General features: G+C 39.9%; 1 protein-coding gene across 3 annotated transcripts; it reads right to left on the reverse strand.

The window, feature by feature from the left end:
- Positions 1-8099: 8099 nt before the first annotated feature.
- Positions 8100-239392, reverse strand: trpm3 (transient receptor potential cation channel, subfamily M, member 3). 3 transcript variants are annotated; one of them, XM_088336428.1, is made up of 26 exons: positions 238836-239392; positions 157418-157497; positions 143507-143708; positions 135290-135503; positions 135073-135197; positions 133585-133756; positions 116769-116943; positions 115519-115642; positions 86336-86408; positions 81287-81387; positions 79729-79863; positions 78498-78548; positions 68500-68640; positions 66171-66200; positions 61710-62002; positions 55152-55380; positions 47587-47790; positions 39127-39267; positions 30018-30146; positions 27503-27754; positions 20675-20849; positions 18920-19048; positions 16468-16618; positions 13194-13387; positions 12566-12698; positions 8100-10251 (listed from the first exon to the last, which is right to left on the reverse strand). In XM_088336428.1, exons 1-26 carry the CDS (start codon positions 238923-238925, stop codon positions 8727-8729), a joined length of 5268 nt encoding a protein of 1755 aa, XP_088192554.1. In that variant the 5' UTR covers positions 238926-239392; the 3' UTR covers positions 8100-8726. The 3 variants fall into 3 exon arrangements, with proteins under 3 accessions (XP_088192554.1, XP_088192552.1, XP_088192553.1); XM_088336426.1 differs by lacking the exon at positions 18920-19048 and having other exon boundaries at positions 47623-47790; XM_088336427.1 differs by lacking the exons at positions 18920-19048; positions 66171-66200 and having other exon boundaries at positions 47623-47790.
- Positions 239393-288358: the final 48966 nt, after the last annotated feature.

Raw genomic sequence — 288358 nt, forward strand, 5'->3', positions numbered from 1 at the left:
ATACAATGCCTAGCGAAAAGTATTGGCGCCCCCTAAGGATTTTTTTGTCGTATTGCCACATTCAGGTTTCAAACTCACAGGTAAAAAATTGAAAATATGTTTTAAGAATCCACAATGCGAGACACAATCGTGAAGTGGAACGCGTTTTTTCAACATTTTATAATATATTTGCAAAAAAAAATAAAAAATAAAAGGAGGTGTTGCAAAAACATTGCCCCCCTATATTATGACTTCTGAATGATCCAATGTCGACCTCAATAACAAACAATGACAATCACAATGCAACATACAAGAATATTTTACACAAAACAAAACTAATCAGAGAAGCAACCAAGAGCTCATGACCACATTGGATGACCTGCAGGGATACACAGCAGAGTTGGAAAATGTGTGCATAAGACAACCTTTACTCCTACTCAACATAAATCTGCCCTTCATGGAAGAGTGACAAATGCACTTGCTCTGTGATAAGCTCAGATGTCTGTGATAGAAGACACTAGTGTCATGAAGACCAGAGAACAGAACAGAAAGGTCTTTGCTAAAGTTTCAAAAAGGTTCACTTGGAATACAAGTAGATTTTGCAAAGTTAAAATATCTCCCGGAGCACTGTGTGAGCAATATTATCAAAATGGAGAGAGCTTAGAACCACTACAAACCTAACAAGACCTGGCTGTCCCTCTAAACAAAGAGAAAACTAATCAGAGAAGCAACCAAGAGACACATGACCACATTGGATGACCTGCAGGGATACACACCAGAGGTGGAAAATTTGTGCATAAGATAACTATTAGTCGTACTTAGCATAAATCTGCCCTTCATGGAAAAGTGGCAAGAAGAAAATCATTTCTGAAGAATAACATAAAAAGGCCTGTATGACATGTGGAAACACCATCCTTACTGTCAAACATAGTGGTGGCAGCATCATAATCTGGGGTGGCTTTTCTTTAGCAGGGACTGGGAAAATCCTCAGGGAAGATGAATAGAGCCAAGTCCAGGGCGATTCTGGTTGAAAATCTGTGTGAGTCAGCAAGAGACCTGAGAATAGGACGCAGGTTTACCTTCCAACAGGACAACAACCCTAAACATATGGCATGATCTACAATGGAATGGTTTAAAACTTACAATATAAAGGGGTTAGAATGGCCAGGCCAAGGTCTAGAACTCAATACGATAGAGCATTTGTGCAAAAATCTGAACAATGTTTCATAAGGAAGAATGGGCAAATATTTGTTTTTCAAGATGTGCAAAAAGGCCTGTTTAGGGTTTGCAGGAAGCTACATGGGAGACACAAATCACATGTGAAAAAAGGTGCGCTGGTCAGATGAGACCGACATAGGACTTTTTGGGCTATATTCAAAGAGTTACGTTTGGCATTGGAGTAACAGTGAACAGCACCTTGATAACTGCACTCCCACTGTCAAACATGGTGGTGGCAGCATCATACTATGGAGTTGCTTTTCATCATTAGGGACTAGGAACACACACATATACAGGCCAAATCTGGCCGAAAATTACTAGCAATATAAAGGTGTTAGAATGGACAAGCCAAATTCTAGACCTCGATCCTATTATTTGAGAAAATACCTGAAAAGTGCTATCACCTTGAAACTTTAAGGAACTTGGGCTGTTTTGCAGGGAAGAATGGGAAAATATTTAAGTTTTTGGATGTGCAAAACTTATGGAGACGTACTCTCAAAGACAGGTTGTGCAAAAGTATTAACTCAAATGGGGGCAATATTTTTGCAACACTTACTATTCGTTTTTCTTATTTTTCAGCACAATATAAGATGATGAATACATTTGGTTTCTTTTCACAATTGTTTTTTTAATCATATGTTTGAAGCCTGAAATTTGTCAATACGTCAATAGGTTCTCCAGGGCTTAATATTTTTGCAAAATACTGTATCACGGGAGTAAACGGCGGGAACGATCCGTAGCAATATCCCCTCGGTATTAAAAAGAGCCCTTTGTACCTCTAGGCAGTCTCCATAGGGCCGAAAGGGGCCCGAGCACATTTATGAGCCACGCACACGCAAACCTTGGCCAGCGTTTTTTGAGTTCAACGACATGAAAAAGTCATGTCAGCGGCGTGTTGGAAGGCACTTTCACGCGTGTGCGTGACTCACGGGTAACGCTTCGCGAACCGCCGTCTTTGAATCCTTTCGCTCCAACGGGGAAATGAAAGGAATGGATAAATGGTGCGATCGCCTCCCTTTTCCTTCCGTTTCTAAACATGGAAGCAGGCTTCCTATTATCTGGACTTGCTCGTGAGCAGTACTGTGCAAACAGAATTATAGGCCACAATAATGTACTGTTTCGCTAATGCTAATATCATCTTTGTGTGTATATAATACGTGTCAAAAAGAATATACACGTGTCAAACATGGTGGTGGCAGCATCATGCTCTGGGGTTGCTTTTCTTTAGCAGGGACTGGGACAATCTTTAGGGAAGATGGATAGAGCCAAGTCCAGTGCTATTCGAACGAATCGGTGCTGCGGTATTTTGACATAAATCGGATTTCCAACAAACAGAAACACGGCAGTCTAGCATCATTTTATAGATTGTGAGCCCCGACACCACAGGTTGAGGATTGGGATGGACTATGTTTTATTGCCCTCTTTTTCCCCGATAGTAAAGAAAGTGAGATACAACAGGAAGGAAAAGAGCAAAAGGGTCGAATATAAGAAGGGAATAATTGAGAAATGCACATCGTACCGCTGTTTAAAGGTACAGGAAACTGTTTTAAAGTTGTGCTGTATTTTATATTTTTCTTGAGTCATATTTATGATATTTAAGATTGTTTAGGTTAGGGGTGTCAAAGTGATTTTAGCTCAGGGGCCACATGGTACGAAAAACATTCACAGTGACCAGACAAGAGAGTAAAAGAAAAAGAGAGAGAGGGAGAAAGAGAGATAGCACAGATCAAAGAAGACAGTGAGAAATAGAGAAAAAGACACAACAAAGAGAAGTAGAAAAAGTGAGAGAGTCAAATAGAGAGATAGCAAGAAAGAGAGGGAAAAAAAGCAAAACAGAGAAAGAGAGAGGGAGAGAAAAAAAGATAATGGAAACGATTTGAGAAAAGGAGAGCAAAAAATTAGTGAGAGAAAAAATGGAAGGAGAGGAAGCTTGAGAGAGACAGGGAGCATAGGGGAGAAGGAGAGAGGGTCAGAGAAAAAAGAAAGAGAAATAAAAAAAGAAACATAGTGAGAAAGATAAAGACAGACAAAGAGAGAGGGGGACAAAGAGACACAGAAAGAGAAAGATAAAGGGAGCAATAAAGAGTGAGAAAAGATAGCAAAAAGAGAGGGAAAGAGAGAAGAGAGAGCAACAGAGAGAATTGAAAGAGAGAGAGAAAAAGTGAATCAGAGATAGGGAAAAATAGAAAAAGACAGTGAAGATAAAAAAACGAAAAAGAGAAAGAAAGGGAGATAAAAAAAGAGGAAGAGAAAGAGATAAAAACAGTGAAAGACAAATATCACAAGAGTGAGAGAACGTATTTCAGCCCCATTTACTTTTCTAGGGGCGCCTAACTTTGGCGCCCTCAAGTGGACACATTAAAAGTGTTTTTCTCTCTTCCAGGTCAGTGATTTCACATATATATAGCGGACGTACAGGAAATGATTTCACAATAAAAGCAGCTGACACTTCAATTGATGGAAACTCTCAAAAGTGAATCAATCCATTTTTAAAAGCGCTTATCCTCGCGTGTGAACTGTATTGCAAAATAATAAAAACTCACCTCATCAGTAGAATAACCCAAAAAAATCATAATAAGTGAGAATGTTTGGATTTTTTTTTCTAGAAAAATAAGAGAAATAATATTAACAGGGTTCGTACATCTTTTTAATGGCCACATTCAAGCGCCTTAGGACAATGCCCAACAAAACAATGCAGGCTGCCGTTGGTCACGAGAGAAAATAAATGCAACGGCAAATCTAAGCCACCAGAGAGCAGTGTTGGCATCATTTTTAAGAAAACTTGATTTATTTTTTCTTCTTTCAAAGCCCGGTCTATCAAGCACTTGAGCCGAAAACCAACACTTATCAAACCTTGAAAACATATCATTAAAATTCAAGCACTTTCAAGGATTTCAAGCACCCGTACGAACCCCGTATTCATGATGTGTAAAAGGAATATCTTATTTCACAGAGGTAATAACCATTTTCCTAATCCATTCATTTTTTTGCCCAAGCTGGGTAAAAGTATTTATTACAATAAGCACAATTATCTCCCATTTGTAATTTAAGACAATTTCCCTTATTTCAATTGTAGTTTTCTTAATTTATTTTAGGAAAAAAAATCCCAAAATATCTTAAAGGTACAGTGTGTAATATTTGACCACTTAATGTGACGAAGAGAAATCATAAAGACTCGAAGTGACAAAACACAATATTATGAAGTGGGAAAAATGAAAAAGGTAAAAAGAAGAAAAAAGGGAAGAAAGAGAGGAATATATAAAAAAAACCTAAAGGATAAAGGGAAAAAAAGAAAAAGGCAAAACAAAAAACTAAAGAAGAAAAAAGGAAAAGGGGGAAAAAGAAAAGGATGAAAAATAAAAGAGAAAAGGGGAAGAAAAGGGGGAAAAATAAAAAGAAGCAAAGAAAGAAAGAAAGAAAGAAAGAAAGAAAACTGGTTTTCACTTTGTTAGAAAAAGGGAAAAATAACAGGTTTTGTAGGTAGCCACAGCAACAAGATAGCGGCCAATCAACTGCCAGTATTTTGAAATTGCATCTTTACATGATAGTTCATAGGTTTTTCCTCATCATTTAAATGATTATTGTGTTTGTTTTTTAAATAATGTTTTTTCCATCCACTAGAAGGCGCTCTATAATACACACTGTCCCTTTAAAAAAAACGTTTTTTTCTGCTTATGGGGTAAGATTCCATGTTTTTGCAGCTGTTTTCAGGTGAGAGGAGGGAACCCAATCATACAAAAACACTTAATTTTCGGTAGGTGTGTCAAACTTAGGGCGAGTGGGCCAGTAAAGGCCCGGCAGGACGGAATACAAATTCAAACCAACTTAAATGACCCGGAAATTTTAATTTTGTTTACTCGGGAAGAAGCTTCAGGGTTCGTACACCTTTTTTTCACGGCCAAATGTAAGCACTTTTTAAGGACTTTCAAAAACAATTTTCCTATTGCTCCCGCACCATTAAAACATGAAATCCAGTGTGAATCATTTAAACGCATGATTTTTTTTAATCTCAGGTGCCAGAAAATTCGGACTATAAGCCGCTACTTTCCCCCCTGCGGCTTATGCAAACATGCGGCCAATTAATGCATTTTTTTCTAGCAGTAGAGGTAAGAATGAGACACGTGGAATATACAGTATGTGCAGAGGAACACGCAAGTTTAGTGCGACTCGCCGCTTTGTGCATGAATAAAGCTAGCATGAGCAGACCCTCATCATGGAAAAGGCGTCAATCAAAAGAGGAAGGCTATCTACCATATTGGAAATCATTTTACAAGTCTGTTTATTTGCCAGCGGAAATAATGTCGAAAAACAAAACAAACTACAAGAAACCTCCGATGATGCAGAAATGCTTTTAGGCGTATTTCTATGTATCTGTCTGCATTATAATGTGTTTTGGAGTAAATAGTTTACACAGTTGGATTCTATGGATTGTCCTTAATGTGACAAAGCCATTTTCAAGGACAGTCAAAAAAGTTGAAGATGGCCCTAGGGGACGTAATGGTGAGTTACCTCAGCTTTATAGTTTTCGGGTATCTTGTTTCAGACTGATCGTGATGTTTCTCTGATGGGTATATTTTGAAAAAGTCATCATATCTTGAATCTTAAGAGTTTTCCAATGATATGTGGCATGACGTATTTTAGTGACTGGTAAAATCGTTCAGGAACGTATTTGTTTATCAGAAGTCCATCGGCCCACCGGCAGAACGTTATTAAAACTCTTTGTAAATATCTCATGATTCAATACTGTACATGCGGCTTATAGTCAGGTGCGGCTTATGTATGTGCAAAATTGTTTTGCTTTAAAAATGTACTGGGTACGGTTTATAATCAGGTGCACCTTATAGTCCGAATTTTACGGTAAATGGCAAATGTATTTGTTTTTGAGACAAATCTCTCCCCGTATATGTGTTGGGTAAAAGTAATATGTAACTTACATTTTCAGTTGCAGGAAGTTATCACTGGAACAAGCTACCTTCATTTTTGCATGGCTCCTAATAAATGTGCATAATTGATACATAATCCTTGCACTAATATACATTTCATAGTGCCATGTTTTGGTGTAGCATGCACCTGTCCTCTTGGGCAAGACCCATAGGGGGAGATGTATACTTAAAGGATTTTGCCCCACAAACTGATGCCAGCTGCTGTTAATGACGAGGAAAGAAATGCAATTGCAAAACAAAGCCACTAGGGAGCAGTGACGGCGTCGCTTTTAAGCAGACTATTAAAAAACATGGCAACAATTTCAAGCATTTACAAGCACTTCACACAAAATTCAAGCACTTTTCAATCCTTGAAAACACAACATACACATTTAAGCATTTTCAAGGATTTCAAACATTTGTATGAACCCTGAAGCTTGTGAAGCTGGTAAAATTCCCACCAGACGTCCCATTCGAGGATAAGCGCACGGATGGATTTCGAACAAGTAGTTGCCATGGTAACAGCACACCACCCGCAAAATTTTCGTGGTTTTTAAACGTATAACTTCTTTAAAAATGGCCGTCTTACCTTCAAAGTTCTGTTTTCTTTTCAACGATGAGAGAAAATGTATCATGTGGAAGACGTACATCACAAAAAACAGCTTCCACTGAGAGTTAAGTCGGCTACAGGAAGGTGCAACCTAATCTATTTCGCTTTTTTTGTTTTTTTTTGACAGGTCACACGCTTCGGATGAAGATCCCAAATGCGGATCTGGTTTCAGGAAAGAACCCTAAGGGCAAGGCTGTCCTGTTTTCATGCTTTTTCTCTTCTTTGTGTGTGAGTAAAGCAGAGGTGGACACTCCGGTCCTCGAGGGCTGAATTCCCTGCATGATTTTGTAGGTTTCCCTTTAGATACAGTGCCTAGTGAAGGTATTGGCTCCACAAGGAACCATTGGTCGTATTGAAGGCTTCAAACTTAAAGCTAAACAAACTGAACATATTTTCGAAGAATCAACAACATGTGAGACATATTTGTTAGTGGAATTATTTCAACTTTTTTATATCAAATAATTAAGTAATGATATCTGTTCTCGCAGAAGAGCCAATTGACTCCAGAAATCCCAAGATGACTTCTGATTGATCTATTGTCAACCTAGATGACACAGCGAACGTCACACAGTGTAATAAAATGCACAAGCTCTGTGATTGGCTTAGAGGTTTATAGAAGCAGACACTGGAGGAGAGACCAAAGAACACACCAGGCGGGCGGTATAAAGTTGTGGAAAAGTTCAAGGCAGGAATGGGACACAGGAAGACTTGGCTACATTCACACACCTCCTGGAGAACTGTGCGAGCAATAATATGTAAATAGGGAGAGCAGAAAACCACTGCGGACTAACCAAGACCTGGCCATCCTACTAAACTTTGGCCCAAAACAAAGAAAAACAAATAACCAAGAGGCGCCTGATCACCCTGGATGAGCTGTAGGCATGCACAGCTGAGGTGGGACAATCTGTGCATGGGACAAGTATTAGTCGTCCTTTGCATAAATCTGCCCTTGATGGAAAAGTGGAAATAAGAAAACCTTTCCTGAAAAAAAATCCATAAAAGGCTCGTTTGGCGATTGCCAGAAGCCACATGGAAGACAAAAGTAACATAGACCAAGGTGCGCTGGTCAGATGAGACCAGGGTTGGGTAGGATTACTTTAACTGGATTACTTTCAATTACTTTTGGATTCCTGCAATACCAAATATGCTAATAAAAGACAAAAGAAACTAAATATGAATACAATTACAAAATTTCGTGCAGACTTGGGGAGTAACGGAATACATGGAACGGCAAAAATGATGTTGGCAAGCTGTTTGGATTGATTTTCATTTTGTTTCTGTCGCATTTGATGTTAGTTTTGCCGGAGAGCAAAGAGATCAAAGCCAGGAGAGAAAGCTTACCACGTGTTGTGAGTTATAATTTTATTCATATTTAGTTTCTTTGGTCTTTTATTAGCATATTTGGTATTGGAGTAATCCAAAAGTAATTGAAAGTAATCCAGTTAATGTAACCCTACCCAACCCTGGATGAGACCACAAACTATTCGGTTTGTTTGGTGTAAGAGGAACACTGCAGATCACCCTGAAAACACCATCCCCACTGTCAATCATGGAGTTGGCGGCATTATGCTCTTGGCTTGCTTTTCTTTGGCGGGGACTGGGAAGATCGAGTTTATGGGAAGATGGATAAAGCCAAGTGCAGGGCGATTTTGGCAGAAAATCTGTTTGAATCAGCAAAAGACTTAAGAATGGGACGCAGGTTCACCATCCAACAGGACCATGACCCTGTCTCTCACATCTTATTGATTCTCAGAAAATTATTTGAGTTTTGTATCTGTGAGTTTGAAGCCTGGAATAGGGCAATACGTCAAAAAGGTACTTTCACAATCACTGTACAAACTATCAGCTTGTTAGCAAGCTTGCAGGAGTTTGTTAAGAAAATCCATTGACTGGAATAACCTGTATTGGAGCAGAGAAACCTCCAAAATCATGCAGGACATGCGTCCCTTGAGGACCGGAGTGCCCACTTTTGATATATATAATGTGTTTGTGTTGTGTCACGTGTAGTTTTGTCGATCGAAGCTGCGGAACGTCGACGGAGCGGCCAGCTTTCTCATGGAGAGGCTGTCAGTTTTGGCCGTGTCTGGCCTCGCCCCGGACTTGCTCCTGAGGAAGGGGTTCCTGGTTCCCGCCAGACCGCCCTGTCCTCCGGGTCCCCTGTCCGCCCCCAGCCCCGGTCCCCTCTCCATCCTCTCGCTCACCGACAGGCTCTTCCTGTGCGGAGGGGCCAGCGTGAGCGAAGGATGGGAGTCGTCTGAAGAGCAGCTGTTGGCTCGCTCCAGCCTGGAGAACGGGGAGCAGAGGGGGACCCCGCCGAGACGAGGGGCGTCCGGGGCCGGGATCAGGTCCTCGGGGTCCTCCGGGTCCGACTCGGTATGACTGAGCTCTGCCTCTCTCTCCGGGTGGTGAGAGGAGGCGATGTCCGAAGGTTTGTCAAAAGTGAAGGAGGTGGATGCCCCGGGGGAATGCGAGCGTTCTGCAGGGGTGTACGGGGAGGAGACGCAGCGTGTGTCGATGCAGTCGGTGATGCTGGTGTATTCGGCGGCTTTGACCTGGACGCCCGCACCCAGTCCGCCGTAGCAGCTCCTTGCTGTGAACATGAGACTGTGCGATTTAACCAAAGGGGGCTCCTCCAGGAAGGAGGCACCCACCGAGGAGAGGAGGCGGGTGCTCTTGGAGCGCTCCAGAGGCCCAGCGGAAGGGGGCGGTGACGGATCCGCTTCCCAAGGCGGGAGACCGGCGTCCGGCAACAAGTGAGCAGAACACAAGGAAAAATCCGCAGCATCGTCGAAAACAACTGCAGCTGTACAGTCTCGCCCTCTTGGCAAAAGCATCTCAGCCCCTTCTGATTGCAGCGACGCCTCTCTTTGGAGGGGCGGCACCACACGTAAGGTCTCCAGAAAAACCTCGTTAGGTGCAGCTTCCTCCGAAGTGGAGACGTAAATATCGATGCACGACGAGGGACGGTGCTGTTGCGAGACCGAGAGTGTGGCCAGGGGTAGGGGTTTGGACTCTTTGGTGGCGGCGGATGAGGAAACAGATTGCGAACTGTTGGCCCGGTGCAGACTGATTGACCGCTCTTTAAAGAAGCTCGCGGCCCGTTCGCCACCACTCGAACGTTCGCCGCCACGAACGTAAAAGGAATGGCTCCTCGTGCGGGGAGCAGCACCAGTGGGGGACGGTGGGGACATGGAACCCTCGGCGGGGCACTCCAGCGCCTCCTGCAGGCGGTATGTGTTCCCCTCGGTGCTGTTGAAGCTGCTTTGGCGAAGGATGTAAGCGGCGTCCGCGCACTCCCCTTGACGGAGGATGTACGCCGAGTCGGTACAGTCGGAGGACGTCCGCGAACGCACCTTGTTGACTTCGCCGCGTTCGACTCCCGTCACGCGCTCCAAGGCCACGGCAATTCGCCCGATCAACTCTTCCATTTGTGCCAGACGGATGTCGACGGTCTGCAGCGAGGCCTTCATAAAGTGCTCCCTCTCGTTGACTTCCTCGAGACGCATGGCCATGTTCTCCACCCTGACAAAAGAGAAGATAAGTTTTTCGATGAGATAGAGAGGACTTGATATTCGGACCAAGCTGATATTCTCTATACAGTAGCAGGGAACGGTAACCTATTGCCCCAAGCCATGCATGGCTCTTTTCATCGGTACATAGGGCTCAGAGATCAAATTATTGGTATGCAGATCTCATCTTTAGAGTTCCAATTGTGATAAGCACAGAGTCAAGTCTAGTGCGCGCAAAGCTGATGTGGTGCTAATGATAGAGTTGGTTCTGTCCAGTATATAAAGCATAGTCCCACCTACAGTTTTCAGTCAAGGTACCACACCAACAGAACCCGTTTTTGGCTGTACGTTGCTAAAGAAGCCTCTTTATGGAAGCTTATTAAAATATTATGGTCTAATGTTGAGGCACTTTCAGATGAAAACCCAAAGAAACAGCCAAAAACACCATCCAAGCATAAAGAGCAAGTTGATTAGGTGAGCCGTAGGGGCGGGCTGAGCTATGCACAGAGCGCACGTACTCACTTATCTATGCCCAGCGTTGTCTGAACCAAAGGTAAATATGTGAGTATCCTCGTTTACTGTATTTTGTGACATCATTGAAAAGAACTCTGCTTGCACCTTGTTTTGAAACCTTCATTTGGGGAAAAAAGGACACAATGAGCCTCAACCATCTTGAGTAATTGCGAGAGGGAAAATTTAGTGGTATATCTGTTTGATATGGGAGCAGGCTCTGGCATTATTCTTTTTTCATAAATGTTATCAAATCATCTAACGTCACACAGTAACATAAAATGCACTGAAAAATGAGATTTTGTCTGTACACTGGGTTTGACGGTTTTGCTTAAATTTGTCTATTGTATGGCTCTTTCTCCCCCCAAAAAGAAATCATAAATAAATAAATACATTATTTTGCTTTTCGGGTCAAAAAGGTTTTCAACCCCTGCTCTATAGTGTTCCAATCTTTGTATACACAAAGCCAAAATGGTATACTGGTGTTTGGTACGGTCTACAATATATAGGGCAGTGTCCTAACACTAGTCACCGGGTGACACCGACAGATCCAGTTTTGATTGTACGTCTTTATGGAATGCTTTATATGGGAGCTCATTGAACAATGTGTTTAGTGTTGAGATACTTAATGATGCAAAGCCACAGAAGAAACTATACACTCTCAAAAAACACCTAGAGTATTTTAATTGGGTGAGCAGATCTCTACACACATAGCTTGCTCCCCTCTCTCTCTCTTGCCCAGCGCCCTCTGCAATGAAGGAAAATACATCTGTATGCTTATTGTTTGCAGTATTTTGTGACATTTTTACAAAATAACTTTACACGCAACTTGTTTTGAAACCATTACTTACAACTACATTCATGGTCAAAATAAGTCACTGGAGAATTAACGCTAGTCTGAAGAGCAGGTTTGGTGATTTGTTGAATTTTGTCTCATTATAACAATTATATAAAGTCTGGCTCAAACGAAACATATTATGAATGGAATGAGAATACAATCATCCTTCAATTTAAATTGTCCTAAAGGTAATTACATTATTTATAAATATCTTTTTTTATTTTTTAATCTGATTTGATCAGAGTTTTTCCTTGCCCTCATGTAGGTTTTAGATATGGGGACAGTGCAATAAGATTCTGTAGATTGAATTTATCTGTGGTCTGTGCAGCCCTTTGAGACTTCTTGTGATAAAAGTCAGGTGGGATGCGCCTCTGATGAAAGGGCTACCCAACACAATTGTAATCTGTATGTATAAGATGATTTCTAACTATCATGCACGAGCCATATGAAATCTCATCTCATTAGCCATACCGCTTATCCTCATTAGGGTCGCGGGGGGCTGGAGCCCATCCCAGCCATATCCAGGCAGTGGGCAGGGGACACCCTGAACTGGTTGCCAGCCAATCGCAGGGCACACGGGGACAGACAACTCATTCGCTCATTCACACCTAGGGTCAATTTAGACCCGCCAATTCACCTGAAATGCATGTTTTTGAAATGTGGGAGGAAACCGGAGTGCCCGGAGGAGACCCACGCAAGCACGGGGAGAAAATACAAACTCCGCACAGGAAGTCTGGAGCTGGATTTGAACCCACGACAGGTTCCCATGACATGAACTATGCTGCAAAAGCGCTAACCACTGCGCTGCCGTGCTGCCCCCAAATAAAATCATGTTTATTTAATCATTTTAGGTATTTCCTCATTTAGCTCAAAAAACTATTTAAAATGCAAAAGTGGTATATAATATTGAAGATGAGCAAAAAAGTCTGCCAGTGGAACAAAATGTAATCATTATTGGCAGTAAAGAGTTTGGACAAACCTTTCCGAAGTGACTCTGATCCTTTCGTCATTGGAGGAGTGGAATCGGTCATCCTTCTCCCGGAAATATTCTTCGATGCACTGCTCCTCAAAGTCGTGGACCTTTTTCAGCTCGTCTTCTGTGATGAAAAGCTCTGCGGATAATTAAAAACAAAAAAAGAAAAACAGGATGTTGACAAGGGTTTGGCAGATTAAGGGACTTTTTGATTGATCCGTGTTTCAAAGTGAGGGATTAAACAGAGACATTTATGCATGTTAATCCTAGAATGACAAATCTAATCCTGTTGTAAACAATGTCAAAACTTTGTAATCACTGACAGAAAAAAATCTGTTCTTTTCTATGTACCAGTTATAGTACCTTGCAAAAGTATTGCCCCCTGCCCCTCAAGAACCTTTTGACTGTTTGCCATATTTTCGGCTTCAAATTTAGACAAGACTCGAAATATTTTCCAATAAACAATATCATAAGGGAAATAATTGTGATAAGAAACCTTTTTCATCCAACGTATTATACTGTGCTAACAAAAAAAGCATTAAAAAGGTTGGACAGGCTCCACCTCAAATTTACACCAGAATTATTTGTTTTTCCTGATTTTGATTTTAGTTCTCGCCGCTTTGTCGCCACTCACTGAGTCCGTAGTCCCTTTCGTCTTCGTCGTGCTTGCGCCAACGACAGCAGAGATGCTTGAGCACCATTGTGATGTGAGAGAAGATGATGAGCGGAGGAGGGAGGACAGGACGCTCGTGGAAGGTCATGATGAGCTGGTAGCGTTGGAACTTCCACACTTGGTTGGAAATGGACTTCACCTCGAAGAACGTGTTGCTGCAAAAACATAGCGGGATCATGATTAGTTTTGAATGGAGATGGCTTTTAAATATTTTCTAACCTCTAGTCCTCACACGGAGATGACGATTGGCAGTGAATAAACACATTTTCACTTCTGCAGACTTTTGAGAAAATTAGTTCACTTGCTGCTTGTTGATTGACATAAGAACAGTGTTGAAAACCGACATCTCCATTGCCAGCAGTTACAAGAGATGTTTAGAAAAACTGAGGACGCCAATTTTCAGCAAAACGCATTCTACAATGTCGACTATTTATGAAGACTTTGAAAATATAATTCATTGGGAAGAAAGGTCTGCTAGTACTAATGCAATTGAAACGATTATTCTATTAATTGTTATTGCAACATCCATTGTAGCCTGGTCATCCTGGAAAGGGGGTTATCTTATGTGCGGTTCCTTCTCAAGGTTTCTTTATTTTCCTCATGTTGATGTTTTTTGAGTTTTTCCTTGCCCTCATGTAGGTTTTAAATCAGGGGATGGTGTAAAAATAGTCATCCATCCTTATCCTCAGTAGGGTAGCGTGGTGCTGGAGCTCATCCCAGCTAATTTCGGGCAGTGGGCAGAGGACACCCCGAACTGGTTGCCAGCCAGTCGCAGGGCACACAGAGACAGACAACTTGCTCGCTCATTCACACCAAGGGACAATTTGGACCAGACAATTGACCTGAAATGCATGTTTTTGAAACGTGGGAGGAAACCGTAGTGCCCGGAGAAAACCCAGGCAAGCACAGGGAGAATATGCAAATTCCACACAGGAAGGCTGGTAGCTGTATTTGAACCCATGACCTCAGAAGTTGGTTGGATCCCTTAACCACTAGGGTCGCAGAGGCCCCATTTCCTCAGAACTGTGCCACGCACGTGCTAACCACTGAGCTGCCGTGCCCATGTTTTGAATTCATATTCATGTTAAAAGCACACATTTCTGGTGAAAAGCATAAATTATATTTAAATTTAAATCTTTTGTACTTCATATTTTGAATTTGTATAGTTTTGACAGGACATTTTGTTATGGACAACAAAGTATGTGAAGTTATTTAATGTTTAAGTCTGTTTCTTCTGGAATAATATCCCTGTATGTTTTGAATTCATGTTTATGTCATGACAGGTACAAGCAGGGGACCCAAATGCGTACCATGCTTCATTAAGGGATCGGGGACGACAGGAAAAAGACAGCGATCTGGTGCTCGCTGGCCAGTAAGAGCGGGAAGCCCTCGCAAACGAAGCGTGGTCGGAGATCGGAAAAAGTCAGGCAGCCGGGACGGGAGAACGGAGCGTAGTTGGAGATCGGAACAAGTCGGGTAGCCGGGATCGGGGATCGATACAGGAAACGGAATCGGGCAGGATACGGGTAGCCCAGACAGGAGAACGGAACTTGAATCGGAGTTCAATACAGGTAACAGAATCAGAAAACATGTAGCCGAGACACGAGAACGAAGCTTGGATCGGGGATCGATACAGCACACAGGTCGGGATCAAAACGGGAGCCAGAGTCAAAGAGTGCTTTCCTTCCATGCGCTTAGGTTCACAGACGGACTAACAAGGAGTCAATGAGAGTAATGGGCAAATGATGACGGTTTATGTTAAAAAAACGTCAAGTTCTAGTCATGTTTATTTGTAACGCCCTTAATCACAAGGAGTCTTAAAGGGCTGCACAGATTATTGCAAACTGAAGACTATTATTACACCGTCCCCTGATCTAAAACCTACATGAGGGCAAGGAAAAACTCAAAAACTTAAACATGAGCAGTGTTGTCATTTGCCTGCGTCCCTGCGTCCTTGACACATCGTTTTTGCTGGGGACGCATTGTGTCAAATCAACGTGCGTCCCTGGGACGCAACTTTTTTGACACCAAATTGTCATCATTACCCGATTACATTTTTCTTCAAACAAAGATTTACTGCACTCCAAACTTTTCGTCAGGCAGATCCGCCATTGTTGTTTTAGTCTCGCGCCGATCTCGGCAAACGAGATCTCGTTCTTCGAGATGACGTCATTGTTTTGGTGGTTGTCGAGTGAAAGAAAAGTATGCCTCCGTAAAAACAGTTGGTATTAGGTGCAAATCAACAAAAAAATTGGTAATTTCTTCAGTGTCGATAATAAGTCGAAAGATAATATAGAAAGTGGTAACAACAGCAATAATTCCGGCACGAAAAAACGGCGGAGAAATTCTTCAGAAGACCGCGAAGGCAAGGAAAACACGTGTTTTGAAGCGAACGATTCGACGAAAGATAAACAAAAGAATACTCCTAGCAAGAAAAGGACTTTTCTGCCAAAATGGACTCAATTATATTCCTGGTTATGCTATGAGGAGGATGATAATGGAGGCTACATGTTCTGTGATGCGTGCACCCAGCGTGACAAAAAACTGGATTGCATAAATCATTTCGCAATACGAACTTTCAGAAAAGCACATTGAATCAGCACAACGACAATGAAAACCACAAATTAGCTATGAAAATTCCGTTGCTGCAATTGGACCTTGAGAAGGCATTACAACTGTGGCGGGACAGCAAACCACGAAGAATATATGAACTGAAAAATCAAGTGATTAAAACTGCATGAATATATAGACTAATATTTCAGCAATATTATTTTGTATAATATACAATATTTTTGTAAACTGAAAAATCTGAAGTGATAACTGCTTTGTATAACCAATTAAATGTGATGATTAAAATTGAATGAAAATAGATTTATATTAAATATTTGTTGCCGATTTCCAATTTCAACCTCGATAATACTAAATTTTGGGGACCCATAGATATCTGTTGGGACCCATAGATTTTTGAGCATGCGAGTTCCCGGGACCCATCACTTTTCAGAGGTAAAATGAACACTGCATGAGGAAAATGAAGAAACCTTGAGAAGGGACCGGACATGAGTGTATTAAATACATATTTGTCTTGTTCGAACGGCTGGTTTGTGTTTCGGCCCTCTGTGCAAAAAGTTCGACACCCAATACATTACACTTAACACACCGTGGCTTTAAAAACCTGCCTCAACAAACCGAGTGCTGATTTAGACGATGCATGGCAACGTGATAGTAGGTTCCGTACTTGAACACAGCGATGAGGAGATTGACCAGCAGGATGTTGGCAACCAGCAGGTAACAAGCCATGATGGCCGGCACAATCCAGGCGCCCGTTTTACAGGCAGGAAGGGCCACAACACCTCCGTCTTCCGTGGTGATATTTTGCCCGCAAGGAGCTGCACACCAAAGAAGAAACACAAAATCAGTGCACGAGAAGAGTCAAGATCAAATTAGCAAGACGAATGATCAGAATGTTCCACGTGACAAAAGCAAGCGGGGGAACGAAGGCAAAATGCGTTTTTTGAAAACGAAAAAAGAAGCATAATATTTCTTATTTTATGCTTCTCTTCATGAGGGAGCTGGGATCAAACAGAAACACACGTGGACAACATATTCACGTTTGAAATATATTGTCACTTCCGGCGTTGCGTCACTCGATGGCTGCCGTGGAATGTATTTAAGATACATTTGGTGTTTTTTCCATCCGCGATGGTTCAGTTGCTGAAGATCGGGAAAAACATTCAGCGTGAATTCTTGCTGCTCTCTTTGATTTTTTTTTCTTTCTTTCCCGATTCGTTGAGGTCATGCAATGCAGCCCAAAGACAGAGAACTGAAGTAATTGTCTACTTTCCAAATTGTGCAAAACTCTGACAACTGAACCACGTGAAAAAACAGTTGGCACATGATGGCGGGCTGATGGCTAGCTTATTTATGCGTTTTTCTGCGGGAGTGGGGAAATCTGGCTTTAGGTGAGTCAGGTTGTGGTGTGGTTTGTCAAGCTTTTTTAAACGGGTGGTTAATAAAAACAACATCAAGGGATTATCCCAAAACAACTTTGACACTTTCCCTTGCTGTTGAAAATAAATGAAGATAATAAAGCATGATAAATGGGGAAACACCCTGCTTTAGAAGTGTTACTGCCATGTGATACGGTGAACCCTCGTTTATTGCAGGAATTATGTTCCAAAAAGAACCCGGAATAGGTGAAATCGGCCTTACTTCATACATATATAAATGCAATTATTAACTATAAGGAACGTAAATTTGGCAAGCTCTCTATGTGTACAGTAAACCACAGGATACGCGACCCCACCTTATCAGTGTCACTTTAAGGTGTGGACTCTTATTCCGGCCCCTTTTTACAGCATTTGCCTCACTTTTTGACTACGACAATTATTTTGCATAACTTAAATACAAAATTGCTTGTCTGCCTTTGGTCAACACCCTATAAAATGCTTGTCTTCCATTGCATTGCGCCACAGAATAATCAAAAAGCTGATATGCTATTAACTGAACTACCTCCCACAATGCTTTTCCTTTTATTTCGTGTAGAATTTTGCATGCTTCTTGAACACTCAACGTGTTGATGATAAAATACATTATTTCTGTACTTTAATTACTAGCTATAAGACCCATAATGATACTAAAGGGAGGAACACCAATTTTGATAACCAAGGAATTGAAGTTTGTGATTATTAAAAAATCCGAAGAAGGCACACAGGTCGCCAACCTTGCTAAGATATAACCAATTTATGATTGGGATAATTCTAAAGGGAAACGGTTAAACAAGAATGTCTTCTAAGGAGATGACAATCCCTGAAAATTTTAAAACCAGCTTCAATGAATACACGGTCTCATCCGTCTGTGCATCCACCCATAAACTCCACTGTACCAGTTGAAGTCATGTTCCACCAAAGGTAGATAAAATATTGTCATTTACATGTATATTTATTTATAATATTATTTAATGACACATATATTACATAAGTAGTACTTACTATATAATATTTTGTTATTTTAATGTTTTTATCTGGGATACTGGGGGTTCGGAATGCATTAGCTACACATTACCATAGGTTTCTATTCCCCGCTATACAGCAATGTCATCTTGCTATTCCCATCTCATAAGATATTCGTGTCATATCCCGGGGTCTACTGTACATATTAGAAGAAGCAAAGACCATTTAGCCAATCAGGATGTAGAACACGATGCAAATTAGTGAAGTAGCAAGACAGTGAAAAGTGAACTGCTTTATAGCGAGGGTTCACTGTTATTTTCTAAGGCAGCCAATGAGGAAGAAAGTTGCTGACGGGAGGTAGCCTTTGGTCAAACCACAAATATTAAATATACATTTGAGCTGATCATTTTAAAGAATTGATACATCAGGCTGAATTAAATTCATGCATTTATTCATAAAACCTGTAATTTTGCTGGAAACCTGACAAAAAGTAGAATACATTTCAAAAGGCTTGATGAAAACAAAACAAACACGCACCTCAACTCAATATTATGGTTTTTGACCCAAGACACCGACCAAAAAAGGCAACTTTAGCCAAGTGTGTGTCGTCTCATGCGCACTTGCGGCCTCTAGCGGCGAGAGTGGGCATGGCGTGAAGGTCAAGTGAGGATGAAGAAGCAAAGGGGCAGTGAATTTAGACATAAATGTCATAAATCAGTCTATATGAAGGAGATTTACTGGAATTTTGAGAGCACTGGGCAATGTGGGATGCGCCACTACTACGCCAGGTCCCCAGAGTTCGTAAGTAATTTTCGACCAGCCAGAGTTTTTCATTCAACCTGTGCTGTAACTTCCTACTATGAATATCTGAAACACAGAATCAAAATATTATTTCAGATCTCTTCTCTTTGGGCCGCTCCTCCCGTAACGGACAGGAAAAACATATGATTACACATTGAGCAAGCACGGCCACAGTTTCAAATGGACCCGACACCGTACAGGAGGCTAGGGTTTGTTCATGTGCTGCAAAATGAATTATAAAAAATACAAACTGTAATTAAAATAAGAGACATGATGAACAAATTGTATTCAATTGCAGATAATTCTTCTAATTTTAAGGATTGTATATTTGATTTTTAATGTGTTTTATAGTAATATTAAACAAGTTTTTTTTTTTTTTACTGTAGTTTTTTTCTTATTTTTATCCGCAAAGAATAAGAAATAAATACATAAAATGAGCATATCAATAACATCTTGTATTGTACATGGGGCAATAATATAGTAATTTTCAGTGTTACCTTTATATATTTTTCATATATTTTTAAGCTGTTTTTTTAATTCTATATATATTTCCTAATTATTATCATTCCCATTTGCTTTTGTAGTTTTTTGTAAATGAAATATTTTAATTAGCAAAATATTATTATTTTTTTAATAAATGTATTTAACTTAACTGGGTTTTTTCAGCGATATATATATATATATATATATATATATATATATATATATATATATATATATATATAATGTAATTCTATCCAAATAGAATGGTTTAAAATGACCAAAATTATAATTTTGAATGTAATCAATTTATTTAATGTAACTGTTTATGTTCCTTTTAAAAAAATAAAGATAATATGTATTTGTCAAAATAATTAAATGAAATGTTATGAAAATAAAACTATTTAAAATGAGCAACATTATATTTTTTCAATGCATGACATTTATTTAATTGTTTATTAATGTCAATGATAGAGAAAAATATATATTTGTGTAAATATGTAAGTATAATCCCGGTGACCCTACTGAGGATAAGCGGTGCAGATAATGAATGAATGAATGAATGTATAATGTAATTTTATGAAAATAAAATAATTTAGAAATGAGCAAAAAATAATTTTGATGTAATAATATAATTTAATTTAACTTTGAATTTCCCTTCTTTCAATAACAGAAAACATATTAAATAGTTGTCCCAATACATATTTTATCTAATATAATTTTAACTAAATAAAAATGGTTTAAAATTAGCAAAATTATATTATTGAATGTAATCAATTTATTTAATACAACTGTTTATGTTCCTTTAAAAAAATAAAGATATGTATTTGTCAAAACAATTTAAACATTTTTTTTATGAAAATATATATATTTTTTAAATGAGCAAAATAATCGGTAATGTATTTTAACAGTTTGTTTTGTTATTGTTTCTTTCATTTTTAAAATATGTTTTTTTTAAAAATACTTGGATTTACATGTATTTATGTGTACACATGTTTTTAGAAAAATATAAGAATGTGTATATTATTTTTAGTTTATTTTTCAAACTGCATTTTGGTGGTATATAGGTTCTTAAGAGTGACATTGACAATTAGAAAATTAAGCCAATCATAACACCAAAAGGAAAAATGCAGAAAAAAAACTGTGTGAATTAAAAATAAATACATACAAATAAATAACGAGAGAGTGGAGAGCGCCGGATGTCGGACTTACGGTCAATTTGGTCTGCAAAGACCTCGCCGTAGATCATCCAGTAAGGCATGAAGAAGATGTTCCTCGCCAGCATCCAGGAAGGATCTTCGTTGTCATTTAAGATGGCTTGCCGAGCTACTCCGAAGCTCATGAGCACCACCAACATGATGATCACAAAGTACATCATGTCGATCATCTGGCGGAAGGAGGCCGAGTTCACTGTCAGTAAACATCAACTCGCAGGAAGTATGAGAGGACGTTACTCTGTGACTATACTCTCTCACACATACTCTTATACTCTCATGCACACACTACTATGTGTTCACACACATACTGCTATACACACACACACACATTACTATAAAACAGGGGTCAGCAACCTTTTTGAGGTGGAGTGCAACTTTCAAGTTTCCTTGTAAATAAGTGTGCCAGTGTGTTTTTTCAGTGAGTTTCATATCCAACGGAGCTGTAATTTTACACCAGTCCAAATATACAACATGGATATACATCAAAATCGTATAACTCACCGATTTATCTTCCACTATTCTTGTTCATCAATCAACTAATAACAGAGGCCTGTAGCCATCCATGACTTCAACTTTTTACCACAAGAATCAACCTGAATCAACCATTCTTCATAAACAATGAACTACAATCAAAAAACAAGTGATATGGACAGTTACCATACAATTCATCAATGAAATCTTATTGCAGAAAATACCAAAACTTGAAATATCAGCAGCAAAGCAGAAGGCGCGAGCGCGCACATACATGCGCACACACGCATTCACGCCAGCTTCGTAAAAATATTCGCCATTAGTAAATGTTTTTTCTATGCTTTGCTATGCAGTGAGCAATGTGATAACTTGCTTCAGTGGTGGTGTTTTTAGCGGTGGCAATGGTTTTCAGGGTCTGTGTTAATTGGCCATACCTGGACACTCCACGTTTTAATCTTGTCAGACTCATCCTTGAATTCATGTTCATGTTTCGTCTCGTAACGACGTTTAACAATTGCTGTGAGAGGTACAACGCTCTCGAGACATAATGCACAAACAGCATGGTCATTTTTTGCACAAAGCCCCATTCGTCTGTCTACGCTGGCTGGAAAGAACAAGATGTTTTCGCTAGAAGAGCCGGCATGATTTGTTTATTATTGTGCGCGTGTTTCGTTGGCTGGGTTAAAACACGGAGCCCTCCTCTGCGAGGCGCCGTGCAAACACACTCACACCAAAGCAGAGGAGGAGGGGGAGGAGGGGTGCTATCGTAAACATGGCGGGCAACTAAAAATGTCTAAATTTCAGGTAAAAAAACGCATTTTTAAAAAATAATCAGTATTATTTTGTCGTGAGCTTGCGTGCCACTGGTTAACCCCTCGCGTGCCACTGCTGGCATGCGTGTCAAAGGTTGCCGACCCCTGCTATAGACTATCACACATACTACTATACTCCCACACACACACATTACTATAGATTGACTATCACAAACCATACAACATTCTCCCACACATAATTCTATACTCCTGTACTACTGTAGACTCTCATGCGCTCTATTGTATTTCACACGCACTACTATCTCACACACCATTAACATTGGTATCACCTCACCTATCAATGTTATTTTACTTTGGGTACTTTTAGTTACCAGACTGATCCACAATGATCGGTGTGTGTATATGTTGTACAATTCAACTAGAGCTTCTCCCAGTTTAGTAGTATGTGTGAAAAGAGTGTAGTGATGTTCGTGCGACAGCTTACTAATTTGCGTTTGAGAGTATAGTAATGTGTGTAGGAGTATATTTGTGTGTGTATAAGAGTGAAGTAATATGTCTAAGAGAGAGTATAGTAGTGTGTGTATGAGAGTATATAATATGTGTCAAAGAGTGTAATAGTGTGTGTGAAAGAGTATGTGTGTATAAGAGTACAGTGATATGTGTGAATGAATGCAGTTTATGGTGAGATACTATAGTTGTGTACAAATGAAAGCATAAAAATGTTTAAATGAGAGTGTAAATGTGAGAGAGTAGTACTGTGTATGAGAGAGTATAGTGGTATGTTTACAAGAGAGTATATTGGTATGTGAGAACTAATGAATAAAGTTTATTGTCAGAGTAAAGTTGTGTGTGTATGAGCGTATAGTAGTGTGGTATGAGACTGTAGTAATGTGTGTGAGAGAGTATAGCAGTGTGTTTGAGTAAAGTAGTATGTAAAATAGAGTAGAATAGTGTTGGTGCATGGGCAGGACTTTGTTTGTATGAGAGTATAGTTGTGCATGTGTGAGAGTATAGTAGTGTTTGTTTATGATAGTATAGCTGTATGTGAGAGAGAATAGTAGTGTGTATGAGAGTATGTGTGATAGAGTATAGTAGTTAGTGTGATAATTTAGAAGCATATGAGAAGGTAGAGTAGTGTGTGAGAGTTTAGTAGTGTGTGAGAGGTTATAGTAGTGAGTGAGAGAAAGGAAAATTGTGTGTAAAAGAGTATATTTTAGGTCCAGCATGGTCGCCGTGGCGACCGGCTGGCCCCGCCCCCTTGGCACCGGCTGTAGCAGATTTTCTAATTTGCGTGTGTGCTTCTTAAGGGCGGGTTTTGGGGATTGCCGGTGGCGGGTCCATTGCATTACTTTGCATTATTCTGTTCTATTTGACTTGAGGAAACCTGTACTTGCCCGTTCTGAGTAAGAGCCTGTTTTGTGAGTATTCCTAATCTGAGTTCCTGTTTGCCTGTAAGCCTGTTTTTGTTTTTGTCCCTGAGTGTTGGACGACTTTTATTTCCTTAATAAAAGTAACTGATCGTTAACGCGAATGAGTTCCCCCCTTCTGCCTCCTGCCTCCGATCTGGTCCGGTCCCGTGATACTATACTGTCACGGGACCGGACCAGACCGTACTGTTTGTGCATCGGTATGCCTATGTCGGTATGAGAGTAAAGTTGTGCATGTGTGGGAGTAGGATGTTATATTTGAGCGAAAGTATGATTTACTTTTCAAACGGCCTCTCATTGAAAAGGGAAGTGCCAAGGGAAACAATGACTTGAGCACACGTGAGAAAAACGTTTGTCCCGGTTGATCAATCAATCTTCAAATGAAGGTGCAATGCTCCATATCTCTCGAAATTTGATGAATGATGTCGCTTTAATTCCGTCTGAGCAATGAGTAATTAAAAAAAGCACACAGTCAATCAAATTGAAGTATCGGAGCCCGACATAGTCATTATTTAGCCCATTGAGATTCCCTGAGGCGTCAAGCACGTGTGCCTCACTGATGTGAAGTTCTGCAGTCCTGTCTTGACTATGAACATCCTGATAAAACGTAATACCTCGCTACTTTGGGGCCCAAATTTGATGGCCTCACAAATACTTTGCTGTTCTGTCCACCCAAAAGTGAACTGCACTTGTGTTGCCACGATCCATCAACAAGCGGGGGCCCGCAAAGCACATTTTTGTGGGGTCTTAGAGCTCTTTTCTGCAGGTTCTGTCCACCACAAAGTGAAGTGCACGCTTGTGGCCGCGATCCATTTTCTCCGATCATACGTTGCTGCAAGTGGGGGCCGGCAGAAGGCACTTTTGTCAAGGAACATGCTGTTTTGGCTTGCCTAATGTGAAATGCACAGTTGTGTCTGCAATCCATTGTCCACGTCTGAATGTTGTTGAGAGCAGGGGCCAGTGGACAGCATTTTTTTTTTATTACGCCTAAAATGAACCGTACAATTTTGGCCCCAATCCATTGTCCCTGGTTGAGTATTACTGAGAGTGGGACCTGCCAGAGTGCAAGTTTTAACATTTTCCTCAGGGATTTTCACATAACAAGGGGGGTATCTGGTCTCCATCAAACAAGGGATTACAGTACTCCCTGTTCTTTATCTTTATCAAAATTGATTTTAATTAAACGTAATCAAATTCTCTTAATCGATAACACACCGTTTGGCCAAAGTAATCCTTCCAGGTTTTACGTTCTTAACATTAGACTTGGACATGTTGGTGTGCAATCAATGGCTTGTTAGAGGGCGAGTACCGTCGTGGGTACGACTTTTGCACTCTTGTCTTTTATGGCTTATAATTGTTTGTCACCTGGAAATGGCATCGTAACCTTGGAGTAAGGTAATAAGCCCAAAGGGATACATTAGTGTGTGTTATAAAACTGATTGTGACCATCTCCAGAATTTCATTTTAGGCCTTTTTCTGGTTTTACAATATCTGTCTGTCTGCCTTTATATCTATATATGCATCAATTATCTCCACCGCTTATCCTCAGTAGGGTCGCGGGAGCGCTGGAGCCCATCTCAGCTGTCTTTGGGCAGTGGGCAGGGGACACCTTGGACTGACAACTCACTCGCTCATTTACAACTAGGGACAATTTGGACCGGCCAAGTAACCTGAAATGCCTGTTTTTGTAATGTGGGAAGAATCCGGAGTGCCCAAAGGAAACCCACGCAAGCACGGGGAGAACATGCAAACTACAAACAGGAAAGAAAACGAATCCTCATATTAAAATAAAACGATGATATTGACAATATTTATATTTCTTACTGAAAGGCTTTTGTGCATTTATGATACTAAAAAATAAGTAAATATATTAAATGTACTAAGGCAAAATAAAACTTCAGTACAGTGCATGGGACATAATGCGAAAGACCGGGTGAAAACATATTTTGGCCTAGAGAGGGATGGGCACCACCAGGCTGTACTTGTCCAAAACACACCACAGGAAATTGTGCCTCTGACACCCTAGTGGTTGAAGGAACCAACCGACTTCTGGGTTCATAGGTTCAAATCCAACTACCAGCCTTTCTGTGCGGAGTTTGCATGTTCTCCCCTGTGCTTGCATGGGTTTCCTCCAGGCACTTCGGTTTCCTCCCACATGCATGTCAGGTTGATTGGCCGGTCCAGATTGTCCCTAGGTGTGTATGAGCGAGTTAAGTCTGTCTCTGTGAGCCCTGCGACTGGCTGGCAAGCAGTTCAGGGTGTCCCCTGCCCACTGCCCGAAGATAGCTGAGATGGGATCCAGCACCCCCTACTGAGGATAAGTGGTGCGGATAATTTCAGTATCACTTTTTAAAATGATTTTTTACTAGTAATTAATTGTTTTAGAAAAACAGTATCAGATTAATATTATCATTTTGCTGATTTTAGAATGTTTGTCCCCCCACTAAATGGGGAAATGCAAATAAATGAAAATATTTGAAAAATACATAAAAAATAATATCAGTAGAAAAATCAAAAATATAAATAAATACTTGAATAATCCTTAGTAAATTAAAAATATAATTAATGAATAAAAAATATACTTAAAATAATGTATGGTTATTTTTAAGGATTTTTCTTTCACTAAAATAGGAAAACATCATCAATAGAAATAGAAAAATAGAAATAGATACAATTAGGAAAGATACATTTTTCATCTGCCAGAAATATAATCCTCAAAATAAGCAACATTATTTGGGAATGGGAGGTTTGTTTTTAGAATATGATTTCCAGTGATACTGGTGAAAGTGTACTTAGCTCCCCCCCAAAAAAATCACTGATGAAAAAACAGTTAAAAATGAGCTTCCAAGTTTTCCTTTTCCTTATCTTTCTTCTGGCATATTGAAAAGTTTACTTGCGTTTCCCCACGAGCAGGTCATGTTAATTACGGCTGGACAGAATTCAAAGGCCTGTGTGCATTTATGACATTTTTCTTCTTTTTCCTCAGGACCCGGCGCTTTGATTTGCAAGAGACCACAACATCATGCCAATTACCTGGAAAAAGGATTATGTCGTTTCTCTAATCGCTGCATCGCGTTATCAAAGCCAGCTCGTGTAGATCAAACACCCAACCACGTGAAGTGGAATTAAATGATTTCAACATTTCGTATTATATTTAAAAAAAACATAAAAAAACAACAACAACAAAAAAACGGGTATTGCAAAACTATTGGCCCCCCGTTCTCTCAGCTCAGCCAACTGACTCCGGAGGTTCCCTGGTGACTTATGAATGACCCACTGTCGATCTAAATGACAAACTGTGTGTCATTGATTTTAAATGTATCTGCTCTATGATGGCACCGGACAACAGACGGCGTTATAAAGACCAAATAACATAAACTGGGGCAGGTCCGGAATGAGTTGTAGTAGTTAAAAGCAGGAATGCGATACAAGAAGATTCGGCCAAATTTAGTCGCCTTACTCTTGAAGCTCATCTTCCAAAAGTAAGTTAAACTTCACTTTATTTATCTTTATAGAGTATATTATTTTATGTTTTTTGTACAAAACAATACAGGTTACTTCTACAAGCCTTAAACATATTTATATAAAGCTTAAACATGTAAAATATAACACTGAAGCAACTCACGAACAAATTCAACTAGGGAAGCTTCTGTATTGTAAAATGAACGAGCAACTTTAGGTGAACTTTTAAGGACATTGCTTCTGATATGTGCTTGTGATGAACGGGAAGTAAGAATCATTGGCCTTGACCATAACAGAACATGTTTTTGTCATTAGCCTGGACACCTAACTTCTTGGAATTGACCAAATTGTTATGTTAAGAAAGAGTATTTAATTGGCTGTTAATAAACGTCTGGGTTTCCAGTCGGACAAGCTGAAAGCCGTGTTCCTGGTCTTTGGGTAGCATGCCAAAAAGACAACAGTAGCACAGTATAAATTTTGTCTCACATGTTGTTGATGCTTACAAAACATTTTGAGTTTTTCATATATAAGTTTGAAGCCAGAAATAAGGAAAAAGTTCTTGGGAGGCCAATACTTTTGCAAGGTACGGTACATTAAAACATCAGATTTCTGCCATATTTCTCTTCAAAATCTCTGCAAGGCATACAAACATAGCATAAAAAAGGAGATGGGGCTCCATGTACATCTCACCATCTTTCCAATCATCATGACATAGGGCCCCAGGTACTTGTTGACACCAAAGATGTCGAGCAGCCTGATGTACCAGTAGATGATGTTGACGCAATAGATGACCCGTCCATAGCTCATGAACGGGGGCTCCTGGAGACGCAGAACCATGCCGACAGAAAAGATCAGGATGGCCATCAGGTCTGTGATGTTCCAATACTCCTGAAGCCACACCTTGACCTTTTGGAACAACTTCCCTGGCTCTGACATAAGGATCTACGAGAGGGTTGGAGAGCAATTAGAGCTGGGAAGGGGAGACCTCGAGAGACGGCGGAAATACGAGAGAGGAGAATTCCGGGTGAATACCGTTGGGATCGGAAATGTCAACATGAACGTTTGTTTTGATAACATTCTGACAGGCACACAAAATCCAAATTATTTCATTAAAATTAACACATCTATCTATATCTACACACCGAAGCCATATCCCTCTAGTGGAAGATGGTTAGAGTCAAGAAAATGCTCACATTCACCAAACATTCATTCCTCTTTGCTCTTCCCAACCTGATGCCGAACATTAAGCCCACACCACGACAAGGGGTGAGTTACTGTGCCACGAAACTCTTCATCACCAGAGGCCCGACAGTATTTACTGGTTTACCCCCTCCGCATCAAATGCGTCATCATCATTCTTAACTATCTTTCGTGTAATAGATAATTACATCATTAAATAGTTTCAAATACATAAGTGTTTGTCGGAGTGTCCTTGGGCAAGCCACGGAACCCCTAATGCCCCTGATAGGCAGGTAGGCACCTTGCATGGCTGGCCCCGCTTTCAGTGTGTGTAAGTGTGTGAATGAATGGGTAAGTGTGAAGCACATTGTAAAGCGCTTAGGGAGGTCTTCAGAAACTCGAAAAGCTCTATATAAATGCAGAACATTTACCATTTCCTCACCAACACCACCATTTTATGCGTTAGACACAGGGTTCGTGCACATGTTTCATGTCTAATTTCATGTACTTCTCAAGGACTTTCAAAGCCAGTTTTCTAAATTCTCCAATACTATGTGAATCATGTATTTTGCAGATCCACAAATATATTGTGAAAAAAAACGTAAACAAAAACAAATCAATCTTATTCGAGACTAGTATTTTAGTCTACAGCTGCTTTATCTTGAACAAACTGCTTCAACGATCGCATCATATTTCCGTTTTGGAAAAAGTTTGTAACAAGCATTTTTAAAACATTAAAAAAAAAAATCTATAGACGGATTGTGTTTTGTGAGTAAAAACAGAGTTTGAGACAGTGTCTCCTGCTTCTAATGTCAAAAGGTTGGCATGTATGAATTAACTACATACAGTATTTCCTTTATTTATATTCTCAAAATTGAAATAGAATTAAAAATATACACCAATAAAGGGTGAAAAATGAGTGTACATCAGTCAATACACATTTAGTTTACTCCTTAAATATGGGATTTAAACAAAGATATTAAATGCCATTAATAAATACCCCTTAAACGATTTAAAATAAGGTATTAATAAGAAAAGAGTAACAATATATTTCAATAAACACTTTACATAATTCATTTACAGTATTCATTACATTTCAATTGATTTAACAATTAATCACATACAACCAAAATATAAGTGTGACTCATTAATTCATTCATATTTCATTCAAACATTAAATAAGTAAACAAATATATCAAATACAATAATATCAATCAATCCATTGATTACATATACAATTTATTTGTTAAATAAAAAAATCAAATGGATGAAAAAATAAAATTTGGCATGAATTAAATAACACCTGATTATTTTTATACTGCATATTTACATTATTTTAATATATTTTTCAAATTTAATTAATGATCTTTATTTTTTTTTGTTTAAAATGTATCTATTTTATTAAATACTTTATGGTCAGGCCCAATTTAAGTATTTCAACTATGTTAGTTACAAATTAAGTTAATATGTTATACATTTACTAGTTCATTTGATCTTTGAATTCTTTACTTGTAATAGAAATCAATCATTATGGCACATCATGGCATGTGTATTTATGTGTGAATATTTAAGTTATAAACTCCAAACCTATAAATTATGGCTCATCATGACGCATTTATTTATATAATAGAGTATTTCTTCATTTATTTGAGGCACTTATAGGTCCACCATACACATACAATTCAATGGGATCTCAATTTTATACATATATTTTTCTAAATAGCCCACCTTGTCACATTTACAATTTTAAATGCACTGCTAAAAACGGCCGATAGGGGACAGTGTGAGTTCAAGAATAGGGAAGTGTAGTTGAGTAACAAATTGATGAATGCTTCTCATCCCTTGCAACACAAACAGGTCCTAACCTAACATGCACTCGTCTCACTCGTCTACAATCTTCATTTTGTCCTTTCCGATGCCCTTTAGTATTCATTTTGTCAGCTGTCCAATGCAACGATACCCCCTAGGACCACCTTTCGTATTCCCAATTCTTTGGTGTGTGCGAATAAGGGTGAGGGTTAGGTACCTCTCTCATCTTCTCAATGCCGTTGGTGAAGATGTAAGCGATGACAATCCATTCTTGAGGGGAAGGCCATAGTTCCATCTTTACCAGGACTATGTAGTTGAAGAGCATTAAGTAGCCCACGTAGGCCATCTGCGGTGGAGCACAAAATAATGATAGTTGAGACAATGATAGAAAATCTTTTGCAAACCAGATGGCAGTAAAAAAATCGACGTAGCCATATTTCCGATTACAGTGGAGAAAATAAGTATTTGAAGACCCTGCTATTTTGCTATTTCTCCCACTTAGAAATCATGGGAGGGGTCTGAAATGTTCATTGTAGGTGCATGTCCACTGTGAGAGATGAACTAAAAAGAAAAATCCAGGAATCACAATGCTTGATTTTTTAACAATTTATTTGCGTGATAAAGCTGCAAATAAGTATTTGAACACCTGTATCATCTAGAATTCTGACCCTGACCTGTTAGTCTGCCCATGTTGTGTTCAAATACTTATTTTCTTCACTAAAAAGGCTCACACCCTAAAAATAGTTTTCTGTGAATTAAACCTAGTTATAGCTAGGGTTGCAAAAAAATATATATTAAAATGTACACATTATATTGCTTTGCAAAAGTAATGCACCTCCCCCAAGAACTTCAGCTTAAAGCAAGTTAAATTCAGGACTTTTTAAGACATTTTAATGCCTTCTGAAATCAGATTTAAGACCAAGTTCACAAGAAAAATCCTACGATAGAAAGAAATGAAACAAACAAAAACACACAAATATTTCTCGCAGACAATACATGATGCCTCGTACACATCACCTGGCACAACTTTTAGCCATGGCGAAAACATTAAATGTAAACTTTCCCATGGTCCAAACTAAACAGCTCTGTCCGAAGTTGCTATGTGTATTGTGTTTAGACCTAAAGCATGTGTCAGCTCTGAAAGGCCCGACTGAAACACCATCACCGCTTTGACAATTCCTTTTTTAAAAGCCATGTTGCCACAAAAGTAAATCGGTGAATTATTGAAAAACAAAAAAAGACTACGATCATGTTGCTAAATCTTTCTAGATCAAACTAATCTAAATCTTATTAATGCATTGACATTTTTAGGACTTTCAAAAATTGGATTTAAGACATTTTAACGCCAATTAAGGCCTTATCCTAAGAATTATGAATGGAATGCCTTTTAAAGACTATTCAACGATCTGCAGGAACCCTGATATTTCGACAACATGTGAGACATAATTGTGAAAAGAAACCAAACGCATTCAACATTTTATATTGTGCTAACAAATAAAAAATATAAAAGTGGACGTTGGAAAAATATCAGCACCCTTTGAGTCAATACTTTGTACAACCTCCTTTTGCTGAATTGTAGGTTATGTCCCTATAGGTATTGTACATTAAAATCTGAACTATTTGCCCATTCTTCCTTACAAAACAGCCAAAGTTCCTTACAGATTAAAGGTGATCGTCTGTGCACAGCACTTTTCAGATTGTTACGCTAATGATGTATAGGACTGAGGTCTGGACTTTGGCTTTTTACCACCTTCATATTGCTAGTTTTACACCATTCCATTGTAGATTTGGCTTTATGTTTAAGGTCTACGTCCTGATATAACGTGAATCGCTTCTGAGATCTCTTTGCCCTGTATTTGGCTCCATATTCCTAGTCCCTGATTAAAAAAAGCAACTCACGAGTATGATGCTGCCACCACCATGTTTGACAGTGGGGGTGGTGTTATCAAGGTGATGTGCAGTGTTACTCCTATGCCAAACGCATCTTTTTGAAATTTTTTTTCCATTTTGGTCTCATCTGAGCAGAGCACCTTGTTTCAAATGTTAGTTGTGTCTCCCATGTAGCTATTTGCAAACGCCAAAGAGGCCTTTTTTATGGTATAGTTTCATAAAGGACTTTTTGTAACTCTTCCATAAAGGACAGATTTATGCACATTACGACTAACTGTTGTTATATGCACAGATTGTCCCACCTCAAAAGTGTATGCCTGCAGTTAATCAAATGTGATCATGGGCCTCTTGGTTTCTTATTTGATTAGTTTGTTTTTTCCTTGTTTGGGCTGAAAGTTTAGAGGGACAGCCAGGTCTTGGTAGGTTTGCAGTGGTTTTATGCTTTCTACTGTTTTAATCATAAAGTGCTCTGGGAAATGTGTAAATGTTGCCAAATTTCATTGTGCCCCACTCCTGCTTTGAACTTTTCCACAACTTTATCCCGAACCTGTCTGCTGCTTTCTTTAGTTGCCGTAATGCTGCCATAATCTGTCATTATGCCGTCCGTTGAGATGCATTTAAACTGAGACTTAGAGACAAATAGTTGCACTTCTTCTTATTGTTAGTCATTTAGGTCGACATTGGAACTTCTGAGTCATAGAAAACGTGCCCATTACTTTTTGCAACACCTACTTTTCATTTTTTTCGTCGTAAATACAATACAAAACGTAGAAATAATTAGGTTCCACTTCATAATTGGGTCTGACTTTACGTGCTAAGCTTAAGTTTGCAGCCTAAAATGCGGCAATATGTCAAAAAGATATCGGGTGCGGGAGAATACTTTCGCTAGGCACTTTACGATGGCTTGAGACACACGTCGGTTTTAATCGCTGTTCACCAAACGATTGACTCTAACCCTTAAAACTAAGTTTTCAAGTCAAGCAATCTCAATTTACTGCAAACTTAGCCTGAAAACATCCATTAAGCCCCTCCCCACAGCCCCGCTATTAGCATCAGCCAGACCGATGGGATTTGGACCGGCTCGTAATATGGACAGTAGCTCATCACAATGCAGACCGCACGAAATGATATTCAAATGAGAATGGAGGAAAGCAAAGCGATGAGCGTAAAATCTATTCATGTCGTCAGGCAATGCGGTATCATCGAAACGCAGTCAAATTTCTCATCTGTTGTCGTAAAACACAATTGACCAATTGACTGCTAGCTCAACGTTAAAGAGACAGTGTCTAATATTTGACCACTAGATGCAGTAGCGCAACCGTAAGGGAGCACTACAAAACACCAGGAAGATGACAGACTATGTAGACCAGGGTTGACAAACTCATTTGAGTTTAGAGACCACAAGGAAGAAAAAAAAACATACGTGTTGAACTGGTAGATTAAAGAGAAAGAGAGAGCAAGAGAAAGAGAAAGAAAGGAAGAAGACCATAGAAAAATAAAGAAAGAATAAGACAAGGAATGGGAAAGAAACCGTGAGAGAAAAAAACACATAAAGAGAGAGAGAGAGAAGAAGAGAGACATAAAGAGAAAGAAAAATAAAGCAAGATAGAAACATAGGAGAAACTGAGAGAGAGAATGAGATGAAGGGAGAAAGACAGAGAGAAGAGAAAGAAAGAGCTAGAGAAAAATAGAGATAAAAAAGAGAGACACCACGAGAGAGAGAAAGAGAGAGAGAGAGAGAGAGAGAGAGAGAGAGAGAGAGAGAGTGAGAGAATGAGAAAGAAAGAGAAAGACAGAACAAATATGAGAGAAAGAGTGAACTAGAAAGAGAAAAAGAGAGACAAAGATAGAGGGAAAGAAAAACTGCTACAGTTGCTTAGGGAGTGGCGCCTGACTTTGGTGACATTGGTGCAGACTCAAATTGACCAAGCAGCAATATTGTTATTCTCATTTAAAAAAAATAAATAAAAAATGGTAAAAAGAAGGGGTAAAAAAGGCAGATAAAAAGGAAAATGGAAAAAGAGAAGAAAAGAAGAAAATAGGAAGATGGGGAAAAACAGAAATAAAGTAAGAAAAAAAGGAAATAACATAAGTAAAAAAGAAATGGAAAAAATGAAATGTAAAAAAAAGAAGAATAAAAATAAAAGGGCTAAAAACGAAAGAGAAAAAAAAGCGACAACAAAAAGCTAGAAAAAGAAAACACAGGTATTGTGGGGGTCCCATATGTCATGTAGAATAAATACAAATTTATCCACCCACGAGTAATAAAAAACCCCACCCCATTCATGATAGATAATATATTTGCTTATTATCAAATTAATGACATTTTTTCTTTTATCACCAGGAGGCGCTAAATATGGCACACTATTCCTTTAAGGCGAATGCGACACAACCAAGAAGACCACACAAGTGCATGAAAAAAACTCCAAAAAGTAAACGGAGAAAAGTAAACAGCTAGTGGCAGTAAACACGATAAAAGGAAAAGCATAAACGATGCAAAGTGAATGCTAGTTAATTCATGCGATATCAGGAGAGAAACTATCAGAACATAAAGACATGAAGCGCACCCCAAAGCAACACAGAATTATTACTCAAAACACTTTGGTCGTTTTCCGCCATGTTTGTGAAAAGACTGTGGACCATGATTGCGGTCATACGAGGAAGAGTATTGACTTGCAAAAGGTTTAACCCCTCAAGAATGTTGACATATAGACATATTTCAGGCTTCAATCTTTTGGTTAAAAAAATAAGTCAAAATATTTTGTGTGAGACGCAAGCGTAAAAAGAAACCAAAATTACCCAACAGTTTATATTGAACTCATCTCATCTCATCTCATTAGCTACACCGCTTATCCTCAGTAGGGTCGCGGGGGGGCTGGAGCCCATCCCAGCAATCATCGGGCAGTGGGCAGGGGACACCCTGAACTGGTTGCCAGCCAATCGCAGGGCACACGGGGACAGACAACTGACTCGCTCATTCACGCCTAGGGACAATTTGGACCGGCCAATTCACCTGAAATGCATGTTTTCGAATGTGGGAGGAAACCGGAGTGCCCGGAGGAACGCAAGCACGGGGAGAACATACAAACTCCGCACAGGAAGTCTGGAGCTGGATTTGAACCCACGCAGGAGGTTCTAAAGACATGAACTGTGCCGCACATGCGCTAACCACTGCGCCGCCGTGCTGCCCTTTTTTATTGAACTAACAAATAAAAATTAAAAAGTAGTCTTTTTGGGTTTTGCCCATTCTTCCTGACAAAACCGCTCCAGTTCCTCAAGGTTTTATGGTGATTGTTTTTTTTCACAGCATTTTTCAGGTCTTTCTATAAATGCTCTACAGCAGGAGTCTCCAACCGTTTTGAGGCCGAGAGCAACTTCAAGGGCACGAAACAAGAATTTTAATGTAATTAATTAATTAATTAATTAATTCCATTTTGTATCTTACTGATACTTTACGCGATAACTTTTTTTTTTTCAACAAGTAGGAAACAGATAAACTTCGACATGCAATAATTGATTTCTGTCATGATTACGGACAGAAAAAACATGTGCCCGCTCTGATTGGCTCCCTGTTCCTATTTAAACCCACTCCCGTCTGACGCATTTTGTCAGTCCGTCTGCGAACATCAGTTAATACTAGGCAAGCCTTTTTCGATCCTGACTCCCACCTGTTTTTTTGCTCCTGTGTGTCCCCCGGCTTCGAGCCGTTTTTGATCCTGACCATGTCTACTCTCCCTTCTCGGCTCTCGACTTCTTTTGTCCTCCACCACGTCTGCTTTCATTTCCTGGCTTAAGACTCGCTCCCGACCCCTACCACGTTTTTGCTCTTCTGTCCCGGCTACTGACCCGTTTTTTCCATTCCTGACACCGCTATCGCTCGTCACGGAAGATCCACTTCCGCGTTCATAGCGACCTGCTTCCTGCGTCCAGCAATCCCTGGATCATGGGCGCAACCCTTCCCCTTTCTTCTAATAAAACCTGTGAGAAACGTACCGCAAGTGTTGTCCTGTCTCCGTTCTGGTCTTGACAGATTTCTCCATTACCTTTCCAATTGTTTCAATGTCAAATGCTCAAAAGGAAACAGAACGAAAACAAAAAAAAGTCAATTTTCACAACATTTTGCAGGAATTAATCGCTATCATCGGTTTCAATTTCATGAACTCTGCACCCTTGTACAAATGTGTCAAGATCAGATCAGAATCAGGACCCAATTGCGAAACGTTCTCCACAAGTTTTATTGAAAGAAAGAAGAAGGGCTGCGCCCACGATCCGGTGTTCGCTGGACGCGTGAAGTAAGTCGCTCTCGGACTCGGAATGAGCGATGGCGGAGTCAGGGACGGAAAAACTGGTCAGTAGCCGGGACTGGCAGAGCAAAGCGTGGTTGGGGTCGGAAACGAGTCGTAAGCCGGGACGGGAGAGCAGACATGGTCAGAAACAAAACAGGTCGTAGCCGGAGACAAACGGGAGCAAAAACGGGACAGGCGGGAGTCAGGGTCGAAAAAGGCTTGCCTTTTATACACAGATGTTCGCAGACGGACTGACAACAGGGGATAGATAGGACTGAGTTAAAGTAAGGACATGGAGCCAATCAGAACCCGCAGCGGTTGGCGCCGAATGAGCGGGCACAGCTGAATCCCATCAGTAATCATGACAAAAAGATGAATTATGTTGTAACAAAAATGAACTATTTTAAATTGAATACAATCACATTTCTACTAATTACGAATTGTACGACCATTAAAAAAAAAACATATATTTTGGACTTTTTTTTTACCAGTACCGTCTTTCAATATTTTAACTCCATCTTTGCCATGGCACTGAACTGTTTCCACCGACGACATTTAATTTGTTTGTTTGCCTTTAAAGAATCTCCCCGTCTGAAAATACCTTCTTTCGCTTTATGTATTTTTTCTTTTCGTGGTGCGCTGCCGGGTGGGTAATTACGGTAGCGTGGAAGCTCTTGTGTCAAGTGCTGCAGTGGTGCTCCATGTTGTGCCACTTTCCCGAGAACACGGTCGCACAGCATTAGAATTCAAGCTTTTTCAAGGATTTCAAGCACCCATACAGACTCTAAAGATTATTGATATAAAGCAACCTGTGTTGATATACAGTAAAGTAGACCCTGAGATAAGGCGCCCCCTTTTTTTTCAAATTACGTTGTGGGTGTTTTTTCGGCCTTTTGTTTACGGCATTTTTCACACTATACAACGTGCTCTAAAACTTTGGGGTGCATTTGACCAGCTACGTCTCTAAGTTGTCTATTTGCTAATTTCCGTTGTCATATAAAATGCTGGTCTGTCATGGCATTATGAATGTGCAGATATGTTGTTGGCTGAACTACATCCCATAATGCCTTACTCTCTCTTCATTCAGTTCGGAAACTTGTGTGCTTAGTAAACACTTTGTGTTACCGTATTCATTGTAATGTATTTATTCGCTAGATGTATAAAGGGATTGGTAAGAAATATAGTTGATTAGATTAATTCGTAGTTTCAAAAAATTGACAAGAATCACATTTGCGAGATTGAATTTCAATTCGTCATGGTTTGTGGGTGGACCCAATTGAAGGAAAGCAGGAATTGAGGCAGGTGTGCTAAAATGGTACTTTACAACAATGTAAGGAACAAAGTAACAAACAAAGACTGAGTCACTGTCATAGTTCGGCTGTCAGGTTTGTGGTTTCTCTCTCTCCCCCTTTACCCTTCCCTTTCCTATTTATGGTAATTTCTTCTTGGCTCTTTTTCAACGTGCACCTGGCGTCACTTTCTCTGATTGCTTCCTAATTACTCCTCTGCTCACTATTTGAACACTCTGTTTTTTTGGCACATTTGCCAGTTGGTTGCTACTCTTGTCTCTTTCTAGCGTTGTCACAGCCTTTTTTGCATGGATTTGCACCCCTTTATCTCACAGATTTGGTTTCCCTCTATGTACCTGCACAGAGACTTCCCTCGGAAAATGCTTGCTTACTTGTGACTCCAAGAGCCAAGAAGAAGTCTGCAGGCTCGAGAGCGTTCTCCATCCGGGCCCCAGTGCTGTGGAATGCTCTACCTCCGGAGATAAGATCCGCAACCTCAGTGGAAGTTTTTAAATCTAGACTTAAGACCCACTTCTATTCAAGAGCTAATGATTGTTGCCAAACTTATAATTTTCCTGTCCCTTTTGGACTGCCAGGCTGGTGGTGATACGCGGGAGAAGGACCATTTGAGATGAGTCAGTGGACCAGTGTCTGGACCGGAAGCATGTCAAGGTCTGCATTGACCAACCAGCAAAGATAGGAAAATGCGTTGTTGCTGTCAAATACTTTTTGGACACATTTTTTACATATTACCTATGTTTCCTTCTTATTGATGCTCATTATATTTTGTGTACTGTTACGCAGTGCTAAGCCCATTGCAGCCTGGTCATCTTGGAAGGGGAATTACCACCTTCGAGACCCCTTCTCAAGGTTTTTTGTTTTCCTCAATCCGAGGTTTTTGAGTTTTTCCTTGCCCACATGTTACCGGTAGTTTAAGATCAGGGGATGGTGTCGTTATAACCTGTGCAGTCCTTTGAGAGATTTTGTTATTAAGGGGTTATACAAATAAGTGGGACATGACTTGACTACCGTAAATTCCGGACTATAAGCCGCTACTTTTTCCCCCAAACTTTCAACCCTGCGGCTTATGCGGCCAATTTATTTAATTTTTCTAACGGCCGCCAGCGGCGCTCGGGTACAAAAGGTAAGATTTAGACCGGTGGAATCTATGCGCAGAGGAAGTATTTATTTGTGTTTATTTTGGACACTTATTCTGATATGTTTTGGACGGGCAAATTAAAAAGAAAGGCTGATTGGAAGCGGGGACCGGTAAAGGTGAGTGTTTGTGGACACGGCGAAAAATAGCGGATATATATTTTTCCCACCCTTACCTTTGGAAATATACACTTTTTTCTTTGGATTACTTTCAACGGGACCCGGATCAAACTTTAAGTACTGGTATCATTTTCCGTTCATTTTGCCGGCTGTGATTTTTGGACTTTGTTCTTAAAATGAAGGATATTCAGTTACGATCTGTCAATAAAATTGTTCAAACCAACAAGTCGGGTCTGTGTTAATTTTGTGTTTGTGTTACATTTTTTTAATGTGGGCGCATGCGGCTTATATACAGGTGCGGCTTGTGTAAGTACAAAATTGGGTTTCCTCCTAAAATGTGGTGGGTGCAGCTTATAATCAGGTGCACTTTATAGTCCGGAATTTACGGTATACAAGGCGTTTCGTTTTTTGTGGCTACTGACTAATTTGTTTTTGTTGTTTTTACTTAATATGGCTGTTTTAACATTGTAGGTTGCCGACCCCTGGTCTGGGTTCTTAAAATTCTTTTTTTTGCCCATATTTTTGTCGGGCCCCATTTGGGAAATCAAAAGCAAGAAAAAAATAAGCATTTGTTGCCAGGACTGACCGTATGGAACCAGAACTTGACAATAGGAGCATTGTAAAACTCGTAGATCTTTCGTCCCATGGGGATGAGGCGATGGCGTTTCGGAACTTCCTCCACGTCCTTCTTCCGGGACGTTTCCGTGGCTACTTTTCCCAGCATGGCCTGAGAAGGAGGGGGTCAAGAAAATCCCCACGAGTCGGCCAGGAACCAGCGCCAGGAGGGAAGGAGAAAGGGATGAAGAGAGTGGGAGGACAATGTGATGCGTCAGAGGAGGGAAGACAAGCGTGTCAAAGGAAAGTGGGTGGTGTTGAAAATAAGAAGAGAATAAACACACAAAGAAGGATAATGGTTACTTCGAGCTGAGGGCACAAACTAATCCACGATCATCGTATCAAATCGATATAAGCAAGCACAGGCAATGTCATCATTCCAATGCCAAATGTGTGTTTAGGAGCGAGTGTCGGGGTGAGTGATTACCGGCAACAGACAAAACGACACACGGACATAGAGTGCCTTGCAAAAGTATTGGCCCCTCAAGAACCTTTTGACATATTGCTATATTTCAGGCTTCAAATTCATAGATAAAAGACTGAAAAAGTTTTGTAAGAATCAACATGTACTCAACATTTTATATTGTGCTAACAAATGAAAAAAAAAATAACCACTGCAAAAATATTGCCAACCTTTTGTGTTAATACATTGTACAGCCTCCTTTTGCTGCAGCCACAAGTCGTTTTGGGTGTCTCTTGATGTTTTGCACATATTGTAACAGAAAAAAAACTAGTGTTAAACCATTCCATTGTAGATTTTGCTTTATATTCAGGGTCTTTGTCTTTTCAGAGGGTCATTCACAGGTCTCTTGCAGACTCCAACAGATTTTCTCCCGGAACTGCCCTGCGTTTGGTTCCATCCATCTTCCCATCAACTCTCAATCTTCCAAGTCCCCGCTGAAGAAAAGCAACCCCAGAGAATGATGCTGCCACCACCATGTTTGACAGTGGGGAGGGTATTTTCACATAGATGTTTAGAGTTTCTCTTACATCAGCTGTAATGTTTGCAATAAGCCCCAAATGTTCAAGTTTGGTTTCATCTGACCAGAACACCTAGTTCCACATGCTGTTTGTGTCTCCCATGTTGCTTCTTGCAAACATCAAACAGGCCTTTTTAAGGTTTTTTTTCAGAAAGGGCTTTCTTCTTGATACTCTTCCATTACGGCATAAGAGTGCATAAGGTTTATGCAGTCATCCAGTGTATCCAGGGCCGTTCGGTTGCTTTTCTGATAAGTTTGTCCTTGTTTGAGCCGAACATTTAAAGGGACCGGCAGTTCCTGGTAGGTTTGCATTGTTTTTTTTTTTTTTTTGCTCTCTCCATTTTTATGTTATTGCTCCCACAGTGTTTCGGGACCAGGGTTAGGTAGGGTTACTTTAACTTGATTACTTTCAATTACTTTTGGATTACTCCAATACCCATTATGCTAATAAAAGACAAAAGAAACTAAATATGAATAAAATGACTACATTTTGTGCAGGCTCGGGGAGTAATGGAACACATGGAACGGCAAAAATGATGTTGGCAAGCTGTTTGGATTTATTTCAATTTTGTTTCTGTCGCATTTTATGTTAGTTTTGCCGGAGATCAAAGCCAGAAGAGAAAGCTTACCACGTGTTGTGAGTCATAAATTTATTCATATTTAGTTTCTTTTGTCTTTTATTGGCATATTTGGTATTGGAGTAATCCAAAAGTAATTTAAAGTAATCCAGTTAAAGTAACCCTACCCAACCCTGTTCGGGACATGTGTAAATGTTGCAATAACTTCTTGTATCCCATTCCTGCTTTTAACTTTTCCACAATTTTATGCTGGACCGGCCTGTTTTGTTGGTCTTCATCATGCTGTCACAGACCTCTTAGCCCATCACAGAGACGGTGCATTTAAACTGAGAATTAATGACATGCAGGTGCACTTTGTTTGTCATTTTTAGTCATTTAGATCGAAGTTGGATCATTCAGTAGTCATCAGGGAGCTTCTGCAGTCAGTTGTCTGAGCTGAGAGACAGGGGCTAATATTTTTGCAACACCCTCTTTTCGTTTTAAATATAATATAAAATGTTAAAATAATTCTGTTTCAAATCACGTTGTTGATTCTTAGAACATTTTTTTAATACCTTTAAGTTTGAAGCCTGAAATGTGGCAATATGACAAAAAGTTTTTGGGGGCCCAATCATTTTACTAGGCACTTTACACTCATGGATTGTGTCTCAGACAACGGGAAGGGCAAGAAAAAGACAGAAAAAGGAGAACAGAAAAGGAAGACATTTAAATCTGGGTTACATCTGGGACACAATTCCGTAATCCATGAGAGAGGGATTTTCACCCCGTTTTTTTATGGGTCATGGTCTTCATGTGAAAGCGACACCAGGCCACTGGGAGAATTTGCAGCTGCATGAATTATTTAGATTGTGTAAAGGAAACATTCCGTTTTGATCTATAATCATCTCCTCCTCCTTGCATCCACCCTCTACTCCACTTTACCACCTCAAGTTACATCTCACAAAGGTTAATATAATTTAAATTTTCTTTTAATTGCAGATTTTTTTTAAATGTTATAAAATCATACGCATGCCTATTATACATAAATACTCCTGTTTTGGTATTTGAATGTTTGTACCTGAGGTAGTGGGGGCTTGGAGCTAGTTACCACATGTTTCTATTCCCACTTCATGGTAATTTCACTTTTTGATCTCCACTTCAGAACGGATTAGTGTCGTATCCCTGTGGTCTTCTTTATTTTTAATTTGAGAGGGACTTTATTGTGACTGATTGGTGCTAAGACTGCCGGCTTAAAATGTATTCCTGGATTTCTGTTATAATTATGTTGTTACTATGTTGTTAGTATTATGTTTATTACTATCACGCACTTTAAGCCAAAGCCTTTAAGTTCTAAAATACTTTTGAGGATGATGCAGAGATAGCTTTTTACCGCATTTTGTGCTTCAACTTTTTAACTTTTAACTACAAGACTAAAAAACACAATTCTTACACTGCATTGTTCCATCATTGGCAAACAGTTAGCTTAATGTGAGTATAATTTTCCAAGTTTAAGCTAATTTAGGTTTCACATTTTATTTTTGTTTTTGATTTTTAGTCTTAGCTGTTCTAGGGAATCCTAAAACAAGGAAATTATCTAGCAGCTGGTGGATGATTTTGCTTATTTTAAGAAAATATTTCTTGAAATGTGCAAAATCATCTAGATAAGATGTTTTCATATTTTAAGGTGGTATGTTCTTCTTGTATTTTAATAAACAAAGATATCTTAAAACTAGAACAATATTATGTTATCAATATCATTGTTTTTATATAATATGTTTAAACCCATTTTATAATAACCAACGTTCTCTGCAAATTTAATGTAGTCTTTTGTTTTGGGCATTGCATTGTTGACAATGAAAGACTAATTCTAACCTCATTGGCATACACATGTGCTCATTTTAACTTATTTTCCTTATTTAGATATATTTTATCTGGTTCCCAAATCAAATAAGAAGTAATTCTTAAAAAAACAAAAGTTAGTTTGCAGATAGAAAAGCATTGTATGTATTTAAGGAATATTTAAGAGACAATTTTGCTCATTATAAGTAAAAAAACTAAAATTATGGATGTTTAATAGCTGAATGTTCTGGTGTTTTGCTCGAAAAGTCCTAACCTCTCGTGAGGTCCTTTTGTAGTCTTATCTGACAGCACACTCACACACTGATAGCAGAGTGACCCATGAGAGGCGCCTCCCTGCCAACTGGGGGAACTAGGGGTCCAGTGTCTTGCCCAGGGACACTTCGACATTTAACCTGGGAATCTTTGGTCCCAAGATCCCTCTCCCAGCTGAGCTACTAGCCCAAAAAATTAAATCATAAGTACTCACTGCTTTGAATAGATCACTGCTTTCAAAGGCACATGGGATAGGTAGGAAAAAAAACAGGAATTGGTAGAACGTCTTGATGGGTAGGAAGGGGATATCTTAACATTGGGTAAAATTTGATTTTTTCAGTTTTGTACCGCAGTAGAAAAACCAGAGATTGGTTTGGGAGGTCTTTGAACTGTTCTGAAAAACCTTGTTATTTTTTCCAGTACGAGCTACTTTGAGTTTCTTTGTCCTGGCTTGCTGGTTGTGCTTAATGCTGATGGGAACTGAGGTGGTGCAGAAAAGGTGCTCAACTTCAATGCAATCAGCTGAATGGACAATAGAAGATGCAGCTTGCCAATTACAAATCAATTCTTGCTCTTGATTTTTGCGCACAAGCTGGATCCTGATATATCGCTCCAACTGATTAGATTGAACTGGGAACACGTCCAAATAGTGCTTGGCATCCAAGTCTGTCAGCGCCAATGGAGCAGCCGTATGGGGAGATAGGAGAGGCCGTTTTACAAGTAAATCATACTTGCTCTCGCGTATAACATCATATTTTAACACAGGGGTCTCTAATGTAAAAGTGTGTGAGTGTGTGTGTGCATAGCAGTGTGTGAAAGTCCATAGTAGTGTGTGTGAGGGAGTATAGTAGTATGTGTGCGTAAAGTGAGTATGACATTTTAGAAGTGAATGCGAAAAAGTATAATATCCCTCCTCTTGCATTAGCTTTCAGACAACACGCTCCACGTTAGCAGATAGTACACTAAATACACTAAAACAATAATACACCATCCGTTTTTCTCATATCTTGGTTACCTTGTACCCCGTTTTGATTCTAATTCATTATAATCTTGATTTATCTATTTTTCTATATATGTGTGTCATTTTTCCAAAGGTATACCCCTCAACTTCAGTTTTAAAAACTGTTAGAAAGAACTTCAATAGAACTTGATACACAAATGAAAAGGTTTTTTGTTACCTGACTATGAAAAAGTGACCCTAACACAAGAGAAGCGGAATGGTGTGTATAGGAGTATAATAGTATGAGTGAGAATAAAATAGTGTAGAAGAGAGGGTATATTAGTATTTGTGCAGGCCTTTGTGTCCATAGTAGCGTGCGTGTAGGTTTAGAGAAGTATGAGTTTGGGATTATAGTTAAATCTATATGAGTAAGAGTATGGTAATAGTGTGAGAGAGTATAGTTAGGTGTGCATGAGTATAATAGTACGCGTGAAAGTATAGTAGTGTGTATGAGAGAGTATGGTAGTGTTTGTGCGGGTGTATGACTGTCTATTTGAGATAAGAGGTAGAAGTACTGTATGTGTGTTGGAGTATAGTTAAATCTGTATAAGCGTGTGGTAGTAGTCTGAGAGAGTATAGTAATGTGTGTATGAGTATAATCGTATGCGTGAAAGTATAGTAGTGTGTATGACAGAGTATAGTAGTGTTTGTGCAGGTGTATGACTGTCTATTTGAGATTAGTAGTAGAAGTACTGTATGTGTGTGGGAGTATAGTTAGGTCTGTATAGGTGTATAGTAGTAGTGTGTGAGAGTAATGTGTGTATGAGTATAATAGTGTGCGTGAAGGTATAGTAGTGTGAACGAGAGAGTATAGTAGTGTTTGTGCAAGTGAATGACTGTGTCTGTTTGAGATTATTAGTGTGCGTGTGGGTGTATGGATGTATGTGTGTGGGAGTATAGTTAAGTCTGTATAAGCAAATAGTAGTAGAGTGAGAGAGTAGAGTAATGTGTGTATAAGTATAATAGTATGTGTGAAAGTATAGTAGTGTGAATGAGAGAGTATAGTAGTGTTTGTGCAAGTGTATGACTGTGTCTGTTTGAGATTAAAAGTGTGTGTGTGGGTGTATGGATGTATGTGTGTGGGAGTAGAGTCTGTGTCTGTTTGAGATTATAGTTCCACATGTGTGAGAGTATGATATTATATGTGGGAGCAAGTATGATTTACGTCAAAAACGTCCTCTCATGCGTAAATGCTCGCTCAGACTCTGGATGATTTGGCATGTGCAGCGGCAGGCACGCACGGGTACATCAAAATGCAAATCGGGAGCCTGCCCATGCTCGGCCCACATGCGGAGTGCGCCGCTGCGGCAAGCAATCGCCTGAAGGAGCGTGTGAGAGCTGCTGTGTGAGAGGCAGCTGCATGAGATGCTACTGTGCGAGAGGCAGCTGTCGGCTAGCGTTGTACTGTACCTCGTCTTGGAGAGAGGGAAGGAAGGATGGGTAGGGATGATGGGACGGGAGCACAAGAGGTACGGTGGGGAGATCGATGAAAGAAGAAACATTCACATGGGAAAACCCACAAGAGACGCTACAACTCCACGACCGATGTCTTGGCTCAGACAACGAGAAACAGGAAGGTTGGCCATGTTGTGTGTGTGTTTACACTGCAGAATAATACATTGTTACCTCTTCGGCAGAAAAGTTTGCTTACTTCTGGTAGTTTTTTTTTTTAAGGAAAATCGGGCCAACAGATGACGGTCAAACATGACGTCACAGTTATCAGCCGTATGCACAAAAAGAGTCAATATAAGTAGTCACCCTATTCATTTCATTCATCCAACTTCTTAGGAAGACTCTAAGAATTTACAGTAAAAAGCTTCCTCCTGTAAAAGGCAAACCCCTATAATTGTTTATTAAAAATAGGCATCCATTTTTGTCTCACATTTTTTAGCAGTACAGACTAAGGTAGGTCACAAACGTTGTGTCGAGAACTATCGAAAGGGGATTCGAACTGGGATCATGGCGGTGAAAGGGCTGATACTTAACCACGATAGCACTGGAGTCATAGAGGACACGGGAAAAGGCAATTTATATCATCCTTCAAGAATTTTTACCCACGGTACTATATTGCTGAATACGAGGAGCTATGATTCAAATAATTCATTTATCAACCTAAAACAAACTGCACACATGTGGCCAAAGTCCAATATCCCTAATTACATGTAATGTATTATTTATTTTGGAAGGGAAAAAACAGCCACCACACATGCCATGTTGGTATTGTGTTCATAGCTTACGTTTTCAATAAATTATTTCATTTATGACCCCTCTTATTCAACAATGTTGTAACTTAAAAGTAGTGTGAGGTAAAAGTTAGTCTTATCCTATGTCATTTATAACCATAGTGGTCTAGTGGTTAAGAATCGGCCCCCTCACTGCTACCATCTGGATTCGAATCCCTTTGCATCAAATGTTGAGCAAATGATGTCTGCGATATACATTGAATGATCAATAATTGCACACATTATATTAAGGTACTATTGTAAACCCACCTATATAACTCACAGGCAAACTTTGATTACTTTTAAGGTACAAAAAAGTCAGAGTTATACACAAATAATTACAGTAAATTCCTCATTAGAATAGACTCTGATCTCTCGTTTATTGTGGTTAATGGTGACCAGAACAAACCCTATGCCCCTATGTCCCCCAGCGGTATTCAAAACTCCACAAATTACCCCACCATTTTAACATGGAGTTTTCTGGCGTCTGCTCGCAGCAATAGTCGACGGGGATAATGGATTGCAGACACACAGGTGCTGTTCATTCTAGGCAGAAAGAACATAGAATAAGGCCACCACACATGACACAAATTTTCTCTGATGGCCCCTGCTTTTAGCAATAGTCGAACAGGGAAAATGGAGCGCGGCCAAAACAGTGCTGTTCATTTTAGACAAGCCAAAATGGCTCTCTTTAGCGAATAAATAATCTCACTTAATAGTCGACAACCATGCATTTCATTTAAGGTGGACCCGAACGGCACACAACCTAAGAAAAATGCCTTCAGCCGGTCCCATCTTGAAGCAATCTCAAATTCAGGATAAGGGATCTCGGTGGCATGTGTGCAATTTGCTTCAAGCGGAAATACAATAACGGCAAAAAAAGAGCCGCCAGGCCCAACAAAAGTGCGCTCTGCTGGTCTCCGCTTGCAGCAAAATGGGACCAGGGATAAGGGATCGTGGATGCACGACTGTAGTTGACTTTTGTTGGACAAAAGGGGGAAAATGGGCAGCAGGACATGACTAAAATGCGCTCTGCCGGATCGTGATCGCAGCAAAATGTGATAAGGGCTAACGGGTCGAGAAATGCATTGAGTTTACAAAGTACGAAGTGCGAGGAAGCGAGGGATTATGGTATTTTCATTTTCTATAGAAGTGGTAGCTCCATCATCAGTCTCTGAAAGCTCATTATCAAGAATTTTTTTCTACTTTTGGAAGAAAATATTTCTTAAAACAATCAAAAGTATGTACCACCCATTAGATATGGTAACTAATATGCCTTTAAGTATAGGTTTTATAATTGTGGTGGTCTGTACAGACCTTTGAGGTGACTTTGTGATTAAGGGCTATCCAAATAAACATGACTTGATGAATTTTACTCAGCAAAAAAAATTAAAAAGCAACCTTTTCTGCCAATGTGGTAATAATGTATTATTTACAGTGTGGATATTTGTGTGTGGTTGCATCAAATTTTAATCAAAGACGAATAGAAATTGATTTTTTTGCGTCACTACTGTATGTGCGCAGGTTTCTGAGATGCAGGGCTGAGGTGGGTTCTCTCACCACGGAGTTGTACTGCGCCTCACAGTACGATCTTACTGTGAACTCCATGTCTTCCTCATCCTTCTCCTTGACTGGTTTCTCGGGTTCCTCCTCTTCTTTCTCCTGCAAGTAGGCCTCCTGGTCCTGGGGCATGTAGGACATCTCGTCCTTGTTCTTGAACTCCAGGCTGAGGATGGACGGCGGCAGGAGAAGTCCCAGGATCACCTGTTGAAGGAGAATTGAACTGTCTTTATTGTCATTGATAACAACAGGGTCAACAACGTGTGCGTAATTCCGTAAGGCAGTGGTTAGCAAATTCCCCTAACTGTCAAGAACCGGAACAGGATGAGGACTCAGATGCATGACGTTTCTCACACAAGCTTTTATTTTACGGGAAATAGGGCAGTCATGCACGTTAAGCAGCAGTCTGGCGTAGAATGACAGGAGGCCAGAGGTCGACGAGATCGATACCAATTGCCTGAGCAGATATCTGACAGATGGGGTCGATACCGGACAGGACGGGAAACTGGAAACCGATATTAAACAGGACAAAATAAACGGGTACAATACTGGACAGGAAATACCAACAGGAAACAGGGCAGAGTCAAAACCCACGTCTTGTGGGGCAGAGGTTCGTTGACGGACTGACAAAGGGTGAGTGAGAGCACTGAGCTTAAATAGAAGGGAAGCTAATCCGTCAACGAGCCGCAGCTGGCGCCACACGGGCGGGGCCAATTGGGCGCCATCGCAACCGTGACACTAACACGCAAAAAAGTCCCTGGTTTGAGACCGGGTGTAAACATATGTTGGTCTGGAGAGGGATGGGCGCCACCAGGCTGCACTTGCCCAAGACACACCATGGGTAACGGTGCCTCTATGACCGTGTTAGTTAAGGAAACCAATTAACTAACCAACCAACCAACCAAACAAACAATCTATGTAACGAGATTAGCCATGGCACTCCAGGATTAACATGTAATAATGACTTTAAGATATAAGACTATCAGGATAAAAGGCAGAAAAAATGGTATAGTTTTGCATAGGGCTTGGTAACAGTAATAATATTGCAATGTTTGTGAATAAAAAAAGAATAGTCCATTGTAACAAAAGTGCAATCAAAAGAAGTGCAATGACCTTTTGCAGCAGCACAATCCCCAAAACAGGCCACCAGGTACATATTTTGAGTTTAGTGCAAACACATTTAGCAGCAACAAAAACAGAAAAGAAAAATAAATTGCAAGATATGTTTTCACAAATTTGTGCTCTCGTTTAGGGTGGTGATGGCCCTTAAGAAAAAGCTGTCCCTGAGCCTGTTTGTCCTTGTCTCGGGTCAAAGTGGTGGTGGCTGGGAAGAGTATTTTAATAATGTTGATGGCTCTGCTAAGGTATCACATGCCCCCATCGTCCTCTAGACTGGGCAGGCAATGATCTTCTGGGCTGTGTTGATTACTCTCGGTAGGTTTTACCTCTCTGCTGTTGTGCTCTCAGTTATGACATACAGTGATGCCATATGCCAGAATGCTCTCCCCTGGGGGTTTTGAGAAGGACACCAGCAAATTCAGTTCCATGGTATTCCTTCTGAGAACCCTTAGGAAGTGGAGTCGCTGCTGGACCTCCTCCACCAAGAGAGGTCGTCGTAGATGTACACGCCAAGGAGTTTGAAAGAGTGGACCCTCTCCACACAGTCTCCATTTATGATGAGTGGGGCTGGGTTTGTGCTTGCCCTCCTGAAGTCAAATATGACTTCTTTGGATTTTTTGGTGTTGAGTATTAGTTTATTTTTCGAACACCACATAGTAACCATCTCACGGTTTGTGGTGTCACGGTTGCCATGGCACCCAATTGGCCCTTGCTGTGTGGCGCCAGCTTCTGGCACAGTTGCCAGGGTGCCCAAATGGCCCCTCCCATGGACACCAGGTGAAACTTGTTGACAGATTTCTCCCTGTGACCACTTAAACGCTGTCTTGTGAGTCGTTGTTTGTCGGAGCGTCTACAAAACTCTGTTTTGACACGTCACGTCCTGAGAATCTCTGTTTATTCCTGTATTTTTGCTTTTGTTTTGCCAAGCCCTGTGAATCTCTGTTTTTTCCTGTTTTTTGCTCCTGTTTTGCTTTTGACCACTTTCGCATTCCGAGCAATCTACTCCCCGCGACCAACTATCTCCAGATCAAGTTTGCGCTCCTTTCTCTTCTCCCCAATAAACTGTGAGTAACGTTACACGAGTGGGTTCTGCTTCCTGTTTGCCTGTTCTGGTCCTGACACGTGGGCTGGGTTGGTGAACAGAAGGTGAATCCTCTGACAAATGTGATGGAAATGATCCCCTTAAGCATCGCTCAATACGTTAATTGTCAATATCAACGGTCGACGCCGGGCCAAGTTCTACAGTGTGAAGGTGGAGGAAGTCCAAACCTGTCAGCCTGAAAACTATGCTGGGAAGAAGATAAATGGAAGTTGCCAGAAGCGGTGCTTGTAATCGGTTGCCCAGAAAATGGTAGGGTGGCGGAAGGCACACAATCCTCGTCTTTAAAGGGTCATTTGTAATCATAAGAAGGACCTCTCACACCGATCTGACTTGGATCTTAATGGCAGTTTGTTGCCAGCAGCCAGAAACACCAACTCGGTGATCCATTACAAAGACGTCATTAGGGGTGCCACACACCGAGCATTGCAGTTTGATGCAGTCGTCAAATAGACCGTAGATAACAAAACAAATCTTAAACACTGACCCACGACAATATACAGTACAGTCCCTTGCAAAAGAATTGGCCCCTCAAGAACCTTTTGAAGTATTGCCAAATTTCAGGCTTTAAACTCAGAATAAGTGACATGTGAGACACAATCATGAAACGAAGCCAAATGTATTCAACATTTTATATTGTGCTAACAAATAAAAAAGATTAAAAGAAACTGTTGCAAAAACATTGTCCCCCTTTGAGTTAATACTTTGTACAACCTACTTTTGCTGCAATCATAGGCACAAGGTTTTGGGTATGGCTCTTAGTTATGCACATCATGAAACATAAAAATATGCCCATTCTTCTTGACAAAACAGCTTAAGTTCATTTTTCAGATTTTTACACAACTCCTCTATAGGATTGAGGTCTGGACTTTGGCTGGGCCATTCAAACACATTTGTATTGTTAGTTTTAAACCATTCCATTGTACATTTGACTTTATGTTTAGGATGGTTGTCCTGTTGGAAGGTGGACCTGCACCCCATTCTCAGATCTCTCGCAGACGCCGACAGATTTTCTGCCAGGGTCGCCTTGCATTTCTTCCCAGTCCCAGCTGAATAAAAGTAACCCCAGAGCATGATGCTCCTCATCCATCCTCTCCATGTGTCCAAACCAACAGAGTACTCACCTATCCACACGCTTGCTCGGTTCCACTCCTACTCCAGTTCTGTCTCTCACAATTTCATTTCTCAATCTATTCAATCTTGTCACTCCTAACATACTCCTCAAACACTTCCTCTCAAAAACATTTAATTTCCTTCTTAAATCTGCGGTCAGGCTCCAAGTCTCTGCACCATACAACACAGTTGGCACAATCACACTCTCATAAAGGCCTCTTTTAAAATCTACACTCATACTCTTGTTGCTCATCACTCTCCTCAGAGCACCCAAAACCTTGCTTCCTTGATTGACTCTGTGCAAAACCCAACACTCCATTCCACCAACTGCAGCCACGTCACAACCCAAGTACCTAAAACTTCCATCTTCTTCCAGCAACTGTCCATTTGACCTTCTCTCCAACATTTTTAACACACTTTATTGAGAAAACATTGTTCTTTCAACTTTCTAGTACAGCTGCACTTCGCCTATAAAATATGATGAAATAAGAAACAAAACGGTTTCACGGTATTTTGTTGTAACCAAAAAAAAAAGAAAACTTTGCATCCTCAGTGTCTTTTTGACTCATCAAGCAAAAGCAGCACTCCATTTTTTTGTCCCGCCTCGGAGAGCTGAATTTACACAGTTAACGAGAGAGCAGTTAAAGTGAAAAAGTGTCCGCCTCCATAAAATCTTGAGTGAGAGCTCAACGCTAAAAGATGTGCGACGCAGTTTGAAGGTTTTCTCGTAATTAAGGTCAGCTCCAGGCGTGAGAAGACAATCGGCGCGCATAAACTAACTAAGTTATGGCAAAGGGTTCATTGCTTTCGGCCGATTAGACGTATTCTTCTCCTAAATGACCGACTTTACTTGCGCCGCTATTAATTATCCGTGAAATATGATCTGAAACTTAGTGATACAAAGTCACGTACAGTTTTTTTTGCCCACATGGTACGATTTCCTTGCAGAGAATCATGAATACTGATGAGGGAAGTTAAGCCTGGAGTCTTTTATATGTCTTCATCTTGGGGCAACTTAGGTTCATTAGCTTAAGCGATGTTGACACAAAATGGCGGAAACGAGGGCAGGTGATGATCTCGCAGTTCAGAAATGTCCTTTGGGCTATTTTTGGTGCCGGCTCCAGTGATGAGAAAATGATATAGTGTTTATTAGTGTTATTTTGTTTTTATTCTGCTTGCTTGTAATGAAGAATGCTTCTAATGTCAGGGTTGTTCTACTTTGACTATTTGGAACTTGCAAAGAAAATTTCTCATAATGCCAGGATTGGGTTATTTTGACTATTATTGAGTGCTTGTTATCTATTTTGACTATTGGGACACTGAAGATTCCTTTAAAGCCTGGGTTGGGTTATTTTGACTATTATTGAGCACTTGTGCTGCTTTGCGCTGTTTACATCATTCTCTCCCTGTCTGCAAATCATTTTGTGCTGCTTTAATTTCCTCATGTTTTAGGGTTGATGTACTTTTAGTAACCTAGGAGATTTGAATTAAAAGTAAGGGCCCACGGGAAGACCATTAGAACAAGTTGGGTTTTTACATCCTGAAGGTTTTGTTAGCGCGTGTGCGGCACAGTTCTGAGGTCATGAGATCGGACCTCCTGTGTCGAGTTTGCATGTTCTCCCCGTGCTTGCATGGGTTTCCTCTTGGAACTCCGGTTTCCTCCCACATTCCAAATACATGCATGTCAGGTTAATTGGCCGGTCCGAATTGTGCCTATGTGTGAATGAGCGAGAAAGTTGTCTGCCTCTGTGTGCCCAGCAACTAGCAGGCAACCAGTCCAGGGTGTCCCCTGCCCACTGGCCGAAGATAGCTAGGATGGGCTCCAGCACCCCCGCGACCCTACTGAGGATAAGCGGTGCAGATAATGGATGGATGGATGGATAACTGAATCATTAAGAGGTACTGAAATTTACTGACTATAAGGCACACCTCCCAAAAAAATGGACATATATTTAACATGGGCCTTATAATCTGGTGTGCCTTTTATACACATACATTGGAAATGCATAAGTGTAAATAACCCAATTTCTGCAATTATTGATAGTCGAAAATTATAGCTGAGCGTGATTGCATAGCAATGTTGGCAACGGGGATGAAACCCTAAAAGTGACGATGAGAGGGCCAGGCCACAAGGCACAGACCGTAGATGCAGTATGAAAAGGCATGAGGTCTTATCGCATTAACACACTTTTTTAGTCACAGTACCAGACATGAATGTTAAAAAGTGGAGAAAACCACAGTTGAAATTCTGTTTCACTATTTCTCAGCTCAAACTACACATTGTAAGTGGGCAGATGTTTATGTATTGGGTATTGTATGCCTTTTTATTGTCTATTGTTTTCTTTTGCCAATTAATGATGGATGTTTTTTTCTGTGCTGTGCCTAAATAAAATGCCAAAAATGTGTTGTGAAAGGATAGTGGAATGTTCGGACGCGTTCTAAGGGATGGACAGGGCACCTGCATGATGCGACAGGGGTAAACCAGTGAAAGCTGTCGGGCCCTGCTGTTGAACAAAAGAGTGTGTTGTGTCACCCTGACCCGGCCGTTTTTTTCTGTCCGTCTCATCTGGAGGGACGAAAGCGTGACCAACTTGAGTGCCGAGATGCTTACCGTAAATTCCGGACTATAAAGCCGCTACTTTTCCCCCAAATTTTCAACCCTGCGGCTTATTCAGAGATGCGGCCAATTTAAGTAATTTTTTTAACGTAAGGTAAGATTTAGACCGGTGGAATATATGCGCCGAGGAAGATCACAACTTATGAGCGTAAACATACCCTCATCGTGCAAATTGCACAAAATAGGGCTCATGACGCAGCCACCATGTTAATCGCAAACGGGCATATTGCTGGGGTGTATTGAAGTAAGGGAGCGCGGAACGTCATCATGATAAAACTTCTTTCCGACATTGAGAAAGACAACTTGGATGTCTTTAACTAAGGAGGAAGAAGAGGATGGCCTGCTGTGATTCTTGCGGTTACGGCATGTATTTCCCTAACAGATTAATTCTCTTGTGTGCGAGCGTCTTGTTAGTAGCGTGAGGCTACCTCCCAAAGGCACGGTTTAGGATGAAAGTTGTATTATTATTATTAAAGCTTTGAAAACTCTCTCGATGTACCGTCTTTCTTTGTAAATATGTGTAATATGTATTTGCAACTGTATATTTTTGTAATGTATTTGTTCGTATTTATTTGAGACACTTATTCTGCACGAGCAAATTAAAAAAGAGGGGCGGAGCAAACGCCAACGCTGATGGGAAAGTGGGGACCGGTAAAGGTGAGTTTGTGTGGACACGGCGGCCAATAATGGATATATATTTTTCCCACCCTTACCTTTGGAAATATACACTTTTTTTTCTTATTACTATCAACGGCCACCCAGAATCTGCAGGTCTGCAACAAAGTTTAAGTACCTATATCATTTTACGTTTGCTTTGGCGGCTGTGGTTTTTGGACTGTGTGCTTCAATGAAGGACATTTAGTTTCAATCGCGGCACTTGAAGTTTGGCTCGGATTAATTTCGTGTTTGTTTTATGTGGGTGCATGCGGCTAATATACAGGTGCGGCTTGTGTATGGACAAAATCGGTTTTCCCCTTAAAATGTAATGGGTGCGGCTTATAATCAGGTGCGCTCTATAGTCCGGAATTTACGGTAACTTGTTTGCCTGGTTTGGGTTGGCCATGCTCAATTATTTTTGTGTTTTTTTGCAATTTTTTTTATTTCTTTGTTTTTGTGTTTGTGTTTGTCTTGCTGTAGGTCACCCTTCTCGAGGGATATGACCCGGGTAGACAGATAGATACTGTCAATTGATGCCTTGTGAAAACTTAGCTTTCAAAAAATACATAAAATGTAAACATTTTCAACGGTAGTGTGCCCTGAATTTTTTTTTTATAAAAAAAAAAAAAAAAGTGACTTGGCTCAAAAAGGGTTGAAAAACGCTGCTGTAGTTGAAATAAATCTGCACTCTCCCTGCCATGTTCCAGGTTCAAATCCTGTTGTATCCATTGTTTCGCAATTTTGGATCACCAATATATTCTGACTGATCGATCAATGTACAAACACGGTACTTATTTATTTTTTTGTGCAACCCCAGCCCTTACAGTTTTAATTACATGCACTTTACAGTGTGGTGCACCTTATATATGAAGAACATATCGCAAAAGACTACTCTTTGGGGGCGGGCCTTGTAATCCAGGGTGCCAGAATACAGTAAATTGGATACGCCGTTTCTCTCACCTTCAGTCCGGAGTTTTTGCGCATGCGCAATCGTCCCATCCACATGTCCGTCAGCAGCATCTGACTGCAAGTGTGGGCAATAAAATCTCGATGCTTGGCCGCCACCGCCAGCTGCAGGCAGGTGGCGTTGCTCCAGTTCTTCAGTTCGTACGTCAGGAGCTTCATGGCCATCTGCTCGTCCTGTTTATAAGACTGGTCCAGGAGTTCCACAGCCAGCTGGCCAAACTCTCTAAGAAAATCGTGCACAGGACATGGGCGTAAGCATTAAGACATGAATAGAGGGAACAGTGTGCCTTGTCAAAACATGTAAGGAATACGTGAAACTAGTTCAGGCATCGATGACCATCTGGTCCAGGAACTAAATTAGATTTGCATACAAACAGCGCCGCCCACGAGAGGACGCGGGAAAAAGGGAGCACATGCGCAACCTTTATAAACAGCTTGAGTAAACACGCACGGCGTCACACCGAGAGCCATATTCATCAGTTACCTTATTTAAAGAATTGGCAAAACAAAACCCTAGAAGCTCTAAAAATAGAAATCAGTGCCTCCAACAGAGATGTAACACGATAAATTGGGCAGTATATCCTTGATAAATGTGGTAGAAACTCCTCCCTGCAGATTACTGTCTATCTATGCCATCTGAGAATAACTGCAGGGCATGCAGATTAGACACTTTCTGCTGACATATATTTGCTTTATAATGAATTACTGTATAAAAGTATAAATATTCCATGTAACCCCCCAAAAAATCTTAGGAATAGCTTGGAAATTAAATGGTGACTCACATAAGAATATGATAGTGTCTACAATTTTGGTATTCAGATATCCATTGGAATTATCTTTTAATATAATTGCCATCCATCCATTATCTGCACTGCTTATCCTCAATAGGGTCGCGGGGCTGCTGGAGCCCATCTTAGCTGTCAGATCTCTGAATTGGTTGCCCTCCAGTCGCAGGTCACACAGTCGCTCATTCCCACCCAGGAACAATTTGGACCGGTCAATCCCCTTGACATACATGTTTTTGGAATGTGTGAAGAAACCCACGCAAGCACAGGGAGAACATGTAAACTCCACACAGGAATGCCGGTAGCTGGATTTGATCCAATGACCTTAGAACTGTGCCGCGGATGCGCTAACCACTTGGCTGCCGTGACACCCTTCATACAATTATATCAATTAAATACTTTATACAGACGCTTCCCTACTTACTACCATTCGACTTACGAAAAACAGTTGATACGATCATTTACTTCGGGATGTCGAAAAATATCCGGACATTGCTGTAGGTTAGATTTTGTACTGTGTGCACCTTTTTTCCGAGTATAGGACATGGCTGTAGTGCTTCTTTCCGCCACTACTGGCGTGTGATGGCGCTGTGAGAGGTCACCCAGCATTCACCCCGAAGAAGAAATCCGCTTCCTCTTCTTAGTTCGTGTGTAAACATACTGTCTGTATCTCTAGCACGCTAAGAACTTCGTCATTTTTATTGTTTAATATCTCGTGCATGCATTCAATATGCTTGGTGTAAAGTGTAAAGAAGAGGCAAGTCGATTCTTTTGAAACAAGAGTGAAATAAGAAAGCTTGATGTGGTTGAGAACATTGTTGGATTGCTTTTTTTCGGCCACTTTTTACCACGGAGCAGCACCTCTTGAAGCGCATCTTCCAAAAGTAAGTTAAACTCAACTTTATCTTTCTTTATAGAGCATATTATTTTATGAAATGTTTATTTTTTTAGTACAAAACAATACAGGTTACTTATACAAGGCTTAAACATACTTATATAAAACTTAAACATACAAAATATAGCACTGAAGGAACTTACGAACAAATTCAACTTACGAACGATCGTTTGTTAGTAGGGCAGTGTCCGTGCAGGTAACAAATAGAACATTTTAAAAGAACAGTTCTTTCGTATGAACAACTGTGGTGACCCACCATGGAGAGTGAGTTTTTTCCAGCGGAAGATATCAACCACAAATGAACGAGGGTTCACTGTAGCGCCACAGTTAGCGTTTATCAAATTAAACTTACTATAAAAAAGTCAATCCATCCATCCATTATCTGCGCCGCTTATCCTCAGTAGGATCGCGGGGGTGCTCGAGCCCAGCCCAGCTATCTTCGGGCAGTGGGCAGGGGACAAAGAGACGGACAATTCGCTCATTTACACCTAGGGACAATTAGAACCGGCCAATTAGCCTGACATGCACATTTTTGGAATGTGGGCGGAAACCAGAGTGCCTGGAGTAAACCCACGCAAGCACGAGAACATGCAAACTCCACACAGGAAAGTTCGATATAAAAAAGTATATATTTTTTTAACAAACATTAAACATGTGCAACATAACTGTAAGAAAGAGAACAGACATTCAAATGCCAGAACTATTCCTTGGAATATTTTAAAGTTCCGACTAGATTTTGAACACACCTCAATTCCAGCTAAGAATGTTAGTAGGATTTGCACTTAAAACAGCTGTACAATACAATATTACAATTACAATTAAAAATACAATATTACAATGTTGGCTGAAGATAAAGTACCTAAACCAATTCCATTTTTCATTGCGGGGAAGACATGTTTAAAAACTATACAAGAAAACAGAAGATTACCCACAAAGGAAGTTAGAAAACAAGGAAATTACATTTCAAACTTATAATAGAATCGCTAGTGAGTCATCCAACATCTAATACCCAAAGACACCCTGGATATATTAATCTTTTTTAGTAAAATTATCAAAAGTACATGTGTATGTTTTTTTTTCATTTAATTAATTTAAATTAGGGACAATTGCAAAGTCTTCATCAAAATCCTTCGACAACTGAATAGCTTTCCAGGTGGCACAATAGCTTTTCGTGTCAGGGTTGCCCATGGCGCCCAATTGGCCCTGCTCGTTTGGCGCCAGCTGCGGCTTGTTGACTGATCGGCTTCCCTCCTATTTAAGCTCAGTGCTCTCACCCTTTGTCAGTCCATCAACGAACCTCTGCACCCGCAAAACGTGGGTTTTGACTCTGTCCGGATTCCTCTTTTGTATTTCCTGTCCGGTATCGTTCACTTCTATTTCGTCCTGTTTAATATCGATCTTCTGTTTCATTCCCGGCTATTTTGTTCTGTTTAATATCGATCTCCAGTTTCGTTCCCGGCTATTTTGTTCTATTTGATATCAATATCCAGTGTCTGGTAGGGTTCCATTGAGTTTGCCCTTTTTAATTTCGATCTCCAGTGTCCGGTATCGTTTCCGTCCATCTCGTCCTGCATGTTATCGGACTCCAGTCTCCAGTGCCTGATATCAATTTTGTCCGTCCCATCCTCTCCGGTATCAACCCCATCTGTCCGATTTCTGCTCCCGCAATTGGTATCTATCTCGTCGGACTCTGGCTTCCTGTCATTCCACGCCAGACTGCTGCCTTACGTTTTCCGCCCAACGATCGCCGTATCACTGTCATTTTGGGTTTTTCCTGTGAAATAAAGCTTGTGTGAGAAACGTCACGCATTTGGGTCCTCCTCCTGTTCCTTTACTCGACATTTCGATTTTGTGCAAGAATATTGGACTTTTTCGTTATGGATTCCCCTTAGATGATGAGTTTCTGCTCTGTAGATAAACAAATACTGAATATTTGCTGGGAGTTGGTTCTTACTTTGTCTACAGTCTTATTAACACATTTTATACCCATAATTGATTGTGAAAGGTCTTAAAATAACTGGATATTTCACCTGCCCTACATGAGCGGTTATTTTTGTAAGCCAAGTGCTCCCCTCTAGGTGATTCCTATCATCACCATTCCATTTCCTTAAATAATGATGATGCATGTCAAAAGGGTTCACTATGTATGTCACTTGCGGCCCCCGGGAGCCGGAGCAATGGAATCGGGTCATTTTCCTGGGAAGAAGACATGTCAGTGTGCAGCCCCCGTCGCGAAGGGCTTGTCACATCGCAATATCGATTAGATTTCGGTTAATCGTGCAGCCCTAGTTATGACTATGTTATTATTGGAAGTTAAAACATAATTTTACGAGAAAATCACAATGACACTGGTGAGCTAACGCGTGGCCCGCATGCCCGATCAGGCAAGCCAATGATTTTAATCCGGCCTGTGAGGGTAAAGTGAGAGAAGTGCAATTCAAAAATGAACTGCACTTTTAAATATTTTCACTTGATGGAGCCAAAGCAAAGTGCCACCTGCAAAGCAACTCTAAATGTATTTATTTCTCTCTTTCTCTTTTTCTTTCTTTTGCTCTCTCTCTTTCTCTCTACCTCTCTTTTTTCCACTCTTTTTATCTGTCTCTCTTTTTCTCTCTTTTCTTCTTTTACTTTTTTGCCTCTCTCTCAACCTTTCTCTTTTTTCTCGCTCGCTCCACTTGAATCTATTTCTATTCATCTTTTTTTCTCACCTCCATTTATTTTCTCTATTTCTTGCTCTCTCTCTCTGTCTTACTTTTTCCACCATCTTTTGCTTTATTTTTCTCCTCTCTCTTTGTCCCTCTTTTTTCCCTCTTTCCTTCTTTTTCTGTTTTTTATCATCTTTCTCTTTCCCTTTGCTCTTTTGTCTCACTCTCTAGATTTCAACTTCTCATTTCTCTCTGTCTCTCTCTTTCTCACACGCTCTCTCTCTATCCATCTCTTTCAAGTGCTTCCCACTAGGTGATTCCTGTTATCACCATTCCATTTCCTTAAATAATGATGATGCATGTCGAAAGGTTTCTCTATGTATGTCACTTGCGACCCCTGGGAGCCAGAGCAATGGAATCGGATCATTTTCCTGGGAATAAGGCATGTCAGCGTCACTATGGGGGCCTGGCCCGTTTCGCGAAGGGATTGTCACATCGCAATGTCAATTTGATTTCAGTTAACCGTGCAGCCCTGGTTATGACTTTGTTATTATTGGAAGTCAAACAATCTTTTTACTAGAAAATCACAATGGCACTGGTGAGCTATTTTTAGAACAGTTTGAAAAGCATCTCAGCTGTCCTTAGGGGGAAGCTTGGTGCCTGCGGGCATCATGTTGGAGACCCCTGCTATAGACAGCTGTAGATTTTTAAAACAAATTGCTGTTTTGTATGTTTATTTGTAACAATTCTTAAACTGAACATTTTATTTTGTCCATCTATTTTGGAAACATTGTCAGACTTCATGCAGTAAGTCTTTAACTTGTTGCTGAGTGTCGATTAAAATTAGTTTGTGTATTTTTTGTAGACCTTTTTATATGGCCAAATTCAAGCACTTTTTAAGGACTTTCAAGGCCAAATGTGCAATTCTTCAAGTACCATTAGAAAAGTAAAAAATCTGGATCAAATAATGTATTTTGCACACATACTGTATATAGGATTTACAATTGTGATTTTTAACCTTGTTTGTGCATTTATCAAGATATACCATTATTTGATCTCGAGTAAATCGTGAATATATTTGTTTTTGAGACAAATCCCTCCCCATGAAAGAAGTACTTCCCATTATACTTTTTGATAAGGATCGCCAAATATTGTTTTTTGAGGACCAATACAGACACTGATTATTATTAGTAAGAGGAAGCTGATAACCGATATTCGGTTGCTGTAAAAACTTAAAGATTGGTGTATGAAATTGTCATGATTACTGATGTGAAGAACCTGTGCCCGCTCCTATGACGCCAACTGCCTCGGATTCTGATTGGCTCCCTGTCACTATTTAAACCCACGTCTCTCTGTCACCTGTTGTCAGTCCGTCTGCGAACCTCAGTTTACTCTAGGCAAGCCTTTTTCGACCCTGACTCCCATCTGTTCTTGCTCTCGTCTGTTCCCCGGCTTCGACCCGTATTTTGATCCTGACGACGTCTACTCTCCTTTCCTGGCTTTCGACTCGTTTCCGATCCCGACCACGTTTTTTGCTTTCCTGTCCTGGCTACTGACCCGTTTTTTTCCGTTCCCGACACCGCCACTTCCGCGTTCAGAACGACCTGCTTCCTGCCTCCAGTGATCACCGGATTGTGGATGCAACACTTTCCTTTCTTCCCAATAAAACTGGGAGAAACGTAACGCAAGTGGGTCCTGTCTTTGTTCTGGTCTTGACAGGAAATATGTTATAAGGCAAATAGAAACAAAGAATACCTCTTATAGTATAGATTCAAATGCAATGTATATATCTCTCTAAAATATTTTACATTAAATAAGTTTGAATTTCAACACAATTTATATGACATATTTTTTCACTTACAACAAAAACTTACAGTGCAGGAAATCAAATTCTGCTTAGCAGTGCCTCATATAAAGGTACATAAACTTAATAATAGCATGGCTATCATTTCAAGCGTTTAAAGCACTTTTCAATACTTGAAAACGCAACGTAAAAAAAAAAAGTTTTTTCGAGGATTTCAAGCACCCGTACCAACCCTGGTGTCAGCGCGCCCACCTGGAGTTGTGGTTGAAGCCACCAGATAGCAGTGTCAGCATCATTTTTAAGCAGACTTTTTGAGAAACATGGCAATCGTTTCAAGCGTTTAAATCACTTTTCAATACTTGAAAACGCAACATTAAAACATCGAGGATTTCAAGTACCCGTACCAACCCTGGTGTCACCCACCTGGAGTTGTGGTTGAGCTCCTGCGAGATGTCGTCCACCATGTCGTTCTCGGAGGCCTCGTGCGCCATGGCCTTGCAGAGTTTGCACGCCACCAAGGCTTTGGCCATGGCTTCTTCGCCGTGCTGCCAGAAGAAGAGCGCCATCTTCTGCCGCTTCATCAACACGGCCCACACCATCAATTCGTGGAAAGGGAAAGGGAAGTGGTTGATTTCGGGGTCGTCCAAATCGATGTCCACCTCTTCCTCGCGCTTGCGTGTGGTTTTTTGGCGGCCCCTGCGGATGGGCATGTCGTCCTGGTGGGGGCGCCGACACATGCGACAAGGGGGAGGAAAACACACAGCTCTGTAGATCCGTCCTGCGGGCAAACCTTTCAGATTCTCATCCCGACCGACCCTTTGCAGACACCCGAAGCCGTTTGGTTAAGGCAGGGGTGTCAAACGCGTGGCCCCCGTACCTGGTCAGGCCCGCTAGCTATTTTAATCCGGCCGTGCAAGAGAAAAACTAACTGCACTTTTAAATAAGTTCACTTGATGGCACCAAAGCCCGGTGCCACTTGTAAAGCAACTCTAAGTGTATTTATTTCTCTCTCTCTCTTATTCTCTCTTTCGCTCTCTTTTTTTTTCTCTCTCTCTTTTAATGTTTCTTTCCTTCTTTCTCTTTTTAGTATCTCTTACTTCCTTTCTCTTTTTCTCACCCACACCTTCTTTATCTTTCTCTATTCCTCTCTCTATTTCTTTTTTCTCTTTCTTGCTCTCTCTCTCTCTTTTCCACCATATCTTACTTTATTTTCCTCCTCTTTCTTTCTCTCCGTTACTCTCTTGTTCTATTTTCTCCTCTCTCTTTATCGCTCTCTTTTTTTCTCTCGTTCCTTCTTTCTCTGTATCATCTTTCTCTCTTTATTTCTCTCTTTTGTCTCCATTTCACTTTCTCCATTTATCTCTGTCTTTCTTTCTTTCTCTCTATTTATTTTCTCTCTTTATCACTCCCTCCCTCCCCTTCCCTCATATTATTTCTTTCTTTTGCTTTCTCTCTCTGTTTCTTTTCTCTTCCTCCGTTTCTTGCTCCCTCATCTTTTCCTCTCTCTCTCTCTCTCTCTCTCTCTCTCTCTCTCTCTCTCTCTCTCTCTCTCTCTCTCTCTCTCTCTCCCTCTCTCTCTTTGTCTCTCTCCTTCTTTCTCTTTTTTATATCTCTCTTCCTTTCTCTTGTTTCTTGCTCACACCATCTTTATCTTTCTGTATTCCTCTCAATTTCTTTTCTCTATTTGTTCCTCTCTCTCTTTCTATTTTTCTACTATCTCTTACTCTATTTTCCTCTTCTCTCTCTCTTTCTCTCCCTCACTTTCTTGCTCTATTTTCTCCTCTCTTATTATCCCTCTTTTTTTCTCTCTTTCCTTTTTTCTCTGTATCATTTTTCTCTATTTCTCTGTCTCTTTTGTCTCCATTTCACTTTCTCCATTTGTCTCCATCTCTGTCTCTCTCTCTCTATATATATATTTATTTTCTCTTTTTTATCACTCCATCTCTCCCCATCTCTCTCAATTTTTCTTTCTTTCTCTTTCTCTCTCTTTTTCTTTCCTCTTCCTCTATTTCTTGCTCTCTTTTCCTCTTTTTCCATCTTCCTCCCTCTTCTCTCCCTGTATCACTGTCTCACTCCTTTTCTGTTTTTTCATTCTCATTCTCTTCATGTTCCTCTATGTTTTTTTCTTGTTCTATCTCTCTCTTTCATTCTCTCTGTTCCTAATTTCCTCTCTTTTTCTTATTTCCCCCCTTTTTCTCTCTATCCTCTTTCTTCCTCTCTCTATTTCCCTCTCTCCTTCTCCTTTCTTTTTTCTTTACCGGTCCGACCCCCGTGATAAAGCTTTTTTATTCATGTGGTCCCCGAGCTAAAAATGAGTTTAATGGTTTAATGTATTAGAAACGGATAAAAATACAACATGATAGTGTTTGTTAATATATAATTTTATAATGCCTATCGCTGAATGATGACTATATTAGGAAATGCCCCAAAACATACTTTCAGTTACATAAGCTAATGCAGTAGACGCCCGGGATATGGTGACCCTACCTTACGACGTTTTTACTTTATAGTGTGGAATAAAATGGATTTGTTTTTTCTTTAAGATCCCCAGCTCAGAACGGACGTCATATCCCGGGGGGTCAACTGCATCTGAAAATGTTTCTTGATACCCTTGTTTGTACTAAGATTAAAACCGCTAGTTAGACGCTAACAGCAGCAGATCATAACAGAGGTATTGATTTCAAAGGTCTCTTAGGACCTGAAGATTAATGTTCGATCACAAAAATCTAACGGCGGACTGCTGTGCTTTGGATATTGTACGTGCTTTGTGACAAACCAGTCAATACGCAACGTGAGATCATAAAGGTGTTGGAAAAAGCCTGTAGTGGTTATCAAGATTACATTCATAACAAGGACACATTAACTTGCACACGTGAAGAGAGACAAAAAAAGTCATGCATGTTGTGTTTTTTTTCCGGGAAAAACACGACTGACAGACTACTGCAGCTACGTCACAGTGCGGAATCACACATGGGGTCGGGTCATTGCTCAGTCAGTTCAGTGCCACTGTGAGCTCGGACCAACGTGTTCTCACAAGAATTTAGTAGAACATTGCACGGAATCGGGAAATGAATCATAGTGATACGATAAGGGTTTATAAAGAAAAGCTCGTTTCAAAACACAATCTAAAAGATGTACAGAGACACCTTGCTACTTCAAACTTCGGTTCACTGATTCGCGGATGTTCATCGTGTATTGTGTTCTGCACTCTGATTGGCTCAACAGAATAAGATGCCATTTATCTCCAACAAAGTTGGACCTCTCCACCTGCTAAACCCGCTCTGGAGCTACATGGGGGTCTTTGACGCTCCCTAGTGGCTCTTAGTGGCTCCCTGTTTCATCAAAATGTTTGACAATGAAAATATAAAGTATATGGTTTCTATAGGACAGAAACATAAGGTAAATGTAGTTTTCCAAAACGTCCACATGATGGCAGCAATGTATCATTTAATGGGAGGTGAATCAGGTTCTGAATTCCTAAGGTTATGCAATAAAACAGGAAAAATAAATTTAAAAAGTTATTCGTGAAAAAGAGTGTTTATTAAGTACAGTACTTTTATTAGTTTAACAAATACTTGAGCCTGTAAATTGGGTTTGTTTTTGAGTAATAATAAATTATTTAAGGTTTCTACTTCGCAAATTTTCACAATTCGCAGGGGTTTCTGGTCTGCATTAACCGCAATAACTGTGGAATTATTATACTTCAACCTTAAACATCTGGGGAAAAAAAAAACATTGAGGTGCTGGAGCCTTTTCGTACTGTATTCCTTCGGTTTTCTTTTTGCAAGTAATCCGTTTCATGACCAAACATATATAGTAAATGTGTACATAAATACCATAGTGTATACAACTTAACAGTAAAATGTGTCACACAGTAAATCCGTTCGCTTTTGCGTACAGTTTACCTGGACCGGGATATTTTCATGCTGCAAAGCACTGTAGACTACAATATATACAAACTCGGGCTTAATCGCCAAAAAAAGCCATGAGAGTATTGGTAGATTTATCCTGGAAATTTAATTGTTATTTTCTGCCCCTATTGATAAAATGCTACAGTTGTATCCATCCATATATAGTGGATGCCACAGTCGTATCCAACCATATATAGTGTAAGTTGACGCTTCTGGCAAGCCAGTTTTGGAGCAAACAAGCAGATAAATTTGTTTTTGTGAATGAGATAAAGGGTATCATCCATAACCTTTATTTTTTTTGTTCCTTTATATTGTGTAAATTATAACCTTATCTTCTTTGTCCCTTTATCTTCTTTGTTTTCTTTTATCCTCACTGTTAAATGTGAAACTGGAGTGCCACGTCCAATTTTGGTGTCACAATATGTTCAACCCATTTTGTAACAATGACAATAAAGGTATATTCTATTCTATTCTATTCTTTATTAAAAGCATGAATTAAACGCGGGAACGGCTTCTATTTTCCTAACTGCGTCACTCGTGCTTAACCAATCAGAGTTGGACTAATGCCTCTATTTAAACAAAAAGCCGAGATGAAGAAAGTCAAACCGGGAAATGATGAGGGAATACATTATATGGAAGTTCCTACTGCATGTCTGGTGTTTGAATGCACCACAAATCGAGAATAGCAGTAGGTGCTTTGCCTAGGGGAGGCTCAGTTTTTGTGAAAGAAGTGTCCTACTTCCTGATAAGAATGGTCTCCACCATCTTTTGGTACAAAATCCTACTAAAACTCTTGTGAGAAGAAGCTCTTTGAACATGTGCAATATTGCAACAAGGATGATTTTGTTCAGAGGAAAAAAAAGAAGAGACATCCACTGAGAGACAAAACACAGACCAGCACATTTTTTTGCAACACTTTAGAGGAGCAAGAGGATGGGCAGTTGAATGGAATGAGCATGATGGAAACACTCACCTCCATCCCCAGCAGTTTCAAGGCTTTGGGCTAAAAAGCAACAAGAACATGAAGAGACTGAACAACACCTTTTGGGGATGTAATTTATGGAGCAATGCGACAATGCCGAAAAGTGAGCGACTTATATGCAAAGCTACTACCTCTGAATCGCAGCAGAGCGGTGGCGTCAGCATAGCGTTCTGTGCATCGGTACTAAAAACAAGGCCATGTTTGCATTATGCATTCATGAGCTATCGTCCCTGTCGGTAAAAATAGGCACGGTTTTCTTGGGGGAGTTTTGATATCTGCATCTATTTAAAGGCTTTGTTCTCTGTTAACACGTGTTTATGTGTTTGCCTGAGCTTGTGGTTGTGATCACAGGTTCTGGTCGTAGGGGATAAATCACTCCTCATGTATATATGTCTTTGAATCATCTCCGGCTTTTTTTCCAACAAGCTGCTTTTGTTGCTTCTGTTCGGAGACATGCAAATATGGAGGCAGGCATATGGAAGTTAATAAACACACAGCACGCACAAGGGACACCATCAAGCAAATTGATGGCATTTGAGACAGACTTTTTTGTTTTACTCACAAGGTATGAAGACGATCAGTGAGGGTATTTACAGGAATGTCTCCAAAAATGTGAATATTGTGATAGAGTTCTAAATTTTCTGTAATACATTCTGGATTACTTAGAGATCAAATGAACTAAGTTTGGAATTCTTTTTAATATTGCTGATTATGGGGAATGTTCAAATATCTTACCTTAAAATATTTAAAAATCATAAAAAGGTATACTAGTAAGCTTTGAGCTTAAGAAATAGTCAACTGGGGATAATGGATTGCGGCGAACATAGTGCAGGCCTGCAATGGCACGTTTGAGAAACCTGAACCAAAAACAAAACGCACTTTGCCGCAATGCCACTGTAAGATCTGTTCCACACCAGAAGAGCATTCTGTTCATGAACCAAGTAAAACAAAATCAGTCATTGAATACATACTGCTGCACAGGAAAAAAAAAATATATGAACCTTGAAAATTATAATGGTTTTAAAATTGTTGGCACTAAATGTAATTGCACTTATTTTTGATTTTTGCCTATTTATCCTAATCACTTGACCGTGGATATTGGATCGCGGACACAACCGTTTATTTCATTTTAGGCATTCCGGAGGTAAATGCCTGCCGACAAAGGTACTTCTGCCAGTTCCCGCTTGCAACAGTACGGGATTGGGGATAATGGAATCCACAAAACGAGTGCAGTTGATTTTAGGGGAAAATAACAGCAAAAGAGAACCACCAGGCCCAACAAAAGGGTCCTCTGTCGGTCTCTCCTCGCAGCACTAAGCGTTTGGGGATATTGGGTCGCGGTTGCACAAGTGCATTTCACTTTTTGGTGGACCGAATGGCAAAAAAAGCGCCAGGCTTGCAGCACTATGCAATCTGGGATTAAAGATCAAGATAATGGATTAAAAAAAAAACATGTGGAATGTTTTTTTTTTTAATATTGGTTTTTATTTTTTACTTTGTAAAAACCAATACAGTGCTTTTAAAATAATAAGCTTGTTCCACTAATAAAAACAACTAATATATAATACAAAAAAATGTTTTGCCGTATTATGTATCTGCTTTAGAAAATACAATTTTAATAAATGAATCAATGTTGATAAGCTTAATTTTAATATAAAAGCATGAGATACATGCAAATAGCTTGATGTGTTAAGAAAAACAGTATATAGGAGCATCAATAGGCTTGCAATTAAATTGAATCGTGATCGACAACGGGAGTTCAATGACCCGTGCATCTAAAACGGCATCTCAAACGTCAGTTTGTAATAGTTTGACCTTCATTAACATTACATCAAGATCACAGTTTTAAAATAATGTGGGTGGGCCACTCACTCGCATCCCTTGTTACCCATGGTGACCAAAGATCACAGATTTCTTGAAGCAATTATCAATGCACCAGATTGGGAAACTTAAAGTCCATCAATCTCTATTCAAGTCATTTGTAATGACGTCAATGTCTGCCCTTAAAGAAACACACCAAAAAATGTTCTCCTTTATATTCCCTTGATAATTCTCGGCTGAGGTTGGCGTGAACTAGTTGCTCATTCGTGCATGTCCCAAGGAACATTTGAAAGTACATGCTAATACGCCCATGCGTGCACACTGTAATCCCTGTTTTGCATTTTATCAATAATAAAGTATAATGTATCCACATTATCCATCATCCCCCTGTCAGAGTTAATTACGATATATTGTCTTTCGACCGTAATGATGTAGTTAAACACAATACATCATGGAAATGATAAGTGTTATAAAAATACCATAAGACGCATTTGCATACCCGTTTAGGGCCAAAAAGGTTGTGGTAGAGAGTCCTGAATCTCTTCCTGGTGTAGTTGCAACGATAAGCCCCGCCCATTAGGTACTCAATGACCAATCCGATGTCGATGAGGCTGATGCGGTAGTCAGGAGGCAGGTTACCCTACAAAAGAGCGGCACATTAGTAAAGAAAAAGTCAACAAAAGACATTTTCGCCAAGGCGAATGAAGTAAACACTGCAACACCGACAACTACATTAACAACAACAAAACTTCCACATCAAACTGAGTTTTGCTATGAAAGGAAGAACGTGATTATCGGATTCACCTTGAAGTAGATCCAACTGAACCCTGGATATTCTCGCTTGGAAAGAACACACAGTGTCAGTGAGTAGAGCGCACGATAAGCACGGGAAATGAGAAAACACAAGAGCACGGCGCTGGAGATCTCTCTTCCAGCACTTTGCACAAAATTGTTTCCCCGTCTGTGATTTACAGTGTCTTGCAAAAGTATTGCCCCCTAAACAACCTTTTGATATATTGCCAAATTTGGGCTTCAAACTTGCACACGTGAAGAAAGACACGACTGACATCATGGTGTGGAATCACACGTGGGGTCGGGTCATTAATCAGTGTCATTTTTAAGCGGACTTGTGAAAAATGGTGGCAATTTCAAACATTTAAAAGCCCTTCAAGTCAAGTCCAATGTTCCCTCTAAACTGCGTGTGTGTGCAGTTGCGCACTGCCCGGAGCATATCCGCGCACAAGAAAATCTAACCAGCTCACAAAAACCAGGGCTCGAAATTGCTAATTAAGAAGCGAATTAAGTCAAAGTTACAATGCATGAAGGTAAAAATACAAGGGTTCCCCTGAGGTTTTGTTCTAAATGCGGTATTTGGAAGTCAAGGTCGAAGTAGAACGAAGTTGAGTAAAGTCAGTAGTTTTTTTCGAGAACCGGCTTTTTCGGCTCGGCTAACTAAAAAGAACCGGATCTAAAGGGTCCAACAGCTCTTCAGGTCGTTTTTGCTTCTTTAATCCCAACATGACCAAATATTATGTAAAATTATGCAAAAAAATGATTTAAAGGAAGGGAGGGGGGGTAGAGCAAAAAACATTAAATAAAAAAATGAAAAATTAGTGAAAAGCTGAGAAAAAAAGAAACAAAGGAGATAAAAAGAGAAAAAAAGAGCAGGAAAAATAAAAAAAAGCCAGAAAAAAAAATAAATAAAGGGAAAAGGAAATAAAGAATAAAAAAAGCAAGAAAAATGTAACAGCTTGGAAAAAATAAACACAATGAGATTTTTTTAAAGGAATTTAAAAAAAAAGTTGAAAAAAACAGGGAAAAAGAAGAAAAAGGTTTGTGTTGCATTCAAATAATTCTCAATTATATCAAGTCAATCTTGTTGCCAACATTGTACTTCCACAAAAAAATGTAATTAAATACAGTTCTGTACTGTGCAAGCGACTAAATAAGCCCCCCAAAATGTTAGTATTGTACGACAAAAGATACCAGGAAAAAAAGAAATGGAAATCTTGTGAAAGAACTGTAAAAACAAATGACGTTTGTAGGCCGAACAACCTTTGCAATAGTACATGAGTTGATTAATTCAAAAGAGGAAAATACTTTTGCATTGCCAGAAACTCCGCAAAATGTAACTTGATGTCAAGTTTTGGACAGGTTTGATAATTATTTAGTTGCCACACTTGGAATTGCTGTTGCTTACTGTTGTTTCAAGCGTAGCTCACCAACTTTGCGTGAACGCTCAGACCCGTGGAAGATTAGAGGGAACATTGGTCAAGTCATGTTTATTTGTATAGCCCTTAATCACAAGAAGTCTCAAAAGGCTGTACAGACAATACACAGACATCATCAACATGAAATATAGGTATCAACAAAATGTCCGGTGAAATAAATAAGAAAAATAACAACAAATCCACTCCTTCCTAAAAAAGCCAGATTATAAAATATATATTGCCATAAAAAAGAGAGAAATTCAGACTTCAATCACTTTTTAATCTTTGAAAATACAAAATGAAATTTCGAGCATTTCAATCACCCTGGACTTCCTGAACATTGCCAGCCCTGAGTTTTTCCGGACTACGTATTGTGTTTATTGTTTTCTCCCTTCCTCCCGTGTGCGGAGCGCTTTTTGTTAATAACCTTCCCCGCTAATTAACTCTTGGTCATTCGGCTTGTGTGTCCGTGCTTGGGTCTGCCTCCCGTAATTCCAACAAGACCAGAGTTAACAAAATGTACTTCCTGTATTTTTACACATACAAACGAACGGGACCCTGCCAATTCAATGTTTCTCATCTGCGGGGATAGAATTTTCTTGCATCCTTTGAGGAACAAAAATCCAGAATCTAAACAGACAGGTTAGCTTAGCTGCTGGGATCTGGCGACGTTCTAAATGTCTTTGTTCATTTACTTGTACTGGAAGTCGGTTTTTGCTTGAGCGGCTGCAGCTGGCAGAGGCAATCTGTGAGCTTGTGACTGAGCTTTTTCACCCTGTAATGATTAGGGCGGCATCTCACACCCGAGCAACTTTTCCCAACAGTTACCAGAAGAACACCTGCTCTGGGATCCAAAGATCATCAAATAGAAAAGCACAGAGTGTGGGGACTCAATCTGGGGGTTGTCGTTAAAAAGTAACCGTCACCAAATCAGATGTGGTGCGGTGCAGAGCAAAACTTACATACTAAACCAAGGTATTCCTTGCAAACATTACAGAGAGAAAATTATCATATTTTCTAATGAGGAACACACTGTAAATACTCAGGTAAAATGTTCCCTCTAATTTTCCACAGGTCTGGGCGTTCACACAAAGTCGGTGAGCAACGCTTGAAACAACAGTGAGCAACCATAATCCCAAGTTTGGCAAAATAATTAATTATCAAACATGTCCAAAACTTTTCCGGCAATGCAAAATTATTTTTCTCTTTTGAATGAATTGACTCATGTACTATTGCAAAGGTTGTACGGCCTACAAACGTCGTTTGTTCTTACAATTCTTTCACAAGATATCCATTTCTTTTTATTTCCTGATATATTTTGTCGCATAATATTAACACATGGGGGCTTATTTAGTCGGTTGTAAGATACAGAACTGTACTTAATCACATTTTTTAGTGGAAGTACAATGTTGGCAACAAGATTCACTTGATATAATTGGAAATTATTTGAATGCAACACAAACTTTTTCTTCTTTTTTCTGTGTTTCTTTTTCTACTTTTTTTAAATTCCCTTAAACAAATCTCATTGTGTTTATTTTTTCTAAACTGTTACTTTTTTCTTTTTGTTCTTTATTTACTTTTTTCCTACATTTCTTTCTTTTCTTTTTTTCCGGATCTTTTCTAAATTTTTCCTTCTTTTTTCTCTTCCTTTTGTTTCTTTTTTTCTCAGCTTTTCACTACTTTTTCACTTTGGTATTATTTTCTTTTTTGTTCTATTCCCCCCTTCCTTTAAGTCATTTTGTGCATAATTTTACATAATATTTGGTCATGTTGGGATTATAGAAGCAAAAACAACCGGAAGAGCCGTTTAGGACCCAAAAGAAAGAGCCTTTTAGTGAGCCGAGCCGAAGAAGCCGGTTCTCGACAAACTCTACTAACTTAACTAAACTTTGCTCTAAATCGACTCGACTTCAAAATACCACATTTAAGACACAACGCCAGGGGAACCCTTGTATTTTTACCTACATGCACTGTAACTTGGACTTAAGTCGCTTCTTAATTAGTAATTTTGAGCCCTCATTTTTGTGCGCTGGCTAGATTTTCTTGTGCGCTGAGAATGTACGAGCAGTGCGCAACTGCGCACGCACGCAGCTTAGAGGGAACACTGCTCAGGTCTCTTTCTTACTAACTGTCAGTGCTCATTTCGTAGAGGTAGAGGAGAGAACTGACCGAGTTGTGTTACTACTTCTTTGGAAGATCATCATATTCTAATGTGGAATATACACTGTGATGCTTACACTCTTTCTAACAAATAGGAAATGCCTTGTGTATATTAAACAGAGGTAGACAGATTATATGCTATTCCTTCTAGAGAAACTCATCATATACACTAATGAGGAACACACTGATGCATAGAATCTTATTAGGAAATCGTGGTGCCTTGCACACATTACAGAGAGGTAAAGAGGAGACACAACATAGTTGTGCTTCTACTCCTAAAGAAAATGTATTCTAATGAGGAACTTACTATAAATGCTAAGAACCTTTCTAACAAATTGCTGGAGCCTTGCTCACATTATGGAGAGGTAGAGAAGAGATACTGTCATGATTACTCATTGTTTGGCGCCATCTGCTGCCTGTTACCTGATAGGTTCCCCTCCTATTTAAACTCAGTAGTTCATTCACTCTTTGTCAGTCCGTCAGCGAACCTCCGCATACGCAAGGCAAGCACTTCGTCTCTGGCTCCCTGACTTTTCCCTTCCTTCAACAACGCTCGAATCTCCCGCTGCGGCTAGTGACCTGATTTTGCCGACCAACCACGCTCCGATCTCCTGCTCTGACTACTCGACCTGTTTTGCCCATTGACCACGCTCCGATCTCCCGCCCTGGCTACTTGACCTGTTTTGCGAGCACCGAATCGCTGGTGTTTGTTTCCCCGCACCTGACTTCCTCGATTATCCAATAAGCCTTTGTGTGAGCTGTTACGCGTTTGGGTCTACCATCTGTTCTGTTTCAGACAAATAAGATCAAGTTGTGCTACTACTTCTATAGAAAATCATTGTGAACTCTACCCAGGAACATATTTTAATGCTTAAAATCGCCGTGCCTTGCACACATTAAAGTGAGGTAAAGAGAAAACACGACTAACTTACAGTACTACTTCTACGGAAAATCATCACATATTCTAATGAGGACCATACTATTTTGATTAGAATCTTTCTAACAAGTTGGCGGTGCCTAATGAATATTACAGAGAGGTAGAGAGAAAGACAGGACCAAGTTGTGCGACTACTTGTAGAGAAAAATAATCATGTATTCTGATGCGAAACAATAATATTTCTAGAAAAAAATAGCACTAGTTTGTGCACATTACGCAGAAAGACAGGATGTCACGGTTGCTATGGCGACCAATTGGCCCCGCCCGTGCGGCGCCATTGACAGATCAGTTTTCCGTCTATTTAAGCTCAGTGCTCCCATTTTTCCTTTGTCAGTCCGTCAACGAACCTCTGCCCCGCAAGACGAGGGTTTTGACTTGGTTCTGTTTTCCTATTTGTATTTCCTGTGCCGTATTGTTCCTGTTTATCTTTGTCCTGTTTATTATTCTCTCCACTTTTCGTTCCCGTCTAGTTTGTCCTGTTTATTTTCGATATTCTGTTTCATTATCTATCCTGTCCATCCTGTCCGGTATCGACCCCATCTGTGCGATATCAACTCGGGCAATTGGTATCAATCTCGTCAGCCTCAGGCTTCCTATAATTTCACACCAGACTGCTGCCTAATGTGCATGACTCCCCATTTCCTGTAAAATAAAAGGCTTGTGTGAGTAAAGTCACGCGTTTGGGTTCTGATCCTGTTCTGGTTCATGACACACGACCAATTTGTCCTACTACTTCTATTGAAAATCATCATAAATTCTAATTTGAAACATACTGTAATGCTTACAATCTAGCTAACAAATCGGCGTGACTTGCAGGGGAGGGGAGACACAAGCAAGTAGCTGTACTACTTGTAGAAAAGAAAAACATACTAATCATGTTAGGGGGTGGTGCGCTTCACAAGAGGGGAGGCTAATCAGTTTGTACTGGGAAGAATTACCCCAAACCTACCCCTAATTACAAACTGATTAGATGTGCTCTGGTAGAGAGAGGAACAGTAGACCATAACACATATTATCATGATTAGAATCTTTTTAACAAATTGGTGCTGCTTTGTGCATATTACATAGTAGAGAGAAGAAACGACCAAATCACTGGTGCCTTGTTCACATTGCAGAGAGGTAGAGAAGAGATACGACAAAGCTGTGGAATTACTTATAGAAAAATCATCATGTATTCTCATAAGGAACATATTGTAAACGCTTGCACAATTTTTAACACATCAGCGGTGCCTTGCGCACATTATGGAGAGGTTGAGAGAAGACACGACCAAGTTGTGCTACTACTATATTCCAATGAGGAACATAAATGCTTAGAGTCTTTTGGTTGACTTGTAGTGTTGGTTGATTGAATATAACAGTATTTTTTTTTCCTACCTGGCCCAATAACTGTGACGCCATATTTCCAGAGCTGTTAAATATTGAAAAGTATACTTTTGAATGGTTGAAAATAATTTTCTGATTTGGAAAAGTAATTCCAGGTAGCATTTATCAACTCCATTTTTAGGTTGGAAGTGTTTCTTCAACAATGTTATTATTTGAAGAAACTGCAATATTGATCAATTCCTCTATATTTTAGATGCACTAGAAAACAGCCATTGGCTTTAAACCAAGACAACCTATTAGAGGGTTACAAATGAACATTGCTTGTTTTTTTTCTTTGTTATTTCTTTCTCAACTTTTGGAGTTTTCATCGAAAATGCATATTTCATTATTTTTTTTATAAACTGCTGTAGTAAACTATAGCAAATTGTGCTGTATTTTGCCATTATCAACTCAATAGTATTCTTGTATCCCTATCTTGTACCACTATTGAGCAGTAGAAAAATAGATCATTTCTGAAGCCGAGATAAACCAAACAATTGCATGAAAAAAATCAAGTTCAATCGCCAATTTAAGATGCCCCCCCCAAAAAAAAATAAAACTATGTACTTACGCTGACAGTGATGTATAAACAGAGACTTCCGCTCTTGCATCTATGTCCTTGTCACTAACCAAGCAAGACAGCAAGTGTTTTTGTCTTAACTCCATTACCTTTCTAAGAGAAACCAGGTTTATTCAAAAGAGCTGTGAAGGTGGAAACATTGGATCTGACTGAATGTACTTTGTCCTCGGGCTTTCTAAAGTAATATAACACAGCAGCAATTATTTCATCAGTATCTGGAGAAAGCTGTCTTTAGAGTGACGATTTCCTGGGGCTACATAATATGTGGGTAATTATTATATAAGTAATTTTATGAAAAAACAAATAAATAAAATAATAACAATACTGTTACCCGTTCACGCTTCTGTCAAATTCCCTCTGGGGCGGCTCAGGAAGTAGAGCGCTCGTCTTAGGATCAAGAGGTCGCATGCTCTGATTCCCGGCTCCTCCGTGTTGTCTCATTCAGATGCGAAGATTATAATGAATGCGTTTGTTACCTCCCGTCTCGATGCACTACTCTCCGGTCTCCCGAAGTCCAAAATCAAGAGCCTTCAGCTAGTACAAAATGCTGCAGCGAGGCTTTTAACTAAGACAAGAAAGTTTGATCACATGACCCCGATTTTAGACAACCTGCATTTTCTCCCTGGTACCTTAAGATGTGATTTTAAGGTTTTGTAGGTATTATACAAAATCATGCATGGACTTGCTCCCTCATGTCTTTCAGATTTAATTTCCCCCATTTTTCCAGTCCAGAGCCTTCGCTCTGAAAATGCTGGTCTACTAGTGACCCCAAGAGACAATAAGAGGTCCGCAGGGTCGAGAGCGTTCTCCATTCGGGCTCTGGTGCTGTGGAATGCTCTTCCCCCTGAGATTCGATCTGCAACCTCAGTGGAAATGTTTAAATCTAAGCTTGAAACACACTACTATGCTATAGCATATGCATAACCTATATTTTATGTTGACAATATCTGTGTATTATTTGCCCTCATGTAGGTTTTAGATGAGGGGATGGTGTCATAATAGTCTGTAGTTTGCAATAGTCTTTGATCTGTGCAGCCCTTTGAGACTCTTTGTGATTAAGGGCTATGCAAAAAAAACATGACTTGACTTGACTTGAGTTGACATGTCGAATTGTCTTTGGGCAAGACACTGAATCCCTAATGCCTCCGATAGCAGGTAGTTGCCTTGCATGGCTGACGCTGCTATCGGTTAGTTAGTGTGTAAAAGGGAAAAGAGTGAAGCAAATTGTAAAGTGCTTTGGGAGGTCTTTATTGACTTGAAAAGCGCTATATAAATGCAGACCATTGACATTTGAACTCCCAAAACAGATGAGACTTAGAGCTTGAAGCCTTACCTGGTAACTTGTCAAATTTGATCACAATGTAAAAACGTAAACAATGTAATTTTCGCATTTTTCTAACAACTGCGAATATTTATTTTACTTTGGACATTTTTTTATACATTGTGAAAGAGTTGTAAACTTTTGAATTATCTTTGAGCCTCCATCACTATATTGCACACTTGAGCGTAACAATGATGTGTAAAAAAGAATTACTAGTGGTCTTATGGACACTTAATTTAGGGAGATCTTCATATCGATTTATTCAGATTTTCACAGGTTAAATAATGTGTCAATCATAATTTTAATCAGTCACTATTGGCTAAAGTTATTCGGAGGAAAAGGAGACGTTGTCGTTTTTGGCAATACAGACCCTCCCCTACTTACGACCATTCAACTTACGAAAAACAATAGATCCAAGCATTTTTTTCGGAATGTCGAAAAATATCCGAACATTGCTGTAAATTAGAATTTGTATTGTGTGCGCCTTTTTTCAAGTAGAGGGAAGTACTGTAGTGCTTCTTTCTACCGCTAGTGGCGTGTGGTGGCGCTGTGAGAGGTCATCCCAGAATCCACCCCAAAGAAGAAATCCGGCTTCTACTTCCTAGTTCGTGTGTAAAACATTCTACTGTATACTGTATCCCCAGCGCGTTAATAATTTTTTTTTTATTGTTTAATATCTCGAACATCCATTAAATATGGCTGGTTTAAGGTGTAAAGAGGAGGCGAGCCGTTTCATTTGAAATATAAGTGGAATATGGAAGCATGACGCTGTTGAGAAAATGTTTGGATCACTTTTTTTTGCCCACTTTTTACCGCGGAGGAGGAAGTCGCCTAAATGTTGAAGCTCATCTTCCAAAAGTAAGTTAAACTCAACTAAACTCAATTATATATGTTAAATATTATATATTATTCATCCCTACTAAAATAAAAATCGGACTGTAAATATCCACCAAGCCATCCATACTAAACATAAAGTGAATTTATGATGATTTTGATGATTTTATATGTGCTTTAATTAAAGCCCTTTTAGTTTGCCTTGTCAACACTGCAAGTTCTAAACCAATGCATGCTTAAATCCCATTAGAGGAAGAATCTATTGGGTATCAAATACTGTAACTCTTAAAAGAAACGCCTCTCCATGCACTTTAAGACTTGAAACGAGAGTTGTGCTTGAAGATAACGTTAAAGAGTGTGATTGCAACATCCAACCTTTTGCGCAACTCCCAGCGGAGAATGCGGCACTACAGCGATCAGTAGCGCTTGAATTAATGCACCCCAGTTGATACTAAAGCTGCTGATGTCGACCCTTTACTCACTCCCAAGTGAGGGCTGGCTCCAAATTGGCAGCGGCGGAATGTAAAGCTCTTTTCTTAAGGTTCCAGTCGGGAATGCAAATGGCGTCGGAAAACATTTCATCATCTATACGATGAAATCAATATGGCAGCGATGCAAAAAAACAAACAAATCACAAATGAGGCAGGGTGCGCATTTTCACTTCACAATAAAACAATAAAAATAAAACACAAAAACATTGAGGTTATTCCTTCTCAGCCTCACAGCAGCTCCACAGCTGTTTTCTCAAATTCAAAGCCTGCAAATAAAAGGCTGTTTAATGCAAGGAGTGTTTGTTTCCAATGGGGCTGTGTGCCTTCGAGAAAGAACGGAGTAAATAGTGAAGGAGTAAATGGAAGTCGACACGGGGATGAGAGTCATGCACAGCTTCTACGCAGCTACTGCAGCCCTGCAGCTCCAGCTGAAAGAGAACAGCCAGCCTCTATTTGCGGTTAGGAGCGACTAGAGGACGAGCCAAAACAAACAACACGCCGCAAATCAAAAAGAAGCTCCGTGTGGTTTTTAATACACAATGACGTTCCAGCCAACATTCCCATAGGCTGTGCTTTAGAAGTGACGGTGGCGATGCTCTCACCTTTTTGACGTCCCTGACGAGGTGGTAAAGCGTGTTGGACGGGCCGTGCCTCTGCAATGGAAAAGAAGCAAACTTAAAACACAAACGTCAGCCCTTACCAACCTCGAGTCCAAAGACCCCCATGTCACAATACTGTTCATTGACTCCAGCTCAGCATTTAATAATATAATCAGTTCATCCATAAACTGGATCGGCTAAGAATTACACCTCCCTGTGTAATTGGTTGCTCTACTTCCTCACAGGAAGACCACAGGCCGTTCGGCTCGGCAGCAACACCTTCAGCAGCCTCATAATTAACACAAGAGTCCCTCAGGGTTGGGTGATGCTTCCCCTCTTCTTCATTCGGCTGACCAACGACTGCATCTAGCATCCAACTCCAACCTCTTTGATAAGTTTACAGACAGCAAAACTGTGGTGGGTCTCATTAACAACAGCGACAAGACAACCAACAGGAGTGAAGTGGGCAGACTGGCTCATAGGTGATATGACAAAAATCTCCACCTGAATGTGGACAAGACCAACGAGATTGTTGTTGAGCATGTCCCCACTTACGATTGACGGTGCTGCGGTGGAAATGGTGAGCAGTATGATGTACCTGGGTGACCTATCCTGGAGCCATATCATCACATTCCTGGCCAAAAAAGCCCATCAATGTCAGTAGAGCAAGTGTGCTGACCCACACCATGCTCTCATGCTATTGAGGCACCATTGAGAGTATCCAGACGAGCTGCATATCGTGAAAACAGCATAAAAAGCCATTGGTGACCCCTTCACGACCCTTCTGCACATCTATAACCCTCAAAGTCACCAGGATTGCAGGCAACTCCACCCACCCATGTGACAGCCTCTTGAGAAATGAAGAGTGTCAGAGCCAGAACCAGCAGGCTTAAGGACAGCTTCTTCAACCAGGCTGCCCTTGCCCTACACCCACCCGCCTCCCTTCCTGACTTCTGCCAAATCAATGCTAAACTGCTCTATTTATATTCTTGCTATAATTGGCATAATTTTTATTTTAAACTTCATTTGTTTTTAACTGGAGTCCTTTTTTTAGTTTTGTTTACCTTGCCGATGTTGTTTTATTTGTATTGTGTCTTATGCATATTTGCATGCAGGAAAAAGGAAGTAATTTCATCTGTGCTGTATGTTGTGCATAGAAGATATTTGACAATAAAGTTGAAAGTCCAAGTTGAAACTGAAGTAACAAGGGGCGAGGCCCAGATGGCGTCCTTACCGTGTTGTAGAGTTCCTCCAGCCTCGACAAGGTCAGGAAACGGTGCATGCTGACTCCATTTTCTATCAGAAGCTTGACAAAGTCCACACGGTCCAGAACTAAGGCGTCCAGCATGGCTTGTTCCAGGGAGCCAACCTGAGGAGATGAAGTGATGTTAGCAGAGCGGCTACATGCATTAGTTTAATTAACCACTAGTAGTGCTTAATGTTTCCCAGATTTATTGCCATTTTTCCCCGTCTGTTCAGAGGTCCTCTTGGCCGCGTCTACTTGACTGTCTAACCCATTTTAAAGTAATACATTCAGGAAACCAAGTGATTGCAACATAATAATAGTTGAATAAACCAATTACATCATATTATCATTATTTAATATACTCATTGGATTTACCTCAAAACAGTCACTTGACACATTTTCTATGAGAACCTTGGTTATCAAAATCACAATACAGGGTTTGTACACCCATTTCATGGCCCAATTCAAGCACTTTTTAAGGACGTTTGAAGCAATTTTACCACTTGCTCCATTACAATTAAAATTAAAAATAATAACAAGGCATGAATCAAATTGTGTATTTCGTAGATCAATAATATCTGCGAGTTTACATAGGCAACATTGAATTTTGCGTGCATTTGTCAATATAGATTATTTTTTTAGATCTTGAGCTCATCTCAAATATAATTCTAGAACTATGTGTGTAAATATTAAAATCTCTCCCCATATAGGTGTTGGGTAAAATGTTATATTTATTTTTTACATTTTAAGTTGCAGGAAGTTCTTCCCATTACAATTTGCTACTGGGAAACGCTACCAAATTTGTTTTTGCCTGGCCCATAATCAAGGTCTATAATTGATGCAGATTCTTACTCTAATACACATTTCATAGTGCCCTGTTTAGGTGTAGCACACACTGCCATAAAAACTATCAAAAGCTGCCGTTGTTCACAAGGGAAGAAATGCAAGGTCAAAGCAAAGCCACCAGAGAACAGTGTTCTAAACCAATGCATGCTTAAATCTCATTAGATGAAGTATCTATTGGGTATCAAATACTGTAACTCTTAAAAGAAACGTCTCTCCATGCACTTTAAGACTTGAAACGAGAGTTGTGCTTGAAGATAACGTTAAAGAGTGCGATTGCAACATCCAACCTTTTGCGCAACTCTCAGCGGAGAATGCGGCACTACAGCGATCAGTAGCACTTGAATTAATGCACCCCAGTTGATACTAAAGCTGCTGATGTTGACCCTTTACTCACTCCCAAGTGAGGGCTGGCTTGTTGTGAAACATGGCAACAATCTTAAGCATTTAAAAGCACTTCACCCAAAATGTAAGCACTTTTCAATCCTTGAAAACTCAAAATTGAAATTTGATCATTCTCAATGATGCCAAGCGCCCATTCTAACCCTTGTTTATAAAACATTTAATTCATGTAGTAGTTCTCCCCCCATTGATTTCAAAGGTTTCACTGAGACTGAATTTGTTGTTGTAACAACAAGGTGAATTATTTGAGGTACAGTTGGGAAATCAAGGACAAAACAAGGTGTGTTTTCGGTTTCCTTACAGGCCACTGTTGTCCATAGATGAAAATCTGACTGCGGGCGATGTCAACCCGGTTCCACGCCAGAGCCAAACTCAACTGGTCAGGGGCTGAAGCATTGGCACCTGAGGGAGGACATGATTCAGATGCATTTTGGGGGGGCAACACACAATTACATTGTAATACTGTGTCCTTTCTAGAACTGATCACAAAACGGTAATTTCAGGTTGTAACATACAACAGCTCTTTGTTTTTAGGCAAACTAGATTCTAGACTTTTCCTTTTAGGCTCGGTTTGAATAAGGTGGCGGTCTTGAATTCAGTGGTACGACTTGCACATTGACAGCAAAGAAACTCGAACCTTTGAATGTTGAATAGCCAAGCAGGAGAGGAGGGCTGAGGGTTCATCAATTGCATAACAATGTCCTGACAACTCTTCCCCTAAAGATTGTCTGAATCCACCATGAAAGCAGCCCTAATGAGCTGGTTTGCCGGCAGCCGATGGAAGAAGGGATTGGTATGCAAGACGTTTGCCACGCTGGGTGACAACAACAATCCCACTGCCAGGGGACATATCCCTTTGGCATTAGTAAGAAAATGTCACACCAAGAAATTACAGTAAACCCCAGGATAAGCCATCCCCACCTTATGTTGTTTTGATGTTACGAAGTGGAATAAGACGTTTTCTTAGTCTCACTATATGACATGAACAACATATTTCGAGTGTCCATAATCAATGTGCACGTCGAGTCTCAGCTCCAGTATGTCATTCTGCTTTTGGTCGACGTCAAGTAAGATGCTGGTATGCTATTGGTTGCATCATGAAGATGCCGGTATCATATCGGCTAAACGCTCTACCAAAAATGATCGCATGTTTGCTCCTCATTTGGTTCAGAATCGTGTGTGCTTTGAACATAATCAGCAATTCACCAATATAATACTGTAATTTTTGTACTCTGTTTGTTTTGTATGGGTCCCAAGGTAGTGGTGCTAAAGGGAAAAGCAAAAATGTAATAAACATGGAAATTAATCTCACGATTATCCAGAAAAATGAAGGCAAACCAATTGCTGCCATGGCTAACGAATATGGCCATAACCATTCGACCATCAGGACAACCATTCGGAATACTGAGGCGATTAAAGCAACACAACTATTAAAGTTGGATCAACTGGGATCTTCTGTAATACATTATAAATGATCCAGAAAGTTGATCAATTATTTCTTTATCTTTTAAATCAAATTAGGTGCTGGGTGCCAAACCTTTTTTTCTGGTGGCAGAGAGTCTAAAAATGTTCAACATGCAAAAAACAAGCGGTCTCTGTACTATTCGACTCCAATTCTCAAACCGCGGAGCAGTGGGTGTGCTCTCTAAAGGAATTATTCATAACGGAGAGGACAACATGTAAAAAAAAGAAGACAGGAGACCCAATTCAAGGGCAAATTGGGAAACAGACCATAAAAAAAACGAACAATGAAGACTGGACACTGAAAATGACTTGATCATGGTAGATGTTCCCCAACACTGAAATGTTTTGTTTGTTGTATGTTAAAAAACAAAGTTACAAAAAAACTGATAGGGTAGCTCCTTCCATGCACCCCCATCCATATACATTTAAAGCACGGTGACATAAAAGAAATCCTCCTGCTGTGATTTAAACGCTTCAGATCTTTCAGCATTTATGCGAGAATATTCAATGAGCCGAACAGAATAATCCCTCTCCGAAGTGCTCCGACTTGAAGGCCCGTGCAAGCATTACGGGAGCCCCATGCTGCGATTTCAGATGGAGCCTCGCTAATAAGAGGCCGAGATCGCTAATAAGCACTTTACTGGAGATTTGTGTGCGTTAGAGTGCAGGGTGGTCCTGTTTTATTCAAGGCATACAACCTTCTAGTGCTCCTCTGCAGAGGCTAAACAACAGCAAATGATCTTTATGGAGCGAATCCTCTTGATATTCACCCACCCAGTCAGAGGACATCAATTTTTCAGCATTGTTGGGGGTACTTCTTTTAACTCACAATCTCTTGTTTGCTCTCTTCCCACCTGGCCCAGAATTGTTTGTCATGCTTCAGGCAAGATGTCAGATACTCCTAGGCAGTGTGACAGTGGCAGCGGGATCACTTTATACTAAAAACCTTTACACATTTTATAGTCAGCGATCACCGGAGGAAAACGAGCATGTGTAATGATGTTATGCTGAAATACTTCTGCTTTTTCTTACATTTCAATTCAAAATAAAGAGAACCCTCGTTACTTCAAGCTCTGGTTATTGCTAGTTCACTGCATGTAGATTTTGAATTGAATTGTAACATGCATTGTGTTTTAAAGCAGACAGCAAACAGCAAATGCTATCACAGAGGCTGATTTATGTGTGTATGTTGGATAGGGGTGACTGTTTGTGTGGGTTGTGCTGGGCAGGTGTATGTTGTCAGTCAAACAGTGGGGAGGGCGCACAAGTCAATTGGTCCAGGCAAAACAAACGGGGCCAGCTAGCTTTAAAAGGCTCGTGTCATTGTAAATAAATTCATCCATTAAATCGGATTCTGACGAAAAGAGCACAAAGAAATGCTGATCACCAGTGGGTGCTCCGTGGATTGTTATCAGGTCGGGTAGGAGACTGTGGTTGTGTCAGGAGAAGGCAATAGCGGTGCTGCAGGTCCGTCCTGCTGCTATACCTAGGCTATGTAACAAGCCACCCCCGCCGAGCCTGTATCTCACCAACATTCGATCCAATACCCATAACAAGGATGACCAGGAGCTACAACTCATGGGAAACTGCTACATATCGGATGAATGTATTTACATCATTGTGGAGACTCGGCTCGACATGAGGATACCCAAGGGTAGTGTGAAGCTAGCCAGCTGCTTTCTAACTCACTTTCTTCAATTGGAAAAATAATCCGTCCAATCCTGTGCACTTTTGTATTATGACGATAAACACTACAAACATGCTCCTGATACGTTGAAAGTTCTACTACAGTATTGCACTTTAACAGGGGTCTGGAGCCTATGGCTCACGAGCCAGTTATGGCTCTTTTCAGAAGTACCACAGATAAAATTTAGTTAAGGCAAATCTGCTCTGCGTCATTCCAAATATGAATTGAGTTGAGTGTGAGTGAATTGTTGAACACGCAAAGTTGAAGCAATGTAAATAGGTGAAAGGGTTCGATCCAGTACATACAGGACACAGTCTGAACTATAGTTTACAGTCAGACAGACACTGTTTTGGCTATACATTGCTGAGAAATCATTTTATGGAAGCCCATTAAATATGTATGTTCACTGTAGAGACGCTTCATGATGGAAACCCACAAAACAAACTGTAAACCCCTGAAAACTCCTGCAAAGCACCCAGAGCATTTTGATCGGTTGAGCAGTAGGGAGAGGCGGAGGTATACACGCACTCCCTTCTCTATCACATAACGCCGTCCGTACCCAAGGTAAATACCTTGAGTATCCCTCTCGTTTGCAGTATTTTGTGACAATTTTACAAAAGAACTTTGCTCGTACATTGTTTTGAAACCATTATTAAAGAAAAAGACAGTCAAAATGGGCCTCAACACTCTTAAGTAACTGCCAGAGGGAGATAAATTTATATTGATGAGGGACACAGGCGCTGGGTTTATTTTTACTTTAAACATTTTATCAAATCATCCAATATCACACAGTGAGGTAAAATGTGTGCGCTGAAGAATTAGCTTTTGTCTCAAGAGTGGGTTTGTCCATCCCGTTGCTGCAGCCTCCATAACTTTTTTTTTTCTTTTGGGTCGTCTAATGCAGAGGTTATGTTAAGGTCTCGTGCACCTACTTCCTTCAGGGGGCACTAAGGGAGTTTGGAACAGTGCACAGGTCTATCCAATATCCACACATCTGTCAATGATTGTCCCCAACCTTTTTAAGGATATTTAGGGCAGCACATATGGTCTGGTCATTTACATTCCAGGTCTAATTTCTTTTGTTTCTGGTTTCTTGCCTGGACATGTTGTTATTGGTTTAGGTCCCACTTGTTGTTTGTTACTTTATTCCTTGCATTCTCCAAAATTGGTTTTGGCCTTGGACTTTAGACATTGTTTGGGGGGACTTTTTGGGGGACACTTCATTATTTTGCGTTTGTAACTGAGTACTCCCTTTTGTCAGTAAACACTCTCTTTTTTGCTTGCCCCTTCATGAGTCAATCACCCCAAAACCAAAAGTCAAGTCAAGTCAAGTCATGCAAGGCAACTACCTGCTATCGGAGGCATTAGGGATTCAGTGTCTTGCCCAAGGACACTTCGACATGTCAAGTCAAGTCATGTTTATTTGTATAGCTCTTAATCACAAAGAGTCTATTATGACACCATCTCCTGATCTAAAACCTACATGAGGGCAAATGATAGAAGTGTGTTTTAAGCTTAGATTTAAACATTTCCACTGAGGTTACAGATCGAATCTCAGGTGGAAGAGCATTCCACAAAACGAAACATCACGGCGATGAAAGAAAAACGGAAAAACAGTGTAACAAAGCTTCTTGAAACAAACCTCACCGACAAACTGGTAGAGCCATACATTCAATCCCAAGTGCGCTACATAAACAATGTATGATCGGACTTCGAGAGCGGGCTGACAGCAAAGTGAACTTGGCAGGACCAAAAGAGGATTGCTTTTTATTACATCGCTTTGTTATGCTCGAGTTGCGTGTGCATGTGCGGTCTAATCCCGGCGGCCCCTACCGACCCCCCTTCCGTGCAGGTGAACCGGCATCTAGTGCCGTTTATCCGCTTAGAAAGACATCCGATCGATACATAAACAAAGTTACTATGTCGCCGAGTGGATGGATACCCGATTCCCTGTCAAGATGGGCGAGCCTGCGGGGCAATAGTGGGGAGTTACTCAACTGTCTTGGAATATGATTTATAAAAAGCACTAAGCTATCCTCGTCCCCGTTTAAAAGACTCGATAAAGGCAACGTTTTTTTGCAGTCATCTGTCTCCTTCACCCCGAGAAGCGGTATGGCCAATAACAAGTTCCCTGGAGGAAAACATGAAAGCCACTTCACTTGGATTTCTACTTGAGCACACACACAAACAAGCACCTACCTTTTAGTAGTGCCGTGAGGATGGCCAGGTCAATGTCCTGATGACCGTCGGACCCCATGCGAAAGACTGTTATCTGCGAGGGAAACAGTAGGAAAAAATGTCAGAAGAATCTGATGTATTTTCCCCATCACAATTTTATTTTACACTGGAAAAAAATATTGTCTTCCAGCGGCACATTCATAATTATTCTAAGTATTATTCTTGCATGTATTTTTCCATCTATATAATATTCATTTATTTATGTATTGCTTCTCTTTTTGTCAGGACCAGAACGGAAACAGGACCCACTTGCGTTATGTTTCTCACAAGTTTTATAAGAGGAAAGAGAACGGGAGAGAAGACATATTCAGGGACAAAAAGGGGTTGTAAGCCGAGACGGGAGAGAAGACGTGGTCAGGATCAAAACGGGTCGAAGCCGAGGACAGACGGGAGCAAAAAACGGGACAGGTGGGAGTCAGGGTTGAAAAAGGCTTGCCTAGTGTTCACTGAGGTTCGCAGATGGACTGACAACAGGGGATTGACAGGACTGGGTCTAAATAGGGACAGGGAGCCAATAAGAAACCGCGGCAGGTGAGTCACATCAGTAATCATGACACTTTTATTATTATTTTTAATTATTCTATACATTTAACTTTGTATTCTATTACAAAAAATACTTACAAATACATAAATATTTCAACTATATATCTAAAAGAATAAATTTATAATGAGCAAAAGTATCTAGGCAAGGCAAGTTTATTTGTATAGCACAATTCATACACAAGGCAATTCAAAGTGCTTTACAAAAATTTCAGAATATAAGACATTGAAAATGTAGAATGTGTTTTTTGAAATGCATTAAAACCACAGATAAAACATAATAAAATCAATGAATTCAAATAAGGTAAAAGTGAAGAGTGCAGATAGGACCCTTTCAGTTGTATGCACAGTTGAACAGAGCTGTTTTCAGCCTGGACTTAAACATTGTGGGGGTTTTGTAGAGGTTTATTGTTCTATATTCTTTATCAATTATCCAGAGTAGACGCCTGTCTGACGTCATCAGGAAGACTATTCCAGAGTTTAGCTGCATGGAACTGAAACGCAGCTTCACCCTGTTTAGTCCTGGCTCTGAGCACCAGCAGAAAGCCTGTCCCTGAGGTTCTCAGGGTCCGAGATGGTTTATATGGGACCAACATGTCACAGATGTACTTTGGTGCTAGACCATGAAGAGACTTATACACCAGCAGAGCTGTTTTAAAGTCTATTCTCCGAGCGACAGGAAGCCAGTGCAGAGACTTGAGCACAGGACTAATATGGTCGTACTTCCTGGTTCTAGTCAGGACCCGAGCAGCAACGTTCTGGATGTTCTGCAGCTGTTTTACAGTTCGTTTAGAAAGTCCAGTCAGAAGGCTGTTACAGTAGTCTAACCTGCTAGAGATAAATGCATGGATATGTTTCTCTAAGTCTGGTTTAGACAGTAAACCTTTGATTCTGGCAATGTTTTTGAGATGGTAAAAGGCCGATGATGTTATGCATTTAATGTGGCTGTTAAAGTTCTGAGTCCATTATTACCCCGAGATTTCTAACCTGATTTTTAGCTTTTAAATTAAGTGATTCCAGATGACTGATGACTGATATCTAAAAATTATGTTATTGAAATAAAAAAAAATAATAATAATCAGAACATTTTCTTTTTTTTTTCCCGAAACATTTCATCTTATTAAGTATCATTTTACTGTATTGTTTTTTTTTTTTCAAATAATAAAAAAAAAACAAGAGGAATTATATCTGTGATATTATCTAGGCAAATTTTAAGAATAGGCCACCTTTAATTTAAAAAAAAAAATATATAAATGATTTTTTTTATTTGTATATATATTTTTTTATATCCCCATCAGATGGGCTGGATGAAGTGGCTGGGGACAGGGAGGTCTAGGCGACCCAACTCCAGATAAGCGGAAGAAAATTAATTGATAGATGGACACAAATTAATTCAATATAGTAAAATAAAATACATATATTTAACCAACAGTCATATGAGTTCATGTGTCTGTTTTAAGTTTTATTTTAACTCCATTTTTTAGTAAAATAAGAAAATTCATTAATTAATTTACCTTAAAAAAGAGTAAGATGAGGATAAAAAATAAAAAGAAGAAGAATATGCAGGATAATCTTTCTAATCGTACAAAAACATTCATAGAATGCAAAACATATTTAAAACCATATGGCCTATATTTTCTTCCTTTCTCTATTTTGAAATTGGTTGTCTTGATACTTTTGCCAATTATCATTGACATTTTTACATTTTAACAAACATTTACAAAAAATGTAAAACATATTTAATAATGTCTGAGCAAATTTATCTGCATGCAGAATAAGAACAAAAAACAACTCGAAAGACGACTTCACTTCTTTCCTTCCATTTTATCAATCTGTTTTTACCTGTGGGATTGATTTTGCTCTTTTTAACTTAAAGCTTGTTTTAATGTCCTCCATGCAATATTGGACGTTGGCTTGACCATGCAGGAACAGATCGGAGTTCATAATAGGGCTGCAACTAACGATCGTTTTAATAATTGATCAATCGGTCATGAGTGGTTCACGAACGGCGAGTCGATGCGTGTGTTGATGGCCTAAGGGGTTACATTTGAAGCCTCGCAAATCGGGTGTACCTGGTGACTGATTCAGGAAACGATTCGCTAGTTTTGTGTGTAGTTCGAGACAAAAGCGTGAAAGAAAGGCTATGGATTTCCCTTCGCTAGGAAGCACACTGTGCCAGCATTTTGAAGCCTCAATCCATCAACACAGAACCACAAAGGTCACCGTTGAAGTGCAAAAGTATCTCGGATCGCCAAACATCCTAAGAGTCTAAAATCCCCTTCAGTACTGGGTATCACGGAAATATCCGCATCCTATTGTACAAACTTGCTCTCTCATTTCTATGCGCTCCTGCTTCATCAGTACCATGTGAGAATTTTCAAAATCAGGTAACTGTCACGAAGCGGAGCGGGAAACAGGAAAAGAGGACCCATTCGCGTAGACGTACTCACAATTTATTGGGGAAAGAGGAGGAGGGCGCACAATCGATCCGGGAATCGATGGTCGCAGGAGTGGATTAGAAACCCACTCAAAAGAAAAAACAGGATCAAACGCTGGCAAATTTACAGACTAGGCATTTCTCAGAGTCAAACAGATTATGTATATTATATATACCACAGCCATATCCCCTAGTGGGAGGTGGCTAGTCATTTCTGACTCTTTTTTGGGAGATTGATTTAGAGGAGGGGATTCCCAGCCCCCTCCCTCAACCCAACTGAGGTGTTGGGAGTCATTAGGTGACCAAACCCCCCAATTCCAACCCCTAATGCTGAACGCCAAGCAGGGAGGCAACAGATACCAATTTTTAAGTCTCAGATATGACTCGGCCGAGGCTTGAACCACAACCTCCCAGTCTCGGGGTGGGCGCCATACCCCCAGGCCACCGAGCTTGTAGAGTAAAACAGAACGTGCAGAAATCTCACAGACGCTCTAACAAACACTCAGGCAGAGTACAGTTAGAAGGAACGCATTTAAGTACTCCAAAAAGGAATTAGTCAATGCGCCTCAGCCTCAACCGCACCAGAATCCAGCGACACCCGGATGAGACCGACTGGGCGCCATGGCAACCGCGCCCGACGTGAAAGTAACATTTTCGAAAAAAGCAAACTGCTTGAGTCCAAAAACTACAAATAATAAGCAGAAACACAAACATGGACAAAGCAACAGAACAAATAAGGTAAAAACTCCTCAATATATATATTTTTTGTATTCAGAGTACGATTTACACAACATTTTATTGCATGCACCAAGAAAATTAACTGTCCACATGATAGCGTAGTAGAGGATATGAATCATTTCAAGCCCCTATATGTGTGCAAAGCTGTCACAGTTGCCCATGGCACCCAATTGGCCCCCCCGTTTGGCACCAGCTGCGGCTCGTTGACTGATTGGCTTCCCTTCTATTTAAGCTCAGTACTCTTACTCACCCTTTGTCAGTCCGTCAACAAACCTCTGAACCCGCAAGACGTAGGTTTTGACTCTCTCCGGTCCCTGCTTGTGTTTCCTGTCCGGTATCATTCCCGTCTATTTTGTCCTGTTAAATATCGGTCTCCAGTGTCTGGTATCGTTTCCGTCTATCTCGTCCTGCTTGTTATCGGACTCCAGTCTCCAGTGCCTGATATTAATCCTGTCTGTCCCGTCCTGTCCGGTATCGACCCCATCTGTCCGATAACTGCTCGTGCAAATGGTATCGTCGGCCTCTGGCATCCTGTCATTCCACGCCAGACTGCTGCCTTACGTCTTCAGCCCAATAATCGCCGAACCACCGGCGTTTGGGTTAACATGCACGACTGCCCCATTTCCCGTAAAATAAAACTTGTGTGAGAAACGTCATGCATCTGGGTCCTCCTCCTGGTAGGGCTTCACTGCTTTATGGGGCTTCAATTTGCCATAACTAATTCTATGGGTTTCAACGCAAATTATTCGATTTTTTCAGTACCATCATAATAATAATACATTTGGTGTAAATCATGTATTTCACAGATCCACAAAATATTTCTGCAATTTCCATATGTCTATTTTCATCTTGTGTGTGCATTTATCAAGACCTATAATTTTTAGATCTTGAGTAATACTGAACAAAACATGTCTAAATATTTTCTTCGTATTGCCCTGTTTAGGTGCATCATACGTCGCATGACAAGTCTATACAAACTAATGCCAGCTGCAGTTAATCACAAGGGGAGAAGAAATGCAATATCAAGGCAGAGCCACGAGAGAGCAGTGTCATCCTCATTTTAAGTAGACTTGTTGAAAAAGATGGCAAGATTTCCTAGCATTTACAAGCACTTCACCCAAAATCCAAGAACTTTTCAATCGTTGAAAACACAACATTACAATTCAAGATTTTAAGCACCTGTACGAACTCCAAGGAATGCATGTGGTCATGCGCTGAGGGCACCTTGAAATAGGCGGGAACTGGGGAGAGCGTGTTTTGAATGCCTGAATACACCCCCCTCCTCCTTAATCCGGCAATCCGAGCATTCACCTCCTCCCACATCCTCACCCTTCCCATCACCCACCCTCTAAATGGCTCCATTTCATAGAGTGCTGAGAATCTGGAAGCTTCCAGTGGTTCTTCTTCTGTGTCTGTTCATGCAACCTTGCCAATGATGGTTTTATTCAGACATGACTCAGTAGACCCCCGGGATACGGAGACCCCACCTTACGACGTTTTAAATTCACTGTGTACAATATGATGTATTTCGGCCGCTCCATACAACAACAACGACACATTATTTCGCGCGTACAAAAATGTACCGTAATTTCCGGACTATAAAGTGCACCTAAAAACCCAAAATTGGCTACAAATTTGAAAGTGTGTTTTATAACCTGTTGTGCAAAAAATACAGTGGATAATATAGGAAATGCATATAGTGTAGTATTGTGTACTCCATGCCCTTGCAAACTGTCGTATTTTCCCTTACAAAATACAAAAAAATCCTTTTTTTTTCAAACATGTTTATTTATGTAGTTTAACATTTTATATTGTACATGTGTTTCCTTATATCATATATATTGTTAATGAACATTTTGTTGTGAGACACTGAGTTGCTCGACACGAATGAGGTTTATTATAAAAAAAGTTTAAAAATAAAGTCGCTTGGACGTTCACTGTAGAGGGAAAAAATACATGCAAATATAATTAAGTAGACTAATACATTTTCTTATTCAAATTATGAATTCATTTTCTGCATTAAACTATTGTTGGTAATATACTGATTAAAAGGGATTACAACAAACCTGTCTTTTTTCATTTTCTCCTTTTATACTTCCTTTTTTTCTTAACTTCTTTATACAACATAATAATTCGTAATATAATGCATCAAAGCAAGTGAGCCGTTTGAGAGCCGGCTCTTTAATGAGTTGAGCCGAAAAAGCCGATTCTCTAAAAAAAGACGGACTTTCACTACCCAACTCGAACTCGAGATCGGCGTGCAGACGAAAACTCGAACCGCGAGACAAAAACAACAATGGCGGATCTGCCTGACGAAAGGTTTGGAGTGCGGTAAATCTTTTGTGTTAAAAAGGTTGCGTCCCGGGGACGCACGTTGATTTGACACGATGCGTCCCCACAAAAATAATGCGTCTAGGACGCACGGACGCGGGCAAACGAGAACACTGTGAGTGCAATGATTGATCAATCGAAAAACATTGCTAACTAAGAATAGCAAAACATTGTATGCAACGGGATTTGAACCTGGGTCACAATGGTGAGAGTGCAAAAACTGTAAAACTACACCATCAGTAATTGCAATATCATATGTAAGAGAATGGAGAAAACATCCGGAAAGGTATCCAAAAACGCAAGGTCCATCGTAAATTGCACCAAAGAGTTGTTTCCCTCATTACTCCATCTATCTCTATCAAAACATATTTATTTTCTCCATTCCCTAACATTAGTTTCTGGTACTGTGAGTACAACTAGTGTAATAATGAGATACATTTGAATGTATTTTACTATGATATATTTTTCAGTAGTGCTTTTTCAGTCGTTGGGTATCGGCACTCAACCCGCCGCAACCCCAGTTCGATTCCCGTTGCATCCAATGACTTTGATTGTGGTCATTTAGCGGCTGATTGATAATTTTGCTAATATATAGCATAAGTGTATTCAATAGAATACGGTAGTTCTCACTTTATTTTTAATTCCATGCACCTTAAAGTCCTGTGTCCTTTAAATGTGAAAAATATTAGACAAAACACCATTTTTGTAGGGTGCGTCTTATAATCCAGTGCGCCTTATAGTTCGGAAAATATGGGATACAATTTAAAAGCTGTCTGCTATTGATTGGATGACTTCATATAAATAGCTGATCTGCAATTGGTTTGTGTAACCACATCATGATAATTCTGAAATACTATCGGCTGAAATACTTCCCAGGATGTCTATCTCTGTCTTCATTCGGTTCAGAATCTTATTATTAAATATGTATTCATTATGGGTCTCAAGACTTGCAATAATGTTAAAGGGAGAAGCAAAAATGTGATAACCGTGGAAATAAGGCTTGCGGGTATCAAGTAATACAAAGGAGCACACGTATTGCTACCCTCATTTAGCAATATGGCCGAAACCAATTGAGGATCAGGACATTAAGAATAAGGAGGTGATTAAAGCAATAACGGCTTTTAAGGGTATAACAATCATCACAAGTCAACGTTTTTTTATCACAATCCATCACTCAGGTTTGGTTTTCTCTTTCTCTCTTTCCCTTATTCCCAATCACACGTCTCCCTCTTCATTATTTAAACACTCTGTTTCCTTGGCTCTGTGCTAGTACGTTGGCTTTATGTGATGTCCTAATGGTCTTGTCTCAGCATTTTGTCATTCCAGTGCATCGAACCCTTGCCTGCCCTTCCAGATCACGAGTACTGCCTAACAAACTCTTGGGACTGTTGCCCTCAGTATTTGAACTCAATGAAACACTGACCCTATGCCTGCATCATTTGCTATGATTAATGCCTGGCTACCTGACTTCCTGTGTAATGGACCCCGTCCAAATAAACAACCTCTGCGCTCTGTTTCCCCACCACCTTGGATCAGTTTAATTTTGTACTCTGTCTTCCCCCGCTCTTTGGCATCCACTAGCTACTCCACTATACCAGCTCACGTCACACTAAATGTAAATATAATTCAATTTTTTTCTCTTGCTTGAGCATTTATAATATTGTATTGTAATATACAAACATATTGTCCAGAAGTAGTACTTAATATATAGTATTTTGTCATTTTAATGTTTTTGTTTGGGGTACTGGGGCATTAATTACCCATTCTCAAAGGTTTTTATCGCCTCTCTATAAGACAATTTCATTTGGCGATCTCTACCTCAGAACAGATCAATGTCGTATCCTGGGGGTCTACTGTAAACCCCCCCATTATCTTGGCCCATTAATCATCGTGCGCACCATACGCTGACAGCATGGGGACTCGTCCCGAAGAGAAATGAGGAATGAAGTGTAATACCTTAAAACCTGTGTCACGTGAACCCTAATATGGGAAGCAGCTCGATATGTTGCAAACACACACGTGCACAAACTGCTGTGTGATGAAAAGGGATTTCTCCAGGTGGAATGAGAGCGCAAAGGAATATAAAGCAATCGATTTGAGGTCTTGCACCAGTATGTAATTGCATGAATGCGGAGACCCTGCAGTGCAGAGTCCAAAATATTTATTTTTCCCTTTATCATCATTGCGCTCGATTACGGCGCCGCGCTTGGGTGGATTCCAACTCGATCGAGGAAGAACGTTCGTACATTGTTTGGACCTCAAAAAAGATGAAAATTGAAAAATATGCTTTAAAAGTTTTCCTCGGGGGTATGATGAGGACATCATGAGGGTTTTTTTTGTGTTTTCGATTACGTTTACATGATAGGCGAAATCCATAAAGTAGAAACCTTCATTTAATGATACATGTTTGCACAATTTAACACAATTACACACTCAAACCATAGAACAAACCAAACAAGCACTGTATAATTGGTTTGTATTTATTTATCACAAATAACTATTGTACTGTAAAATAATCATTTCAAATTTTAACGGGAACTAAACACGGTAGATACCTTAAAGCTCAGGAGTCCCAAACCAGTGGTCTGTGGGTCAGATGAGGCCCCTAGGATGATAGTTTTAGGCCCCTGCCTTAATTTGATAATTAAAGGGACAGTGTGGATTAGGTTTCCGGTATATATTTCTGTATAGTGTCGTCTCAACCCAAAACGAGTGCTAAAAGCACAACAGAAAAAGGCAAAATACGGAGACTCAGGGTGACCAAAATGAAAGAAGAGAAACAAGAAATTAAAATAATGAAAAAAAAATGAAAAATAGAGAAAAATGAAAAAAAATGTAACAGAACAAAAAGTAAAACTCAAGATAAAAAGGAAAATAAAAAAGGAGAAATAACATAACAATAAAAATTAAAAAGAAAAAAAAGAGAAAATTTGCTTTTTTTCGTTTTCTGTCCTTTTTCTCTTAAATTACTTTATTGTTTCTCTTTTCTCTTTTTTTCTTTTTCTTGTTTTGCTTTATTTTCTTCTACTTCTCTGTTCATTACCGTTTTCCTTTTTTTCTTCTTTATTTATTTAAACATTTTCCCTTCTTTTTGTCTTTCTTAGAGAAAAGTTGAGTAAACAAATGAAGAAAATGGGTGCTTTTTGTTCACTTTCAGTCATCTTCCTTGGACTCATTTTTTTGGAATGTTGGAGATCTATGCTATAGACGTCAAACAGATATAAATTTGACGCAAGGGAGATGGCTTTTCTTATGAAGTAAAAGTTATTAGGTGGAGAAGAGCGACGAGGCGTTGATTGTACCTCTACTATCTGCCCTTGGGTTAACCTATCCAATGCATACCAGCCCAGCTCATTAAAGCTCAATTAGAAATTTTCATATAGATGACGTTCAACAGATTTCAGGACAAGTAATGGATGAAGGTGTCATTTTAAAAGAACCCTAATTGAAGATATTCATCTCAGACATGTCCACCTTTACCTATCTTTCTTTCAGCCACTTTCACACCCAAATAATTGAATCCTCCCACAACCACCCAGCTCATTCCCATTTCCCTCCACCCCGTTCATCCCAGTTCCTCCCCCCTTTCTCCAATTACGTTCTCAAGGTCATCGCCGAGCATTTTTCTTATAATGGAGAAGAAAACTTGTTAGAAAATGCAAACTTGCTAATGTAATTTCGAGGAACGAACGACTTGGGCCCCTCCCCCCATCCTTGAGCGGCAGCATCTGCTACAAGTAATGACTTAGGCTAACCTTTCTCAGAGCAGTTCATCTGTTTGTATATTTGCCACTTATCCTTGGTGTGGAATAATTATCTCCTAAATTCCTTTAATTCAGGAGAATGAAAACACATGCATTCCGCCGAAATTAATTCAGGAGACATTTTTATATTTAAACACAAAAGAAACTGCCATGATTACTTGATGTGAATCACCTGTGCCCGCGCATTTGGCGCCAACCACCGCGGCTTCTGATTGGCTCCCTGTCACTATTTGAACCCAGTCCTGTCAGTCGTCTGGTGTCAGTCCGTCTGTGAACCTCAGTATATACCAGGCAAGCCTTTTTCGACCCTGACTCCCACCTGTCCCGTTTTTGCTCCCGTCTGTCTCCGGCTACGACCTGTTTTGATCCTGACTACGTCTGCTCTCCCCTTCCGGCGTACGACCTCTTTTTGTCCCTGACTACGTCTACTCTCCCGTTCTGGCTTACGACTCGTTTACGACCACGCCTTGCTCTCCCAGTCCCGGCTACCGACCAGTTTTTCCGTCCCTGACACGGCCATCGCTCGCTACGTAAGATCCACTTCCGTGGTCGGATCACAATCCGAGTACGAGAGCGCCTTGCTTCCCGCGTCCAGCGAACACTGGATCGTGGGCGCAACCCGTTCCTCTTTCCTTCAACAAAACTTGTGGCAAACGCTACGCAATTGGGTCCTGTTTCCATTTCTGGTCCTGACAGAAACGACCCAATTTGATATTTACAGAAAGAGAAAACGACTACTCTAAAGTTGAGAAACGACGTAAATAATCAGCATGAAAATCTCTCACTCTCATCTCTCATCTCATTAGTTGTACCGCTTATCCTTATTAGGGTCGCGGGGGGGCTGGAGCCCATCCCAGCCATCTCCGGGCAGTGGGCAGGGGACACCCTGAACTGGTTGCCAGCCAATCGCAGAATCTCTCACTTTTAGGAGAAATTCAACGTTTCGATGTCAAAAACGGTGACCTATGTGAATTGTATAGATCTGAGGAGAATTTTTTTGAGGCGGGCAGGGGGGTATTGTGATATTTCCCAGAGTGAAACGGGTGTTTGCATTCAAATCATAGTAGTTCGCTTTGGCTGGAATACCGTATTTATTAGCGCGCATTAGATTTGATCTCGTTACCACACTTATTCTATTCAAGGTACCAGAGACGAATGTTAAACAACGGAAAAAACAGAAAGTCATCCTGGAAGAGTCAAAATAAATGCAAAAAGCACAAAGAGGGTGAACAACTCTTTGTTGTATCTGAAGATGGATCATACCATGAAGAACATGACATCAAATTATTATAAATGTTTTGTTGTTATTGTGTTCATAATTGTTGAAAAGTGATTTGACTCAAGGCCATAATGTAGTCAACAATGTTTGTCACTTTTAATGCTTAGTTAAGCTGACAAAAATGTAAAAAAAAATGTATAATAATTTTTAATACAAAAATTGGGGATAAGCATTTTACACATATAAATAAGGTATTTCGTCCACACCCTGCTGATATTTTTAAGCCCTGACCCATTTTTATGCCTGAAAATTTGGCGAAGCCAGTCACCATATTGATTAACATGTAAACTAGTCGAAAAGGTTTTCAGTGTTTTAAGTCAAGTTTTGGTAGTTTTTGTGGAGGATGACTGGGCGTTTTCTTGCAGGTGGGTGCAGCGATGGTACATTAAATGGCGAGCAGCCAAAATGGGGTGAACTGGCAAACATGAAAGTTAACAGGGGCTAAACCAGCCAGGAGACGGCAGACTTGCCAGCTGCTAAAAATAGCTAACTGGCACAGTTTGGCCGACCGAGAGTATGAAGTAGGCAGCCAGGATAACAAGGAGCCAACAACAGAAAACGATTACGGCAACAAACACGAAACCAGCTGGGAGAAAAAAATATGATCAGAGCAGGCAAACCAGCGAGTGGACTGCTAATGGGGCTAAACTAGACCCAACAAAATGGAATCCTTTGGGAGCCTGGATGGTAATGGAGAGCTATCTGGATAATATTATATTGATTGCTAGACATGTGGAGAAAATCACAAAAGGAAAAGTCACAATCACATACCTAAAAGGAAGCAAAGGCAAAAAGGAAGCCACACTATACAAGACAGCAGCTTAACTTAGCGCACGCAGCATGACATGATCAAAGCACACTTCTTGGACAAGTCAGAAGTCTGCCTCACTAAAACATAACAGTTAAAAACATATTGGGATTTTTAGTTTTTAAGAAGTATCGTTTTGAGCAGGGTTAGGAGACTTTCATACACCTTTTTCATGGCCAAATTGAAGCATTTATTAGGGACTTTCAAAGCTGACTTTCCAATTTACCCATTAGCATTAATATAAAATAAAATAAATCCAGTGTGAATCTTGCTGTTTGCAGAGCCACAACTACATTTGCTATTTACGAATACATTTGTAGTAAATCACGAATATATTTGTTTTTGAGACAAATCTCCCCCCATATAGGTTTTTGGTAAAATTACTTTAGTATGTAGCTGACATTTTCAGTTGCAGTAAGTTCTTCCTATTACAACTTTCCACTGGGAAACACTGCCATCGTTTTTTTATGACCCATTATAAATCCAATGATAATAATCCCTTACACGACCACACATTTCATAGTTCCCTGTTTAGGTGTAGCATGCACGTGACCTGTTGGGCGCTTCATAGGACAACGCCGTACATACTAATGCTAGATGCCGTTAATCATACTAAAAGAAAGAATGCAATGGCAAACTCAAGCCACCAGAGAACAATGTCTGCGTCATTTCTAAACAGACTTGTTGAGAAACATGGCAGCATTTACAAGCACTCCACCCAAAACTCAAGTACTTTTCAATCCTTGAAAATACAACATTAAAGTATTTTCAATGACTTCAAACACCTGTACGAAACACTGAAGGTAATGGAAATGTGCTTAACAATGACAACAAAACCTTGTTTTCGCTCTACTTGCTTTGAGTAGACCATTAGTAATAAAGTTGACATGCAGCAAAGGGTACAGAAACAGAGATGAGAGTAAATAGGAAGAAAAAAAGTCTGCATAAGGGAAAGGAAGCAAAAGGAAGGAGAGGCGGATGCGAAGGGAGTGCGGCAGTGCAATTGTTCTCCGAGTGGAGAATTCCCTGATTTGCATACTTGCCGCATGCTTCGGGATCAGGAAGAAAAAAAAAAAGTGTCATCCTGCAGCGAGTCAAGTCGATTAGAAAATAATATGCATCATTTCACAATAAAGGCTGTGCCGTGCTAGATGTGATTTGTTCAAATATACATTTCAAATCCTAGATGTCCCTTATGCTTAAAGCATACTTTTATAGGAAGTCGCTAAAACCATGCTGGGTGGGAATTGGAAATAAGAGACTTTTACTATACAGTAGACCCTGCCTTATGACGTTATCACTTCACGGTGTGGAATCTAAAGTTTTTTCGGCCCCTTTTTATTGTATTTTTCCCACTAGGACATAAAAGTATGTTCTCACTCACACAAAAACGTAAAAAAAAATCAAACTTGGAAGTGGTTGTGTGCATGTAAGTCCCTAAAATGCCTTTTTACTATTGTAAAATGCTGGTGTACTTACCTGCCTGAAGGACTACAGACTGTTAGCAATAATTATAAATTGCTTTGAGAAAGTAGTTCTACCCCACATCCAGAGCAGCATGCCTATAGGACCAATTGGCGTAGGTTCGATTCCCGGCTCCTCCATGTTATATGTCGAAGTGTCCTTGGTTAGTTAGTGTGTAAAAGGGAATAGCGTGAAGCGCTTTGGGAGGTCTTCATTGATTTACATTGAACAGATCCACCTCAGATGCCATCACAGCTGTTCTTCATAATTCCCTGTTCCACCTGGAAAACAAAGACTCCTACACCAGGATGCTTTTTGTAGATTACAGCACCCGCCTTCAACACGGTCATCCCCCATAAACCCACCCACAAACTATCCACAATCGGTTTGCACCCCACCCTCTGCGACTGGCTCCTGGACTTTGTAACTGGCAGACCCCAGTCTGTCAGAATTGGAAATGGGACATCAGCCAGCATCACCACCAACATAGGAACCCCACAAGAATGTGTCCTAAGCGCAACCCTCTACACCCTCTCCAAGTACAACTGCGTCGCCTCCGACAAGGACAACATTATCCTGAAGTTTGCCGACGACACTGCAGTGATAGGTCGCATCATTGCGGGGGACGAAGCAGCCTACAGGAGGGAAGTGGCGAGTCTGGTGACATGATGTGAGGACAACAACCTCACCCTCAATAGAGACAAGACAAAGGAGATGATAGTGGACATGAGGAAGAGGGGGAGACCTCATCAGCCACTATTTTTCCAGGAGCTTGAAATAGAGCGGGTGACCAGCTTTAAGTACCTGGGCGTGCACATCACTGAGGACCTCACATGGGCCCTCAACACCATACAGCTGGTCAGGAAAGCTCAACAGCGACTGTACTTCGTGAGGAGGCTGAGGAAGTTTGGAATGTCAAGCAAGATCCTCAGCAACTTCTGAAGCTGCATTGTGGAGATCATAGCCATGGACCGCAAACGCCTGCAGAGAGCGGTTAAGAACCCTCAGAGGATCACCACGACTCTACTATCCACTCCGCAGAACATATACCACCACAGAGTCCACAAGAGGGCTGGCTACATCATTGAGGACCCCACCCACCCACAACACGGACTGTTTACACTCCTACCCTCAGGACGGAGATACAGGAGTGTGAAATGCAGGACAATAAGCCCTTTTACCCCTCTTTTACCCCTCTGCTATCAGACCCTCAAACGGCTGCTGATTGAGCAATGCACCAGAGACACGTATGTTTATGTGTCTGTTCATCCAAGAAAAAGTAAAAGGTTAGATAGGACCACCATTTTTCACAGGCAGTCAGGTAGATTACCATAGATGTGAAAAATAACCCCCCAAAAAGACGACTCACCACTTTAAGTTTTGTTGACTTAAGCATTTTTCCCCCAGAAAATCATTCAGCTCTCCCCGGCCAGAGCGACATTGAAGGTAGGTCACTCCAGAAGTGCCCAAAAACTGATTTAGCACTTTTGGCTTTGCTGACTCAGTAGTTACCCTCTTCTAGACCAATTTTGCAAAACTTCTTTCAGAGAGTTAGAAGGGTTGAATTATAAATAAATAAAAATGCCCCCAAAAAATAAACTCAGCATTTTCTTTCCCAGAAAGACATTCCACTCTTCCAGGCCAGAAATACATTGAAAATCAACACCATATTTTACACTCAGTCAGGTAGGTTAGCCCAGATGTGAGAACTGCCCAAATAAGCTGACTGGTTTTGGTTTAGCTGACTCAGCAGCTTTCCATGATGGACATTCAACTCTCTCAGGCCAGTTTCACGTCTCAACGCGCTTTTACTGTATGGATGCAATACGGGTCTCAATGTTTTTAGTGATGTTAAAGAGGGAAGCAAATATGTGCTAACCTGGGAAACAGAGCTTGTGGTTATCAAGAAATACAAAGAGGCACATGTAATACTTTTCTAGCTAAGTAGCAAATGGAATCTTCCTTTCCATCTACATTTATTTATAATGGTATTTAACTTTATACATTCAAGAGTAAGACTCACGATATACTAGCTGGTTATTCTAATTATTTTCCCCAAGCTATTCAGCAATCCCCACCTAAGAACGGATTAATGTTGTATCATGTTTTTCTTTGATTTCCCTTTGTTCCTGTTTGAAACTTGAAACAATTATCAAGAAATAAAAATGAGGCATACAACTCGCTAAGTTTCATTGCCTTCCCAATCAACGACTTCTTATCCTCTCCCCCCTTTGCATCCACCCGCTTACTTGAGTATACTACCTTCTACCACCACGCTTACTCGAGTATATCACCAAAGGTAAAAACATTTTCCTTTCCATGTATATTGAATTATAATCTTATTGAATCTTATATACTTCTATTACTCGCAAGTAATACTTGCTATACACTACCGTAGTTTGTTTTTTAATTTTTGTATCTGGTGTATATGTCACGGTTGCCATGGTGCCCAGATTGGTCCCTGCCGTGTAAGCGCCAGGTTCTGTCACAGTTGCCATTGCGCCCAATTGGCCCCGCCCACGGACACCAGCTGGAACTGGTTGACTACTTAAACGCTGTCTTGTGAGTCGCCTGGTGTCGGAGCGTTTGCAAAACTCCTGCTAAACTCTGTTGTGATACGTCAAGCCCTGAGAATCTCCGTTTTTTCCTGTGTTTTTCGCTCTTGTTTTGCCAAGCCTGGTGAATCTTTGTTTTTTGTTTTTGTTTTTTTTTGCTCCTGTTTTGTTCTCGCTCCGATCTGTTTGATTTTGACTACCGTATTTTCCGCACTATAAGGCGCACCGGGTTATAGGGCGCACCCCCAAAAAAAAGTTTTGGGTCCTATATTTTCCATACATAAGGCGCACTTGATTATAAGGTGCTACAATAGGAACGTCGACAAAACAGTCAGATAGTTCTGTTAAACTGATTACCCCTTTAACATTCCGAAAGCTTGCAAAGAAGCAAATACGTTCCGTAGACACGTGCGGATGCGGTGTCCGTACGATGTCACCAAACAAATATTTCTTAGTTTCCATTTTATTTTTTGCTGGCAACTGTGTGGACAGCAAAGTAAGAATTTTATTGTGCAGGGAAACGGGGTTCTTTACAGTGCATATGACAATAAACACTTTGAATTGAATTGAGTTTAAAAATAGACTCATCACAGAAACATCAAGATCGTTCTAAAACAAGATACCGGGAAAATATAAATCCGCATAGCTCACCTAAGTTCTCTTGTAGCCTTCACGTTCATTAATGATACATAACCATGGTCTTCTTAATACCGTGAGTGTAGTAAATCCAGGAGAGTAAAATATTTACAAATACAGAATAGTAAAACATGTTTTCTCTATGCCGTAGCGCAACCCAACTTGTGATTCGCATTCATCTTTTTCGGCCAATTGCAGGCTTTGTTTTGCCCCTTTAGCCTATGCGAGGCTGTAAATGATAAAAAGGATCCGCCCTCTTTACCTCCGAATAACTATAGCCAATAGTGACTGATTCAAATGATGATTGACAAATTGGTTAGGAAATGAAACGCCGGTATATAAATCTCAGCATACACCGCGGACGGGGGGAAATCTAGTTGGCGGCTGCTTGCTTTAGTTGCAAGACTTTGTGACTTAATATTGATCCATATATAAGGCGCACTGTATTATAAGGCGCATGGTCAGCTTTTGAAACAAAAACAAAGGCTTTTAAGTGCGATGTCAAACACGGTGACCTATGTGAATTGTATAGATCGCTAGTGTGGAAAATACGGTACTTTCTTATACATCTACTTCCGCGACCAACGATCCCCGGATCGAGTGTGCGCTCATTTCTCTAATCCCTAATAAACTGTGAGTAACGTTACGCGATTGGGTTCTGCTTCCTGTTTCCTATTCTGGTACGTGACAGTATCAGGGCTCGGAAGGCATTGGCTATGAATGACCGTGTTTTCTTTCCTCAGCTATATGGCGATTTCACTTTGCCAACCCCACCTCAGAGAAATAAATGCCGTATCTCAGGGGTTTACTCTACATGTTTTATATGAGGAAAATAATTTAGAATTCATACAGAGAATAAGCCTTGACTCCTCATACTGTAGATTTTATATAGATAAACTTCCAAATTAGTGCAACTCTTGTTTTGCCCTTAAAGCTAATTCTTCTCGCTGTTATTCTTTTTTAAAGTGGCACAAATTTCTTTCAGGTTCTCAGTGAGCATTTTGCTCTCGTACTAACTTTTAAACACTCGAATGAAACACAGTTGTTCTTTGTGAATAGTTCGTTTGAATTGAACACACAAAGGACTATTTCACACTCAATAATTCATGCGGGGTGGAGAAATATCTGGGCAATCACTGAGCATCCCTACTGGCTAAGAATTACATTCGATGGGTGGGAGGTGAGGCTGGGGAGGTTTATGCATAATGAACAAGAAATTTGGTTGTAAGTTCTCTTTCTTTCACTTTCTTTCTATCTCCATCTTTTCTATCTCGCTCTTATTGTGTTTGTCTCTTTTTCCCCTTTTTCCATTTCTCTTCTTCATTCTCGCTCTTTCTCTCCCTCTCTCTCTCTTTCTCTCTCTCTTGCTCTATCTTCCTCCCTTGTTCTCTCATTCTCTATCTCTTTTTCTCTGTCTTGCTCTTTTTATTAATTTATCTCTTCCTCCATGTCCTTGTTTCTCCATCTCTCGCTCTCATTTCTCCGTCTTTGTCTCTTTCTCCTACACGAAGAAACATGATTTTTTTTCCCTCTCTTACTCTTTTGATCTCTTTCATAGTCTCTTTCTTGATCTCTTTCTCTGTTTCTTTCTCTCTGTTGTTCTCTCTCATTCTCTCTGTTTCTCTCGTTCTCTTTTTTTCTTTCTCTGTTTCTATCTTTCTTTCTCTCTATCTCACTTTCTTTCCATAACTATATTTTTTCTCTAGCTCTTTCAAGTCTTTTTTTCTTTTCCCTTTGTCTTTTTTCCCTTTTTCATTTCTCTTTCTCATTCTTGCTCTTTTTTGAGATGTATTTAATTATAAGAGATTAGTCTATAAATATGATGTGTTAAGACAATATGGCTGGAATTATTGTTATGTACCAGATCTCAATTTTGTTGTTTCTTTTTTTAAAATATCGGCTTACCATACCTTTAAGAAATTGACGTTAAGGTGGATTTGTTTTTTTGTTTTTTGCCCACTTGTGACAGGTAATATGCTCGATTATCTTTGCCTGTGATTTTAAGTGTTAGTGGCTTTCGATGATTCTGCCTAGCCTGTTAATTGTGAATTACAGTAAGTTAGCGACTAAGCAATTAGGCTTTAGATTGGCCAGTCTATATGTTAAAAAATCAGTTTTAAGACATGTTTACTTTGCTTAGCAATGTGCTTAAAGGTACAGTGTACATTATTTGACCCTGAGAATTTGCTGCATTTCATGACCTAAGAACATTTAAAAAAAGACACGTTTATATGAGTATGGATGTATTTTCTCTAATCATTTAGTTTAATTGAATGGAATTGTCCTTGCTGTCATTGATATCCCTAAAGTGAAACATTGTATGCAACACATTTTGATGTGACACTCAATTGATGTACACGTAAACAAGCTGCTTTTATTGTGATTAGCCAACGATTTAAATCAGTAATCTTCCGAATATCGCATGCATTGAAAACTGTTATGTGCTCTACCATAAACGTTATTACACTGAAATGAATTATCAAATTATCAACACATAAAACAGGAGACACGTTTTGGGTGATGACAAGTGACACGAGAAGAACCTCTTGAAGCCCATCTTCTAAAAGTAAGTCAAACATAACTTTATTTATCTTTATAAAGCATATTATTTTATTGATGTTTATTTTGTTTGTACAAAACAATACAGGTTACTTATACAAGCGTTAAACATACTTATACAAACCTTAAACATACAAAGTATAACACTGAAGCGACCTACGAACAAATTCAACTTACAAACAATCGTTTGTAAGTAGGGGAGCGTCTGTAATGGATTTTTTTTAGCCGGTGCAATTTACAATCTGGAGGGATTTATACTCTATAATATATATTTATTTAATGTGCATACCGAACATGCAGCTCCCTTTATTAATGTATCCATTCCGTTCTGTTTTTATTTATTATACAGCGACAAACATTTTTTATCAAAATCTACGTGACATCACTCGCTTTCTTTGGTTTATAAATATTTTATAATATTAGTCCAAGCAGATCCATCCTGAAAACAACTTTATTAATGTATTGAATCTGCATACCTAACCTGCAGCTAACTTTATTCATTTATTCATTTCTATTCTAATTTATTATGAGCATACTGTACCAGACCAACATTTTTTTTTTCTCAAAATCCACCTGAAATCACTTGTTCTCTTTGTATTAACTCAGGGGTTGGGAACTTTTTGACCTTAAGAGCACTAATGAAAAATATTTATTTATTTATTTTAGACAGCCGTAGCACTTACTTTAAGAAACATTTTCAGCAAAACCGCCAAACTTGCTCTCCTGACAAAAGCTAATTTTTCAGAGCATTCTATTTCCCTGTGTGACGTTAGATGTTTTGAATAAATGTATAAAATAATACCAATATTGCAAGAGCCTTTGTCCCCTGTCAACAAATATATCACTTGTCTCCGTCCCATAATGACTTACAATCGTCGAGGCTCATTTTGACTTTCATTTGTTTGTAAATAATGGTTTAAATACAAGGTGCAGACAGATTTCTTTAAAAGAATGTCCCCAAAAACTGCAAACCAAACGTTAATGAATGTATTTCCCTTCAGCTCATGTGAGAGAGAGTGGAACTGAGCTATGTGTGCATAGATACGGCAACCCCTACTGCTCACCGTATAAAATCGTCACACTCTTACCACTCAACTCATCAAATCGCTCTGTGTGTTTGTCTGACATTTTTTGCGTGTTTACTATTATCCTTTGGGTTTTTATCTCAACAATGATCATACATTTTTGAAATGAGCTTTCATATAAATTATTTCTTAGCAACGTACAGCAGAACAGGGTATGTTGGTGCAAACCGCGACTGTAAACTATAGTTAAGACTGTGTCCTTTATATAGAGGACTCCACATCATATTTTATCAGTGATATTTCAGCTACATGCGTGCCAAACTCAACATGACCATTAACTTACTGTGACTGTTACAGAGAAAATGTATTATTGTAGCATTTTACCATATCTACTCATGAAAAGAGCCATATATGGCTCGCGAGCCAAAGGTTCCTGAGCCCTGGGTTAACATTTTCAGAAACATTGTACCTAAATGCCAAAATGTAAAAAATATATATATTTTTTGTTTTATTTTAAAAAAAAACAACAACTTATAACAGCTTTGGCATAGGTCATCAGTAAGTATCAAGCCTCTGGGAATGATTTCAATATAAAAAATCAACCTGCAAGAGTGGCTTTGATCAGATTTTTGTCCACACATCAACTTCCTTGTGTTGCTTCCTGTATCCAGCAAATGAGAGTGTGTAGGTGGCCAATATGGCGGGTAGGCACAGATAAGTAGTGTGGTGAGAAAAGGGAAGATAGTAGTACATACAGTTAATGCTTTAAAGCTTTATTCTTTTTTTAAAAAAAAGGAAGATGCAGTCTCTTTGTCAACGTCAAGGCAGAGAGAGATGACGTATCATTCGCATCTGCTATCGCCATGGTAACCAAAATCATATGATCCTTCGAAGTTCATGCATAACTTCAGTGTTATTGCAATAAAATGTTATGTTGCAAGCAAAGTGTCCTTGTGCTTATGAAAAACATTGTTTAGATATTGGAGGTATCACAAATGCAAAAAAAAAGCACTGAAGTGAAAGCTCTGCTTGAAATGCATTTCACATACATCCATTTTTCTTCAGTTTTCATGGAAATTTTTATTTTTACGAAACTTAGCAATGTTGAACTGTTATTTACTAAAGAATGGTAAAGGCTAGAAACATACTTTTTTCTGAAGGTAGATGCTTTCTTTCGATATATCCTATGCCTATACAGCTACAGAATTATTTTTTTTGTAGGCCTTCAAAAATAAGTCAAGATGGTAAAAATTGGCTGGGACCGGCTCATCCCATTAGAAAGAATCGTCTGGCATTAAATGAGTTAATCAGAGTTGACAAACTGACAGATATCTAAAAAAAAAATTTATTTCTACGTATGTCTTATAATATTAGTTACGTCTACTTTTGCATAGAGTCAAAAAAAAGTAGGGGTGGAGAAGTAACAGGCAGCAAAGTGCCAAGAGCCTTCTGGCTCTGAGACAACCGTAATCCATTTAAGCTATTTGACACTCGGCGAGGTACATGAGCAATAATGATTGCGGCATACGTCCTGTGAGACGGGTTTGACTTTTGAAACGAGCCAAACAAAGACGGTTGTGTGGTAGAATACATTATTTGGAAAACATAACTTCAACGTTTTAAACAGTTTAGTGGTACCTCTTCATATAAGCTTATTTCAATCCATGATTGTGCTTGTGTGTTGAGTGAATTTTCCCAATATTAAATAATCTAAAACAAAAGTTCCATACCTGTCCTCCCGAAAGAGTCCAAGTGAACCATAAAAAGCAATAAAACACAAACAATAATATATGGAAAACTGCAGTCATAAGATAAATTAGATAATTTTAACGAAAAATAGTTTATTATGAGCACTTTCCTTTTGAGTTTTGCAACAAAGGTGAGCATGATAAAGGTATAGGTGAGTGGGGGTATTGCAAGGAGGATTAACGGAGATCACATACCTGTCAACATGTACATTTTACTTATATTTTATATACGTTTTTTGATCATTTGCCATTGTGTATGCCTTAAAACCATTTTTTTATACGGGAAAACAAGAATGTAAAAGTCTTGCCCATTTCGGCTTCAATCTGAATTGCCTTGGTCACGGGTAGCAGGTAACAACGTCATTGTAGATTGCTAATATTGTTGCAGTGTTCTACATAGTCTGTATTGTTGTGCGTAAAAAGGTGCCACGTTGCGTTTGTTAAATTTATAAATCCTTTAAAAGGGCAGTTACAGACGCTTCCTTACTTATAACCATTTGAGTTACGAACAACATACGAAAAAGAAATTCGGGATGTTGAAAAATATCCGGACCTTGCTATTAGTAGATTTTGTATTGTGCACCTTTTTCTGAGTACAGGACAGAACTGTACTGCTTCTTTCCGCCGCTACTGGCGTGTGGGGCTGTGAAAGCTCACCCAGCATCCGCCCCGAAGAGGAAATCTACTTCCTCTTCCTAGTTCGAGTGTAAACATACTATACTGTATCTCCAGCGGGCTAAGAACTTTGACATTTGTATTGTTTAATCTCTCGTCCGTCCATTTAATATGGTTGATGTAAAGTGTAAAGAAGAGGTGAGCCGTTTCTCTTGAAATGAATGTGGAATGAGAAAGCTTGATGCGGTTGATAAAAAGCCTAGATCACTTTTTTGGGCCACTGTCTACCACGGAGGGGGAAGTTGCCTATCTCTTGAAGCTCAACTTCCAAAAGTAAGTTAAACTTAACTTTATTCACTTTTATAGAGCATTTTATTTTATTGAATGTTTATTTTCTTGTACAAAACAATACAAGTTACTTATAGAAGCCTTAAACATACTTATATAAATCTTAAACATACAAAATATAGCACTGAACGACTTACAAACAAATTCAACTTACAATCTTGTTCGTAAGTAGGGTAGCGCCTGTACAGTTAACCAGGGTTTTTACACCTTTTTCATGTCCAAATTCAAGCACTTTTTAAGGACATCCAAATACCTTCCAATTTCACCGGTACCATTTAAGGAGGAAATTCTGTGTGAATCATGTATTTCGCGGAGCCACAAATATATCTGTGATTTTCACGCTCAATTTTTAATCTTGAGTATGCATTTATACCAAAATGCGCTTTTTAGATCTGTAGGAATTTTTATATTATTATTTCCGACTGCTGTAGTTTGCATGTCCAAACTGGAATGCTGGATGATGGCTGATGTGAGCGGTTCTGAGCCGTGAGCGCTCTCTAGTGGTCCTATGCAGTGAAAATATTTTTCTTCCCAAAAAACGTGTTTAAAGGGGCCAGTATGGAGAAGTACCGCTGTATTTCGCAAAGAAAACGCCAATTTTTATGCAGTTGTGGGAGAGAAGATTTCCTAGGAAGTTGAAAGCAGTTAAACTCTTTCCATCGGAACAACACCGACGCCTTTATGTGGCCATGTCATTACGACTGAGGTCATTGTTGTGTAAGTTCATAGCGGCATCATCAAATTATCGGAACTCTACAGCTGCTCCTGTTGAATTTGTCACGCTCCATTGTCCTGCTTTGCTGTATTGTACTGAGAATCTCCGTCAGTCGGCTGCTGGAAACCCGCTGAGGCTGCAGTCAATCCGCTTACATGGTGTTCGAGTCGGTGCGATGCTGGGTTTGCAACCTGCTGCTATGCAAATCCAACACGTCTAATCACTTTTAATTTAACTGTGACACATACTGCAAATAGTGCATTGAAGAATAAATTGACATTTTGAAAGCAAAGTACCTTTGTCTTTATGAAAAGTATTGTTTAGATATTGGAGGTACAGTGGAACCTCGGTTTTCGAACGCCTCTCAGTTCGAACAAATCGGTTCTCGACCAAACATTTCGAGAAATTCTTGCTTCGCTTTTCGTTCAAAAAATCGGAGTTCGAACGCCGGTACGCTAGGGGCGATGCTGAGCGGTGTACGGGTGTAGATTGCCCCCACCCCTCGCAAAGAACTGTTGTCACGTGAGCACGCACTTCTTTTTGCTTTCGTTTTTAAAATCGGTGAACGGTGTGTTTTAACCCCTAATTATGCCTCGGAAGAAGGTCGGTGCAAGCAGCAAAGTTGCTACAGGTGAAAAAAGAAGAGTAGTGCGTGCAACTATTGCATTTAAGAAAGAAATAATAGCAAAATATGAAGAAGGTGTGCGAGTTTCCGATCTTGCTATACATACAGCATGGCTTCTGCTGAGCACCACAAAGGTAAGAAATCCTATTCATAATTATTTTCTTTATCCTTTAACCGCTCACCACTTGTTGTGGAGACCCGGGTGCTAAATGACGAGTAAACGACCTGATTTTTTTATTTTCACACGTTCATGTTAGCGGAATCTTTCGTAGAGAAGATTACGGTAACGCGAACGTACGATTAGCCTGGGTTAGCTTCATGTTTACGTTCTTGCTAATCATTCAGGGTGTTGGAACGGATTAAAAATGATTTACATTACTTTTAATGGGAAAAACGATTTTCCGTGATCGACTAAATCGGTTTTCGAACAGGGTTCTGGAACGGATTATAGTCGAGAACCGAGGTTCCACTGTATTACAAATAGCAAATAAGCACCAAAAACACAGTTTTGGAGGTTTTCTTGGAAACAATTACTAATCAGCTGTTGTTTACTACACAATGGTAAAAGCTAAGAACATACTATTTAATGAAAGATGAATGTTAAAGGTCCTCTACAGGGCTACAAAACAAAAAAAAACTTCTGTAGTCCTTCAAAAATGAGTCAAAATGGCAAAAACTAGATGGCACCAGCTCTCCCAAATTGAGAAAAAAACGCCTCACTTTGAATGAGTTAATGTGTCATCCTTCAGATCCTAAATATGAATTACTAGGGAGAAAGCATACATAGGAAAATGCGTTGGTTGTATTTAGAAGAAGCTCTATGTTAATGGAACTTTGAGAAAAAGGGATGAACGAGCTGAACGAAATAGCAGAAGGTCTCATAGAAGGATCAACACTGAGTCAACGAACAGGAGAAAGTCAAACATATCTCATGATCCTTAACTCCATCAAAATATTTCATAAGTTAATTAGTTGCTTAGCACAATTTTTATATGGCCTATGTCTAGCCTGCATTTTGTCGTTCTCCTACTGAAAAATAAATTAATTATCCTCAGACAAAATGTTTTTGTTTGTCTTTGTTATATAAGTATTATTATTTTAATTTAATTTTTGACCAAACAGAATGCAAGTCCATCCATCTATCCATGATCTGCACCGCTTATCCTCAGTAGGGTCGCGGGGGTGCTGGAGCCCATCCCAGCTATCTTCGGGCAGTGGGCAGGGGACTCCTGAACTGGTTGCCAGCCAGTCGCAGGGCACACAGGGACAGACAACTCACTCACACCTAGGAACAAATTGGACCAGCCAATTCACCTCACAAGCATGTTTTTGGAATGTGGGAGGAAACCGGAATGCAAGTAGTAAACCCATGCAAGCACGGGGAGAACATGCAAACTCTACACAGAAAGGTTTAATGACCTCAGAACTGTGCCGCTTACGCTGCCGTGCTCCCCCTCAAATGCAAGTCTATTTTTGTAATGTTTTCTTTGTTTGTTTTAGATGTTTATTATGTTTATCGTATTGACAATCTCATTATTGTAAGAAATTATATTTTGGTATTTTATATTGCATTTCTACGTCATAAATCAACATTATATATGATTTAAAAAGGGTCGATGGACAGGTCTACTAGGACTGCTTTTAAAGTATTCCAAAAACAGTTATTATTATACCCCAAAGCAATATTGTCCAGAGTTGTATTATTTTTTTGCAAAAATAACATCTTTAAAGTTCTTTATAAATACAGTTGGGGTAATTGATAGCAAAATAAAAAAAAGCCTTCCGGATCACTCCTTAAAAATGGGCATTATAATATACCTATAAAACTACAGAAACTGAATGAAATTGAAATATAAAAAAAATAGTAAAGAATTGAATGCAAAACTTGGCAATTATGTTACCTTAATCTATTAATGCATGAGTAACAAAGGTAAGTGTGGTGTTATGTGACTGATGGCAAAAGGATTTCAGATGCCCTTCTAAAGAACCTCAGACAGGCTGGATGGAGATGAAAGAAGAGTTCATTGACTCAGATCAAGTGGGCTTTAGGAGTTCTAGTCAAAACTATGCCAACAGACGATCGCCTCACAAAAAAGTAGAGTGTGGTCAGCCGGCCACTTGTTTGGGCCGTACCTTAAAGCAAAGCAGGATATTGGTTCCAGGGTTTAGAGGTACCATTCTATTTTGTGATCCAGATGTATTACTGTTCAGCCTAAAGTCAGAAAAAAACTCCGCATAACAGAATTTCTGAGATCTCATTTAAAAGTGGACTTTTGGTGGAGGAAAGGTCCACTTACTTGTCACTGAAACAATCCGTGATAATATTAAGGCCGTTACCTACCAAAATATACCTTTAGAAGCTGACTATGTACAGAAACTAGCGAAAGTATTGCCCCCAAAAATAACCTTTTGTCATACTATGACATTTCCGACTTCAAAATTAAAAACTTTAAAAAACGGAACTTATGAGAATCAACAGCAATTAAGACACATTTGTGGAGTGAAACAAAATTATTTAACAAAACAAAAAAAAAGTTGCAAAAATATTGCCCCCCTTTTCGGTCAGCACAGTAAACTGACTCCAGAAGTTCCCATATGACTTCTGAATGATCCAATGTCAACCTAAATCACTAACAATGACAGAGTGAACCTGTGTGTTATACAGTCTCAGATAAACAGGGATCAGAATGGAGATTTTCATTTTCAGCTGAAATAGCCAGGGTCCAGGGGCCGCAGGCCCCGGCCAGGTCCAGGGCGGAGCCCGGTGGGGGGCTCAGTTGGGCGAAGCCCCCCTGAAGCCAACAGCATTTATCTTATTTGCTATGTGAAAATTGCACTAGAATGAATTAAATCCAACAAAACAGAAACCATGTATTTTTTTCAGTTTTAAGATGTTTAAAACAATTGGGGGATTACAATGTTACAACCATCACCATTGTTGTTGTGTTTTGATGATGAAGATGGACCTTGTATTTAGCTACTAATCAACAATATATATGAAAATATATACATTAATAACCATTCATCATTAATTTGAAAATAGAATGCACAAACTGAACATGCTTAAAGAAAATACATGTCAGTCTGTGACAGTCTTCTCCAGCCATGACCACTTAAATTTATTCTTGATTCCTTTATCAATCTCGGAGACAAAAGCCTCGTCTTCTTTTCTTAGTATTTTCATATTTACTTTTTTAAACACTCATTTCACCGTTTGAATAGACCGGAAGGAGCGCCATGTTTGAGAAAGCCAATGCTCTGAACAAAAGCTCCGCTGATTGGTTATCAGCGAACCTATCGACCAATGGTAGGAGTCGATCTATTTGTTGTGTGTTATAGATCTAATGCGCTGCGCTTCTTTTTGCCGATTTTTCTCGCGATCTCTAACTGCTAACTTGGGGTGATGAAACAGTCACGTATCATACCTCACCCCCCCAAAATATTTTCTCATCGAATTTAGACGATTTACGGGAATGACCTTTGGGGTTCAAAAACAGCGGAAATCCGCGGATCCGCGGAAAATTCTGATCCCTGGATAAAATACTCCTGCAACCTGTGATGAGCTCAGAAGTCTGTGAAAGGAGACATTGGAAAACATTATGTAGACCAAAGTAGACACCAGGCAGGTCCAGGATAAAGTTGTGGAAAATTTCAAAGCAGGAACGGGATAAAAAAAATATTTTCAACATTGATACATCTCCAGGAGCACTATGCAAGCAATAATACTAAAATAGAGAGAGCAGAAAACCGCTCCAAACTTACTAAGACCTGGCTAACCCTCTAGACTTTCAGCCCAAACAAGGAGACAACTTATCAGAGAAGCAACCGGGAGACCCATAATTGCATTGTATGACCTGGAGGCATACACAGTTGAGGTGGGACAATCTGTTTTTTAAACAACCATTAATCACACTCGGCTTAAAACTGCCCTTTTTGGAAGAATACCATAAAAATGCCCGTTTGGTGTTTGTAAGAAGCCACATGGGAGACACAAATAACATGTGGAACAAAGTGCTCTGGTCAGATGATATAAAAATGGAACTCTATGGGCTGAATGCAAAGTGTTCGAATTGGCGTAAGAGTAACACTGCACTTCAACCTAAAAACACCATTCCTACTGTCAAACATGGTTTTGGCAGCAGTTTTAAAGTTAATGGGAAGATGGATGGAGCTGTATACAGGGCGATTCTGGAAGAAAATCTGTTGGAGTCTGCAAGAGACATGATAATGGGGCGCAGGTTCACATTTCAACAGAGCAAGACCATAAACAGAAAGCAAAATCTTCAATGGAATGGTTTAAATCTCAACTCTATAGACCATTTGTGGAAAGATCTGAAAAGTGCTGTGCACAGATGATCATCATCAAACCTTGAAAAACCCGAGATGTTCTGTAAAGAAGAAGGGGGCAAACATTTCTGCCTTCCGGTTTTAGTAGCAGCAGAATGAGGTTGTATAAAGTAGCAACCAAAACAGCCAATATTTTTGCAGGGCCCACTTTTCAATTTGTATTTCTTAAAACAATATAAAAATGTTGAATAATTGTGTACGATTGTGTCTCACAAGTTGTTTTTTCTCTATACGATTATAGCCTAAAATATGTCAAACAGTTCTTGAGGGGGTCAAAACTTTTGTACGGCGCAGTAGCTGTGTAAACTTGTATGAAAAGCATTATCGCAGTTTCACATACCAGGTTTTAAAAAGTGGCTCAGTACTTGGAGGTAAGCTAAGGTAACTGGAATATTACCCAAAAAACTCTATCTAAGCATCATGTTGTGCATAAACCAATGCTGTATTAGCATCGTAACCACATTTGGCCAGTGAATGTGAAAAGTCCGAAATATGATGGAATGATTACATAAAAATTGACCCCATCTTTTCCATTTTAGTAAGGGAAAATAAAACTTTACTGCATGTCGATGCCAAACACATTTTCAAAATGTCTGGAGGGATAACTCACCAACTCCTTTTTTTTCATACACTCCATGAGAATGATGAACAGATGTTGGGCCTGAGTGCGGCTGTAGGTGAAGGTTTTCTGGATGGTCACCAGCAACTGGTCTCGCAGAGACTCGTTAATTATACTGGAGAAAGGAGAAAGGGGAAGGTGTTAGGGTCTCGTGCGCCTCCTTCCAACAGGGGGCACCAAGCAGGTTTGGAGCTGGGCATATGTGTGTCCAATATCCACATGCCTGTCATTCATTATCCTTGCCCTTTATGAGGATATCTTGAACAGCACACAAAATCTGGTCATTATCATTGCCCTGCCATGCCAAGTATGTTTTCTTTTGTTTTTTTTATGTCTGCTTTGGACATTTTGTTCGTGGTTTAGTACCCAATTGTTTGTTTGTTACTTTATTCCTCAAATTTTCAATTTCCGCTGTTGGTCTTCGTTTCTGGTTTGGACTTTGTGAAGGTTTGGTTTTGATATTTCGTGAACCTTTGTTTGTTTCTTAGTTTGGACCTCATTTTGTTGATAGATACCATGTGTCTGTTTCAGTGCCCCTCCCTCCAGTTCTTGCTTTCCTCACATGGTTCCATTACCTTCAAAACCATAACAGAAGGTCAAATTTAATAAAAAGGGAACAACAAAAAAGGAGAGGGAAGACAGAAGGGACGGAAAAAGCATGTTAAATTCGATTTGTTGTCTGTAAGTGAAACCAAGGTTCAGTGGGACTCTCAGGACAGCTTTGCCAAAGAGTCTTTGGAGATTTAATCGGACAAGCAAGGAGTAACTGTAAAAAACAATTAGGTGAACTGTGTTTCATAAGAAACGTTTGCATTATCAAAGTAAGGCATCTGCATACTAAAAGTTTCATTTGCTAAATTGTTGTTATTCCAGTCACACAATTTCCTTTAAAGCAGGGTGTCAAACCCATTTTAACTCAGGGGCCACACGATAGAACAAACATTCTCTCGAAGGCCGGACTAGTAGATTACTTGAGAAGGGGCCGAATTTCACATCTAAGTTGAAACTGATTAAAATCTATTTTTTGTTGTATGACTGTTTTAAATGTAATTTTTATTCAAGATACATTTTTGTTGAACTTGATGTTTTGTGTAAAAAAATAACTAAAACGGTAGTTGCCTAGAATTACTTTAAAATGTACATTTTGATGTAGCGCCATATAGCACTGTCAAAGGTCATAAAACAGAAAGTCCATAAGGCAGGTTTATTGATCCGAACAATAATATATACCGAGCACGTACCCTCCTTCCTCAGAGTATTTGTGACCGAATGCCAAGATGTCGGAAGCTCTGCCGCTGCCATCACAAACCACTACAGGGACTGGAGGAGTGTCCCTGAGGTACTCCAACACGATGGAGATCACATTAGGGCCTCCTTCCACAATGAGAGCCACCACTGGTACGCCCTGTCCAATACCTGTACACAAACCATAAGAAAGACAAAAACATAGATTAAGACACATTCTAAGTTAAGTTAATCCACTTTTAAATATTGAGGTGGTTTTTGTGTTTCTACAGACATTTTCCATTATTTTTTTTGACAATTATATACATCAGAATTAAATTTTTTAATTTTCAAATTTCCTCCATTTTTTTGTGGGTTCTTTTTGAGAGAGATTCACGCGAGATAAGAAAAAAAAATAAAACAAGAAAGCCCCTGTGTTGTTTTATAGGGTTAAAACAGTGATTATTGTTTTTATTGTCAACATTTTAGACAATGAAGAAGTAGGCATTCGACAACTGGAGGACGAATACTTTCTCAAGGTTAGAACAACACAACAGCCTCTAAGAGCTAAACGTAACAGTTGTATTTACTTCGTTTGTAGTATTCCATCATATTTTAAAGAAAAAATTTGGTTTCACCTAATTTTGGAATAAACGATTAAGAGACACTGATGGCAGAAAATAATGTCAGATGTTTTGTTACAGCTTAAAAAGCTCGGAGCTGGGGCACACTGTCACAGATAATCATATGACTTATTCAATAAGCAAACTTCAGAGTAGTAAAGGAAAAATACAATTAATCGACAATAATATTGTATGAAATAATGTTTTTCATACATCTGAACCGTCTATATTATCCACGCATCATTTTGTACGATGTATTGGATTTCCTTGTACAGTGAAGAAAACAAGTATTTTAACACCCAGCTATTTTGCTATTTCTCCCTCTTAGAAATCATGGAGGGGTCCTAAATTTTCATCGTAGGTTCATGTCCATTGTGAGAGAGATAAACTAAAAAGAAAAATCCAGAAACCACAATGAATAATTTGTTAACAATTTATTTGTTTGATATAGCTGCAAATAAGTATTTGAACACCTGAGAAAATGAATGTTAATATTTGGCACACTAGCCTTTGTTTGCTATTATAGAGGTCAAACATTTCCTGTAGTCTTTCACCAGGTTTGCACACACTGCAGGAAGGATCGTGGCCCACTTCTCCGAACAGATCTTCTCTAGATCAGTCAGGTTTCTGGGCTGTTGCTGAGGAACAAAGATTTTTGATTGGGTTCAGGTCTGTAGACTGGCTGGGCCATGCTAGAACCTTCATATGCTTCTTACGGAGCCACTCCATGGTTTTCCTGGCTGTATGTTTTGTCGTGTTGGAAGTTGAGGTGGCTCTGGCATCTAGTAAGGATGCTTCCTGGACAATTCTATTGGAAAGTGTTCCAGACATGTAAGACTGGAAGGAGTCCCCAAATCAGGGTTTAGGGAATTAGGGGTTTAGGATTAGGGTTAGGGATTACATTTAGGGTGTAGGCCCTGCACCTTTGAGTTAATCTTGTCTTTTTATCTTTTTAATATTAGTAATATGCTTTTATGTATACATGTACATAGTTTCTTAGTTGCATTATGCTGGCAACTGTGTGGACAGCAAAGTAAGAATTTCTTTTCTGCAGCGAATCGTGGTTCTTTACTGTGTATATGACAATAAACATTTTGAATCTTGAATCTTGTAACAACACTGAAAACATGATACTACATGAAACGCAAAAAAATAAATCAAGAGCCTTTCAAATGGGTTAAGTAATTAAAATAAAATTAATACCGTTCAAGTTTGATTTCTGTGCAGTTATCTTTTTCTCCCCCAAGGCCAATCGTATACTTCCCAGTTATAGCCACATCCATGTGACGCGTGCCCCTTTAAAAGGGGCGGAGCTTGGCCCCGCACAGCACTTCTAATTCAAAGCTGTGTATGGATCATCTTTGCCCAGCGCTTCCATTCCAGACCTGCATAATTCAAGCGAACTCTCTGGCGTAAAAAAAGACTTGGGCTTTCAGAGGCAAGGCAGATACCGTGACGTTTCATCACGCAGGCGGTTACATAAGTGGAATATGTTTGAGAGTTTTGACGTCACAGAGCCGTGACACATCAACAAATTATAAACCGCTGGTACAAACAGGAGAAGAGATAGAGAAGCATCAGGGTGATCTCTCGGGTGTTTTGAGTCGTCTTGATGCTCGCGGAGGCCAGCAAAAGCGAATTGTCGTTAAAGTAAAAGCCGCCACGGGGCAAATGAGTTTGGGGAAGAACAGCTGCGGCAGGTTTAATAGCGTGAAAAAGTTGTTTTGCACATGCAAAAACAAACGACAACGTCAGGAAATAGTCCTGAGTGTGACTACCCGCAAACTGTTTTTGCGATGCTCCACAAATCATTTAAAAAAAATTGATCATAATGTTATTATCAATTTCAACGTTGAAAGCAAACCATTTTAACACAGGTTAGGTGAAGCCTGACTTTGCCACAGCCATACAGTAATCCTAACATAATTACATACAAATTGCCATAAAATGCATTGACTGCTTCCCAAACATAATTTACGATTTTTTTTTACATTAAATCAATGATATATTTGATACTGCCAGATCTAGAAAACAGTTACTCATAAAGTAGATCTTTAAAAAAACCTGTCAAATTTGCAGAGGTGGACCCAAGTGTAGGGAAGCCGGAATGGAAGCAGCTGTGCTCAACAAAGAATCAGATTTATTAACGAAAAAAAAAGAAACAAAGACAAATCAGGTCTTCAAACAACTAACATGGTGCCTACATCGTAATAAAAAAGCAACCTGGACATAACAGAATACCGGATGCAAGTGGAATGGATAATGACCCCTCCCTCAAGACCTGGATGCCAAAGCAGAAAAAAAATTAAAAATAAAGATCATGGAGGCTGATGCAAGCTGACCTTCTCCCTGGAACAGGGAATGTCTGTCCCTGCCAAAACAGGGCGCAAGAAGTGTTCGAGGACTTATTTTCTAGCCACCAGGACAGTGATCCTCTCGCCACAGGGGAAAGGATGGTCAACTGTACTTGCCCTTTCCCACTGGAACAGTGACCAGAAGAGGCCAAATGACCTTCATGTCAGCACGAAAGGAAACTTCTTGCCGCCAAAGTAAAGACCAGAAGTAAGCGAGAGGCCTTCTCTTTGCCTCTGGGACAGGAAACAGAAAGGCAGAGGGGCATTCTTCTAGTTGCCGGGACAAAGAACAGGTGCGGCAGACAGTCCTTAGAAGCCAAAAAGGGACAGAGGAGATAGATGCTCTTGCTGGGTCTTTTGGTGGTCAGGTCAGTGCCACTGTCATCTTGGTTGCCAGTTCCATGCCACTTTCATCCTGTCTTCTAAGACCTAATTTGTTGTTCCTGTTTAAGTTAATACCCTCCTTTGTTGAGCACACCTACCTCCGTTCTAGCTTCACTGCATTTGAATCCACCTCCCCCAAACTAAACCATTGAGCATTGATTTACATAATCAACAAAAAATTTCAAAGATAGGTTTAAGCAAAAAGCATTGTACATTCTTGACTGGTCACCACAAACATATTTGGATTGACAAACAACCATTTTTGCTTAAACTAAACAAAAATATTTATTAAAATCATGCTGTGTGCGTCACTTCAATAAATACCATATAATGAACATCAGATAATTTTAAAAATGAACAATTAATGTTCATGTAATTGCATTGTTTAACTCAAAACCGTCTTTCTGATTAAAACATTGATTTCAGGTGTTTTAATAAGAAATGCCAAAAGGGAATGAATACATTATTTTACAAACGTTCATCATTTTCTTCTTTTGCACGGTAGAAGAACGTAGCAAGACACACACAAGTACAAATTGCATAGACCTTACATACTAAGCAAAACAAAGTGGATTTTAAGTTAAAACAATCGATCTGACCTACCAGAAGAAAAATGATTTATTCATTGTGCTGGGCTCATACATATGTACTTGCTGCTCGCCTAACATCCATCATGTATTTGTTTATAGCTTTATTTGTTGTAACCGCGCACACAAGTTTGTTTAGCATTTGCTGCTGGCCTTTCTTATCAGATTTCTACTCTGTTTTTTTTGTTTTTTGAGGTTGATCAGATACTGGCTTTTCAAAACAGTCCGCGACTCGAAAATTTCCTCATTTTGCTCTAAGTCAGTGTTTCTCACTCAACTGTTGGGTTGCTGAGGCAAACAAATTATAAAGAAAACAAAAATAACTAATTCATTATTAATAGATTGTGATAATGCCCTGCAAATGCCAGTTGCCACTTGCTATTTCATACCACAGACAAAGTAACGTTTGTTTACATGTGTTAATGTCATGAACAAAAACTGGATGAGGACCTAAACGCGTGACGTTACTCACACAAGCCTTCTATTTTACGGGAAATGGGGAATGATGCACGTTAGGCAGCCGTCTGGCATGAAATGATAGGAAGCCAGAGGCCGACGAGATGGATACCAATTGGCCGAGTTGATATCGGACACATGGGGTCGATAACGGACAGGACGGGACAGACAGGATAGATAATGAACAGGATATCGAAATTAAACAGGACAAACTAGACGGGAACGAAAACTGGAGAAAATAATAAACAGGACGGAAATAGACGGAAACAAAACTGGAAACTGAAATTAAACAGGACAAAATAAACGGGAACAATACAAGACAGAAAATACATACAGGAACAGGACCGAGTCGAAACCCACGACTTGCGGGGCAGAAGTTCGTTGACGGACTGACAAAGGAAAAAGTGAGAGCAGTGAGCTTAAATAGACAAAAAGCCAATCTGTCAATGAGCCACAGCTGGTGCCACACAGGCGAGGCCAATTGGACGCCAGTGACAGTTAAGCATGGCACAATTCCGATACTGTAATCTGTCTATCGCGGTAAATAGGGCCCAAAACCCCCACAATATCTAACAAACTTCACAAATACCCCCATATTTGAACATACGCACTGCTGGCCTGCTTGCAGCAATAGTACACTGGAGATAATAAATTGCAGCTGCACAGGTGCAGTTCATTTTTAATGGAAATAACGGAAAAAAGAGTTGCCACACATGATACAAATATGCTCTCGCATCACCCTTTCACGTTTGAGACAGAACAGCAGAAGAGCCGCCGAGCCCAAAAACAATTTTTGCCATTTTTAATTTCATACTTTTCTCAGTGCATGTTTTTATTTATGGATATTCTACATTTTCTGGTTTAAACAGCCTTTTATCAAATTAATTCGAGATGTGGGATTTGGTTATTGATTTGGGTTGCAGCTTGTATTTAGGGTGGGATAATATATCCGTTTTTTTCTCCCTCTCTCTTCATTTTATTCAATGGAATTTGTCCTAAAAGGTTTGTAATACTTGTAAGATGTGCAGAGATGAAGGACATTTTAGACCTTTCCCCCTTTTTCCGCAAAAGGTCTCGAATCCCCTTGTCCACGTTTCTTCCACACTGTGTCGCATTTGGCCAGTCGAGCATGTCTTACATGAAGCTATACTTGGACGCAGTGTTTGTAGACCTTTGTCATAGCCAAAATCATGGAATTTTTATGGAATTTCATGGCTAACCTTCCAATTTCTCTAGTACCACTAAAAGAAGAAATCAGGTGTTAATCATGTTATTTGCAGAGCCACAAATATACACCTGCGATTTTTGATCTTGCTTGTGCGAGACATATAATTTTTAGATCTTAAGTAAATACATTTTTTAGAGATAAATATCTTCCCATATAGGTGCTGGGCAAAACTGATCAATTGTAACTTACATTTTCAGTTGCAGGAAATTCTCCGCATTCCTTGCACTAATACTGTCATGATTATCAATGTGACCCACCTGTGCCCGCTCATTTGGCGCCAACTGCCGCGGGTTCTGATTGGCTCCCTGTTAGTGTTTGAACCGAGTCCTGTCAATCCCCTGTTGTCAGTCCGTCTGCGAACCTCAGTGTATACTAGGCAAGCCTTTTCCGACCCTGACTCCCACCTGTACCGTTTTTGCCCCCGTCTGTCTCCGGCTACGACCCGTTTTTGATTCTGACCACGTCTGCTCTCCTGTCCCGACTTCCGACCCGTTTCTGACCCCGACCACGTTTTTGCTCCCCTTACCCCGCTAGCGACCTGTTTTTCCGTCCTTGACACCGCCACCGCTCGCTACGGAAGATCCACTTCCGTGTTCGGATCACAAACTGAGTACGAGAGCGGCTTGCTTCCCGCGCCTAACGAACGCCGGATTGTGGGCGCAGCCCTTCCTCTTTTCTTTGATAAAATGTGTGAGAAACTTAACGAAATTGGGTCCTGCTTCCGTTCTGGTCTTGACTAATACATATTTCACAGTGCCCTTTTCAACCTTTGGGATTATAAATAACTTACACTTGAGGTATTTTGAACATGAAAAGTCCTTTACGATTGTTTTAAATTTTTTTTTTACTTCCAACCACTCAAAGTGTTTAAGGTAGGTAGGTAGGTAGGTAGGTAGGTAGGTGGATAGATAGATGGATAGAATATCTGAAGAGTTTTTGTACTTGACGGCACATAGCCATCAATGGCACATCAAGTCCTGTGGACCTCAATGGCTAAGTGCAGCCAATGGCACTAATATACTGTATGAATTTCAAGATGCAGTGATAGCAGATTCAAATGATTTATTATTATACAGGGAGTGCAGAATTATTAGGCAAGTTGTATTTTTGAGGATTAATTTTATTATTGAACAACAACCATGTTCTTAATGAACCCAAAAGTCTCATTAATATCAAAGCTGAATATTTTGGAAGTTGGAGTGGGGCTTTTTTAGTTTTAGCTATTTTAGGAGGATATCTGTGTGTGCAGGTGACTATTACTGTGCATAATTATTAGGCAACTTAACAAAAAACAAATGTATACCCATTTCAATTATTTATTTTCATCAGGGAAACTAATATAACAGCTCAACATTCACAAATATACATTTCTGACATTCAAAAACAAAACAAAAACAAATCAGTGACCAATATAGCCACCTTTCTTTGCAAGGACACTCAAAAGCCTGCCATCCATGGATTCTGTCAGTGCTTTGATTTGTTTACGATCAACATTGCGTGCAGCAGCAACCACAGCCTCCCAGACACTGTTCAGAGAGGTGTACTGTTTTCCCTCCTTGTAAATCTCACATTTGATGAGGGACCACAGGTTCTCTATGGGGTTCAGATCAGGTGAACAAGGAGGCCATGTCATTAGTTTTTCTTCTTTTAGACCCTTTCTTGCCAGCCACGCTGTGGAGTACTTGGATGCGTGTGATGGAGCGTTGTCCTGCATGAAAATCATGTTTTTCTTGAAGGATGCGGACTTCTTCCTGTACCACTGCTTGAAGAAGGTGTCTCCCAGAAACTGGCAGTAGGACTGGGAGTTGAGCTTGAGTCCATCCTCAACCCGAAAAGGCCCCACAAGCTCATCTTTGATGATACCAGCCCATACCAGTACCCCACCTCCATCTTGCTGGCGTCTGAGGCGGACTGGAGCTCTCTGCCCTTTACCGATCCAGCCACGGGCCCAACCATCTGGCCCATCAAGACTCACTCTCATTTCATCAGTCCATAAAACCTTAGAAAAATTCGTCTTGAGATTTTTCTTGGCCCAGTCTTGACGTTTCAGCTTGTGTGTCTTGTTCAGTGGTGGTCGTTTTTCAGCCTTTCTTACCTTGGCCATGTCTCTGAGTATTGCACACCTTGTGCTTTTGGGCACTCCAGTGATGTTGCAGCTCTGAAATATGGCAAAACTGGTGGCAAGTGGCATCTTGGCAGCTGTACGCTTGACTTTTCTCAGTTCACGGGCAGTTATTTTGCGCCTTGGTTTTTCTACACGCTTCTTGAGACCCTGTTGACTATTTTGAATGTAACGCTTGATTGTTCGATGATCACGCTTCAGAAGCTTGGCAATTTTAAGAGTGCTGCATCCCTCTGCAAGATATCTCACTATTTTTGACTTTTCAGAGCCTGTCAAGTCCCTCTTCTGACCCATTTTGCCAAAGGAAAGGAAGTTGCCTAATAATTATGCACACCTGATATAGGGTGTTGATGTCATTAGACCACACCCCTTCTCATTACAGAGATGCACATCACCTGATATGCTTAATTGGTAGTAGGCTTTCGAGCCTATACAGCTTGGAGTAAGACAACATGCATAAAGAGGATGATATGGTCAAAATACTCATTTGCCTAATAATTCTGCACTCCCTGTACGTTTGGCCAAATGTATGTTTCAGCTATTGCGCAAGAGTAATCTTCATCACAATCCCTTTTGCGTTAGCAGATAGTTTTGTTGATTTGATTACCTGCCCACGAGATCAAGTATTGAGAGGTATCAATTTTCCTCACAGCACGGCTCGTTGTTGCATTCCGCCGTAGCCTGGAGTCCAATTAAAGAAATAAAGAAATGATGGCGTGAATCATTTACTGTTAAACGAGTGGAGGCTCCTTTTAGGGATCACATTGAATCACGAGATTGGAAAGCGAACTTTATAAACAAGGTTCAAGTCACACTGGGTTCCATTTTTGATGTCCTCTTCATCCTGCTGATTGCTATCGACTAAGCAACTGTGAAATGCCGTTACATGCAGGAATAAATTATTTGAAAATATACCAATTATACATTGCAAAATGTCAATTGATGACATAGCTTAGATTTGACTGATAGGCTTTAAGACATCAGCACCCAAAACCAAGTGCACAAGACTGTGAAAAATATAAATTAAAAAAATATAAAAAATTGTACACCCCTTTGGTATGACCTGATTTGAGTTTGTCAAGTGGAGTAGCGGGTGGAGGCAAAAAGGGGATGAGTTGAAGATCTAAAATTAAAACTAATTTTAAAATTTCCTATTGTGAGGATTGTCATGCTCTGAGAAGACTTTGTTGCTTTAATTGCCTCCTTATCCGTAATAATTCGCTGATTTTTTACCTTATTGTGCTTTATTTGTATTTTAAGCTTCGATTCCTTGGTTATCACAAGTTTGCTTCTCAATTTAGCATCACTGCAAGCCTTGGGATCTGCGGTAAATAAATACAGTACGGAAAATACAATGTAGTATCAGTGACTCACAAAGCACATGGAATTTTGAACTGAACAAAGAGAAAGGCATTAAGGGAGGTAATTCAGCCGATAGTATGTCAGCATTTTCATAAAGCTGTGACGCAAACCGATAGCAGACCAGCATTTGATATGACCGTGACCAGTAGCAGGCAGGCATCTCTGAGGCACGTAATTTACTCAGTCCTATGCAGGAACACCACAAATAATATTACACGTTTTTGGACATGCAAAATGCAAACATTATCTCATTGCACACTGTACATTGGCCTCCCCAGGATTTGTATGGGTGCTTGAAATCCTGAAATATGCTTGAATATTTAAAAGATTATAACGTTCTTGTATTTTTGCTGAATTGCATTTCCTGAAATGCTTGAACTTGTTGTGTTATGTTAAAAAAAAGGAGTGCTTGAAAATGATACGGCTCTCTGGTGGCTTCGCTTTGCCATTGCGTTCCTGCTTCCCTCGTGATTAACGGCAGCTGGCATCAGTATGCGTGGTAAACTATAAAGCATCATCACCCCCTATTGGTAATGCCCAAAAAGAACAGGTCATTTATATGGTTTTGATGCGCATCATTAAACGAAAAAGCATTGAGAGAAGAAAAACACTCTACGGAGGGCATAAAAACAGAGTATACATGTATACATAGATAAGGTTCTACCCTCATATCCCTGGAGAGGGGTGACCGACAGCAAGACAAACACATATTACATTACCTAGAGAATATTACAAAATGATCATAAAAACGACAACCTAAACAAAGGTAAAAGTGATCTCAGCTTATTTACTCTATCAGGGCAATGATGGCTTTTTGCCATCAATTACCTTTTATGATTGGATGAGGAGAAGAAAAGCCCTTTCCATTTCGGCTGTGAAAATCTGTACTTTACTGACTAACTTTGACCTTTAGTTGGCAGCGATGCCTCTCTTTATGAGAAAATCATAAAGTAAAGAAAAAGAGTAGCTTGAATGTTGGAAATTGAATTTAATGGAGTAAAGCTAGTAAAGCTTAACTTTAGCGCAGTTTTCTTTTCACAGTCGCACTACTTCTCTGATTTGCATCATTCATTGTGTTATGCATGCAGACTGCCTAAGAGTCTCTCCACATTCAGTTAAAAGGTAAAAAAAAAAATCCAGCCTGACCTAACCCGGCCCGCGGGTATTAAAGCCCAGCGTGAGCTCAACAAATTAACTCGATTTGAGGGACCGTGTTAGAAACCCGAAGGCAGACGAGTGATTCTGGCCAATTCTGTCCACCCCAGTGCCGCTGCTGAGCATGCACACTGGCATAATATACATCGGCCGATCGTCCACAGAAAAAAACAAAAAATTAGAACAATGACGAAAACGAAGATGAACATTTGTTTATTTTGGAAAAAACATAAACAAAAACACCATGGCATTTCAACATGGCAATGGATTTTAATAAAATGTTCTCATAGCTGTGAACAAGTTGCGGCGTTCATTGATAGCAGTACAGACGCTACCCTACTTACAAACGAGACGAGTTCCGGTCGATCGTTCGGAAGTTGAATTGGTTTGTAGATTGCTCCAATGCTTTATTTTTTATGTTTAGGGTTTGTATACGTATTTTTAAGGCTTGTATATGTAACCTGTATTGTTTTGTACTTAAAAAATAAACGTTTAATAAAATAATATGCTCTACAAAGATCAATAAAGTTTAACTTACTTTTGGAAGATGAGCTTCAAAAGTTAGGCAACTCCTCCGTGGTAGAAAGTGACCGAAAAAAAAAAAACGTTCCGACCGTTTCTTAGCTCCATCAAGCTTTCTTATTCCACTTTTATTACAAAGGAAACGGCTCACCTCTTCTTTTCACTTCACACCAACCATTTTAAATGGATGCACAAGATATTAAACAAAAAAAAGTTATTAGCACGCTGGAGATACATTATACAGTAGTATGTTCACACACGGGCAGCACGGCGGTGCAGTGGTTAGCGCGTGTACGGCACAGTTCTGAGGTCATGGGTTCAAATCCAGCTACCAACCTTCCTGTGCGGAGTTTGCAGGTTCTCCACGTGCTTGCGTGGGATTCCTCCGGGAACTCCGGTTTACTCCCACATTCCAAAAACATGCATGTCAAGTTAATTGGCCGGTCCAAATCTTCCCTAGGTATGAATGAGCGAGTGAATTGTCTGTCCCTGTGTGCCCTGCGACTGTCTGGCAACCAGCTTAGGGTGTCCCCTGCAAACTGCCCGGAGATGGCTGGGATGGGCTCCAGCACCCCTGCAACCCTACTGAGCATAAGCGGTACAGATAATGGATGGATGGATGGATGGATGGATGTATGTTTAAACACGAACTAGGAGGAGGAAGCCAGATTTCTTCTTCGGGGTGGATGCTGGGTGAGCTCTCACAGCGCCACTCGCTGGTAGCGGAGGAAAGAAGCACTACAGGACTGTCCTGTACTCAGAAAAAGGTGCATAGCACAAAATTTAATTTACAGCCCATCCCAGCTATCTTCGGCAGTGGGCAGGGGACACCCTGAACTGGTAGCACATCAATGATAACAATTTTCATTTGACAGTACAGTAGTTATTTGAAAGAAAAAAAAAGCTATGGTGACTGCGCCCTATGGTCAGAAAAATACGGTAGACACACTTTTTATCGGAGTTAGATGACGAGCAAATCTTTCACTTGGTATATACTGTAATGCTCTGACACACAATTTTCTTTTTGCGTTGAAATTGTGAGAAAAATAATTATACAGTTTCATTATAGTTTAAATGTGCCTTTGTATGATTTTTTTTCCTCAAAAGTACCCTAACGAAGCCAAATACTATATCCAGGTGTATTTTGATCTTGTTTAAGCCAATCAGATGTGTTGTGTCGCACCCATGTTTTGAATAACTATGAAAGTAGTTATCGGATGTGTGTGATTTTTCTCTCAGCCGAACTTGGAAGCAGATTTAAGGGACAGCTCAGGTGGTATGTGCCTCCGATTAAAGGGCTACCCAACTCAATCTCAGACTCCGAGTGTGTTTGTTTCTTTACTTGAAAGTTTCTTAATTTCAAATACATTCCCAAGTTTTAACATTGACAGAAATATTCTCTGGCAATTCCACCACCCTGTCCGCCTTCAACTACGGAGTCAAAAAAACACCTTTTCAGACGTGCCTATTCATAATCATTTGCTTCACATAACTGCCCCTTTTTTAACTCTAATTTGTTTGTATTTGTTACTTGTTCCATGCTTGTTTTTTTTGTTTTTTTGTTGTTTTATATTCTGTGTGCAGCAACCTTGGGTGTCCTGAAAGTGGCTTTGAAGTAGAATGTATTATTATTATTGTTATTATTAGTATTATTATTACTATCATTTTTCAGAATGCTTGAAATGAGCTGGCACTTTAAGATCCTCTTTTGGTAAATATGGCAGGTACTGAGACAGTTGTTTGCATAAGAACATACAAACAAGGGTGAGGGTAAATCATTTACCCTTGTGGAAAGAACACAGACAGTTTGCATTAACCTTCATAGCAGTAGCTCTGCCTATGGCCCCTTTCTGGATCATACAAAAACAAAGTGTAAGCTGTGTTGAATGCTGATTCCTATGAAAGACCTTAGACTGTCAGGTGATGGTGTGACGATGAGGCATCCCTTTGCCTTCCCAGCCCCTTTTGTATGATCCCAGGCATAGGATGACAAAGGGAAGTCCAAGGGTCACATGATCGGAGAATGCTTGTGGGAAATCATCATCCTAATACAGCTTTAAAACTAAATATCTCCTCGGCTTTAAAAGGAATGGAGTCGTATCTACAAAAACCTTCTGACATTTATGTTTGTGAGCAAGATGACAGAAGGATGGGGCAGCAAATAAATCACTGGCTGCACACGCCGCTTCCTTCGATTGGGGTCGGTGTGTCTGACATGTCCCCAAAATGGCAGGACTGCCGAGAAACATTTAAAGGGACACTGTGTAATATGATGCTGTATTGAGTCGTGCAACCAAAAATGAGTGCTAAAAAGCCCAAAGTAGAGGACAAACTAAGGAAAATCAAACTGAACAATCATTCCTCTCATTTATTTGCCCATGCTTTCATGAGGTTACCTGAGGCATTAAGTATTGTCAGGATCTGGTTACCTCCACCAGGGAGAACCATCCAGGGGGTATGGAATTTGGCACACTTGTGTGCAATCTCCCCACAACTGATGCCGATTATCTTGACCCTTTACAATTTTGTTCGAACAGCACACGGGGTCTGGTCACAGCCATGTCAATGCCGCTTTAATCCTTTCTTCTATTACCATGTCAGGTTTGATTTTTGTTTGGATATTTCTTGGTTTTGTGACCACTTGTCTGTTCATTCCTTAGTATATCATTTTGTTATTAAATACCTTTCCTCTTTTCGAGGACACTTGCCTCTGTTCTGGCTTTTTAGTGTTTGGGTCCACCCGCAAAACGTGACAGAATGATCCGACCACCAAAGGACCCAGCAAGAAGCTTTCAAATCCCTTTCCCTGCAGCGAGGAAAAAGTCCCTCGGCCGCTTTTTTATCCTGTCCTGGCAGCAAAAGAAGGTTTCCTCGGCCGCTTCTGGACCTGTTTTGGCGGGGACGGACAAATACCTTCAGCCGTCTCCTGTTCAGGCAAAGGACTGTCTGCTGCAGCCTCTCATCTATTTTTGTTTCTGTTTGTTTTTGGTAAAGTCAGGATCTGGCACACCCTTTCACTAGAGGGAACCAACCAGAAGGTGTGGAACTGGGTCCACCGACAAAACGTGACAGAATGATCCGACCACCAAAGGACCCAGCAAGAAGCTTTCAAATCCCTTTCCCTGCAGCGAGGAAAAAGTCCTTCGGCCGCTTTTTTATCCTGTCCTGGCAGCAAAAGAAGGTTTCCTCGGCCGCTTCTGGACCTGTTGTGGCGGGGACGGACAAATACCTTCAGCCGTCTCCTGTTCCAGCGAAGGACTGTCTGCTGCAGCCTCTGATCTAATTTTGTTTTTGTTTCTTTTTGGTAAAGTCAGGATCTGGCACACCCTTTCACCAGAGGGAACCAACCAGGAGGTATGGAACTGGGTACACCCGCGCCCAATTTCCCCACACCTAAAGGTGATAATCCTAAGAATGACTGTTTGGACAGCACACAGAGTGGGGTCTCTGCTATTTTCACGCCACTTTTATTTTACCAACTGTTACCATGTCAGGTTTGTTTATGATTTGAGCACTTTTCTAACTGTTTTAAGACTTGGTTTGTTTTTGTCTGTTGTTTTAGTTTTTTGTTAATAAATGTCACTCTATGTTGAGTGCACCTGCCTCTGTTCCGGCTTCACTGCATTTGGGTCCACCAATGCAAACTTGACAAGCTGGTGGTAAATGATGCTCCCTGTAGGTGAGGGTTGTCAAATGAATCCAAATTTCCAGCCTATGAGTATTTAAGAAAATGCATGTTTATAAGATGATATTTTTTTGTTTATTACGCATATACATATTTTTTTTGTTTTGTTTTTTTCTTTTAATTTTTTTTGTATCACTATAAGACGCTAAATAACACAGTGCCCCTTTAAAAAGACAACCTGTGGCGGACAAGAGTGAGAGAATCACATTTTGCATAAGCAGCGACCCATTTGGGTCCCAGCCAAGGTATTAAATATAAGTTAAAAAGTGATAAATTCGACATGACTGGCTCGATAGCTGAGGAAGACCGTGCTCACTGGCAAATATGTTATGTATTAATAGAGAGGATTCAATTCGTATGCACACAATACAAATTATGTTGAGCATGATGTAAGCTAGAAGCAAACATATTAAACTGGATACAGACATTAATACAAAAAGGATGGGAAATTATGTGTGATATTAGTTATGCCACTTAAAACCATGAAATGGCTTCATTGGACAGAAATAATTAAGAGTGCAATTACAAATATGACAGCTGCATCCTCATATTAAAAAGAAATGCATAAAATAAATAAATAATTTGACCTCAAAGATAAGTGAGACATCCTAAAAGGTTCGGTTAGCACGGCAAAATGAACGCGAGTAAGGCCGTAAATATCAGCTTGTTTCGACCACATTTTTTTGCTTCAAAGGGCAGCAACACCAATAAATGGATGATGTTGTATCATAGATTTTATTACATAAATGCTTGTTTCAAGTTCAAATCTTCAATGGCATTTCTGTAGTGAAAGTTGGCTTAGGCTGAGTGAAATGCTGCCATTTATCCTCTGCCAGAAAGCAATTGAGAACGCTCACTGCTTAAGAAAAAAAAAAAGGAAAAACAAAACCCTTGTGTCATTTGCGGATCTGCTTGCTCCTTTTAAGTATCTATATTTCTCATTTCAGGATTATTTTACATGATTATTTTTAATTTGTTAATTAAATTTAATTATTGAAATGATAATGTGTCAGATAAGACAATTTCATGTTGCACACTTCAAAAACTACTATCTGACCCTATTGCTTCAAGATGTTTCTCATTTTAGCCTTGGAGAACCCAAAAACCCTTTTCTTTTTTGTTTGGGGTTTCTACTTGGTTTAAGTAAAATAAGAAAATTTATACTTAGAATAAACAGAATTGTCTTATACAACAGATGGTAGATCTAATTTATTTTTTATCTAATCATAGTAGAAAACATATCTCAAAATTAGTAAAAATGTCAGAGGCTAATGTATTAGTGTTTGTGTAACTGAAGATGTAAGTGAAGAAAATAGACTTTGGAGAATGCAAGTAGTTTCATTTAAGGAATGAGTTAATCCAAACTATTGGTTCTCAATTGGTCTGAGGACCCACCATTCCACCTAATGACAAGTTAAGAACCAAATAAAGAAACCATTTCCACTTTTTAAATGTATCCAATGAAAAGATTGTGCAGTTTAAAGCAGAGATGGTAGAATACTAATTTTCACTTTTTTTTTAAATGAAGAGACTAAGAAAACCAACAACTTTGAGTATCGTATATACTCGCATATAAGCCTACATCATCACATATGAGCAGCCCCCTAAAACTGCTTGGAAATAGCCACATACTATGAAAAATTCAAAATATTGAACAATAATGTAGTCAAACTCTGGTAATTATTTAGTTATGTAGTTAAATAATATTACTATAGTACATTTACTCTACCTTCCAGCAGCACTTAAATGGCAGTCCATCCTTTTTGTATTTTGCAATCTGTTTCTTCTTCTCCTGATAGATCGTTGTCGCTGTTCTCTATTTTTCCTCCCCCCCTAGCTTTCTTGGGACCCATTATCAAGGGTAGAAAAAGTAAATAAAACTGACAAAATCTCAATGAAATGAGATGTGGTCTGTCTCAAACGCACAAATTGACTGAACAGGGTAGACTAGGTAAAGCAGGGCATTATCACTATCAACTATTAAAGAGTGTAAATAATCTGTGTTTCTTCATTTCTTCATTATTTTTTTCCAAGAAAAAGCACACGACCGACTGAAAACAGGTCTACGATCCACTTTTGGGTCCTGACCCACCATTTAAGAAGCACCGATCAAATCTGTCAAAAAGATTTAAAGATGAAGAGAATACACCCATCCTAAAGGAAAGAACGGTTTAAAAAGGCCAGAAGATTTTATTAAAAATATTTTCCGCACGAGCCGGTAATCAGGTACTGATTTGTCAAACAGTGGTTAGACAAAGGAAACCAAATCCGATTGATATACCGCGTAATGCCAATTTTGCAATCGCGTTGCGCCAATGTCTCAAACTAAGCGGGTCAATTGTAGAGGTCACTCACGGGTGTTGATCTTCTGCAAAGAGATGTGTTTCTCCAACTGTCGGCGCAGTCTGACCTCAGCGCCGTACTTGCCGGTAGTGCCGTTATCGGCCAGGATGAAGTGTGAATGGAGGCTGTTGAGGACCGTCAGTTTGCTCATCGGGTTGGACATGGTCTGGTACGGACGCACCACCTACACACAAAAAAAGACGTTGTTTTAAGTATGTCTTTTTGGTTTTAGGAAGAATGATATTAAAGTACAGACGCTCACCTACTTACGACCAGTCGACTTACGAAAAACGGTAGATACGAAAAAAAATTTGGGATGACGAAAAATATCTGCATCCACCTTGAAAAATAAATCTGTTTTGTCTTCTTAGTCCGTGTGTTGACATTCTATACTGTATCTCCAGCGCGCTAAGAACTTTTTACTGTTTTATATCTCGTGCATCTATTCAATATGTTTGGTGTAAAGTGTGAAGAAGAGGCGAGCGGTATTTTTTAAAATAAAAATGTGCAATATGGAAGCTTGATGCAGTTGAGAAAATGGTTGGATCGCTTTTATTCGGCCACTTTCTACCACTAAGGAGGACCTCTTGAAGCGCATCTTCCAAAAGTAAGTTTAATTCAACTTTATTTATCTTTGTAGATATATAATTTTATGTTTATTTATTTAGTACAAAACAATACAGGTTACTTATACAAGCCTTAAACACACTTAGATAAACCTTAAAAATATAAAATAAAGCACTGAAGTAACTTACGAACCAATTCAACTTACGAACGAGAGGGCAGCGTTTGTATAAGGATTCGTCTATGAAATTAAAAGATTTTTTTGGGAACAAAGATTAAGTCGAACAAGAAAATGTCTCAGAAAAGATGCATATTTGTAATTGGTGTTCTATTATAATGTTAGAAATGTATAAAGTTAATTCATATTTTAGGATATTTAAAAAAAAAGTATCTCATTTTGGTTTGGATATATTTTATAAAACATTTACTTTTGAAATATTACAAATATTTGTTAAAATAAAAATGAAAACATATCTAATATCTAAGATGCGAGTCATTTTCTCAGTTTACGTACATTTTACCCAGCAAATTAACTACATAAAAATTCATACTTAAAAATAATATTTCTTTTTCAACCGAGGATTCGGTATAAACGTCTTCTAATGCATTTCAAACCTGGTTTTCTTCTGAAATATTACAAATGATGAGAAAAAAAAGGAATTTGATTTTGAATTTGGTTCAAGCACACAATAACTTCGCCTTTAAAATATCAAAATATTAAAAAAAAAATACAAGATTCTATTGAAAAAGTTGTTTTTTTTACCTGTTTTATCACAACATTTCCAATATTTTCTAATGGGATTTTTTTTTTGCAGGCTTGCTGAAAAATGGTTGGTGGGACACAACTGGCCCTCGGATTATAGTTTGGATTATAAATCATATCATGGAAAAGTACTTTTCATTTTTTGCATTGCTGTTTCTTGCTTTTTTACTTACATCTTTGCCGACGAGATCCTCCTGATTTTCCACGATGCCCCAGGGAGCAATGCCGATGGTGCAGATCTTTCCCCTGGACTTGGAGGCGTGGTCTTTCAGCGCATCACCCACGTGACGAATTACCCCTAATATTTGTTTACATTTGAGGCGGGCCCCAAATTTGGAATTATTGTCAAGTAGAATCAACTGTGACCTGTTCATTTCTCACTTATTTCACCTGTATTGACCCCTCCGGTGAAGATCCAAGCTCCGGTAGTCATAGCAGCCTTGATGAGCCCTTTTCCAAAGACCTGCTTGAGTTTTGGTTGCAATTCAAAGTTCTGCAGGCCTCCGTGCACCGAAATGAGCAGCTTGGGCAGCTCCAGCTGCCATTCCTTCGTCATCAGATGCAGCAGAAGGTCCGGTTTGGTGTCGTAAGACACTCGCACGTACTGCGGATGGTAGAACATGTGTAAGCGATCCTCTCTGATACAGAAAATCACCAAAGCAACTGTTGCTTGTTTTTTGAAGCTAGGAATGCTCAAGACAGACGTTGGCTATAATTGGGAGGCCAGAAAAACATCTGTTTGTGTCTCTAATTCAGTCACAGACACCCCGAGTAGCATATGCATTGCATTAATAATTAAACCCTGAAAATAAATGAACTATAATTCACCTGTAGTCATTTATGTGAAGGCAGGGGTAAACAAATGCCAATGACAGTGACTCCAAGGATCATTTGAAAAATGAAAATTGTTATACTTCAGATTATGAATGATGATGCAATATACAGGCTTCATAGACCTTTTTCAGAGACAAATTCAAACACTTTTTAAGGACTTTCAAGCCAATTTTCCAATTTCTCCAGTACCATTAAAAGAAAAAAATAGGTGTGAATCATTTTTAGGGTTTAAACCTTTTTCTGGCCAATTTCAAGCACTTTTTAAGCATTTTCAAGGTCATTTTTTCAATTTTACCAGTACATTCAAAAAAAGAAATCCAGAACCAATCAGAAAAAAAAATGTTTTACTTCTTTTGTTGGCTTTGATAACCAAGATAAAGTCGCTATCTCGCTAATAGGGCTAATAGAGCTGTTCATATTTGTGATTTGTTATGTGTTTTTATGTCAATGGGTTGCTATAAACTGACATGAATTCTGCCATTCTGCTTCAACAATGCACACGCAGCTTGGCTACCTAACACTTGTTTACTAAAACGGAAAATACTTTATAGGTGTAGGGTAATAAGGGAGTTTAATACAGAAGACAAAAAAAGAAAGTCCCGTATGTATAAAAAGTAGAAACATGAGTAAAACTTGGACTCGTTTTAAGGATATTGATTGCTCCAGTACAGAGTGCATTCAATCTCTGAATTATAGAGAATGCAGATATTTTCCTTTTTTTTTTTTTACTTATTTTAGTTTCTATTTATATTTTGAATTTTACCATTTATTTATAGCACTAAAGAGTTCTCATCTCATCTCATCTCATCTCATCAGCTGCACCGCTTATCCTCAGTAAGGTCGCGGGGTGCTGGAGCCCATCCCAGCAATCATCGGGCAGTGGGCAGGGGACACCCTGAACTGGTTGCCAGCCAATCGCAGGGCACTGAAGAGTTAATATTTTTAATTTATATTTCATTGTTTTGCATTTTTGGGGATGCCATGTAGTTGTTTTACTTTACTGCTGCCGTTTTACTTTTACTGCTGCCGTTAATCACAAGGGGAAAAAAATGGCAAAGCGAACGCCAGCAGAGTAGTGTTGGAGTCATTTTTAAGTAGACCTGTTGACATACATTGGAACAATTTCAAGAATTTACAAGCACTTAACGTAACTTTTCTATCTTTGAAAAAGAAAAAAATTCAATTCAAGCATTTTTAAGGATTTCCAGAACCGGTACAAACCCTTAATGTATAAAAAATATATTGTTTAATACATATTCTAATTGGACAGTAACTTTGTTTTGTATATAATTACTGTTTGAGGTGTAAGTTAGTGATTAATTTACAGAACCCCAGAAAAATGAGACTCACTGGCTACATATGTTACATACATAAATGAATATACGTATAGCTCTAATAGACAGGACTGTCTAAGAAAATAAGAATATTGCGATTGACGTCTTTATTTTCTGTATTTCAATTTTTAAAAGTACATTTTTCATTCATTACAAATCAACTGATTTTTAGCAAGTATTTTCTCGTTTTAATATTGCCAAAATCAACAATCCTAGTTCAAAATGTTAGAAAAAGTATATTAGTACACATCATAATCTACAATAATAAAATAAAAACAACTTTTAGTTGATTTTTAAAGTGTTTTTGCATTCATAAAATAAAATAAAAACCATCACATCTTTGTATAGAGAGAGAGAAAGAGAGAGAGAGAGAGAGAGAGAGAGAGAGCGAGAGAGAGAGCATTGATGATAAAGGGAGAAGCAAAAACGATAACCATGGAAACGAAGCTTACAATTCTCAATATACAGTATATAGTCTTAACATTTTTAAGAATACCTAAACTCCTCCTTTAAGGCCTTAATCACATGCAAACAGTTTAATTATTGAATTTATAATTATAATAATTCCAAGATTAAAAAATAATAAAAACATGAAAAACTGAGACTGTGTTCTTACCTCCCGTGCATGAAACCAAACATGGAATGAAATCCAGGAGTGCCACTTTTACTGTCACGACAAGAACGGAATCAGGACCCAAATGCGTAGCGTTAACCACAAGTTTATTGATAGAAAGAGGGAGGGCAGCTCCCACAATCCGGTGCTCGCTGGACGCGGGAAGCAAGGCGCTCATGCAATCGGATAATGATCCGTATACTGAAGTGGATCTTCCGTAGTGGGAGATGGCAGGGTCAAGGACGAGAAAACAGGTCGATAGCCGGGACAGGAGAGCAAAAACGTGGTCAGGATCGAAAACGGGTCGTAAGCCGGGATGGGAGAGCAAACGTGGTCGGGATCAAAAACAGGTCGGAGCCAGAGACATACGAGGAGATCAGGAACGGACGAGTGGAAAAACGGGTGCAAAAACGGGACAGGCGGGAGTTAGGGTCAAAATGCTTGCCTTGTAACAACAGAGGTTCGCTGAAGGACTGACAACCGGAGAGTGACACGATTGGACTTAGAAAAGGTCAGGGAACCAATCAGGTAGCCCGCAGCGGCTGGCGTCAAATGAGCGGGCACAGGTGATACTAATCGGTAATCATGACATTTACACAAAAGTTCATCTAACTGTATAAGTCGAGTTCATTAAGAATATGATATTATAAATATATCATATTTTACTTCTACTGACCTAGCTTAATAAAAACTCAAAATATCCTATAGGTATAGAATATCATCGTCAACTGTGCAGGACGTGGGCACTGTGATTTTTTAGAGGTCATCCAAAGTCAAGTGAAATAAGCTGCAGGTGATGTGATCCTAATGAGGATATGTATTAAAGAAAACGCCAACCGGAAGGAAAAAGTAAGATCGTGCGAAGTCGGGTCCACATTTATAGACTTTTTACAGGATTTTGGAGCGATGTCTGGAGGGAAATTAAACACCATGTGAGGTGGGAAATGACGTCAGGGTTGACACATGCTTCAACACTAAGCTTTTGAAATGCTGCGATTGGATAGAAATATGTGGAACATGTTCGGAACATGATTCTTGGAGAGTAGAAAGATGTCCCTATAGACCCCTTTAAAGCCAACGTCATCACCAGATCAAAACAGGATATACGCACATTGTTGACCTAAAACAGCGGGAGTAGCAGTTTGAATAGAGCAAGGAAATATTTGTACGTTGAGTTGCGTTTTTAGAGTCACAATTTACAAAAACCAGATGCTCCGGTGAGAAAGTCTCCATTTTAAGGAAGCCAATTGTTTTGCAATTCCCAGAGTGAACGGGCTTTTTTTCAAAACACGGGGACCGTTAGCTGCGAGTCATTTAATAACTGACCAGGCAAGGAAAATTGTTAGAAAGGTCTGCATTTGGGATGACCATTTCACATGTCAATGTGGGGATTTCATCTGGATTTACTTGTGTGATTAGGAAAAGTGTTGGGGAAATGTTAAGTGCTACCAATGCCTACTATAAACTGTACGCTTGCTACTACTGGTACTATGTCGTAGATGTTTTATAATGATAGATAAGAATATTTTCAACGCTAATAATATTTTGAACATTAGTAATGTATACTTCATAACAGTGGTGTTCAACATGGTGCCCGTGGGCACCAGGGTGACCTCACCAGCGCTGGGACATTGTGATTTTCTTGTAAAATAGTGGTTGACTTAGCCTTAGAATGAATAAATGAAACTTTATTTCGAAGCCCTTTGAGACTCCTTGTGATTAAGAGCGTCACAAATAAACATGACTTAAATAATGCGCATGATGAGGACAAAAAAATACAATTTCGTGTCTTTATTTCGAAGATGATAAAAAAATACAAGTCAAAAAAACAAAAAAAACAAAAAAAAAACCAATACTAACGTATTGTTGAGGAAGAATTGATAAAAGGTATAGGAAGAAGCATATGCTTATTTAATCCTACACTCCGACTTCCTTAATAGTTGTCTTACAGCTAGATCAATTGTGTAACAAGCGCCTAGTGAACATACATATTTATATAGGTTCTGTGGATGCACAGTTACTTCGTTATCATCATTGTTATTATCATCACCATCACTATTTTCATTGATATTATTATCATCATTGCTGTTTCAATACTTTTTCAGCATAATATCAAAGTATTATTATTATTCAACCTGGTAATACCATAGTAACAACCTCGTAAGAACACAAGTTGTTTTAAAAATGCAAAAGAACACTGCTCTAAGATATATACTGGACTGTCTCAGAGAATTAGAATATTGTGATAAAGTTCTTTATTTTCTGTAATGCAATTAAAAAAACAAAAATGTCATACATTCTGGATTCATTACACATCAACTGAACTATTTCAAGCCTTTTATTATTTTAATATTGCTGAATTTGGCTTACAGCTTAAGAAAACTCAAAAATCCTATCTCAAAATATTAGAATATCATGAAAAAGTATACAAGTAGGCTATTCAACTAATCAGCTGAATCATCTAATTAGCAGGCTGTTCACAGAGTGCAGTTTCAAAGCATATCCACAAAAAGTCTGTTGGAAGGGAAAAATGTGGCCGGAAACGCTGCACAACCAAGAGAGATGACCGCAGCCTTAACAAAATTGTGAAGAAGAGCCGCTTCCAGAATTTGGGGGAGCTTCAAAGACAGTGGGCTGAAGCTGGAGTCCAGGTATCAAAAGCCACAGTTCACAGACATGTCCGGGAAATGGGCTACAATAGCCGTATTCCCATGGTCAAGCCACTTCTGAACTCAAGACAACGGAAGAAGCGTCTGACTTGGGCTATGGAGAAGAAGCACTGGACAGTTGCAGAGTGGTCCAAAGTCCTCTTTTCAGACGAAAGCAAGTTTTGCATTTCATTTGGAAGTCAAGGCGCCAGAGTCTGGAGAAAGGCTGGAGAAGAGCAAAATCCAAGTTGCTTGAAATCCAGTGTGAAGTTCCCACAGTCAGCAATGGTTTGGGGAGCCATGTCAGCTGCTGGTGTTGGTCCACTGTGTTTCATCAAGTCCAGAGTAAATGCAACTGTGTACCAAGAGATTTTAGAGCACTACATGCTTCCATCTGCTGAAAAGCTCTATGGAGATGAGTATTTCATTTTCCAGCATGCTCTGGCACCTGCCCACAGTGCCAAAAGCACCAGTAACTGGTGCACTGACCATGGCATCACTGTCCTTGATTGGCCTGCTAATTCCCCTGACCTGAACCCCACCGAGAATTTGTGGGGTATAGTTAAGAAGAAGATGAAAGACACCAGACCTACAAATGCAAATGAGCTGAAGGCCGCTATCGAAGCATCCTGGGCATCAATAACACCTCAGCAATGCCACAGGCTGATTGCCTCCATGCCACGCCGGATTGATGCAGTAATCCGTGCAAAAGGATTCCCAACCAAGTACTGAGTGCATCAATGGACATTTTCAAATGTTTGATTTAGTTTTGCTGTTATAAAATTATTTTTTTTACTTGGTCTGAGGAAGTATTCTAATATTTTGAGATAGGATTTTTGAGTTTTCTTAAGCTGTAAGCCAAAATCAGCAATATTCAAATAATAAAAGGCTTGAAATAGTTCAGTTGATGTGTAATGAATCCAGAATGTATGACATTTTTGTTTTTTTAATTGCATTACAGAAAATAAAGAACTTTATCACAATATTCTAATTTTCTGAGACAGTCCAGTATATTATAATACATAATCTCATCTCTTTAGCTACACCGCTTATCCTCAGTAGGGTCGCGGGGGTGCTGGTGCCCATCCCAGCAATCAACGGGCAGTGGGCAGGGGACACCCTGAACTGGTTGCCAGACAATCGCAGGGCACACAGGGACAGACAACTCGCTCACTCATTCACACCTAGGGACAATTTGGACCGGCTAATCCACCTGAAATGCATGTTTTTGGAATGTGGGAGGAAACCGGAGTGCCCGGAGGAAACCCACGCAAGCACGGGGAGAACATACAAACTCCGCACAGGAAGTCTGGAGCTGGATTTGAACCCACGCAGGAGGTTCCCATGACATAAACTGTGCCGCTCATGCGCTAACCACTGCCCCGCCGTGCTGCCCAGTTACTTCGTTATCATCATTGTTATTACCATCACTATCACTACTTTCATTGTTATCATTATCATCATTGCTGTTTCCATACATTTTCAGCATAATATAAGAGTATCTACTATTATCATTCAACCTGGTAATACCATAGTAACAACCTAATAAGAGCATGATAAGTTGTTTTAGAAATGCAAAGGACCCGGCTTTAAATTATATATGTTTTATAATGCATAATCATTTTTGTTGAAAATAATAATGCTGCAGGCAGCATGGCAGCGCAGTGGTTAGCACGTGTACGGCACAGTTCTGAGGTCATGAGATTGAACCTCCTGTGTGGAGTTTGCATGTTCTCCCCGTGCTTACGTGGGTCTCCTCCAGGCACTCCAGTTTCCTCCCTCATTTCAAAAACATGCATGTCAGGTTAATTGGCCGGTCCAAATTGTCCCTGGGTGTGAATAAGCGAGCAAATTGTCTGTCCCTGTGTGCCCTGCAACTGGCTGGCAACCAATTCGGGGTGTTCACTGCCCACTGCCCGAGGATAGCTGGGACGGGCTCCAGCGCCTCCGTGACCCTACTGAAGATAAACGGTGCAGATAATGGATGGATGGATGGATGGATAATAATGCTGTTATCATTTATTACTACTTTTACTTCCACTCAGGAAAGCAACCTTTTCTTAAGTTTAATTTATGCGTAAACTAGCTACTGCAAATATGAACTGTTGTTTGACCATTTAACTTGCTGGCATAAAAAAAAAAAATTACTTATCACTCACTTGATTTGGACTGGCATTGTATACGAGGCAAAAAATTCACACACACAAAAGGTCCACAAAGATGCTCCAACAATCTGTGAGTAAAATAACTTTGGGTTGTGGACTTAGATCACTAAAATTAAGTGGCTATCTTGCAGTTTGCACGTACTTTGTGCTAATTTGAAATATTACGATTCTTTACTGTCAATCTGTCACGATTCTGTCACTTGCCCGCTAATTGCACTCACCTGCGCTCACTCACCAGTTGCCACTCGTTCCCCACTTATCCTTCTCCCTATTTAAGAACTTCATTCTCGTTCACTATTTGTCAGTCCATCAGCGAATATCAGCACATGCAAAGCAAGCACTTTTTGACTCTGGCTCATGTCTTGATTCCAACCTGTTCCTGCATCCTGCCTGATTCCGTCCCGTTCCCTGTATCAATCCCCTGTCCCTGGCTTCCCGATTATCTCCGGTTACCCGACTTGCTTCCAATCCCCGACCACCCTTCGTTCTCATGTCCCGGCTACCCGACTTGCTTACGATCCCCGACCATGCTTCGTTCTCCTGTCCCAGCTACCTGACTTGCCACCAATCACCGGCTATGAGGGCTTCCAGCTCCTCCTGCCCAGTCAGCACCCGATCGCCATCTTTTTCCTTTTGCCCTGACTTCCTGATCCCTTAATAAAGCATTGTGTCAAACGTTACACATTTGGGTCCACTGCTTGTTCCGGTCGTGACACAATCTGCAGGAATAAGCGGATAATACGCCGTTCTGCCTCAACAATGCAAGAGCAGTTGAGCTACGTGATACTTGTTAAAAACACGGAAATGGGTCTATAGAGCTGCCACCAATGACACTTTGGAGTTTGTCCTTGCCCTTATGCAAGTTTTAGATCAGGGGATGGTGTAATAATAGTCTGTATTTTGCAGTAGTCTATGGTCTGTGCAGCTCTTTGAGACTCCTTGTGATTAAGGGCGTCGCAAATAAACATAACTTGACTCGACCCCCCCGTGTTGTGTGTGCTTTGCTTGTTCACCATAGCTTTGTTGGAATGTCCTCCTCCCTGGAACTCGATGGTACCGAAGGCATCGGTAGGGCTGAGCTGAGTGTGTTTGCTGATGGACCATTTTTCGGAAAGACTGTCGTTTTTGGCCTGCCGTTCCGCTTTGTCGTTGTGACTGGAGGAGATGCCGGGAGGGAGCCCCACATGCTGTCCTATCAGGCGACCGCAGCAGCACCTAGAGGAGTTCAGTAAAGGTCCATCAATGGGTCTCTTTTCAAACATTGGATTTAGCTCCGAATATGTTTAAATTAGAAAAGACAAAAAAGAATCCAATAAAATAAATGAATAACCAAATAAAACACAGATAGAATATGCATGAAAAATAAAAATGGGATAGATATTATATAGTGCGTGTGCGGCACAATTCTGAGGTCATGGGATCAAACCTTCCTGTGTGGAGTTTGCATGTTCTCCCTGTGCTTGTGTGGGTTTACTCCGGGCTCTCTGATTTCCTCCCACATTCCAAAATCATGCATGTCAGGTAATTGGCCTGTCCAAATCGTACCTATGTGTGAAAGAGTTGTCTGTCCCTGCGACCGGCTGGCAACTAAGTGTCCCCTGCCCACTGCCCAGACTGGGATGGGCTCCAACATCCCCGCGAACCTACTGAGGATAAACGGTGCATATAATGGATGGATAAATATTATGTATTAGATTTGGGGATTTGACATGTTTTTATTAATCCAATCGGCCGATTAAATAAATTTGAAACAGGGTTAGAGGACCAGGCAAGAATTGAACTTTAAAAGGTGTGTATTTATCTCACTCGCTCCTCAGGCACTTGTGCTTCTGCGTTTCAGTGACTTTTACCAGTGTGTTTTTATTTTTACAAGCCCTGTTGTCACCGTGTAACTTGTGTTGCTGTTTCTCGATACTTTTTCCCCGAGTGTTTGTTTTTGAAACTTTCAAAACTCTTTCGGTGTACCGTGTTTTTTTTTTCCAATTCATGTTTCAACTTTGGCACATGTGGTTGATAGTAAGGTGTGGCTTATGTGCAGTGTTTCCAACATGCTTTTTCCTTTTAAAACTGAATTGGGGGGGACTTATAGTCAAGTGTGGCCTATAGTCTGGAAATTAAGGTAAATTCATTATAAAGTGTGGATATAAATAAGGAAATAAATAAATAAATACAAACATTTAAATACATGATTATATAAAATACAAATTTGAAACAAAATTATATATAAATGCATGCATAGACAAAAGAGTTGATAAAAAATAAGTAAATAAATAAATACATACAAAATACGTAAAACATATATACTTCAGATACAAAAATACGGAATATAAATTAAAATGAAAAACTATATAAATATATATGTAGATTATACAATTATGAATGAGTGCATGAATAAAAAATGCATAATGTGAATCAGAAAATAAAATGAATATAAATGAAATTAAAAAAATGTATGCAAATACATACCTTGAATCAGATCATACATAATATAAATAAAAACTAACTTTTTTATGAATGCAATTTTGTTGAATAGAATTTATTCTTATTAAAACCATAAATCTTGCTTTATTTTCTACCCATTCATATATAGTATGTATTTATTATATTAATTGCCATTCTCTTTACCATCTATATGTATTTGTCTTTATGTATTAATTTTAGTATACGTTTTCATCTTTAATTACCGTATTTTCCGCACTATAAGGCGCACCTAAAAGTCTTAATTTTTTTCAAAAGCTGACCATGCGCCTTATAATACAGTGCGCCTTATTTATGGATCAATTTTAAAATCGCAAAGTCTTCCAACTAACTTGCAGCCGCCGACTAGATTTTCCCCCGAACGCCAAGTAGTCCGCGGTGTATGCTGGGATTTATTTACCGGCGTTTCATTGGCTAACCAATGTGTCAATCATCATTTGAATCGATCACTACACTGTATTGGCTAAAGTTATTCGGAGGTCAAGGGGCGGATCCTTTTTATCATTTACAGGCTGGCATTGGCTTAAACGGCAAAACAAAGCCTGCAATTGGCCGAAAAAGATGTGTCAATCATCAGTTGAATCGTTCACTATTGGCTAAAGTTATTCGGAGGTCAAGGGGCGGATCCTTTTTATCATTTGCAGGCTGGCATTGGCTGAAGCGGCAAAACAAAGCCTGCAATTGGCCAAAAAAGATGAATGCGTATCGCACGTGGTTTGACGGCATACAGAAAGCATTTTTTACTATTCTGTATTTGTAAATATTTTATTCTCCTGGATTTACTAAACTCACGGATATAAGAGGACCATGGCTGCACATTATTATTGAACACAACGACTTCGGTGAGTTACTCTGGCTATATATTTTCCCAGTATCTTGTTTCAGACTGAACTCGATGTTTCTGTGATAAGCGGTGCAGATAATGGATGGAATGGAGTGTCTATTTTTAAATTAAACTCAATTCCAAGTGTTTATTGTCATATGCACAGTGAAGTTGCAAGCGAGAAAGAAAATAAAAACTAAGGAATGGTTGGCATTTCTTGAATCCCAAGACTTTAACCTTCCGAATGATATTTGAACACCGTTGACATCGTACGGACACCGCATTCGCACGTGTCTACGACACGTATTTGCTTCTTTGCAAGATTTGGGAATGGTAAGGGGGTAATAAGTTTGACTGAATCATCTGACTGTTTTGTCGACGTTCCCATTGTAGCGCCTTATAATCCGGTGCGCCTTATCTATGGAAGATATAGGACCAAAAACTATTTTTGAGGGGAGCGCCTTATAACCCGGTGCGCCCTATAGTGCGGAAAATACGGTAATATGTATATGAATGTATCAGTTTATTTTTATTCATTTATTTTTGCCATGTGTACTGGATGACATTGTGGTTGTAAGTATGTAAAGGACAAATGGAGATGACATTGTACGGTAGTAAAAATAAAGTGACAACCTGTCAACATACTTGTAATATGGACACCGACAAATTCTGTGCTTCGGACCTTTGCACCCTGTCATCATTTCTATCTCTTTTGATTTGCTGCTATGAACTCTCTTGCTCTCTCTTGACTTCGTATACTGTCTGGTAAATTGGAAGCTTTATGGACATATGTATTCCTTTTCGACCACAGACACACTTGCCAAACTTAAACCAGATCAGACTCATGCAAGCGCTGGTTACTTCCATCTTCCTCTAGGCTTGCGAGACATGGACTCTTACAGCATAACTGGAAAAGAACATCCAGGCTATGGAGATGCGATGCTACAAGAATCTTCTCGGTATCAGCTACTGAGTCCATGTGACAAACAAAATGGTGCGCAACATCATCAGAGAGCATATTGGATCCTATGAAGAACTGTTGTCAACTGATGGAAACTTCAGCTGTATGGTCACTTTACAAGATCATCAGGACTGACCAAGATAGTTCTCCAAGGGGGCAGGTAGACCGATGAAGAACTGTGCCAACAACATTGAGGAATGGACTGGTGCTATCTTTTCCACTACTCAAGAACAGGCAAGGGACCGTCAAAAGTGGAGAAGGCTGTCCAGAGTTGTGTCCTCTTTGGTGTCCCGACCACTCATGGCGTTAAGGGACTCGCGAACTGTATTCCATTACAATTTCAGGATGAACCTCATTTGAATTTTGCTTTTATATTTGGTTTTCATTCCCAGGCAATGAAGTGCGCAAAAGTGTCTGGCAATCTGATTTTGTTGACACTTCATATTTCCGTCTTTGTTCCACTTCTCTCACATTCTACGAGGCAATTGTTTGTTTTTTACCTGAAAAAAAATATGGGGGAAAAAAAAGACGCCATCTCCTGGGAAATTGCTTTGACATCATTCCTTGCTAATCTTCAATTCAAACAAAGCGCTGTATCCTAACTCTTGCTTGCCTCTTTGCATTAAGGCTGTGATAAGAGGAATTCAAATGCTCCCTCTTAAGAATATTCATCAGCGGCGTGAAAGCTGCAGTATATATAATAGACCTCCGGGAAACATCGACCTCACCTTACGACGTCTTCACTTAACAGCCGGGTGTCAAACTTACTATATACGGGCTAAAGCCAGCCCATTGTATGATTTAATTCGGCCTGCCATAATTTTATTTCTGAGTTTGTCAAAAAGGTATTATGTCATGAACCAAATCAGGATCAGGACCCAAACGCGTGACGTTACTCACACAAGCCTTTCATTTTACGGGAAATGGGGAGTCATGCACGTTAGGCAGTAGTCTGGCGTGAAATGATAGGAAGCCAGAGGCCGACGAGATCGATACCAATTGCCCGAGTTGATATCGGACAGATGGGGTCGATACCGGACAGGACGGGACAGACATGATGGATAATGAAACAGCATATCGAAAATAAACTGGACAAACTAGACGGGAACGAAAATTGGAGAGAATAATAAACAGGACAAAAATAGACCGGAACGAAACTGGAAATCGATATTAAACAGGACAAAAATAAACGGGAACAATACCGGACAGAAAAATCCAACAGGAAAACAGGACCGAGTCAGAACCCACGTCGTGCGGGGCGGAGGTTCGTTTACGGACTGACAAACGGAGAATGAGAACACTGAACATGAACAGAAGGAAAGCCAATCTGTCAACGAGCTGCAGCTGGCGCCACATGGGCGGGGCCAATTGGGCGCCATGGCAACCGTGACAGTATATCATTGGAATTGTTCATTCATCCATCCATTCCATCTGCACCACTTATCCTCCACGGTCCAGTTATCCACTAGGGTCGCAGGGGTGCTGGAGCCCATCCCAGCTATATCTGGGCAGTAGCCAGGGCACACCCTCAACTGGTTGCCAGCCAGTCGCAAAGCACACAGAAACGTAAAACTCACTCGCTCATTCACACCTAAGGACAATTTAGACCGGCCAATTAATCTGACATACATGTTTTTGAAATGTGGTAGGAAACCGAAGTGCCCGGAGGAAACCCACGCAAGCACAGGGAGAACATGCAAACCCCGCAACGAGGAGGCCGGAAGCTGGATTTGAACCCATGACCTCAGAACTCTGCCGTGGACGCGCTAATCACTTATCCACCATGCCGCACTTTATTTGAATAAAAAATTATGATTAAAAAAAAAATGCAAACCAACGTTTCCCTCTGACTACCAGGAGGCATAAATATGTAAAAAAGCTGACATCCTGCACTGCTAAAACTTTTCTTTTGTATTCATTTTTTATTTACAAGCAGAATACCCCAGCGTCACCAGGCATTCTCCTTGGGTGAGGTTGTTGGTGATGTGGTTTGTTGAAAAAGTCCCAGGGAACCAATTGGCCGCATGCACCTCCAAAGCCATTTGTGCACAATGTAGCAACCCAGGGAATCAAGTTTAACACTTGAAAACACATAACCAGGACACAGTTTTCCAGATTCAACCAAAAAAAGGTTTATTGACTACTACAAAATGGTTTGAGGAAATGGGGGTTAAGGTCCCAAAAAAAGTTTTTCCTCTGATCGGAGGTAGGTTACATGTAGTAGGTGGCAGAGAGAGCAAACAGTTCAAGTAAAATCTGGTCTGCCTTTCAGCACTGCCGGAAAGGTCAGCGTTCCATCCAGTTGTGACTTATCTTCACTCTAAACAAAACCGAATTCCTCCTCTTCAGTTTTGGAGGAACTGGTGCTCTCTCTTCTCTTTCAGATCGGTGAATGATGTAATTGTGGCTTGTAGAGTTTTTTTGAGACATTTTGTGATTAAGGTGCACTACAAATAAATGGGACTTGACATTTTCAATCATTCAAAGCCAAGTTTCCAATTTCTCCAGTAACAATAAAATGGGATTTATGGTGTGAATCTTGTATTTTGAGCAGCCACTAATATATTTCCGATTTGCTCGTGCAATTATCAAGACATGTGATTTATAGATCTTGAGTTAATTGTGAATATGTTTGTTTTTGAGACAAATCTCTCCCTATATCGAAAACATGTAGCTTATATTTCAGGTTGCAGGAAGTTTTTCCGATTACAATTCACTAGGAAATACTACCTTAATTTTTCGTCCAAGGTCCATAATAAATGTCTATCATTGATACATGACCCTATAGCACTTAACCTGTAGGGGTCGATGACGATTTATAGGACAATGCCGCACAAACTAATGAAAACTGCAGTTAATCACAAGGAAATAAATGCAATGGCAAAGCAAAGCCACCAGAGAGCAGTGTCGGTGTTATTTTTAGGAAGGCTTGTTGAGAAACAAGGCAACAATTTTAAGCATTTACAAGCACTTTTCAATCCTTGAAAACACAATATTAAATTTCAAGCATTTTCAAGGATTTCAGGCAAATGTACGAACCCTGTTTGTTGCCTATTTATCCTGACAGCCTTTTTCTCATTAAAGTTGTTATCACGTTTTATCCTGAGGTGCCATGTCTAATAGTGTTGCATGAAATATTCACACCGTTGATATCAATAACACTATAGACTTTTCTGCTCGACTCTATTCGATGATCAATAATCGATTGAAACATTAAACATCTCATTGATGTTCAATGAGACCATTCGAATGATCATATTAGTTATTTTAGTCTGCGCTTGATTGTCAGACCTTCTTCTCATGAATCTGCTCCTCATTGGAAAGTCTTTTATTGTTAGCCGCGTCCTCGAGCTTGTCCTTTTAAAGTCGAAATAACAGCGGCGGCTTCTGATATGAACAGACAAGAGTGTTAGAGTCACAAAGCATAACCGGATCCGCCTTGACCTCGCTTGAATCGCCATTGTACCTCCTCACCCAGAAGGACGCTAAATTATTTCTGTCCTCAACTTATACAAGTTTGACAGTCTCCGTGCTGGACCTTTCTTGACTTTTCTTTCTTTCTGACCTCTTTGTTGTTTACTGAGTCCAGAAGTTAATTGCACTCACTTTGGCACAGACAATGTTCCATTCTCATTCCACCGTCATCTTATGCATTGAATTTACAGTAGACCCCCAGTATCCGACAATAGATGTATGAGGTAAGGACTGTGATGTGAAATTTCCGGAAAGCAAGGGGTAAGAAAATGATCGTAATGCGTGACTAATGTGTCCAGTACCACAGATTAAAAAAACATTATAATAACATAAGAGTAAATACTATAAATTCCGGACAAAAGCCGCTATTTTCGTTGCTACGTTTTAAACACATCATCTATGAAAACGCTGCACCTTATTCGTTTTTTATCCGTGTCGACACCGAGGAATAAGGCAAGCTCTCTTTTCCACAATGCATGCACTCTAAATACAAAACAACGCAGATATATCTGTGAGAAATTATTGTATGTTTTTTTTCCAGAATTAATAAAATAATACACAATGAGAGCAAAATAGGTTTGCGAAAACTTTATTAACCATGTACAATGTACATGAGGTGGTCGAGTGGAGTTATGGTGGATGCAGAGCAAGGGGATGGCAACAATAGATCACGACTTTGTTGCTTTAACGCAGCGGTTCTCAAATAGTGGGGCGCAAACCCCGTCAAGGGGGGTGCGAGCGCGTTTGACATCAGGAACTTTTTTCCCATAATCAAGTGCAATTACACTTCCACTGCACTAGGGGAGCAGTGACTCTCTCTTATCAATGTTTTGTTGCCATTCCGTCTCCATATTGCATATGAGCATTGAGTAGTGTCGACATGAAGTGGAGCAGACCCTCAAGTGATATCGTAAAAAATATATTTACCGCAACAGGATTTCCTCTTTTTCGAGGGAGGGGATGACAAAAGATAATTGAGAGGCACTTCTTTAAAGTAACAATTGTCCCAAATACCAATTGGTTACGGCTATGCTTTTTTGAAAGGGTTACCATTTGTATGTCTGCTTTGTATTGCTTGAAAATTGCAACCTTCGTTTCCATGGCTATCAAGTTTTTGCTCCTCGCTTGAAGCAATCAGTAGAGTGAATAGAAACATTACAAGAAAACACTTTATATAAGCTGTCTTTACAAAGCACACAGGATTCTCAACTAAATGAGGAAAGATAAATGCATTGTGGGAGGTAGTTCAGTTAATAGTATATAGTATAATATCCATCCATTATCCATTATCTTCACCGCTTGTCCTCAGTAGGGTCGCGGGGGTGCTGGAGCCCATCCCAGTGGGCAGGGGACACCTAGGGGACACCTTGAACTGGTTGCCAGCTTGTCGCAAGGCACACAGGGATATACAACTCACCCGCTCCTTCACACCTAGGGACAATTTGGACTGGCCAATTAACCGAACATGCATGTTCTTGGAATGAGGGAGGAAACTGGAGTGCCTGGAGGAAGCCCACGCAAGCACGGGGAGAACATGCAAACTCCACACAGGAAGGTTTGATCTCATGACCTCAGAACTGTGCTGCACATGCCCCAACCACTGCGCAGCCGTACTGCCCATATAGTATAATATGATACCTGTATTTTACAATAGGAGACCAGCAGTTTTTTTTAAAGTTGACCTATAGGAGATTTGCATACTAAAAACGTAACAAACCGCAAAGTTTGAATTTTGAGTTTTTGGGCTACTCCAGTGGTTCTCAAATGGTGGGGCACTCTGGGATTGTTTTTAATTGTCTAAGAATGAAGTGCAACTGCACCCCCAGTACAATAGGGGGGAGTGGCGCTCTCATAGGCAGAATGTTTTGAAGAAGATTTGTTTACATCGAGCATTGTGTTGACACATAGTGTAACAGACCTTCAAGTTAAACGTTGACTACAATATTGAACAGGGATAAGAAGGCAGGCGGAGAGAAACCTAGATAAAGAGACGAATTAGAGTCTCCCAAAAGGCAAGACGAAGAAAAAATGACAAAGCGTGACGATGAAAGAGAAAAAGATCAGTGTCTTACTGTGACTAAAAATGTTGGCAGCGGAGAAAATGTAGCCAAATACATTTGTGAGAGGTTACCTCATTCCAAGGGGGAATGACAGGGAATAATCAAGCAGTTATCACTCAGATTTTTCAGTTTACAATATTGTACACTATACAAAATAATATTGCTGAAATATTTATATATTCATGCAGTTTTAATCATCACAGTTAACTGGTAATAAAAAGCTGTTATCACTTCAAATTTTTCAGTTCATATATTCTTCGTGGTTTGCTGTTCCGCCATAGCTGTAATGCCTTCTCAAAGTCCATTCCATTATCATCCTCCTCATAGCGTAACCAGGAGTATAATTTTGTCCATTTTAGCAGAAAAGTCCTTTTCTTGCTAGTATTCTTTTGTTTGTTTTCTTTCGTAGAATTGTTCGCTGCAAAACGCTTGTTTTTCTTGCCTTCGCGGTCTTCTGAAGAAATTATACGCAGTTTTTTTTCGTGCCGGAATTATTGCCATTGTTACCACTTTCTGTGTTATGTTTCGACACTGAAGAAATTACCAATTTTTGGTTCATTTGCACCTAATATCAACTGTTTTTTTACAGAGGCATACTTCTCTTTCACTCGACAACCGCCACAGCAATGACGTCATCTCGAAGCAACGAGATCTCGTGTGCCGAGATCGGCGCGAGACCAAAACAACAATGGCGGATCTGCCTGACGAAAAGATTGGAGTGCGGTCAATCTTTGTTAAAAAAAAAAAGTAATCGGGTAATAATGATAATTGTTGTCAAAAACGATGCGTCCCGGGGACGCGCGTTGATTTGACCCAATGCGTCCCCAGCCAAAATGATGCGTCTAGGACCCATGGACGTAGGCAAACGAGAACACTGTATATATAAATAACGCTCTAGCACCTCGAAACCGCGATACACAAAGACTAAGTGATAATTGTTCAACATTTATCATACCAGTGTAAAGGCAGACAATTCTCAAAACATATTTTTGCAAGGACTTATAAAGTACTGAAGTGTCATCACTCATAAATCAGGAAGTGATGTAAAACCTGGTGTATACTTCAAGATATGTCCCTTAATGCTTGTGTTCGGTGAACATGTCCCACGCTGCTCCGTCACAGAGCCCAACTCTCTCCAATGAAAATGTAGGACACTGCCGCTGGGCCTAGAACTTGAGGGGGCGTGACGGAGTTGACTGGTTTGTCCAGAGTGGGGGCCAGTGGCGGCCAAGAGAGACTTGCGAACCTTATCGCCGCACTCCTCCTGCTTGTCGGTCGCTGGCGATAACGGAGAGTGCTGAGCTACTAATGCGTCCTTCCAGTTAGAGTGATCACTTCTTCCTCCACACTGAGCATCATCCATCGGACCACTACACTACGAGAGATAAAGGCGATGCCTTTGGAGTTCCCGAATGCCTCCGGGTGCTTGTTGTTCTTCACCTGTGGTGGTCGGGCTCACATGGCTCCATTGACATCATTGAAAACATCAATGATACCTTGGATAAGCTCAGCTGTTCATGAACTCTCATAAATACCGTAAATTCCGTACTATAAGCCGCTACTTTTTTTCCAAACTTTCAACCCGGCGGCTTATTCAGTGATGCGGCCAATTTATGTAATTTTTCCAAAAGCCGCCAGCGGCGCTCGAGTACAAAAGGTAAGATTTAGACTGCCACTTCTTAGCTTGTGCACAAATCAAATTAGCGTAGACATATCCTCATCATGCAAATTGCAGGAAAAAAGGCACATGACGCAACTTTCAAGTTAAATGCAATCGAGCAGTCCGATATCGAAGGAAACAGAGCTACCTCACGTAATGTTTACTTTGCGAGCGTGATGATAGCGTGATTTCGAATATGGGAGCGTGGGACGACGTCTATATGACAAAGTCTCTTTCCCATACCGAAGGAGAGCAACTTTGATGAAGTCGGTTATAAGGAGGAAGATAAGGACGGTTTACCGTGCTTACTACAAGTATGTTTTTTCAACAGAGCTGTCTACTGTGTTGAGAGCGTGTTGTTAGTAGCGTTTTGCTACCCTTCACAGGCACGGTTTGGGATGAAAATTATAATATTATTATTAAAGCTTTGAAAACTCTCTCGGTGTACCGTCTTTCTTTGTAAATATGTGTAACCATGTATAATATGTATTTACAACTGTATATTTTTGTAATGTATTTATTTTAGAAACTTATTCCGATATGTTTTGTACGAGCAAATGAGAAAGAAGGGGCGGGGCAAACGCGGGCTGGCGGGAAGTGGAGTAAAGGTGAGACGTGTTTGTGGACGCGGCCGACAATAGTGGATATATATTTTTCCCACCCTTACCTTTGGAAATATACACTTTTTTCCTTGGATTACTTTCAACGGGCACCCGGACTCTGCAAGTCTGCATTAAATCTTAAGTACTAGTATCATTTTCCATTCAATTTGCCGGCTGTGTTTTTTGGACTTTGGGTATGGGTTAATTTCGTGTTTGAATTGCGGTTTTTCAATGTGGGCGCATGCGGCTAATATACAGGTGCGGTTTGTGTATGAACAAAATCGGTTTTCCTCCCGAAATGTGGTGGGTGCGGCTTATAATCAGGTGCGCTCTATAGTCCGGAATTTACGGTACCTATACAATGTGTTCCCAAAAGTCCTGGGCACATTTTGACATTAGATATCTCTGAAAAAATTAAGGATATAAAAAGTAAAATAAATTCAGAAAGCTTGTATTCTCACATTTTCTATAGAATGTTCAATGTGAGCACCATAGGTCACACGACACACATAGAGGTGATTTAATAGATTTTCAATATCAAAATGTGACCACAGCTTTTGAAACACCTGGACAATAGACCACTGGGTCTGATTTTTTTCGGTTATGATGTGTAGTAAAAAAAAAAAAAATTCTGTCATCAATCAAAAATTGTTGTATGTGTCCAAAATGCAAAATTCCAACTTTGCAGTGTCCGTGGGTATTATTTAATTGTGACTCTCAGATATATGTATGTTAATGGTTAATAACTCTTGGCTTGCATCATGTTATCGGCTGAACTACCTCCCATAATGCCTTTCTCTTTCTTCATTCACTTTATAATCTCAGGTGCTTCATGAAGACTTTGTTATTATAACCATGGAAACACAACATGCCATTATTGAGAGATACAAATAAGATATATCCTGTGATCTTCGTAAAGACTTTGCAAAAACAGCACTGTAATTCTTGTACCGTATGCTTTAGCATCGATGTTTAACGAAGAAAAAAAAACATGGTAACATGGGGGAAAAAAAGCTTGAAATAATCAAGATATACAAAAGTGCACGTGTTAATATGTTCGCTAAAGTCTATCTCCGTAACCAAGCGACAATCGGAATGAATCTAAGCTTAAAACTCACTTCTACTCTATAGCATACGAATAACCTAAATTTCTTATATGTAATAACTTGTGAAGCCCTTTGAGACTATTTGTGATTAAGGGCTATACAAATAAAAATGACTTGACTTGACTTGACATGAAGAACTTATCAAAGGAACAAAATCTAAGTAAGAGCACAACAATCCTTTTTCAAATCAGTTTCAGTTTTGTTTGTCCATTTTGTTCCCCCCACTGCATCCACCCGCTAACTCTACTGTACCAAATCACACGAGACAAATCATGTACCCATATATTATATTTAAGTAGTACTTACTATAGACTATTTGCTTACTAAGGTTTAATGGGAGTATATAATTGGTTTACCTGGGGGTACATCAACTATAGATTTTCATCCGATGCCATATGAGAAATTCGTTTAGCGATACACACCTTAGATCAATATCCCAGGGATCGAAAGTATTTTATAGACGTACCAGCTTGACTCATGTTATCATATCCTTCATCTCAATTGGGAACACATGCTGTTAATGGAGGCAAACATATACACTGTAAAAATAGCATATGAGCCATGTGAGACACACCCAGGCTCAAATCAAATTTTTATAGGTGGTACGTGCTCGCGGACCTGCTACTACAGCACAATTGGTTTCATTTGTTTTTATTTTATTTTTTCATTCGAATGGTTTATTTAATTCCTTTGTCAAAATGAAAAGGGCCAGTTCAGTTGTATTTTATTCTTATTTTTAAGATTTCTCTCTATAAATCAAGACAAAATGATACGTGTATATAAATCTCAAAAATCACAATATTTAATAACAAATGTTAAAAAAAACAATATATTTTAGCAGGTGACATTTGGTTTTTCATTTTCTTTTCCAATTCCCGGCAAATACTTACCAAAGTTGCAAATACAATAACGGAGGGTAAGTGAGGTTTTAAAGGGACATCATTATCTATGTATAATTCGTTTTGCTCTCTCTCTAGATTAAAGTCGTTAAAAATATGGGATATATGGGTTGTCGCCTCAAAGGCAGCAAAGTCGTTTATTAGAACATGAAGTCATGGTTCTTGGGCTTGGATATGGGGCGGCAGAAGCTCAGGAGGTAGAGCGCTCGTCTTGGGATCAAGGGATCCCAGTTCGAATCCCGGCTCGTCCATGTTACATGTCGAAGTGTCCTTGGGTAAGACACTGAACCCCTAATACCCCCAATAAGCAGGTTAGCGCCTTACATGGCTGCAAGGCCGCTATTGGGAAATGTGGAGCACATTGTAAAGCACTTTGGGAAGTCAGTGACTTGAAAAGCGCTATATAAATGCAGATCATTTCATTTTCATTTCATTTCCTGCCTGGAGAACTTAGATACAATGCTAAACTACAGGGCTGCTCTCCTAAGCTTGTTTTTCTCTCCGCTTTCCTGTGTCCAGAAACCTGTGAACACCAAACTCTGCCCTTTTAAAGGGGCAGCATTACACGCTGCCATTTTTTGCCATTTTATTTTGCTGCGATTTATGCGGGGGCTCCAGACATATGTGTTTGTTGGTTCCAATTTGGCTTTTTCAACATTTTGTGTTGACAACACCTGCCTTCTCGAATCATAAGGTACTTGACGGCACATAACGTCAATGGCACTCAAAGAGTAAATATAAGGCAGGCAATTACTTTCACCTCTCATTACGTTGTTTTTCTGATTATCTGGAAATCTAGCCCAGGTAATATCCCCACATAAAGATGGGGATATTACCTAGGCATTTTTGTGTATCTCTTACCTATGGGGGTCTTTTGCGCTCACAATGATATGAACACATTCTCTCTTGCTGAAAGCTCTCTCTATCCATGATTTCTGTGCCTGTAGACACACATAAACAAAGAACATTAAAGTTAATGGCACAGTAGGTGTCACAAACACACTAAAAAGACAACTCAAGTTGACCTGAAAACGGCTTGTATGAAATGGTAACAAAATTGCAAATGGGTCTTTTTTGTGAGAGTAATTACCCATCATGCAGCGGGAAATCAAATGCTAATTTTTGGGAGAGTAATTACCCATCATGCAGCAGGAAATCATTCACAGCTTACTGTACATAAAAATGCGCGTCGCCTTCCAAGACAAGCAATTTGGCGACAAGAGACAGACACCTCCAAACAAGATTTAGAAACAAGAAGACTGGAGAAAGCCAAAATGACTGTAAATTGAGACGTAATTTAAACACTCTGACACCAACACATCCTGTTCAGCGCTCAGTCCAAACTGGCAGAGCAGTTGTTTGGTGAGAGCAAAAAAGCACCGAGGCGGTAAATGATGTCAGTCCATGTTGCATTGCTAAGTGATGTGCAGCCAGCAAAGTGTTTCTGCTTACTGATATTTTATGCATGAGCCGTCATACTACATAGCAGTGAGTAACAATATTGTATCATTATATGAAGTGTGTGTAATAGGTTGGCCACTTCACTGGAAGAGCAGCATCAATTAGAAACAAATGGAGAAGCTCTCTGAGAGTGTCAACTGTAAAACCAGAGAGAAGCTATTGGATAGGATATCATAAATATGTAAATGTTAAAGACCTGCATGCACTTTTTTCAAGCACTTCCAGTGTTCTCGTTTGCCCGCGTCCCTGTGTCCTAGATGCATCATTTTTGCTGGGGACGCATTGGGTCAAATCAACGTGCCTTCCCGGGACGCATCGTTTTTGACGCCAAATTGTCATTATTACCCGATTACTTTTTTTTTTAACAAAGATTTACCACACTCCAAACTTTTCGTCAGGCAGATCCGCCATTGTTGTTTTGGTCTCGCGCCGATCTCGGCACACGAGATCTCGTTGCTTCGAGATGACGTCATTGTTTTGGTGGTTGTCGAGTGAAAGAGAAGTATGCCTCCGTAAAAAACAGTTGGTATTAGGTGCAAATCAACAAAAAAATCGGTAATTTCATCAGTGTCGGTAATAAGTTGAAACATAAACACAGAAAGTGGTAACAACGGCAATAATTCCGGCACGAAAAAACGATGGAGAAATTCTACAGAAGACCGCTATGACAAGGAAAACACGTGTTTTGAAGCGATTCTACGAAAGATAAACAAAATAATACTCCTAGCAGGAAAAGGACTTTTCTACCAAAATGGACTCAATTATATTCCTGTTTACACTATGAGGAGGATGATAATGGAGGCTACATGTTCTGTGATGCGTGCACCCAGCGTGACAAAAAAACTGGATTGCATAAATCATTTCGCAATACAAACTTTCAGAAAAGCACATTGGATCGGCGCAACGACAATGAAAACCACAAATTAGCTATGGAAATTCCGTTGCTGCAAATGGACCTTGAGAAGGCATTACAACTGTGGCGGGACACCAAACCACGAAGAATATATGAACTGAAAAACCAGAAGTGATTAAAACTGCATAAATAAATAGACTAATATTTCAGCAATATTATTTTGCAATATTTTTGTGAACTGAAAAATTTGAAGTGATAACTGCTTTGTATTACCAATTAAGTGTAATAATTAAAACTGAATGAATATATAGATTTATATATTTATTTATATATTTGTCGCCGATTTACAATTTCAACCTCGATAACACTAAATTTTGGGCACCCATAGATCTCTGTTGGTACCCATAGATTTTTGAGCATGCGAGTCCCTGGGACCCATCACTTTTCAGATGTAAAATGAACACTGCACTTCTTAAACAATTCCCTTTACTATCATCTCAGTCATTGTCCAGTCAGTGGAGTATCCTTTAATCGTTGAGGAAAATGACAAGCGGATGCAATTTGGTCCCATACTGTGGCAACCGCAGATAAAATCAACAGAAAAAGACTACTTTCATTTCAGTGTTGTTTAAAGTGCCCTGTAGCTGTTTTTTTTTTTTTTTAATATAGTCCTTACATCACATTGTACGTGCTCAACAGTGTTTTCCTTCAGCGCCGTAGTAAATTTGTGGTTGTATTCGTAATTGTGATACGACTTTCTGGATGTCGCCATACTGAATGCTCACATGATCCGAAAAACGGTGACCTAGGGATTAAGTTATTCTGTTTTTAAGAATGCACAACTGCAAAGGAGATTTTATAGGATGCCAGTTCCTTATTTTGACTATCATTCTGCACAGTTTGTTTTTTCATACAAGTATATACAGATGCTACCCTACTTACGACCATTCGACTTGGTGTAAAGTGTAGAGTGGAATAAGAAAGCTTGATGCGGTTGAGAAAATGGTTGGATTGCTTTTTATTTGTCCACTTTTGACCACGGAGGAGGAAGTCGACTAACTATTTCAAAAGTGAGTTAAATTTAAGAAATAATACAGGTTACTTATACACGCCTTAAAGATACTTATTGTCAAGAACCAGAACATGATCAGGACCGAAATGCGTGACATTTCACACACAAGCCTTTTATTTTACGGGAAACGGGGAGTCATAGACGTTAGGCAGCAGTCTGGCGTGGAAAGAGAGGAAGCCAGAGACCAACGAGATCGATACCAATTGCCCGAGCAGATATCGGACGGATGGGATCGACACCGGACAGGACTGGACGGAAAGGATTAATATTGAAACAGGATATCGAAATTAAACAGGACAAACTGGACGGAAACGATAACTGGAGATAATGATAAACGGGACCAAAATAGACGGGAACAATATCGGACAGGAAACGCAGGCAGGAAACCGGACAAAGTGAAAACCCACGGCTTGCGGGGCAGAGGTTCGTTGACAGACTGATAAAGGGTGAGTGAGAGCACTGAGCTTAAATAGAAGGCAACGTGACACTTATTTAATCTACATTCCATACAAAATGTAGCACTGAAGCAATTTACAAACAACTTCAACTTACGAACGATTGTCCCAAAATCTCGTTCATAAGTAGGGCAGCGTCTGTATATACTTTTCCATTGCTGTTCTTTGATTCCCATACCTCTAAGAGCTGATCCATTTTTAGTAACCTTAAAGATTTAAGATAAATATAGGGCTCAGGGGAGGGCTTATGAATGGGGAATGGAATTTTCTTATCTGCAGGCTTCTCTCCCTGGTCCTCTACAAGTGTAAATTCCATTGATGTATTATCTCCTTATTTTTAATGTCTACTAAAGTTTAAACTCAACACCTAGACAACTCGGAGTATAGATGTAAAACGGTGTGCAGGTGGTGGTGCTGTTGGTATCCTGCAGTAAATGTTGTCAACGCAAAATTCCCCATGCTAATAGCGTTAAGTGTGGGAGGGGCTTAACATATAAACAAGGGGCCGACATTATGCAGTGGTGGTTGTCTTGGATGCAGGTCTGAGTGACAAAAACACGCAATTATCCCATGCACCGGGGCTCTACATGAAAGGCCTGCAGAAGGGGGATTAGAGTTGATATCAATCTATTTACATAATCTCAAAATCAATGACAAATAAACACAAAGAGGATCCATCCACAAAAAGATAATACGAGTATTATTATGCTTGCAAGAGAGCCACCATCCCACTTATAAAATAATGACATAGCCTCACTCTCACTTACTTTTCAGTATATATTTATCTTGTTACTATTAGTGGAAATTTTGACTGAGATATAAGCAAAGTAACTATAACATGTGATTTATTATAATAAGCCAAGGAGAAATTACAAACTACAGTAAAAACACAAGACCCCAGCCAAGGTTTGAATTTCTTCAGGACCACATAAACAAATGTCTCGAACCAGGAACGGAAACTGGACCCAATTGCGTTCGTTTTACTCAGCTTTATTTAGAATGAGGAAAGAGTTTGCACCAACGATCCGGTGATCGTCGGTCACGGGTAGTAGATCGCTGGGAACGCGGAAGTGACACTTCCGTGTCGAGCGAAGACAAAGTTGAGAGCGAGAAAAAACAGGTCGATGGCCGGGGCGGAGGAGCAAAAAAAAACATAAACCGGTCCAGAAAATAGGTCCGCAACGGGAATCAGACGGAAAACAGGGCAGGATAGAGTCAGGGAGTCACAAAAGTGTGCCTAGTGTGTAGCGTAGGTTCACAAACGATCCGACAAATGTTGACATGAAAGCGGGGGTTTAAAAAAGAGGAAGCAGCCAATTAGCGTCCGCGGTGCCCCGCATCAGTAATCATGACAAAAAAAAATATATCACTGGATAACTCTTATCTTTTTTTTTACACTTCCCATTATAAATGTCCATAATTGATAGGTAATCCTTGCACTAATACACATTTAACCATTTCATAGTGACCTGTTTATGTGTTGCAGTTAGCAAAAAAATCTTAGCTAAGCTACCTTTCACATGACTGGGGAAAGCAGACTCTCTCATCGGAAGAGTTGAATCCCTATTTCGTATACTCTACAAAATGCTGTGCGTGGGTCTGTTACACGTTTTAGCCATTGTTTGTATTTTCTGTTTGTTAGCCATCGTTTATTAAAACAGCAGCATCCCAGCTTCTTGGACTTTTCACCTGTCCTCTTGGGCACTAAGGGGTGATGACGCTCGACATGACCAAGCCGTACAAACTCATGCCAGCTGCTGCTAAACAAGTGAGATAGAAGAGGAAAAAGAAAAGTAAAAAGCTAGGGAAAAAAAGACAAAGGGATAAAAATGAAAAATAATGTGTAAAATGAAAAAGAAAAGAAAGACAGAAAACAGAAAATAGAGGAAGAAAAATAAGTAAAGGTGAAAAAGGGGAGGAAAAAAGGAAAAATAACAAGTTTCATACCTAAAATGGGGGCAGCACGGCGGCGCAGTGGTTAGCGCTTGTGCGGCACAGTTCATGTCATGAGAACCTGTCGTGGGTTCAAATCCAGCTCCAGACTTCCTGTGCGGAGTTTGTATGTTCTCCCCGTGCTTGCGTGGGTTTCCTCCGGGCACTCCGGTTTCCTCCCACGTTCCAAAAACATGCATTTCAGGTGAATTGGCCGGTCCAAATTGTCCCTAGGTGTGAATGAGCAAATGCATTGTCTGTCCCTGTGTGCCCTGCGATTGGCTGGCAACCAGTTCAGGGTGTCCCCTGCCCACTGCCCGGAGATGGCTGGGATGGGCTCCAGCCCCCCCGCGACCCTAATGAGGATAAGCGGTACGGCTGATGAGATGAGATGAGATACCTAAAATGAGCAAAACAATTTTGTACAGTGGAACATGCTTTAATAAGCCTTTTCTAGGGAAAAATAAGAAATAAACAAAATCTTGGAAAAGAAAGAAAAAAAGGAAAAAGGATCGTCTAATGTCAAATAAATGCTAATTTCTTGAGCACTATGTATTTCAAAAAATGCATCTTTAAATGATAGTTCATATGTTTTTGCTTATTATTATTGAAATACAGTACATATTGATTTTATTTTTCAAAAGAGATTTTTTTTTTACGACTATGAGGCACAAACATTACACACTGTCCCTTTAAGAGCTCAACTTTGTTTTCATCGGTCTAAAACAAAATCACTTCAACTGAGCGGATAATGCATCAAACCCCGCATAAGTCGTTTTAATGGTTTTGAAAGGTTGAAAATGATTAAACTCTACCTTTTTTTTTAAATCGCATAAACTCTTAAATCAGGATGCATATCGTTTTCTGGGGGTCGTTGTGTGTTTATGACTGTCCCGATTTCCGACAGCTTCTCCTGCAGCATTTAGCTAGCCATGCTTCATTAACTTGACTTTGACCTTTCCACTGCATCCATGTTGGTTCATGATTGCCTTTGATGGCAGGTTAAGCCGGCCTCAGTGGAATTCATTGTTAACCAAGTGCACGCTTGGAGGAAAATAACTGAAAATAAAGGTCAGGGAGCAAAAACCATGCATTCTCAATATCGAGACATAAATACGAAAAAAAAAGCCATGATCTTGTCAGTACATGATAAAAATTATCAAACTGTCTATAGTTTACAATGCCATATAAAAAGGTGGATTCCACTATATTGATATAGTTGGGTTGAAAGTAGACATCGATATCTAGTGATAAGTTTATGTTGTTTTTAATATTGGACAATTGCAAAAGAGATTTGGCCAGTTGATTCTTTTGTTTGGAATTCTCCAATCTGAGAGCCCCTCTCCCATCCCCACGTGCAAGTTCAAAATCCATTGATGTCTTCTCTCTGTCAAGACCAGAACGGAGACAGGACCCACGTGTGTTGCGTTTCTCAAAAGGTTTTATTGGAAGAAAGAGAAAGTGTTGCGCCCACGATCTGGTGATTGCTGGATGCGGGAAGCAGGTCGCTCTGAACGCGGAAGTGAATCTTCCGTGGCGAGGGATGGCGGTGTCGGGAATGGAAAACGGGTCAGTAGCCAGGACCCGGAGAGCGTGGTCGGGGTCGGAAGCAGGGTTGGGAGAGTAGAAGTAGTCAGGATCAAAAACAGGTCGAAACCGGGGGACAGACAAGAGCAAAAAACAGGTGGGAGTCAGGGTCGAAAAAGGCTTGCCTAGTATTAACTGAGGTTCGCAGAAGGACTGACAAACAGGGACAGAGAGGAGTGGGTTTAACTGGGGACAGGGAGCCAATCAGAGTCTGAGGCAGTTGGCGTCAAAGGAGGGGGCACAGGTGATTCACACCGGTAATCATGACACTCTCCTTATTTTGAGTGTCGACTAAAGTTTAAACATAACATCTACTCCAGGGGTCACCAACCTTTTTCAAACTGAGAGCTAATTTTTTGGACCTGATTCGCGGAAAGGGCACCCTGTTTGAGATTTAGCTAGATGGCTTGCTAAATAGCCTAAAAGGTAGCTTGATAGTTAGCCAGAAAGGTAAACAGGATAGAGATAGCTAAAAGAGTAAAACGCCATCTAAATAGCCAGATAGGATGCTCAAAACAAAGTTAATATTAAAGAAAGCCAAGATTTTGCAAGATGACTAGCAAAAATGTAAACATATTAGCTAGATAACATAAAAAAAAAAAAGCTAGCTACATAGCTTGCTAAATATCCAAAAAGGTAGAAAGATACTGTAGCTAGCTACAAAGCTAAAAAGGTTGACATGTTTTGCTCATTCGCTTTGTAAAACCCAAGTAGTATTTCCTGTAAAACACATCAATAAAAAGATGAAGACATAAACCTGCTTATTACATATATAAATTCTCATTTATCTCTCTTAAGTAATTGCTTGAAAACAATTATCAATACCTGAATGTTTCTTTTTGGTTATACAGCCCATTAACTGGAATTCATTTATTTGAATTTCTAAAATAACTTCACTTCATATATAATACTCGTATTATCTTTTTGTGGACGGATCCTCTTTGTGTTTATTTGTCATTGATTTTGAGATTATGTAAATAGATTTATATCAAGTCTAATCCCCCCTTCACTTCTGTTCATACTACGTTTTTACTATGTTAGTACACAGTCAATTGTTAAAAAATAGGGTTTAACAGACTTAGTCAACTAATAATAAATAAAATTATTTTACTAAAAACTTACTCTGACCTAGCACTGGTGAGCTAATTTCAGAACAGGTACGCGGGCACCTCAACTGTTCTCGGGAGGCACCCTGGTGCCCGCGGGCACGACGTTGGAGAACCCTAATCTAGTCAATAAAATAAATGCATTACTGGCTAATTTTGAGTTGTTTTATTTTTACAGTAATATATTTTTTCTTGTTTCTTGAATCAAATAAAACAAATCATCCTTTAAAAAAGCAGAATTGATTGCGCAATAGATAATGAGCACATTTTGAGAAATATTGTCAAACAAAATAAAAAAAAAATAATAATCAAAGAGCAAACCCAGCTATGTGACAGTTGTGCTTATTTTAACTGAATTTTTATATATTGTCAAGTAACGGACCGGGAATCAGGAAGTTGGAACTCATTAGCGTAGATGATCTGTCACTTTAATTGAGAAAGAAAAGTTGTCCAACACACAAACGGACCAAAAACAAAACAAAGCAGGCTCAAAGGCTGACAAAATTACAAACTAGGCATTACTCAGATCAAACAGGCATGAACAGGGTTTCAACGAGGGTTAAACAATGATCTGGCAGCGGGCAGTTCCAAAAGGCACTCTTAAGTACTCCAAGAGCAATCAGTCCAATGCGTCTCAGCCGGTGTCAAGGGGTGGGGCCAGCTGGGCGCCATGACAACCGTGCAGGACATGACATATATTTTGGAACATAATTTTGCTCATTTAAAAAAATGATGAAGATCAGAAAAACAATAACAATGTTTATATGTTACCAGAAAATATAATAAAATGAGTAAAATTACACTTAGCATGTATTCCCACATGTTTTTTTACTAATGGGGTACGATTATATTGTCAACATTGAATTACTTAAATAGTAAAGAATTTGGCTAAATATTCTCGAACAAAATTTGAAAAAAAGAGCGAAAACAATCCATCATCTGATAAAAATGCCAGTTGTGCTTGTTTTAAGTAGTTTGTGATTCGCTTCGATTGTTTTACTCATTTTAATAACTATTTTCCCAAAAAATAAGAGAAAAAAAATATAAATGGTCTCCTATTTTACCTGAAAAATATTAGAAAAAAAGTACACTTTAAAAAACAATATTTTCTAACAACTGTGTAATATTTGTTTTTTGCATTGAATATTTTGAAGCCATTGCTTGTGGGAGAGGGGGGCACGGCGGATGAGTGGTTAGCACGTGCAGATTTTGCATGTTCTCCCTGTGTTCCCAAAAACATGCATGTCAGGTTAATCAGCCGGTCCAAATTGTCCCTAGGTGTGAATGAGCGAGTGAGTTGTTTGTCTCTGTGTGCCCTGCGATTGGCTGGCAACAGGGTGTCCCCTGCTCCAAGATGGCTGGGATGGGCTTCAGCACCCCCGCGACCCAATTGAGGATAATGGAAGGATGGATGGATGGATGGATGATTGTGGGAGACTGTAACTGGCTCGCCTCCCGGGTAGACTTGCTTGTACAAGCCCTGAAGCGCCGCCATCGCTACACCAACACATGCCACATTCGCTTGACTGACCATGTCACACTACAACTCCGCTAAACCCGCCGTAAACTCCCCACCAACTGGATAAATCCAAATTCATGTTGTCACACTAAAGCCCTATGCATACCTGAGGCCAACAGCGAGCGCCACCACGGCTTCTGTCGTCAGGTGTGTGCTTACGCTTTTGGAGGAAAATGGCGACAATGGCAAAAAGTATCAGACATGTTTGATTATTTTGGCACTCGATCGCCAAAATCATTAAGTGTGCTGGGTAGCGAGGAAAACCGCAACTTGGCGCACGCGCTTTCAATCGTTTTCTATAATCCTGGGGGAGACGAATGTAAAGTTAGGAACTCCGACTCTTTTTAGAGAATCAGCTTTTTGTCAGGGCTCACTAAAAATAGCCGGCTTTTAAGACTCCCAAATGTATCCTCGGGTGTTTTTTTTTAGCTTTAATCCACGGATGATTAATTACCATGTCCATCCGTCCATCCATTATCTGCACCGCTTATCCTCAGTAGGGTCGCAGAGGTCCTGGAGCCCATCCCAGCTATCTTTGGGCAGTGGGCAGGGGGCACCTTGAACTGGTTGCCAGCCAGTCGCAGGGCACACAGAGACAGAAAACTGACTCGCTCATTCACACCTAGGGACAATTTGGACCAGCCAATTGACCTGACATGCATGTTTTTGGAATGTGAGAGGAAACCCACAAAAGCAAGGGGAGAACATGCAAAATCCGCACAGGAAGGCTGGTCGCTGAATTTGAACCCATGACTTTACAACTGTGTCACTGACACGCTGCCGTGCCACTAATGCATGAAACTACTTAAAAAGGGGGAAAATAAAACACAAAAGAAAAAAAAGAACAAAAGGGGCAATAAACAGGGGAAAGAGAGATAGAAAGAGAAAGAAAAACAAGAAAGAAGCAAAAATTTCATGATTTGCCAATTGCCCTCACCTGCGCTCACTCGTTCAGCCCCAGCTACCACTCGTTCTCCAATTAGTCCTCCTCCTATCCAAGCACGTTATTCTCGTTCACTCCTGGTCGGTCCGTCTGCGAACCTCAGTGCATGCAAGGCAAGCACTTTTGACTCCGGTTTTGATCCCAAACTGTTTCCTGTAACGATCCCCGATCCAAGCTCCGTTCTCCTGTCCCGGCTACCCGTATCCTGATTGTGTTTCCTGTATCGATCCCTGATCCAAGCTCAGTTCTCCTGTCCCATCTACCCGTATCCTGCCTGATTCTGTTTCCTATATCGATCCCCGATCAAAGGCTTGCCGCTCACCACAGCTACTCGACTTGTTCGGATCTCTAACCACGCTCCGTCTCCCATCCCGGCTGCCCGACTTTTTCCAATCTCCTACCACGCTCAGTCTCCCGTCCCGGCTGCCCGACTTGTTACTATCTCCGACCACGCTTAGTTCGTGAGAGCTTCCCGCTCCTCCTGCCCAGCGAGCACCAGATTTCAGTCTTTTTTTCTCTCGCTCTGACTTCCCTGACCCCTTAATAAAGCATTGTGGGAAACGCATTTGGGTCCCCTGTTTGTACCGGCCGTGACAAAAAAGCGAGGATAAACAAGAAAAACGAATAAAAATGAAAGAAAATAATACAGGTTTTTGAGGGGGGTCCCTTTGATTGTTATATTTCCAATGATAATGTAACATTCTGCAAAAAATGAATCAATAATTTAAATATATACATTGTACCACTTGATTATAAAAGCTTTTTGTTATTCTACATCACAGGTGTCAAAGGTGTCCTTTGTTGCTCTTTGTCTATTTCTCTCTCTCTGTGTCTTTTTAACTTCTTTTGCTCTAACTTCCTTTTTTCCTTTTCTCTCTTTTCTCTTTCTCTTTTCCTACCCTTTGCGCTTTCTTTTCTCTTTTCTCTCCTTCTGTCTTTCTATTTCTCTTTGGATCTTTTCTTCCTCTCCTTCTTTTTCCCCTCTCTCACGACTTTTTATCTTTTGTTTCTCTCTCTCTATCTCACTCTCTCACCCCTTTTCTCCCACTCTCTGCCTCTTTCACTCTCTGTGTCTCTCTTTTTCTCTTCCTTTGTTGCTCTTTGTCTCTTTCTCTCTCTGTGTCTTTTTAACTTCTTTTGCTCTAACTTCCTTTTTTTCTTTTCTCTCTTTTCTCTTCCTACCCTTCGCGCTTTCTTTTCTCTTTTCTCTCCTTCTGTCTTTCTATTTCTCTTTGGATCTTTTCTTCCTCTCCCTTTCTTTTCCTCCTCTCTCACGACCTTTTATCTTTTGTTTCTCACGCCCTATCTTTCTTTGTCCTGCCCTCTCTCCTTTTCCCTCCCTCTTTCTCTTATTTCTTTTTCTCTCTTTTTCTTTCTCTTTAATCTACTAGTCAGGCCCCCGACAGAATGTGTGTTCTATCGTGTGGCCCCCGAGTTCAAATAAGTTTGACACCCCTGTTCTACATCATTTAAACTTTGATCCTTTTTTTATCATGCAACTCAGAATCTCTGAAAAACAAACAGCAAAAGTATTTGCTGCAACAACAAAAAAAACTTTGAAATACAAGAATACGCTTCACATTTATATGTAAATATGTTATCACTGAAAAACACAGGAAACAGAAATTAAATAATATAAAAGCTAAGTCACCATTGTAACTAAAGCTTTTGAGGTTAACACTAATTGGTTAAAAAATGGACAAATCCTGCAAGCATGAGATATATGTTAATCAGAGGGTCCTTGTGAGAAACAAAATAACAAGCTCAAAACACAATCATTCATAAAACAGTGATGGATTAAGCCTCTTTGATATTTGTCAAGAAACATTTATTTGTAGAGCCCTTAATCAGGCCACAATTAGACAATCCCCTGATCTGAAACCCAGAAAAACAGGAACAACTCTTAAGAAGGGGCCCAAAAGAGGTAATCCCCTTTCCAGGATTACCAGGCTGCAATGGATGTTGCATTGGGTAACAATATACAAAACTCAGTCAAAATCAATAATCAACAAAGATAATACAGTGGAACCTCGGTTTTCGAACGCCTCTCAGTTCGAACAAATCGGTGTCCGACCAAAAATGTTGAGAAATTCTTGCTTCGCTGTTCGTTCAAAAAATCTGAGTTCGAACGCCGGTAATCCGTGAGTGCGTACGCTAGGGTGCGATGCTGAGCGGCGTACGGGTGTTTTAGCCCCTTATTATGCCTCCGAAGAAAGTCAGTGCAAGCAGCAAAGTTTCTACAGGTGAAAAAAGAAAAGTAGTGCGTACAACTATTGCATTTAAGAAAGAAATAATAGCCAAATATGAAGGAGGTGTGCGAGCGCCTTCTGCTGACCACCAACAAAGGTAAGAAATCCTATTCATAAGATTACGATAACGCGAACGTACGATTAGTCTGGGCTAGCTTTAAGTTTACGTTAAACATTCAGGGTGTTGGAACGGAGCCCAACATTGAGGGTGTTGGAACGGAGCCCCCTTTCCAATGAACCTGTTCACCACTTGTTGTGGAGACCCGGGTGCTAAATGACTTGTAAACGACCTGAATTTTTTATTTTTACATGTTCATGTTAGGGGAATCTTTCATACGGAAGGTTACGATAACGCGAACATACGATTAGCCTGGGTTAGCTTTATGTTTACGTTAAACATTCAAGGTAAACATTCAGGGCGTTGGAACGGATTAAAACGATTTACATTATTTTTAATGGGAAAAATGATTTCGGTGATCGAACAAATCGGTTTTCGAACAGGGTTCTGGAACGGATTATGGTCGAGAACCGAGGTTCCACTGTATGTAAAATTGCTCAAAAAGAAGATCCGGTTGTTGCGACTTGTCCTTGCCTTGGTGGATTAGTATCTAAAATGACTCTTGCAAACAGTATCCAGTTTGAACAAGCAAGGACCATTGAGTCTCATGAAGGCATATTAAAGAGGCCGTGTCCCCAATCCAACCCCCTTACGCCCACTCACCCCTTCTAGGGTGGGCGGACAAACGAGTATAAGACTAGGAACCTATCTTTGATAAGAAATTATTTTCCTGTGTCTTGCTGAAAAAGATAATTAGTTAAAAGAGAATATGCAGTCTTCTGGTTCTTATTTCTATGTATTTAAGATAAAAAACTGGGCTGAGTTCCAGGCGAACCTAACACGTCGGGCAAATAAGGCTAGGTTTCTCCCACTCACCTGAACCTTGCACAGGGCTGCATTCGTTTGAGCTTCCTCTCCTATACCAAACTGCAGGGAACATTTTGACCCACCATTCTTGCAGGAATCTCTACCGAGTGGACTAGTGCGCGTTCACAGTGCACACTGACCCAGCCCTTAACGTTGCCACAATGATTAGTCTCCTCCCCGCTGCCCGACTGGCGGATTCCGTCAAGGTTTAAACTCGGACTTTTCCCTAACTTGTTGAAAACCTGCAGTATTTAGTGTAGCAGGGTGCAAATTACACATAATTTGCATTTCATTTTATATGCAGCTCTTGAATTGTATTAATACAATATAGCATAATATAATATAACATAACAAAATATTACAGGATGCAAATTGGATTTATAAACTAGCAAATTCACATCAAAATAAGCTCCAGCCCTCTCTGCCGTGACCACAACTTTCACTGCAGTGCATTTCTGTAAATCCATTTGTGTTTCCTCACAAAAACAGTTGTTTAAATCAGACTGAAAAGCACTTAGCAGCACTTTATTAGGGCACAGTTGTTCTGTTTTATTGAGGCGATGTGTCTGCTTTGTCCTCCGGTAACTTCTTTTACGGATTGTTTTGATAATGGGCCACCAACGTGGCACCAGGTTCCCTTCTTAAGAAGACCAGAGTAGCCGGCAAACTGGTTCTGAAAATAGCTCAACAGTTATGGGTCATTGTAGGATATTTAATTTCGAGCTGGCATGAGAAATCATTCACATGATCAGTGGTTTTAAATGCATGATTCATGTTTCCAAAATTAGTTTTTAAATGACCCTATACTTTATAGATCTAAATCATTCAGTGTCAGGACCAGAACGGAAACAGGACCCACTTGCGTAACATTTTGCGAAGGGGTGCGCACACGTGTTCGCTCTCGTACTCGGCTTGTGATCCGAACACGGAAGTGGATCTTCCGTAGCGAGCGATGGCGGTGTCAGGGACGTGGTCGGGATCGGAAACGAGTTGTAAGCCAGAACGGGAAAGTAGACGTGGTCGGGATCAAAAACTGGTCGTAAGTCAGTACGGGTGAGCAGACGTGGTCGAGATCAAAACCGGTCGTAGCCGGAGACAAACGGGAGCAAAAACGGGACAGGCGGGAGTCAGGGGTGGAAAAAAAGGCTTGCCTTGAAAAACAGAGGTTCACAGACGGACTGACAACAGGGGATTGACAGGACAGGGTTTAAATAGTGGGGAAGCCAATCTGTCAACAAGCTGCAGCTGGCGCCACAGGGGCGGTGGGCAATTGGGCACCATGGCAACCGTGACATTCAGTGACCTTACAAAAAGCAAATATTTGTGTTTGACTGAGCATAATTTAACACTACTTCTAATAATTACATCCAGGTAATAGCATGATAACATAGTCATAAATGTAGTTGTTATTTTATAAATGCATATCAAACTGGTAGCCTCAGTTCCAAAAAGGTTGGTGCTACTGGTATGGATTAAAAGAAATTAGGAGTACGATTGGATTTATCGTATCCCCATAACCGTAAAGTGCACCAAACTAAAAGGCAAAGTGTCAGTTATGCGTGTCATTTTTTTATTTGGTAGTTGCATAAGGCGCACCTGACGGTAGAGCAAAGATTTACAAAAAAATGCTGAATTCACCTTTCAGCCAATACTTTAATTCATGGTGCCCTCTACTGCACGTCCACGACACACACAGACAGGGCGCACCGAACTATAGGGCATGCCGCACATTTTATGAAATGAAAATGAAATGATCTGCATTTATATAGCGCTTTTGAAGTCAATGACTTCCCAAAGCGCTTTACAATGTGCTTCACATTTTCCAATAGCGGCCGTGCAGCCATGTAAGGCGCTAACCTGCTTATTGGGGGTATTAAGGGTTCAGTATCTTACCCAAGGACACTTCGACATGTAACAGGGAGGAGCCGGATTCGAACTGCGATCTCTTGATCCCAAGACGAGCGCTCTATCTCCTGAGCTACTGCCGCTCCTCCTTTTAAAGATTTTAAAGACACTTTAATACTTTAATGTATGCTTAATAGTTGTGAAATTACACTAGACGTTATACGCAGTCTATATAATAATAGCAAACACAGAAAAATGTGTGTATTTGTTGGAAGAAACCTAATAAAGATTGGAAAAAGGTGTGTTACAATCCTCATCAGGGTTTTTACACCTTTTTCATTCAAGCGCTTTCAAAGCCAATTCTACCGGTACCAATAAAATTAAAAAATCCCGTGTGAATCATCTATTTTGCAGAGACACATATGTTATTTTTAGAACTTGAGTAAATCACAACTTTATATATTTTTTTTTTATATATCTTCCCCGATAGGTCGTTGGGTAAAAATGACACAAATATGCAGCTTCAATTTTCAGAGAGGCATGTTCTCGAGCAGACTAGGAATGTGAGGGTCAAACTCTCCCAAAACCGAAACTTTGTAAACACAATGCGTTTCTGTAACAAGAAAGAAATGTGGGTGGCAAAGCCATCTTTTGACCTTGGAGGTGCTTGCCTCTGAACACCAAGTGAGATCATAGAACCACACACTTATTGAGTATACTATAAAAATAAAGTGATAAGAGTAGAAAGTATAAGAGTATAAGAGTAGAAAAGGCACATTTAAACCATAATTTAACTTACATAGAGAGTGTATAGAAGTTACCATTTTTACTTTCCATGTCGGACTACTGGATATTTTGTGTCCCTCTTTCAAACTTTTCTCCCAGTCGTCATCTTTTATCATCAAATTACCTTTTTGTTCCCAATTTTCCTTAACCTCTATCCCATCATTGCCAAATCTAACTACAGTACATAACACAACTAATTAACAGCAAAAAATATGATACAACAAGGACGCGAAAGTTGAACTGCAATATGGAAAAGGAACACAAGATGACCTTCACAAGACATTTAGTCTGAGCAGGTCAATGTGTTAGCATTGATTATTATGAGTATTACTCATATTCTCACCCTGACCCATAACAACCTGATACTTGACGGCTGACATTAAGGATGGAGCTATTGCATGTAAGCACGGCGCCGGGGAGAACTCAAGTAAAAGTCAAGCGCATGACCGTTTACTGACCTGTCCTCAACTGGAGCATATTCAACAAACACTCACACAAACTGCAAGTTTTAACAACAAGACCAGTCTATTTGAGGAGAAAGAGGAATATACAAAATGCAAGGTTGGACCACATTTTTCATGGCCAAATTCAAGCTTTTTTGAGGCCATTCAAAGCCAATTTTCAAAGTTTTCCAGTACTTTGTATTTTGCAGATCCACAAATATAATTGTGACTCACATCTGCAGTTCTTGATCTTTTATATGCATGTTTCAAGACATGAGATCATATATTTGTGGATCTGAATATTCCGGTTTATATTTTTGCCAAAAAATGACAGTAATGTATAGCTTACATTTTTTTGTATCAGGAAGTTCTTCCCGTTACAAATGGCTACTGGGAAATGTGACCTTAATTTCAAATATTTTCAAGCACTTCCCCCCAGAATTCAAGCACTTGTTTCTTTTTTGTCCTGAAAACAAAACTTTAAAATTTCAAGCATTTTCAAGGATTTCAAGCACCCATACCAACCTTAAAAATGAAACTGTCACAATACTTTTCATGACATGAAAGAACAAAAAGTGGCACTCGTCTAAATAGAAATACCATTTGATGCAGAAGTCGTCAAACTTTTTCAAGCTGAGAGATTTTTGTTACTAATTAGAGCAGGGGTCGGGAACCTTTTTGACTCAAAGAGCCATAAAAGCAAAAAATATTAATTTTATTTTGGGAAAGAGCCACACCATATATTATGAGACAAATTTACTAAATTGCTTAACCCGCGCCCCAGACAAAAGCTTAGTCTTCAGCACATTTATTTTTGATAATTTGATAAAAATTATGAAAAGAGAATAATGCCAGAGCCCCTGTCCCAAATTCAACAAACAGACCACTTTAAACTTGTCTCTTTCTTGCAATTACTCAAGATCGGTTAAACTTCTTTTGACCCTTTTTTTCATACATATTGGTTTCAAAACCAGATGCAAGCAGTTATTTTGTAAAAACGTCACAACATTCTGATAATAGGGAGCCTTATGTGCTTACCTTTGGCGAGAGATGGGAGGGAATGCTTGTACTTTTTGCATAGCTCCACCCATCCCTCCCACTCACCCAATCAAATGACTAAGTTCTCTTCCGGTGTTTTGGCGTATTTACAGTTCTGTGGATTCATCATAAAGTATCTGAACACTGAACACAGATTATATAGTGAACTTTTAAATAAAGGATTCTTTAGCGTTGTACAGCCAAAACGAGTTTTTTTCCCCCTTTTTTGTGTGACACCTTCACTGTAAATTGTAGTGAAAAACGTGCCCTATATATACTGCGAAGTGTTACCTTCACATTTAGCTTTGGTTTGGCTTTACGTGTACCTGAATAGGATAGACAATCTCGATTTTGAACGAGAAGGAGAAATTTTGCATGCAATCAAATTGGTCTCTGAGCCACAGATACTCATAGAAAGAGACATATATGGCTCGCGAGCCATAGGTTCCCGACCCCTGAATTACAGCAAAGAGCACCCAGGAAGATCCATCCATCCATTATCTGCACCACTTATCCTCAGTAGGGTCGCGGGGGTGCTGGAGCCCATCCCAGCTATCTTTGGGCAGTGGGCAGGGGACACCTTGAACTGGTTGCCAGCCAGTCACAGGAAACACAGAGAAAGACAACTCCAGTAAGATATGCATTTCCAAAATAACTTGTTATTACTAACGGTAAATTGACTGCATTTATATAGGACTTTAACCTCTCAAAACACTTTACACTTACCCATTCATAGACACACTCACACACCAATAGCACAGTGAACCTAACTGCTTACCAGAGGCAATTGGGTGCAGGGTCTTGCCCAAGGACCCTTCGGCATTTAACTCTGAGGACCCGGGAATTGAAACTGCGACCACTCGGTTCCAAGACGAGCGTTTCCTACCTGAGCTAAAGCTGATCCCATATCAGTTTGCACAACATCCATCAAACTGCTGTTTTTAATATTGACTGACCCCTTTAATTGTATAACAGGAAGGTCAGGATGAAATACAGACCACTCTGAAATATTGCGATAAAAAAATGAATTATATTAATCAGACAGTGTCAATCCAACTGAACAAGTAATCAGACGTTGCCAGTTCTGCGGCACTTCTTGTTTAGAGTCCATTATCAGCCCAATGTATGACGTTGGTTAATGCATAGGGACATGTTGAAAATGGATGTAGTCCTTTTCAACATTATCTGTTGCCAAACACAATTTTATAAAGCCATATAATTGCGTGAGTGATCTTGAGAGAACCGTTAAATATTCAAACTTAAATGACTTTTAAAGTGACAGTGTGTCATGATTTGCCACTAGAGGTCGTTGTAGCTTAAAATGGAGCCGAACCGTGTACGTTTGAAAGACAGTGAAAAGCTCAATTTCCCAAAATTGCGAAATTCAGAATTGTACTTCTATTTTTTTCCTATATGAGAAAGGATGTTCAGCCAGCGACAGGACATGAAAGCTATTTAATCCCTGCGAACAAAAACAAGAAACAACTATTGACTTGTATGTACCCGAAGGGGCTGAGAAGACCAGATAAATTATCACATCCACTACACAGCATTATATCCAGACAGAAGAGCAGCTTCAGCGACAGACTGCTGTCACTGTCTTGTACCACGGACAGACTGAAGAGATCGTTTCTTCCTCATGCCATGAGGCTCTTTAACTCCACCCGGCAGAGTAAAGGCCCACATTAAACCACACATTGCATATTACCGAATTTTATTGCAATATTTATTCTGTGTAGCACTATCTAGATACTCTATAGAACACGCTACAGTGGGTATTAGCACGTCACATTGGGTATTTGTATATTATATTCTTTTTGCTTTATTATTATATTGTTTCTCAGCACAGGGATGCTGCTGGAAATGTGAATTTCCCAGCGGGGATGAATAAAGTATCTATCTATCTATCTATCTATCTATCTATCTATCTATCTATCTATCTATCTATCTATCTATCTATCTATCTATCTATCTATCTATCTATCTATCTATCTATCTATCTATCTATCTATCTATCTATCTATCTATCTATCTATCTATCTATCTATCTATCTATCTATCTATCTATCTATCTATCTATCTATCTATCTATCTATCTATCTATCTATCTATCTATCTATCCATCTAAATAACTGGAGTTAGTAGGAATAATTTCCTGTAAAGCTTCAAAGAAGAATCATAATGCCATCACATCAGCAAACAGATTAGCAGCTGTACTGATATTTACCAGATCACCGGTATGAGTATTAAACGTATTTCAATTTAAAACTCTAGCTCTTGCCGCTAAATTTTGCAGAAAGTAGGAGACATTACTACATAGGCCAGTAAAAGATTGCAAGAACCAAACAGAATTTGTCAGAACCCATCAGTTGTGGAATGTGAGTGAAACTCATGGACTAGGCAGCTAACAATAACAATAGCAGCTAGCAATACCCCGCGGCCATGTACCTATTCATGAGTGGCTAGAGAGGTAAACAGTGATAAAAGTCTAAATCACGGGACTTAGTGACCAGCATATGCATGTATCAAGAAAAGGAGAGACAGTAAGTTGCCAATGTGAGCTTTATTTACAGAGCAGCTAACAATAATAGGTGAAAGTGGTGAGTTATAACCTGCAATCAAGTAACTAACACGAGTGGCTAGAGAAGGAAACCATGGGACAAAGTGGTAGATGCTGGAATCACGGGACTCTTGACCATTACAGGCAGGGCCAAGCTCTGGACAGTAAGTGGCAGTTAAGCACCACAGGACAAGCTAACTTTGGTAAATGTACATACAGGCTTCCATAGTAGTAAAGGCGGCAAAGTGTGTCAGCACTGATTGGCCAATCAATGTGATCCTTTCCAGTCAGTAATGGCCAAGCTGACCATGTCATTGCGTATGGACAAGATATGTCTTGACCTCCGCGGCGTAGGCTCTACCAGACCCCTACTACTGACTCACCGAACCCGAGGGTTCGATAGAACCTAAATTAAAAACCATTAGTCGACAAAAGTCAGTGTTTACAGCATTCATTAGCAGATGAGTGGCAGCGTTGAATGTGGGTGTGGAAATCAGTCGTTGCTTATTTAACTCTCAGGGACAGAATAAGCAGCTCGCTTTCCCACGGGCCACGGATAAGCCGGGACGAGCATCTGGCCAAGCAGAAGATGATCAATAATGACGTGGCCTTTCTGCCTTTGATACGGATGGAGCCGTGGTGGAAGGTGGGCAAGAGGGTTGGTCATCGTCTTGTGTTAAACGGGTTAGAGAACTCGTTGAAGTAAAATAAGGTAATGGAGTGGTACCTCTTTATACGAACACCTCTAACCATTAGAATTTTGAAACAAAAATCTCGATCACTTTACGAAACAAAATCCATTTCACAAGCAATCGCGGAGGCTACCAATAGAGACTGCTCACAGCTTGTGACTGCTTACCGCCAGCATCAGCTCATCCAGTTTACCCATGCAAACTACAACAAGCAAAAACAAGTAAAAGTTGTGCGATAAAATGTTTTTGTGAGTGTGCTGATTTGATGTTATATTGAAATGAAGATGGAAAGAAATGATGATTTATATAGCGCTTTTCAGGTCAAGACTTCCCAAAGCGCTTTACAGTGTGCTTCACATTTCCCAATAGCAGCCGTGCAGCCATGTAAGGCGCTAACCTGCTTATTGGGGGTTCAGTGTCTTACCCAAGGACACTTCGACATGTAACACGGAGGAGCCGGGATTCGATCTGCGATCTCTTGATCCCAAGACAAGCGTTCTACCTCCTGAGCCAATGCCGCCCCAATTCAGGCCTTTCCCAAAAAATCATAGCATCTGTACAAACCCTGATTACTCTATTTATTGAAATGCTTGTTAAATTACTCCTCAAATATGTTTTTAGTGATGACTAAGATATGTTTTATAGCTATTTAGGGTTGGCATCAATGTTCCCTCTAATTTTTCACGGGTCTGAGCGTTCACAAAAAGTCAGTGAGCAACACTTGAAACAACAGTGAGCAACAGCAATCCAACTGTGGCAATTAAGTCATTGTCAAACATGTCCAAAACTTGACATCAAGTTACATTTTGCTGAGTTTCCGGCAGTGCAAAGTTGTTTTTCACTTTTGAATGAATTGACTCATGTACGATTGCAAAGGTTTCAGGGCCTACAAACGTCATTTGTTTTTACAATTCTTTCAGATTTTTTTTTTTTTTTTTCCTGGTATCTTTTGTTGCATAATGCTAACATTTTGGGGGGCTTATTTAGTCAGTTGCACAATACAGAACTGTATTTAATCACATTTTTTAGTGGAAGTACAATTTTGGCAACAAGATTGACTTAATATAATTGGAAATTATTTGAATGCAACACAAACGTTTTCTTCTTTTTCGGTTTTTTTCTCATTTTTAAAATTCCTTTAAAAAAATATCATTGTGGGTTTTTTTTTCCTAGCGGTTACTTTTTTCTTGTTTTTTTGTTCTCGATTTCCTTTTTCCCTTTATTTCTTTTTCTTTTTTTCTGGCTTTTTCCTGAATTTTTCCAGCTCTTTTTTTCTCTTTTTTTTCTTTTTTTGTTCTTTTTTTCCTCAGCTTTGCACTACTTTTTCATGTTGGTATTTTTTTTCTTTTTTGCTCTATTTCCCCCCCTTCCTTTAAGTCATTTTTTGCATAAGTTTATATAATATTTGGTCTTGTTGGGATTAAAGAACCAAAACAACCTGAAGAGCGGTTTGGGACCCAAAAGAGCCGAAGAAGCCGGTTCTCAAAAAACTCTACTGACTTTACTTAACTTTGTTCTACTTCGACCTTGACTTCCAAATACCGCATTTGGAACACAACGTCAGGAGAACCCTTGTATTTTTACCTTCATGCACTGTAACTTTGACTTATGTCGCTTCTTAAATAGTAATTTCGAGCCCTTATTTTTGTAGCTGGCTAGATTTTCTTGTGAGCGGAAAAGCTCTGGGCAGTGCGCAGTTGCGCACACACGCAGCTTAGAGTGAACATTGGTTGGCATGCACGCTTTTGGGAGGACCGAAGCGTAGACTAATTTGTTTTAAATTATTTCATATTGAAAAACGTGCTCATTACACGAGCAATTCGAGCACGGTCCTCTAACAAATTAGGCTCTAAGAAGTAACACCGTCTGTAGAGAAAGGAAAATGGAGACTGGGGAGGTCGATCATCACCTGTTTGACAAAGCGATTTCCTTTTTTATCAGCCTTCTGCTATCAGCATGTGCGGGAGAGTGTGTGTGCATGAGGTGCTTCAGGCCAAGTGCTGTGAAATTGCCTCTTGTCCACCCTGTACATTGGAGCCCACAGGGATTTTGGAATGGCTATATAGAATAGGGAGCACCAAAAAAGTGACATACAGCAGAGTGTCGAAGGAGAGGGACGTGAAAAAAAGAAGCAAGCAGCGACTGTGGTGTATAGAGCACTGCGTGACTTCATCCTGGATCCATTGGAGGGACTTTTACTTGGGGCCAAAAGCCAAAGAAGATTATACGTTTTAGCCAGCACAGCAGTCGTGGCGTAGTGAGTCTGATACAAAAATGATCCCACAGCTACCTGTCTAAAAGGATTTGGGTTATTAAAACCAAATTTGGGTCAAATTGTTTATAATAGGGCTGCAGTGATTAGTCAACATTGTGAAAAAAAATCGATAATGTAAATAGATTAATTTCGGTGTCGATTAGTGTAGCCAGCATCTCTACATGAATGTAAGCTATAGCGTCTCTGTCTCCAGCAGTATCATGCATTTACAGATACCGACATCAACTAGAACAGCTGTTGTCCATCTTCGCAACATTGCTAAAATTCCCCCTGTGCTGTCCCAGTCAGAGATTATAGTTCATGCGTTTGTTACTTCCCGTCTCGATTACTGTAATGCACTACTCTCCGGTCTCCCGAAGTCCAAAATCAAGAGCCTGCAGCTGGTACAAAATGGTGCAGCGAGGCTTTTAACTAAGACAAGAAAGTTTAATCACATTACCCAGATTTAAGCTAACCTGCATTGGCTTCCTGTTAGCCTAAGATGTGTTTTTAAGGTTCTGTTGGTAGTATACAAAATCATGCATGGACTTGCTCCCTCATATCTTTCAGATTTAATTTCCCCCTATGTTCCGGTCCGGAGCCTTCGCTCTGAAAATGCTGGTCTACTAGTGATCCCAAGAGCCAATTCGGGCCCCGATGTTGTGGAATGCCCTGCCCCCTGAGATTCGATCTGCAACCGCAGTGGAATTGTTTAAAGTTAGGCTGATTCAAGTCACATTCAAACCAAAACGGTTTTGATGACATGTATTGTACAGTACATATGCATACAATGTGATTTGCTAGAAAAGAGAGCTTGAGTGTGCCTGAAAAACTTATTTGAAATTTAATTCATGCAGGCCGAAGAACAAATGTCGATTGTTAAAACCGCTTGATATTGATTGAGAATCCTTGAGTACAAAGTTTCAGACGTCCCTCACAAAGTGAACATCGTATTTGATTTATTTACAGCTAATGAGCTTGATCTTGGTTTACTAATATATTTTACTTGATTTTTATACATTAATTATTTGCCTGTCCTTAAAAAATTGAGAGGATTGGTTATGCATTTATGTCACTACTCACAGTGCCTGCTTGTTTTTAGTGCATTTTTATTTATTTTTTGGTACAAATCCACAGCATGTTTGATGAAATATGTATCTTTCATTGGATCCATTTTGCTTGTGTTTATTATCATTTGCATTTGACATCAATATGTGCTCAAACTGGACTTTCTGCAAAGTTCGATTTAAAAGGAAACCGTGCAACTAATTTACCTCCATATGTGGCCAAATTGATATCATCTTTTGGGCTGAAGTATTTTGTTTTACAATAAAATCATTTACAAATGTGTCCTGGATTACTTTTCATTATCCTAATCAATGAAATTCATCAAAAGACACCGAAATAAGTCATTTATTTTATGAAATTTTGGTGGAGTTTAACGACGAAATAATGAATGCAGTGATCAACGACGCAGTATAGGAAGTTTGACGAGCAGAACCAGTCGAAGGCGAGTTATTGCTAAGACGTGTATTTGTAGACCATGAAGATGTCGGGAGATTGACGGCTTGAAACCCAATGGAGGAGGGATAATTAACTACTCCGTTCGAGAGTTACAACAACTCACAAATGCTTCCTGGTAAATTAAGTTGATGAAAGTAGTTGACTACCTGGATATAGGGTCCCTTTCTTGTGAAAATGTCATTTAACGGGTTGGAAAAAGATGTATTTTGCCCCCTCCTTACAGTATTTTACTAACTATAGAATGGTTCATGGTTAACAGATCTCCTCACTGCCTGGGTCATCGGACTATCAGTGATATACCACAATAGACACATCAACAACCAAACATTTTGCGTGCCCTAAAACTTACAAAATTCAAGCTTTGCTGTGTTTGTGCATAGGATGAATTACGTCACTAAGATTCTATTGGTCAACATCATATAAATATCTAATATGATATTGGTTTGCGTTAAGGCATCAAAAAATACAGATATGCTATTGGCTGAACTACATCCCACAATGCCTTTCCCTTTTTTAATTGGTTCAGAATTGTTTGTGCTTCTTAAAGGATTTTGCAAGTCTGTGATATGAAACTGTATTTTTATGTACCATATTCATTTGCTCTGGGCCGAAGGCTGTTGATAAAGGCATAAGCAAAAACAGGATAACAACGGAAATCAAGCTATGGTTACCCGCGCTAAGGCCGTAACCCCCGGACGATCAGGACTATGATTGAGACTAAGGAGGTGATTAAACAAGGATATTTCTAAGGGCATGACAAGCCTAAAAAGTAAACTCTTTAAAATCAGTTTCATCTATAATGTGTTGTTGCTAGTTAGATGTATAATCATGTATTATGTATGCACCTTTATTAGTGAGTCACACTTACTACTTAATATGAATGCATTAGCTTGTAAACTTTATCCCCCACTAAAGGGCAGAAGGGTTGTATCCCAGGGGTCAAGTCAAGTCATATTTATTTGAATAGCTCTGAATCACAAATAACTAAAAGAGCTGCACAGACCACCGTCACAACATCCCCTGAACTGAAACATATATAAGGGCAAAGAAAAACTGAAAAAAAAAGATTGATTAATTGATAATCATCGTCAGCCCAAATCACGATACACAGTATGCAATGAGACTCATATGCGGGTCGTGGTAGTGAGGCCGACAACACTCCACCACTAGACCACCAGAGGTACGGTTGGCATTCAAATAGGCACTCGAGCTAATCTCATCATCAAAACATTTTTCTACTAACAGTGCCCGAAAAGCAACCCGCACAATGCACTTCAAAAGGTCAAACACTCCCTCCAGCCTTTTTTTATTTTTTTATGTAGCTGTAGCAGTGACTTGGTCCCCTTTCTATTATGTGTGCAAGGGATGGGAGAGTTTAAGATCATGGGTCCTCTACATCAAAAATCCAAACGGCGCTTTTGAATTTCAGTCAGTACAGCACATTGAGTTTATTTTTGAAAATGTTCATGAAGCACTTGTTCTAAACTTTATAAGCTGTTTTTGGAATCATGTTTTGCATTTTTTAAGGGACACTTTATTAGACATTGACAATATAATCAAACAGGAGGAAACCCTTTTGGAAACAGGCTTTGTTAGACAGTTAAATCCTTAATAAACTAAACAAGCATTTGCAATGGAATTCATACGTTAACAGACTAGATAAGGAGATTGATTTGTCTGACTTTCTAATCAGCTCTTCTGTCAGGAAAAAATGTCAGCTGATATTTAAAAATCCGTGCTGCCCGGTCAGCTTTAACGATGCGTCACATTAATTTCCATTAAACGACAATGATTCCGATAAACAAAAGGTTAGGATATTTCATCAGGATCTGAACGTCTGATGGACGGGTTGTTATTGGTTTCGGTCGATGCACATGTGGAGAAGCAGGAACTGAGGAAGCGGTAGTCAAAACAAGGATGGTATATATTAACAAAAGCAGGAGCAATGTAACAAACAAACAAGTTTGCACAAAGAAACGAACAAAATTTCGATACAAGAACCAGAAAGAAAAAAAACCTGATGCAGCAAAGACAGAGAAAATGAAAATGACCCGACAACACATAGTGTCCAAAATACGAAGACTCAGGATAGTGTTCCGTAATGTGTATCGTGATTGGAAACACCTGCCTCAATTTCAAAACCATCAGGCGCCCTCTGGTGGAAGGAGGCACACCAGACCTAAACATAGCCTAAAAGGTAAAAAAAAAATGTTCGGAAGCTGGAGCAACGGGACGACTCACTGCCAAGACAGGACACCAGGCGTGGCCGAGACACTTTCTCCTTGGTGGCTTGACAGGAAACCAGGTACGGCCGAGGGGCTTTCTCCTTGCCGCCAGGGCCAGAAACCAGGTGGGGCCAAAGGGCTTTCTCCCTGCCACCAGGACAGGAAACCAGGTGGGGCCAAAGGGCTTTCTCCCTGCCACCAGGACAGTAAACCAGGTGCGGTCGAGGGGCTCTCTCATCACCACCAAGACAGGAGACCAGGCACGGCTAAGGAGCTTTCTCCTCACCACCAGGACAGGAAACCAGGCGCATTTGAGGGGATTTTTCTCCACTGCCAGGACAGAAAACCAGGAGGTGCCGAGGGGCTTTATTTTTGCCGTCGGTGGGAAAGGGATTCACGGGCCTTCCCCAGGGTCCTTTGGTCGTCAGGTCATTCTGTTTCCACTGCCATGTCGGGTCTATTTTATTCTGTTTCTGGTTTCTTGTTTGAACATTTTGTTAGAGGTTTAGTGCCCACTTGTTAGTCTGTTACTCATTTCTATTTCCGGTTTTGGTCTTTGTTTCTAGTTTGGGCTAAGTCAGGTTTGGTTGTTTTGTGAACCCTTGTTCTTCACCATCTCCAAAATGACCATCCTTCTCTTTGAGCACCCCGCCTCCAGTTCCTGCCAACCCCACATGGGCCCATCACCCCCAAAACGTAACACATATGGACTTATCACGATTGGCCGTCTTTGGTCTCAGGATTTTTGTACGACTTTGCAGAATTCAAAGGGGGAGGAACGAACGCTTTGGCGCTTTTTAATTAACTGTGACTGTGAACAAGCTTATGCAATATTTGAAAGACCCTAATTTTGGAGTAAGGACATGATAAGATGCTGGGTATTTCCTTTAGATTTAGTGAAGGCTGGCTCGTGAATATTCAGCATGTACCATTTCCTCCTAACTCAGGTTACCACAGAAAAGAATAAAATACTTTGATTAAGTTCAAACATTTTGGTGTTTAAAAATAACCACAATATGTAGCTTATATTTTCAGTTGCAGGAAGCTCTTCCCATTACAATGTATCACTGGGAAACGCTACCTTCATCTTTTGCATGGCCCATAATGTTCGTAATTGATACATAATCCTTGCACTAAAACACATTCCATAGTGCCCTGTTTAGGGCACGACTTGTAGCGAGCAATGACAATTCATTGGACAATGCTATACAAACTAAGATAAGCTGCCGTTAATCAGGAGGGAAAAAATGCAATGGCAAAGAATAGCCACCCGAAAGCAATGTCGCCCTCATTTTTTATTTTATTCTTTTTGAGAAACATGGCAATAATTTACCAGCACTTTACCTACAATTCAAGCATTTTTCAATTCTTCAAAACAGTAAAATTCACGCATTTTCAGTATTTTCAAGTATTTCAAGCACCCGTATGAACCCTGCAAATACAACATTTGACATTTTGCGGTTTGCGCTTGCTCACAAGTTCAAACTTCCAATGACAGAGTATAAAGGGGCACAACACAAAAGCCGTTTCGAACAACGTGGAGCGCCATGTTGGATTCCATGTGCATTTGCTGTGACAGCTAGGGAATTAATCCAGCAAATTTATTATGCATAGCCTCTTATGCGAGTTGTCGAATTGCTGCATAGCATTTGTGAGAGAACGTGCGAGCGGGAACGGATGGCGGTTAACAAAACCTGGTCAATTTTACACCTGATCCCCCCCCTGCTGTCTCTAATGAGGAGGAAGCTTGAGCAGAGAAATGCAGCTGAGCTCAGGCTTTGATTGATGCGTTTATGACTCAGTTCATCGAAATGGGATTCCAGGTATGGGAACTAGTGCTATCAACCGGTAAAAAGAAAGTAGGGTTCATAAATTATAATATGTAATTAATGTTTTCAATTATTTTTTCAGCTCCGGGTATGTTTGATTGGTTTTAAATTTGTATAATTTAAAAGTACAGAATTAGATTCACCTTTGTATTTTGTTGCAATGCAATTTCAAAATTTATCACACAAATGGTGTAAGAGTGCTTTTTAAATAGAATTGAGTTATATTAGATGCTGTTTTTCACTCGCCCCCCCCCCCCCCCCCCCAGTCGTCATCAATACTGTATGCATACTACTCCCTCTACAAACTGAACCAATCAGATTACCCCTAAAACAAGGACAGCCAATCAAATCACTATGAGGCTGTGATTGACCATTGCTTTCCATACACACGTACAGGGGATCAAAATAATCATAATACTAAAACACTACATTTAAAATCTGGGATTAATAAAACGTGCAATTATAAACACTTTAATGAGGAGTGTATTAAGATAATCTCAATTCACTCATTCATGACCAGCCCAGTTTTAAATAGATGTTACTTTTTTTAACCTCTTACCGCCTAACATCCCAATTTGAGAGGTACCCAAAGTAAACTGAATGCGGTATGTTTGCATTTTCTCCCTGTGCTTGCGTGGGTTTACTCCGGGCACTCCGGCTTCCTCCCACATTCTATAAAGCGAGTGAGTTGTCTGGCTCTGTGTGCCTTGCAACTGGCTGGCAACCAGTTCAGGGTGTTCCCTGCCCACTGCCCGAAGGTGGTTGGGATTGGCTCCAGAACCCCTGCACCCCTACTGAGGATAAGCGGTGCAGATGATAGATATTACAGATATTAAAATATTTGAAAACAGCTTCAGTCTCTTGGCAAATGTAACCTAGGGGCGGCCGCCCTGACAGTCAGCTATCCTTATTTTATCTACAGTTGTCATGCTGGAAATTGGGTGGGCTAAAATTGTCACAGAGAGCCAAGGGCAAGGTGGCCAAAGGGCTACTTCCAGCATCTGGGTAAATGTTTATTTATTTATTTTATTTTTTATGTAAAAGTCTATTTTATATTGCGGTCAACATTATTGGAAGTCCCCATATTAGACAGACAGCTAAAATTTGATCACGGGCAGCAACTGGCCCCCGGGCCAGACTTTGGATATGGCTCCTCTATTGCAACTTGTGAACAAAAAAATCATTCACCGGTCTTGAGAGTATGTTATTTTTTTTCAAGAGAGAGAGCGTAAAGAAGTAAACCTATTAATCTGCGCTCAGCAATTGCACACACTCCTAGCCAAGCCTGTCATGTAAATCATCAGCCGGGCCTCCTAGGCAGATGAGGAAATGGGAGGAGGGACAACAAGTCTCATTAAAATGATTTGTGGAGTTTTGTATCCGAGGCTGTCGAAAGCCTCTCCAATGCTGTCGGACGCTACATTTTATAACAACACCGCTAAGCAGATCGTGTCGCACCTGTCTTGTCTTTGACGTGTCCGCAAAATTGAACTGTGTTGCTGGTGTTATCCTTTCACCAGCTCAGGTCATAGCTCATGTCTCTTTAATTAAAAACGTAAATAAATAGATCAAGTTATTATTACCACCGCAGCAATGTCAAGAACAATTGTGTCATAATGCTGTAGCTAATGGCACATTTAAAGGGTATCAGGATCTGTCCTGAAAGGCGAAGTGGATCGTAGTTAATGGGGACTATAACCATCCATAATATGCACAAGTCTGTGAATAATTATCAAAAGTAGACCAGGGATAACTGATTGCAGTCACATCCTCAACCACGCATTACATTATTTTCCATTAAAATGCCCTCTGCCAGTCCTGCTACAATAGGTATGCAGTCGTAAAAAAATGTATTTGTGCCGCACAAGTGCAGTTCGCTTTCTGGTGTAAGAACAGCAAAAAAAAAAAAAAAAGCTGCCAAACCTGACAAAAATGTGCTCTGCTACTCCCTGCTCGCATCAATTGTCAATAGATCATGGTCACCACTGTGCATTTAATTTAAGGCGGGCCAAAACAGCAGGCTTCTTGACAAAAGTGTCATCCCCCAGTACCCGCTTGCAGCAATGTGCGATCGGGGATAATAGAGTGCAGTTCACTTTTCGCGTAACATAGCTTAAATAAAAAGACGCCAGGACTGACAGAAATGTGCTCATCATCACCAGCTGGCAGTGATAGTCAACCAGGGATAATGTATCCCGGCCAAAGCTGTGCATTTAATTTTGTGACGGCCAGAACAGTATACCTCCCGACAAAAGTATCTCCTGCTGGGCCACGCTCACAGCATTATGCGATTGGGGAAAATGGTATCAGGAAGCCAGAACAGACCAGGAAACCCCAGAGCATTCGTTTTAGTTCTTTATTTAAGGAAGCGTTCAGGGCTTGCGGGAGACGTGATGGCCGTCAGTCGTCAGCAGCGGCGTCGGGGAGAACACTTCGGAACGAGTCCGGAATCGAAGTGCGGAAGTCAGGCAGGTCGTGTTTGCCAGGGCTAGAGAGGAGATGGAAGCGTGTGACGGAAACAGGTCGGATCGGAGGCAGTTACCAAATGTACACTCTGACACTGAACTCAGGGCGCAGGGCGCTTAAGAGAGAAGTGCCAGCCAATCAGAAGGTGCCCACATGATTGCTCTAGGTGATCATAGTTAGTAATCATGACAAATGGTTCACGGCCACTCGAGTGCAGTCCACATGTTGGTGGACAGAACTGAAAAAAAAAAAAGAGCCGCCATGTTTGACAGAAATGCAGTCATCAGCCCCCACTCACAGCATAAGTCAACCGGGAATAATGGATCACAGCCACAAACGTGCATTTTATTTTAGGTATGGCAAGCGCTCAAAAGCGCCTTCTACTGGTCCACTGGGCTTGCAGCAATATGTGATTGGGAATCATAGAAAGCAACCGCACAAGCGTGGTTTATTTTCTGGTTGGACAGAACTACAAAAAAAAAATCACCTGCTAACCGGGGATAATGGATTACAGCCACAACCTTCCTTTTTATTTAAGGCGGGCCAATATGGCATGCCTACTGACAAAAGTGCCTTTTACTCGTCCCCTCTCGCAATGATAAGCCATTAGGAATAACGGATCACGGGTGCACAAGCGCAGTTCACTTTTTGGTGGAAAGAACTGCAAAAAAGAGCCACTAATCTCTCCCCATACAGGTGTTGGGTAAAATTACGGAAATAAGTTGCTTGCATTTTGATTTGCAAGAAGTTATTTATATTAAAATTTACCACTAGGATATACCAGCTCAGTAGCCTAGATGGTAAGGCGCCCGCTTTGAGACTGGGAGGTCGGTGGTTCGCGCCCCGGCCGAGTCATTCCTAAGACTTAAAAAGTGGTCGGCGGCGCCCTCTGTTGGCTGCGGCTGCATCGGCTCGCTACAACGGGTCAGGTGCAATCAACATTTCGTTCTGTGTACATTGTTACACAGAATGACAATACAAGGAAATTATTATTATTATTATTATGCTACCTTAATTTTTTGTACGTCCCATAATATATGTCCATACTTATGTATTTCTGTCCTCTTGGGCGCGAACAGTAGAAGGTAATGAATATCAAGCATTTACAAGCATATCATCGAAAATTCAAACACTTTTCAAATTCTTCAGAGCACAACATGAAAGTTCAAGCATTTTTAGCGATTTCAAGAACTCGTACAAACCGTGAACCTGAGGCCGCAAAGTACAAAGGGCAAATCAGCGAGGGTTGCAGTATAACATTCGAGTATCTCCAAAACCAAAATGTGTCTATGCGATCTATATTAGACCACCTGTTTTTGTAATTAATGAGCACTTCTCATTGTATAACTCCTGTATTTACTGCACTACAAGGCTCACTGGATTATAAGGCACATATTTTGTTGTCCTTTTTTTCCATTCATAAGGCGCACCAAACTATAAGGTGCTACAGTGGGAAGGGCAGATGGTTCAGTCAAACATTCCGACGGCTCGCAAAGAAGCAAATTTGTGTCTAAAACACATACGGACACGTCAGTACAATGTCGCCAAATGTTTTATTCCACATATCATCTGGAAGGTTAAACTTTTCATTTAAGAAATGCCAACCATTTCTTAGTTTCTATTTTATTTTTCACTGGCAACTGTGTGGACAGCAAAGTAAGAAATTCATTGTGCAGGGAAACATGGTTCTTCAATATCCATATGACAAGAAACACTTATAATGAATTTAAAATCAGACTCATCACAGAAACACCAAGATCAGTCTGAAACAATATACTGGAAAAATATGAAGCCACAGAAGCTCACCAAAGTAGTCTTGCATCCATCATGTTCAATAATAATACGCAACCATGGTCCTCTTACATCCGTGAGTGCAGTAAATCAAACCGTGTAAACTATTTACGCACTCCAAAATAAATAAAAGAAAAATCCGCCGAGAAGCATCTGCATCGATAGATGTTGCTTGTTGCTAGCTGTCTGTTTAGCCTCATAATTCCTGTTTACAAATCCAGTCTGGTAAAAAGTGTTTTCTCTAGGCCGTAGAGCAACCAAACATGTGATTCACATGTTTTTCGGCCAATTGCAGGCTTTGTTTTGGCCGATGCGAGCCTGTAAATGCCAAAAAGGACCTGCCTCCTTTACCTCCGAATAACTTTAGCCAACAGTGACCAATTCAAATGATGATTGACACATTGGTTAGGAAATGAAACGCCAGTATTTTATCGCAGCAAACACCTTGGAATACGGGGGGAAAATCAAGTCGGCGGCTTCTTGCCTTAGTTGCGAGACCTTGCGACTCAATACTGATCCATATATAAGCCGCACTGTATTACGAGGCGCATTGTCAGCTTTTGAAAGAAATGGCTTTTAGGTGCACCTTATAGTGCGGAAATCACAGTAGTTACTTTTCTCAAGATATCATTCCCAAAAAAAAAAGAGTTTTCTACGACTACTTGCATTTCATCTTCCATCCACTACTAATAGGTAATCTATTACAAAGCATTTCAAGAACCCATGATAGCCAGAAAGCAAGACAATATGGCAGATGTTAATTGGACTCTTAATACATGAAGGAAACAAAATGAGGCCAATTTGAATCTCAAACGAGGTGACAGAGAGACACTACATAGACTTCATGTTGAATGCCACGCTGAAAATGGAATTCTAATTGCCTGGCGAACAGAGTCCATTAATCCTACAATGATTCATTATACATGTAAGCACTGTGTTGAGAGAATCAGTGCACATGACAGTGAATGCTTGAAAGGGAAAGGAAAGAATTTTGGCTCCTGTGGACACGGTTCGGAGGGTTACTTTTCAAAAGTAATCCGATATATTTTCTAATTACCTGTTGAAAATTGTAACCAATTCGAATACCATACTGTTGCAGTAACGTATCGTGATTACTCTTGATTATGTTTCAATTACCAGGGTTCCCCCAGGTTTTTGCCATTCAAATTTAAGATCATCAAGACCTTTTTAAGATTAATCCATTCACATTTAAGACTATTTAAAACATTTTATAACCACATGCAATGAAATCTTGGACCTATTCTGGCATACAGATGTTGGAGGCGAGCAACAAGTCTCTCCAATGTAATGCAGATTTTTTTTTTAAACCACGGAAATCTGGATTTTTAGACCGACACATTGCATTTAGCGGTCAGAGATCGATAAACTTGGGAAAAATTAAAACAAATTTTACGTCACAATATTCCGTACTTTTATCAGTTTACGTATTATGCAGTTATCAGCTTGAGTTCGATTTAAGACTCGTAGACAAAAATGTAAGATCAAAATGGTGTATTTTTCCAGTCTCTAAGATCTTGGGGGAACCCTGATTACGCCAATAGCAATTATGCTAATGAAAGACAAGTCATGTCTATTTGTGATACCTTAAATCACAAAGAGTCTCAAAGGGCTGCACAGACCACAGATTATTGCAAACCACAGACTATTATTACACCATCCCCTGATCTAAAACCTACATGAGGGCAAGGAAAAATTAAAAAACTTCAGCATGAGGAAAATGAAGAAACCTTGAGAAGGGACCGCACATGAGGTAATCCGCCCAACAGTAAATATCGGTCATTCGTGAGCTACAAAATAGAAGTGTATTTTAAGCCTGATTGAATCTCAGAGGCCAGAGCATTCCACAGTATAGAACCTGCATATTTCTTCTTGGCTCTTGGGATCACTAGTAGACCAGCATTTTCAGAGCCAAGGAATTTAATACGAATAAAATCACAAAATGCTGTTGAAGATAAACGATAAATGTAACCTTGAAAAAGAAAGGTGGAGAGGATTCAGGGGCAATCCTGAGTGTGCTTTGTGTGTGTGAAAAGAATGACACTGCAGAGAGAGAGTGGCGCAACCTGACATGCCGAATATAAACAAAGCTAATGGGAACAAAAAAAAGTTAAAACACGCTAGACATCTTTAGTGTGCAACGTAAAAACACTTCTAAATAAAACTGTACTCCTGCAAAGTAATCCATATTTTTTACGAAATATCCCTGTAACTTGCTTACATTTTTTTTTCTGTAACTGTTACAGAATACAATTACATTTGTTTGTAACCTGATTACGCAACACAGTTAAATGGTCTGTAAATGTAAATGGTCTGCATTTATATAGTCAATGAAGACCTCCCAGATCGCTTTACAATATGCTTCACACTTACGCTTTCACACACACTCACATACCGATAGCAGCATCAGCAACTAACTACCTTGCTGACGTGGGCTTTTGGGATTCAGTGTCTTGCCCAGGGACACTTCGACATATAACTCGGAGGAGTCGGGAATTGAACCTGTGTCCTCTTGATCCCAAGACGAGCGCTTTACCTCCTGCTGTCCTGTTACCTGCATTCCGTTACTCCCCAAGCCTGCCTGCAGGCTACTGATTAAATACAAACATTAAAAGCGGTCAGGTGAGACTCCAGATATGATGTAAAGTGCTGAGCGCGACACTAGCGATAAGGCTGAAACATTTCCTCTTATTAAATTCGACAACGTCAAATCTGTTTCTGGAAGTGATGCATTGGAACCGGGCTTTTGTTTTCTTATCGTACCATCGGTGTTTTGCTGGATAGTTTGCATGTCTAGTGTGGGCACGTCACGGTAATGAGGACAAATCATGTAACCAATGTATGTATTATACATGCATGCAGTGAGACACATGCATCAGGGACAGAAACGCTAAATGATGCATAGGCTTGTCAGACTAAATTGCATCAAAAATAACAGCTAGACAATAGCTTTGAGTTTTGATTGGCACTTTCTGAAATTGTATATGTATTGTATGTAGACCCCTGGGATATGACGTACAAGCTTTATGACGTTTTTTTTACTTCACTGTGTGGAATAAGATGTTTTATTGGAGCCCTCTGCACAGCATTTTCCTCACTATACGACATCAAAAGTGTTACAGTGTTCGGTGACTGAGAGTTATGCGTATCGTACGTCTCTAAGATACCCATTTATCGGTCATCGTCATACAAAATGCTGGTCTGCTATTGGTTGGCATCAAGGCATGATGAAAGTGCATATAGGAATTGGCTAAACTACCTCCCACAATGCCTTTCTCTTTCTTTGTTCAGTTCATAATTGTGTACTGTAATGTATTTTTATACTGTATATGCTAAAAGGGTAAGAAAAAACATGACAACCATCAAACAGCAGTTTGGGATTAGCAAGATACGTGAAAAAGGCTCACATACCATTACCCCCAATAGATATATTGAAAACAGGTGTAATCTTTGATGCTACAAACTAGCATCTTTTTCCAAAACAAAAACTAGCCTCACCTTTGCTTCGACGCTAAATATTATTTGTCACAACCACAATGGTAGTAGGACCCAGATGCGTACGTTAATCACAAATTTATTGAGATATAATGGAAGGGCAGCACCCGCGATCCGGTGCTCACTGGATGCGGGAGGCAAGCCGCTCACAGAATCGGAACGTGTTCCGAATGCGGAAGTGGATCTTCCGGAGCGGGAAAGTGTAGCTTAGTGGATGGAAAATTATGTAGTTAGCCGGGACGGGAGATCAGAACGTGGTCAGGGTAAAAAAAGACGGGTCGTTAGCCGGTACGGGGGATCAAAACGTTGTCAAGGTCCAAAACGGGTCATTGCCAGAGACAAACAAGGATATGAGGAAACGGACGGTGGAAAACGTGTGAAAAAGCAGGACCAATGACAGTCAAAAATGCTTGCCTTGTGAAAACAGAGGTTCGCTGACGGACTAAAAACAGGCGAGCGAAAGGACGGAGCTTAAGTAGGACGGGGAACCAATCAGGAAGCCAGCAGGGGCTGGCGCCAGCTGGGGCTGGCGCCAAGCGAGCGGGCGCAGGTGAAATTAATCAGTCATCATGACATTACCATTGTTTTCTGCAATAAAAAGTAAGTCTGTTTTATTTTATATTATACTCACATTGTTACATAAATAAATACAAACATTTTAAACATAAGTTTGGATTTTTTGTGTAGTTTAACTTATAGTTCGAAAAGCATTAAAAATGACTTTAATTTCAGTAGCTTTGAAAGACAAATATTATTAACTAATAATGCCATCCTGCAAATACTGTCAAGAACCGGAGTAAGATAAGAACCCAAATGCGTGACCTTCTCACACAAGCCTTTAATTTTCCGGGAAATGGGGAGTCATGCATGTTAGGCAGTGGTCAGGAAGACAGAGACAGACGAGATCGATTCCAATTGCCCGAGCAGATATCGGACAGATGGGGTCGATACCTGACTGGACGGGACAGACAGGATAGACAATGAAACAGGATATCGGAATAAATAGGACAAACTAGACGGGAACAAAAACTGGAGATCATAATAAACAGGACAAAAATAGACGGGAATGAAACAGGAAACCAATCTTTCACAGAATAAAATAAACGGTAACAATACCGGACAGGAAGTACCAACAGGAAAACATGACCGAGTCAGAACCGAACATCTTGCGGGGCAGCGGTTCATTGACAGACTGACCAAGGAAAAATGAGAGCACTGAGCTTAAAAAGACGGAAAGCCAATCTGTCAATGAACCACAGCTGGTGCCACATGGGCGAGACCAATTGGGCGCCATGGCAACCGTGACAAATACATGTAATACAATTGTTCCATTTTAATACAATTTAAGTTTGACTTTAAAGCATTCATTTATCAATCAATATGGTTTCTTGAATTATATTTTAGTTGTTGCATATGACTTTTTTAGACTGATAAGTCAAAGTAATTTTTGATTAGTCACCAACACTGATACTGCTAAAATGTTTATTAAAATCCATCCGACCCCCATTATAAGGCACACTTACATCTCCCAGTATTACATTCTTTGATAGAAAAAGGATCAAATCAGGAAGAAATTGATGTGAATTAGCATATTTGCAAACTTTCTTTTGATCAATGTGTGGCATCTCTGCTCAAACAAAAAATGTAGAACAGTGGCTCCAACTAGTAGGTAAGGAACCAAAAAATGGGTCGGTGCCCTTTTCAGTGCGTCGCGACCCTGGCAAAATAATTAATAACAGAGGGTTAATTACAAAGCATGTAGTAATAATGCCCTGCTCAATATATTCTTCAATTTAGTCAATCCGCGCCGTCCCAATTGACCTATGGCTCAGCCCTGCACTCAAACGTGATGAGCCAATCACAGTGTGTATAGCCAATCTAATAGAGTAGGACAGTTCGTCAGTTTTGTTCGTTTTTAGATTTTTTTTCTTTACATTCAAAACTTTAAAATGGTCAAACAGTGTGCAAGGGGTACATGCAAATCGGGTATGAGGTAACCCGAGAGGCTGGGCTTTGGCGTGTGTTTTTACCCTTTTCCAAGCCACATCTAAATTGTGTCTGCTTTGGATACAGTTATGTGGTCGTCCACCTCACCAACTCAACGTGGATTAAGTTAATAAGGATATGAATATCTGTTCTAAGGTAAGTCAACATACTATTTCAGACAGCATATTGTCACTTTGCTGGAGAGAAATACATTAATAATGTTCGCTTATCTAACGATCGGCTGATGTTAGCTAACGTTAGCTCACTTTCTTTATTGGGAGTTCAGTGGCCTGTTATGTGCTAGTTTTTGTACATTGGTAATCATACTTAAATGAAAAAATAAGCTTGCCTAACACAAAACTTTAGGTTAGACTTAGATTAGTCATGTCAAGTTAGCTTAATTAGTGGAAGATAAATCACATTCCTTACACCGCAGTGCATGAACAATGCTGACCCTTTAGCTTGTTGTTTAAGATGGTGATGACAACGAAATTAAGTTGATCAGAATGACATTATGACTTGTATATTTCTGCCTAAAGCTGAAACCTAATATCGACCCTCTTAACAATGAATCATTTAGATAACCCTCCAAGGCATAGTTAAGGCCCTTTTGATGACTTTGAGATGATACGTGATCTTTCTGGGCCCAAAAAGCCTCCTATGAAATGTCTTCTTCTGTTACACTTGCCATAGCGCTCTTCACGGAATGTTGAATTTTCGTCCGAGTGTGTAAAACCATAAATCAATTGGGTTTGAGAGGAACAGCATCTAATTTTCTTGTGATTTTGTTGATTTACTTTTTCTGCCCATAATTATGGGTCTCAAGAAACTTAGTGATAAGGTGAATGAAAAAGTGGAAGACAATGCTTAACACAATTGAGGCGGAGAAGGAAATAATTGCAAAATACGAAACTTTTGTATGACTGTCTCATTGACGCACTGCTATAAGGTACACCAACATGGCTTAAAGATGTTGTATTTCTTGCTTTATACCAGCCTATAATTCTTCATTGTAGTCACAATTAAGTAATTATCATTGTTTACTTACGTGATTTTTTTAAATATTTTGGGTACACAATAATTTTAGTGTGTTGCTATTTTAAAGCAGTTTTAGGGGGTCACTTACAGTATATGCGATGTAGGAGTATATGCGAGTATGTACAGTAGTAGAATTCATATTGGTTTATCTAGTCATTTTCTCATCTCATTAGCTGCACCGCTTATCCTCATTAGGGTCGTGGGGGTGTTGGAGCCCAACCCAGCAATCATCGGGCAGTGGGCAGGGAACACCCTGAACTGGTTGCCAGCCAATCGCAGTCTAGTCATTTTGTTTTTGGAAAAAAAAAATGAATATATTCTTCTAACTCACTTCCAACTGCGCAATCCTTTCATTCAATAAATTAGAGAAGTGGATTTGTTTTTCTTGATTCTGGTCGCAGATGATATTTGGGTGAAATTAAGGGTTTTTAGTCAAACCAGGTAAGAACCACTTGTCTATATATTTCTCCGTTCCTGTCATGATTACCGATGTGAAGCACCTGTGCCCACTCCTTTGGCGCCAACTGCCTCGGACTCTGATTGGCTCCCTGTCACTATTTAAACCTACGTCTATCCGTCACCTGTGGTCAGTCTGTCGACGGACCTCAAGCTTTTTCGACCCTGACTCCCACCTGTTTGTGCTCCCGCCTGTTTCCCGGCTTCGACCAGTTTTTTGATCCTGACAATATCTACTCTCCTCTCCTGGCTTTCGACTTCTTTCTGATCCCGACCACGTTTTGCTCTCCTGTCCTGGATACTGACCCGTTTTTTCCGTTCCCGACACCGCCATCGCTCGCCACAGAAGTCCCACTTCTGCGTTCGGAGAGACCTGCTTCCCGTGCCCAGCGATCACCGGATCGTGGGTGCAACCCTTTCCCTTTTTTCCAATAAAACTGAGGGAAACGTAACGCAAGTGGGTCCTGTCTCCGTTCTGGTCCTGACAACAAGAGGGCAATAAATAATCCTGTATAGTAGAAAACATAAATCAAGTTGACATTTTCCCTAAATAATCCACAATTATGACTACTTTTTGTGTACTGCGTCAATTGGTGTATCTTAAAAGTACTGTAAAGGAAAGTTTGGGTAGTGGGTGAATATTCCTGAACAGCAAAGGATGACCTTGCCACATCTTTACAAGAATACTCAAAAAAAGTGTGATTGATCCTTGCAGGGAAATAAACAGTTTGTAGAAAGCAAAACCGCCAATAATGAATACTTTCCGCTTTGTGCAGATTCTCAGCGGGGCTTCACGTCTTGCCCCCTAACTAGACAGGGGAAGCGCCGTCGATACAACAAATGTCTGGTCTATAGACACAACATCAGTAAGAAAACCCTCCTGAAACTTTTGCTAATAAGCTGCCCGACGTGGGAGAAGGCGGGAAAGTGGAGCGGGGGTAAATTAAGTGAATGGAGCTCGGTAGCAAATAAACTTTTATAATGTGTTAATATTTTATAAGCACTTGAAGATCCATAATGATTCGTTGCCGACACATACAGAGTAATAGCATCTTGTGTTCAAAACTGCAGTTTGTCCTTTACACCTCGTTACTTAATATATGCGGAAATCAACCGAACAAAAATGCATTGTGCCAGTCCACGCTTGAAGCAATATGCGATCGGGGATAATAGCGTTGTTCAGTGTTGCAAAAAGAGAGCCACCAGTCATTATTAAGATCTGTTTTGGTTTTGTTTTTAACCGTAAAACTTGAGCAAATCACAAATCTACAGACGCGCCCCTACTTCGAACATTCTAGTTACGAAAAAAGGTAGATACGAACATTTTTTTCAGGATGTCGAAAAATAACCGGATATTGCAGTAAGTTAGACTTTGTATTGTGCACCTTTTTCCGAGTACAGGACGGTACTGTAGTGCTTTTTTCCGCCACTACCGGTGTATGGCGATGTGAGCGCTTACCCAGCATTCACCTCAAAGAAAAATCTGGCTTACTTTTCCTAGTTCGTGTGTAAATATACTATATTGTATCTCCAGCGCGCTAAAAACTTTGACATTTTAATTGTTTAATATCTCGTGCATTCATTCGATATGGTTGGTGTAAAGTGTAAAGAAGAGAAGAGCCGTTTCTTTTGAAATGAAAGTGAAATAAAAAAGCTTGATGCGGTTGAGAAAATGGTTGGGGCGCTTTTTTTTGGCCACTGTCTCCCACGTTGGAGGAAGTCGCCTAACTCTTGAAGCTCATCTTCTAAAAGTACGTTAAACTTTTAATCTTATCTATTGATCTTTATAGAGCACAGTATTTTATCAAATGTTTGTTTTTTTAGTACAAAACAATCCAGGTTACTTATACAAGCCTTAAATATATCAACCTTAAACATAGAAAATATAGCACTGAAGCAACTTACGATCAAATTCAACTCACCAACAATCGTCTGGTACCTATCTCATTCGTAAGTAGGACAGCATCTGTATTTGTATTTGAGACCATTCTCTCCCCATTCAGATGTTGGGTAAAATGAGCTTACAATTTCAATTGCTGGCTTCCATTACAATTAATCATTGGGAAATGCTAACTTCAATTTTGCATGGCCTATTACAAATGTTTATAATCAATGCATAATCCTTGCACTAATACACATGTCATAGTGCCTTGTTTAGCTGCAGCATGCACCTGTCCTCCTGGGCGCAACCCGTAGGGGGTGATGATGCTTCATAGGACAATGCTGTGCTAACTAATGCCAGGGAAGAAATGGCAAAGCGAAGCCACCCGATAGCAGTGTTGGCATTATTTAAGCAGACTTATTGAAAAACATACCAAAATTGTCAAGCATTTACAAGCACTTCACCTTAAATTCAAGCACTTTTCATTCATTGAAAACACAACATTAAAATTCAAGGATTTCAAGCACCTGTACAAACCCTGATTGATTAATTGAACCACACCAGTACCACACAGTATGTAAAATGTATGCAAATTAAAAGCAGGTTGAAGTCGTCTCAAGAGGCGAATCAAGTTTTTGTAGAAACCCGAACAGGCGGTTGACCAAAACGCGTAATGTTTCACACCAAGCGGAAGCGGAGAAGTCAGGCGCGGGAAAACAGACGCCAGCGATTCCGCAATCGCTGGGCAGGAGAAGCAGGAAACCCAAGAGATCGGAGCGTGGTCGGAGGGCGGAAACGAGTCGAGCAGCCGGGACAGGAGATCGGAGCGTGGCCAAAGACCGGAACAAGTCAGGCAATCGGAGACAATCAGGAAGCCAGGGACAGGGGATCAACACAGTACACCGGACAGGTCGGGAACAAAACAGGAGCCAGAGTAGAAAAATTCTTGCCTTGCAAGTGCAGAGGTTCTCTGATGGACTGACCAGGAGTGAATGAGAGTACTGAGTTTAAATAGGAGGGGAACCAATCAGGAAACGAGCATCAGCTGGAGCCAAATGAGCAGGCACAGATGAGAGCAATGGGCAAATCATGACAGTTTGGTGTTTTAAGTGAAACAGGAGGTCCAATATAATTATTCAATATGGACTCTAAAACATTACATAACATTACTCCAAATTCTTCATAGGACGATGCCATCCCAAATAATGACAGTTGCCGCGATCACACAGAAAGAAGAAATGCAATTGAAGCCACCAGAGCAGTGTTGGCGTCATTTTAAGCAGACTTGTTGTTAAACATTCAAGCACTGTTAAATCATATTTCAATGATTTTAAGCACCCATACAAATTCTGTGTATATAAAGTTTGATATGAGAACATTTCGCCTTGTGGAGTTACTGCAATATTTTTATGAACCACACCAACCCCTCCCCTCCAGCTGTTTTTTAGCTTTTCCGTTCCCATTCACCTGCTGTGTACAATATGCAATTTGAAATGAAAGGCGAATCATTTTTAGAAGTGTACATGATAAAAATACACACCCAAGAGGAACATCAGGTCCGCTTTGAAGCTGTAAAAATGTGTCTCTGCAGATTCATGAAGCACCTCATCAATGTCCATCAGCGACCTCAAGTGCGAGTGTGATTGACACCCCGTGCCACAAGAAGGTCCTTAAATAGGACCTGTGACCCAAAAATTGCTAACTAGTAAATGCAATTCACGAAGACCAATTGGCTGCAAATTACATGCCTGCGCACAATGGCTGAGGTCGGCATAACGAAGCGCCAGCTCGACCCAAACATCTAAATGAGGTCATAAGAGTACCGGTACACTCACATTCTGAACACATCTGATGAGGGCAAATCATTTACATAAAAATACAGTAAAACCCGGGACAGCGTCCCCGGTGATCCATGTGGGGGAAGCAAGAACTGGAGGCCTTGGTCAAAAATGAGGGATGGTATTTAGTAACAAAAGGAGGTTCCAATAATCAAACAAAGGTTCACAAAACAGTGAAATGTCTAAACAAAACCAAACCTGACCAGACACAAAGAGAAAGCCACAAATGGAAAATGCAAGGAAGAAGGTAACAAACTAACAAGTGGGCACTAAAACATTAACACACTGTTCAAACTAGAACAGGGAAACAAAAGAAAACAGACCTGGCATGGCGGTGAATTGAAATTGACCTGACAACATGTGCTGTCTAAAATATACTTGTAAAAGGTGAGTAGAATTAAGGAAAATTATGGGGATCTTTCAAACAATGGTGGTAAGATTGAGCCTCAAGTTTTGATATTTTGGCAAAGTCCGAGTGATGAATGAGAAAACATAACGCTAGCATTTGCTTGCTAGCCCATTAATGACTCTGTGTGTGTTTCAGTCAAATGAATGAATAAAGTTGATTTGGGAACAGCACCAAAAAAACTGTACCAAGCACAAATTAACAATAGGGAAAAACAAATGATTTGCAAAAAACACAAAATAATCAGCTGAACAATACAATATTAACATAAACATGTGCCAAACGGGAGTAGGCTTAAGTAGTGTTTAATTGTGCTTTATAAAACAGCTTAACTTGGACACAATGGTGTTTATAAATTTAAGATTAAGCATCAAGTTTTACGTTTATGGCAAAGTCTGAGTGATTATTGTGTCCTTGTAAATTGTGTGATAATAATACTCATACTATACTTTCTTAAATCAATAGAAAACTGAAAAAAATGACCAGCTTCAGGATGAGAAAGAGACATCATGCATGCCACAGCAAGCAGCTGTCATCACTGCGCGCATCCTCAACACGATCCTTATTGACATGCTCTGCAAAGTTCTCTCACTCTTTCAGTGCCAGCTGCCGCTTGTTCCCTAATTAGCCCTCTCCTTATTTAAGCACGTCATTTTCGTTCACTCCTGGTCAGTCAGTCAGCAAACCTCAGCGCATGCAAGGCAAGCACTTTTGACTCTGGCTCCCGTTTTGATCCCAACCTGTTTTGTATCCTGCCTGATTCTGTCCCGTTTCCTGTATCAATCTCTGACAATGCTTTGTTCTCCTGTCCTGGCTACCCGACTTGTTCCGATCCCCCACCACGCTTCGTTCTCCCGTCCCGGCTACCCAACTTGTTCTGATCTCCGACCAAGCTGCGTTCTCCTGTCACGGCTACCCGACCTGTTCGATCCAGGACCACGCATCGTTCTCCTGTCCCAGCTACCCGACTAGCTCCGATCCACGCTCCGTTTTCCTGTCCCGGCTACCCGACTTGCTCCGATTCACGATCACGCTCTGCTCTCCGGCTCCACAAGTCATTGGCCGGGGGGGGGGTTCTGTTCCACCTGTCCAGCGAGCACCAGATCGCTGTCTTTTTCCCTGCTACTGACTTCCCAGAACCCTTAATAAAGCATTGTGTGAAAGTTATGCAGATGGGTCCACTGCTTGTTCCGGTCGTGACAAATACTGATTTTTTTTTGTATTGTTTAATATTGTAGAATATTTATTTTGTGTATACTATTTTCTTACTAGTCCACAAAATGTCAATACTTGAATAAAGAAGAGAAAATTAATGTTTTTTTTTTTTCATATTCATCCAAAAAAATAACCATGAGATTAATCAATTTTTTAAAACAATTGTTAGTTGAGTTGTGGTCCCTCTCAAATGCTCCAATTGACTAAACAAGAAAAAGATCCAGCAGGGCATTTTTGGTATCTACAGGTAAAGACTATAATCGATCCTCTATTTTCTCTTCTTAGCATTATTCTGCCAATGTAAAGGCCCACAACCCACTGAAAACGGGTCTGAGACCCACTTAGGGTCCCGACCCACTATTTGAGAAACACTTGTATGAACTAAAATTAGATGTGTACGTAACCACTGGCTCAAGTTGACCTCAAATCTGGCGGCAAAGGGGGTAGAATGGATGTGGATAAGCCGATAGACAAAAACCCCAGTGCATTGTGGGTTCATGTTTCCCGCCCATGTCTGGACTAGCCTGATAAGGCAAAAAAAAAGAGCGGGCTAAAGGCCAGGCATGTGAAAGCTCATGCTTGTCTCTAATGCTGTCCTTCACAACCTCATTCTCGACATGCTTCTCAATCTTCGTTTTGACGTATATGCATGTTCCCTGAAAGGAGTGACGGCACGCTTTAGAGTCTTCTATCTCAAGCTTATCCTTTATCAACAGGCATGAAAATGGGTCGGTGGTTAAAAAGGTGAGCAGGGTGTGCATGAGATATACTCTGGTACATTGATAACCTAACAAAATATTGATATGTTTATTACCTTGGTTGAATCTAGCCTAAAGTTGCTTGCATGAAAGCAGGTGCTGTTTTAACCCAATATAGGGCGGCTGATATGGGGAGGTAGACCCAAGCGCAGACACACTCAGTATATAGGCAACAAAGGTAATTAACCCATTCAATTCTAAAACATGTAAATACGTTTTCAGAATCTTACAAAGATTATAGCATATAAATAAAGTATAAAAAAATACATTACGTTATCAATTTAAAGAACATCCACAATTATAAACTGAACAAAGAAAAAGAAAGGCATTGTGGGAGGTAGTTTATCCAATGTCCATATGCACTTTCATCATGCCTTGATGCCAATATTTTTGTAAAAATGATTTTTTTTTTAAAACTATTAAAAAGGGTTTGGCACTGCTCATCAGAGGGTATTAAGTCTTTAGGAATAAATTCAGTATGATAAATTGTATTGCAAGAGTGGGTTTGATCAAATCTTTGTTCCCACATTGAGGAAGCTTAACTTCCTAGTGCTTCCTTTTTTCAGCGAAAGAGTGTGTTTAAGTGGCCCCAAATGAAGGGTGGGCATCAAATTGATAGGCTGATGTAAACTGCCAGTCGGTATAAGAGCCCTTGCGCAGATGGCCACCAAAACAAACGCCACATCTCGTAGCTTTAGTGCCTCGTTACATTGAAAATGAATTCATTAATAAAATTCAACTCTCAGGAAAGTCAGAAACCCGCATAAAAAAAGCTGATTACCAGCGGACGCAGCCTGGATTTTTATCGCGTCAGGGAATTGACTGAGGCGGCAGAGGAAGGAAAAGCTGGGCTAATAATTCTTAAGTCACCATTGCCGAACGTGGCTAGTCACCAACGCCAGATCCATTACCAATAAAACGGACGATTCGCAGCTACTACTCAAAGAAAACCACTACATTTGCGACTCTTCTGTCTCAGTCATCAAAAAGGCCTTGCAGAAGTTGCGGTTACCGGATGCTAGCGTGTAGCTAGCCAGCCTCTCTCTAAATCATTGTCTTACACTAAAAGGAGTAACACTCTAATTTGGTGTTATTTTCGTATAATGACAATAAAGACTACTTATCCAACAGCAATTATCTTTTTATTTGTAGATATATAGTTATTTTGTTACAATCTTATATTCTCGGCCTCTAAGGACATCGTCTAGAGGTATGTTTGCATGCCACTATGTTTAAGTTCTCCCAAAAAACAAAAAAAGAACAGATATGCACTTTTCTTGTAACATCAAAAAGCACATCGGAATTGCAATGCAGGTCAGAAGACATCGCGATTAATTTGGTTTCCAAAACTGTGCAACATGAATCTGTAAATTTTATAATATTTGTTAAAATATTTTCCTCTGACTAAAATAGATTGCAAAACTTTGATTGAAAAAAAAGAAAGAAAAACAGGAGCCTTTGATCTTATTTAATCTAATCAAATCACATTTTCCCCTGAAAGACATTCCCTTCACCGGCTCCCTAACTGTCACAAGCCCCAAGCTTACAGATTCTCCTTGTGACAGTTGTGACAGGCAGAGAGGCGAGCCAAAAACAGGGGACACAGGGACAAGGGGAAGAGCTGTAATCAGGGAGGTGATGAGGTTTTCCTGTGCAACAAAGACATGAAAAGGAGGAAATCCATTTTGCAGAGAGGTGTCAAGACTCCTGTCAGTAATAATGTGGCACGGGGACTGTTGTAAAGGTAGAGGTGCGTACAACACACAGAGATCCCCCTACCAACTAGGATTATTACATGTTATGACCTTTACAATTAACAGTGTCATGGAAAAATGATTGCTCCCTTTCTGATAGCTGTGTTTTTCGCATATTTATCAGTCACAAAAGATTTAGATCATCAAATTTTCATATCACACAAACACAACACAGGGCAGCAAGGCGGTGCAGTGGTTAGCGCATGTGCGGCACAGTTCTGAGGTCATGAGATCGAACCTCATGTGCAGAGTTTGCATGTTCTCCCCGTGCTTGCGTGGATTTCCTTCGGGCACTCCGGGTTCCTCCCACATTCCAAAAACATGCATTTCAGGTAAATTGGTGAGTCCAAATTGTCCATAGGTGTAAATGAGCGAGTGAATTTTCTGTCTCTGTGTACCCTGCGACTGGCTGGCAACCAGTTGAGGGTGTCCCCTGCCCACTGCTTGAAGATAGCTGGGATGGGCTCCAGCACCTCTGCGACCCTACTGGGGATAAGCGGTGGAGATAATGGATGGATGGATGGATGGATGGATGGATGGACAAACACAACACACATAAATACAAAACGGAGTTTTGAAATTCAATTTTTCTCATCTCTCATCCCATTAGCAAACTCCGCACAGGAGGTCTGGAGCTGGATTTGAACCCACGCAGGAGGTTCCCAAGACATGAGCTGTGCCGCACATGCGCTAACCACTGCTCCACTGTGCTGCCCATCAATTTTTTAACGACAAAAATGCTGTATGTGAGAAAGTAATTGCCCCCTGAACTTAATAGCCAATTGGGCCACCTTTGGCAGCAATAACAGAGATTAAACATTTGCATAATTGGAAATGAGTCTTTCACAACACTGTGGAGGAATTTTTGACCACTGTTCTTTGCCAAATTCTTTCAAAGCTATTGGAGGGTTTTCTAGTATGAACTACCTGTTCAAGGTCACAGCATCTCAATTTGATTTAAATCCACAATAGACAAGGTCACTCCAGAATCTTATTCTTTGCTTGAGTTTGAGGGCACAAACCAATGGCCCAACGTTTCCCTTCAGGATCTTCTGGTAAAAACCATAATACATTATTCCATCATACTGCCACCGCTATGCTTTACTGCTGTCTCCATGTCTTTTCTTGTCAAACGCGCTCCCATTTTTATCACATGTTGCACACATTCCCAAAGCATTTTGCATCGTCAGTCCACATAATGTTTTTTCCAAAAGTTTTGAGGATAATCAAGATGCTTTTGGGCAAACGTGAGAGAACTCCTTGTGTTCTTTCGTGACAGCTGTGGCTTTCCCTTGGTATGTTTACCAAAAATGCCATGTTTGGCTTGTGTCTTTCTTGAAATGGAGTCATGAACACTGACCTTAACTGAGGCCAGCGAGGCCAGCAGTTCCTTGGATATTTTTCGAGGTTTTCTGTAACCTCCTGGGTGGGCCGTCGTCGCACTCTTGGATGAAATCTTAGTTGGTTTACCACTCTTGTTCCCACTGTTCCCAGTTTTCTCCATTTTCTTTTTTCTAATGGGTCCAGATTAGTTATTTGTGCCTTGATAGATAGAATCAATATTTCAAAACTCTGTTTTATATATATATCATTAGGTTTTCTTTTGATTTTAAAATTGGTTTGATGATCTGAAACCTTTGTGAATGATAAAAATGCAAAAAACACACAGAAATTGAAAGAGGGGGAATTTACTTTTTTACAACACTGTAAAACTTTGACTGCATATTAAATATGATGTCTTCTGGACTGTTATCCAGATTCAGATCAGATTCAGATGTACTTTATTGTCATTCTTGTACACGTATATACAGAAGGAAATGTCGATACATCTGACCCGCAGTTTCCTTGGATGTACAGATATAAATACAATTTTGTATTGAGTTGGAGTATTGAAGTATTAATAATATACTAAATAATAAATAATTATAGCTATGTATAATATTATACAGTAGTGCAAGAGTGCAAGAGGAGCAGCTAGCCAGATGTGCAAAATGAATCCACCATTGTTTAATAGATTGGCTTTTCTTGTGTATATTACAGAGTAATATAAAAGAATACATAGGTACTTTCACAGACAAAACTGCACTTTGAAGTTATACATCATCAGATATTGTCGTATCCCAAGAGTCCACTGTATTGGGACCAAAATGAAGGGAAGAAACTGTAGTACATGTTAAGATTGATATATTTTGTGTCAAATTAAGTGATACACATGCAGGATGAAGGTCCAGGTTCGGCATCAAGCAGAAGTACATGTTTGTCGCCAGCATCGTGTGTGTCACGGCGAGACATCTCGCGGTGTCATGGCGAGAGGTTAAGTGTAATTAAAGCGTGGAGCGCCTCCATCTGATGCCCGACTGCACCGTTGCCGTTTGACTGCCACTTTAATTGCTTTTCTCCCCTTCTATTCCCACCTGGCTTGCCTATTCTATCAATGTATTCAATTCCACTGGGGACCTTCCTCCACACAAACATGCAAATAGGAACCTGCTAAGGCGTGCGAGGATGGCAGATTCCAACGAACGAGTAACCCAGGAGATGTGTGCTATGCATGCTAACACGTGGTGAGGCCCTGTGGAAGGATTCACACGCATTTCTGAAATGTGGAGTGTCCCTAAATAGCTCCTCTCACTTATAGCCTCATTGCAGGATTTCTTTGTCTCAATTGGGCAGGAGCTATTCTTCAGCACCACACCATCTTATATGACAACTACTACCGCATGCATTTTCTTGGGGACAAAAAAGCCTTATTCTGAAGATGTATCGTCTAAAAAAAAAATTCCTGCCCACATTCAATTCCTTTACAAGCATTCTCAGGGCCAATTTTTGAATTTCTCGAGGACCAATGAAAGAAAAACATCTGCAAATTGCATAAAATGCCTCGCAACCTCGATGTTGTAGCTCTGTTTAAAAGAACATTTATTTTTTGTTGTTAATGACTTTGATGACTAAAACAAGGTGACTAGCTTGCTCCTTGCACATACAGACGCCCCCCTACATACGACTTATTAAAAACGGTAGATACAAAGATTTTTTCGGGATGTCGAAAAATGTCCGGACATAGCTGTAAGTTAGATTTTGTATTGTGTGCACCTTTTAGTAGAGGACAATACTTTAGCGACATATATTTTCTTCATATAATGCATGGTATAGTGTTTTTCAACCTTTCTTGAGCAAGGGCACGTTTTTGGAAACTTTTTTGTGGCACACCACTGACCAAAAATGTCATAAAATGACACTGAACAGTATGTTTAATTACAATATAAATTATAATACCTCCAGTTTTTACAACAGAGACACTTGACAATGACATAATATTTGCAGAAAATGATTTATAGATGTTTTATAAAATCTTAAATTTTAAAAAGTGGCTTGACGATCTCTCACGGCACACTACTGTGTCGCGGCAAAGTGGTTGAAAATCACTGGTCTCGGGAGTCAGACTGCCAAGAAAAATGGCCATAACTTGTTACCATTTATTCAAGCACTTTTTAAACCTTGAAAACACAACATTCAATTTCAGCATTTTCAATGACTTCAAGCACGAGTACAAACCCTGATTTAATATCAGTTTTGTTTTCCCAAGTATGAATTGGTGATAAATGAATAGTGTCTCATAAAGATTCACAGGCTCAGTATAACCAGGAATAATTATCGTAACTCATCTAAATGAACAATTGCTCAAAATTATATTTCTTTTGGGGGAATCAAAACAATACTGTGAGGTAATAATAAAAACAAAAAACAAATGAATCACTTTTACAGGGACCTGTAAAAAGAAAAACTGAAATTGCAAATGACTTGTCAACTCTGAAGAAAGGCCATGACATTTTTAGGGAAAATCCACAGAAACAACCTACAAAGCATTGTTTATCAACTAGTGAGTCAGGACCCAAATGTGGTTCGCATACACATGTTTAGTGGGTCGCAAGCCTTTAGAAAATAATGCTTAGAATAAAAAATGGAAGGACAATTCCACTCTTTGACAGTAGAGGGCTGCTAGAGAGGGGAGCCAGAGCAAGACTCAGTCATGGAGCTCATTAAGGACCTCCAGCAGATGCGTCTTTGTCTTCAGAAGGCAGGCAGAGCGCCTCAGCACTTCTCAGCATTACCCAGCGACGGCCAAAGCGCTATATTACATGAGGATTGCCAGCAGAATTGAAGATGCCAACTGTCCCAGAGAAAACCAGGCATGCATTTGTCAAAGCGAGGTCTTCTCCATCCGTATTTCTCCGCCCACCCGTTTACAGGGTTCATACACCATTTTTAATGGCCAGTTTCAAGCTCTTTTTAAGACCATTCAATGCCAATTTTCCATTTTCTCCATTACTATAAAACAAAAGATGTGGTGTGAATCTGTGATTTACATGTGGGATTTTTAATCTTGCATGTGCATTTATCAAGAAAGATTTTCTTTTGAATCTTGTGGAGATGGCGATAATTTTTGTTTTGAGACAAATCTTATTGTATTTTGTTGGGTAAAAGTAAACGTGATATGTAGTTTACATTTTCAATTGCAGGAAGTTCTTTCCAATAAAATTTATCATTAGGAAATGCTAACTTATTTTTTTTGCATAGCCTTCATTCATAATACTTAGGGGGCAATGATGCTTCATAGGACAAAGCCATAGAAACTAATGCCAGCTCCCGTTAATCACGAGGAAAAAAAAATTCAACGGCAAAACAAAGCCACCAAAAAGTGTCTTAGGTTTAGAATCATTGCAACAATCCCATGCATTTACAAGCACTTCACCCAAAATTCAAGTACTTTTCAAGCCTTACAAACACAACATTGAATTTCAAGCATTTTTGAGGATTTCAAGGACCGCTACGAACCCTGTATTTATGATGAGATGTAGAGACCTGTTATTGCGGGAACGCGACAGGGAGCTAGCGGGAGCTAGCAACACGGTGAGCAGAAGTTGCTGTATACCTAGAAAGATCTACATCAGAGGTGTCGAACAAGTTTGACACAAAGAGCCGAAATTTTTAACAGCGCGAGTCAAGGAGCCTCACCACGCACTGACCGGCATTAGACGTAACCTACGCAGATGATTGGCAGTCAGTTATGTGTCCGGAGCAGCATAAAAACAACAAATCTGCCAAATTAATTTCAAAATATTATTTATTATTTGTAATTAACTCTGATGGATTCACTTGTGTTTTAAGAGGGGAACAAACGAGGACAGCAGAGAAAATAATCGGGACTACACTTCCCTCCATTCAGGACATTGGCCAGAAGCACTGCCTATCCCATGCTAAAAACATTACCGGGGACCCCTCTCACCCCCATCATGGACTGTTCACTCTGCTAGCCTCTGGGAAGAGGTACTGCGGTGTGCGGTGCAGGACCACCAGGCTCCGCAATAGTCTAGTCCCCCGGCCATTAGACTGTTAAATGGTCAATCTAACATATAGTTAACTTAAATCTAAACGGCTGCTAATCTGACTTTTTGCACTACTGGCAGTTTTTTTTATAGCTCGCCACTCCTTGCACATTGCTCTCTGCACTATTGTAATTACAGCTGAATCTGAATCTGAAAAACTAGACATGAAACGAGGCAAAGAGCCACATTATATAGAAAATATAATGAGGCAAAGAGCCGCGTGTTCGCCACCCCTGATCTACATCATCACAGTGTCGAGTACAAGGAGAAAGGGACTCAATCCCCGCCAAGGTTGGTTTAAGGAATTCAAGAAGAGAACTTACTCTGTGACTGTGGTTTGGAATGAGGAATCAGCGAGTGGAGGTTACAAAGCGTTTTTTGAGCGCTACGCGTTATTTAAAAAAGAAACATTGGCTGTAAAAAATGCTTGTGTGTACATTTATTTTAAGTAACAGTAACTTTAACTAAGGTGTACAGTCTCTTGTGCTACGTCACTTCGAGATCCAATGCCCAACTCTGTTACATTAGCAACCAGCATATCCAACCATAATATCCAATACTATCTTATTCATTTCATTACTGTATTTTCTATGTTGAATTGCTATCTTAATTGGTTTGAAGTGATCAGGAAGAAGTGTTTTATATCTATTTAGGGATAATTTTTATGTTTTGGGAGGTTGGGAACAAGCCAATTATTTTTGAACCATTCCATATTGTGAAAATTTTCAAGATCAATTCAAGCTATAAGCACGATCCTGGAACAAATTAAGCTCCAAGCGATACCACTGTATCTGATACCAAATGTAAACCAAAGCTTTAGACACTTCTACCTATTCCCCTTTAGGCATCAACAAAAGCTAATCCGATTTATCATAATTGCATGGTGTTTTGACACATCCTTTGGAGCAACAGCTTTCCGAGTACGATTTTGTTTTCTGTCCGATAAATAAAAATTACTTTCTCAATTGCTACCTACCTATCACACTCTGGAGACTCTTTCTCTACAAGAATCAACAATTACTTTGGCAGAAAACATCTGAGTAGTCTGCTGCACGCAATGCTAAAATAACGATGAAAAGGAGTGAAGTGGGATGACTTATGCGGAATTATCCTCCAGTGGAAGAGTCCTACTTTGGTAGAATATGAATAGAGACAATTATAGACACGGTCTAGATAGCCAAACGTTATGTAATAAGTCCGGGGAAGACTGGAAATTTGGAGTAGTAGACTTTATAGCAGGTTGTTTTACAATGTTTTGTCTTTAAAAAGAAAGCCAATATGGAGACTTAATATGTCCTCACAATTATGTGTAGCAAAGTTAATACTGAGAACCCTTTGTCGACCGGGGGTTATGTTCTAAAAATAACCCGTGATGGATAAAATATGTGAAGAAGGAACATTATTGTTTTACAATCATTATACAGTAGGCCTGGGAGTCTTACATCGGCTCTTAAAATGTTATTACTTATTACTTTCACGTATTATCATTATCCTTATAAATCTTATTATTAGTCGTAGTATTTTGTGTAGACGAAACGTATGGCAGTAAGTTCACATAAAAAAACAATAATCTAATAATGAAAATGAATCCTTAACCATAGTGCTAGATTAATTCAACTTGCTTTTCTGTGTTGGAAATCTGTTGAAAAAAGGGGCACCTTTTTTAGTTATGTGCCATTTTAAAACAAGTATGACTGGGAGCCGACAAAGGCGTAAATGTGCTCCTTTCAGCCTGAAAGAGCCGAAGAGGCCATTGTCTAGTAATGAAAATGCCTTCGAAACCATGGCTGGTCTGCTATGGGTTTGCATCACTCATTGTAAAAATGCTGACACTATATTGGCTAAATTCCTTCCCACAATTCATTTCTCTTAATTCAGTTCAGAATCCCGTGTTCTTTAAAAAGACTTTGCTAGTCGGGATGCATAGTGTGTTTTTTTTTGTACTGTATTTGCTATTTTGACTTGCAGAGATGCTAATGGCAGAAGCAAAAATATGATAACCATGGAAACAAAGCTTACAGTTATGCAGAAATACGAAAGATGCGCATAAATGGCTACCTTTGCTAAGTTGCATGGCCGTATCCAGTTGGCAAACTGGACTATTGATAAAATAAGAAGGTTTTTAAAGCAAAGAAATATTCTAAGGGATTGACAGGGAAGTTATAATATCTATCTGCATTCACCCGCTACTCTACGTGACCACCTCAAAACAACATCACACCCAGTAATACAATTGCATTGTTGCTTCACGTTTTTACGGTTTAAAGCCTTAACCATCATAGTAGTAGGGGCACCACTTCCTATGTTGTGTCTTGGGCAGGTGAAGCCTGGCTCGCCCACATGAAACAGATAGTACTGGTTTCCATGGTGAACAGCAGCAAAAAAAAGCCTCGCGATGAGCCTGTTTTTAGCATTGACGGGCAGCGGTGTATATTTACATTGAACGTTGTATAGTCAAATGCACGTAAGAAGTACTTTCTATATACTAATTGGTTGGTTTAATGATTTTAACCCAGGTACCGACACATTATTGATGCACAAGTAGAGAAGAAGTGGAAAGATGGCTTAACCAATCAGAATGCCCAATAAAATCAGTGAAAACTTAACAGCCTTGTATGGAGGGTACCGTGAATTATGGACTAAACTATGAAGTCACTTTGCTGTGTAGTCTTGTGATACATCCTCTAACTCACAGGTGTCAAAGAGGTGGCCCGCGGGCCAAATCAGGCCCGCTAAGGGATTAAATTCGGCCCGCGAGACAACACTCAGAGACGCGCAAAAGAAAAACAAGCGGCAGGTAGAAATATGTCCACTTGATGTTGCCTAAGCCAGGTGCCTCGAACAAAGACACTGTACTTGTATTTCTTTTTCTCTCTCTCTCTCTTTCTCTCTCTCTTTTCCACCCCTTTTCTCCCACTCTCTGTCTCTTTCACTCTCTGTGTCTCTCTTTTTCTCTTCCTTTGTTGCTCTTTGTTACTTTCTCTCTCTGTGTCTTTTTAACTTCTTTTGCTCTAACTTCCTTTTTCCCTTTTCTCTCTTTTCTCTTTCTCTCTTGCTACCCTTTGCGCTTTCTTTTCTCTTTTCTCTCCTTCTGTCTTTCTATTTCTCTTTGGATTTCTTTCTTCCTCTCCCTTTCTTCCCCCCTCTCTCACAACTTCTCTTTTTATCTCTTTTGTTTCTCACGCTGTCTCTCTCTCTTTGTCCCGCTCTCTCTCCTTTTCCCTCCCTGTTTCTCTTATTTCTTGTTCTCTCTTTTTCTTTCTCTTTAATCTACAAGTCTGGCCCCCGACAGAATGTTTGTTCCATCGTGTGGCCCCTGAGTTAAAATGAGTTTGACACCCCTGCTCTAACTGAAAAGCAGTGGGTTTGAAAATCAAGTTGTAAAGCACTTTAATGTACTTTTCCCAAAAAGGTACACCGAAGTCTTGACCAGTCTTATTAGTATGAGACTGGAGGACTGCAGTTCGTTGCGGTTGGTAAGTCTGCTTAAATGTTTCATCCTTTGGCTATTGAATCAAAGCAAGTCATATTTTTTTATTAATACACCGTGGAACTGTTTTAATTTGTAAGGTAAAACTTTTCGAAGTTGTATCTTCTTGTAGAATTAAGTGTTTCACAACTCTAAACTGCAGTCAACTACAGCTATTGCACAGGCCTTAACAATTTCTAAACAAATCCAGAAAAAAATTGAAAGTGCCACTTTCTGCTTATGAGAGGATGCTTCGACAGATTTGATATAGCAAGTATCTAAATATATTGTTAGGTGGGGATGTGAGGTGTGGTGATGAAGAGTGGAGAGCATGACGGAAACAAAGCGATGGATAGGACAGAAATAGCACTGGTGACCATGCTTTTCCTCCTCATTTTTCTCTTCCCAATATTCGATTTGTATTGCACACAAACACACACAAGGTATTTCACACGCCACACTGCACGAACTGTATAAGGCATAGTGGAAAGTGACAGCACATCCCGGTGCTGTGTTGCTTGATTTACATTTTTCATTTGACTTCAAGTAAACATGCCTTGGTGATTAAGAAAAATCTAAATTGGCAGACTGGACTTTGAGAGGACCACTTAGAATTGAAGGTTGCGTTCTGGCATGACTGATCGCTTATTTGTAGTGGAGGCAGTTCATTCCTTTGAAAAAGAATTACGGCTCTTACTCTGAGTGCTCTCCCGTTTACTGATCTTCATGTTAAAAGTGAGCTTGTGTGTCCTCAGTGATGTAACGCTTAAAGTCCATCTTTATTCAAATTCACTCATACAGAAACTCCCCTACTTACGACCATTCGACTTACGTAAAACGGTAGATACGAAAACATTGAGGATGTCGAAAAATATCCAGACATTGCTATAAGATGTTTTATTGTGTGCACCTTTTTCATAGTAGAGAACATTACTGTCGTGCTTCTTTCCGCCACTACCGGCGTGTGGTGGCGCTGTGAGAGCTCACCCAGCATCCACCCCAAGGAAAAAATCCGGGTTCTACTTCCTAGTTCATGTGTAAACATACTACTGTAGATTGAATCTCTAGAACTTTGACGTTTTTATCGTTTAATATCTCGTGCATCCATTCAATATGGTTGGTGTAAAGTGTAAATAGGATGTGAGCCATTTCTTTTGAAACAAAAGTGGAATAAGAAAGCTTGATGCAGTTAAGAAAATGGTTGGAACGCTTTTTTTCGGCCACTTTTTACCACGGAGGAGGACCTCTTGAAGCGCATCTTCCAAAAGAAAGTTAAACTCAACTTTATTTATCGTTATAGAGCGTATTATTTTAGGTTTTTTTTTCTTCATTTTTTTAGTAAAAGACAATACAAGTTACTTAGAAAAGCCTTAAACATAGTTATATAAACCTTAAACATACAAAATGTAGCACAGAAGCAACTTACAAACAAATTAAACTTACGAACAATCGTTCGTAAGTAGGGCGTCATCTGTACAATTTTTTTGGTAACAAAGTATTCTTAGGGCAGGACAATTGTTGCAAGTAAAAGTTTTGAAATCAGTTTTTATTTTAATTCGTCACCTACTCCCTGCATTGCATTCACCCAATAACTCTACTGTACCAGCCAAGTTATGTCACACCAAAGATATTTGTTTTTCCTTTACAAGTGTAGTAATTAGTGATGATTTCATCAAATACACATATACATAGTGCTTATTATGTATTATGTTGTTACTCATATTAAATATGAATAGGCATTTTATTTTGTTTTTTTTTTAACCTGAGAGTTTTTAAATGCATAACCTAGTTACCATAGTCTTCCCCCTGCCATACAACAACTTCACTTTGCGACCCCCACCTCAAAACAGATAAAAAACATATCCTAGGGGTCTAAAGTAATTGAAAAAAAGCAACAGTCACAGAAAAATAACCAGGTCCACCTGTAACCTCTTGACTATGAATCTCACACACACAACCAGATGGTGCTGATTCACATGGAAGAAACCATCAAATCAAATCTTTTTTTTGATTAAGGTTTTGGCCCGAGGCCAGCAATATCTTCAATTTGAAATTCTTAAAAAAAAGAAAAAGCATAATGGCTATTCGATTAAAACTCCACGCCTTTACTCTGACAAATGGAAAGTAATAAACTGGTTGAAGTGTGCAGAATGTACGGTGAATGCCAGCATCTGAAGTGAATCTGTGAAATAGGATCTATTTATCTTTCTATCTATGTGTATGTCTATGTATTTATCAAAGTACCTAGCTTTGTATATTTCCATGTAGCTGACCATGTATCTGTCCATATATATATATATATATATATATATATATATATATATATATATATATATGTGTAATTTACATATGTGATTTTCAATCTTGCATGTGCATTTATCAAGACAAATGATTTTTTAGTAAATATAAATATATTTGTTTTTGAGACAAATCTCTCCTCATATAGGTGTTCGGTAAAAATGACCATAATATGTAGTTTAAACTTTCAGTTGCAAGTAGTTTTTACCATAACAATCTACCACTGTGAAACGCTACCTTAATTTTTTGCATGCCTATGATAAGTTTCTATATTTAAAAATGAATAAATGTGGTAATGCAATTTCCATAGTGCTACGTTTAGGTCTATAAAGCACCTGTCCTCTTGGGTGCGACCCGTAAAAAGCAATGATGCTTTATGTGACAAGGGTGTACAATCTAATGCCTGTGGCAGTTAATCGTGATGAGACAAGAAATGCTATTGCAAAGTTCCCCTGCTTACGACCATTCGACTTCCTCAAAACGGTAATAAGGAACAATTGTTTTGGGATGTCGAAAGATATCCAAACATTGCTGTAAGTTAGATTTTGTATTGTGTGCACCTTTTTCCGAGTACAGGACAGAATTGTAGTGCTTCTTTCTGCGGCGTGGCGCTGTGAGAGGTTACCCAGCATCCACCCCGAAGAAGAAATCCGGCTTATGCTTCCTAGTTCGTGTGTAAACACACTGCACTTTATCTCTAGCACGTTACGAACTTTGACATTCTTATTGTTTAATATCTCGTGCATCCATTCGATATTGTTGGTGTAAAGTGTAAAGAAGAGGCGAGCCTTTTCTTTTGAAATGAAAGTGGAATAAGAAAGCTTGATGCGGTTGAGAAAATGGTTGGATCGCTTTTTTCTGGCCACTTTCTACGACGGCGGAGTAAGTCGCCGAACTCTTTCAAAAGTAAGTTAAACTGATTATGAATTTGAAATGAAATGAAATGAGTTTATTTTTATAGTCAAGTCAAGTCATGTTTATTTGTATAGCCCTTAATCACAAGGAGTCTTAAAAGGCTTCACAAACCACAGAATGTCAACACTTTAGCATTCAGGCTGCTTTGTAACATTATAGAGAATATTATTGTATTAAACGTTACAATACAGATAAAACTTAAACATACAAAATATAGCAACTTAAGAACAAATTTAAATAACGAACGATCGTCGGGAATCGTCTTGTTTGTAAGTAGGGCAGCGTCTGTATCTTAACATGGCGTTCTGCACCGCCGCTGTCCGTGGTGCTAAGTATTGGGCCGTTCAGCACTTTAAGCAAAGCAGTCAGAGTTTAGGCTTACGTCAACTGCAACTTGATTGATCAGAGTTATCCAATTTGCAGCGTGGCTCCGACTCTTCCCAAAGATCTCCTTTAAATCGAGCATCATGAGGGGAGGTCATTTCAATCAGTAGGTCCTGCAACCTCCTCAGCAGGCCTTTTCATTTCCCTAACGGTCCCCACAGATAAGCAAAAGCCATTTTACTGAAATTCATTGACGAGGGCATGATTGAGTATACATCGATCAGCTGTAAACAATGTCAAAAGGAGTCATGGGCGAAGTAAATATGAATAAATATAAAGCAAAGAAAATCTTTAACATAAACCTGGCACACGGGAAACAGAATGGATTATTATTCTTTTGCGTTTTGGCAATTGGTCCAGTTGAATTCAATAGAAGTGAATTGTATTTATTGCCATTGATATGAATGTTGTTAAACATTGTTTGCAATCAGATTGGACAGGGTACAACATGTAAAAAAGACTTGAAAGAGAGAATTTAAAGATTAAAGGCTATCATGATAGAAGGCAAAAAGTCAAGTCATGTTTATTTGTATAGCCCTTAATAACGAAGAGTCTCAAAGGGCTGCATTTCAAATTGTGTACGCCGTATAACAATTTTACATGTGATTTTTTTAATGCCAATTATGTAACACCTTTACATATAAATGTAAATGGTCCGCATTTATATAGCGCTTTTCAAGTCAATGAAGCCCCCCCAGAGTGCTTTACAATGTGCTTCACACTTTCCCTTACCCTTATACACACACTAACTAACCGATAGCAGCGTCAGCCATGCATGGAAACTACCTGCTTATTGGAGGAGCCGGGAATCGAACCTGCGACCTATTGATCCTAAGACAAGCGCTCTACCTCCTGAGCTAATGCCGCCTGTATTCAGTCACTCCCCAACCCTAAACGCCGGTGATGGAGGGTCAGGAATGGCGTGGCAACAAAATCAAAACGGCCAGGACTCGAAAGCTTAAGAATTTGTCACGAAAAAGATTGACGTTTTATTGAACGCGCAAAAAAAATGAAAACCCTCACATACTGCTTAGAGACTAGAGAAGTTACCATAATAGTGCGGATGACTTATTGAGAGACATGACAATAAATTCAAGCTTTAAGCAGCACTTCAGACAAAATTCAAGCACTTTTCAAAAACACAACATTAAAATTGAAGCATTGTCACGATTTCAAGCACACGTACAAACCCTGAATTTAATTAAAAAGGTTGTACCAAGAATATTTTGGATTTGATTTTTAATTATTAAAGAGAAAAATATACAGATGAATTACTTGTTAATTTTTTTTCAGCCCTTAAACGTAAAAGTTTAGGACGATAAGTAAAAAAAAAAGCCATATAAATAAATGAACTGTGCCCACTAACACTGCCCATACGGTAAACGTTGAAGTGCTCCAACATCATTTCACACGAATTTCCTTCATGTATTATTTATTAGCCCTCAATCGCCAGTAAATAGTTCTCTGTAGCAGTTGAAAAGGTGTCAGGTCTATGTTTGGGTTTCATCTATCCTCTGTGGGAGTCACGGGCAAAATGCTTCCGCATACTGTGGGTTGAATAAGGTTGATGTGTGTGAATGCCTGGAATTATCCACAGCTGGAGGGTTTTTTTCGTTTTTTCTCGTGCAAAATTATGCATTTATTCGGAAACGTCAGGTTTCATTCTCATAAAAGATTCAGGAGCTGAGCGGTGAGCAGATTCATCCCGTACTGTCTGTTGCATAAAATCGGGACAAATGCATTTATGAAGATAAACAACAAAACATGCGTGACAGTTGTTTGCTAAAGCCGGTTAGAGGACGAAGAAGCGGAAGTCGTTACAGTATTTTCTGGAGTATAAGGCGCTGTATAACCCGGTGAACTTTTATACCGCCGGCCTTTAGGTATGAAAGGACTAAATTTTACACAAAAATGTATTTGGAGAGTAAAAATCTAAACAGGGCAGCACGGCGACGCAGTGGCTAGCGCATGCGCAGCACAGTTCTGAAGTCATGAGATCGAACCTCCTGTGTGGAGTTTGCATGTTCTCCCCATGCTTGTGTGGGTTTCCTCCGGGCTCTCTGGTTTCCTCCCACGTTCCAAAAACATGCATCTTAGGTAATTGACAAGTCCAAGCGAGCGAGTTGTCGGTCACTGTGTGCCCTGCGACTGATTGGCAACCAGTTCAGGGTGTCCCCTGCCCACTGCCTGAAGCTGGTTGGGATGGATAAAATCTAAATATTAGCAGAAGTTGGGCTAGCAGTTACTGAATCTTGGGATCAAGGGAACGTGTGAACTCTAGAGAAACTTGGGCAAAATAGTAATATCAAACTCTCACTGTACATCACTTAGAGCCTGCTAATCCATTTCTGGGACAAATTACTGGAGTGTTACACACAAAGTGTATGTTTACGGATTAAAATGGCTCAACTGTAGTTAGTTCTGCCTGTGCATTTATCAAAACATGATTTTAAGATCACGAGAAAATGTAAAATACATTTGTAGATCTGAACAAAATGTGTGTACATATATACCCGGATAGGGTAATTTGTTGGTAATATGAAGCTTAAATTTGCAGTTGCAAGATGTTCTTTATTATACAATTTACCACTAGAAAGCGCTTCCTAATTTTATTGCATGGTCCATAAAAAAAGTCCATATGTGAGACATAATCCTTGAACTAATACACATCTTCGTTTCATGCGTGGTCTATCGAGTTAGAATACCAAGAAGCATGGCAACAATTATAAGAATTTACAAGTAGCCCACCCAAATGTAAGCACTTTTCAAACCTTGAAAACATAACATCAAAATTCAAGCATTTCCAAGGATTTCAAGCACCTGCGTGAACCCTGTTGTTGAGAAACATTGCAATGATATACAAGCACTTCCCCTAAAATTCAAGCATTTTTCAATCCTTGAAAACACATTAAAATTGAAGTATTTTCAATATCAAGCACATGTACAAAGCCTGTTTATACATGAAAAATATCTGATACGACGTTTTTTGGGGTTGTGCCTTGTAATCCGGTGCGCCTCATATGACAGAAAATAGTTTTACTAATAGGAAGACAAATCTTAAACAGGGAAGACCTTGAATTAATGAAAGATCCGATAATTGTCAATTGTGTTTTTGCAACGGCTCATTAACGGCATAACGATTTTAGTAAAATGATTCAAAATGGGCTCGTTTTAAGCGAGACGCAAACCGGCCAGCAACGCGGAGAACTCTCCTGAATGCCACCCACCGGCAAAGCCTGTGAATGAGGCAAAGCCGAAAGGCGTGCACGTGACAAGACAGTCTTTTCCTCTGCTTTGATGTGACACTCAAGTCGAATCTGCTCTCCACACTTTGGAAGTGTCAAGAAGTGAGACGGGAAGAGCGAGCGGCAATGCTGACCTCAAATGCACTTTAAGTGTGAGGAGAAGGACGGGTGTTTACCTTCACTGATCCATTGGTCCGGAGTGCACTCTGTTTTACTTTTATATATCTTGTTTCCTCGTAATAAATGAAATAAAATGTACAAAATTGTCTCCTGGGGGAGCATGCCTCTGGACCCCGCTAAACTCTCCACCCACCAGGGTCTCACAAAATTCTATGGGAAACACTGGTATTGTTCTCAAGTTTTTGCTGTTTGTTGTTTCAAGTTCATTTATTCTGAAAAATACCCTAAAATAGGCAATGCCTGGTATGGAACCATAAGGAGTTACGTAAGCAACGTCTTCATTTTACTACAATGTGTTTTCGACTTGTAATAGACAAGGCACTCCGTAAGTGTCGCGGTTAAAAGTGATGATATAATATGCGGTGGAGGATCTTTTTATGTAACACTTTTATTTTTAGCATTTCAAAAAAAGATATATTCATTTTTTATCAGCTGTACGCCTCCCCTCATGTATTTTGCATAATACAGTGTTCTATATGCTTTATGATTGTGTGGGAAGAAGAAACAATGATGACAAAAACGGAACAAACGTGGGACTTAGAAAACACGGAGAACAGAAAAAGGTGATGAAGAAGGAATGAAGGTGCTAAAATGGGAGAGAATGATGCCAGTGCTATTTTAACATTTGGTGTTCATATACTAAATTCAAACACGTATAAGAAAATGTCCTTTACGGCATAACAATGCCATACAAATTCATGCCACCTGCCGTTATTGAAGAAGGAAAAAGAAATGCAATGGTGAAGCGAAGCTACCAGAGCAGGTGTGTCTGCATCATTTTCAAGCAGACTTGAATTATTTTTCTTCATTTAATGTTTGCTCTATTGAGTCAGTCTGCCGGGAACAATGGGAATAATTTCAAGCGTTCACCAGCACCTCACCCAAAATCCAAGAACTTTTCAAACCTTAAAAACACAGAAATAAAATTCAAGGATTTTCAAGGATTTCAAGCACCCGCACGAATCTTGTAGGGTCTCGAGCAAGTGCCTCAAAGTAAGGTTTTAAAGTGTTACTCGTGTTTCTGGCTATAGTTAAGAACTAGGGTTCTGGTCACAAACTAGGGTTTTAAAGGCTTTCTAGGGTATTTGGCTAGTTTTTTGGCGTTTCTATGATTTCCAGCCAGGATTTCACCCTCAAACTTGGGTGGTATTAAAGTGCTTCTAGGGTTTCCAGCTACATGGGGTTCGGTCTTTTCTAGGGTTTCCAACTAGGCTGACAGTCCCAAACAAGGATTTTAAAGCATTTCGAGGGTTTCCACCCAGGGATTGAAACTAGCGTTTCAGCTCCAAAGAGTGCTACTGGGGTTTCAGGCTATGCTTTGACAATAGGGTTTTAACCACAAACTAGAGGTTTAAAACCTTTTTAGGGTCAGGGTTCATAAACCTTTTTCATGGTCGGATTCAAAGACTTTTAAGCACTATTTTTTCTATACCCTTCTCTTCACCTGCCCTTTATAGTGTGACGTAGGAGGGTCGATGATGCTTCGCATCGATCACGATAAAAACTAATGCAAGATGCCGTTAATGTCATGAAGAAAAAACGCAATAGCAAAGCGAAGCCACCAGAGCAGGCACATCTGCGTCATCGTTAGGCAGACTCGATTTATGTTTGGTCAATCGAGTCAGACTGCTAGGAAACATGGAAACAATCCCAAGCTTTCACTTTACTCAAACATTTTTCAAACCTTAAAAACACAACATTAAGATTTAAGCATTTTCAAAGATTTCTGAACTTGAACATTAAAAAACACATAAAAACAAAGCACCTTCCTCAAGATTTGTGTTCATCAATCGTAATGAACTTTTTAGCATAGCAATGTTGTTATTAATATTGTTTCACATGGTATTTTTTATCATTCTTATAGAAAATACTACCCAATTATCAATTTGACATCTTGCAAGGTACATATTTGTCATGGCCAAATTCAAGCACTTGTTCTAGGACTTTCAAGGCTAATTTTCCAATTTCTCAGTAGAATTAATACATCTGTAATTTACATATGTGATTTTTAATATTGTGTGTGCATTCATCAAGAACTGAATTTCAGACCTTGAGTAAATCACAATTTTTTTTTTTCTTGAGACAGATCCCTCCTCATGTAGGTGTTGGGTAATAATGACCATAATATGTAGCTTACATTTTCTGTTAAAAGAAGTTCTTCCCATTACAATTTACCACTGGGGAAACACAACCTTGGTACGTAATCCTCGCACTAATACACACTTCATCGTGCCGTGTGTAGGTTTAGAATTCACCTTTTTGGGCGATGATGCTCCATAGGACAATGCCAACAAACTAATGCCAACTGTAGTTAATCATAAGAGACAAAGAAACACAATGGTAAAGTAGAGCTACCAGAGAGCTGTGTCAGTGTCACTTTAAGCTGTTAATTATGAGGGAAGAAGAATGCAAAGGCAAGGCGAAGCCACCGGAGAGCAGTGTCTGTGACATTTTCAGCAGTCTTTGTCAGAAACATGGCAACAATTTCAAACATTTCCAAGTACTTCACTATAAATTCAAGCCCCTTTAATTCCTTGAAAAAACAACATTAAAGTTCAAGCATTTTCAAGGATTTCAAGCACCCATATGAACCGTGATATTGATAGTCGAAACATTCCAAATTATAAAAAGATGCATCATGACATTCAGGGCAGGGTTGGGTAGGGATACTTTAACTGGATTACTTTCAATTACTTTTGGATTACTCCAATACCAAATATGCTAATAAAAGACAAAAGAAACAAAATATGAATACAATGACTACATTTTGTGCAGGCTTGGGGAGTAACGGAATACATGGAACGGCAAAAATGATGTTGGCAAGCTGTTTAGATTTATTTTCATTTTGTTTCTGTCGCATTTTATGTTAGTTTTGCCGGAGATCAAAGCCAGGAGAGAAAGCTTACCACGTGTTGTGAGTCCTAATTGTATTCATATTAGCATATTTGGTATTGGAGTAATCCAAAAGTAATTGAAAGTAATCCAGTTAAAGTAACCCTACGCAACCCTGATTCAGGGCTATATCAAGACACCAGGGGGTACTTGAAGGAATAAAAAATAGAGCTTTAGAGTGCCGAAGAAATATCCCTTCATCTGTCAAGTTTCATTTGTCCCTGCTTCATCCTCAAAAATCTTCACAAAAACTCACATCTAAAACGGATCAGCTGTCAACGCTGCATAAACCTGAAAGAGCAAGGTGCCGCCGGACGGATGAGACATGAAATATCTGATCTAAACTTGAACGTCTGTCATATACAATACAAAAAATAAATAAAATGAAAATGAGGAAGAAGACAAAAGGGCCTCAAAGATCAACAAGTTACAGGAGCTGAGACAAGACAACAGAAATGATGCAATCTTGCACATAGAGGAAAAAAGCATACCCAAGAATTGAAAGCATGAGGCAATATCAGAGAACAACTGTTCAATAACTGAAATAAGAAAATGTCTACATGTGTAATTTAGCGTTTTCATCACAGACACATTAAAAGATGAATACAATAATAAAACCCTTGTGAGCTATCTTCCCTCGAAGCTTCCAGGGTTCTGAGAAATCACACCAAGTCTTTGAGCTCGGAACAATGATGAGCAACATGAATCCCAAGGGTGGCAACCAAATAACTAATATTTAATGGATTTATTTAGCTGGTTGCACAATACGGAACTGTATTTAATCACACTTTTTAGTGGAAGTACAATGTTGGCAAAAAGATTGACTGCTGCATCCAAATAGTTTGCAAACCATTTGAATGTAACTTGGGAGCAACCAAAGAGGCCCCTCCAAAAACGTTTTCTTCTGCTTCTCTTCTTCTTCTTTATTTTTAACCTTGTTTCTTTGTCTTCTTGTTTTGTTTCTCTTTCTTGGCTTTTTGTTTTTTTTTCTGGCTTTTCGCTTCCTTTTTTGCCTTTTTTCTTCTTTTGTTCTCCAGTTTCCTTATTCTTGTAATTGTTACTTCCTTTTCTCTCTTTTGTTTTAGATTTTTACTTATTTTTGTTGCTTTTACCTTTTTCTTCCTTTTTACTGCTTTTATTTCTTTTTTTCCATCTATTTTTTCTTTTGGGGGCCGTGAGCCAAGCCAAAAGCGACGCCTATCTGTAAAAAAAAAGGAAACACAGCCATCATTCAATCAGCCCAAATTAGCAAAATTCCATTGAAGTTTCCAAATTTGTGGGGAAAAAAATGACCCAGAAATAGTGTTGAAAGTTGGGCTACGTCAGTCTGCCTTGTGCATTTCCGACATATTGTCGAAATCCGGACAAAGCAGACGTCATAGGATCAGTTTTTCAATAAACGCGATGCAAATCGGGAAATGAATATTTTTATTATTTCCTTTATTCTTTGTTTTTTTATGGTTGTTTTGTTTTACATAAAGTGCCTCTCATTTTATGTGTATTGTGTGCTAAAAATCTTTAACTTGTATTTGTTTCATGTTGTGATGCTTTTTTTGGTTCAGTGAAAAATATTAAACTGTACTATGCAGGGAACGGATTTACATTCAAAAAGCGTTCTATTTATGACGTTTTTAGGTTAAGAAGCTACTCCAAAAACGAATTAAATCCATACCTCACAAAAACATTTTGGGGTTTTTAAAAAAAAAATTCTGGACATTTCTGCAAGTTAGATTTTGTATTGTGTGCACCATTTTCCGAGTACAGGACATTACCGTAGTACTTCTTTCCACCGCTACCGAAGTGTGGTGGCACTGTGAGAGGTCACCCAGTATCTGCCCCGAAGAAGAAATTCGCTTCCTCTTCCTAATTTGTGTGTAAACATTCTATACTGTATCCCCAGTGCGCTGAGAAGTTTGACATTCTTATTGTTTAATATCTGGTGCATCCATTCAATATGGTTGGTGTAAAGTGGAAAAAAGAGGAGAGCTGTTTCTTTTGAAATGAAAGTGGAATAAGAAAGCTTGATGCAGTTGAGAAAATGGTCAGAAGGCTTTTTTTGGCCACTTTTTACCAAGGAGGAGGGCCTCTTGAAGCGCATCTTCCAAAAGTAGGTTAAACTCAACTTTATTTAGTTTTATATAGCATATCGTTTTATGAAATCTTTATTTTTTAGTACAAAACAATACAGGTTACTTATACAAGCCTTGAACATACTTTTATAAACTTGAACATACGAAATATAGCACTGAAGCAACTTACGAACAAATTCAACTTACGAACGATCGTCTGGGACGATCTGGTTTGTAAGTAGGGCAACGTCTGTATACCTAATGGTAGATCCCCAAGTCCAGATGTATTTTCAGCTATCTTTTTCAAGCACTTTTGCTCAATGCTCACTCCATTGTTCTTTAGAGTTGTTACAGAAAGCGTACATGACATATATGACCTCATATGAAACCAGCAGCCATTAAACTTATTAAAACCAGATAAAGACCGTACTCTTCTATCAAGCTACTGCCCTATCTCCCTAATTAATACCGACATGTAAATGATAACCAAGGCTCTTGCATTTAGATTAGAGAAAATAATGACAACCATTATTCATAGCGACCAAACAGGGTTTATAAAAGGCAGACGTTCAAGTAACAATCTTAATAGACCTTGAAACCTGATGAGCCCTACTCAGCAACAAGATAAAAAAGCAGTCGGTGTTTCACTAGATAGAAAAAGTCTTGGTCCTTTCTGTTTGCTGTTTTAAATCATTAACCAATTGGATATCAGGGCTATTCGAGGCTCCCAAAGCTACTGTTACCACTAATGTAATCACTTCGAAAAATGTCACCTTACAAAGAGGCACCAGATAAGGCTTCCCACTCCCTCCGCTACCGTTTTCAATTTTCATTGAGACACTAGCATCAGCTATACGCCAAGACATTAAGATACAAGGTATCCACACTGGGGTGACTCAAAGCAAACTCAACTTAGACGTATTCACACTCATAATAAAATTCTCATATTTATCAGATTACTCTATTAACTAGACAAAATCAACAATACTCCCGCTCACAAAAACCTCATGAGACCCTGCAATCAGAGACCCACATTACGCATATCCCACGGGTAACTTAAAATATTCAGGTGTTAAAATTCCAGCTAATCTTAGTGAATTAACAGATTTAAAATGTCCGCACATTGCTGGATAGTGTTTGTAAACATCTTCAACGTTACACTGATTTCCTGATATCACTTCTGGGACATATAGCAACCGTTAAAATGAAAGCTCTACCCAAGATAAACTACTTATTTTTAAAGATTCCATTCAAACCAACATCCCACTGGTTCAAAACGCCAGATTCTGCTCTCATGAAATTATGTTACAAAACAAAGAAAGAAAGGATTTACCTATCCACTCTCCAGGATAGAAAATCTCAAGGAAGTTTTGATGCACCTAATTTTAAGTACTATTATGTAGCTAACTAATTACAATATCTTCTTTTATTGACAGATCCTAACAATGACACTACCTGTTAGTCAAAACTAAAGCAGTTTAAATGTAAAAACATTCAACTCTCAGACAAATTAAGTGGAACCGCTGATTTAAAAATCCAAAGGCCTGGTGGGAAGCACTAGACATCACTAACAGATCATGCATTGTGTTCTGCAGCAGACAGCGGAGAGCAAATACTATATCGGGGGGCAGGTTACGGAGGTCTTTGAGTGTTGGGTGGGTATGACTGTCTGAGTGTGCGACTGGTGCATGCGTCAGTCAAACAGCGGGACAGGCGCACAAGTCAATGTGTCTACCCAAAACATGGTGGCAGCTAGCTTGTAGCGGCATGTTATATTGAAAAGAAATTCAGCAATTAAATCGAGCTCTTTAGAAAGGCAAAAGAATGCAAAGAGTTGCGATCACCCGTGGGTGCTCCTTGGATTGTTATCGGGTCTGGGAAGCGACCGAGGCGGCATCATACTAAGGCTGCAGGTCCGGCCTGCTGCTACGGCTACGCAAACAACTCGCTAAACCCACTCTTGCCTAGGCTGTATCTTACCAAAAGCAGATCCATTACTCATGAAAGTGATGACCTACAACCGCTAAACTCGTGACTATTTTTTTACTCAATATGGAGCCCTGGCTGTCAGAGCCCGAACAGACGGTGGACCCAAACAGGTAACGTTTTCACACCAAGCTTTATTTTATGGGAGCAAGGCAGTCAAGCGCTGAAACACAGGGGCAGACGAGCAGGATACCGGACAGGACAGACGAGATCGATACCAGATACAGGATACACAAGCAGGATACTGGACAGGACGGGACAGATGGGATCATTACCGGATACATGATGCACGAGCAACATACTGGACAGGACGGGACCGCAGGGATCGATACCGGCTACAGGATGCACGAGCAAGATACAGGATAGGACGGGACAGACAGGATCGATACCGGACACTGGATACACGAGCATGATACCGGATAGGACGGGACAGACGGGATCGATACTGTATACTTGATACAGAAGCAGGATACCGGACAATGCTTGCCTTGCAAGTGCAGAGGTTCGTTGACGGACTGACCAGGAGTGAATGAGAGCACTGACTTTAAATAAGAGGACAGCCACTGCACACCACCCTTTGTCTACATCAGTTCTAGCAAGTCTGATATGATACCCCTCAGGGCTACTTCTGGCTACAAAATAAAGCAAACCTGAAATAAAAAGAAAGTTGTACAATCATTTTGAATAAATGAAGTTATGCATTTACAACTAAATCAAGTTAGAAATGACTCAAATGCCATCCTGAACAAATATAGGCAGAATATAACAACAAGTGATGAAAGATTTTGGTTCTCATTCTAAACAAATGTTCAAAAATGGCCGGACATGAACAACACTGACACGAAATTGCAACGACACACTACAATATGATCGGTCAAGTCCTGGCAGTTTGTATCGTGCGACCACTTTAATCATTATCTTTGACTTTCCGTCACACTCCATCTACTCACACTGAGTGAGTTGGAATTTTAACTTCTTCCAAGCCCACCTTAAGACAACGGTTGCTCTCGTGCCGGTCGATAGGAACTTGGTGCGGTGCATTTAATTACTTTCTAGATACGTCATCACTCTAAACACTCTATTGTGCAACTCAAAGTACAGAAGGATATTTCTGAGTACAGCTAAATTCTCAATCAGGGGTGGGCAAACTACGGCCCGCAAGCTACATGCAGGCTTTTTAATCCGGCCTGCTACACAAAAGTGCTTAAAATATAATGACAATATATATAATAGAAAATAAAGTACCAGTAGTACAAATGTTAATTGGTCCCAACTTTGTCCACATTGTTGTTTTGCATGTATACAACAATCATTCTACTACAGAATCACAACTAAAATAATTCAAAATTATTACAAAACTATAAGACTTATTTGTTAAAAAGAGGGACCTGGTTATTTTAATTCTGAAAATTAAAAGATACTATGGAAATGCTACAGACATACTACTCCAGAAATATGACAACAGAAATACTATAAATGCACAACTACAGTAATATTACAAAAATACTAAAGAAATAACACAAAATATGTTTCTATGGAAATACTACAGAGATACTACAATGGAAATGATTCAAAAATAATTGTACAGAAATACTCTAGAGTACACCGACAGTAATACTATAATAAAAATACTTCTACAATAATATTATGATAGAAATAGTAAAAAAAAGAATACTTCAGAAATATTACGACAAAAATAATACAAAACAAACTAACTAATACTACAAAATGCTCCACACATACTACAAAAATTCTACTACGGAAATACTACAAAATACTACCGAAATATAACAAAAAGACTACTGCAGAAACAATACAAAAATATCACTACAGTAATAATATAATACAAAAATATTCCTGCAGAAATATTTTGAAATAAATACTACAAAAGAAAAACTACTGTAATACTACAAAAATATTACAGATATACTAAAAAATATACTATAAATTTACGAAAACAAACGACAAAAATACTACTACAGAAATACTACATGCAGTAAATACGAATAAATAAATAATAAAGTACTTAATAAATTACAGTAATCCTACTGCATAAATACTACAAAATACTACAGATATACTAAAAAATATACTATAAAACTACTAAAAGAAACTACAAAAATACTTCTACAGAATTATTACATACAGTAAATGCTAATAAATAATACATAAATTGATTAAAAAAAATTACAGTAATACTGCAGGAATACTAAAGAAAAGCTACAAAAATCCGACTGCATAAATACTACAAAAATAGTAAAAACCAATATAACTACATTAATACTGCAAAAGTAAATACAAAATATAGTCCTTAAAACAGGGACCTATTCATGTGTCTTGGTTCAATTATGAGCGTTTCAAAACCAATTTGATGAAACTAACTTTATTTAAAACAAATACATAAATAAATATAACATTTAGATGTCTCCATGTATATTAACTCATAAATGAGAAAACATTAGAGAGTTTTCCAAGCCTTTTGGCCAATTTATTGAACCCAATGTGGCCCCCGACTATAATAGTTGCCCAACCCTGGTCTAAATCCACCACATTGACAGGAGCTTATATGTAATGTCATTCAAATTACAACACTAGATCGAAAATGATTCAATTTAAGCACAGATATGTTTTCATTTTTTAAGAGAAGGTGTGCATTGGAGTTTCAGACAGAATACAGAGAGAGACCAAATGAATAATTCATTGTTTGCTGACAATAATATAAGAGCCCCACCTTTATTGTGTAGGGTGAATGAAGTCTGTAAACAAAAAGGATTTACCTCTGGGTATATAAACAATCAATATATCAGCCCGTCTCTCTGGCTAGCCTTCACACAAGCACAATACACTACCACAAGGCAACCCTAGCATAAATAAGAACTTTTAAAAGAATTAAAAAAATCTTAATATGTCAGCAGATTATCTTGTTGCCCATACAGTATAAGAACTAGTGACCTAGTGAGAATAGATTGACAATACGTGTATTACGTACAGGGTTTGCACACCTCTCTCTCAGCCCAATTCAAGCACTTTTGAAGGACTTTCAAACACATACGGTAAATTCCAGACTATAGGGCGCATCTGATTATAAGCCGACCCACCACTTTTAAGGTGATTTGCCACCTTTGTACTTATACAAGCCGCACCCATGCATAGGCCACGTGCGCCCACATTAAAACTCGTGACACACATCTCAAGTTTAACCCAGACCAGGCTGTAGTACACAATCCTAGAACCTAATTAACGTATGATGCAGACTTGTAAAGTCCGGGTCCCATTGAAAGTAATCCAAGGAAACAAAATGTGTATTTCCAAAGTTAAGGGTGGGAAAAATATATATCCACTATTGTCCGCTGCGACAACAGACAGATCTAGCGGTAACTCAGCTTTACCCCAATTCCCATCAGCCCTCGTGTGCTCCGCCCCTTCTTTTTGATTCGTCCGTAGAACACATAACAGAATAAATCTCTAAAATAAATACATTACAAAAATATACAGTTGCAAATACATATTATACATGGTAACACATATTTACGAAGAAAGAAGGTACACCGAGAAAGTTTTCAAAGCTTTAATAATAATAATATAACTTTCATCCCAAACCGTGCCTTTGAAAGGTACCAACACGCTAGTTAGGATCACGCTCGCAATGTATCAAGCGTACCTGCTAATAAAAAAGCATCCCGTAATTGTAAATATTGTGAATGTGCTTAATTGCTGTTGAGATTGTCATGATTGTTTTCTGTTTTTAGTGTCAATAAATTTGTTCAAACCAAAAAATTCACGATAGATCGTCCTCAACTTCCTCCTTATAACTACCGCCTTCAAGGGCGTCTTCCTTATTATCGGAACGTACCTCAACTTTACGGACAATGTATGCTTAAACTTAGAGGTTGCAGTCTTTGTTGGCGCACATATTCTACTGGTCTTAATCTTACCTTTTATACTCCAGCCCCGGTTCCATAAATTGGCCGCTTCACTGAATAAGCCGCAGGGCTGAACATTTGGGAAAAAAGTAGCGTCTTATAGTCCGGAATTTACGGTAAATCCGGTGTGAATCCTATATTTTGCAAAGCCACAAATACAGATGAGATTTTTAAAGTTTTCTAATGCATGACACGTGTCATCAAACCAGTCCAAGTAAAATATGGTAAAAACTAAAAAGGCTGTGGTACTTTTGGCTGCACTTTGTTGCTCAAAGTTACTTGGTGCATTTGAATGATCAGGCAAGGCTTGCATTTGCAGCGACATTAACTGTAACAGCAGGGGCCGTAATGAAAATGCACATTTATAGCGGCTAAGGAGGACAGCGAACGCATCTGACAGCCTATTTGCTGCCTTCACACTCACATGCACATAAACTAGAGGGCAGCGGAGGGCAGGTAATAACTCGACATGTGCAGAAAGTGCTTGCCATACAGAAATTTGCATGGCAGGGGCCGTTATGTTCATTTCACACTGATGGCTTGGGGTTTGCCTTCCAGTATTCAGATATCACAACTCAGTCTCATTGGAATGCATATATTTTTGTGCATTTAAATACTGATCTGAAGTGAGAGTAGGGACTTGTCAAAAAATGTATATAATTATCATAGAATGCATCAGATACTCTGATTCAGATATACCATTATACCTCTAACAGCTCTAAAAGGGGCATCACTGTGTTCGGTCTTTTCCTGTTTTTTGAGAGATGTGTAAAAGATGTATAAAATGCAGGCAGGAGCTGACCACAATGTGTTCAACAGTTTTTTTAGGTTCCTCGTTTCGTCTTGTTTGTGACGCTGCTTGTCAAGGTACGAAAAATACTGCTTCCCATTAAACATCTGCAAGGCTGGTTGAAAGGTAAATGGGATGCAAACTGTCAATAAAATGCTGGAAAAGCTGAAAAACAGATGACAGTGTAGGGCCGTGATCCCACTCTCCCGCATGTGTAAATTGAGTTTGAGTGTTTGATATTTATGTTGTCCTGGATTGAATAAGAGCTAAAGAAATGGCCCAGTTCAGTCTTTTCTTCATTACTGTTTTATTACTGTATTGATTCCCAAACATGATGTACCGACACAAGAAATACCATGTGTTAGATCTCCCTAGAACCAAACCCCAAAAACGTATTCTTGACGTCATGTCATAATAATATTCGAAAAAAACGCAAATTTACTTTTTACAACTAGTTTTTCGTGTTTTAACAATTTTAAATGATATTTAATTTAATCAATCTGTAAAAACAGTTGGATTAAAAATAAGTGAAGTTAGGCTAAAAAAAAAAAATACTTGAGTTGACTTGTCACTTTTCATGTTGTTTGCAGAAGAAAATGAAACATAAAAATTGTGTATTATTTTATTTGTTTTTTTGTGTGCAAGAAAATTAATACTTATATATTTGAATCAACGGGCAGCACAGTGACGCAGTGGTTAGCGCATTTGCGGCACAGTCAAGGTCATGGGTTCAAATCCAGCTACCAACCTTCCTGTGCAGAGTTAGCATGTTCTCTCCGTGCTTGCGTGGGTTTCCTCCGGGCACTCCGGTTTCCTCCCACATTCCAGAAACATGCATGTCAGGTTAATTGGCCGGTCCAAATTGTCCCTAGGTGTGAATGAGTGAGCAAATTGTCTGTCCCTGTGTGCCCTGCGACTGGCTGGCAACCGGTTCAGGGTGTCCCCTGCCCGAAGATGGCTGGAATGGGCTCCAGCACCCCTGCGACCCTACACTCAAAGTAGGAAACAAAGCAATAAGAGGAGTTTGAGAACAGAAGAACCAAACCCTAAATCAGACCTGTTCTATAGGTCCTCATCCGAGCCCTCTCTTTTGATTAAAATATCTTAGGTAACAAAAATTAGACCAACTCTAAAGGGTGCGGTTAAGAACAGCAACATGATTCGCAGATAGCAACAAACATGCAAACAGTAAACAAAAGGTTCATAATAGTCAAAATTAAAACAACAGAGTGAAATATTAATCAAAATAGCCCAACCCTGGTATCATAAACGATCTTCTGTGCAGATGTTTGATATTCATAAAAAACAACATTCGTCATTGTAAGCAAGTAAAATACATACACGTCTCTGAATGAAGACAAAATTAATTTGTAACAAAAATACTGCAAGAAGGAGTATTTTGAGTCAAAATACGAGTTACAAGAGATAAAATAAAGGCATTTTCATTTTTGATTGTGCAGGATACTGACACTGCCCTCCTTACGAACGAGAAACGTTCCGGACCATCGTTCGTAAATTAAATTTGTTCCTAAGTTGCTTCAGTGCTATATTTTGTATGTTAATGGTTTAAATAAGTATGTTTAAGGCTTGTATAAGTAACCTAAATGGTTTTGTCCTAAAAAATAAACATATCATAAAATAATATGCTCTATAAAGATGAATAAAGTTAAGTGTAACTTACTTTTGGAAGATGAACTTCAAGACATTCTCTGTGTTAGAGAGTGGCCGAAAAAAAGCGATCCAACAATTTTCTCAACCGCATCAAGCTTTCGTATTCCACTTTCATTTCTAAAGAAATGGCTCGCCAATCATATTGAATGGATGCACAAGATATTAAACAATAAAAATGCCAAAGTTCTTAGCGCGCTGGAGATAATATGGACATAGTATAGAATGTTTACACACGAACTAGGAAGAGGAAGCCGGATTTCTTCTTTGGGGTGGATGCTGGGTGACCTCACACAGCGCCACCACACGACAGAAGCACGACAGTAATGATCTCTACTCGGAAAAAGGTGCACACAATAAAACATCTAAATTGCAGTAATGTCCGGATATTTTTCGACATCCCAGAAAATGTTCGTATCTACCTTTTTTTTATAAGTCGAATGGTCGTAAGTAGGGGGCGTCTGTGCGACGTTTTAGCATCACATAAAACATGAACCACAGAGCATCATTTTGATTTATCCTATGCGCGCATATCTAAGCAGAGATGTCCAAGCACCAAACAAATATAATCCTCTGACAGTGGTTGTATAGTTTTAAAGTTTTACTCTTCCTTAGTTACAAGCCTGAATGTTTTAAAGAAACTCCAACAATGCCAGCAAATACTAAAACATTCTACTGTGCTCAGCTTGGAAAGCGCCGGAAAAAAAGAGCGAGGCGTGTCAAGTAAGACTCCTTTTCGCAATAAATTACAAATTCTGCCACACTTGTACAATTTCGTGATTGCTTTGGCATTTCCCACAGTGCCTTACGCAAACTAGCTGCAAACTCTCGTTCATCATCTTGTGATGTAGCTATGCAGCTCATTTCACATTGATTTCCACAAGCACTCACGGTAACCACTCGCGAAAGATTAAACTGTGTTAAATACTTCCCCGATATATTATAAAGCCACCGGACACTCAATTGGAATATAAGGAATGGGAATATTCGATCAATTTCCAGCAGCACAACACACCACAACAAAACAAGAAAATCCATCCATGGATTCCCTTAATCACTTTAACCGAAGAAGGTCACTTTGGCCACTTGAAGTGGTTGCCAGCTAATCGCAAGGCACAGACGCCAACATGCATTCACTCCGACCTGGTGGCAATTTGAAATCTCCAAATAAAACTTCCATGCACGGTTTTATAAGGTGGGAAGAAATCGAAGTATGTTAAAAGACTCGGAACTGTAACGCAGGCTTTGAGCTTCACCAGTAGTCTAAAGTGGCACAAATACAATTCCAATTGATACACAAAACCTTTTAAAAAATTTAAATAGTTTTGTTGAAACACACTGTCAATTTTCTGAGAAAGGTGAAGGCAGAGCATGTGCACAGACTCGAGCAAAGAATCCTCCATTTACGAATGCAGCTGACTACATTTTGAATTTAGAACGCCCTTGCCTAAAATAAGATGAATTAAATATTTTTTTTCATTTAACAAGCTATTATATTTTCAAGACTATTAATAGGGTACACCTTTTTCATTTTGTAAATTTAAGCACTTTTTAAGGACTCTCAAAGCCAAGGTTCTCCAGTGCCATTGGGGAAGAAAATGCTGTGTGAATCATGTATTTTGAAGAGCCACAGATGTATCTGCCGTTTACATATTCCATTTTCAATTTTGCATGTGCATTTATCAAAATAAATTGTTTTTAGATCTTGAGTAAATCGCCAAAATATATGACTTAGAGACAAATCTCTCCCCATTTAGGTGTTATGTAAAATGACGGTATTTTGTGACTTACATTTTTAGTTGCAGGAAGTTAATCCCATTTCAATTTACCACAAAAAAACACTCAATTAATTTTTTGCATGGCCCATAATAAATGTACATAATTGATATGTAATCTTTGCTCCAATACACATTTCCTAATGCCCTGTTTAGGAGTGGCATGCGCCTGTCTTATTGGGCGCAACTTGTAGGGGGAAAAGATGCTTCATAGGACAATGCCATACAAACTAATGACAGCTGCAGGTAATCACAAGAGAAAAAGAAATGCAATGGCAAAGCAAAGCCACCAAAAAGTAGTGTCGGCGTGATTTGTAAGTCAAGTCAAGTCATGTTTATTTGTGACGCCCTTAATCACAAGGAGTCTCAAAGGGCTGCACAGATTATTGCAAACTGCAGACTACAACATCCCCTGATCTAAAACCTAAATGAGGGCAAAGAAAAACTCAAAAACCTCAACATGAAGAAAATGAAGAAATCTTGAGAAGGAACCGCACATGAGATAACCCCCCTTCCATGATGAGCAGGTTGCAATAGATGTAGCAGTAACAACCAATACACAGATGTTGTCAAAACATAACTCATTCATAAAATATAGAATAGAACTGTGTTTTAAGCCTAGATTTAAATAGTTCCACTGAGGTTGCGAATCTCAGGGGGCAGAGCATTCCAGAACATCGGGAACCGAATGGAGAACGCTCTCAAACCTGCGTTTCTCTTCTTGGCTTTTGGGATCACTAGCAGACTTGCTGTTTTACATGGCAACAATGTCAAGCATTTACAAGCACTTCACCCCAAATTCAAGCCATTTCCAATCCTAGAATACACAAATTCAAGCATTTTCAAGGAGTTCAAGCACGCATAAAAAGCCTGATTAAAAGATTCAGAACTGTGAGATGGTGACTGGTGATCCACAGTTGCGCAAATACAATTGATTTTGATCCACAAAAACTTTGGAAAATGTAAAATAGATTTGTTAAACACAATGTGAACTTTCAGAATAAAATGAAGGCTTAGCATGTGAAAGTACTCATGCAAATACTCCTCCATTTACGAATGTATCTAACATTTTGAATTTAAGACACTCATGCCCCATCCAGGAATGTCCCTAGCAGATTCTTTTTGTTGAATGACTATATGCAAATTATTTAAATAAAAAGTATTTTACTTTGAGAAACAAAAAGTGTACAATTACCCAGCTGGTATATTTTCAAGATCATGAATTGTACTCATAACTGACAATATGATGACATCAAACCTCAAAGCTGCATTTTACAAATATCTTATTGTACTTGGCATGGTAATAGTATTAAATGGACAGTGTGCATTATTTAACCACTAGAAGTTGCTGTGTTTTGTCGTGCAACAGAAAAAGAAAAAAAACTACGGATCCTCAAAGAGACCCAACGGCACAATTTTTCTTCGCTTGTTTTTGTCCAGGCTTTCAGAACATTTCTGGTTTTTGGGTATCCATAGTTGAAAGATGAAGGACAATCATGTCAGCTCCCTCTAGGGGAGGCTCGTGTTGTGTAAAATAAATGCAAATTTCTCAACCTATGGTATTTTTAAAATGCATGTTTACATGATAGTGTGTTTTTGCTTAGTTTTAGATCAATTCCGTTTTTTCCCTAAAAGGTGCCTAACAATATACATTGTTCCCTCACTGTTTTTGCTCCAAGGTTGAATATATTGTAGGGGTCTTCTTCTGCATTAAATTGTAGTTATCCATGTTTACACTTCTCTTCCGTCATCGCTTTTTGCACCATAAGTTCCCGTAATATTTTTAAATAATGTATGTAAGCCCTAAAACAGTAACTTATACTCTTGAGACATTTAGGATTTCTTGTTTTTTACAAAACTTTATGTGTACATTTTTATCCAAACCATTTTAAAGAATGTTTTGAATATGAAATCCGATTTTCGTACAAGTTTGGGTTGCACTGCCAGTTTGAGATCAGAACTCTTTGATAAATCAAGGACACCCCCACGAGCCAAAACCATCTTCAGTATCCGTCCTTCAGTTTCCAAAAATATTCTGTGTTCTTCAGAGGTCTGTTTGAATGAATTTGGAAAAAAGTCTTGAGAAAGAGGACTTGAGCCACTTTGTTCACTAACACACACGCAGACACACAAGCCCACACACGCTCATATGCACACTCAATCAAGTGTTAAGATGAAATCCTTTTAAGCAAGTTATACATATGCAAATTCTTGACACGCGACAGCAGCGGTGTGCTTCAACATCAGAAAGAAGGACTTCCTCCAAGATCCCCTCGAATCACAAGAGGGTGGCTCACAAAATGAATGCATAAATATTCAATCTTGAGCACGTGTCTGTAAACAGGCAATAAAGGCGATTACGCAACTGAAATCGAGAGCCGCAACACGAGTTGGTAATGATAAAATGTGCTAGGATGACACTTATTGCGAAAAAATAAAAATAAAAAATACTACTATGTGTCAAGGTGCGCTGTTGAAAGAATTTCAAACCACAAAAACTTTGATTTTGCACTGCACATATCCAGTCAGTTTCCCGAAATTCCCCCTCATTCTTTTAACCTTCCGACTCATCGGTTAGCATATTTCTTCTTATTTGTGTCTTGCAATGAACATCAACCTTCCACTTCAAACTCCACATTCTCACTATATCTCCTGTGCACTGTAGTACACACGTCTCGACGCCCCTCAAAATGTCCTTTCATTGTTTCACTTTCAGCTAAGCCACATGCATCTCCATCTTGGTCCTCCCACACGACAGCAGTTTTTACACCAGCAGTTCCGCCACACTTCTGAAACATCCATCCTTAAGTGATTTTAAAGACCTCTAAAGACTTAGTGCCCCTAGGAGGAATTCAGGAATTTGTAGAAGTCACATCCATCTCTTGTGCTTTTTTTACCTTAAGGAGGCGCACAGATGGCAGGAAGGCTGCGTGGCACAGTTTCCTAATAGTCCAGTTGATTGGCCGAGGCGCATCCAGTTGGTTCATGGTGCCCACTCTTCTCGATGCCCGGGAGCTTCCCCCGGCACCTGGATCAAGGTGGGGCAGAAACAGGAGAAGACCTCCAGCTCCAAGCACCGCAAAGCACGCAAGTCCCAGGGCATGACCCACCAGACGTAACAATCCACGACTCCGGCCAACGGTGCGACTTTGAAATCTTTACTTCCCACAGGAGATGGAGTGCATTCTTCTCAGATCCCAAAACCTGCCACCCTTCCTCCAGGCCAAATAAAGATCCACAGAGCCCTTGGTAGGGCTGGAGAACCAGGAAAGGTACTTTCCACTTCCAAATGCAAGAGTGGAGCGAGACTGGGCGGTATTTCCCCGAGTGGAGTGGAGCTGAGAAACAAGAGATAAGAGCGTGCAGAGTGAGGGGGATGCAGGTGGCGAAAGACAGGGGGGAGAGAAAGAGAGGGAAGCAGTGCAGTGCAAAATAGCGCAGAAGGGAGAGCGAGATGGTGTGCGTAAACGGAGCAGCGTGACGGGCGACTGGTTTCGTTTGAGGCTGCTTTTTCAACGGTCTTCCAAGAGGAGAGAGAAAGACCAAGAGAGGAAGATATGGTCAAGGAATGGATGCAGACCGAGAACCTTTGCAAAACCATTTAAAATCCACTCAAATGATTGTGAAAAAGTAGTGATGAGATCAAAGAAAATTGTGGGACGCAATGGAAAGGAGGTTGAACTGTGCTGGAAGATGGCTGAGCGGAAACTGGGGGAACCAGTGGGAGCTTGTTGGCTAACACAGGGAATTCTGAAGAAGACTAAAATTGGAAGCTGGAGAAAAAAGATGAAATATAGCCGCTGTGTCTCCGTGTCTACAAGGAGTGCGACCTACTTACTGATGTGCAGATGATCTTAAATTGATTATACAAGATATTAAAAACTCAAGGTCCATTTTGGGTCTTAGAATCCAGCTTCCCTTGTGATGCAATTCAGTTCAATTCATCCAGTTATCCGCAACGTCGCTTCATTTTTAGACTCCGCTTTTCTTTCTCCAAAAGACGGATAATACATTACTCGGCAATGCGTCCCCCCTTGGGGGACAATTACACATATGTAGCCCAAAAGGACTATTTAAGGGACTACTGGCTTGTTTCTTCCAGACAGAAAAAAGTCAAGGGTAGATGAGCAGCACATGGGAGGATGTACTTGCAGAAAGAAAGGTTCCAATTATGTACGATCACACTTAATGACATAATGCTAAAGGGAGCATATGGGTGATGGGTAGTTGAATTTAATGACATATTTACAGGTTGTTGAAGCTAAAACCTTTTTCGAGTTTGAGAAACCTGATTGTAATGCAATGGTCTCAAACTCAATCTACTCAGTGGAAGCCAGAGCTTAGCTCTGGGGGAACTTGTTTTACAAGGTTGATATTGATGATAAAAAAGACAATCCATGTTATCCCGCATCTGGTTTTCTAAAAGAAAGGTGCTTTTAAAAGCATTCTTTCGTTCTGACAGGTCTTTTTTCTACACAAAATAAGTTCTGAAATCAAGTAAACAGTATTAAGAATTAGTAAGAAAAGAACTGTGTTGGGCACGTTACTTTAAACTAAGTAAATTAGTTAAAGGTACTCACTTCTTCCACAGAAGAACTGAGTAACTTAATTACTCTATAGTAAAATTAACTCATTATCAGGGAAAGTAACTATTTACGTTACTTTAAAAAGGAGGTGTAGGTCAAAGAATTTGAAATTATTTGAGCAGATACCAAACACTGTGATGACAAAGTTTACTAAAGAGGTGGAAATTCTGACTATTTTTAGAGAACCATTATTTTTTTTTGCTTTTCTCATGAAGAAAAGTCGGCTCTTTCGGATCCTAAACGGCTCTTCAGGTGTTTTTGTTGCTTAATTCCTTACATTGCTGATTACAAGGTAACACTATGCATGGGATGACTTAAAAAGGGGAAACAAAAGAAAAAAGACATAAATAGTGAAAAAGAAGGGGAAAAAAATCAATAACAAGAGGAAAAAGAGAGATATAAATTAAAAAAATTATAATACTTTGGTCGGTTGGTTGGATGGATCCCTTAACCATTAGATTAGTAGGGCACAATGTCCTGTGGTGTGTTTTGGCCAAGTACAGCCTAGATGTTAGAACCAGAACAGACGGTAGACCCAAACGCGTAACGTTTCACGCCAAGCTTTATTAAGGAAGCGGGGAAGTCAAGTGCGGGGAAACAAATAACAGCGATCCGGTGCTTGCTGGGCAGGAAAAGCAGGAAACCCTCGAGATCGGAGCGTGGTCGGAGGACGGAAACGAGTCGAGCAGCCGGGACGGGAGATCGGAGTGTGGTCGGAGGAACCAATCAAGTCAGGTAGCCGGAGACGATCGGGAAGCCAGGGACGGACGAGCAGGAAACAGGACAGGACGGGACAGACGAGAGCCAGAGTCAAAAAGTGCTTGCCTTGCGTGTACAGAGGTTTGCTGACGGACTGACAAGAAGTGAATGAGAGTGATGAGTTTAAATAAGATTGGAACCAATCAGGAAACAAGCAGCAGCTGGGGCCAAACGAGCAGGGCACAGGTGAGGGCAATGGGCGTGACACTAGAGGCGCCCATCTCTCCTGTTTTATATAGACACGTTAACACAGAAAGCCACAGAAAATATAATTTATAATTTAAATTTTTATTTTTAAATCTACAAAAAAGATAGATTCAAACAATAAATGAACCTTTTTATGCTCAACAAATTTAAGGTAAACAACACAGCATCCCCCAAAAATGCATATTGTCCAACCGCAATAGAAAAAAGGCGTCTAAGGGGGAACCAGCTGTGGATTGGTGGGGAGCCGGATCCCTCCGTTCACCTCCAAGAGCTGGCTCATAAAGATATTTTGTTCGATGACTCAGGTGCTTTCAAAAATCAGGAGGCGAGTATTACTTGAAACTCAGCCCTCAATTGCCTTTTATTTGGGCGCATTAGTAAATACTATATCGTGCGTGTGGCAAGGGCGACAAGACGCCATTGGCGTTCTGCAGTCAGAGTAACGCACCACTTTGGACTGCCAGTAATGATAACGGCGTTGTAACGTAGGAAAAAGTCATAAGTTAAAAATGAAAAAAATAATGCCGTTATTATGTGGCGTTGTTTCTAACAACGTTATTCCCAACGCTGGAAAAGAACCACATCCATATTAAATAGATACAACAATACACAAGCTATACAATTCAACAGGAGCATATGCCTTATTTAGAACACACTGCAGACCGAACCTGCGATTTGTATGGTAAGATTTTACTAGAAGGATTTGCAAGTAAATTGGTTGCAATTTCGAGCCGTGGCTAACTTATTAGCTCGGACACACCATCAATATTGAACATGTATGGGCAGTACTAAAATTAGGCTTTCATATTAAGCCGTTGGCCTCAAAATCTCGTCCCGCGGGCCACTTATTGGAATTTGGGACCCCTGCTATAATGTCCAGGAACAATAACTAAAGCGTCCCGATACTGTAAACTGCCGTGAAACAGAATATACTCATTGAAAATTAGATTTTACTCAGAAAGAGTTGTAGGCCATGAGAAATGTGTCCCTAAAAAATAAAGATGGAAAGGTAACAATGGCGGCGGCGCAGTGGTTAGCGCGTGTGCGACACAGTTCTAAGGCCTTGGGAACCTCCTTTATGGGTTCAAATCCAGCTACCGGACTTCCTGTGCGGAGTTTGTATGTTCTTCCCGTGCTTGCGTGGGTTTCCTCCGGGCACTCCGGTCTCCTCCCACATTCCAAAGACATGCATTTCAGGTGGATTGGCCGGTTCAAATTGTCCCTAGGTGTGAATGAGCGAGCGAGTTGTTGTCCCTGTGTGCCCTGGGATTGGCTGGCAACCAGTTCAGGGTGTCCCCTGCCCACTGCCCGATGATTGCTGGGATGGGCTCCAGCACCCCCGCGACCCTACTGAGGATAAGCGGTGCAGCTAATGAGATGAGATGAGGTAGCAATGGAATAGAGTATTCTGTCCATCTCAAGTTGAGGATCCACAAGCCTCGCGGTTTAAAAATGTCAATCTTCCCAATAAATAACCAGAGACTTGTTGTCTTTACTCACATTTTGGGAACTTGGACTTACAAGACAATTCTTTTCTTCAGAATTGACCTGAGGAAAAATGTTTTTTCAGGATAGATATGTATAAAATTCCTGAACCCAAAAAAATGTGACTTGTGTTATTAGGACATTCAGCAGGGGTCACTAACTTTTTTGTATCTGATTACCACAAAAGGCTACCGTTTTGATATGCATTTGGTAAATAATACATCGACTTGTTACTATGTTATCATCAGGTTCTAATGATTAGGAATGGGGTCAAATAGGCTGTCAACCACTAAAACATCTGTCTTCACGAATCCCTTAACCGCCAGGATCTTAGGGGCGCCACTACCTCTTCCCTCTCCAGGCAGTTTTTTTTGGGGGGTAGGGGCTTGCTCCCACACATGAAACGACAGTACTGGTTTTGATGGTAACCAGTAGCAGGAGAAGACTATTAATCTGAGTGTGATAGAGCACCTTCTTCATCTGCTCACTGTTGTTTTTCAGTGTAAAGGTCTTCCTGCTCTTCAGAGATGAGCCGGACCTCAGCATTGATGGGCAGTGGTGTGTGACAATACTGATACTAGATCCTAAATTACTGAGGATTTTTTTTTTTTAAGTTTTGAGTATCAAGTTAATTTAGAAATAGTTTATAAATAGAATAGAGTATTTAAGTATTTACAGCAACTACAATGATTGTGTCAATGATGCCTCATGTCAATTAAAAATCACATTTTTTATAATAATTGCAATGACCCATCGCTGGTGAGCTATTTTCAGAACTCGTAAGGTTAACCATTTTACCTGGAGCCCATTGATTGGTACCATGTCCTGACCCCAGCGGTACAGTAATGATGTTCCAACTTAAGTGTTTCTGGTTTTCTTAGGAACATGTTTTTCCATTAATTTAAAAATGAATGCTCCCTCATTTTCCATCAACAAAAATTAGAAATGTAGAATGCAAACAATTGGACACCCCTGGATTTGGTTAGAAGTAAGGTTCATGCCAGGGTGTTGGGATAAACCCCATAAGGGATCACAGATGTTTTTTCAGAGTATATTTCATTTCAATCTGTAAAATACAATACTAATGGCATCAAGGTAGTGGCTCAGGAGGTAGAGCGCTCGTCTGGGTATCAAAAGATAGCAGTTTAAATCCCGGCTCCTCCGTGTTAGATGTCGAAGTGTCCTTGGGTAAGACACTGAACCCCTAATGCCCCCAATAAGCAGGTTAGCTCCTTACATGGCTGCACGGCCGCTATTGGGAAATGTGAAGCACACTGTAAAGCGCTTTGGTAAGTCTTCACTTGAAAAGCGCTATATAAATGCAGATCATTTAATTTCATTTCATAAAAATCAAATTGGTTCAAAGCATGAAATGATAAACAGCAATCTTGCTTTACTTAAAAAACAAGACATAAAAAATCTTGATACCCTCATGTTGGGTTAGGAATTGGCACCACTAACTGCTATTGGCGAGTCATTTTTGACCCAGGGTCCTAGACAGTCATGACCAACAAAAAGAAAGGAGAATTGCTCAATATAGTTAACACAACATCTTAACAAATGTTATTTGCACCCATTATCATATATTAAGATTTTAATTTGAATTTAAGGCCCCTGACACATCATTTATTACATTTTATAACCTTGAAACAGGTCACTGGAGACTCTAAAACAGCATATGGATTAAGATAAAAGAACTACAGAAAACTGACTAAATAAAATATACAGTATTGCCCATGTGTATGCCTTTTCAAAGGATCATTAAACAAAAAGATAGCATAATTCATCTTAAGCCCCCCTACAGTCACAGTCAGCTAGCAAGTGACATTAAGAATCTTCACCTCACCACCCATCACCTCCCCAGGAGACCTCCAAGACCTCAGAAGAGCTGCCTATCACGCCCATCGCTATTCAGTGGGGAGAATGTGTGTGTGCTCTGCAGTCCTTTTATGCAGCTACCCCTTACTCCTCGTTCTTTTGTATGGGACTATTTCTTTTTGTGTGCAAAATAATGCATTTTCTTTCTTAGACCGCGTGTGTGTCCGTCTCAATGTGGTCATCCACACATCAAGTCAACCAGCTTTTCCTCCCTCCTGACTCTAGATGGCAGCATACTGATGCTAAATAATCATCTGAGACTGGGCTGCTGGCTTCAAAATCATACGGTAAAATCTGCAGTGTTCATTTTAACTCTGAAAGGTGATGGGTCCCGGGTACTCGCATGCTCAAAAATCTATGGGTCCCAACAGAGATCTATGGCTCCCCAAAAGTTAGTGTGCTCCAAACTGTCGTATTTTCCCTTACAAAATACACAAAAATCTTTTTTTTTCTTCAAACATGTTTATTTATGTAGTTTAACATGTTATATAGTACATGTGTTTCCTTACATCATATATATTCTTAACGAACATTTTATTGTGAGACACTGAGTTGCTAGACATGAATGAGGTTTATTATGAAAAAAAATTCAAAAATGAAGTCGCTTGGACGTTCCCTCTAGAAGGAAAAAATACTTGCAAATATAATTAAGTAGAATATTACATTTTCTTATTCAAATTATTAATTCATTTTCTGCATTAATTATTGTTGGTAATATACTGATTAAAAGGGATCACCACAAACCTGTCTTTTTTTCATTTACTCCTTTTATACTTCCTTTTTTTCTTAACTTCTTTATACAACATAATCATTCGTAATATAATGCATCAAAGCAAGTGAGCCGTTTGAGAGCCAGCTCTCTTTAATGAGTTGAGCCGAAAAAGCCGGTTCTCTTAAAAGAAACGGACTTTCACTACACAACCGCAAGACCAAAACAACAATGGTGGATCTGCCTCACGAAAAGTTTGGAGTGCGGTAAATCTTTGTTCAAAAAATGATAATGACAATTTCGTGTCAAAAAAGTTGTGTCCCGGGGACGCACGTTGATTTGACACAATGTGTCCCCAGCAAAAATAATGCTTCTAGGACTCAGGGACACGGGCAAACGAGAACACTGAATCTGTCCCCAAAACTGATGAAATGCCAGCGTCTGTCTGATAGAAATGTTCCAAATATATTCAAAAGGACTACACGAATCTTAATAAAATGTAAGAAAACAAATATTTCCTCGACCACGAGAATGTGCCTCACACAACGAATAGACCGAGCTCAAATCAGTGGCAGGATATTGAAAGACTGCACTAAACCAGACAATATCCATAGATACTTCCAGACGAGAAGATGAGATAGTCTCACAAGTGATTCATTTCCCTCACAGGGAAACAAAATGTGCAGATGCAAATTTGTGTTTCCGAATTATTAAAGGGTTTAATTTGTATGGGGATAAATTACATGGTGAGAGCATCACAATGCACCACATGGAATAGTATCCCATAGCATTAAATTACTGCCATTTTGGACACCATCTCAACAACAACAATGTGTTATTTGTGTTTTTCAAATGCAAATTACAGTTCCAGCAGTTTTGAGGTGCATTGCACATTATCCAGGTCCTTATTGAAGCAAAGCACGGAAATACGTCCTGACCTGTGACATTATCTATCTGCAAAATGACAGGAGTGACAGCAAGGGGCCTTTCCCACTGTCAATCAAACAAAACCAAGCAGTTTGCTCTCAGGAAGACCGGAGAAGGAAAGTGATTGTAGGAAAAAAATCAAACGTCATAAAGAAGACTTTGAAATAGCAATAGAAGTATCTTTATGTGTTTTCAGTGACTTCAATAAATATTGATCACGGCCTCTCATGATGTTTGATTTTTCCCAGATTTAAGTTGTTTTTTCAACTAGCCATGATCCTTATGTTTTTATCTATCCCTCCTCCACTCAAAAATATCGTATTTGGTTCCTGGAATGACTCAGACTACTGTATAACTTGAATAAAATGAAGCAATCACACAAAGTTGGTTTTCCACTGGAGCGCAGCCATTGAAAATCCTATAATTATAACCAGTCATTACACCCTGGATCCCATCCCAGCTAACTTCGGGCAGTGGGCAGGGGACACCCTGAACTGGTTGCCAGCCAGTCGCAGGGCACACAGAGGCAGACAACTCACTTGCTCATTCACACCTAGGGGCAATTTGAACAGGCCAATTAACCCGACAAGCATGGTTTTGGAATGTCGGAGGAAACCGGAATGAACGGAGGAAACCCACGGAAGCACGGAAGAACATGCAAACTCCATATAGGAAGGTTCGATCTCATGACATCAGAAATGTGCCGCACATGCGCTAACCACTGTGTTGCCGTGCTGCCCCTCTAAAAAACATATGTCCTGGTAAATGCAAATGCAATATCAAAAATTGCATAGGTAAATTGTCAAAATATCAGTGGTTCTACAAAAGGGTTCACTCCAGATTTCTTCTTTTAATAGTACTGGACAAATTGGGACAGACAACTCACTCGCTCATTCACACCTAGGACAAGTAAGACCGGCCAATTGACTGAGCATGCATGTGTTTGGAATGTGGGACGAAACTGGAGTGCCCAGAGGAGACCCACTCAGGCTGTGCCACCCTTACTGATATAACTTAGAAAATTTTACCCTCTGCCCAAAAATGACAAATAACCCTACGATTTTTCTTTCGTACTGCTTTTGGTAAAAGAAAAAATGGGGGGCGGGGGGATTTGCATTACATTAACATCAATGGTCCATTAATTTCTAGATCCTGATTGAAGAAAAGTTGCCTATCCAAATAGTCAACTCTAGAGGAGTCATTACTAGATACTAACATCACAAGTACATACAATTACACTTCTTCAGTCCCTCAGAATAACCAATATCTTTTCCCAAAAAAAGATCCTATTCATTTAAGTCTCATGAAATTAATTAAAATAGACCAATAATGTCTAGATCCTGTTAGCAAAATGGTCACTAGAAGGCCGCTGATATTACAATCTAAAACACTTGGGTAAAAAAATACTGGTTCAATTTAAATATGGACTAATCCAATGCTTGGGTTGGTTTGACCCAACTTCCTTTGTTTGTTTTGTAGAAACAACCCCCTCATAATTAGTTGCATAGTTTTGAACAATCTGCAATGTTTCTTTTGTGCTGTTGTAAAAATACACAACAGAAATGACTGTGTCTATAGAATAACACAGAGAAGAAACGTGTTTAGTTCTGAACAAATTTCTCAAAGATTGTTATTCGGGGCCACCCTCAATACATTCTTTCACTTATTTGTAAATATAGGGATTGTGTTAAAAGACAATAATGCCAATTAATTACATTACACCTAAATCACGCGGATATGTCATGATTACTGATTCGGGGCACCTGCGGCTGCCCCGTTGGCGCCAGCAGCCCTGAGAGCTGATTGGTTCAGAGACTCCTTTTAGACCCCCGGCTTTCAAGAGGAAGCCGTCAGATCGTGGTGAACCTTTGCTCCCAGCTAGGCAAGCTCATTCCGTCCGACAATCTCCTGCTCTGTTTTCTCCTGCCTGTTTACCTTTTGCCGACCTGTTTCTGGACCTCTTTTGCCCCATTTCTGCCCTGATCTGCCATCCTGACCACCGATCTGTTTTGCCCTGTTTCCTGCCTAATCCCTGTTGCCGACCTCTTTTCTGAACTCAATACCGCCTTTGCTCTCCCGTCCCGGCTAGTGACCAGTATCCCTGCAGTGTACGATTATCCTCGCTCGACACGGAAGTGCCATTTCCGCGTTCCAGCCATTTGCTACCCTTGTACGTCGATCATCGGATCGTGGAAGCAAGCCCTGCTCTCCCTCTTTATCAATAAAACTGAGTAAACGAACGCTTCTGGGTCCTGTCTCCGTTTCTGGCTTGTGACAGGATAAGACGTTTGAGTTTTAAAGGGGGTGGGGGGGAGAAGGAGGTTTGCTGGTTAGCCTAAGAGGTTTTCTTCTTTCGAGAAAGGGGGTATGATCTAATATAATTTATTTAATTTGCCTTAATTATGTACTTTGTTGGATATTTACATCACATAAAAAAAAACTCTGTAAGATAGTTTGACTTTAAGGCTCTTGAATACCAATTAATGAATGGCCCTGTTTGCTTCTCATGTGGTGAGGACTTTATCTTTGGCTAAGTTTGGAAAGGCAAGAATATAAGATCAGCAGGTGACCTAATCCATCATAAAGCACATTTTCCACACGGCAGTAAGATGGTCAAATTCCTGGAGGGCCACGTGACTGAAGGCATGCGCCAACAAAGTTGCCCCTGAAGGATGGATGGTGGAAAAAAAAGCTGTTATCTAATTTGGTTGCCTCTGTGTGACGCTCATTCCCAGGAGGATGCTTGGGATGTGACAGTTCAATACCTCATGCGCACATACATGCACAGCAGCCCCCTACTTCCCTTGCCTGAGGAAGCAGGAAGACCTCTGCTGAGTCGAGCATCTTCCTCCATCTGGAGAGAAGCCGTGATTATGACGCTGAGTATTGTTCAGCACCATTAATACGCACACAGAACTACATGTATGCATTTTATCTCGTATATACGATTCCTGCACAATTCCTAGTTATTCACAATATTTCCTCCAAATGTATCGGGTTAAATGAGATTGCTGTGTTATATGGTGGGAATCTTAACAATTCAATGCCACAACATTTCTTCAGAAGCATTGTCCCTCAGTGCCTGATCATAAAAAAGTGTTTTTATTCATTTTTTAAATCTCCTATGAAGGTGTTGGTGCTTCTAAGCGGTATCAAGCCTCTGGGAATGGTTTCAGTATTATAAATAGACACTAGATGGCAGGGGTGGCTTTGATCAGATCTTTTTCCACACATCGAGGAAGCCTAACTTCTCAGAGGAAGTTGTTTCCTGTGTTCGGTAATAAGTGTGTGTACGCGTTGTGAAGCAATGTGGTGAGTGTTGCGAGAATTTGACACATAAAAATAGGCAGCTAACTCTTCAACAGAGCTAATTCCTTTGAAAAAAATGGTGTCCAAGATCATCATCTGGTGCATATCTCAGGGAGCGTGATCTCCTCATTGTTGTTTTTTGTTTGTTTTATTTAAAACAAAAAACTATTCTAAAGGCTTTGGCGCTGCTGATCAGTAAAAATAAAGCCTCTGGGAATGAGTTCAGTATGATAAATCACCACTAGATGGCAAAGATGGCTTTGATCAGATCTTTGTCCACACCTCAAGGAGCCCCCACTTCCTTGTGTTATTTTTCTTCCCTCACCCAGTGATTGAGAATGTGTGGGCAGGCCCTGGTGACCGGAATTGTGTGATTACTTTACCAAAAACATTAAGCGGTGAACAGTTCTTGCAAAAAAACGTCCACCCGTCATGAATAGTTCGTGCATAGTTCATGCAGAGTTCATGCATATGTTAATGCCTCAGTTCAGAGTCCTTGCAATAACAATGTATCATGCAATCAAAGTACCCTTGTGTTTATAAAAAGCATAATTTGGATCAGGGGTGTCTAATGTGGTGTTGTGGGCACCAAAATACCCTCCAAGGACAGCTGAGGTGACCGCAAACCTGTTCTGAAAATACCTCACCAGCGCGGGGTCATTGTGAAATGAAATATATTTTTTAGTGGATGACTGAGTATTTAACCTTACTTACAATAATTAAATGAAATGAAATGATCTGCATTTTATACAGCGCTTTTCAAGTCAATGAAGACTTCCCAAAGCGCTTCACACTGTGCTTCACACTTACCCATTCACACACCAATAGCGGCCATGCAGCCATGCAAGGCGCCAACCTGCTTATTGGGGGCATTAGGGATTCAGTGTCTTGCCAAAGGACACTTCGCCATACAACACAGAGGATCCGGGAATCGAACCTGTGATCACTTGATCCCAAGACGAGCGATCTACCTCCTGAGCCGCCCAATTAACCGTCTTATAACATTGTAACAACATGATACGTTTTTATTTTAGAAATGCATCTCAAACAGGGTGCCCTTTGCGCTAATTAGTAACAAAAAAAGGCATGAGACCCTCGGATTTAGATATTGGAGGTATCACAAACCCAAAAAAGAATCACTAAGCTGAATGTTCTTTGACAAAAAAAAGGGTTTTCTAGGAAACGAGTATTTTCAAGATACTGTACTTGGAAACAAAGTTCAACCCTTGTTTACTAAACAATGGTAAATGCTAGAAATATATACAGTACATATATATTTTCTAATAAAAGATGAGGGTTCAAGTCTTCTTTTGCTACTTTAAAATTGTCTGGCACTGGCTGTCACGGTTGCCATGGCGCCCAATTGGCCCCCGCCGTGTGGCGCCAGCTTCTGTCACGGTTGCCAGGGCGCCCAATTGCCCCCGCCCATGGACACCAGCTGAAACTCGTTGACGGATTGTTCCCTGTCGCTACTAAACGCTGTCCTAAAAGTTGGCTTTTGTCGGAGCGTCTGCGAAACTCTGTTTTGACACGTCACGCCCTGAGAATCTCAGTTTTTCCTGTGTTTTTGCTCTTGTTTGCCAAGCCCTGTGAATATCAGTTTTTTCCTGTGTTTTTGCTCCTGTTTTGCTCTCGCCATGATCTGTTTGATTTTGACCACTTCCGCGTTCCGAGCAATTTACTCCCCGCGACCAACGATCTCCGGATGGAGTGTGCGCTCCTTTCTCTTCTCCCCAATAAACTTTGAGTAACATTACGCGAGTGGGTTCTGCTTCCTGTTTCCTGTCCAGGTCCTGACAATGGCTCGCCCAATTTGAGAAAAAAATCCGGCAATGAAACAGTTTGTTTAATTTTTGATAAAAAAAAGTCTATCCTTTTAAGTGTTTAATAATTTCAAAAGTGGAATTAAAAATATACAACTTACAGAAAGAATGTTCCCCTAAGCCTCAGAGACATAGTGTACTTCATTGTTTTTCATCCACCGTGCAGCAACATAGTATTTAATCGTCGTAATGTGCCAATAAAAAATTGTTTGTGTGCCTGTGCGGTCTAGCGAAAGCTATCGTTCCCGCAGGATTTGTCTCATGAAATAAATTTGCCTTGGCTCAAAAAAGGTTGAAAAGCACTCATGTTGTCAGTTAGAACCTTAATCGAGTTAAGAGAAAGCATTTCCCTATCACTTGAGATCATCATAAAGCAAGGGGCTCATTTACAACACGCGGGCGGTTAAGTATCAAAACGGCCGGGCGCCTCAGTCGATGCGGTCATTTTAGTCAGCAATGGAGTGTGAATGGGACGAGCTTCTAACTAAACGTTTTGAGAGAAAACGACACAGACTATGTAGATTTCTTAATGTACTTTTCAGACTGAAAGTCTATCTGGAGAAGGGTTGGCCAAATATTTGAAGGCAGTTTTTGTTTATGAGTAAATATACATGCAAACATCTATATGTTATATTTATTTTGAAATAGATTAGTCTCATCAAAGTAGTTTAGAAACAATCACAATGAAAGCAAAATCATATTTTGCAGTTGTATTAAGAAGTTTCTAAAAATATTTTTGTAGTTGGATTTTTGTGGTAGTTCTGTTTTATTATTGTAGTATTTTGTATTTTTTGTGTAAATATGTTGTTGTGGGTGGCACGCAGGGGCAGTGGTTAGCGCACGTGCGGCACAGTTCTGAGCTACCGGCCTTACTGTGCGGAGTTTGTATGTTCTGCCCGTGCTTGCGTGGGTTTCCTCCGGGCACTCCGGTTTACTCCCACATTCCAAAGACATGCATTTCAGGTGAATTGGCCGGTCCAAATTGTCCCTAGGTGTGACTGAGCGAGTGAGTTGTCTGTCCCCGTGTGCCCTGCGATTGGCTGGCAACCAGTTCAGGGTGTCCCCTGCCCACTGCCCGGAGATGGCTGGGATGGGCTCCAGCCGCCCCCCCGCGACCCTAATAAGGTTAAGCGGTACAGCTGATGAGATGAGATGAGATGTTTTTGTTGTATGTTTGTATAAGTTCCATAGTAGTATTTCTGTAGTATTTCCATATAAGTAATATTTCTGCTGTATTACTGTAGTTTTATTTTTACAGTATTTCTGTTATAATATCTCTCTGGTAGTAGTTTTCTAGAATTTCTGTCGTAATATTTCTCTTTTAGTGTTTTTGTATAATGTTATGACTGTAGTTTTATTTTTGTAGGGTTTCTGTAAGAGAAGGCATATTTCTTTAGCATTTTTATGATTATGATTACACTAATTGTATTTTCCTACTATTTCTATGGTATGTTTTTTTTTCTTTTCAAAATGAAAGCAAAATGTTATATAAGCTCCCCATTTTTAAGGACGAAATTTGATATTTAGTTGCAAACACATTTTGTAGTACTTTTGTTGTATTTCTGTTGTACACTTTTGGTTACAGACACACGGAAGGACAAAGTTGGCACCAAAAAAAACATATTTTTATTTTTAGCACTTTATTCACTAATGTCATTTTATTTTAGCCAGTTTTGTTCTGAGGCCTCGATTCAAAACCTGCCAGGCCACATGTGGACCCTGACCCTTAGTTTGACAACCCCTGATGCAGAGTATAAGTCGCAAAATGAAAAAGAAAAAGTATGGGTTGCATAGCATTATGGTTGCATTTTTTGGCCTTTGAAAAGACTTGTGTTGTTTGTCTTTGTTACAATGCAATCTACATTGTGCACAGAGGATATGGCGTTGCACACTAGGATAAACATGTAATCAATTATTTTATAACAAAATAAGATAAAAAGGAATACTAGCATATTCACCCGAGAATGACTACGGCAGACCTGAGGTGAACTGGGTGCTTCTAAATACATAACACAATGCTCCCTCAAATAAAACAATGTCTATGTAAGTGTGCAAAAGATTATTTCTTTGTTTAACGACACCATTTAATTTTGACTTTCAGCCACGCACCTACCTTGAAGTCATGCAGAGGTGGCTGCTGATTACATTTTGTAAAGTGAAGCAAAATTGTTGTTGTGGTTCCTGATTATTCTTCTGCTAAACAATCCCCAAATGACATCTAACCTGCTACCTGCTGACTGTTTTTTGTTTAAAAAACATTCCAGCAAGCCTCGTACAGTACACCCCCCTGGATACGGCAACCCTCTATTACGATATTTTCAAGATATCATGTGCAATGTGATATTTTTGGGCTCCTTATTCCGGCATTTTCCCCAGCACACATCAACAATAAACGATTTCTATTTCTAACTTTGCACTGTCTGTGCGTATGACCATTCGAGTCCCGTGCCTTATACATTACCACGATGCCTGCCTCATAATTGTCGTCGTCAAATTGGTTTGCGTCACAACATCATGTAGATGCTGATCTGTGTAATCCTTTGTTTCGCTCTGTGTCCAAAGACATGCAGTGATACCAAAGGGAGAAGCAAAAACATGATAACCATGAAAATGAAGCTTGGGGTTATCAAAAAATACAAAGAAGTTACACGTACGTTAACCTTGTTAAGGAACTTGGCAGTAAACAGTCACGGTTGCCCTGGCGCCCAATTGGTCCCAGCCGTGTGGCGCCAGGTTCTGTCACGGTTGCCACAGCGCCCAATTGGCCCCACCCATGGACACCGGCTGAAACGCGTTGACAAATTGCTCCCTGGGAGTACTTAAACGCTGTCCTTTGAGCCGTTAGTTGTCAGATCGTCTGCAAAATTCCTGTTAAACTCTGTATGAAATGCCTATTTCTGTGAATTTGCCTGTGTTTGATCCTGTTTTATTTTTGGCTTGATCTGATCCCTGGATCGAGTGTGCGCGCATTCCTCCTCTCCCTAATAAACTGTGAGAACGTTACGCTATTGGGTTCTCAATCCTGTTTCCTGTCCTTGTTCGTGACGGTAAACAATCGAGGATAGGGGCGATCATTTACTCATTCAGTGGCATAACGTATAAATACGTTTTCAGAACCATTGTACCGAAGTGCCAAAACGTAAAAATACATTGTCATGTTTTTGATTTGTTTTATTTAAAACAAAAACCTATTTTAAATGATTTGGCGCTGCTAATCAATAAATATCAAGCATCTGGGAATGAGTTCAGTATGATAAATCACCACTAGACGACAGGAATGGCTTGGATCAGATCTTTGTCCACACATCAACAAGCCCTTCTTCCTTGTGTTATTTTTCTTCCTCTAACCAGCAATTGAGAGTGACAGAAATCGTGTGATCACTGGCAACATAAGGAGCCAAGAATGCAAAGTTCATGCATTGTTCCTGCGTAAGTTCAGTTTTCTTCCAACAAAATGTTATTTTGCAAGCAAATATGCAAAGAGCTCGAATGCAAAAGAAAAAACACAGTAGTGAAAGTTCTGCTTGAAAACCTTATTTTCTTAGAAGTTCTCTTGTAATCATTCAAGAAACTTAGCCAAGTTAAGTCAAGTCATGTTTATTTGTGTAGCCCTTAATCACAAGGAGTCTCAAAGGGCTACAGACTACATACTATTATTACACCACCCCAGATCTATAATCTGCATTAGGGCAAAGAAAAACTCAAAAAAAATAAAAAAAAAATAAAGCAAACAAGACAAAAATAAAAAGAGACGAAAGCAAAATAAAAGGAAAAGGTAAACATGAGGAAAAAAAGGAAAACAAGAAAATCATAGAAACAAAAACTTTGAAAAAGCAAATAAAGTTAAAAAGATGAAAAAAAAAACAAAGTAAAAAGAAGTAAAATGCTGGTAAATGCCCAAGAAGAAACAATAAAATAAGATATGGAGAAGAAAGAGAGAGAAAAAAGCAAGACAAACAGGTAAAAGGCTATGATAAACTGAAACAAAAGAAAATAAGTATAAAAAAAAAATACCAAGAAAAAAGCAGGGAAAAAATAAGTAAAAAGCAGGGGGGAGAGACAAAACAGAAAAAAGACAAGAAAATGACAAAGATAAACGAGAAGAGGCCAAGAAAAAGGGTTAAAAAGAGAGACAAAAAGAAGAAAAAGCCCCCCCCTCCAAAAAAAGAAGAAAAAAAACAGAAAGGGAAAAAAAAAGAAACTGTATTTAATAAAAAATGGTAAAAGCTTTTACTTTTTCTAATGAAAGATACAAGTTGAAGCTTTCTTTTGATATGCCCTGTGCCTGTATAGCTACTGAATTCAATTTTCTGTAGACCTTCAAAAATGAGTCTGAAATGGCAAAAAATGGCTGGTGCCAGATCCTTCCATTTGAAAGAAACATCCAACATTGAACAAGTTAAGAATAAGGATGTGATTAAGGTAATAAAGCCCTTCAAGCGCATGACAGTCCGCTTCAGAGGGTGCTCTCTGCCCAGTCTGGAGGACATTGCATGCTCTCGCTACCTCAGCAGAGCAGAAAACATCATCAAGGACTTTTCTCACCCCGGCCACCACCTCTTTGACCTGCTGTCTTCTGGCAAGCGCTACAGGTCACACAAAACAAAAACATTCAGACTCAGAGACATTTTCTTCCCCAGAGCCAATACCACCCTAAACACACACCGCACAAAAAAATGGAAACTCTTGCAAACACACTACCTCATACGAACGTAAAACGGTACTCATGTCTATGTTTCTTGCACAATGTTGACTGCATTATGTTTACTGCTCACCTTGCACAATGTTGACTATTTTTTTGCACTATGTTGACTATTTTGGCACCAAATGCATATTGCACAAAGCCTTACGATACCAACTGTATGTAACATCCTCCATGCCGTCATTTCTCTGTGTAAATATTGTGTGAATTATAACTATAACCTTATCCTCCTTGTTTTATAACCTTATCTTATCTGTTCCTTACCTTCTTGGTTTCTTTACCTCACTGTGAATGTGTGAAACTGGAGTGTCATTCCCAATTTCGTTGTCACAATATGTTAACCCAACAATGACAATAAAGGTATATTCTATTCCATTCTATTCTATTCTGTTCTATTCAAAGGACGATACATTTACAGATAAGTCTTGGGTACGCCAAAGAGTTACCAACATCTATACACTGCAACTTAAACTGCTGCCTCATCTGGACATTTGCATATAAACCTATTGAAACTCTTGCTCAAGGACACTTTGCTAGCTCCTCTAATGGAGTCAGAACATTTCAAATTATGTGACAACCACTTCACCTCCTGATCCGAAAGACAAAAAGAGCGAACAAAATGCAATACACTTGGGGATCCAAGACAGGGTACTGGGTGCAGGAACATTTAATTTGTTTGAAAATTGTTTGGACGTCATCAAAAATTTGATAAGCATATCATTGCATGAGATTCTGAATTGTTAAGTATCCTCCTGATTTGAAAGGAAATGTAGAAATCCAACCATCAGATGTATTTTAATTATACTATGCACATTCATTAAAAAAATGATTCTGAACCAGCGTTCCACCAGGCAGTTATTGGACAAGAAAAGGACAGGAGGGATTCAACAGGATTTAAAAAATAAAATCTAACAGAAGAGCAATGTTTTCCCCTCTAGTTAAATTCAATCCTTCAGTCAATATTGCAGAGGGCTGCGTACAAGTTGGACAAAGAAACAGCAAGGGTTTCTTTTTTTCTTTTCTCTCTGCAGGAAAATGTGGCGTTGGCTTTCACCAATTGAAGAAAATCCTTTAAAACAAGGACTTACTCAGAGACACTTTCTTCCCCGGGGGCCGGTACCCTAAACAAGCACACAAGTATATGAAAAATAGATTGACTATATATTAAAGACTATATACTCATATTTTCTTTCTGTACTCAGAATATATGTTAGTATGTTTATGCTAATATCCCTGCACTATTTTAATTGCCTTATTGTTCTGATGCATTTAAAACTTGGGGCCAGTACTCAAGCACTACAATACCTCGTAAATATGTATCTTTTCATTCTAGGACTATCAGGCTCAGACAGTTTATTCCCCTAGACCAGGGGTGTCAAACAGGCGGCCGATGGGCTGGATTAGGCCCGCTAAGGGATTAAATCTGGCCCGTGAGACAAGAGAAGCACAAGGGAAAAATGAGCTGCAGGTTGAAATATTGCCAAAGCCAAGTGCCTTTCACAAACGCTGTACTACTATTTATTTATCTCTCTCACGCTCTCTCTTTTCCTCCTTTTTATCTCAGTCTTTATCTTTCTCTCTTTTACTCTCTCTCTGTCTCTCTTTTCTCTTTCTTTGTTCGCCTGTCTCTTTCTCTCTGTGTCTTTTTACTTTATTTTGCCCTCTCTTCCTTTTCTCTCTCTCTCTTGCTCTTTCCTTCTTTTTTTCTCTCCTTCTCCTTTCTCTCCATCTTTCTATTTCTCTTTGAATTTAGTTCTTTCTTTTTTGCTCTCTCTCTCGCTATCTCTCTCTCTCTCTCTCTCTCTCTTGCTATCTCTCTCTCTCTATCACTCTCTCAATCTCTCTCTCTCTATCCCTCTCTCAATCTCTCCCTCTCTTTCTCTCTCTCTCTCTCCCTTTCTCCTTTTCTTTCCCTCTCGCTTATTTCTTTCCCTCTTTTTTTATTTCTCTATAATCTACTAGTTCGGCCACCGAAAGAATGTTTGTTCTATTGTGTGGCCCTCAAAGTAAAATGAGTTTGACACCCCTGCCCCTATACCATAACCATCCTAAACAAGCGCACAAAACTATGAAAATATTTATCTTGCTTTTTATTTGGGACTTTTTGTTGCCGCTAAATGTTATTGCACTACTTTTCTTTGTACTATTGTTACGATGCACTATTCTACTATTATCATAATTTGACCATTCTCAAAGCATTATTTTGTAATATTTTCTTTGCATATTTATCCTGACAGTCTTTTATCTTATTTTTCTCTTTGACATGGAGTACCATGTCTAATATCATTGAATAAAGGTCCCCAGTTCAAGACCGGGTGGAAACAGTGGTTGGCCTGGAGAGGGATGGGCGCCATCAGGCTGTTTTCGCCCAAGACACACTGCAGGAAATGGTGCCCCTATGACCCTAGTGGTTAAAGTATCAACCAACTGACCAATATCAATGACATTAAAGGCAATTCACTCATTTTTTATTATATTTTTCCTCTTTGAAGTGTTTTATTGTATGTTTATCGTGGAATGCCAGGTCTGATCTAGTTGTAAATATCGTTTACTACGCTCTTATCAATGACAGTTCTTATTGTATCCTAGTAAGTGCTTTGAAAGTGTATGTTACCAATTTTCAAGATTTTAACACTCAAGCTCAAACTTTCCAACTCATATAGTGTCAGGTCCTCAAGATAAGGTATTTGGAAAAACAAAGAGGGGAAAATGCAAGTGCAATACATTTCTGCTAGCATCTACATGTTGTGCTGTTCGACTTTCTTTGCATAATGTTGCCTAGTAAAACAGCTGAAGCAGCTAAAGCTTTGTGGAAATGGCTTTGAGAAAGAGGATACGTGTGCTTATTTGTACTTAAGAGGGTATTAGCAATTCACTAAGGCATCATTGAGAAAAAAATAATATGCTAGGATTAAGTCAGGCAAATAGTGTGTTTTCAGCATCATTAGTTTCTTAGTCCCAAAGTCCATTCTAATTGATATAAGGATTAATGATATAAAACAATTAAATGGCAGTAGATGCAAATCTGGGATTGAGTTCAAACAAGTTATGAAATTATTTGACATGGCATGATTGAATACAGATATTCTTTGGAAAGTGACCATTTTTTTCTTCGGGCTCTTGTAGTGACGTAAAATGATAAATTTCAAATCTGGTCTAAGCCTCAGGGGTATAAATTAAGCTCTTTTTCTCTAAACACCCTACCCCCAATCTCCCACCCCTTCGCCACACCTGAATAACATGTCCAGAATCAGTTTCAGGGTTCTGCAAAGAAATTTGAGGACACAAAACCTATAAAACAGGCAGAATACGAGATCTCCAAGACTGGACTGAGATACCCCTGGTGGAACGGATCGCATAATCGCCCAAAATCAATAAATGAAATATTGTCGCGCCATAACAAGCCATTAGGAAAAAAAATATTTCCACATCTAGCTCTGACCTTTACTGTCACTCAAAAACAATCAAAAGCCAGGCAAATTGAAAAATGAAGTCGTTGGTAAATTTGAAGATCAAGATTGTTATCCTGATTATGTGTCACGGTCGCCATGACGACCAGTATGCCACGCCCCCGAACTCAAGCTGAAGCAGATCAGCTGATTGCTGTTCTATTTAAGGCTGGATTTTGGGTTTGGCGGGTGCTGGTTCATTACTCATTATTCACAATCCCGTTCTGTTATGCCTTGTCCTGTTTTAGTCTGTTATGCCTTGTCCTGTTGAGTTCGTGCCGGAGGAACTCTGTATTGTTCTGTTTTGCCTCGGAGTATTGGGCGACTTTTATTTTATTAAATAAAACCTATGGATCGTCAACGCATTTGAGTTCTCCCTTCATGCCTCCTGCCTACGTTCTGGTCCGGTCACCTTCCACGCCACCACGCCCGTCCGTGACAGAATGAACCAGCCAACAAATAGAACTCAGCGAACGATCCCAGCGCGACTTGGGAGAGCTGGAGAGCGCAGTTCGGCAGGCGCCTACTGAGTTGGCCTTCCCTGCCCGTTCGAACCACGGCCCCGCCCGTCGTGGCCCTTGCTGTGCCTCGAATGGGGTCCCGGGAAGAATTGACGCCTGCCTGTTCGACTCTTATGCCTGCCTGCCCGACTCCCGTGCCGATTGCCTGCTATTCCGTCTCCCCTGCGTGCCAGCCCGACTCCGCTCCTCCTGTTTTGCCGGTTCTGATTTTGACTCTCTCATGTCTTGTCTGTTCTGATTTTGACTCTCTCATGTCTTGTCTGTTCTGATTTTGACTCTCTTATGTCTTGTCTGTTCTGATTTTGACTCTCTCATGTCTTGTCTGTTTTGATTTTGACCCTCTCATGTCTTGCCTGTTCTGATTCCGCCTGTCCTGTCTGAATCGCCACTTCTGAACCTGAACCCCTGAGCCTGACTCTTCTGAATCTGACCCCCCTGAGTGCGACTCTTCTGAATCTGACCCCCCTGAGTGCGACTCTTCTGAATCTGACCCCCCTGAGTGCGACTCTTCTGAATCTGACCCCCCTGAGTGCGACTCTTCTGAATCTGACCCCCCTGAGTGCGACTCTTCTGAATCTGACCCCCCTGAGTGCGACTCTTCTGAATCTGACCCCCCTGAGTGCGACTCTTCTGAATCTGACCCCCCTGAGTGCGACTCTTCTGCATCGGCCTGACCTGAGTGCGACTCTTCTGCATCGGCCTGTCCTGAGTGCGACTCTTCTGCATCGGCCTGTCCTGAGTGCGACTCTTCTGCATCGGCCTGTCCTGAGTGCGACTCTTCTGCATCGGCCTGTCCTGAGTGCGACTCTTCTGCATCGGCCTGTCCTGAGTGCGACTCTTCTGCATCGGCCTGTCCTGAGTGCGACTCTTCTGCATCGGCCTGTCCTGAGTGCGACTCTTCTGCATCGGCCTGTCCTGAGTGCGACTCTTCTGCATCGGCCTGTCCTGAGTGCGACTCTTCTGCATCGGCCTGTCCTGAGTGCGACTCTTCTGCATCGGCCTGTCCTGTTTACCTGTTCTGATTTTGCCTGTCCTGTTTATCTGTCCTGATTTTGCCTGTCCTGTTTATCTGTCCTGTTCTCGTCGGTTCTGCCTGTCTGTCATCCCCTGTCCAGTTGGCCACCAGACCCCCCCCTGCCGAGCGCCGATTCCGATCCGCCCGACGCAGATGGCGCCTGCCTCTCCCCGTTCCTGCGTGTTCGGAGGAGGGAGCAGGGTTGCCCCAATCGCGATCGTCAACATTCCGGGGCGCGAGGTAGTAATTTTTTCTTTTTTGGGACCTCGGGAGCTGTCCCTTAAGAGGGGGGCTCTGTCACGGTCGCCATGACGACCAGTATGCCACGCCCCCGAACTCAAGCTGAAGCAGATCAGCTGATTGCTGTTCTATTTAAGGCTGGATTTTGGGTTTGGCGGGTGCTGGTTCATTACTCATTATTCACAATCCCGTTCTGTTATGCCTTGTCCTGTTTTAGTCTGTTATGCCTTGTCCTGTTGAGTTCGTGCCGGAGGAACTCTGTATTGTTCTGTTTTGCCTCGGAGTATTGGGCGACTTTTATTTTATTAAATAAAACCTATGGATCGTCAACGCATTTGAGTTCTCCCTTCATGCCTCCTGCCTACGTTCTGGTCCGGTCACCTTCCACGCCACCACGCCCGTCCGTGACATTATGATTGAGGGGAAAGCAATGAAATCTCTAAAAGAAGAGTTGAGGGAACGCTAATGACATAGTCCGGTAGAAAGAAATTCCCTAAATCAATTAATGCTTGAGAAAAACAGTTGTTGACGGGTCACGGATCCCTAAACCGCATGGGTCATCAGGGCAAGCATGAGGATGCAACTCTGGACAGGATTCTTCACTGTTGAGAGTTCTTTGGCCAGTCCATTCCTTAATGTTGTCGGCCCAGTTCTTTTTCGGTCTTCCTCTCCTCCTGCCCCTTTGGACTGTGCCCTGGAAAATGATCTTGGCCGGTCCTGATGATCGTGTAATGTGACCATACCACTGAAGTTTCTGTCCGCGCACAGTTGCCAACAGTTCGTTGTCTGGTCCAATTTGCCCTCTGATAGTGTTGCACACCTTTTCGTTTGTCACATGGACTATGTTGCCGATGCCTAGAAGTTTCCTGTAGCATCGCATCTCCATGGCCTAGATATTCTATTCCAGTTTTGCCGTGAAAGTCCATGTATCGCAAGTGTAGAGAAGGACGGGAGTAACCAGCGCTTGCATGAGTCTGATCTTAATTTCACAGCTAAATTTCAATGTTCTTGTACCTCCAGGTGGGTTTAAGTCTGGCAAGTGCGGCTGTGGATTGAGCTATGCTGGCCATGATTTTTGGTTCTGACCCCTCTTCTGAGATGACAGCTTCAAAATAATATATTTAGGTGACAGATTCTAGCTTTCTGTGGTTGATAATGATGTGTGAGGTGATACCTTGCGGATGGTTGGTCATTACTTTTGTTTTTCCTCTGCTGATTTCCATCCCATACTGGCTTGATTCTTTGTCTAGGTATTTGACCAGATCTCTGAGTTCCTGTTCGTCAACTGCCAATCCGGCAATACCATAAGCAAAATGGAGGTTAGCGGTCTTGTCCCCCAATACCGACTGTACCTTCATGTTGCTCCAGAGCGTTGGTCATAATCATCCTCAGGAAGATAAATAAAGTTGGAGAAAGAATGCAGCATTGTCTTGTCTCACACTGATGGTATCGTTGATTAGTACCACACCGTTGGCATTGGCATACAATTGTTCAATAGTCTGAACTAGATTATACTTCCGCATGGTGGCCCATAAAACGGCTTGCCATACTTTGTCAAATGCTTTCTTTAGCATAACTTTACTTGTATGGCTAATTAGACTCATGGTTCTGTAGTTGGAGCATAACTACTAGTGAATCTGTCCATGCAAATCTTTTTCAAATGTCTATAGTTTGCTCACCACCATTTTGTTCTGATGGGATGCTGTAGATTCTTATTAAGTGTTAAATTCGCTTCATTTCGCCCCTTTTAAGTCATTTATAATAATACATAACGTATAATAACAATTGGATTAAACAACAAAAATAACTTGAAGAGACATTTGGGAGCCAAAAGAGTAGGGCTCTCTTTAGTGAGCCAAACCAGTTCTCTAAAAAGAGTCAGAACTCCCATCTACCACGGAGCATTAGATTTAGATTTGATTTATTAAACTTACTTTATATTGTTCACGGATGATTGATACTTTAGTACTGTAAATTCCGGACTATAAGCCGCTACTTTTTTCCCAAACGTTCAACCCTGCGGCTTATTCAGTGATGCGGCCAATTTATGTAATTTTTCTAGCAGCCGCCAGGGGCGCTCGAGTACAAAAGGTAAGATTTAGACCGGTGGAATATATGCGCCGAGGAAGACTGCAACTTCTTAGCTTGTGCACAAATTAAAGTAGCGTAGACATATCCTCATCATGCAAATTGCAAAAAGAAAGGCACATGACGCAGCTATCAAGATAAACGCAATTGAGCAGTCCGATAAAGAAGGAAACAGAGCTACTGCACATTAACTTCACTTTGCGAGCGTGTTGCAAGCGTGTTAATGAATAAGGGAGCGTGGAACGACGTCTATATGGCAAAGTCTCTTTCCCATCCTGAAGGAAGACGGCTTTGATGACGTCCATTAAAAGGAGGAAGATGAGGACGGTTTAACGTGAATTCTACATGTACGGTATGTTTTTCTTAACAGACCCGTTTACTGTGTTGCGAGCGTGTTGGTAGTAGCGTTTTGCTACCCTTCACAGGCACAGTTTGGGATGAAAGTTATAATATTATTATTAAAGCTTTGAAAACTCTCTCGGTGTACCGTCTTACTTTCTTTCTAATGTATTTGTTTTAGAGACTTATTCTGATATGTTTTCCACGGGCGAATCAAAAAGAAGGGGCAAAAACAACGGGGGCTGATGGGAAGTGGAGAAGGGGTGAGACGTGTTTGTGGACGCAGCGGACAATAGTGGATATATATTTTTCCCACCCTTACCTTTGGAAATATACATTTCTTTCCCTTGGATTATTTTCAATGGGACCCGGACTCTGTAGGTCTGCATCAAAGCTTAATTACCGGTATAATTTCCCATTCATTTCGCCGGCTGTGGTTTTGGACTGTGTACTTTATATCCAGTTACAATCGCGGGACTCAAAGTCAGGTTTGGGTAATTTTATAATTGTGTTACGTGTAATTTTATGATTGTGTTACGTGTTTAGATGAGGGCGCATGCGGCTTATATACAGGTGCGGCTTGTGTAAGTACAAAAGCGGTTATCCTCTTAAAATGTGGTGGGTGCGGCTTATAATCAGGTGCGCTCTATAGTCCGGAATTACCTGTCTGTTCTTCTCTATTCAACTGACTTGAATACTGCTCAGAAAATGTCAAATTCTTTGGCCAGCAAAAAAGTTACAAAAATAGTTACTTTATCTGGTAACTAGTCACTTTTAATATAGAGTAGCTCAGTTACTAACTCAGTGACTTTTTAGATGAAGTAGTGAGTAACTAAAACAAGTGACGTGCCCAACACTGATCAAGAGTAACTTACTGTTGTCCATCAGTAGTGTGTCTTGGGAGATACAGGATTTAAAAGAAGAAAAAAAAAAAAAGTAATTTAATTGATTTTATATGCATAATTGAACTTGAGAAGCATGCCGTATAGTTTTAACAGAAAAAGCAATACTTGAATTAAACTCATTGGGAATTTTCAAAGCTATGTGGGTCACACTAGATATCTCAGTAAGATTATCAAAATACAATGAAAATATGTTTTGGGGAAAAAAAAGGATTTTCCGAGTGACCTTTTTTTAATGTAGAGCATTTCCAAAAAAATATGATTTATTGTTGTGAACTAAGGCCGTGCCTACCCAATTTAAGAGTAACACTATATTGTGCTCTCCAGGGACACAAGATCACTTCAACACCCATCTGCTAATACTTTCAGCTCCCAGGTCCCTGCTGTCAGTTTAGGGATCTGCGAGAGATAACACACATTGCACACCACACAATATACACACAGACAGACACACACACAAATCTATAACTGCTAGATTAGCTTTAGCGCTTGCCAAGCTAATCTTCTGAGTCAACAGAGCAATACAGACATGGCTCAGTGTCAGCGAGCACTAGAATGAACAGTCACTTATTTCACTCCAATTCTGTACAGGCTACCTCCATCTTTATTTTCGGCTTGTGGGGTTTTGCAATGCCACCCATCAATCTATTCTAAATACATTATTGTTACACTGCCATGCATTAGAAAGTAAACGGTTTTAATATTTTCAGTTTTAATCGGAATTCAGAATAGTTTTGGGGTGCAGTTAACTTAAAAGTTAAATATAAAAGTTCAGATAAAATAGGTTATGGGCAAGATATCTGGAATACTTGGAAATAAGTAGGCAAAACTCAGATGCCCTTGTAATTATAGTTAAATACCAGATACCTACGGTGACAGACAATCATGTCCAAAGGCAAAAGACTGTAAGGGATTCCAAGTAAATCATGAGGGTAGCTTGGCTATCAAAAGTAGATCACTGTGCAGAAAATGAGTTAAACTCTCTTGCATTGGAAACGGTCTCTCAATTTAGAAGAAAATGAGTTGAGTGAGACTGAGGGGATTTGTGACTTTCTGGCATAATAGAAAAAAATAAGAAGGGCACATCAGTAACTAATTGTAGGAATCTGGGTAATATTTTATTTTTGATCCATGTCAGTCACTGTTTACTTGCAGAGAATAGTCAGCGTCAGACTGAGATCAGAAGTTAGACTTTTGGAGCAATCCGATTAAGACCTTTGCATGCCTAGAAACAAAGAAATAACCTTGTACATGTCGCGTTTGCAAGTATTTCCATTACAAGGGCTGAGCGAGAGCTACGTATTTTTGCAAATAGACGCTCGTTCCGCAATAAAATATCGTCATTGAATAAAGGATGAGTTCATTCATTGCAATGTGTTATGTTTGAAAGGGTGGACCCAAACGCAGGGAAGCAGGAACCATGGCAGGCTGCTCAAAGAGATGGCATTTGATAAAAGGTGGTACAAAGTAAGAAAAAAAAAAAAAAAAAAAAAAGAAGAAAAACAAGTGTGTTAACAAAATAAAAAATGTCCAAACTACAAACAAAACAAAACCTCACAAACCAGGATGGAACTGGAAAGCTGTGTGTTGGTGGCATTGATGAGGACCCCACAAAGGTAGCTTTTGGTGCTGTCATTTGATACTGGGTCCTTAATGAGTCAGGAGTGGATCATTGAAGACAGGTGTGGGAATTTTATAGTCCCATTGTCTGTTGGCGCCCTCTGGTGAATGATGGCGGGTTGGATCATGACCAGGGTTGGGTAGGGTTACTTTAACTTGATTACTTTTAATTACTTTTGGATTACTCCAATACCAAATATGCTAATAAAAGACAAAAGAAACTAAATATGAATAAAATTATGACTCACAACATGTGGTAAGCTTTCTCTCCTGGCTTTGATCTCTTTGTTCTCCGGCAAAACTAACATAAAATGCGACAGAAACAAAATGAAAATAAATCCAAACAGCTTGCCGACATCATTTTTGCCGTTCCATGTATTCCGTTACTCCCCAAGCCTGCACAAAATTTAGTAATTTTATTTATATTTAGTTTCTATTGTCTTTTATTAGCATATTTGGTATTGGAGTAATCCAAAAGTAATTGAAAGTAATCAAGTTAAAGTAACCCTACCCAACCCTGATCATGACACACAATCACCACATTTAACAAAGATCAGTGTTTATTTATAAGATGTGTTCATACATTGCTTGCCAAAAGCAAAAACTTACACCATATATGGCTGAATACATATGTGCCATCCACTATATATAAATGGACACAGCTGTGGGTGCAGAAAATGGAAATGTCCTAAAAACTGAATCATTGCATATAAGGATTTTTCATCAATCTGTCTCTGTACTACAATTCCCACAGTGCTTTGTGGCATGAAATATATCTCACATGAGGAAATGTGCACATGTGCAAATGTGGATGCATGCACGAATAATCTGAAAATGAAAGGACTGAACTAGGGCTGCACAATTGAGGAAAAACCTAATTGCGATTTTTCAGACCAATATTGCAATATTGATGCGATTTTCGATTTTAAAAGGAAAGTGCATTTTCTGTACTAGTTTTGTTGTTTTCATAAGTACTTAACCCTTGGATGCATCACCTACCAGTACATTCATTGGTCTAGCTAAGAGGCCCATGCTACATTCATCGACAGGCATGTGATTGCAAGAGAATAAAACCTTTCTTTTTCTGTGCGTTCTAACTTAGATAACTCAATGTTAGTAGCGCTTGCAGTGATTATTTCTGTTGGGGACAAAATTTGAGCGTGTTACATATCAAAAAAGACCAAAAATGTCCATACTCTCTAAACGACTCAACAACAGCATTCAATTCACTTTGGGTACAGATTAGATTGAGGTTTTATGTGAATTCTATAGGGGTTGAATTAAAGTACACAGCCCCCTCTACTGGGGGGGCTTTGTTAGGTTTGCTGTCAATAAACACTGTGTCTTGCGATTACAAAAGAGTACTACGTCACATCGCAATGTCGATTAGATTTCGGTAAATCGTGCAGCCCTAAACTGAACCAATCATAGCAATCAGTATACTTGCAGTAGAACTAGGACTTATAAACCGGATTATAAAAGGAATACTGGTAATATTCTGTTTCTAATTGGAACCCAGAGTTGGCTGGCAGCCATGCAACTGCTGCAATGCTGACTGGATCCTTTCCTTCTTGCAAAAGAGCATCTTTTTGAGGTTCGAATTATTAACGCTAAAGTGTACAATAAAATAGCTTTTCATTGACCTGACTTTTGAATCATGGCTTCTTTGGAATTCTAGCATTGAATAGATTGGAGATACAGCTCCAAGGTGAGTGATGCCAAAATCTGATTCATGTCTGACATGTTCGAAAATTGGTCAACTGATGATACAGCTAGCCAGCACAAAAATATTCTTCTTTTGGAATATTCATCTCCAGACAGAAGAGCAGTTTCAGCGACAGACTGCTGTCACTGTCTTGTACTACGGACAGACTGAAGAGATCTTTTCCTCCTCATGCAATGAGGCTCTTTAACTCTACCCCGCAGAGTAAAAGCCCACATTAAACCACACCCCCTACATTGCATATTTCCTTTATTATTGTATTGTTCTCAGCTCAGGGATGCTGCTGAAAAGGTAAATTTCCCTTCGGGGATGAATAAAGTATCTATCTATCTATCTATCTGGTATTCTTAGCATTAGCAATGCCTACAGACATTCCCGAAACCTAGTCAAGTCACATTCATTTGTATAGCTCTTAATCACAAGATGTCTCAAAGGACTGCACAGGATTACAATTACACCATCCCCTGATCCTAAACCAACAGATCATTTAGGGAACGTACAACATTTTTAGTGTTAACAATGCCTGTCCACAGAAGTTCCCTAAAGTCAGAACATTTCTTTTCCGACACCTGAAAGAGGGATGATTCTCAGTATCTTAACATCAACCACTATGTGGTTGAAACCGGTCAAGGAAAATACCGCATGGTACGGCCTTGTGGTCACTATAGCAACCTGGGAGTATTGTAATCATCTTGCGGTTCCGGGCAATAAAACCCAAGCTCAGTGAGTGAGAGAAATTTGGTAATGGCTTTTATGGCAATGATAATCATTGCCACACCAAGCATGCAGCCCTCAAAGCATTGAGCACAGGGCATCAGACACCACAGCTTCAAAGATGCGGTTCAAAGTAAGACATAAGCGGATCCCCATTCATAAATGTTCAAATACAAAAAAGACAAAGCTCGATCTAGAACACAGTGGTCCGGTTTCCTTTACATCTCAGCATGACGAGAGAGTAATGATGCAATCATTAGTACTATTTAATAGTATATTTTGCTCTTAAATTAGTTCTTTAAGGTTACCAAAATGTCTAACTAACGAGTTAACTAGTTTGAAATTGCTCGGTGACCAGACAATGTCATCATGCGGCAAAAAAAAAGGTTCTGTTAAATCATATCTTCAATTTATTTTTATGAAAGAACACACTTCTGCTCTATAGCATATGAATAACCTATACTTTTATTGGACAATATCTCTGCATTATTTGTGTTTGCAACATCCTTTGCTGTCTGGTAATCCTGAAATGGGGGATGCCACATGTGCGGTCTGAAAGGGGGATGTCACATGTGCGGTCCCTTCTCAAGGCTTCTTCATTTTCCTCATGTTGATGTTATTGAGTTTTTCCTTGCCCTCGTGTAGGTTCCAGATCGGGGAATGGTGTAATAATGGTCTGAAAAAATAGTCTGTGTAATAACCTGTGAAACCCTTTGAGACTCTTTGTGATTAAGGGCTATACAAATAAAAATGACTTGACAGCACTGGCTATGGCGGCGCATGGATACATGCTTGCGGCTCGTTGTCCAGCTAATCTTCTATTTATTGCCGTTCTCTTGTCTTTTTTGCTTTCACTTTTGGACACATGTGTGGCCAAAAACACTTACAGTAGGGACGAACTTATTCGGTTGGGTGGGCGTCTAAATTTCGATTTTTCGGGCACTTTTTATACCGGCTATGATATACCGAGCGAACTTCAAAGAGACCCGGCATCCTTGTGGACAGCTATTCCTCTTAATAAACAACGGCGGCGACGCCGTAAAGAAAGGAAACAGAAGCGTGGTTGCCGTGCAGGTAGATGTGTGAAGCGTGTGAAGTCCAAGCAGCAAGATGGACGCGAGGATGGACGCGAGGATGTAACTAATTCCACCATTCATTCCTCGCCGGACAACCGACGCTTTAAACTCAGCGCTCACGAACGGCCACAACGCCGGGAGCTTTTGAAGATCTCGACAAAGACTACAAAGAGTTCAGCTAAGTCAAATGATTCAGCAAAGCTGAAATTTGGTCTGTTAAATATTAGATCGCTTGCTCCAAAAGCTTTACTTGTTGATAACATTATTCGTGATTATAAACTTAACTGTATGGGTCTTTGTGAAACGTGGTTACGCCCGGATGAGCACTTAGCGCTAAATTATGCCTCTCCCCCAGACTACGAGAGTAGTCATATAGCACGCACGCTGAAAAGGGGTGGTGGTGTTGCGCTAATCTCTGAAAAATCGCTCAAATTTAATACACGTACCTCTAATAATTACAAAACGTTTGAGGCTCTTGTGATGCGGTCCCCTCAATTGTCAATTGATGTAATAACTATCTATCGTGCACCTGGGCCATACACAACTTTCTTAGACGAATTTGCTGAACTTTTGTCTGAACTAGTAACCTATGCAGACAAAATTATAATTATGGGAGACTTTAACATTCATATGAACTCCCCACACAGTTCACTTACTATTGCGTTTAGTTCTCTAATTGATGCATTTGGTTTTACTCAACTGGTTGACTTGCCAACCCATAAAAATGGGAACACGCTAGACTTGATTCTGACTCGAGGAGTTTTAACCTCAAACATTATGGTGCTACCTTGTACTACTGTTATCTCTGATCATTATTTAGTGACATTTGAGGTGCTAACTAAATGTAGAATTAATAAAGCTGAGGGATTTAGCGGACGCAATATAAGCACTGGCACAGTTTCTGAGCTCTTTGAACTCCTTCCTGGAGCAGTTGCGTCCTTTCCTAAATACAATGGCTCGATTGACTCACTCATGAATGAGTTCAATACCACCCTGACTAGTGTGCTGGATTCAATAGCGCCCATAAAACTAAAATCACGTCCTAAAAGACGCACACCTTGGTTTACCGATGAAACTAGAACCCTTAAAAAAGAATCCAGGAAATGGGAGAGAAAATGGCGCGCTACCAAGCTTGAGGTTTTCCATCAAACCTGGTGTGACAGCTTGTTAAAGTATAAAGCGGCCCTTGCCTCTGCAAAATCGGCCTACCTTTCGAAGGTGATTGCGTCTCAAAAGAACAACCCCAAAGCCCTTTTTGACACTGTAGCATCGCTTACAAGGCAACAGCCTATCGCAGACAGTTCGACACACTCTGCTCAGGAGTTAATGGTCTTCTTCACTAAGAAGATTCAATGCATACAGGAAGAAATTGCAAAAGATATTGTTAGTACCACACGTATTAAAGGACTGAAATTTACAGATGCACGACAGGGTGGCTGCCCTGGGAAAATGGCCGGTTTTAGTGAACTGTCACTTGATGATCTCAAACAAGTGGTGAATGCGGCCAAACCGACAACTTGCCAGTTCGACCCGCTCCCAGGTTCACTTATTAAAAGTCTTTTTAGCGTCCTTGGGCCTTCAGTTCTAAATATTATAAATACATCACTCTCCTCAGGTGTAGTTCCAGCAGCTTTTAAGTCCGCCGTTATTAAACCCACACTGAAACGACCCAACCTTGATCCAGAAATATTAAGTAATTACAGACCTGTGTCAAACCTACCTTTCCTCTCTAAAGTACTCGAAAGAGTAGTGGCACAGCAGCTGAATGCTTTCATATCGGAGAATAACCTTTTTGAATCCATGCAATCAGGATTCAGGGCTAACCACTCTACTGAGACAGCTCTGATCAAGGTAACAAATGATCTCCTAATGTCAATGGATTCTGGCGCTTCATCACTTTTGCTGCTGCTGGATCTTAGTGCTGCTTTTGACACAGTGCGCCACAATATCCTACTAGAACGGTTGGAAAAATGGATTGGTCTCTCAGGAGCTGTCCTCTCGTGGTTCAAATCCTACCTCTCAGATAGGACGCACTGTGTTAAATATGGTGAAACGACATCTGAGCCCTTTAATGTTACCTGCGGTGTTCCGCAGGGTTCAGTGCTCGGCCCCCTACTTTTCAACATTTACATGCTTCCATTAGGTGATATTATTCGCAAGTACAATATCAGCTTCCATTGCTACGCAGACGACACTCAACTATATCTTCCGTTGGAGGAATCTTCCACACTAAACTGTGGAAATTTGGAGGCCTGTCTCACTGAGATAAAAGAGTGGATGTCACTCAATTTCTTGCGTCTTAACTCTGAAAAGACCGAAATGTTAGTCATTGGTCCTTCTAAATGCCGGGACTTATTCTCAAAAACTGCTGTGAACATTGACAAATGTCACATCACACAGAGTGACTCAGTTAAAAATTTAGGTGTCATATTTGACCCTGATCTATCCTTTGAGATGCATGTAAAGCAAATTACTAGAACTGCCTTCTTCCATCTTCGCAACATTGCTAAAATCCGTTCAATACTGTCTCAGTCTGATGCGGAAACAATAATTCATGCATTTGTTACCTCCCGTCTCGATTACTGCAATGCACTACTCTCCGGTCTCCCGAAGTCCAGAATCAAGTCTCTTCAGCTAGTACAAAATGCCGCAGCGAGGCTTTTAACCAGGACAAAAAAGTACGATCACATAACACCGATTTTGGCTAACCTGCATTGGCTCCCAGTTAGCCAAAGATGTGACTTCAAAGTTCTCTTAGTATTGTACAAAATCATACATGGACTTGCTCCCTCTTATCTTTCAGATCTGATCTGCCACTATGTCCCGGTCCGAAGCCTACGATCTGAGAGTGCTGGTCTTCTGATGATCCCGAGAGCAAAGAAGTCTTCTGCTGGTTCGAGAGCGTTCTCCATCCGGGCACCGATGCTGTGGAATGCTCTTCCCCCTGAGATTCGATCTGCAACCTCAGTGGAAATGTTTAAATCTAAACTTAAAACTCACTTCTACTCCATTGCATACGAATAACCTACTCCTCTTGTCGGTTGAAAATAGTTTGTGTAATATAGTGTAACAATCTGTGAAGCCCTTTGAGACTCTTCGTGATTTAGGGCTATACAAATAAAAATGACTTGACTTGACTTGACTTGACTATAACAATGTATAAGAATCAAGGCTACTCCTCCTGACAGCATTAATCAACGCTAAATATTCACTTCAGAATTTAAAAAATTACAGAAGTCAATCCAAGATTTTTAATATTTTCGGCACTACATGACATCAACAACAAATTACTGTGCTGCCCAAGAACGTATAAAATTCCAATATTGCGTCGTCTTTGCGTATTAGTTATGTCTGTCAGCTATTGGTCTGTGCCACAGCATCATGAAAATGCCAATATTTTATTGGCTGAACTAACTCCCACACCGCATTTATTTGCTATGTGTCCCAAAGCATTTGTTGATAAGAGAGGGACACACAAAAACATTGTAACCATGGAAACAAAGCTTGTAATTATTAGAAATCTGAAAGTGGCACATGACCTTAACCAATCAACGATCTAGACTATTATAAAATTCAATAAGGCGATTAAAGTAAGGAACTCTTCAGAGGCATGACGATCCTCACAAAGTTTTAAATTTGGTTCAACTTTTAATCCGCCATTACTGTTTCATCCACCCTATCTGCATCCACCTGCTACTCCACTCTACTTGCTCATGTCAAGCCTCACCAATAGTATATAAAATTAAATTCTTCCTTTATGTATTTCTAATTTCAATTAATCATATATACCTTTTATACATGTATGTAGTGCTGACTATATACTATTTTGTTATTTTAATGTTTTCACTTTGAGTCCCAGGGGATTCAGAATGCAATAATTAATTGACATAGGTTTCGTCCCCCACACTCTATGGCAATGTTTTGTATCAAATATTGTCTTGCTTGGACTGTAAATCGCTAAGTCGTCTTTTTCAGGTTTCTAAAGCAATTTGCCACACTGTAAGATACGATGTGGAGTAGAAGAAGATTCTAAAAAGGTTGTTAAACACTGGATCACCACCTCAGAATGGATTGTTCTATACCAAGTGGTCCAAAAATTCATCATATTCAAGATTAACTAATACTATTAGTAAATGGGGCATCCAGTATATGTTACTATCAAGCAGATGAACAATGTCAATGCCACACTTGAATGGATTTTGTCTTTCGGCATTTGCAAAGCACTGCCCACACACAGTTGCAAAAATCAATGAGGGCTAGTTTTTTTTCAAAAAGAACAGCACGCAGAGGGTGGGGAGCTCTCCCACTTCTGTATCGAAAAATTGAATGGGAGCTGTCTAAATGGCATGTCTGAGGGTGAAGCATGACTGAGCATCTCTGAAACATTTCAGTTCCTCTCCTTCTGCTCTGAATGAGAATACATTAGAAGAAGAAACTCCAACTGCGGAGCTTTGATCAGAGCCCAGGCTAGAAAACTGACAAATCCTTTTGGGTGGCCATTTATATAGAGGGTGAGAGGGGGTATACATTAACAAAGAACTCTGAGTTATTCCCTTTCCTGTGATTAGGAATAAGACGGGGAAATACATGAAAATACAATAACCCCCCGGGATACAGCGACCCTAACTTTACAGAGTGGATTAGGATTTTCTATTGCCCCCCGTTACAGCATTTTCTACACTCAACGACATCAACAACATATGATTTTGCATGCCAAAATAATTGTATGCATTTGTAGCGTTGCATCTATAAGATACCTGTATGCTATTGGTCATAATAAATGCTGGTCTGCTATTAGTTTGAGTCATGCTATTATCAAAATACCGATATGCTACTGGTTGAATTACCTCCCCACAATTCAATTTTGTCTCCTCATTCAGTTGAGAGTCTTGTGTGCTTCGACTATGCAATTCGGTGATACAAAACGGATTATTTTAGTACTGTATTCAATCATAAATGAGAAATCGATGGAAGACCAATGCTCTGAGTTGAAAGAGTTCCTTAACAAGAACAATTCAAAGAAAGCCTCCCAGATTGTAAAAGACCTTCCACAAACAAAACAGGCAAAAGTCAGCAGCATGAATGATGTGGCAGGAAATAAACTAATTGAGGAAAAAAACATCATGAATAGATGTACACAATACTGCTCCAAACTCTATAACACCTCCACCCAGGGGAAAGTGATGACTTCCCTTTCCTCAGCAAAGAGGTAGAGGCAGCAACTAACTCACTGAAAAACAGAAAGTCTCTAGGAATCTATAGCATCCCATCAGAACTCATAAGAAATGGTTGTGAGCAACTATAAACATTGTCGTGATTGCCAAAGTGAAGTCACCTGGGGCAATCGTTTGGCGCGCTGGAGCGCACTTCCGATTGGCTGACGTTCTCCACTTAAGCGGTCTGCGTCCAGAGATGGACGTCCGGGTATACTCTTTGTATCCCTGAGTGTTTCTCCAGACAACAAGGTACCCACGACTCCTCTTGCCTGATTCATGCCTGCCTTCCGTTTTTGACCTGTTTCCGTTCCACGTTTTGCGACCTACTCTCCCGTCCCGGCCATCGACTTACCCGCTCAGCTCTACCTTCCGTCGACCCGTCACGGAGCTGCCATTCCGCCCGAAGAGGCTGACAACCAACAAGCACCGACGTCCCAAGCCAGCTCCAACAACTCTTTCAAATAAAAGCACTTTTGAAACTAACGCTATTGGATCCGAGAGTCTGTTCTGGTTCATGACAAACATCTTGACAAAGATGTGCAGAAAGGTCTGGCAAAAGTGACAGTGGCCATCTGCATGGACAAACTCACTCGTACTTATGCTACCAAAAAAAAGGAACTCTCATCAGCCATGTCAAGTCAAGTCATGTTTATTTGTATAGTTATTTGTTTTCACAAAGTCTCAAAGGGCTGCACAGACCACAGATTATTGCAAACAACACTATTATCACACCATCCCCTGATCTAAAACCTACACGAGGGAAAGGAAAGACTCAAAAACCTCTACATGAGGAAAATGAAGAAACCTTGAGAAGAGACCGCACAAGAAATAAAGTTATGCAAAAGGTCCTAATGAACAGACTGAAACCACAGTAATCATCCTAGCCAAAGGATAGGCAAGTTTCAGGGAGGGAAGGTGAATCGCAGAAAATATTTTTAATCTGCGCATCCTAAAACATCTTGGAGAGTATTATGTCCAAAGCTCTGGAGCAACATGAAGGTACTGTCATTATTGGGGGAAAAAACATCACTAGCCTCTGTTTTGCTGATGGTATTGCTGGATCGGCAGGAGATAAACAGGAACTCAGAGATCTGGTCAATCGCCTGGACAAAGCATCAAGCCAGTATCGGATAGTGATCAGCACAGAAAAAAACAAACTGTGACCAACAATCCCCAAAGTATCACCACAAACATCACCATCAATCACAGAGAGCTAAAACCTGTCACCAAATCTAAATATCTTGGAGCTGTCATATCAGAAGAGGGGTCTGAACTAGACATTCTGGCCAGGATAGCACAAAGCCAGCCGCTCATGCCAGACTTAAACCTATTTGGGGGGACAAGAACGCAAGAGTGAAATCAAAATTCAGACTCATGCAAGCGCTGATTACTTCCATCTTCCTCTATGCTAGCGAGACATGGACTCTCACAGCAAAACAAAAAAAAAACAGGCCATGGAGAAGCGATGCAAGAGGAAACTTTGAGGCATCAGCTACTTAGCCCATGTAACAAACAAAACGGTGCGCAACACCATTAGAGGGCAATCTGCTCCCAACGAACAACAGTTGCAACTGTGCGCAGACTGAAACTTCAGTGGTATGGTCAAGTCACAAGATCATCAGAACTGACCAAGATAATTCTCCAAGGCACAGTCCAAGGAGGCAGAAGGAGATGAAGACCAAAAATACTGGGCCGACAACATTAAGGAATGAAGTGGTGCCAACTTTGCCTCGACCCAAAAAACAGGCCAGGAACCGTCATCAGTAGAGAAAGCTGTACAGAGTTGCGTCCTCATTGGTGCCGCGACGACCCATATGGTTAAGGGATCCTTAAACCCTGATTCATTCATAAGGGTTCCTAGAATGTGCTTAAGTGGACTAATATTTTTATTAAAAATACGGGGGCATTTAAAGCAAAAGATTCTTCTAAGTGCATTTCAATCATTGCAAGTGGAAGTTTTTAAATCTAGTTTATTGTCATGATTATTGTATGCTTCACCTGTGCCCGATCCTTTGGCGCCAACTTTCTCGGACTCTGATTGGCTCTCTGTCCCTATTGAAACCCACTCCTATCTGTCACCTGTCCGTCTGTGAACCTCAGTTAACACTAGGCAAGCTTTTTCTCTACCCTGACTCCCACCTGTTTTCTGCTCCTCTCTGTCCCCCGGCTTCGACCCGTTTTTAATCCTGACCACATCTACTCTCCCGTCCCGGCTTTCAGCCTCTTTTTGTCTCCGACCAAGTCTACTCTTCTTTCCTGGCTTACGACTCGCTTACAACCCCGACCACGTTTTTGCTCTCCTGTCCAGGTTACTGACATGTTTTTCCGTTCCCGACGCCGCCATCGCTCGCCACGGAAAATCCACTTCCGCGTTCAGAGCGACCTGCTTCCCGCGTCCAGCAATCACCGGATCGTGGGCGCAACCTTTTCTCTTTCTTCCAATAAAACTTGTGAGACACGCAACGCAGGTGGGTCCTGTCTCCGTTCTGTTCCTGACAGTTTATATCTTAATCCGCCATTGCCTCACCCCTATGTATAAATGTGCTACTTCTGTCGACCAGCTCTAGTCTTGTCAGACCATGGGTAAATAATATTCCAATTTTCCTTCACTTGTATATGTACTTAGATTGCTATTTTATCCTTAATACATATCATAATAGATATAACAAGGTTTACCATGTATAATAGTTATTTTGATGTAATAGGGGTTTGGAATTTCTTAGCTACGCATTAGAATCGGCATCTATGCCCCGCTGTACAAACATTTCCCCACCTCAGAGCCGAGTAATGTCGTATCCAGGGGGTAAATGTAGAGAGAGTCTTTCATTTACGACATTTTAGACCTTAAGATTTTGACTTTACATCAACTGTGGCTAGTGCATATTGTTTGTCGGCACATCATTCATTCCGGCTGCACAATAGAACCAATTTAACTCGTTTAACCCAAAATGAACTCTGCTCGCACAAAATCGGAGAAAACACAAACCCATTGTAACGTGTCTTATGCAATTAAACGGTGACTTTTTTTTCACACCTCAAATACTTCTTTTGCCACAAAGAAGACGCCTCCTACCACTTTTGCTGCTGCTACACTCTCTAAGAGACTTCGAGCTGTTTCCAAGTTACTGTTGCTACGGATGTCAGTCAATAACCTCTTCACAAAACATCGGTGGCATTAAATAACTATCTTATATGTCTAATCTACTGAAACCAGCTAAGCGGATTACATGCCAGTCCAGCACTCCAGTTATGACTCAGCTCAGCACCTCACTGAAGGAACTAAAGATGAAAGGTGTGGCTTGAATGCCACAGAGTCAGACCAATTACTTGGTCCTTACACACACACGCCACATGCTATCCATCTCCACATGACGTCTTTCCACTTCCCTTTGCTTTGTAAATTAAATTCTCTTTAATTACAGTGAGATTCATTGTTAGACCCTAACGATTTACTAATAGGCAGTGGGCATGATTGTTCTGCCACTTAGTTAACTAGTTTCAACTGATTAAGTGAGTGATTCCCTAATAGAAAGAATGATAAATAATGCCAACAGTTTAGGGCACAGGTTAAAAACTAGAAACTAAGAAAGTATGTAGAGTCTGTTGTCTTAATCTACAGTTTCTCCTACACCTAATAGTTATGAGGTGTATATTTTAAGCACACACAGGGTTGGGTAGGGTTACTTTAACTTGATTACTTTCAATTACTTTTGGATTACTCCAATACCAAATATGCTAATAAAAGACAAAAGAAACTAAATATGAATAAAGCTATGACTCACAACACGTGGTAAGCTTTCTCTCCTGGCTTTGATCTCTTTGATCTCAGGCAAAACTAACATAAAATGCGACAGAAACAAAATGAAAATACATCCAAACAGCTTGCCAACATCATTTTTGCCATTCCATGTATTCCGTTACTCCCCAAGCCTGCACATTTTTTTTAAATTTTATTCATATTTAGGTTCTTTTGTATTTTATTAGCATATTTGGTATTGGAGTAATCCAAAAGTAATCGAAAGTAATCAAGTTAAAGTAACCCTAGCCAACCCTGAGCACACACATATACATGTGTGCACTCTGGTTTTTGTGTCATCGATGACAGAGTTGAACCACCAATGGACCATGACCACAGGGGATGTGTAAACTTTAAATTCCTTGTCTGGATGGTGAAAACTGCAAAAGTGCAATAATATGCATTGAGACCACGTGCCAATACGTTTTCGAGAATAAAGCTCAGGAACTTTACATCAGTCTAAATTTTTTTCAAGATGTAGTTGATTATAGATCATAAAAACATCGCCTTTTTAATCCTACAACATGGATGGAGATAGATTGGACATGACACCCTCCTGTCAGCCATTGTGTGAGACTACTATTGAGATCCAGATGGCAGAAGGAAATAGTATTGTGCTTTATTTTTAAAATGAAATTTCAAATAAACACAAAATAACTATGTAAAACATGTTTTAATGAACTTACATCGGTTTTTAGCCTAGTATTAAATTTTAAACACAGTAACCTATATATTAAAGAAAAACAGTGGTTCTTGTGTTTCTGTAGGCACCCTCTCTCTTCCTTACCTTATTTGGTCACTCACTTCCTGGTTCATTTTTCTCTTCACAGCTGGGGTCACTTCTAATGCCTAGCCTACAGTCCCGACTCCCCCTTTTCACTATTTCAACACTCTGTCCCCTTGGCTTTTGACTAGTTTGTTGCCTTTATTGTAACGTTCTAAGCCCTTTTGACACAGTGTTGTTGTTATTTCAGTGTGCCGAACCTTTGCCTGCCCTTTCGGATCACCAGTACCGCCTAACGAAGCCTTGGACTGTCGCCTATGTTGATTGAACTTACCGGACCACCAACTAAGCCCCCTGCATCTCGGACCACAACTGTTACCTCTCGCCCTTTCCTCCCTGTGTACTGAACCCAGTCTGAATTAAAACAATTACTGCACTAATCTGTGTCTCTGCGCAGTGCCCCATAACATACTCAGTGGGTCATTGACACTCAAATTTAAATGCCATCATCGAAAATATTGGTTATGAAAAATGTTGATGCACATATACTTGAATGACTTTAAACACAAATCGGATTAGACCCAAAATTTTTGCTTTGGTATTGGAACAAAAATCAGTACTTGAACCTTAACGCAGCCAAACGCATTGCTAAATGAGACGATCTTGGCTACCCGAGGCCAGTCGAGTGGCATTATTTCATAGACATCTTCAGTTCGACAACACGTGTTGAGAACTGTTTGTGATTTAGGGTGATTTATTGCATCTTTACCTGGCAATAATGGGTCACAAGAAGGTTAATGATGAGGAGAAAGTAAAGAGGAAAACAGTGAGCACAAAGGTCGAGTTAAAGAAGGAAATTAATTCAAAATACGGGAATCACTGCTCAGAAGTACAGAAAATTGTTGTAAGTTTTATTTTTTGGTCTCTATTACTGGTCTCATTGTGCAGAGTTTGCATGTTCTCCCTGTACCGGCATAGGTTTCCTCCAGAAACTCTGGTTTTCTCACACATTCCATGACATGCATGGCAGGTTGATTGATGACTCTAATTTTTTCCTAGGTATGGATGAGCATGCAAATGGTGGTCTGTCTCTGTGTGCCCTGCAACTGGCTGACAACCGGTTCAGGGTGTGCCCTGTTCACCGCCCGAAAATAACTGGGATGAGCTCCAGCAGCCCTCAACTGTACTGAGAATAAGCGGTGCAGAAAATTCATGTTTAACTCATTCAATGCCAGACAATGCTCTCAAACAGCAAGACAATTTTTGCCATTTGAACTCATTTGTGACAGCCAGCAAATGTTGTTCTGTAGCTATATAGGCGTAAGACGTGTCAAAAGAAATATTGAACCCTCATATTTCATTCGAACAAAGCATGTTTCTAGCTTTCACTACTGTCTAGTAAACAACAGTTGAAAATTGCTCTTTCCTGAAAATACATGTTTCCAAGAAATCTTTGGGTGGAAACTTTTCGGCGGCCGATGTTTTCAATGACGTGATCACATAGTTTAGGACACCATGGCCATCGCGTTTCTGCGGCCATGCTTGAAACGTTATCTGTATCAGACCTGACGACAATGAAGGGATTCCGTCATCATTTTAAAAAGTAAATAGTTCCGAGTGTTAACTGTCTGTCCTTATCCATTTATTCCCTACTCTGACCACCCCGCATACTTACTTCATTTGCTGGATACAGGAAGCAAAACTATGTGTGGATCAAAGCCACTCCTGCCATCTAATGGTGATTTATAATTCTGAAATGATTTTCAGAGGCTTAATACTTACCAAAGAGCTGCTTCGAACCCCTTATATTTATTTTATTTATTTTTTTAATGCTTTTTAGAAAAAGTATTTTTTGAAAACAGTATTTATATGTTATGACACTGTCAAGTACGCATTTACGCATTTTTTGTTCTTTTGGAATACATGGGAACATAAAAAATAAATAGCATTTCTTTGTCTGGGGAAAAAAATCTTTGGTCGTCGAACAATTCGGTGGTCGGATGCTGATCCCGGACGGATTATCGGTATCATTGTATGTGTTACAAACGGCAACTAAAGATAGAGTTGATATGGTGGAAATATTTTCTTGAAAAATAAGTTCAGTGAAGAAGCTTTGCGATGTTGGCGCAGAGTTGCAAACCACATTAAGATGAAAAACATCAAATTCGAGTAGACATTTGCTGTTGTATTTTGCCATTAGTAGCAAGCCTTGAATTTGAGGCCATAGTATTAGGGATAATTTGTTTTGGTTTTTTTTCCAAACCTACTAATTCCAAAGTGGGTGCAGCCCATAGATTTGGGGGCTTAAAAACTTAAAACGAATCCCTAATTCTAACAATACCAGCTAATATCATAATTTCAATGAGCCCCAAAATGTATCAGTATAGATATATGCTATAAGAAAGATTTCATTAAAAAGGCACCATTTCCAAATTATTGTCTCTATCTAAGCCTGAAAAAAACAAAACTTTTTCACACATGCCGAAAACTGAACCAAATGTCAACACAAAAACATGTCAAAAAGATCCGAAAAGTGCATTTTCACACGGTGCACGGGTTGATATATATACATTAAATTGGTATTTTATGATGTAACACACCGTCCCAAGAAAAGGAGCCTAAAATGGTAAACTAAAGTCTGTTTATGTGAAAGACGCAACCCACTTTAATGGATTTTTTTCCTGAAAATATTTTGCTCAATTACAATGATGTTAATCATCATGGACAACAGCAAACAGCAGATGCTCACAGATTCGCCACAGACTCCCACTTGAAGGCTGGCCGCGTTCTAGAACACTGATCATGGCTTTGCGTGTTGCAACAAGCTCTTACTACGTGTATAAAATGCAAAACAATTGCTATCCACCTAGAGTGTGTGTGTGTATATATACATATATATATATATATATATATATATATATATATATATATATATATATATATATATATATATATGTATACATATATATATATATACACTAACAATTGTTTTGTTTAGAGCTCCATTTCCATTAATTAATGATGCTTGTGTTTTATTAAAACAGCTGCAGCCATTCTAATTATTTCTATTACAAAATACAGGCAATACATTCAGCATAAGAATTGTTTTTATTGTCATTTGTATCAACATAGTGAGTGTTTACAAAATTAGAAATGGTACTGCAGGATAAAAGACTTTTAAAAAAAGGATGCATTTTTTTTCACAGTCGTGTGTGTTGGTTTGAGAAGGAAATTAAATGTTTTTGAGATGAAGTCTTTGATGAGTATGTTTGGAGTGACAAGCTTGGATAGATTGAGAAATGAAATTGTGAGGGACAGAACTGGAGTAGTAGTGGAACTGAGCAAGCGTGTGGATATCAGAGTACTCGGTTGGTTTGGACACATGGAGAGGATGGATGAGGAGCGAATGTTGAAGAGGATCTACAGAGCAGAAGTAAACTGAAGGAGACCAAAAGGAAGGCCGCGATTGACGTGGATGGATAGTGTTGTGAGTGCACTGCAGGAAAGAGGTCAAAATATAGTGAAAGCTAGAGATGATAGGAATGAGTAGAGAAGTGTTGTAAAAGGATAGTGGGATGTTTCGACGTGTTCTAAGGATGGGAAGGGCACCTGTATGATGCGGCAGGGGTAAACCAGTGAAAGCTGTCAGGCCCTGCTGGTGAACAAACCAGTGTGTTGTGTCACCCTGCCCCGAGTGACATGTTTGCTTTCTTGTGTCCTGTTTCATCTGGAGGGACGAAAGCATGACCGACTTGGGTGCCCAGGTGCTTAACTGGTTTGGGTGTTTGGGCATTTGGGTTGGCCATGGTCCAAAAAATTGTGTGTGTTTTTTGCTACTTTTTCTCTTTTTTTAAATTTTCTGTTTTTGTATGTGTTTGTCTTGCTGTGGGTCACCCCCCTCGAGGTATATGATACATAGATATATGTAGATACATAGATAGATACATAGATAGATAGTGTGTGTTGGTTTAGAGGGATGATGCCCAAAAGGAAGAAACAGTATCTGGGTTTGTTAGCCCTTGTTTTAATGGATCTGTAGCACCTGCCAACGAGCAGCAAGTCAAAGAGGTGGTGGCCTCAGTTGGACGAGTCCTTAATAAAGTTGTTGGCTCTGCTGTAGGAGCGCAAGCCAGCAATTCCCTCCAGACCGGGCAGAGAGTAGACAATGATTTTCTGGCCTGTGTTGAGGACTCTAAAAGGTTCTACTGTCTGTCGGTACTGTCTGTCTTAATTTTCATTGTTTAAAGTTGGAGTGCTGTTCATGCACTGAATACATCTCTCCTCTTAAATAAATGAAAAGGTGTGTAACATACTTCAAGTACAAAAAGGCGAGTCATTTCAAGTCTTTGTCCTGACAGAGATTTACCAAATTGACTCAATTTTTCCAAGTCCAAAAATGAAATTTCAAAGTACAAGTGCGTCTTTGTTGTCAGAGTACCTGATTATTTTCAACAACAAAAAACATTAGGTTGTTGCTATCGAGCAAATTCTATTACAGGACCATCTGTGCTGTTATAGGTTGCTCTTCACACATCCAAAGTAACACTCAACTGGAGTGATGAGCCACATCACCCACATATGGTGCCAAACAACAACTGTTATTCTTTATTTGTAACAAAACTGATACCTAGAACCTATTTTGCAAAATAGTTGTGGGAAGATTATATGCTCATGTTCTCAAGTCCCTAACTAACAGACACAAGGGGGCACTCAAAAAAAACTTCCAGTTAATTAACTTTTAAAGAGCTTCTGAAAAAAAGAAACCTTCAGTAATTGGGTATTATGTAGATCCCAACACTAGATAAGAGAAGAAAGTAATTAAAATGTAAGTTATGATTCATTAAATATAACTTGAGAAACTGTATATTGAAGTATGTTAAGTAGGGAAAAAAAACAATTTCAGACCTTTTATCCTGATTGTCACTGAGATAATTTAAAGCAGCAAAGCTAGTTTAGCTTTTATCCTCAAATCACACAACCTCTGCAGCACACTGTCGGAGTCAGCACACAGAAAAAATAAACTGGCAGGGGAACTCGGGGTAATTAGGGCAATATCAATTCTTTTCAGAGTTGAGAAACACCTTGTTTGGCAGCAAATTAGAAATTGATGTTGCTGTAAAACGCTCTAACAAAGTTCAGTGATAAAACTCTCTGTACACAAGAATTGGCTGGACGAATAAAAAAATGTTGTTTAATTGGCAGACGAATTATGTTAAGACTCTCAAAAGCTTTGCAGTATTCCCTCGATTTCCGCGGTTATTTTGTTCCATAACAACCTGTATTAGATGACTTTTAGCAAAGTAGGGACTACTTCGTTGTGTACTATAGCATAACACAAGGAATCTGTTTATTTGCGTGTATTACTGGGCATGTGGTTTACCTCATCCAGAATAAGCCGCAAAGCACTGTGGGACTTGAAGTACAGCAACGAATGATACACACAGACTCACTGATACTCTCTAAAAACGCCTCATGCATATTGGTGATTTCTACGGGACCTTCTATGGCTTTTAAATTTTGCTCCCAGGGCGAAAACGGAACAGTCCATTAATCGTGAATGGATCAGTAGTATCCATCATTATGTACTGAGGTATATGTATGGGGCACGCTTTTGGATCAAACAAGCACAGTACTTAGTAGATTTTGTTGATTGACATAACTGACATATATATATTTTTTTTAATGTCAAAATGTAAATGCAGAAACTACACCTATTTTCGTAATGATACTGGTCATGCTTTCCCACTGGTCAGATTTCTCGCAAATGGCATTCATAAGAGCTTATTTGTTTGACTCTAGTTATATAAACGATTCATTGGGATTGCTCCAATCGGCACCCTGGGAACATAAAATGGTTCTATTAGCACTCTTAAAGTGACGTTAAAATTCAGTGATGTACACAAAAATCAACAGAACTGTATTTATAGAAAAAAAAATCTACAATACACCCATAAGATTCGAAATTAGAACTGCTATATGGCGAGGAAACACTATAGGTGAAGTTAATTTTTTTAGCTATCAATCACTGCCACAGGCCACTATTTACGAGACTGTTGATGAGGCCATCATTTGGCAGAAGACCACACTAAAAAACACGATACAACGTCAAGGAAAATGCAAATATTTAACAATATATGCTGTACCATGAGCTGTTTCCATAGAATCCACTAAGAATTAATCAAGCTTACTACTGTGATCAGAATAAATCAAGATTCCAGCACACTTGAGTATCTCAGTGGAACATTGAATGCTAATCTGTAATATGCTAACAATGATATGCAAGAGGTCAACAAGAGAGGTTATCTTCTTGAAGAGGAAAAGCCTGAATAAAAAGCAATTTTAGTGGGGGCTATTTATTTGATAGAACTAACGTTCCAGCCTGCAGATTTATCTGATTTGCACAAAGATTATTCGCACAGACACTTTGCAAAACAAGATTGAACAAGGGATAAATGTGTGCTTTGTAAAAATGGGCATTCGTAATCGGCACATACAAGTGAATAGTGGATTGTGACAACCTAATTATAATCTATCATTTTGATTTAAGTGTGACGAAATTGGTTATTTTCGTTTCTTAACACGAGGAAGCCTCATCAACTCCAGGCCAAGAGGGAAAACAAAATCGGGCCAGGGCAGAGTTGAAAATGGGCCTCGGGTGCCGGGGGACAGATGACAGTGGGCAAAGTGCCTGATTTCAACAGATCTGTGGTCCAACTGTGACTCAAGATGACAGCCAGACAACACAGGGTTGGTGGTGATCCACATGGGAGAGAGTCCTCACATGCAGGTTCGCACAAGACAAAAACAAACACAGCTAGGGACCTTACCAAAAACCTTAGTCAATTTGTCAACTCAATAGGTGCCAAATTTTGGTTAGCCTGTGTTAACAGCTCAGTTAACAACTAGTTTGATAATAACATCGTGGTTGATTTACATTTTCAAGGAACGATTAGTCGACAAAAATCAATAATAGAAATAGTCGACAAGAGATTCCATTGTCGAATGTTGATGCTAGACAGTGTGAGGCATATCTACATGAATATAATCTCTGCTGAAGGTCGCTCATGCACAATATCACCTCTGTCTGAAGTGATATCATAAACATACAGAAATAGGGGTGTCAAAATCAAGTATGTATAGAAAAATATCTAAAGTTTTGAATTTTTCTAGCCTGGATACATCGAACAAAAATACTACTTGCTGGGTTTGCAAACAGACCTTGCATATAATGGCAGTTGCATGATATGCACGTCGGAGAGTTTATTGAAACGGAGTCTGACCCGCCTCAGAAAGATTTAAGCCAATACGTTTTTTATTAACATGCACTATACATTTTGTATGGGTATATCTAACTTCATAAGGGAACTTGAACTTGAGAGGTAGAGCGCTCGTCTTGGGATCAAGGGATCCCAGTTCAAATCCCGGCTTGTCAGTGTTACATTTCGAAGTGAACCCCTAATACTCCCAATAAGCAGGTTAGCATCTTACATGGATGCAATACAAGGCCGCTATTGGGAAATGTAAAGCGCTTTGGGAAGTTATTGACTTGAAAAGCGCTATATAAATGCAGATCATTTTATTTCATTGCCTGACAAAAATATTTGAAATCAAATGCATCCAGCCGGAAGAACAAACATCAGTTTTTTTAAAAACGTATGATTTCAAAGTGTCTAGAATTGTTGAGGGTGGGGTGTGTCGTTTGACGTATCCTTAAAAAGTATCAAGTAACTTCTCTATTAAAGCCCCAGCTGGTAATATTTGACCACTGGAAGTATTTGACTATTTTCTAACACGAAAGACAGGCACAGAGAACAGCGCCTGACAAACATGGTGGCAACTTTGTACTTTATATTGTAATCAACGCCAACGAAAACAATTCTTTTTTTAATCCATTCTACAGTGGAACCTCGGTTTTCGAACGCCTCTCAGTTCGAACAAATCGGTGTTCGACCAAAAATTTCGAAAAAATTCTTGCTTCGCAGTTCGGTCAAAAATTCGGAGTTTGAACGCCGGTAATGCGTGAGTGCGTACGCTAGAGTGCGATGCTGAGTGGCGTACGGGTGTAGATCGTGTAGATCGCCCCCACCCCTTGTGACCAACTGTTATCACGTGCGCACTTGCCTCTTTTTGCTTTCGCTTTTAATATCGGTGAACGGAGTGTATTAGCAGGACAGGTGAAAAAAGAAAAGTTGTTCGTACAACTATTGCCTTTAAGAAAGACATAATAGCTAAATATGAAAGAGGTGTGTGAGTTTGCGATCTTGCTAGGGAATACAGCATGCGCCTTCTGCTGACCACCACAAAGGTAAGAAATCCTATTCATAATACTTTTCTTTATCTTTTTTTTTTTTTTTTTTTTTTTTTTTTTTTTACACGTTCGTGTTAGCGTAATCTTTCGTACGGAAGATTACGATAACGCAAATGTACGATTAGCCTGGGTTAGCTTTATGATTCGAGGTAAACATTCAGGGTGTTGGAACTGAGCCCAAAATTCAGGGTGTTGGAACGGAGCCCCCTTTCCAATGAAGCGCTAGCCACTTGTGGTGCCAAGTGACTTGTAAACGACTGGATTTTTTTATTTTTACAAGTTCATGTTAGCGTAATATTTCGTA

Source organism: Urocampus carinirostris, chromosome 5 (genome assembly GCF_059441175.1).
Source record: "Urocampus carinirostris isolate Australia breed hairy pipefish chromosome 5, RoL_Ucar_1.0, whole genome shotgun sequence".
Classification (NCBI taxonomy): domain Eukaryota; kingdom Metazoa; phylum Chordata; class Actinopteri; order Syngnathiformes; family Syngnathidae; genus Urocampus; species Urocampus carinirostris.

Bases quoted from the DNA above. Each gene is read 5' to 3' on its own strand.
- trpm3 (XM_088336428.1), bottom strand. From the start codon at position 238,925: ATGAACCAACTGGATGCGCCTCGGCCAATCAACTGGACTATTAGGAAA. The intron at 135,504-143,506 runs GTGAACAAGCAA...TACCATCCGCAG, and splicing joins GACATTCCAACAAAGCTATG to TACGTGCGAGTGTCTTACGA. The intron at 27,755-30,017 runs GTACCTAACCCT...ACCCTCTCGTAG, and splicing joins GCATTGAGAAGATGAGAGAG to ATCCTTATGTCAGAGCCAGG.